This window comes from Colias philodice, chromosome 21, assembly GCF_061535455.1.
Source record: "Colias philodice isolate Cphi_HAF_F1 chromosome 21, ilColPhil1 Martin Lab GWU primary, whole genome shotgun sequence".
Taxonomy (NCBI): Eukaryota; Metazoa; Arthropoda; class Insecta; order Lepidoptera; family Pieridae; genus Colias; species Colias philodice.
Window position 1 is genome coordinate 3,096,927 of NC_143106.1, and position 271,158 is coordinate 3,368,084.

At 33.1% G+C, this 271,158-nt stretch overlaps 13 protein-coding genes, 3 long non-coding RNA genes and 1 pseudogene across 17 annotated transcripts; 7 read left to right on the top strand and 10 right to left on the bottom strand.

Annotated features, from left to right (window-relative positions):
* The first annotated feature begins 3,447 nt into the window (after positions 1-3,447).
* On the top strand, positions 3,448-12,210 carry LOC149478751 (alpha-tocopherol transfer protein-like). The gene is made up of 8 exons (XM_089708583.1): positions 3,448-3,602; positions 7,295-7,446; positions 7,898-8,057; positions 9,562-9,620; positions 10,071-10,267; positions 10,661-10,771; positions 11,041-11,143; positions 11,533-12,210. Exons 2-8 carry the CDS (start codon positions 7,296-7,298, stop codon positions 11,682-11,684), a joined length of 933 nt encoding a protein of 310 aa, XP_089564709.1. The 5' UTR covers positions 3,448-3,602; position 7,295; the 3' UTR covers positions 11,685-12,210.
* Positions 12,211-18,705: 6,495 nt separating this feature from the next.
* On the top strand, positions 18,706-42,277 carry LOC149478752 (alpha-tocopherol transfer protein-like). Its single transcript, XM_089708582.1, has 8 exons — positions 18,706-18,847; positions 22,727-22,886; positions 23,663-23,825; positions 28,000-28,058; positions 30,139-30,335; positions 31,582-31,692; positions 37,045-37,147; positions 41,716-42,277. Exons 2-8 carry the CDS (start codon positions 22,733-22,735, stop codon positions 41,865-41,867), a joined length of 939 nt encoding a protein of 312 aa, XP_089564708.1. The 5' UTR covers positions 18,706-18,847; positions 22,727-22,732; the 3' UTR covers positions 41,868-42,277.
* Positions 32,788-33,503, bottom strand: LOC149478753 (uncharacterized). The gene is made up of 2 exons (XR_016317327.1): positions 33,276-33,503; positions 32,788-32,972 (listed from the first exon to the last, which is right to left on the bottom strand). It is a non-coding gene; the product is annotated as an uncharacterized LOC149478753 (long non-coding RNA).
* A 1,040-nt stretch (positions 42,278-43,317) lies between the features above and the next one.
* LOC149478754 (aldo-keto reductase AKR2E4-like) lies at positions 43,318-49,389 on the bottom strand. The gene is made up of 7 exons (XM_089708398.1): positions 49,196-49,389; positions 48,884-48,976; positions 48,152-48,316; positions 46,074-46,190; positions 45,509-45,676; positions 43,884-44,090; positions 43,318-43,558 (listed from the first exon to the last, which is right to left on the bottom strand). The coding sequence occupies exons 1-7, from the start codon at positions 49,253-49,255 to the stop codon at positions 43,370-43,372; spliced, it is 999 nt and encodes a 332-aa protein (XP_089564524.1). The 5' UTR covers positions 49,256-49,389; the 3' UTR covers positions 43,318-43,369.
* A 2,032-nt stretch (positions 49,390-51,421) lies between these two features.
* LOC149478755 (aldo-keto reductase AKR2E4-like) lies at positions 51,422-54,525 on the bottom strand. Its single transcript, XM_089708399.1, has 7 exons — positions 54,468-54,525; positions 54,274-54,357; positions 53,745-53,900; positions 53,270-53,386; positions 52,660-52,827; positions 52,097-52,297; positions 51,422-51,719 (listed from the first exon to the last, which is right to left on the bottom strand). The coding sequence occupies exons 1-7, from the start codon at positions 54,519-54,521 to the stop codon at positions 51,531-51,533; spliced, it is 969 nt and encodes a 322-aa protein (XP_089564525.1). The 5' UTR covers positions 54,522-54,525; the 3' UTR covers positions 51,422-51,530.
* A 1,065-nt stretch (positions 54,526-55,590) lies between these two features.
* Positions 55,591-63,367, bottom strand: LOC149478756 (aldo-keto reductase AKR2E4-like). Its single transcript, XM_089708404.1, has 7 exons — positions 63,277-63,367; positions 60,200-60,295; positions 59,006-59,176; positions 58,554-58,670; positions 57,858-58,025; positions 56,692-56,892; positions 55,591-55,813 (listed from the first exon to the last, which is right to left on the bottom strand). Exons 1-7 carry the CDS (start codon positions 63,313-63,315, stop codon positions 55,625-55,627), a joined length of 981 nt encoding a protein of 326 aa, XP_089564530.1. The 5' UTR covers positions 63,316-63,367; the 3' UTR covers positions 55,591-55,624.
* An 8,444-nt stretch (positions 63,368-71,811) lies between these two features.
* On the bottom strand, positions 71,812-73,567 carry slx1 (structure-specific endonuclease subunit SLX1). Its single transcript, XM_089708594.1, has 4 exons — positions 73,222-73,567; positions 72,975-73,026; positions 72,711-72,902; positions 71,812-72,246 (listed from the first exon to the last, which is right to left on the bottom strand). Exons 1-4 carry the CDS (start codon positions 73,398-73,400, stop codon positions 71,833-71,835), a joined length of 837 nt encoding a protein of 278 aa, XP_089564720.1. The 5' UTR covers positions 73,401-73,567; the 3' UTR covers positions 71,812-71,832.
* Positions 73,568-73,859: 292 nt separating this feature from the next.
* Positions 73,860-76,149, top strand: LOC149478758 (zinc finger HIT domain-containing protein 2). The gene is made up of 4 exons (XM_089708956.1): positions 73,860-74,037; positions 74,118-74,646; positions 75,246-75,449; positions 75,831-76,149. Exons 1-4 carry the CDS (start codon positions 73,991-73,993, stop codon positions 76,143-76,145), a joined length of 1,095 nt encoding a protein of 364 aa, XP_089565082.1. The 5' UTR covers positions 73,860-73,990; the 3' UTR covers positions 76,146-76,149.
* A 956-nt stretch (positions 76,150-77,105) lies between these two features.
* Pi4KIIIalpha (phosphatidylinositol 4-kinase III alpha) lies at positions 77,106-109,282 on the bottom strand. Its single transcript, XM_089708614.1, has 37 exons — positions 109,083-109,282; positions 107,715-107,925; positions 106,230-106,954; positions 106,012-106,125; positions 105,150-105,327; positions 103,330-103,430; positions 102,911-103,061; positions 102,383-102,575; positions 101,895-102,005; positions 101,268-101,441; positions 97,221-97,431; positions 96,221-96,332; positions 94,412-94,685; positions 94,103-94,204; positions 93,672-93,873; positions 93,210-93,347; positions 92,901-93,005; positions 92,366-92,557; positions 91,778-91,997; positions 91,085-91,285; positions 90,572-90,704; positions 90,240-90,314; positions 89,605-89,834; positions 87,825-87,955; positions 87,084-87,230; positions 86,591-86,772; positions 86,181-86,310; positions 85,554-85,733; positions 84,309-84,429; positions 83,855-84,045; positions 83,555-83,621; positions 83,343-83,464; positions 82,868-83,056; positions 82,209-82,331; positions 81,790-81,913; positions 80,586-80,745; positions 77,106-79,915 (listed from the first exon to the last, which is right to left on the bottom strand). Exons 1-37 carry the CDS (start codon positions 109,164-109,166, stop codon positions 79,690-79,692), a joined length of 6,330 nt encoding a protein of 2,109 aa, XP_089564740.1. The 5' UTR covers positions 109,167-109,282; the 3' UTR covers positions 77,106-79,689.
* Positions 109,283-112,552: 3,270 nt separating this feature from the next.
* LOC149478760 (uncharacterized) lies at positions 112,553-113,294 on the top strand. The gene is made up of 2 exons (XR_016317326.1): positions 112,553-112,647; positions 113,162-113,294. It is a non-coding gene; the product is annotated as an uncharacterized LOC149478760 (long non-coding RNA).
* Positions 113,295-117,303: 4,009 nt separating this feature from the next.
* Positions 117,304-124,009, bottom strand: LOC149478761 (uncharacterized). 2 transcript variants are annotated; one of them, XM_089709148.1, is made up of 7 exons: positions 123,820-124,009; positions 123,545-123,705; positions 123,227-123,341; positions 118,832-123,101; positions 118,272-118,405; positions 117,975-118,123; positions 117,304-117,476 (listed from the first exon to the last, which is right to left on the bottom strand). In XM_089709148.1, the coding sequence occupies exons 1-7, from the start codon at positions 123,839-123,841 to the stop codon at positions 117,408-117,410; spliced, it is 4,920 nt and encodes a 1,639-aa protein (XP_089565274.1). In that variant the 5' UTR covers positions 123,842-124,009; the 3' UTR covers positions 117,304-117,407. The 2 variants fall into 2 exon arrangements, with proteins under 2 accessions (XP_089565274.1, XP_089565273.1); XM_089709147.1 differs by having other exon boundaries at positions 123,545-124,009.
* Positions 124,010-124,508: 499 nt separating this feature from the next.
* Bet3 (blocked early in transport 3) lies at positions 124,509-126,971 on the top strand. Its single transcript, XM_089708396.1, has 4 exons — positions 124,509-124,668; positions 124,752-124,957; positions 125,848-126,046; positions 126,529-126,971. The coding sequence occupies exons 1-4, from the start codon at positions 124,630-124,632 to the stop codon at positions 126,613-126,615; spliced, it is 531 nt and encodes a 176-aa protein (XP_089564522.1). The 5' UTR covers positions 124,509-124,629; the 3' UTR covers positions 126,616-126,971.
* An 8,174-nt stretch (positions 126,972-135,145) lies between these two features.
* LOC149478763 (uncharacterized) lies at positions 135,146-139,249 on the bottom strand. The gene has a single exon (XM_089709079.1). The coding sequence runs from the start codon at positions 139,247-139,249 to the stop codon at positions 135,146-135,148; it is 4,104 nt and encodes a 1,367-aa protein (XP_089565205.1).
* Positions 139,250-150,429: 11,180 nt separating this feature from the next.
* On the bottom strand, positions 150,430-152,084 carry LOC149478764 (adenosine deaminase-like). The gene has a single exon (XM_089708702.1). It carries the CDS (start codon positions 152,016-152,018, stop codon positions 150,528-150,530), a length of 1,491 nt encoding a protein of 496 aa, XP_089564828.1. The 5' UTR covers positions 152,019-152,084; the 3' UTR covers positions 150,430-150,527.
* A 1,776-nt stretch (positions 152,085-153,860) lies between these two features.
* LOC149478765 (adenosine deaminase-like) lies at positions 153,861-155,862 on the top strand. The gene has a single exon (XM_089708561.1). The coding sequence runs from the start codon at positions 154,086-154,088 to the stop codon at positions 155,595-155,597; it is 1,512 nt and encodes a 503-aa protein (XP_089564687.1). The 5' UTR covers positions 153,861-154,085; the 3' UTR covers positions 155,598-155,862.
* Positions 155,863-162,972: 7,110 nt separating this feature from the next.
* LOC149478766 (adenosine deaminase 2 pseudogene) lies at positions 162,973-164,659 on the bottom strand (annotated as a pseudogene).
* Positions 164,660-255,130: 90,471 nt separating this feature from the next.
* LOC149478767 (uncharacterized) lies at positions 255,131-270,676 on the top strand. Its single transcript, XR_016317357.1, has 3 exons — positions 255,131-255,332; positions 269,178-269,237; positions 270,492-270,676. It is a non-coding gene; the product is annotated as an uncharacterized LOC149478767 (long non-coding RNA).
* Positions 270,677-271,158: the final 482 nt, after the last annotated feature.

The following is a 271,158-nucleotide window of genomic DNA, read 5'->3' on the forward strand; positions in this document are numbered from 1 at the left end:
GCAATGTAAGCGGAAAAAATGTAATTTTTTACGACATCACATTAGAAACCTCAAAAATAACAGTACTTCTCCACTATTTAATGGATGTTATTATACATATAAACCTTCCTCTTGAATCACTCTATCTATTAAAAAAAACCGCATCAAAATCCGTTGCGTAGTTTCAAAGATTTAAGCGTACAAAGGGACATAGGGACATAGGGACATAGGGACAGGGAAAGCGACTTTGTTTTATACTATGTAGTGATGATGAATCGCAAAATGTGTTGGTAAGCGCATAACTCGAGAACGGCTGAACCGATTTCGATAATTCTTTTTTTATTATATTCCTTGAAGTACGAGGATGGTTTTTATGTAGAGAAAACGTAAATATGTACCACGGGCGAAGCCGGGGCGGACCGCTAGTATTTAATAAATACATCTATAGATACACCCAGAACCAAGAACAAATAATTGAGTTCATCACATAAATATTTGCCCTGACCGGGATCGAACCCGGGACCGTCGGCTCAGTAGGCAGTTACTTTACCACTGCGCCTACCGCGTCGTCATCAAAATCGTCATGTTTCGTTCGATCAAAAATGTATTTCGAAATCAAAATACATACTTTGAATTTTAGACACCCAATTATATTTGATACGTATTTGTCTCAAAATATAAATCGTTTAAATTGATAATTAACAAGAAAACCAACCAGTTTAGTTCATAATGTTTGTGCACAAATCTATGAAACCATGAAAATAACCTAAACATTCATAATCAGCATCATAAAACAATAGATAATGCATTGCAATACAATTTTACGAATGAATCAGAGCGAGCAAAAGGAGCGCATGTGCAATATAAACTATGATTTATCGACAATGCTCTATTTAGTTTTTTTACGCACTCACGTGTTGATTGAAATCACTTAAAAAGTGAATTTTATTAGCCATAGAAGTAATGTCAATAGTAGTGATGTTTTACAATAAACGATTCTGGATATATCAAGGATAAGGGAGTTTAGTTTAGCGTCATTTTGCGACCTTAAAATGTTTAGTAACTAGATATAATATGCCTTTATATTTTATCTTCCAATCTATCTAACCTTACTAATCTATTATGCCTGATATTAAAAACCTAAACATAATACATAAAGTAGGCGTAATCAGTTTACCAAATTTAAAATTAATCTTTTTTCTGTGAAATAATAAGTTTCGTTTCATTGAGACTTGAGAGCATATACTAGACTGTTGACTAGTAAATAAATGAGTAGGTAACTTGATAACAAAATGACAAGAAAAATTGCTAACCAGTAACCACTATGAAAAACAAAAAACTACAAAAAGATGCTTCCAAATCAACGTACAGCATTAAAAACTACATCACATTATGTCGTCAAATTCATAAGGACAGGACATACGCAATAATTTTTACCATTATAATGTATATAGAATTAGGAAAGTCAACGACAAAGCAACTTAATAGCATAGTTGGGAAACAAGACTTTACGTAATAACCCTTGGTTCTACGCTGCGGTTTGTTTTAATCTATTTTATGCCTATTGCGATCATTGTCACAGCTTCATGTTCATACAGTTCTTTATAATTATGGTTTATGAGAATTTTATTAAATCTGTGTGTCCTTTGAAAATTATACATCTTATTTGTAATACGGTTATAATATCTTCACCTGTATATCTTTGTGTGGTTGAATATAAGAGACTCGAGTCGATTTTGACCCACTCTAAACAGACAGATTAAATCAAACTTTATACACTGATCAATGATCTATGACCACAATAATTTTGTGAGTTTATCCTATTTTTAGTTTTTTTCGCCATACTTATTTTTTACTGTCTCTGTATGTTATTTCTTATGTCTTTAAAAACATCTTAAACATAGCTTACAGGATTTGCGTTCGACGCGGCCTGTCGCCTTATTTTATGAAGAAGTTTTGGTCATAATCCAAACATTCATAGTAGACATAGCAGGTACATCTTTGAAAATGTTCCTTCTTATACATTCGTAGGTTTCAACTTGATGTTTTCCTTATCCAAAGATAATGAGCAGATCTATTGAAAAAGCAATAATAATAATGTGTATGAAACCCCAAAGCCTCAAAAAGATTGTAGCATATATTAAGCCATCATTGCACACTAAACAAAAAATGTTAACGTCGAATTATCTCATTCTTTTTTGTCTATTTGAGATCAATGCTTGTGCCGAAATTTAATTTCGTAAAACCTGATTATAACAATATTACAGAGATGACGTAAAACATTTCGTTTGCTTTGTTTTTTGATCGAAATCTCTTCGACCGAAAACTTGTGATAAAACTTCGTTTTGTATTACAGTATAAATGTTATTATTTTATTAGCTTTTGCATTTTTTTAACTTATCAGGGGATTGAATATAAATGTTTAACAAAATAAATACTTACTACCATTGTTATTTTTTCTCACACTACAGAATTTATTAAATTTCATACAAAGGAGATAATATTTTCATATATTTTCCTTAAGAATGTTTTATTAATTGTTTATTTGTCTAGATGTTTAATATAACAAATATGTTAGGATAACAATGGATATTCAAATAGTATTTATTTATACTAAACATATTTATTTAGTCCATACTAGGATAATCAGATACTCTTTCTTCACCGACAACCTCTAAGTGATGGTAATTTTTAACAACCAATAAATGTCTGTGTATACATATAATAATTTAATGTCTAATGGGTCTCTTTTTAGATTAAAAACATTACCTTTCAAAACTTAACTTAATTCTTAGAGAAAATCTTTTTAAAAAAGATGACACATATTTTCCACGGCTATGTAGATTTTTTATCCCATCTGGCATATTATGGAATAAAAATAAAAATAAAATAAAAATCATTTATTGAACAAAGTTCCTTACATCATAATATAGACCCCAGACTCCCAATATAGCTTTCGCTGTGTTTCAGGAGTCTGTGCCTTCCCGATGTAATGTAATGTACTGTACGATGTAATGTACATCAGAATAGTTCAATAGTAATTAGTTACAAAAGAAAAATTTTTACTTAATGTTGACAAATGAAAAATAATAATAAATTATAATAATATTTAAAACAATTTAGTTCCATAATATTTAGCAATGAGAATAATTAAGACAATTAAATTAAATAATTTTCTAAGAATATGTGTTAGTTTTCACTTGTGTAAAATACACTATTATACGTTTAACTACATCCAGTGCAATAGACATCTATCGTCTATCGAGACATCTAATATCATCTATCATCACAAGCATTTTGTTTAAATTATTTGCATGCTATGTAATAATGTGATCATGTTAATTTGCCTATATTCTCAAAACATTCTAAACATTAAAACCATAACCTACTACATTCACCATGCGCTATGTGATCTAAAGATAATCGCGTAAGATGTAGTCCAAGTGACAATGAGCAGGTAAGTCACAAAGACTGAGTACCGGAAAATTCACCTAATTTCTATCCATGACATCGCGACAATGCTCCAATGTCGCAACCTTAACAAGGTTCTGCTCTTAGCGAACGCAGTTAGTTCATTTTAAACCATCGGGTTGTGCAGTTAACTGGGAAAATAAAAATTTAATGTGAGTAAATGTTTTATTTTTTTTTTATAATTTTTTGGTGTAGGTTTAATTTATATTTAGAGTGATTATAATTGTTTGTGGTGAATTTATTTACGCTAAGAAAATTAATTTTCTAGGAATTGATTGTGACGATTAATTGCAAGATGATGTTTGATGCTGCACTCAGTTTGAATATTAAATAGATGGGCAACAGAACCTTTTATTTTACAAATTGTTATTTATTAAAAGATTAATCTTATATGCAAAATTTAAATATGTACTGAATAAAATTGATTACAACTAGAAAGTTATATTGCTAAAAAGGAGAATTATAATTGTTTTTGATGATGGGGTTTTAATAATGGACATGTTAGAAGTCAATATTCTGGGATTCTATTTTTTCTTATTTTCAAGAAAATAAAAACGAACAGACAAAAATTATATATTACGCCGCAAGTATTATTTAAAAAAAATATCAAATAAACAGTTTTAACTTTCCTTCGATTTTATTTTAGTGTAGAATGTAGATGTTCAGTTTAAATTGAAGCATCTATCCATAAACAGTTCAATTTATTATTGTGTAACAGTTCTATTTACCATGGGAGTTACTATTAAAAGAAAATAATATCGCATCAACATTTTCGACACGAAAGTGTACTGGAAGCAGAAACAAAAAATATTTTTTGGGGATATGTTTATCTTAAAATGCATTTTTGTTTGCTAAAAACGCTGTATCAAAAAAATGTTTGAAAAATATATAATTAGCAGAGCATAAATACCTAATTCTACCTATTTTGCTAGGTTAGAGAAGATGACTTGGGCATTTTTTACTTTTTTATTTTTATATCATTACCTAGTTATTTTTAAAATAAGCAGTTTTTTTAACATTCATCAGTTGTAACCGCTGAATCTAAGATTTACTATATTATCTCTTATATGTATGCTCTACCATCGAAATTGGTAATTGTCGAAATAAACCGGGGCATTTTTAATTCACCAATATCGGACATTCCCAATAACAATCATAATATTATGTCCAGTAGAACCCTCCCTAATGGCAAATGTCTCCAGATACTACAAATTCATTGATAATTATGAAGATAAGATAGCGAAGACGCACCATATCTCACACGGCACTTATCACAAGAACATAATTGCACGTAAGATCGTTTATTATCAAAACACCACGTACCCGAGATTAGAAGGTCAATACCGCTGGTTAATATTCCTGACGTATGCAAGACCTATTTCGTTAAGTTCTTAAACATGGTACAACAATCGAATATTAAGAAGGGCTTATAAAAAACTAACGCTGACGTCTTGTTAGAACAATAACATTGAAAACCAAGTAGGTACATTGTGAATAATATTGGTCCTGACTCCTGAGACTAGGCTTTGCGGGTTAAATAAATTTGAAAATTTATTTAATAAAATTATAAGAAAACAAATTGTCCGCATAGAACTCAGGTTTTAAAGGAAGAACCTAGACTCTAGAGCAATAAATATGAGCAAATACAGACAAAAAAAAATAAGAGAGACAAGGTGAATTTTTTTTTATTGGTGAAGACATATCACTTCGATTCGTCCAATATTTTCTCTCTCGTGATTCAATCATGAGGAGAAATAATTTAAATTGCACGCCTCATAAGCGAAGCGTTGAGGTGGGTACTACTGTCACTTCGCGCAAAACATCTGATTTTTCAAACTTAAAATGTCTTTATGTATCATACATTGCACTTGTAAGATAATACATACATACACACACATATTAAGAAAAAACACTATTTTTAACATTCATGATATTTTTGATGTCATTTTTGTTATTTAAACTAGTTAAAAAACAGTTTAAAAAAGTTCTGTCTTGGACGTCCGTGTGTCTGTATGTGCGGAGGATTTTCTTGTTAACACGATAGCGACCGAAATACTTTACTAATCGAGTCTTTTTTTTTCTCTTACGCTTGAGTATGCTCAGGAATAGAACCCTTTCATTTTTCAGGGTCTGATTCGATGTGGTTTAATTGTTATTAAATAAACAAAAATAATAATTAATAAATAATTATTAAAAAAAAATTATGAGGCGTGCACTTTTGGATTTTCCAAATTATTTTAGTTTTATAGCATTTAAATGCTTTATCAATAAGAGGAAGATTTAGTCCTTGCCGGTTTCAGTGATATGACCGAGGCAAATACGATGGTAAGTAGGCTACTACTTACCTACCTACGTACCTATATGGTTAATGGTTATTATATCTATATGTATGTCTATTGAGAAATACTAGTATGATAACATAATAACACGATAATAACCATTAAAAACAAAACAATGGGTTTTTCGTGCACATTTGTAAATTGCACAATGACGTAGGTATCAAGATCAAGATGACCGCTACATTAGGGTGCACTCACACACATCAGTCACCGTCACGGCACGTCACCGGACAGGATTAAAAAAAAATATGTATCAATAGTTCTAGTATGACTCTGTTCCCACACGACAGTCGCCGGCACGAAATCTATCAGTGACGTCCCCGGTCAGGCACGTCAAATAATCTTTCCATACATGTATCATACTTTTATCCCCACTCACCCGGTGCCGTCACGTCTCAGTTCAGTCAGCGTCGTGCTACCGTCAATTGCTACATGTTCTCTAGCGTGACACACGTCTAATCACTCACTAACCTGATGTATGTGTTCAATGATTCAGTCAAACCGGCGACGTGACTGACGGACAACATGACGGTGACTGGTGTTTGTGGATACGTACACAAACCGTCACCGATCAGTCATCGGTGACTTGACGGTGACTGATGTGTGTGAGTGCACCCTTACACGTCATAAACATATAAAAGTACCAAAGTTCAGAAAACGCGAATCCCTAATATATTTATAATAAGAGATCCCTCCTACTAATCTCCTACCTTCTTAAATCAAAACAATCGCACGATACAAAGTTTGATTCTTAAAAATAGCCCTAGAAATCTCATAGAAATTCAATCCTTGCCTTAATCCTTGCAAACTTAAATAATCGTGTAAAAAGGAAATGCCTAACTTCGTTTCGCCGAATATAGAATGTCGCCCGACGTTGCCTCATACATTGCGATGTGATTGCAAACTTTGGTGTACTTATGTTCCTGTTTTAGAAACTCGTTCAAGGAAATGTTGTGTGTAATGCTAACAGTCCTTGATTTAGTGTAAATAAAAGATTTCTACACAACCACACGCTAGGTATATAGAATAAATCGATATGGTCCATTTGTTTATTTCGTAATCTACCTGGAGAACAATTTATTATAGTACCTACCTTAGATACGCGAATTATTAGAAATAACACCCGGAAATGAGTCTAAATCTCTCAGTCAGATCTAGAAAGTCTACAGTTAAAAGCTAAATAATTATTTATAAGACCTATACATATTTAAACACAAATGAATAGAACAACAATTTATTAACATGCCCCGATTCGAATAAAACTTTAAACAATGTAAAAAATATGTACAAATACCAGTTGCAAATTGTATTTCCGTCTGGATGTAATTATAATTACTATTATTCGCTTATATTACGAAAATAATTGAGACAAAAACAGCGTACAGCATTACAGTTTCAAACTCAGTTATAAATACTTACACCTTTGTAGTTCATACTGAGAAGACGTAAAGTCCAGGAAAATTCCTATTTTATTGTCGAATATTCTAGAATATTCTGTTCCACAGAATGGCGTCAGTTTCGACGTTAGTACAGCCATCGGGTGAAATGTGGGAGAAGATACGGGTAGAATTGAATGAAGATGTCAAAACTAGGGATAGAGACTTGCAGCATATAAAGGAATGGTTGAGGAAGCAGCCGCATTTGCCAGATGAATGGGGTAAGTTTATAGACAGTGATTCCTAAACCTCAATTCAATTAGGCATAAAAAATGTGTTGTGTACGTAACTTTGGTCAGTATAGCCAGTCTACATAGATAAAAATCCTGAATAGAACGGTGGTGTATAGGTATTGTATTTTATTGAGTATCGAATAAATAGTAGAAATAGAGAAATAACTTTGCTCCATCATTGTGGATATTTTACATCTTTTTCAATTTTTTGTCTGCTCCATCATTGTAGATATTTTACATCTTTTTCATCTTGTCGGTATTTTGTACGTTTTTCAGAATGATTACTAATTAGACGATGTTTCAAATGTTTTTGTCTCTATAATTTTTTTTTATAATTAAACATAACGTTAATATTCATAGAACAATAATTACACATAATTTGTTTAATACGTGTATACACACAAACTTCGCAAGACTAAAGTGAATTTGAATATTTCAGATGAAGGTCGTATAATGACATTTCTGAGAGGCTGCAGCTTTTCTTTGGAAAAATGCAAGAGGAAATTGGACATGTACTTCACCATGAGAGCCGCTTGTCCTGAGTTCTTCACCAATAGGGACGTGAAGCGACCAGAATTAGTGGACCTTATGTTGAGGGCGTAAGTATTATTTTCAAACTAGCTGTGCCACGCGGTTTTACCCGCATTGCTCCGCTCCTATTGGTCTTAGCGTGATGATATATAGCTATCTAACACCGAAATAATTTTTCAAATCATCCGATTTAGTAGTCAGTAGTTCCTGACATTAGCGCGTTCAAAGAAACAAACAAACAAGCAAACAAACTCTTCAGCTTTATAATATTAGTATAGATAATTTATAATACTAATAGGAATAGAATAGAACTTGCTATAAATGTAGATAGTATGTAAAGAAAGTTGTTATTAAGTAATAACTAACTGACCCAGCCAACGTTGTTCTGCCTGGAATAGAATATGTTATGTACAATATGTACATTCTGCCTATTACAATTTTTTTTTTAATAAATCATCAAAAAACAAATGTAATAAAATAGATGATACGAACTGGTCAGGAATTCAGCTCCTAAACATGTACAAAATATCCCCAACATTCTAATATCGTTCCATCTTCTTGATGACCTTAGATATCATGACATGGTATCAAACACCGACATTGTATGGTCTTATAAGAAAATGCGCACGTACCGTGAAAATATCTAATTACTTACAGTAGACTCGATTATCCAGCTCTATGTTATACGGGTTCGCGATTATCCGAACTACTTAACCCCTTCGTAATTTAAGAAAATGCCATTACTTTAGCCAATGTGAATTCGAATTAGACGGTTAATTTTGTTATTTTCATAATACTCAAAGATTATACTAATAATTGCTAAATATGGATCAATTAACACAAACCACTATTTATCATGCATTCGGTTATCTGGATTTTGTATTATCCGAATGCCTAAATTTAATCTAGGTACTACATCTACATGAGTTAATCTTATATATAAAAATGAATCGCACAATGTGTTGGTAAGCGCATAACTCGAGAACGGCTGAACCGATTTCGATAATTCTTTTTTTATTATATTCCTTGAAGTACGAGGATGGTTCTTATGGAGAGAAAACGTAAACATGTACCACGGGCGAAGCCGGGGCGGACCGCTAGTAATATTGATACAAACAAGTCGTCAAAAATCTTTTGACGTAGTTAGAGCTATTGGAGTCGGTTTTAAATTACTATTTAAACAGTATTATTATGCTAATTTATGTGTAAATAACTACTATTTAGAGTTATTGAACTTGATATTATCTTTCGCCTAGCGATTGAAAACAGATTAGCAACTACATTTGATGATATTCAGTACCTAAAATATTAGGTATCAGAATAGATACAGTTATGAAAATAATAAATGCAATTTAATGAATAATGTACTTACGTGAAATATTTAATCTTCGAGAGGTTTGGGCTGGGTATAATGGCTATATTACTATTTGAAGATAAGACGTCATCCTTGCAATTCATTTGTTAAATTTATTTACAATTATCAAAAGATGAATCATTTAATTAACAATGAATCAATAATTCAAGGAAATATTCGCTAATGGCTTTCCTCTATTCATAATAATAATGTTTCAGGCAAGGTCCGCCCCTGCCAGGGTTGACACCTAATGGACGCCGCGTGACTATTTGCAGAGGTAATTGTGTCAAATATTATTGTTAAATGGGAAAATTGTTACAATTTATTAGTGTTACTTAAGTTAATAATATGAATTAGTAATGTTTGAGAGTGTAACTACAATGAAATGTGATAATTAATGTAATAATTCTGGAATTTACAAATACCACTAATATATTACTTTAATAGTAAAACAGAAATAATATAAGACCATGTAGCAGAACGACCTGTGTATTAAGTCTCAATATTCAATTAACTCAATAACACTATTTAAGTAAATTAGGTAGGTGTACTACAGGATTAAATATCTTTACCTAGAGCATTTCTGTTCATAAAAGAGCAATGACATTAATTATATAAAAAAATCCTTTAGAGCATTTCTGGGCCTAAATAGACAGACAATATAATATAAGAACAAATTTCAAAACTACCCACAAATCCAAATACTTATTATCTCTATCAATTCCAGGACTTGATAAGAACCTAGACACAAACCAGATTATCGATGCATTCAAAATCGCTCTAATGATTGGAGATGTTAGGCTCAGAGAAGAGAAGGAAGGTGTTGGTGGTGACATCTATATTCTAGACGCTTCTATCGTCACGCCAAGTCATTTGGGCAAGATCTCCCCGTCTGCTGTGAAGAAGTTCCTTATTTGTGTGCAGGTGAGATTCTGAGACATATTGCATTAACTATTCTTACAAAAGATCAGCGCAATGTGCATTTTGTTAATTATGCAGATTCTAATATTAATTCATTTTATATCAAATAACACAAATATTAAAGGCTACTATGAATAAGTTCTTCATGAATTGAGCTGGTTGCATACGCTTGACATAATATTGTTTTTATCTATTCGGACTCACTTATCAAGACATAAAATTATAAATAATCTGACTGTTATTTGATAAATTCCAACGCCATATAAAAACAGGGACTAATTTATACGCATGTTGCTATAAACTTTTACAGACGTTAGAAATATGAAATCTACGATTGTAAAATTAATGTACAATATTTAAGAGATTTATATAACTGTTGTTCTTATATAATTTCAGGAAGCATACCCAGTAAAGCTGAAACAAGTACATGTCATCAACACTTCGCCAGTAATTGAGAAGATTGTAAACTTTGTTAAACCTTTCCTGAAAGAAAAAATTAAGAACAGAGTGAGTGATTTGAAAGATTATTCCTATTTGTGGTAAAGTTGTATTTGAAGGAAGTGGAATACCATTTTAATTTGGAGCACATTTTTAACACTTGCATTAAATTTGAACAACATAATTCTATAACACACAACTAAATTCATACAACATGTAAACAACACCTATTCATATTTTCGCAAAAATACAGTTTGTCTATACGGTCGGATAAAAATAGAGTAGGTACCTAGATACCTATATTATTTTTATCATATTCATTGTTTTTTTTTCTTTAGATATACATCCATTCCGATATCAATGAGCTATACAACTATGTGCCCAAAGAAATGCTTCCTGAAGAATATGGCGGCAATTGTGGATCACTCACGGATATTAACGGTAAATTAATTATTATTTATTATCTTAATATTAATTATAATATATTATCAAATGAAAGTCGTATCAATTGATACAGAAGAATTAAAATAAAAGTTAAACTGTTAATTTGTTTGTTGGTAGAAATTCAAATTCAAAAACTCATGCATTCTAAACCACGTAACGCAATGAAATATTAATTCGACAAATCTTCATAGCTACAAGTAAAAACAAGTGAATATATTCAAGTAATACAAAAATCTATTGATTTAGGACATACTTAGTTTAATAAGCTATTGAAAATTGGGCTTATCTTTATTGAGATTTCACTAAAGAATATAATTTAACTTTCTTTTGTTTTATTTTTAAAATCAAATTGCATAGATTTTGACACATTCTTTTTCAATTTACAGAGGCATGGATGAAGAAACTAGAAGAATACACAGAATGGTTTAAAAACGAGGAATCCGTAAAAGCCAATGAAGCTCTTCGGCCCGGAAAACCTACTAATTACGACGAACTTTTCGGCATTGATGGGTCTTTTAGACAACTATCCATAGATTAAAAATATAAAAATATATCCTAAATATAACAAGTTAATAGCTTTACCATGACATTAAATTTAATTTTTTTATAGGATCTTTCAATATTATTCGTATTTTTATATAAAATTGCCTAATTGCATAAAAGCCTTCCGCACTTTGAAAAATATTATGTTCAGAAACAGTCTTTTCATTTCGCTTATTTCATGTTTATTGAAAAAATAAATAAACATTTATTGCAAAAACATCATGTTTGCCTTTTAACCAGACTTTATGCTCAATGATTATTAAGATAATTATAATATTATAAGTTAAACAATTTACAAGCACTTTCTTAAATATACTTTTTATTAGATTTAGCGAATTATAGCTCAAATGGTATCCAAATTTAATTTTGTAAATTATAATAATAATTTCAAAATGCATAGATAATATGTATATAATCCATAAATAACATGCATCCAAGAAATGATATGCATTTTGAAATTTAAAAACTGTATCTCTACAGAATGTGATTTTTTATCATTTTCGAATAAAAATTAAAAAATACGTTGTTTGTTTTTTTACCATCAATCTATAAACCCACACTTGCGTACATTCCTCGAATATTAATTTACAGGCAACTTTAAATATAAGATATATCAAGATATACTTACCTTTGTAATTTTTCTGTGTCTCAATTCATAGTTACAAGTTAAAAGATATAATTTTCGATGAGAGAAATCTAATTAAATGTCTTATCTATGGAAAAAATACCCAATATTTAATAAAAGAGTAGGTAATATTTATACCCGAGATTTTTCAGTTCATTGTGAATCTCAAATCTTCGTTTTTGCTAAAATGAACGAAAAGGATCCAACAATTTCATAGAATTGTCTTTGTTAAAATTTTGTACAGAGATAGGCTAGACTAGAAAAAGAACATGGGCTGTTAGTCTCGATTCCGACAGACAACAACGAGTTTAAATCAAATAAGTTTAGTTTTACTACCTCCTAAGCATTTATACAAAGAACATTCTTCTTCTTCTTCTTTCTCAGCCCGGTTTAACCCAAAGTTGAGTATAGGCCTCTTCTTGGGCACGCCATTCTTTTCTGTTCTTCGCCACCCGCATCCATTTTCTTCCCAATACCTTCGCTATATCGCCAGCCCACCTAGAACATAAAGAACATGACTAGAACCAGAATTCTCTGACCAAAAAGAGTAGGTCCACTTTGGTAATAACAATGGAGCAACGGGGGATTAACAACGTCTTATAGCAGTATCTATTAATTCCAGTTGGAAAACTGACAAAGCTTAATAGGTTGGAACCAGGGTTGGCACGATTAAATCATTTTGATTTAAATCATGATTTAAATCGTGATTTAAATCAACCGATTTTTTCAATAAAAATCAATGATTAAAACAAAAAGGTTTAATTTTACTTTCTTTCACAGAAATCAACATAAAACATATTAAGATATCTTATAATTAAAAACTAGGGTCGTTTAAATCTGAGGGATCAATATCACTGTTATAATATTTGAATAAAAAAACTAGTTTTCCAGCCTTTTCGACTCCCAGTCGGTTTCTTAATTTGCTGTGAATAATTCCAAATGTAGAAAACACTCTTTCTACAGCAGCTGAAGAAGCTATCGCTCCAAACAATTGCTTCACCACTGGAAATTGGAAAAAGTTTGTTTGACATTCAATAGCACGTTAGACTAAAGGGAAATCCCCGTACTGTCTCTTTAGGCACGCGGCGCGTTCCGTTTCGCAGAAAAATACAGTTACTTAAATAATAAAATCAAAAAATCAAAAAAGTAATGATTAATTAGGATTTTTTCAATAAATCGTGCTTTATTCGATTTTTTCAAAAAATCATGATTTTTTCCAACCCTGGTTGGAACTCACTAAGCTCACTGGAAATTACCTTTAATTATTAATACGCATTAAGTATCCTATAGTTACATCAGGGGCATCTGAAAAACAGCGCTGTTTTGGATAGTAATAGCTGACGCTGAGAGAGAGACGCTGCCTTTTTCTTCCTTTGTAAAAACGTTTATCCAACTGTAATGTATTGTATAAGAATTTTTAATGTACTGACTTTATATGAGAAGCAATAAACGATTTTTTATTTAAAACAACATCAATGACCGTGAAAGAGCGGCAAGCGATAACTGCACACCAAATCATAACAATCAATTTGAATTACACAACATAAAAACAATTAAGGTTTTGTTTATTGTTTACCGTTTCCGTATATATGCCACGTTAGCCTTGATAACTCATTTGATAATTTATAATCATAATCAATTGATCAGACAGTTTCTAAATAATACTGTTATAATTTATTTTCGTTTTATTAAGAGTCACAGATAATAAATTTCAACTATATTCTCACTTCACAACCTTATCCAAATGAGATATAGATTTATTTAATTAAACTAGCTGGATACCGCGACTTTATACGTGCCTTTGTGCTAATCAAAACTTTAATAATTCATCTCTACTGCTCATTATTAAACAAATAGCACAAATAAATTAATTGTAATCCGAAACTTGACAGCATGCATAGTTCTAACCTTTGGAATCACTTTTAACTCAGATTACAGATAGAGCTGCATGATGCATCTAAATACTTTTATAGATTAAAACTTCACCTCTTAATTCTTATAAATATTTACAAACCTAAAAACTCGGTTAAGTGCGAGTCGGACTAGTGACACTAAGGGTTCCATGCCCTTTTTTTTTTTTTTTTAAACCCATAACTTTAAATTACTTAGGTAGGTACGTCTTGTTTTATTTTTGCGATAGTTGCATTGTATTTTTATAATAACTTAATTTCGAATGATAAGGATATCATCATTCGAAAATAGATATCGCGTATATCTAAATATCTAAGAAAACATAACCCTCCTAATTAACATCTCCCTCCTTTTAGCTAAGCTATCGTACTACGGATTTGACTCAAATACTGTTGACTGGTTTAAAAGCTATTTGGAAAATCGTACTCAACAAGTTCTTTTACGTAATCCTAATGGCAACAATATACTTTCAAAATCTATGAAAGTTACCAGAGGAGTACCTCAAGGTAGTATTTTAGGGCCTATCCTGTTTATATTGTACACAGCAGACATTACACAGTCAATTAAACATTGTCAATTTCACTTATATGCCGATGACCTTCAACTTCTCATTCCTATCAGCAGGGACAATTTTGATGAGACTATCACGAAACTTAATTCGGATTTAAATAATATTTCATGTTGGTCTAATAATAACTCTTTAGTGTTAAATCCGATAAAATCTAAATTCATGATCGTTGGTTCCAAAAAACAGGTCAATTGTTTATCACAGTTAAAACCTAAAATTTGTATCGATAACTTACCTCTCGAATGTGTCAATCAGGTGCGCAACCTCGGTATTGAAATGGATAATAATTTGAAATTTGAAGCCCATGTCTTAAACGTTACTCGAAATTGCTTTTATCGTATTAAAGTTTTATATAAAATTCGTAATTTCTTATGTGAAGATATGCGCATTCGCCTATGTGAAACTCTAGTCTTGTCCAAACTAAACTATGCTCTGGCAGTTTATGGTCCTTGTTTGCTTCAAAGAACACAACGTCTCCTTCAGAGAGTGCAAAATGCTTGTGCACGATATTGCTTTCAGATTCCTCCAAGAACACATATCTCACCATACCTAAACATGCATAACCTACTTAACATGAAAAACCGTCAAAAACTTTACTTTGCCAGTCTCCTTTTTGACGTTATTAAATTTAAAAAACCTTCTTATTTATATGATAAACTTTTATGGAGGTCCTCCAAAGCCTCGAGTGAATGTAGGTCATGCACAAATATTTTTTCTGTGCCTAAATACAAAACAGCCGCCTTTAGAGGAAGTTTTAGATTTCTTGCTACGAAATGCTGGAATGATATCCCGCCTCCTATTCGAAATTCTCAATCAAGGGACACTTTTAAAAAGAAGTTGAAAGCTTATTTTCTCGTTATTCAAAAACAGTCTACATAAATACCTATTGTTATTTTCTGTGTTTAATAATATCTACTATAAACTATAACCTCCTTGATATTCATTAAAATTGTGTCCTTCTTTTACTTTATCTATATTCTACGTTTTATATATTATTGTTCTGGAAAGGATGTCTTTAACTTCTTCTACGTACTTGGCGTTGGCAATATAAATTCATAAATTACACATAAATTCATTATTACACACTATTTATTTTTTATTACTGATTCGTTTCCTCTCAACTCACTCAGCGGATTTTACGTTCTGACTGGCAAACTATGTTACATACTTCATACATCAAAATCTTCTTACTTTATTGTAATACTGTATAGCATAATTTAGTCCGTTCTTTAAAATTATACCTAATTTTATTAGTCACTCCTCTCTACTTATATGGTGCTGACAGAATAACAGCGTTACAGCCCCAGCTGTAACATTCATGCTGAGTCAGTAATCCTTTTCCCTGAGGTGATACAGATATAATATAATATTATTACGTCTACACAATATATTGTTTTACCCAGTTATACCTTGTTTTTTAAGTTATAAGTATTTTCTGTATCTAATGTACTGTATCATTTTTTTGGGAATAAATGTGTTTCTATTTCTATTTCTATTTCTATTTCTATTTAAAATGACGTTTTTATAACTTACTAGTATTTTTTGTCGTAGAATAACGGCAACAGAAATGCATCATCTCTGAAATTTTGTAATGCCTTAGGTTTTATCACGATTCATCAAAAAAGCTTGGTATAAGACGGACGGACAGACACTCAAACAGAGAGTCCCGAGAAGTCTCAGTAATATTGTTCCGTTTTAGCCTTTCATTACGGAACCCTAAAATGGAACAAAGCAATTTATTTCGATGTGGGATTCCCGCGTTTTTTTATTTCATAGTATGCATAAACGACTATGCCAATAAAGAATACCTATAACCCGTTTTTATAAAAAAAAAAACATAATACAAAAACGGCGGCTGTATAACCAATAATCGAACTTTACCACGCACCCACAATTATAGGATATCCTGTATTCTTGATTCATTGTTTATTATTACTGCGACGAAGCTTATATATTTTTATTTTGTTTATTTTTTTAAAGAAGTCGTGCCTAGATGAGCGGCTAATGATTCATATTTATCAAGCTATGTATTTAAGTTTTCATCAAGTTATTTTATGCATAATTAATTTATGCGTTATTGTAACGCTCTAAAAACTCTACAATAATCGTCTAAATGTGTTCACGCTTTGGAGACACCGTTAGGCTGTAAATCCTGTAGGTACTCTAAGAGAAGATATTGGCAGGTATTTTATATGTAAAAACCTTTAATAAACAGATTTGTATAGTTATAAATTTATAAATACATATAAATTTATGTAGGTAAATAAAGATTTGTGTAGGTGAAATAATAAAAGACCTTCCTGCCTTTAAGGGATGACGCGGTTTTGAATGAACCCGTCAATTTTCTCCTAGGAGAAATAATCTTATGTAAAATACGGAATATCTTAACCAACTCTAAATTAAAGCCATAAATAAATAAAAATAATATTGTCCATGTCCATAATCTATGATTTGAACGATAAGGTAAATTGCAAAAACCGAAAAAATCATTCAATCTTTCCATCCAATACGAGAAAGGAGAGCTAGCCTTTACACATTTATATACCAAATGGATAATATTCCATGACTCGAATTAAAACAAATATTTCCTAAACATAGCATCGCATGATGTGGTTTACAACCTTTTACTTTGACCCTCAAGAACTACAGATTACACACAACACCTAACACCACGGTCGCGTTGGCAAAATGTTTCGTAAGGGCCTTAATGGCCCCCCGTAATTATGACGAATAATTTTAATAATTCATATTTATTATTGTTAATTTTGTGGCCCATTGAATAGTGTGTTGCATGTAAAAACGTCCCATGAAAATATAAAAATATAAGTACTTATAGTACATACCTTTGTTAATGTAGTTTTTGTTATTTCAATTAAATTCAATTTTTGTTTGCAAAATCGAAGTAGGTACAGATTTGCCACAATTTGCCAATGATCGTGTGATCGACGTTGTGGAAATTTTATTACTTAGCTATCTTCAACACCAAAAAAAACACAATCTAAAAAATTGACCAACACCAAATTTAATTGTTATAAAAACAAAACATTGATTTTCTTGTTTTTTCATTGATATTTGAATCTGAATTCTGAACGAAGCAATTTTCTATTATTTTCGCTGTCTTTTGTTTTCCCGCCAGTTGTCAAAAGACACAGATAAATAAATTAATGTTTTTTTTTTCGAGTTATAACAATAGGCACATGTAGATACTATAAACATATATAACAAAATGAAAGCATTGTAAAAATAAGTAATTTTAATTTGTTAAAAAACCTATTTGCAATAAGATTTTATTTTTTGTGATAAATATTAATTACAATAATTACTACGAGAGACCGCGTCATTTTTAAATTTATAAAAAAATACTTTAAAATCTAATATAAAATAGGAAAGTATCCTTGTATACTTGCGAAGTTTATACACCTTGTGTTATTCCCAAATACACAAAATTTCTTATGAACATTTGAATTCAAACTAAATAACTGGCATGACAGTTAACAATTACTGACGACAGTACAAATTTAAATTTTGTTTTTATTTCAAACCAGCATTCGATTGAAAATAAAAACAAAACGTTATTCGTTAGATATAAAAAACTTATTTACTGTCAATTACAAATTTTAGATTGGACAGTTGATTATATTTTACAAGTATATAAGTTATATATAAGGACAGTTGATTATATTTTAAAGTATAAAGACATGATTTTTAGTCAAATATCATTAATTAATATTCAAATCGAATAACCAAAAATGTAACAATAACAATGAAATATCTTGATCATGAAATGTATCACCTAGATCTCATTACAATGTTTTAACATTAAAATTATTGAAATATTTTTTTTATTACTATCGTGGGATAGTACATGTGAACAGTACATAAGATCACCTTTAGTTCGCTGCAATTTCTCAATAAGCCTCAGAGAGAGGTGGGCCGAGGTCAGTAACAGCTGCGTGTTGTTGTTCGAAGCCCGTGCCACAAGACGAAAAAAAAACGGCGTTCCATTTTTAAATTTTCAATTTTATCTGTGGTTTTGTTTTGGAGCGTAACTGACGTGAGTATTTTCTAATTTTCTATTTTATTTTCTATTTTATTTTAGTTTTTAATTGTCGTTGTTTATATTAAATTGTTACAATTAAGTAAATAATGTCTTAATATTTAAATTTTAAAATTCCGGTACATATGTATTCACATATATATTTTTATAGAAATTAATTTCTAGGTTTGCTTATACTTACTTATTCTATCTATAAATTTATATATAATATTTAGATTTTACATCAAAACATGAGTTAATTTTGAATAACCATTTTTATTAGTGTCGTGACTCGTGAGTCGTGTCGTGACCTACCCATTTTAAAAATTTTATCACAAAAATCTTATATTTTTTAAACGATTGTGTATTTATAAATATTATGTTAGGTAGGTATATGGTTTATAAACTGGTCTTGCACTATGTTCAACGCAATTGAACATTTAAGCGCATCATACTGTAAATACTAACTCATCTTCAATATCTACACGTGCTTAATTATTAAACAAAGATATTAAATGATGTATTATTTGAGCAGTTACTAAAGCTATTACCATCAGGCTTCGAATTGTTTACTTTTCGACCTACCAACAAAATTAAAAACAAAGTTTAAAATTCGCGTAAGAAATTAGTAGGTGAAAAGGGCAAAATGGACTGTTATCTATGAGCTATATAAATGAAAATATTGAAGTTTTTTGCACTGAAATTTCTAATACCTACATGGTATTACAGAACGTATGTGTGATGGGATGACTGTTTCCAAAACACGATTGGAAAAATTGGATTGCTCGATAAAAAAAAATCCTGAAGTTACCTCTAAAATATCATATAAATGCTCATTACAACCGTATTTTACGATAATAATTCGTAAAAAATCACGAATACATATAGGTATTTACCTTTTCGATTTCGTGACTGTTTTAGATTTAGAAAATACTAAATATTTTCATTCACTTTTTGACAAAAATGTGAATGGCGCTTACGATTTTTAGTTTCGAGCACGTTGATTCCATACTAAAACGCGGACCCTCACCCCTCACCTAAGGCGCGAATAGCTGAATTTTCGCTGACCGCAAGTTTAAAAAAACAAGTCGTACACAATGTAAATTCCGGTTCCAAAATATACTGAAGCTGAAGAGTTTGTTTGTTTGAACGCGCTAATCTCAGGAACTACTGGTCCGATTTAAAAAAATATTTCAGTGTTAGAAAGGCCATTTATCGAGGAAGGCTATAAGGCTATATATCATCACGTTAAGATCAACAGGAGCGGAGCAGTGTGGGTAAAACCGCAGGGGCAGGGCATGGCTAACTAGCCATAGCCTGCGGTTTTGTAGTTTTTGGGAGTTATTATCCCCAATAACTCCCAAAAACTAAGTTTTAAAGCACTTATCACAGCTGTATCGGATTCTTCAATAGAGATTTATTATCACTTAGAAAACAATTAAAACACTTCTATCTATATACTGCGTATAATAAGATCGAAGCACGTCCATAATTAATTCAATTCTTTAACATATTCATTATTAATCGTTTAACAGTTGTAATTTATCTTATCGAACATCGTTATAGGCAGTTGTTGCATTTATCCCATGGGCCGTGTCCTTAAACGTTTCACTGTAAGTAATATCCTAATTTCCACGAGAATGAAATAGACATTTGCAGCCACAATTAAAAATATCTGTCTAAAATAATCATTGGTTTATTAATTGCAAGAAAGTCTTACTATTATCAAACTTATGCGAAAAAATATTATAAATTATAATTATATAGGTGATGGAACATACATCTAAAATTATCAACCAAACTTATAACAATAAAAACAAGTTCCCGCCGCCTCTCGGTCTCTTCGCGAAACTAGAAAATTAAACTGACATATTATTATTTATTAACCTATTAAATGTGAAGGTCAAGTAAGGTTTGACAATCCTATTTTTAACTTTGAAAATTAGTATCCCAAGCCTCTAAATCGATAAGACTTATTTAAATAAGTAAAATCGGAATCTATAGAGATCTTTGGCACAGATCAAGTACCTAGATAAAGATAGGTACTATAGAGACTACTCTCTGGTGGATTACCATGGCAGTCCAGTGTGGAAAAATGACAGGGATATAAAGGCGTATAGTGCCATCACTTTCCCACGCTTGAATTAATACTGCTCTACTGCTGACATCCTGGTAACCTCCATGGCAACAAGTAGGTATAGGAAGCTATTTCATAGGTACTTAAAAATGATGATCGAACTGCGAATTACTGTTTACATTTTGAAGGTAATAAGGTATTAAGGTGTGAACTATAAACATTCTGCGTAATATTGTTTGTATAGTTATTGACACTTTTTACGTCAATCGCATGGAAATATTGGCTAATATCGATGTTTGTGAAATGCCAGCCTTGGTTACTTTTGATATTCATGGCATTGTATAGAACCGTTCTATAAAATTTTACAATATCCGGTATAAATATTACATTTGCGAGCACTTTGTCGCTCACAGCTAATAATTTTCTAAGCACTTCGTCACTTACGTTCTAATTTATTTATTTTTCTAATGATATAAATAATTATTTCTGAAAGAAATCATAAAACTTAACTTGAAAAATAAATTTATTGTCCTTTTTATTGTTCTTTTGTAAAATTATTTTAAAAGTTTGTTAATAGATATTCTCTCTCGATCGTTTCATTAATATCTCACAAACAAAACATCTACTTTTTAACAAATTTATAGCTAAGTAAGAGTTCTGATCGTGAATTTTAAAGCCTAGTTGATGAAGTAGTATAACGGTTAAAATGCATTACAGTTGGGTGCATTCACCCCCTTGCACCTAACATAAACGGGTATTTTAAACTGCACTCGGGATGAAAATCTGTGGACGATAGATGTATGTACTACCTATAAAGTAAAAATACGTATAGGTTATGACAAAACGCTCTATGTATATTTTAATAGTAAATATATTTGCGAAATATAACCACTTGTTCCGCTTCACTAGAACCGAAATAAACAATATAAAGCCTATGTTAATAAACATTGAGCTTTCTAAAAAATAAAATAAATAAAAGAAATATTTTTTTTAATTGACTAAGCAGTTTGAGTAAAAACAACAATAAAACAATTATTTTATCGGAAGTCTTGTTTCGATATAACAAACTCAAAGTTGCCTTTGAATTTGCTATATTCAATATTGGCCAATAATTTATTCGGTTTTAATATCTAGATCTAATTAAACACTCCATTTATTGATAGACATTACGACAAATACTAAAGAAATTAAAGCACCTAAATCTCTATTTCAAAATTAAAACTCGATTTTGAATAGACACCTAAGTTTTGATGTCAAGGCCTTATCCAATGTATTGCATACTAGTTTATTGATATGGTGTCATAATTCAGGCTAAATCTGCTATTAACAGTCTTCCTTTATGATCTAAGTGTACACGTATTAATTATTTATTTATGTATGTATGTGCAACAATAGTTCTAATCGATGATTACATGTTTACAAATAGCCAACCGCAGAGGTAGGTGGTGGCAATGGCTCTATGGCTCATTTCGTGTCATAAATGGTTTATATCGGGATAGTATTAGCTTAGGTATTAACAACAATTACGTTCTCATAATATTTTGTACACATTTTTATGGAACTATCGATTAAAATGAAGTCTATCATATTAATATTATAAAGCTGAAGAGTTTGTTTATTTGAACGCGCTAATCTCAGGAATTACTGGTCCGATTTGAAAAATTCTTTCGGTGTTGGATAGCCCATTTATCGAGGAAGGCTATAGGCTATATCATCACGCTAGGACCAACAGAAGCCACGCGGGTGAAACCGCGGAGCGCAGCTAGTGCTAAATATATCGTTATATTTATTAATTATTAATTTATTTTTTTACATTTCAGTTAAAAATGAAGCTCAAATCGGAACTAATGATCCAGCCAAGTGGGGAAGTATGGAAAAAGATAAGAGTTGAGTTGAAAGAAGACGTGAATACAAGAGATAGAGACCTGGCCATCATCAAGGAGTGGCTCCGGAAGCAACCGCACCTGCCTGATCAATGGGGTATGTTATATATTTGATTTACTCATTACATAATTTGACCCGTTTGGAACATTACAAATTACAGCGAGTATGGTCACGGAGCTTAGAGACACTAATTCGCGTTTAAAATCCGTTAATGTGTAAACTCTCGCGTAAAATCGCGGCATAGAGTAATAAATACATTTAGATAACATTTTTTAAACGACAAAGTTAGCGAAGTTTTAATAAAAATAATAAACTAGGTATTACACTATTACTATTAGGTTTATACAATGACGTATCAAAGTGTAATTGAAATAATGAATCATTCAACCTAATCGTTTTTAATATGACGGTTATTGGATTTACAATTACAACAATTAATGACAGAGTAATTAAAAATTAATGGCTTTATACAATGACGTATCAATATGATAGAGGTTATTCACCAGCAATATTGTACTTAATACATTATAATTTATAAGTTTGATAAATTTTTGACGGGAAGATTGAGATATTCTCTCTCAGACACAAAAATCCTATCATAAAAGCTCTCCGTTACGACGTAAGAAGATAAAACAAACAAACAACAACACTTTCGTTATATTACCAGCAACAGACATTATCCTTACTAATATTATATTATCAAAAGAGTGTTCGTTTGTCTTTGAAGCGATTTCACGATACGATTTTCGTGTCCAAACATAGGCTTCATTACCGCGGTAAAACATCACATTTCCATGCATATTTAGTAGGATTTAGGTACTTTTTATATTTTTTTCCAAAGTTGTCAAAATATAACTTACCATCTATTCCAGAGGACAATCCCCTAATGACCTTCCTGCGAGGCAGTAGCTTCTCTCTCGAGAAATGCAAGCGCAAACTTGACATGTACTTTACAATGCGCGCCGCGTGCCCTGAGTTCTTTACCAATAGAGATGCGTCTAGCCCGCAGCTAAGAGATGTGCTGAAGTGTAAGCTGTGAGTATCCTAACTATATAAAATATATCCTAATATTATTGGAGTGAAAACTTTTTTAGCGGCGTTGAGCACTTTTTCTGTAATGGGTATAAAATCTTAAACTCGCGTCAGGACACGTGACCTGATCGAAAAAGCGTAAGACGGATGGAGAGTAGACAGCTATCCCCTCTCTACTACGCGCATTTTCACTTCTGCCGGCACTCCCGGAGTGCAACCCGTCTTTTTTTTTCTAACTAGCTGTCCCAAACGTTGTTCTGCATTACTCTTATCACTTAGGGATATGAATAATAGATGTTGGACGATTCTCAGATCCCAATAGACACACAAAATTTCATGACAATCGGTCCAGCTGTTTCGGAGGAGTATGGCAACTAACATTGTGACATAGAGAAGATATATTGTAAATGCGAAAGTAACTCTGTCTGTATATCTCTTCGTCACGCCTCAATCACTAATCCGATTTGGATATTTGATTCAAAGATACTTTGAAACCTGAGAAATCAATAAAATAAATAAATAATAAATAAATATTATAGGACATTATTACACAAATCGACCTAGTCCCACAGTAAGCTCAATTAAGGCTTGTGTTGTGGGTATTAGGCGACGATAAATATAATATTTAATAAATACATATATAGATAATAACACCCAGACCCAAGAACAAATAATTGAGTTCATCACACAAATATTTGCCCTGACCGGGGATCGAACCCGGGACCGTCGGCTCAGTAGGCAGTTACTTTACCACTGCGCCAACCGCGTCGTCAATAAATTAAAAAAATCAATTCAAATCCGACTTCTGTATTACGTGCAAAAAATATGTTTACTCTAGGTACTTGTTAACCGTACAAACATAAAAATGTGTACAAATAATATGATCAGAGAAATACAAATATTATGATCACACCTCTGTACATACAGTAACTAGTAAGTACGTATAAGGATGTTTATTCTAATAACACATACAATACCTATTCAATAATAAATCATCCATTATGAAATAACGACGTACATGCAACAAGTTAATATATTATGTATTGTATGGGAAGTAATTTTATACCTATTTATTTTGGTCTCATAATATTATGTACATTACGTTTTTTATATGCTTGTTTGTTTTCATTGATGTTTTTTCTACGATTCGTCATCTTTATTATCCAAGGCTTCTAATATTAGCAAATAAAATAATCAAATAAAATATGTTTAGTCATGTATATTTCGATTTACGAATGATGTAGCACACAAAAATTAGTTTTTTTTATATTAGTGATTTTGTTTTTTAAATCCAAACTAATATTATAAATGCGAAAGTAACTCTGTCTGTCTGTCTGTTACTCAATCACGATTCACGCCTAAACTACTGAACCAATTTGCATGAAATTTGGTATGGAGATATTTTGATACCCGAGAAAGGACATAGGCTACCTTTTATTGCGAAATATGTCCCACGGGCGAAGCCGGGGCGGACCTCTAGTGTTTCATATATTATTATGTACAGTACTCCAAAAGTAATAATGCGCATAGAAATCTTCGTCACTGTTCGGCAACTGTCATATTCCTGGAGCGTCCGAAGATGATATGTATATAGAGTGGTTAAATGCATGTGCTTCATGCATAATTTAGTCAAATTATGTGTTTTGTGCTAAAAGAGATTAATATTTATTTGTAAGTAACGATTTTGTTTCGATAATTCCTTGTAAGTAAATAGCGAGGATAACCCCACGATTGCGAATATATCTTTGTTGGATTGATTTACTTGGAAAATTTTATAGTACTTTTAAAGTGTCTTACTGAAGCTGGTGTAATGATGGTAGAAAAGAAGGTTAAAATAACACAAAATTGATATTGTATAAAATATGGTTTTCAAACACAGGTTTACATTTAAACCATATAAATCTAATCATTAAAATCTCAGTTCAAAAGTATTTACTGTACCTACTGATCATTCTTCAATATTATGACAATTACAAAAAAACAAAAATAAAAACAATCAAAATCAGGGATTATCTTTATTTCTGACATTTTAGAGAAATCGGAACTTTCATTATGCTCTTCTTCATTTTCACTTTCCCTACTGCCATGACATCACCTGTGTAAATCATTTCATCGATTAATTCTAAAATTAATTAAAATTAAAAAAAAACCAAAAAGGGTATGTAATAGCAGCTCTATATAATTCCACACAGAGAGAACACGTGCAGTCACCACAAATATTTAAAGACGACTTTTTTTTTTTTTTTTTTTTTTATGTAAGAGCAGGTAACTGAGCAGGTGGATCACCTAATAAAGTGACACCACCGCCCATGAGCACTGACAAAGTTACCTTTGTGAGGCTGTTACCGGCTGTCGAAGATGGATGTAGGCTCTCTTTTTAAAGGAATTTAAGTCATACACGTGCGGGAATACAGAAGAGGGTAGACTGTTCCACAAGGTGGTAGTGCGGGGTAAAAAGTGTCGCGAGAAGCGTACGGTACTCGTTCGCCAGCGGTCCAAATGGTGTGGATGGAAGTATGCTTTGTGACGGGCGGAGCGGTGGTGAAATTCCGCTGCAGGTATGAGCTCGAATAACTCCTCTGAACACTCCCCATGGTATATGCGATAAAAGACACACAGTGAAGCAATGTCTCGTCGCAAAGCAAGAGGGTCAAGCCGATCGCTAAGTCTTGGGTCGCCAACCATTCTGACTGCTCTACGTTGAACGCGATCAAGTGGAAGGAGTTGGTATAACGGGGCGCCGGCCCAGAGATGTGAGCAGTATTCCATGTGTGGCCGTATCTGAGCTTTATACAGTGATAGAAGATGGTCAGGCCTGAAATACTGCTTCGCTCTGTATAGGACGCCCAGTTTTTTTGAAGCTAGAGAAGAAAAAAAACGACTGACGGATTTTTGAGTTTTTTGACTGACAAGCTACCGTCACCTTCCGCCCGATTTGTTTTTGATTGTGCATGACCGTGAATTGACTTCTATATCTTTTGAACAAGGTGTAAAATGCAAGTGCATTGTTCAGGGCTCTTACAATTCAATGATTCGAATGTTTTCGAAAATACGATAAGTAGCGAAGATTTGCATGCGCATTATAAATTTTGGAGTACTGTAGAGAGCTTTACAAATTCATTTGTGAGATAAACATGAAGTTGTCCAAGTCAAAGTTTAGTCCTATAATGAAAACTTTGAAAAAAAAATTAACTTTCAAAAAATCGTGCAAGCTCTATGTAAATAAATAAATTTGTAAGACCTCAAATTTTGCATACATATCACAATTTTTTTTTATTTACATAATTATAAGATAATATGTATTAAGTTATACACAGAAAGTTACATAACAAAATATACAGTTTTATAGAAACAACTTACCTCTCTATTTTTGAAATAGTTTTAACAAAAAGCTTGTTCTGTTCTTATAGTATGTACCTACATTAGGATATTACAACAAAGCAATAGTGATATTACCACGATATTACCCTACATAAGAAAGTACGAAATTCTCCCTTTGAACAGTCCTTTAATGACAATAAGATTACTATTACGCAAAACTCCATCGAATTGTCATCACATTTCTCCGTCATACCTCTTAAAAGCTACTTTACCATACTCCCTATACAATGAATAATAAATCGTAAATATATAGCAATAGGGTATACTTTTGTAAAACCAAGTAACTTACTTTAGCCTTGGTAGAGCAGTCAAGGACCAACTTACACCACTACAACCTTACTTAGCATTGGTTTTGCAACAGATTGCAACATATTTGCAGATGAACTTTTCACATCCGCAGTGTTGCGAATTCTTGGGAATACATGCATAAAATAATACTACAGTGTTATTTTATGCATGTTTGCTAATTGCAAATTTCAATTTTGCTTTTTGAATGTGATTATACTTTGAGCTTGACTGTAATTTATAAATGTTTGTATGTACTTACTAATTGTAAATGAAAATTTATATAAGCCGTATTACAACGCAACATTACAACTCTTAGCCACATTATTAATATATTTCTTATATTTTTATTATTAATAGGTAACAGTCATATTTAATTAGGAACCAGTCATCCTAGACTGTCCTTATAATTTTTTCGTTCGCATTCAATTATTATTTTTTGTCTTTCAGCTTATTACCTCACTTGAAATAATAGAAAGAAAGCTATAATAACTATTTTATTTCCTTTCAGCCAAGGCCCACCTCTTCCTGGAGTTACACCAAATGGAAGAAGGGTTACTATATGCAGAGGTGAGAAACTAGTGTACCTACTTATATTTAATTTTTATATGTTTTTGTGAATAGCAAATACATATTAAAATTAATTAAAAGAAATCAATTACTGTCACAGCAAATATTGTAGGTAAATGTAAATTTTAACTGGAAGTTTTTTTTTAATTAAATTATTTAAACAAAGAAAAATACACGCGCGTAAAGTAACGAAAAGTAAATGGTTTTATACGTGATCTAAATATTTATAATGTTTACTCGTCTATAGCTTAGAATAAAATTGCCATAATATTGAAACACAGCCTGCATACTAAACATATACTTATAACTCAGCAGCTAGAAAAGAGTTGAAAGACATAATGTTATTATAAATTAACTGATTTTTTTGTAAATTTGTTTGATTATAATATGTTTGCTCTACACATAGAATAATATCTTATATATAAAATTCTCGTGTCACAATGTTAGTCTGCATACTCCTCCGAAACGGGTGGACCGATTCTCATGAAATTTTCTGTGCATATCGGGTAAGTCTGAGAATCGGCCAACATCTATTTTTCATATGTACCACGGGCGAAGCCGGGGCGGACCGCTAGTATAATATAAAAATGACTCGTAAAATGTGTTGGTAAGCGCATAACTCGAGAACGGCTGAACCGATTTCGTTAATTCTTTTATTATAATATTCCTAGAAGTACGAAGATGGTTCTTATGCAGAGAAAACGTAAACATGTACCACGGGCGAAGCCGGGGCGGACCGCTAGTAGAATAATAAAACTCTTTACGATACTAGCTGCTTGTCCCGGCTTCATCCAGTTGGACCCGGGATAGGAAAAATATGCCCTAATGTAAGAAAATATGTAGCTTTAAAAGTAAAGGGTTTTATTCAAATTGATCGGTGTAGTTTTAAATAAAGTCATTACAATCTTTCCTCTCAGTTTAGATGTAGATGTACTTCAATGAATAATTTGCAAAATATGTTTTGTTTGATTGTCTGTATGCGGTTAGACGTTAGAACAATTACAACTTATTAACATACAAATTATTCTAACTCTAAATAAAACCGGCCAAGTGCGAGTCGGGCTCGCGCACAAAGGGTTCCGTAGCAGCAAATATAATAAATTACAGTTAAATCAACCTATCTCAAAAACTATAAGAGATACTTTGATCAAACCAAAAATCGTTGAAAGAGTTAATTAGCATGCATCACCTCTATTTTTTTTAGAATTTTATACCCCGTAGTTATAAAAATAGAGGGGGGGGGACATACTTTTTACGACTTTGAGAGCTGATATCTCAAAAACCGTTCACTTTAAGAAAAATGTTTTTTAGAAAACTTTATATCATTTTAAAAGACCTTTCCATTGATACCCCACACGGGTATGTACATCGAAAAAAAAAATTTCATCCCTCAGTTACATGTATGGGGGGCCCCACCCCCAATTCTTTTTTTTACTATTTAGTGTCATATTTTTGTAGCGGTTCATACAACACATATTCCCATCAAATTTCATCACTGTAGTACTTATAGTTTCCGAGTAAATCGGCTGTGACAGACGGACAGACGGACAGACGGACAGACGGACATGACGAAACTATAAGGGTTCCGTTTTTGCCATTTTGGCTACGGAACCCTAAAAAGAGTTAAATGGGACCGTTTCTGCAGTGTTTTTAAATATTATTTATTCATACGATTTAGGATATCTACAAATTGCATGATTTTGGATTGTAGCATCAAATTAAGAATGAAATAAAATAATTACTGGCTACGTAATCAACAAAATATTTTTAGAAGGATTAACTATCTTGTGTTTGTGTTTGCTTCAGTACAATTCCGAGTCGGGTGTGTCCTTTTAAAAAAGACGGGTTGCACTCCGGGAGTGCCGGCAGAAGTGAAAACTTGATTATTAACGATGAGCATGTTTGATATTTTGGAATGGTATCCGTCTTACGCTTTTTCGATCAGGTCACGTGTCCTGGCGCGAGTTTAAGATTTTATACACATTACAGAAAAAGTGCTCAACACCGCTAAAGAAGTATTCACTTCAAAATCATACACACTTGTAAAAGTTTACTTGAATAAATAGCTTTTACTTTCTAGGTCTCGACGCAAGTCTATCTCCCCAACAAGTGACTGACAGCTTGAAGCTAGCCCTTATGATCGGAGATGTTCGTCTCATGGAGGAAACAGAAGGCGTAGCTGGCGACATCTATGTACTGGATGGTGCAGTACTTGGACCGAGCTTGTTGGCCAAACTGTCGCCATCTATTGTCAAGAAGTTTATGATCTGTGTTCAGGTACGTTTTCCTTTCTTTTCACAATTTGTCACACAAAATAAGATATGTTCTCTTGTATAATGAAATATTAAACATTCGTTTTGTATAGAGAATCCCTGAACTATAGTGTGCCTACTATTATCGTATAGGAGCTACCAACGTTGACAAGAGAGCATTTTAGTATAGTTGGTTCTTTGATATACTGTTCCTCTTGCTATTTCGGTTAGAGTCTGGGCAGTCTGGCTGGCCGCAGTGGTTGCGTTTAGTAGTGCGCATCTTATCTGCACAGGAAAATATCCTTAATTTAAAGTCATTTTTTAACGCGTAATTTTTAATCTTTTGCCTTTAGATAGATCCATGAGACATAATTTTTTTATTGCAAGACGTTTTTTTCGTTGTTAAATAGGTGCCAGACGCAATTTTTTATTTCAAAATCATTAAAATGTCATCGAAATAAGTGAAATTCCACCAACATGAGTCCCCGTGAAGGATATACTATGTATAATATTCATTTTACTATTTACAATTTTTTTGCAATAATCTACCATGGTGCCTCCTTTTCCCAACGAACCACAAATAGGAAACAAAATATCATCAAATTCATATTAATACCCAAAAGTGTAATAAATATGAAACCATCTATTAAAAATATTAGTTTACTAATTATTCAATGTAAGTATTAAAAAAGGATAATATAATGTATAAGTAATAAAGTTATTACTTACCTTTTAAGCGGAATCATGTTGATGTAATTTCACTTATTTCGATGACATTTTAATGATTTTGAAATAAAAAATTGCGTATGGCACTTATTTAACAACGAAAAAAACGTCTTCAAATAACAAATTTATGTCTGATGGATCTATCTAAAGGCAAAAGATTAAAAATTACGCGTTAATAAATGACTTTAAATTACGGATATTTTCCTGTGCGCACTAATAAACGCAACCACTACCGCCAGCCAGACAGCCCGAACTCTAACCGAAATAGCAAGAGAAACAGTATATCAAAAACCCAACTATACTAAAATGACTTTTTTAAAACGTTAATAGCTCCCGTACCATTATGCAATTGATGTTTTTTGTGCCTTTGGAACAATCTACTTTCTATGTTTTATTCTATTTTACGATACTATGTTACATATTTTTGATTGTTGATAACAGATAAAAACTTCCGCTGAAAAGTATTACTCGAATATTGTAGAGCAATGAAAATCATTAGCGCATATTTTAATAACAAAACTCATTTGTTTTATAATTTTTTTCAGGAAGCCTATCCAGTGAAGTTGAAGGAAGTTCATATAATTAACACATCTCCGTTAGTGGAGAGATTCGTTACACTTATCAAACCTTTCCTCAAGGAGAAAATAAGGAAACGCGTAAGTAAATTAATTTGTTAGTAAAGGAAAAGTGTAGGCATTTTATTTGGCCCTTGGGCATTTTACCTCATTTATCAAAAAATGTTTTGCAAGAAATCAACTTAATTTTCCTCGTGTGCTATTTTCATTTAATTTGGGTATCTACAAAAATTTTGTCTAATTTTTACGTGTAACTTATCTTTACATTAAAAAATAAATATTATTGGCGTGGAAGTCATCAGCGGATAAAGTTAGTCCAGTATAAACCAAAACATCGAGTACCAGGAGCGCATACTCTGACGGGAGATCGGAAAACCTCCCTTGTATTTGTTTGTGTGCAATTTTGTATATAATGTGGCAATGTGGTGCATAGATGAGTTATGCACGCTGCTTTTCATGTTTATTTATTTAATGATTAAATTTTTTATTTGCTATAATTAACATGTATTTAGTTACGTGGGGTAGGTATGTATACTCTGTCCATTATATTATTTGCTTTTTGACAGCTTCACGCCTATGAACACAGAACAATAAAAACAAATAGAAGTGCTTTAATGTCATAATTAGTATGAAAACCAGTGTCGCCAAACCCACACATTTAAACCGATAGTTATACAGTACACTACAAGTAAACTATGCCTTTGATTGGACTGCTTAATTTGAGTAAAAACTGACTTAGGTTATAAATTCAGCATTTCAATATGTACCCTAACGCACCATGTTACGGTTTATTTTAGTATAACATCTCTAGGTATATTAGCTGTTTTGTTTCTCATTGCACAGAAATTCCAAATTCGAAAAACATTCAGCTACTCCACAACAGAGGGCGTTAGTTTTCAATAGATATAACTTTGAACCTCAACACATAGAGATAAGGTTGAAATTTGTGTCACTCAACATTAATGACATTAACTTGATATTTATCTGATGCTATGCCCTGAGGGATGTCAGCCTTGTTATCGATATCGAGATATCGATAATTCACAAATAAATATTTTTTGTGTATTTTTTTTTCTTTCTATTATACGAGTATAGTATAATGTGTCACATTTTGGAGTATGTTTATTACTACTAAGTACGTCTTTTTATATTATTATTATTAAATAAAAAACGGAATAGAATAGTATTAATCTATATTTACAAAATACAAACAGAAAATATGCATTATTTTAAATCTTGGAACTGCCGTAGGTTTGCTGTATCGGTGGCCTTTGTTAGACTGCTTAGTGCTGTTCGGCATTCAGTTAACTCGTCACGTTGCATTTATCCATTTCTCTTTTAAATTAGCCTCTTTGGGAAATCTGTAAATAAATTGGACAAATGAAAGCTAAGGAAAAATAAAATAAAATTTAATATTTATAATGTTTCTCTTTTCTAAAGTATCGATACTGTCGATATGCGCCACAAGCATCACTAAAGTGACATTCGTTTGTTTATTGCAATAATATTCCAGAAATTCTTGTTTGCTGTTCAATCTATAATAGTACTAATTTCTTACGGATTAAGGTTCATTTTGACTAGATATTTGTATACAATTTTGACAAATTACAAGCGAAGATATAACATAAAATATTATATGTAAAATAAATAAAAATAAGACTTACCGATGGTATGAAATGCCTCCATTGCTGATATTATTTCGTCTGCTATCATTTTTGCACTCTAATACCGAACAACACGTCCTAATTAATGAATAAATACGGAAAAAAGGTTTGACAGCTGACAACCGACTCGAATATTTTTCTGCGCACAACTGAGAGCAAGTTAGGTGATCCTACCTTACAAGTGACACGTGGGCCACGCCCACATCACACTTCTATCTACTTTACTGTTCTGTGCCTATGAAGGATTGTATTGTCTATGTTAAAATGTCATACAAATAATTATCGTTCTTCATGGACAGGTCCCGCCCACTTAGTGATGTCTACACAGAATTATTCAATGATGGGTCGATAGATTATAATAATCGATAGAAATACTCTGTAAAATATATCCGATGCAGAAAAACTCTTCTATTATGTTATATAATTTAAACATAAAGACAACCAAATTGTAAGATAGAAACCAATAAATAATAAAATATTAGTTTAGTTTAGTTTTAACATACAATGCATAGATATGTGGTCTTATTATTACATATCTTATTAGTATGTTTACGTTGTTATTATTATTTACGTACCTGATTCGATTTATGATAATATTTTTAATTTATAATTGAAATAGTATCACAATCGATAATCTTTTGAACATCACTTCTGGTATCACCCGTCGAGCTGTCAAAAAGCAATTCTTATAGTGGACAGACTATAAGATGATATATTTCAAAAGTGTTGAAATTCTACTTTAATAACCTTATAAAATAATGAAATAAAACAAACGATGTTGTGTAACATTTAATTTCAAACTACTAAATATTTAAGTACTTAGATAATAAAAGTTAAAAAATAAGGCTAAGCGGCAAAGTAGTAAGTTCTAAATAAGTTAGTAGAGTTATATAGAGCCAGCAAATAGTAATGTTTTTCTTTGTAAGCAAAATAAAATATATTATTTAAAAAGCAAAATATTCGTTCATGTTGCCAATCAAACAACAGGACAACATGAAATATTTAGCTGTACATAAAACAGAATGAGATAGTTGCACAAGCCCCGCCCGTTGTTTACGAAACAACCCCGTAACCCAAAACAATGTACCAAGATAGTATCACTGGGAAGAGTGTTTTTGTATATTGGGAAAATATTGTTTACATTTTGCTTGGAAATACAAAACAATGTATAAGGCTCTTAAGAGTGAAAAGAGATTTATGGTATCGATTAACATTTGATCAACAGTTTAAAATTTCATTCGATTAATTTTGAATCAGTACCGAAATAATCAAATGTTATCCTTCCCTTGATAGTCTAAGATCCCACCGCAGGATTAGTGCATTCACAGTTTTTTTGCTAAAACCAAACTTTTATGTATATTTATAATTAGGAGAATATACATCGACTAGGTTGCCAGTCAAAATTTGGCCGGTCGATATAATTATATTCTCCTAATTATAAATATACATAAAATTTTGGTTGTAGCAAAAAAACTATGAACACACTAATCCTGCGGTGGGATCTTATATGTACTATGAAGTATTTTTATGTAAGTGGAAACAGAGTACAATAATGTTAGTGCTTTAAAACAACAATATGTACTGATTATTTTAAATTTTAATACACTACACTTATAATTACATATATGAAACCGGAAGTACAATGCAAAAATGGAAGTACGAGAAAATTGTGTTGTATTTTATTTAAAAATTAACTTTAAAATTAATTTCCGATGAGAAAAATACTTTGAAAGAGTTTCAAATTTTTATATTAAGTATGTCAATGAATATTTATCGCATCTATACAACTACATATATATACTGTAGGTACATTGTAATATTAAATGGTGTGGTACAATAAATGGTTAAATAAATAAAATAAATTAAAATTTAATAGATATCGTCAACCGAGGCAAGTGTGACAGTGGGGCTAGTGTAACAAATTCAAATTACGCGCCCTAAACACGTTTATTTGTTTTAACGCCGTCTAACGTACGTTAGAAGAACTTTTTCATCATTAATTTTTGTATTGACACACAGCAAATACTCAACTGTTTTACCGACATACGCCATTTTGAAAAACAAAGCGAATTATGATTGAAGTCCGTGATATTTGGGACGTCGCGTTTAGTGATTTTTGGTGTTTTGGAGTGTTGTTTTAAGGAGTTAAAGGTAAGCGACAAAGTATTACGATTTGTATTTTAAGTTTTATATGTTTCTGTGCCCAAATTTCTGATATTCTTTGACATATGTGCATTGTCACACTTACCTCACCCGCTAACCTAACATGGGAAAGTGTGACACAGTCACACTTACCCCAGCCCTTTTGTATGAGGATACCATGATAGTGATGGGACAGCATATATTTTATACAACGATTTTTTTTAAAGTAAAATTGAAGCATTTGTTTTGTTTTAGATGGTACGATACTATAAAAGAAAAACTACTGATAAATACTCTCAAGAAACTCTACGCGAAGCAGTCAAAGCAGTACGGGAGCAGCATATGACAGCTTTGAACCAACAGTTTTTTCAGAGGAGTTTGAGAAGAAAATGGCTTCAATTGTAATAGTTACTTTTTTTAGTTAAATATAATTTTTAACTAATAAGTACATATTTACGTTTTATTATGCTTAAACCTTCCCGGGGGAAGTGTAACATACTGTCACATCACTAGTCCTCGAAAAATCTGTCACACTTACCCCTTCTAGAATATAAATCTGTTGCAAGCAAGAATAGACTATCGTGTTATTGGATTAGATTATAAATTAAGTTGACATATTTAATATCTCATTATTTCAGTAAGAGACCAGCAACAATAACCAGAGGAACAAATAAAAATGCTATCTGTTACACTTGCCCCATTCCTGGGGTAAGTGTGTCAATCTCCAACCTTCCTTTCTTTTTGCTTACGTATGTCACACAAAACTTCTAGGAACATTACAAATCATTGTTAAAACATTGAACAAATGAATAATTAATGTATTAAAATTAAAATATCGGCATAGGACTATTACGGTAACGAAATATTAAAAAAAAAAATTTGTACCATTTAAATTTATGTCACACTTGCCTCGGCTGACCTTACTTCAAAAAATATTTTATATGACCTAAGTACTTGGTTTTTACGTCGTGTTAAAACATAAAAATGCTCGGAGGTCCATTTTCATCGTTATTTTAAGTAATAAATAATATGGAGATTGACATAGAGGGGAGCTAAGAATTTTGGAAATATTCTAGTCTTAGAATTTACTTAAATGTAAACATAATTACGGAGTTAAAAACAAGACATTTGTTGCAACTTATCTTAAAAATGACATTGAAGCTTTTATACACGTTTGTACGTTTCGAGCAGTATCTTTTTTTTTTTCATTTTCAAGTGAATTCAATTTTTCTCTATCGAAAAGTATAGAATAGTTTCATTTATTTACGGCCGATTTTTCAATCCTTGGTTAAAATTTATCCGTCCAATAAAGTATTACACGAACATATTAAAATGTCACCTGCAAACTGTTAAATACGGGTAAGTAGAATACATTTTTGAAATGGTAGTTTACTTTAATACGTTATTCGACGAATAAGTTTTAACCAAGCATTGAAAAATCGGCCCTTAACGGGATAAAATAAATATCGCCGCAATGTCGGGTTAAAATTCAAAACAATGTACCAGGTTGTCATGAAATAAAGGGGATGAAATATATTGTTTACATTGCTTGCTCGAAATTCATAACAATGCACCAGGCGCTTATAATCTGAAAAGGATGGTTTTAAATGCTTCTTCTTGATTTCAGATTTTCATTCACAAAGATATCAAGGATTTATACAAGTACATTCCACAAGAGATGATGCCAGTTGAATATGGTGGTAAATGTGAAAGCATGGACTCCTTACAAGGTAAGATCACTTTTTATTATGACTCTACTTTTTATATGTTTGAAGTTAAAGTAAACTTCGTGCTAACTAAATATTTAGTACCTAAGTAAAAAAATGTGTCGGCTGCCGAGTAGGTATACCTACTCGGCAGCCGCGATACACGCGACATGCGCTACACAGACCAAAAAGTTTGAGACGATGTAATAAAAGTTTCACTTTAATTCATTCATTCATTCATTCATTTATTCATTCATTTATTTATTTATTGAACATCCTTGGTCCACTTGTTAGTAACAATATTCTTATCCTAGGTTAGTAACAATACAAATTTTATTCTAGTTAATATGTCAGTACTTATTATGAATTATATTAATTTTTATTAGATAAAATATTTTTTTTTTTCCATTAACATCAAGAACATAAAAAATTAAAAACATAATACTACTCATGATATATTAGAATTTCACGGAAATGTTCTAATATTGGCGAATCCACCTTGTCGCACAACACTTTCAGAATGCTGTTGCTGCTGCCACGAAGTCTTTTTAGCAAAGATGCAGTCTTTTTTCTAAGGAGCGCGGAAAAGCTGTCAGTTTGCGCTTGAGCGAACATATTCGAAGCTGAGCAATATCGCGGCAGACGCAACAGCATTCTAAATCCATTATTATATTGCACTCTAATAGCCCTAAGAGCTTTATCTGTATAGTTGCACCACAGACTGCCCGTGTAGAGAGTTTGGCAATACGCCTTAAGAGGGCGTATAAAGCCAGATAATTCTACGATTAAGCCTCGCCCATTACGCGCCATGCCGCGCGCCCTCACAATACCCTCATACACCCGGCTCATCCAACGTACGTAAAGTTCATCGCACGCTAAATTATACACAATATTCTTCGCTCGTTCAACGCGTATTTTCGGTAGTTAGTAGGTATGTTGTCTAAAATAATTGTATAGAACAGTGAAGTTGAAATCATCACAAATTATGTAATATGTCTTTTTATTATTATTTGTTTATAATTATTAATGATAATCTATACATATTATAAAACAGTAAAAAAACTGTCTGTATGTAATATATAAAAAAAAACAATATTAGGGAAACAGTATAGAGCACGAATCCGTAAAAAAAGTCTGTCGAAATAGCGAGTATAGATACTATTTTTAAATAAACATACGCAGTCGACGACACACATTCCTCCAGAACTTTATTTTGATTAATTTGGTTATATTGTACGACATTTTTCGACTCAGCAATTATTCTAAAAATAAAATCATTCTTATAAATGTGTAGCTGGGCTCTTATGGGTCTATATCAGATGTTCCAGATCTTTGATTTTTTTTAATCAACAGAAAATTTCCATCAGACGCAACAATTTTTGTTGACGTCACTCCTATAAATGTTAGAGTGTGATCTCAGGGTCCCTCATCAGTCATCATACATTCTAGATCTTCGAATTTGTATATTTATATTGCCCAGATAATACCTACACAACAAAATAACTTTCATTCAAAGCCGTCCAATAGTTCCGGAGATTGGCGTGTACAAACAAACAGACACATAGAGTTTTTTTAGGATTTACGGGAACAAACCTATCCAATGTCCTTTCTCAGGTCTCAAGCTATCTCTGTATCAAAGTTAGAGCTTAGAGAGCCAGACATACATACAGACAAACAGACAAAAATTCTATAAACTATGTACCTATATTTTTGGCTCCTATATCGATTGAAAATCACGCCCCAAGTAGGTATCCGTAAAAATATTCAATGTACAGTTTTGACTTTCGTACAATTTTTTTTTATACCTATGTGATTGTAATATTATTATCTAATACAGATTGTAAATATATATAATGTGTAGTTACTATTCACAACTTGTATTGGTTATTTACTGGAGCAAACATAGGAATCTACCTATAGTAATACTATAATATATATATATATATATATATATATATATATATATTATAAAACATTCCCGATTTGATTGATTGCATTTGCAAGGCGACCGTAGGAATTAGGTACCTACATAACTAAGTATAAAAAGTGTCTTTGTAAATTGTAGGTACCCACTATGAATGTAGGTATCTATAATTATCGTCGCATGAATACTCAACTCGCGGAAACGAATTTACAGAATTTACACAAATAATAATATCCAAACTCGCCTGGATAAACTTTCTCAAATGAATCTATAGTTTAGGTGGTCTGTTGCGGTTCTGCATCAGGTGTTTCAGTTTTCAAAATAAATTATTATTTTATATTTCCCGGATAATATAATAGTACCTACACAACAAAATAACTTTCATTCAAATCCGTCCAGTAGTTCCGGAGATTAGCGTGTACAAACAAACAGACAAACACAGACAGTTTTTTTTATTTACGGGATAAAACTCATCCTATGACCTTTCTCAGGTCTCAAGCTATATCTGCACCAAAATTAGAGCCCAGACATACATACAGACAGACATACAAAAATTCTAAAAACTATATTTATGTATAGATATGTACTACATATTACTATGTAATACAGATTATGAATATATTATATATATACATATACATATGTGTATTATAAAAAAATACCTATTCAATGTAAGTACAGTTTTGACTTTCGTACGAATTTGTTATACCTATGTATAGATTTTATGTATGATTATCTAATACAGATTGTAAATATAATATATATATGTACTATTCACAACCGGTTTACATATTATTGATATTATTATTTACTGGAGCGAACATAGGATCTGCCTATAGTAATAATAATAATATAAATCTTTCTTGACTTGATTGATTGCACCGCGACTGTAAGAATTAGGTACCACTATGAATTTTATTTACCTATCTATAGTTGCTGCTGCTATCGCGTCAATACTCAGCCCGCGGAAATTATTTTACAGAAACTAAACTTTCTCAAATAGGTAAATCAAGACTTATCTTTTTATATTATAATTATTAGTTATTTATTAATATTATAACAATACTATTATAACTTATTTTCGACATTTAGTTATCTTTTCAATTTGAATCTTCTTTAGTTCTCGTTTCTTAAGTCTTTTCATTTTGTTGTTTACCATTTTCAATAAATAAATATTCGGCGTAATTATAAAACACGGCGCAGCAATTTTAGCGTGGTCTACTCGTCTCAACGGAGCGATAGCGTCTGATGTATGAAATAGAATTATGTTTTTAGCTCCCGAAACGTGCGATGGAAGATGATTTCTTGCGTAATTAAAAATATAGTAAGCGCCAAAAGTGTTTTATCGTGATTAAACCAAAACTAAAAGTAATTACACAAAATGCTCTGACAAATATCTTGCAAATGTTTTAATATAATTGTTTATGAAAAAAAAATCATAATAAGTATTACCATGTCCAGTAAAAAACGTAAAAGTGTGAAATTTAGAGGTAACTTCGTGAATTTTTTCTATCGAGTCAATTTCAATATTTTATGTTTTTGATCTGACAATATAATCGAAAATATCATCAAGTTTTACATATATTTTATTTTTTATATTTGGTCTTGAATATTACACGTATCAACTAAAAGTTGATTGGTGATTTGACTTTATACGCGCCCTTAAATAAAGATATTTTAGCCTCCTCACTACAGCGAGCAAATCTGTGAGCAAGCATATTACAGCGCGCCGCCAGCGCTCTACGTTCTCGCTCAATGTCTAACCGATCTTGTTGGTCCTCAGTAACATAGTGCCCAAGATATTTAAATTGCGACACCCTTTTTAGTATTTTCCCATTTAGGGTAATTTTAATAAAGAAATAAATAAATTAGTAATGGGTGTTTTAGTAATTTATAAAATCATTTCTAATGTACCTAATGATAATACTTTCTCTTTATAATATATAAGTCGTGTTATATGAATTATAGTTCCTTATTATACTTTTCTTCATTTGCAATTTGTTCATATCAACAGACATTCAAGTTTTTTTCTTTATTGTCATAGTTTGAAGTTCCATTCAAGTTTTTTAACTATAGTAGAGCCATTTTAATAGGCAACATTTTTGACAGTTCAACAAAATTCAACAACGTAACCTAGTAACGACGACATAGAATAACATGATATTTCGTTTTGTTAGAACTGCACATTTGCTTAACTTTTTTCAATTACGATTACATATTTATAATAATAATGACCGATACAACTAATTTTAGGATTTGATTTTACTGATAAACCATTCTAAACATAATAAACAATTTCTGATTTAAAGAACTGACGTCGCTACAATTTTGTGTCAATAAACCTTTTTTCTTTTTAAATACCAGAGACGTTACTCTAAAAATCGAAATCTGACATCTAGAATCGAATGCATTGATTACTTGGGAATGAAAATAAAAAAAATGATCGTAAATTATTGACATGTGTTTCAAGTTCGATTGACAAATGTTTCAAGTTCGTATCGAATAATTCACTTTAATCGATGTTTTTAAGCAGGTTACCACCCTATGAAGATAAAATTGATAGACGTCAAATGTTGCCTATTAAATTGGCTCGACAATAGCAATATATTATTATCAAAAAAAATATTATTCTAACTATTATTTACTATGTATTTATTCCATTAAATAGAGAAATGGACCCAAAAACTGATTGAATACCGCGAATGGTTCAAAGCGCAAGATGCTTTAGTTGTGAACGAGAAACTCCGTGTTGGCAAACCGACCAACTACGACGAACTGTTTGGCATTGATGGCTCTTTCAGACAATTGGCTATTGATTAGTTGTTTAATGGACGATTTTTCAATCCTTGGTTAAAACTTAAGTATTAAAATGTCACCTGTAAGCTGTCAAATACAGGAAATTAGAATACATTTTTGAAATGGTAGTTTAATACGTTATTCGACGAATAAGTTTTAACCAAGGATTGTGAAATCAGCTCTTATTATAATTAATTTAGTTAAATAGGCATTTCTAATTCTGTTAGTCTTAAGGAACCAGCTTTACTCATTACTATCCTCTTAATATAACTGTGATATAACTGTCGCCGTGTCTGTTTGAATCTGCTATTTAATTGAATGACTAGTGCGATCATTGAATGACGACACTTAATTGAAAGACTATGTCGCAGCGGAGCTCCTATTTCTGTAAAAATGCAACGAACATAAACTAACCCCAAACCAACGACTATGCTATAACGTTCAGTGAAGTTGTTTAACATTGAATTGTATTCAGTTGCCTTAATTATGTGTAAATTTAAGTACAATTTTATTATAATAGGTACATATGCATACATAATAATATAATACATATAAATGAAAACATTATTATTAATAATTAGTAACAGTTTAGACGAGGCTTTATGCTTTAGAATAGCAATAAATAAAATGTACGGTGCTAAAGCCACACTAGGGATAGACATAGTGCTTTTAGTATTTGAATCACATTACAAATTGAATTTATTAATGTAAAAAATTAAAAACAGACTTTTTGTATAATTTTACATTCAAAGATAGCGTAATCAAAGAAGAAAGCTTGATACATAACGATAGAGCAAAAATTTCACGTTAAATTTTAGCTCAATTTTTTGCATTTTTTATTTCACTTCAAAATAGGTCTTGGCTAATTATACATATACTATAAGCCAGTTACATCTGTGATTTTTTAGTTTTATTTTATGACCTTAATAATGTGTACCTATACCTCTAAACCTATAGATTGAAACTTTTTTAAACTTCCACAGATAATTTTATGTTTTGTGATCTTCTTATAATTTGCTATAAGACTTGTGTTTACTAGTTTAAGACAATAAATGGTTGTATTCAAGTTTAAATTGTATAATCCCGTAAGATTAGTGTTTATGTTACAATACATTGTATGAGATGTATGTTGATATAAATAAAAACAAAAATCATTTGTAAGAAAACTGAATGTTTAATTATTTATCAAAATAATCATCAAGTGTAAATCACATGATTTATCAAAATAATCACGCACATACTTTAAATTTGACTTTGTGAAACTACTCTAAATCAAGCTTTAGTAAAAACTATTGATTCTATTTATTTTTTTATTGCATGTGCTTGTAACTATTATTTGGAATAATGGAATATGCTGAACAATTTCATAGATAACCCTGATATCAAATTCTGAAGATTTTAGTAAATAAAAAAAATGTGTAAATTTTATAATTATTTTAGAGATCCATATAGGAGTAAAACACTACTAATGCATATATATAAATGTTTAATCATGATCAATTTATTACATTTTCCGTATCAAAAGCCTATGGTGTATAAATACCATAATACAGATGGTGTCTATACAATGCTAATGTGAACACTTTCCCATCAACATCCATTTCATTGATCCTGGCTATGTCGTTATCTGTGAGACTGAAATCGAATATATTTATATTTTCCTTCAAATGCTCTGGATTTTGCGTCCTTGTTATTGGAATGCAGCCGCGGTCAACCTGAAAATTCAAAATATATCTGTATATCTTAAATGAAGATAAGAGAGATTGTTAAGACTCGGGCTTCACTTCAGGTAATTATTTGCTACTATATCCTTCAGGTAAGTAATAAGGCATTTAAATAAATCTACTAATTTCATAGTCATGAATTAAAAAATCATCACAAAGAGACAGCTAAGTATGCTAAGCTAAGTATAATATTAGTTAAGCAAAAGCATGTAGGCTTATTATAGGTACACTGTAAATTGATCTGCCAAACTGAATAAAGTTTATCGAATGAATAAAATATGAATCGTTCAATAAGTATATACCCCAAAACATTTACCTGATACCGAAGAATGACTTGAATCACAGTTTTCCCATACTTTTGAGCAATGCCAACTAAAACTGTATCATTTATCGACGGCCCAATTGGTTCTTCCTGTCCACGGCCTCGAGGGACCAGGAATCCCATGGGAGAATATATCATAACAACAATGCCTTTTTGTTGGCAATATGCCACTAAAGGTATGTTGGGAAAAGATGGATTTCCCTGAAAATATGAATTGGTATGAATTGAAGATAATATAATATGTATGTAGATTGTAACTTGTAAGTATGCATAAATGCACGTCTTGATGCATTTACACCAAACGAGTGAGTGCTCATTCTTACCCCACTATGTCAAATTATTTTAGCGTAAACAGGCGTAGAGCATTATTTCAACTAGTTCTTAGTGCGTTCGAAGAGATTCTATGCAATTTTTTAATCTTAATCCTACTAATATTATAAATGCGAAAGTTTGTATGGATGTTTGTTACTCTTTCACGTAAAAACTACTGAACCGATTACAATGAAATTTAGCAGAAATCACTATCAGATATGAAATTGAATGGTTTTTAGCCATGGCTGGTAACTGGTTGTTGTGATCATAATATGAATTTGCAGCTGTCTCTCAATGCAGGGCGTAAACTGTTTGGAAATGAGAGTTCATAATACGGCCCCAGAACCCTATAGCCTACCCATAGTGTGTAATGAAAATAATGTGATTAAGTATTCACAATTAATATGTTTAATGTTTATAGAAGAAAGTTATCACCAGTCATGAATATAAATTGCATTATATTTATTAGAATTACTGCGACATCCGCTATTATTCTAAAGCACCTTATAAAAAAGAAAATAGGTACTTATATGTTTTTAATTGTGTTGAAATTTTACTTTAATAATAATTAAGTAATGAAGTTGATATGCAGAGGACAAAATCTTATCTACCGATTAGATTATTTGCATTTATATGCAGTTTTATAAAAAAGAAAGATAATATACGTATTAATCAATAATATGATACAAATCATGTTCTCCTAAGATACCCATATCACTTATTAATATCAAAAACAGTTTTGGATACATTCTAAGACCAACCATATAATATGGAAGCGACTTTGTTATACTATGTAGTGATCTATAATGGGCGCTCTACGCAATGGGCAGCGTTGGCCCAACAAATGAGCCTCGATGTTTATAATCTTCTTTATATATATATAAAATTCTCGTGTCACAATGTGAGTCTGCATACTCCTCCGAAACGGGTGGACCGATTCTCATGAAATTTTCTGTGCATATCGGGTAAGTCTGAGAATCGGCCAACATCTATTTTTCATATGTACCACGGGCGAAGCCGGGGCGGACCGCTAGTCTTATATATAAAATTCTCGTGTCACAATGTTAGTCTGCATACTCCTCCGAAACGGGTGGACCGATTCTCATGAAATTTTCTGTGCATATCCGGTAAGTCTGAGAATCAGCCAACATCTATTTTTCATATGTACCACGGGCGAAGCCGGGGCGGACCGCTAGTAAACATCTACAATGACGGCCGGTCGTAGACATTTAGGCCTCCTACACTATCTTGATTGCCCAACGCTGCACATTGTGTAAATGGCCCATATATACATTACCTATACAAACCTCTATTTGATTAACAGCAGGAACTATGTTTCCATACGCTATAATTCTATTAATCTGCCTACTGTTAAAATTGGATACACCAATGGATTTCGCCAAACCCAGTTTTTTCGCTTCTTCCATTCCCTGCCAAGTTTCTAAATAATCCGTACAAAGAAATGTGCCATTTTCCTGGAAATAATTGTATAGGTTTTACTCTAACTGATTCAGCAATGTCCGAAAGTAGATAAAGACGTGTTTCAGGAATATGATTGCATATTAATTTCTTTATATTTTATAAATTATGCATTACAATATGATAGATTATTTAAATGATTACTTAACACACAGGTAAACAACACTTATTATTCGAAAATATCTATAAACAGCGAATACTTAAGCACACACACACCTGCCGCAGGGGCAATACTGGTTGCATTAAAAGGCCAAAGAGGCCAATTTAAAAATTGCCACTGCTCGTCAAGTGCTGCTTTTTAATTTTAAATTACGAGTTTTTTTTTATTAAAAAATACAATAAAAAATTCACCCTTGACAAATGTTATCGAGCTATAAAAACTAAAAAACTTACAGATACAGCCATCGGAGAGTGAATAAGGTAGAGATCGACGTAATCCAAACCGAGCCTTTGCAGCGACTCCTTAAGTGCCGGCACCACTTGGTCTCGTGCATGTCTGGTACCCCATAACTAGAATAATATAATAATTAATGTCCAGGTTATTTTTTAAATTTTCATTGGTTTTCACATGGCAGGCACCGCTTCAAACAAAAAAAAGAATTATCTACATCGGATCACACCACAGAACATATAAAAGAGGTTAGAAAGGCATTGTAGGCGGGGCAGACGCGCCAAGGATATGAGCACTGCTCACATCATCATCATGCGTATGATTCGTTCCATTTTAAATCGCGTGATCGCGCGGCGCTATGATTGGCTAGATTTGAAATTGCAAATATTATGTGCGTAAGCGGACTTGCGCGGACTTGGCCACACCCACAGGCGACACCGGTTCTTATAGGAACGGCGAATTATTGCCATTCTAACCTCTTTTATATGTTCTGTGGATCACACAGTCAAAAGTACGCTAGTGAAAAAGAGTTGAATTGAGAACCGCCTCCATTTTTTGAAATATGTTAATAATTTGTGAAGACACGAAAATGTATATGTCGTGGTCATATCGTAGATTTGCTCATTTCATGATATGATCGATCATTTCGTGAAATGGTCGCATTTCATGAAATGCTCGAATGTCTATTGGCCACATCATGATGTGGTTTGGGCAGATCAATGATAAGAAATCGTTTCTCGATATGGCCAACTAAACGCGCGGTTTTTTCATGAAATGATCAAAATTATTTGATCATATCGTAAAATAGTTACATTAATTATTGGTAGAGGCGCTGCAAGCGCTGTGTTTATGTGATAAGATGGCGGCCGCTGGCGAAAATTTAATTATTCGCAGTTTAAAACTTCATAGTTCATTTTATTACAATAATATGAAGAAAGTCATAGCAAATAATTTACAACGAAGAGGTTCGAGTACTATGGAAAATGCGGATATCTTATATTGAGGAAAAAATGCGTCTAAAATCCTTTACATAAATATATTTATATTTTATATATCCTATGTTATTATAATTGTTCCTTTTTTAAAAAGCGATTCGCTTCTGGCACTCGCCGGCCGCTACCGCGGCACGCTCGCTTTGCTCGCTCGGCTCGTGCGTTCTTTATTAAAGTCTAACCTAACCTAACCTAAATGTTTTCTATTGCAAAAACCATTCGCTTCTGGCATTCGCCGGCCACTGCCGTGGCACTAACTTATGTGACAATAAACAAGTTCTAAAAATATTCAGAATTTTTTAATGTTTTATGGACTTTATATATTTTATACGATCTGGCCAAATGTGGATGACCATATCGTGAAACGTTTACGATTTAACGATCTGACCAAACCATGTTGGCCATTTCATGAAATGCGACCATTTCGTGAAATGGCCACTCATATCATGAAATGATCAAATCTACGATATGACCACGACATATATAAAGATTGTCTGGAATAGCAATGGAACATTTTTAGCTGCTTTATACCTGGATACCAAGTTTATTAACTTACATATTATTATCATATTGAAGTTTATTTCCTACTTTATACTCTGTCCCTGTACTAATACGATAGATACGTTGCCTACCTATGAAATTTGAATAAAAAATATTTTTTTATATACCTATTTGTATGAAATTCAATAATTGTCATGATCACAAAAAAATATTATAAAAACAACAATTTCAATGCAAATTACATGACGCTCTATGTTGATAATAAACACGTGATACCTACACCTATATCAAGAGTGGTGAAACTTTTATTTATTTTTAGGAATAAGTAAGTAGGTACTTAGGTCTTAAAGTAAAAGAATTAGATTTAACTTAAACAAAAAGAAATGAATTGTTATTTATTTGCCAATTACGCAACTGGACAAAATATAAATGAGACCAATCGGAAGATCTTTCAAATATAAAAAAATCATCAAAATCAGTTCACCCAGTTGAAAACTCCAAGGTAACACACCCAAAAAAAACAGTCGAATTGAGAGCCTCCTCCTTTTTGCAAAAAAATAGAACATAATAATAATGCATTAACTTACCTTAGTGCTTACAAAGATTTCCTCCCGAGTGACGACTTTTCTCTGAATGAGATCAGCAATAGCAGCGCCTACATCTTCTTCGTTATCATAGTAAGCTGCTGTGTCGATAAATCTCAAGCCTGATTCCACAGCACGTATTACTGATTGACGTCCCACTTCTCCTTTCTACGAGAAATAGAGTAAGAAAAATCGTTTTCAGAAATTTTTATAGTAACACTAGCTGTGCCCTGCGGTTTTATCCGCAGTGCTCCACTCCTGCTGGTCTTAGCGTGATAATATATGTATAAAACCTATAGCCTTCCTCGACAAATGGGCTATCTAACACTGAAAGAATTTTTCAAATCGGACCAGTTGTTCCTGAGATTAGTGCGTTCAAACAAACAAACAAACAAACTCTTCAGCTTTATAATATTAGTATAGATTATAACGTTTTCTAACAGTTTCACTAACAGCAGTAGCGAAATAAGAAAAATTTACAGTGAAAATTATATAAAAAATGGATTTTCATACATATTTCATACATAAATTTCTATATTTGTAAGCTAAATTGAAGAAAACATCTTGAGGAGACCGACATGCCGAAGAATCAAGAGTTCGACGACATGTGACATCCACCGACCTGCACTTGGTCAGCGTGATGGATCACGGCCTGTGCCCTCATGGCTCGTGTCCCAGCAGTAACGTGTATGGGCCGATGATGATGAAGCTAAATTATAAATTCTTATAACTTACTAAAAGATAGGTTCCAAAAGACATCGTCGGTAGTTTGTTGCCATCGTTCAAGCTTAGAAATGGGATGCTGGGGCCTTGCTTCATACAATGAATCTAAAAAAATTATTGTAAACAAAGATATAAACAAAGAAATGTATCTAATTTTCTTTTACATACGTCTCGTTTTTTAATATACCTAAATCCCCTTCCTTGAATTATATTTATTCTCTATCTTTATTCATATATTATATTTGAAAATATATTCGTATATTCATATATTCGATACCAAATTATATTATAACCTTATTATAACATTATAAATAAGTTTCTCACCGATTCAAATAGAAGAAATAATTGCACTAAGAAAATCATATTGAATTTCAAGTAATGCATGATGAAATATTTTTTGTTATCCGCTAAACTTCATTACTTTTCACTTTAAAATTTATTTATTTATATTTAAATAAATATGGAAGATAATTGTACACACAAGTGGTTGTTTTGTGCAATCTAAAACAACTTCATTCTTACAAGTTGTATATCGTTTTTATATTCGTTATCAACCATTTTTGAAAGATAGGCTTGTGCCACAACCAACGCCTCGAATATACCTATCTATGGTTTTTAGGTTGGTATGATGTTTCTACGCTGCGTCGATTCTTCAAGGCTTCACTTTAAACTCAAACATACTATCAAACTCAAACATATATATTTTCTCAAATTATAGAATATGTATTTTTTCTACTAAAACATTTCAAAAGACCTTTAATTTATAAAATTCAATTCTTCAGATGGTTTTCTCACAATTTTAAGGTATAGATTGATTTTAACAACATAAATGTACAAAATATCTCTCTGCATTTTGTTTTATAAATGAATACTGATACCTAATACCAATTAATATTAGCATTTTTTTACCCTTTCTTAGTATGTTTAAATATTATCTTTTCTGAAGCACTGAAATATTACCAATTTTGGGGCGTTTAAAAATTCCTCGCTAAACACCTTTTTATTTATTTATTTATTTATTAATACTTTATTGCTCTTAGAATCATTACAATAATACTTAATCTAAGGATACATTACAACAATTGGCGGTCTTATCGCTATTCAGCGATTTCTTCCAGACTTTTTACTTTATTAGTAAAAATAAATTGCTGCAATAAAGTGGTTTTTCATGTCCATATACTTTATATTAATGAACATTCATTCATTTTATCTTTTTGATAATACAACTGTTGCTATTTGCATCATAATTACCTCGAATAAAATGTATTTGTATTAATAACTTTTTGCATATTAATGATAATTTGTCTACCGCTTATTACAAATACGGTAAGTATTAGACAATAACTATTTATATTAACTTATTTTAAAATACTAGTTTTTAATGCGTGAAAGATTCCCTTATTAAAAATCTAACTCCTATATTATCTTCTTATATATAAAAATGAATCGCAAAATGTGTTGGTAAGCGCATAACTCGAGAACGGCTGAACCGATTTCGATAATTCTTTTTTTATTATATTCCTTGAAGTACGAGGATGGTCCTTATGTAGAGAAAACGTAAATATGTACCACGGGCGAAGCCGGGGGGGACCGCTAGTTTATAATAAAAATATTGACGAGCTATCCCAAAAAAATAATGTCGTCGAAAATATGACATTTTTATGGTTTTTAAAGTATTTTACCTTGCGCGATTTAGATAAATTTATCGCAATGGATAGTGGATCACTTTCAACATTTATATTAGCTATCCACGCATAGTGAGATTTCTGGAATAAAAACTATCTTAATAATATATGTCCTTTCTCAGATATAAAAATATTTTCGTACCAAATAACATTCAAATCAGTTCAGTGATGGAGTGAAGAAGAGACAGACAGTAAAAGTTACTTTCACATTTATGTTTATTTTATTTTTGTAGAGTACTTAAAACAAAATCATCATTGTAAATAGATAGATTATTGTTTCATATTTACGTTAACACAATTACATCATAATAGTGTCATACCATAATGCTTATTTAAAAATTTCACTACCACTTATAATGAATGATTTATACTGCATGCTACAAAACAGAGCTCTACATGGGGAATAAAAGTGTATTTTTCTGTAAAGGTCTTTGTCGTATCGGTCTATTACGATATCATCCAAATCAATACCTTTCAAAAATATGCAATAGGTATAATTTAGAGGCGGAAAACTAAGGGTAATTAAATTAACCTTTATATTATTAAAATTAAAAATACTCTTTAAGTACACAAGTTCACAAAAAATATGCTTCTCTCTGTCTCTACCATTTGCTACATTTTTGTTTTAAAGTTAAAACATAATGCTCCTATTAATATTTTAAATGAAAATAGACTTCTTGAATAGAATAAGACTATCATAATTGTCATTCAGTTCTTATTCAATTTTAAATCTAATCATTCTCACCAATGTAGTTGAAAATTTGAGTATAAGTATTATTACTATTTAGGCTAAGTAAAATAATATAAAATAGGATATATGGAAATGTGTATATATATATATAAATAGGAAATTAAACAAAGCGCGCAAAATAAAACAACTCGTTTAATCAACAAAAACAATTTTTCAAATTTAAACTTTTATCAAAGTAATAATGCAAATGCATAATTTAAAGCCTAAAAAAATTATACCAAATCTATGGTTTATAAAAACTATAGAAAATATGTGGTTTATATCTAGCCAATGGATGAACTTTGGTATACACATCATATTCGTTGATCCTGTAAATATCTTTCTGAGATACATTGAAATCGAAAACATTTATATTTTCTTGTATGTGGCTTTTATTTTGAGATCTTACTATTGGAATTAGGCCTCGGTCAATCTGAAAAAAATAAAATTAAAATGCTATTTAAAAGAGAAATATCATAAAACGAATCTCTTAGATACTATATTTTCTTATTCCAAAAGAAGTTTTAAGTAGATAAATTACTAAATACACCATACAACATAAAACATACTGGGGGAAATTAAAAAAGAGTTTTGTAGAGATTTTTGTAAAAGTACGAAAGTTACATGCTGACTTCGTAAAACTTAACTTATGTTCATCAAAAATAATAAGTTAAATGATAGGTATCATACTGATAAAAAACAAGATAAAACTGTTATTATTTCGACTACCTAAGTTTCGGGGAATAAATACTACCAATAACATCGTTATCATAATATGTATTACCATGGCTCTAGTATTTATATACTAACCGAATATCTTAGAACCACTTGAATAGACGTCTTATTATATTTCTTAGCCATCCCCACTAATACAGGGTCATCCATAGACGGTGGAAGGTCTTCAATAAAGTCCCTCGGTGCAACGTGACCCAAAGAAGTATATGCCATCACATTGATGCCATGTTGCTGGCAGTAGGAAACTAGTGGCATATTGGCGTATGTTGGATTTACCTGGAACAATTCTTATTTTATATACTTTTCAGTATTAGGGAATTTTATAGCTTGAAATTAAAAAAAAAACAATGTGGAAGTCAAATTTCTAAAATAAGAGCTATCTCTACTATGTAGTAGTTATTTACTCACTCTTGTTAGTTTAATGATACAAGTAGGTATTTACTGTTGTAGACGTATTTCGTTACTTTATAAATATTACTCACATCAGTTTATTTAGTTAACACTGGCAATATAATCATTAAAACTATATAATTTTTTTTCTTCATATACCTACAAATTTAAAATATTATAGTACCTAATGTTTTTATAATATTTAAAATTTATGTGTAATTAATTATTAATTCTCTATCTTTACAAACCTCTATTTCGTTAACAGCAGGTACCACATTACAGTTTGACAAAATTCGGTTAATCTGTCTGCTGTTGAAATTTGAAATACCAATCGATTTAGCCAACTTCAAGCTCTTTGCTTCTTCCATACCTTTCCATACTTCTACGTAGTCAGTACATAGAAATTCACCACTCCCCTGACAAAATAATAGAAATGGTATTATAGGGTAGATTTATATATTATTAAGCTGAAAAGTTTGTTTGTTTGTTTGAACGCGCTAATCTCAGCAACTACAACAAAATTCTTTCAGTGTTAGATAATTTATCGAGGATTCATCACGCTAATACTAACAGGAGCGGGGCACAGCTAGTTTCAAATATTTTCATACAAAGTCAAATAATTATATCCATAAAGGTTAAGCACACTATATTTCACAAGGCTTCACCAGGATTAGCTTTACTAATTTTAATTTGATCACAGTGAATTATTGCGATATTTTAGAAGCATTCGGTATTTTTTGTAGCTGTTTTACTGATGTAGTAGGTACCTTGTGTCATACAGTATAGTAATATATCATCTGTGTTTGATATAAGTAGGTAATTAAATACATGCATTCCCTACAATATTTATTACGATACCGTTTCAGCCATCGGACTGTGAATCAAATAGAGATCGACGTAGTCCAAGCCAAGTCTTTGTAAAGAACCCTTCAGTTCTGGCACCACTTCATCCCGACTATTGTTCGTATTTAAGAGCTGGAAATTAATAATAATAATAAAAAGACGTGTGGCACTCGGGGACTGCCGCGGTAAAGCTATTACTAAAGCTATTACTATAGCTACTACTATAGCTTAATAAATTACATTATGTTTTGCTTTAAATTGTGATTTCATTTGCAAATCCATTTTATAAGCAGAAGAGGGAACTACTGCTTCGTATTGAAAAGTTATTCTTGTGTTGAATGCTTCTTTTATTGAGGACGAATTTGTCAAATCGTTTGTCTCGAAATTGAGGAGTACGTTCAACCAAAACTAGTGGAACATCTATGAAAAATTGGGGTCAGCTATTTTAATTTTATTTTATTACAAGCCCCCAAATTACTTGCATACTCACTTTAGTCGTAATAAAAATGTCCTCTCGTTTTATAACACCCCGATGTATAAGATCAGCAATTCCTTTACCGACTTCTGCTTCATTTTCATACATTTTAGCTGTATCTATGTGTCGGAAACCAGCCTCTACTGCCCATACTATATGTTCACGGGTTGTCTACAAATTGATGAACGAAATTTTGTATAGATTCCTTCATAGTCTATTAAGTTATGATTTTGTTTGGCATTAAGTAAAGCCGCACCCATTAAAAATAGCATATTATTTGACTTTAGAAAGGTCCACACAGAGCGAGCATCCTCGCGAAGCAGCTGTGTCTGTATGGGCATGTCTACGCTAAGAAGAAGGGTAGGCTAAGAAAATAGTGGCACACGTGAATCGGCCAAGGCATCGTCAACAACAACAAGAATCGCGAGCTGATTCGCGCAACAATTACTTCGCGAGGCTGCTCGCTCTGTATGGACCTGCCAACAGGTTTTATAATTATGTTCTTATTTATCATTTAGTACAAAATATCCATATAAAATCTTACCTTCGTGTCAGTTCCATAGGCAATTGTTGGTATTAAGTTGCCATCGTTCAGCATTCTATACCTATTTTCTTTATATGAATGTACCTTTAAAATAGTAGGTATTTAATAATAATTTTACAAAAATCTTTATGTTTTGAATAAAAATTAAAATATACAATTTTAGTATACTGAATACTTTTGTATAGCATACTTACCCATGTTACGCCTAATAATAAAATTAAAACTGTTTTAATGTACGTCATTTTCATTGAAAATAACTATTGAAATAAATAAAATTCACAAAAATAACCTGTTTAATATATAATGGGAGCGTTATGATAAAAAAATTGAAATCAAGCATTCTCTATCACTTTAATGTATCAACTTTTTATGAGTATTATAAAATGAATATTAAAAACGGAGTTCCTTTTTATATTTTCCAGGCTAGGAAATTATTGTTTGATGAACAATCATGTGCATTTTAGGAAAAGTCAGCATTATCAGACTTGATGCCAAATATATTTTATGACCTAAGGCCTAGCCTATTTCAAAAAATACCTAGGTATAGGACTTCATTTGAAAAATACGATTGCTTGAAAACCATTTATTGCTTCACTTTGATCATTACTACCTAAATATTAATATTCGGAGGGCACAACGAATTTTGAGAAAATTAAAATATGAAAATCATATTTCCACCCAAAATAAATCAGTAAGGAGTAACCAGTACAACTACTGGATAGGTCCTTTTTCGCTTTTCTGATGTTTAAAATAATTTAAATTTCACGTCCAAAATGTTGGATAAGCTATTATTGATGTAATCTCCAAAATCGATTGATGGCGGTGAGCGACGTGCCGGTATTTAAATTTTAATCAAAATATTAACGAAAACAATTTTCTTTTAATAGATACCATTATCTTAAGTAGCATTTCAATGACGCACTCTAATTAACATCACATAATAATAAACTATAGCTATAGAGTCGTTGATAGAGATAGCAATTAATGAGGTACCTAATAATAATTATAAATCATCGACTAATATAGACTTAAAAAATGATATAAGACAGTAATAAAAACAGTCGGTTTTATTTCGGCGTTTCAGTCTTTTCAGGACGTCCATTGTTTGACATAGGTTTCACAGTCTGTGGTTTCACCCAAAGTCAGTTTTGTCTAATGTTCACAATTTGTATGCTATTAAACAAAATGTTTTTTATTCTTGATACTTGTAACTAAGTGAATGTTAATCGGTAATAATGATATTAGAATTTAGTATTTGCTCAACTAAGTAACTGGAAAAATATATTTTTCAGTTCACGTCTTAAAAAAACCAACTCATAAAAAAATAATATCTTTATTATCTATTTCATAATTAATATTCCCCGAACGGGTAATAGGGGGATGCTTTCCAGTCGTCTATTTTAATGACTCGAACGTTTTTGTTGAATTTGTTGATTGTGGCCACTTCATCTTTGGTCAGGCTGAAGTCAAATAAGTCGATGTTCTGCGCAATACGCTGCTGGTTCGTGGACTTCGGAATCGGGATAATTCCTCTGTCGATCTGAAAATGATATGAAATATAAGAATTAATTATCTACTATAACTCAAAAAATTGTGAAAAATAAATAAATTTTGACGCTTCTGACATTATGTATTTCCAAAATGCACAAGATAAAAAGTAAAACAACTAAAACCCAACTACGACAAAAAACGACGCTGAAAAAGTATAAAACAAAAGTTAAATTGATGAACTAATAAAGAAGCTATGAACGAAAAGATGTGAATTATATGCAATCAGCCCATGAATACAGGTAAAGTCACAAGCAAATGCTAGTAATATATATATATTCAAAATGTGCAAGTAAAAAGCTTTCAAATGATACCAAACACGGCATATTTATCTTAACTTTATTTTTTTACTCTGTATGTTTTGTCCGCTAGAGGGCGCCACATTAGATTTTGTGAAACCCCATATAGCCTATAACCAGCGGACAATTAAGACGCTTCTAATGATATGTCATTTGTCGAATTCTGATAAGTAGTTTAGAAGTTACGAGGGAACAGATGAACATACATACATACATACATACATATATACATACATACATACATACATACATACATACATACATAGCCTGTCAAAATCATAACCCTCCTTTTGCTTTGCCGTAGTCGGGTAAAAATTAATCTGTACATTAATCTCGTGATTATTATTTAGGTACGCAGCTATTCTTAGTGGAAATGGAGAAAAATACAGTTTTAATTTGAGTCAAATTAATGTAGGTACCTATAAGACACTATTGCAATAACCCTACATAGATTATAGGCTCTAGTTATTTTTTAAACATTTGTCCAGTTGACTATCGAATTTTATATGTGATTAACCGTTCTTAATATCATGAAATTCGATTGCGTATAAAATTATTAATAGTTACTTACCAAATAACGCAGCGCAATTTGCGAGGTAGTTTTCCCATACTTCTTTGCCATTTTCACTAACGTGGGATCATCAGCCCTTGGTGGAGGAGCATTGTCAGATTTCCGGGACACAAGGAATCCGAAGGGACTGTAGCCCATTGGTACTATGCGAAGGCTTTGTAAATACGATATTAAGTCTATTTGAGTGAGCGTGGGATTTACCTGGAAAAAGGGTTTTTAGATAATATGTTTCTAGCAAATGAAGAATGTAAGTATATTGATTGTAACTAAAATTATACCTAGGTAATGAAAAATGTAGTTGTGATTATCAAACAGCTGTGTGAAAATCAGGGGATAAATTATACTTTTAGTGACTGAATTCGAATCCATATCTATACTTATAATAAATCTGTAGAGAGGCCAATTCTGTACATGAAATATATTTAAAAAAAAACTATGAAGGGGTGATAAGGGATCGCTACTTATGCCAAAAATGCAATCAGTAAAATTTTTATCTGTCTGTCTGTCTGTCTGTCTGTCTGTCTGTCTGTATATTCGTTATAGAAACAAAAACTACACGACGGATTTTAACGAAATTTGGCACAATTATTCTTCATACTCCTGGGCAGGTTATAGTAAAAGAATCATGTAAATCGGTGTAGAAACACCAAAGTTATACATGAAATACGCTATAAGTCATCGCGCGTGAATTACATGCCATAAGGATTATTTTTGTGTATCAGTTGCCGCGTTCGACGCGCTTCGCGGCGGGAGCTATAAAAAGGCGGCGGGTCCGCACCCGTTTCGCGTTGTCACGGCATCACGTGTGAACGGCTGAACCGATTTCGATAATTCTTTTCTATTATATTCCTTGAAGTACGAGGATGGTTCTTATGTAGAGAAAACGTAAATATGTACCACGGGCGAAGCCGGGGCGGACCGCTAGTATTCTAATAAAATTATAACCTCCTCCTTTTACCATAATTTAAGTCGGTTTAAAAGAAATTCGAATTGGAATAAAATGGCCATATATACAAAAGTTACTACAAATAACATAGGTAAGTATTTTTAAGTTTTACATATTTACTTCGTGAAAATGTAAAGGTTGTATTAATAAATAAAGTGTGTACATATTTATAAGACTTTTGTTATTTTTAATCATCATTTAATAATTTATAATCTCTTACCTCAATTTCATTAACAGCAGGCCAGATCTTGGAATTTTTGACGATTCGGTCAATTTGCGACGCATTGAAGTTGGAAACTCCAATAGATTTAGCGAGACCGAGTTGCTTGGCTTGTTCCATTCCCTTCCAGGTGTCCAAGTAGTCTACATCGTCTAATGTGTCATCTTCCTATTGGGAAAAATGATTTGGTATTCATGTTTAGATATCAGTTTTACAACTTGTAGGATATAAATCAAAATAGTATGGAGACTACAGATAATACAGTAATCTATTGTTACAGGAGAAAAAAAACTGATCTCTTGACTTGTTCAAAAATATTCTATGAATGTGTGCTAATTAATCTCTTTATTTGCCAATTTTACAGCATTTTTTTCATAATATCTAGGTTTCAAAGTGACTTATAAAAAATTAAGATAGCCATATATTACCAGCCAGGCTTATAACTGTAACATACAGACACAGACTCGTTAATTTAAAAATATTAAATATTATAATTAAATATTGAAGCAAATCATATCGTCGAGTTCTTAACTATCAAAGGCAGTTAGAAAAACAGCCTCTAGTCTTGTAATCTCAATCTCAACAAAACATAAGTTCCAAATGAAAATTTCACCCAGCGATTTCATTCGTAATGATGATTGCATTCAAAGAAATGTATTGATATCCGCTTCGAATGTAATGATGATGGATACTTACTTTAGTGGAAACGGGAAAGTGAATGAGGTACAAGTCGACGTAATCTAAACCAAGATTCTTGAGCGATTCCCTCAACGCGGGGACCACTTGCTCGGTGCGGTGTTTGTCGTTCCAAAGCTGAAATTATATTAAAATTATAAGGAAAAATACATTCATTTATAGATATTTCGTTAGATTATTAATATGGATTCTATTACATGAAAACATTTTTGTATATTAAAAAATCAACGATCTTTTTTTTCTATTTGCCATAAACATTATTTTAGATAAATTAATTTAAAATATTACATCAAAATTACAGGAGTACTATTTTCTATATTTTGGTCACATATAGTCAAAGTATTAGTTACGAATTGCATAATTATCTACACTATCAATGCAACTTGATCTAATAATACCATCACCAAGATTCCAAGCAAAACCAACCAGAATACACAAACTCATCAACATACCTTAGTCGTTATAAAGAGTTCTTCTCTAGTCACCAATTTGTCAGCAATTGCTTTAGCAATACCCTCTCCCACTTGTTCCTCATCAAAGTAAATAGCAGCTGTATCTATATGTCTGTACCCAGCTTGGATAGCCCAGTATACAGCTTGTCGAACTTGGTCTACGGATTCCGACTGTAAATGATTTTATAATTATTTCAATTGTTATTTTTCTGTATTTTGACGATTTAAATGCGCTTCTAAACGAAGCCTAGTTGACTCAATAAATGTTTCAATTTGAAAATAACCGTCTCATATCAATAAAATTTACGACGTTGTTGAAGAGCCTAGGTTCTTAATGAAAGAGCTGATTATGCTAGTTAGCTGCGACACACAATAAAAATAAATAAGGTACTATTTAATTTCAATTCCGTCGTTTTTAATAACTAAAAATACTAAATAAATAATTTTCTATATTTTATATAAACGAGTAATGTAAGAACAATATTTAATATTTATATCGTGCGTATTCAATATAATTTATCAATTAGGTACATGTCTAAAATTATTGCTCTCATCTTTTTTCTACGAAACTTTATGTGTTCCCGGTTCCGTAATTTCTAATTAACTTTAAAACAATATCCGGCATGCAAAAAATATTATTTAAAATAAATATTTGAACACGCAATACACTCATACGATATTCTTGAGCAAATAAAATAGGTTCAACGACACTAAAACAAACTAAATTTATCGCTACATACGAAAAATCACACTTCTATTGAAATAAAGCCGCTCTTTTATCTTTACTAAAATGTCTCTATATACAAAATTCTCATGCCAAAGCATGTGATTTAATGCATTACTCCTGAAAAACGGCATGACCTTTTTTATGAAATTTAATTTGTATATTCAATTGTTTGATAGGTTATAAGATAATTTTGTACCCCTAAACAAAAAGTCACTGATAGAATAACGGCCGATTTAGAAAAATTTACATGTAAATACAAATTCAAATTCAAATATATTTATTTGCTCGTATATGGTTCATAAGGGTGTTCCGTGTTACACAAAAATTTTTTTTTATCGCATATATACTGCCATTTTAAATGGCGTGCAAAAATATACAAATTAATACAGTCAAGTTATAAAATACATTAATAAACAATTACAACAACAATTACACATAAAATTACAATTAAATTAAATTACAATTACCTCTTTAGCTGTGCCCCTCCCTGTTCCTAACGCAACCACAGGAATTTTGTTTCCATCATTTAGTTGCACGGTGGGTGCTAATACTGCTGTAGAAATCTGCAAAAACATAAATATATTCATATTGTTAATCTATTCACATTACGCAAAGAAAACTGCTTATTTATGTGAAATCATTAGTTTTCTCGTAACGTTTATCGTTATTTATACTGTTGGTTGTAATTGCAATTCATGCAAAGAAAGCAAAATCATCACAGAAAGCACAATCATGTAGAAAATAGATACTTTTTAAAGTCTACGAAAAAAACACTCAATCTATTTCAGATCAAACATTCTGAATGATTAAATTTTTGTTTCTTTATTTGATACAGTTCAAAACATATCTATACTAATATTATAAACTTGAAAAGTTTGTTTGTTTGTTTGAACGCGCTAATCTCAAGAACTATGGTCCGATTTGAAAAATTCTTTCGATGTTGGATAGCCCATTTATCGAGGAATTTATCATCAAGCTAAGACCAACAGAAACGGAGACACGCGAGTGAATCCGCGGAGCGCAGCGAGTGAGATATATTTTCGTGTAATATAGGTAAGTAGGTACCTAAGTCTAAATCGTATCATTGCATGTCTAAACATCTAAAACGAATTCATGAATAACTAAATATTCACTTATCTTTACATCTAAAATCGTACGTACTTATTTAATCAAACTGAATGAACTAAGCATTGTTCTTATTATGTTAATCTATAGATATTTCCTTGAATTCATAAGCATAATTGAGGTAAATATAGATACAATGTGCGTGATACAAAATTCTTTGTTCCATATCATGCGATAAAATGCGTTTACTAAATGGTAATAAAGTTATTAAATGGATATAACATTTCAGGGAATTGACAATTATTATTTTAAACTGTTCAATCAAGTTTGAGTAATCTACTGAATAATGAACTAAAAAACCTCTCGATTGATTTTATACCTAACTAGTAAACCGGGCGAACTCCGTTTCGCCACCAGAGACACCTTTTCCACCACCACCAATAATTATGATGCAAAAAAACATGTGGTCTTTATAAAAATACCATATAATTATGTGTGACTCAATAAAACAATTGTAGTCTATACTCAATCGTTTCATAGTTGCATAATTATTATTCCATTCTTATTTCTTGATACTTTTAATCTATAATAATTCTTAATTATTGTCATTCTCGCAAAGGTAATCTCCTCCTTATAAACTTAAAAAATATCTTATAGATTTATTTAGTAGAATGGTATTTATATAGTTTGTAACATACATAGAGTCACAGTATTACAATCCCTAAATATTGTTATACCTACTGTGATAGAGTCCTGTAATTTTTTTCACCACGCTTTTATCGATTCGCTAATGCGGCCATCAACTAATTATTATTTTAGTACAGGTATATGATCAAGAATTGCTGTTAAAATATTAACATTAACAACTACTAAAAATATAATTTATTAGTATCTTAATAGCGCTATAAAATCGTAACGACCAAACAAAAAAAAACTTACCTAATTTACATTTTTCAAACCAAAACATGAAAATTGAAGATTCATCTCTAACATGACCAAGGTACAATAAATCTCATTAGCAAATGAACTCGTTTGCCTTTCGCATCGACTTTGAATAATATTCGCAAATGTCATTGCCGTTGCACTAATAAGATTTCATATAGGTATCTAGGCTTCTTCAAAATATAGCATAAAATATAGAACCTAAGTTTTTTCACTAGCTCATGTTTTGCAAGTCCAAAAAAATCATATAAACAACATCAAAAGGTAGACGAATTCAAACCAGCTTCTGATTCTGTCAATAAAAACCCTATACGTTCAACTGAAATAAATTGTGGCTAATCTTCCACATTTCGATGCCGCTCCCGGAGCGTAAATAACATAATTAATAATTATACAATTGTACATACAGTACCTACACCTTTTTTTTTTACTTTTATTATCATTGCTCACAACACGCATAGTTATCTCAGCAAAAAACCTCATCCAAAGGCATCTTCTAATGCAGATAAATCTTGTAAACCTGTTATACTATAATAGTTATATGTTCACGAAGCAGTCAATGACTTGCATACGAACTATTTTCCCATACAAAGATTAAATTTATGCTTGTGCAATCCACTCGTTGACACGATTGGCCTCAATTAAGGCATTCATATAAAATTCGAAATTATATTTATTGTATACTAGCGGTCCGCCCCGGCTTCGCCCGTGGTACATAATATTTACGTTTTCTCTACATAAGAACCATCCTCGTACTTCAAGGAATATAATAAAAAAAGAATTATCGAAATCGGTTCAGCCGTTCTCGAGTTATGCGCTTACCAACACATTTTGCGATTCATTTTTATATATAAGATAAAGTAAAAAGTAAAAACCTTTAAATAAATAAAAATAAAAAACTGACTTCAACCTTGATGTTCAGACTAAGGATATCTTATTTTTGGTCTGACTTCATGTCTGAGATTATTCAAAGCATCTCAAATAGCTACAAAACTGTTTTATTTTTGTCAATATTCTGAGTTATATTTTTTGGAATTGTAACATAATTCTTAAATACATAATTCAATTACCAAAAAATAACGGTGCAATCAACACATTAAAAGTTAAATCGAACTGACTTATATCGACAGGTCAAATGCCACGGATTTTTATCATTTTCTCAATTATCTAATAAGTTATAATTATAATATAATTTACATCATTGCAATAGAGTCTCGTTGATATGAGTATGATAAAAGAATTGCTGATTTTTTCTTTCAAATAGAAACAGTGGGGACACAAGTAAAGTTTAGAAATTTTACGAAACGACCATGTTGTAACAGCCCATAAAAAGTTCCGAAAAACGTAAATTATAAATTTCACCGTTATTGCTAAAGAATTTCCTTCCAATCAAAGTTACGGTTAATTTTCTTAACCAGTTTAAAATTATTTGCATTCATAGTCACCTACCTATCCTCCCATATAACACTTAAATATGTATAGCTGAAAAGCGGCAAAATTTAGCTGCAAATAAATAAAAAAATAGCTTAAAACTTACGTGAAACAATAACACAAAAGCTGCCAAAGTAGGATACATCTCGATAGATGTAACGCTCTGTACCTACTGGCCACTAACTGGCGTATATCTCGTATATAACGAGTTAGGCAAGTCCAAGGACAGTATATTGTTTACTATGTAGAGATTATTAAACCCAGTTTGTTTACATTGGACAAAAACGCTTAGGATGAGAGCGGTTTTTAATTTTACGCGGACAACGGACCACAGGAAAATTATCATCTATGATTTTAAAAGGTGTGCCCAAAACGAAGATATTCACAATTTATAGTAAGTATTTTTTCTGTCCTCAGTTAGTTAGATAATAAGAAATTTAAAAAAAAAATCGTAGCTATATCAAGTATAGGCATCACCAAATATCTATCTAAAAAGTTCAAAACTTATTTATTTATTTATTTATGAATACTTTATTGCTCTTAGAATTATTACAATAATACTTAATCTAAGAATACATTAAAACAATTGGCGGTCTTATCGCTATGCAGCGATTTCTTCCAGACAACCGGACGTACGGAGAGAAATTAAATTAGAGGAAAGGTGAAGGGTAGAGCATAAAATATATAAATTTATAAAAGAAATAAAACAAATAAATATAAGACTAAACAAATTACCTGCGTATAGATATATCCATAAGTATAATATATAATAGATACAATATATAGGTATTCACAATCAAATAAGAATATGTTACATAACAATAATATAATATTCATACATATAATATAAATAAATTATAAGTACAGCGAGAGAAATGATAATCACGCACCAATGCTTTAAAACTTGATAAGGATTGTGCATTCTTTATATGTATAGGTAAAAGCATTCCACAATTTGATTGCCTGAACGGTAAATGAAGTGTCATAGAAGCTGGTGTTGTGTTGTGGCGTGATGTGTGATGTGTTATTATTCGGAGCATTTCAGTCTCTAAACACAAATTTTTCTGTCAAATATTTCGGCATTTTCGGGAAAAACAGTACCTGATAAAGAAGATGTAGCACATGAGCATCCCGGCGAAATTGGATCGGTAGCCATTTGAGTTGAGACCGAAACTCGGATACATGGTCATATTTCCGTAGACCAAAATTAATATGAATCGTATACAGAGATTTTGAAACTTATAAATGATAACAAAAAATGCAGAATTATGAATTAATTACGTATTAAATCAACGGTTATTTTATAATCTTCTTTGTAATTATTACTTTAGTTGTTTTTTTGATACCTATACGTCTGTGTTGTTACTTTTTTTAAAGTACAACTACATTTACATAAGCTATACTTTTATGTAGGTTTTTTGTACATCTTCTCTATATATAGGTACCTACATAGAATTCTCGTGTTCAATGTTAGTTTCCATCCTCCTCCAAAATGGCAGGACCGATTCTCTTGAGTGTGATCATTTTGTGTGCCTATTGGGTAAATCTGAGAATCAACCAACATCTATTTTTCATACCCCTAAGTTTTAGTAACTACGAGTAGTAAGGCAGGCAACGTTTTCTCGTTGCCGGGATAGTAATTAATATAATCATTTGCCAAAATGCAAAATAAAATTCTTATACAACACGTAAACTTTGAAGCATCAGTGATCAAATGAATCCAAGTATCTAAACAAGGGGAAAACCCATATAAACTTAAGTAGATTTAAAACCCAGTCAATTTATAATTTTATAAAGGTCAAATATGTATAGACGCGATAATTAAAGATGATTTAAATTGTTTATATAATATTATTGAGGTTATTTACCTTGTCCTGTTATAGTTAGGTAGGAATAAAAGGAGCTTCGTAGAAAAATATAATAAAATTATTATAAATATACGTTATATACCTACAATCAGAACTCAGAACTTTTCCATGAAAATTATAAGATTCAGATTAATAGCTGATAGTAATTTAATTTTTAACCTTTTTATCTTTAGCTTTTTATAAATAAAACTGACGCGTAAAGAATCCTTAGGTAGTAGAGGACAAAACTTATAAATATACACACAAAATTAAAATATGATAGAGTAGATGCAATGTTGTGATTTCTATATTTATTTAAAAATTACCACTACAACCCGGCTTCGTTTTGACCTAGTTTTAGATGACTTTCACCTACGTACTCGATACCAAATTGAGTATTCAATAATTCAATTGACTTTTACCGCCAAATACGATGTCACATAAAAATATATAGATAATTACAATATTTAATTGCATAGCTAGTAGCGTTTTTATATTCAAATTATTTTATTACATGGCCTTGTTGTACACAGTTAAAATAATGATAATCTTCCGCAATACATACCTATGCAAATTTTAAGCAAAGATTTTAGTGTATGAAAAATATTTTTGATACTAAAATTAAAGTATAATATGTTCTTCGTAAATTAGCTTCATTGTAGAATGTAGAGTATGTAAAAATATTTATTAATTATCCATTGTAATCAACTATCTTCAAGTAGCGTATTATTTTCACAGGGATTTTTTACTTATATATGTGTGTGCATTTAAGAAATCCATACTAGGTAACAAATAATTATTAACTAATTGTATTTTAACAAATCCCTAATAATGTGTTGTAGAGAAATTTATAATTATATAAGCTCGTAAAGCAAAAATACAGATGAAGTAGCTCTTCTATTCCTAGTCAAGAAAATTGTATATAAATAGTTACTATTAAAGTACTTTCAATGAAAGCCTTACCCTCCTGACGCATTCGGGTAAAAAGTGGGTTAAGCTATGCAAATCTCAACACGTACATACATACAAACAAGATCAAGGTTGCAAGTTAATGACTGGTGACATTCGAAATGGCAATTTCCCCGGAAATGTAAATACAATACTATTGTGTACCTACTACATATTAAGTCTAACCTTAATCGTGTAATCTCCATTTGCAGCAGCATTGTAATTTTTATGCACTACTTTTGTGATATAAAAATACTGGCTACAGTTGTTTGTCGGTTTATGTGTGCCTGTTATGTTTAGATGATATTAGATATGTAATTTGATACGATAACGCAAACCGATTAGAGGAAAAATGTGTGATTTTCCAAAATTCTCCTAAACTTTGAGGTCACCGCCATTTACTTTTTTCTGTAATAATAATATGCAAGTAACGGTGTTTGGTTTGAGGTTTCGATAGAACTTGCAAAAAGTATGAACTAATCAATAATTATAACTATGAAAGTTGATGTTTTTAGTCATCAGATTGACACAGATTTTCTATAGAATTAAATATGGAATTGATAATGTTTAAGCCGCACTGCCTGTTGCGTAAAGACGCACACAATATGCTTATTATAATATACCTATGTATGTATTTACATATTATAATAATGTCTTTACCAAATGAAAAGACATTATTATGTGGAGAAAATTACCGCTAGATAGCATAAGTTAACGAAAGCTTTAAGTTTATAGTATAAGCTTTTTTTAATAGTTTTAAGCTTTCGTTAACTTATGCTATCTAGCGGTTAGTCTAAAACTATTTAAGCTTTCGTTAACTTATGCTATCTAGCGGTTAGTCTAAAACTATTTAAGCTTTCGTTAACTTAAATTAACAACTTGTGCACTTGAAACCGCTTTAAAGGTCTCAAGCTACAACCGTCACAGAATCATTTTTTTGCATTTTTTTAGACCTAGTTAATATTATCACGAATACACGAAACAAGAGTGATATAGAGTCTATGATATAATAATATACTAACAAGGCGTCTACAATTTTTTAAGTTATCAATATAGCAAAATATCTTTCAGTCTACAATATATTTCAATTACCTTTTATTAATTATATATTATTTATCCAATTTTCTTAAATACTTCCTTCTGGCTTCTACAGTTCTACTATCTTAAATCTGGAATTGAGTAGTTATATTTGCCCCTGCAGCTTATAAAAGATCATGCGATTCGATTTCACGGTTCTGACCAAAGTAACTGTTAAATCGTTATGCTATTAGTGTAGCACGTTAAGACAGTTATCCATATACATATTGGTGTGACACACAATGAAGGCGACAGCTCCCTGCTACACGCAATGCAATCTTCATTCACTCGTGCGCCAACATTCCGTTAGCCTGGTGACTTCGCGGCTTCACTTTCTGACCATTATGCAGTGAGACCACTGCTTCTTGATTTAAAAAAAATAAGAATTTTGGCGGGAAATACAAAAATGGAACGGTGCAACAGATTATTTGTTTTAATGCTTATTGCTTCAAGCATTATGTTTTGTGAGGCGAAGACAAGAAAAATGGATTATCCAACTGAAAAACAGCTACTTTTGCAAAGGAAAGAGACTACTCCTGTTGATTTCACAAGGTTATTAGTGATGAGAGTTGTTTATGGTATGGCAAAAGTTCTCGGTTTCGAAGAACCAGTGAGTGGTATTTTAAACGGTGCGTTTGTTCCCCCTGGAGCTGATGATGATGATGATGATTTTGATGATGACGACGATGATGGCTTATTTGACGATTATTAACAGTGATTTACATGTATTAAAGGATTGTTTAGCTTGGTATGTATAGTAAATTATTATAATTGTAGGAAACTATTTATTTCCAAACGTAATCTACACCAAATGAATTAATGCATTTATAATTTATTACTTTTTAAGTACGTTTCTATAAGATTGTAGTCAATTTATTTATTATATAATTCTTATTTATGTTCACTATAATGACGTCTCTATTTTTTGTTCGAAGTGAGTCTATTAGGCGGCTTTTTTGTTTCTATGAAAAAATTGAATGTGTAATATCTTATTTTCTATTACATTTATTTTATATTTAACTATAAATATTAGCTCTTAAGTCTTAATGTATAGACTGTGTACCTGGTAGTATTTATTGCAATTGTAAATTGTTTATGTTGTTAATGCTATTGTGTCTTTAGTTGTATAAAAACGTTATTTATTTTTTGTAAATAATAAATGTTATATTTCCTCAGACTTACGTTTTTTAATGTAGGTATCCTATGAAAGATAATGAACTTATGGACACTTCGGAAGGTATCAATTTAAATATTCCTGAAATAATAATTATAATATGTAGTAGAGACGACGAAAATTGTGCGTTAGCGTTTGAAAGCTCTATAATTAAGATTTAGAGCTTTTAGATCTATTTGTTTGTAACACAACATATAAATGTAAAAAAACTTGTTTTAGTAATTTTTTTTTTGTTTATCACAATATTGATACATGATTGATACCTTAAGTGACTACATGACTTTATTTACATATTAATATGTTACGGTTCCTAACGGCTCAAGACGGAAAGATAGAGTCGTTAGCGTTAAATTTGAATGTTTTTTTTTCTATAATTTTACATACTTATTGTATTAAAAAAAGAAGAGCGTTATTTATTACAAAGTATCCAAAAAAACGTATCTACATATTTTATCATAAACATACCTACTACTCAATTACAATTAGTAACAAAGTTAACAATTAACGTTGTTCAGAATAGTTAACACTTGATCGCGTGGTTTCGTCTGCGATAGTGAAGTGGTGAAAGCATGCATGGCTGCTACCAATTTGACACAAATCAACCGGAACGCATTCTTTAAATGTGCTAATTATTGTGAATATGTTGTGTTATTTTTAACTGATTTCAAATGTAGGTAATTCATTATTGATCTTCGTTTGAAAACTGTATTTGTTTTTATGGTACTTAGTTAAATTGGGAGCTAGAAACATTTTTGTTGTTATTAGGCCTAAACAAAATATTATGTACAGTACTCCCAAACTGATAATGCGCATAGAAAAATTCGTCACTGTTCGGCAACTGTCAGATTCCCCGACCCTCCGAAGACGATATGTATATAGAGTGGTTAAATGTATTTTCTTCATGCATAGTTTATTAGAATTATGAGTGTTATTGTGATTTTATGGTTTAAAAGAGATAAGTAACGAAATTTGTTTCGATAATTCAATGTAAGTTAATAGCGAGGATAAGCCACACGATTGCGAATATATATTTTTTGTATTGATTTACTTGGAAAATTCTATACTTAGAACTATTAAAGTGTCTAACTGAAGATGATCGATGTATGGAAGGTTAAAATAAGACAAAGTTTATATTTAATTTTCAAACACTGGTTTACATTTAAATTGTGAAATCTAATCATTAAAATCTCAGTCCAAAGGATTTACAGAATCAGGGATTATCTCTATTTCTGATATCGTAGAATGATCAGAACTTTCATTATGCTCTTATTAATTTTCACTTTCCCCACTGCTATCTGCTACCTGTGTAAATAATCATTTTACCGAAAAATTCAACTTTGAAACAAAACTAAGAAGGGTATGTAACAGCAGCTCTATATAATTCCATACAGAGATAATACGTGCGGTCACCACCAATATATAAAGACGACTGACGGATTTTTTAATTTTTTGACTGACAGGCTACCGTCACCTATCGCCCGAATTGTTTTCGTTTGTGCAGTATGACTCTGAATTGACTCCTATTTCTTTCGAACAAGGTGCAAGATGCAATTGCATTGCTTAGGGCACTTACGATTCAATGAGTCGGGGTGATTCGGGTGTTTCTGGAATTACGATAATTAGCGAAGATCTGCATGCGCATTATTAATAATTTTGGAGTACTGTAATATTTTTTATCTGAGCTTTAAGACAGTGCGCGCACGAGCAACTTTGTCTCCGCAACTTTTTTGTCTCAGCAACTATTTTGTCTCTCCCACCCATGGGCTCGTATGAAAGTGCGCGCACGTAGCGACGCAACTCCCCATACAAATTGATGGGAGAGACAAAATAGTTGCGGAGACAAAGTTGCTCGTGCGCGCTCGCTCTAATAGAAAAGAATAATAATTGTCTGCGAATTCACCTTCTAGCGCCATCTTACGGCATTTATGAGATATTTTTAAATTTTTTAGTAAAAATGCGCCAAAATACAAGTTACAACCTTAGTTACAACTATCTAGTACCAATCGTTTTTAACCTATGCCCTGAACAGACGGATAGACGGATATTATAAATGCGTAGGTACCTGCTTAGATTATTATAAATGCGAAATTTTGTGAGGATAGATGGATGTTTGTTACTCTTTCACGCAAATATCTACGAGGTACTGAACCGATTACAATGAAATTTAGTATGTAGATAGCTGAATACCCAGAATAAGACATTGGCCTATTTTTTATCCCGGAAATCCCACACGAACGGGAATTATGCAGGTTTTTCTTTACGTTTCTCTAAACGCGGGCGAAGCCGCGGTAGGAAATCTAGTAGGTAAGCACATAAACCGGTGATTCCATTCATATAATGTTAACCCTTAAAGCTTTTCTGTCACTTTTTTAGTACATGTACTTATTGCCGTGTAAATCTTGAACATTCCAAAAAATCTAGAAAATTGACTACGTTGGAGAAAGTACGATAACAATCCTTTATTTTTCTCCTACATGCCAATTATAGAGAACATTTGATTCGTGTGCTAGGTGACTGTTGAATTTAGGGATTCCTGGAATTAGTGATGGTTTGTGTTTCTGGTCAATAATAGCTTTAATGAAATAGTTTCCATGTTTGATTTCTATTGATTTAACTTTCAGGTGAGATAAACTGTTGTTTTTGCTCTAAAGATTATGAAATATTGAAATAATTATATAACAAAATATTCGAAATATAGCTGGTCCGTTTTTTGGGACAGTGCCGTAGATACAGGTAACTAAGAACCCATTGGCATGTCCCAAGAAACGGACGTTGCCATGATTCCTATTTTAATAAAATATCACTTTTATGGGATTTTCTTGCTTAAGAGTCTTTAATTATACATAGAATTATTTTTAATTAAGTTCAAAATGACGAATATAATCTAAGATCAGTTAAATCTGTTGGGTCTACAATAGAACCGGGAGTTCCTCGACCTCCACATGCATTTCGTCTAAATGTCCTAATCATCGGCCAAATATCACTTCACATTTTAGAAAAACCATTATTATTTGTATTAAATTAAACCAAAGGTTGCTTGACACGAAATAATAAATGTTATTTAATATTCTACACAACTAAATAGTGTGATTGAGCTCGAGAGGGCTCAATTATTATTTGTTAGGTATTTAGTTAAAATTGAAGAATTTTTTGTTATAATAGATAGTGAAAATACTGTGTTACAATAAAACAATAAAATGCTACTTGAAATTGTTTTCAATTGTGTTATATTAAGTGAATTTTATTTTTTTTCACTCTTATTTTATAAGCTGTATGACAGCGTTGTCCGTTTTTTGAGACAGCATTGAAGACGGGGTTCTTGGCAAAGGCCGTTTTAACGGATATCCTGAAAAACCTACTTACAGAAAATTTGTTTTATTTTTTTCTCTACTATAGTATTTTTTAATCAATAACTATCACTAAAACCAATTCAGGTCATATCTGGGTACATTATTTCAGGGCTTGCCGTGTTAAGGGTTAAAATAAAGTTATAGTAGTTGAATAGTAAAGTTGTAGTGCATAATTTATGTTCTAATAAAGGGAATATTAGTCAGTATTTACATGGAATTTATTAGGGAAATAAAACACATTTTTCTCTACAAACCAATTTATTTCGTCATAAATCCTCATTACAGTCCAAAAACCACGAATTATTGTCAACAAATTCCTTATCCTGAGTGCATATTACTTCATCATCACAGTCATCACCATCTATTCCTTTGTCTTCTATATACTGGAAACCCTTCATTTTCCTTATTAAGTCACCCCATTTCATATACATCTTGCATAATGGACATTTTCCATCAATGGGTATATACTCCCCTGGTGTTAACATTCTTTCAGCTAAGCATGTTATATGGGTTACAAGATTACAATTCTCATTTAGGCATTTAATTTGTTTATCACTAATAGATTCTGAACATAATTTGCAAGGTAGCATTGGTTCAGAGTTATTTTCAGCTACTTTAATGTTCCTGCTCTTCACTGGACCGTAGCAGGTAATCATGTGTTCTGGAGGGTGCTTTTCTGGCTGCAAAATTGACAAATATATCTATACTAATATTATAAAGAGGAAAGGTTTGTATGTATGTATGTATGGTTTTCACGCATAAACTACTGGACCGATTTTGATGAAATTTGGCACAGATAATCTTCAGACCCTGATAAAGAACATAGGCTACTTTTTATTGCGGAATATATACCACGGGCGAAGCCGGGGCGGACCGCTAGTAATATATAAAATGAGAAGGTAACTAATTGATTTATGGTACAGCCCAAAATGCAAACAATCAAGAAATTTGACATGCCTACCTATAGCTAATAATATGGTGAAGGCATGCACTAAGAATGGATTTTTATCAATTATTCTTACTAAATTTAAATCCTTCAACTCTACTGTTATCCTTGACGGTACATACTTAATTTTCCTTTTAAATTAATAATAAAGAGCAAAATTGTCTGTAATTGGTTTCTTATAAAATACACACTACTTACAGGAAATTCTTCATAATATTCTTGCTCCAGCCAACGAATACTCAAAGGCAGGCGCACCCAAGGACCAACTCTCAACATTTCTGATAAAACTCTCAACTTAAACTTAAACTCAGACTCCTTTCTTGGTATTTTCTTAAGATCTAAATGTTGCAGCCTAGTTGTTTTATTGGGATTTTGCCAAGCCCATTCAAACTGGAATAAAATTATTTTTCAATATTTTATATCTTCTACAGATTATCATGAATGAAACTCTTAATAAATTACCCTCAAAGCTGAAATATTATTTGGAAAACCATGCACTATCAACGCCATTTTCCTGAAAAAATAAAATAACAATTTTATAAATTCTGGCAAATCTGGTATAAAATGTTAAATCAACCAACATTCAATAATGTTGATCGTAGCTATACTATAAATATGTAAAGTATGCTTAAATAATTCTATATTTTATTGAACAACATTTTCATATTAAAAGCGCGGAAGAAAGTTTTCATCGTAGTTTCGTACCTACCAAGGGCCCTTATTATTAGTTCGATGTGCCCCTCCTGCCCATGTTCCTCTGTTATGCTGCATTATTCTTCTATTTGGATCTCTAGTATATCCAATATATGTTCGACCCTTGTATTTAGGGTTAATATTGTATAGTAAATAAACACCATAAAAATCATCAACTACATCTGGCTCAGACATTTTTAAACCTACTCTTTTTACTTAGGATTATACATATAATATTTCTTTAATGGTATGGAAACATATTTTATTTATTGGAATTATTAATATTGATACTTTGTTGTAAGAAAACTAAAAAAAACAGTAACATTAAAAAATTAAAAATTAAAAATATTATACAAATTGTTTTTGAATTTGACAATGACGTCGGTCATAACCATAAACAATTGTTTCTACGATAGAGTAAGTTTTCAGCTTTATGCCTTTTTTGAAAATTTCAGTGCTATCAAAATATTAATTATAATAATTATACATGCCGTGATAATTTAAAATTTTAAAGATACGCATTTATAAATATGATTTTAAAACGATGAAAAATATTAACTGTCGTCGCTCAAATCTTGGCTGTATACAAGAGGTCTTTCGACCATCGAGGAATTTTTAAAAACAATCAATGTCACTTGTCAGTGTCATGTCTTATTTATAAACAAATCAAAGCACGGAATCCAAGCATTTTTTTTTAGATAGTTCTCTGATAATTCATATCTGCGTTGCAAATATTATGTTAATAATTTAATATTGTTTGAAAGGGTGTGCTTGAAATAATTAAAATGTCTGAAGAAACGAAACATAACACCAACAATAGGTTATGCGGCTTGTAAGTAATTCTACTTTTAGATAAAATTACTATACTATTACTCACTTTAATAAATAACATTCACTATCGTTTTAATTCAGATGCGAAAAGAATACCAGCAAATACTGCTGCCCTCGATGCGAAGTACTCTACTGTTCCCTCGACTGTTACAAAACAGAAAAACATTTGCAATGTTCAGAGAGCTTTTACAAGGACTGCGTCAATCAGGAGCTTGCCTCTAATAATGTAGATGATGAATCTAAAAATCAAATGATCGAGATCCTGAAGCGAATGCAGGACCAGGAAACAGATGGCACAGATAATGTCGACGAAACTGAGAGTATAGATTCAGATGACGAAATTCAAGTCGATTTACATGAACGACTGCAAAATATGAATTTAGAAGATGCAGATTCTGTATGGAATGCCTTAACTGAAGATGAAAAGAATGAATTTGAGGCATTATTAAGTCAAGGAAATGTAGGGGCTATAGTGCCTCATTGGGAGCCTTGGTGGATGTATCGTCGGGATAAAAAGTTGATTGAAGATTTGAAACAACCTAATAATGAAGGGGAAATACTTAAAAATTGTCCTTGTATAAAATCTGTCCCGCTATTCAATACTCTAACGGTAAGTGATAATGTAATTCCTATGTGAAATCAATTTTATTCATATTCTTACTAAAGACACAACATATTTATTATAATTGTCAACTTATAAAAACAACCAAAATATTAAGAGATAGTTCATGGTATACAGTGTGTCCGGACATGACATACCAATATTTGAAGGGGCTATTCTCCAGGTATTTTTATCGACAATTCAACCCCTCTACAGTCCCCTACCTCACCCCCCTCAAAATGGTTTTCGAATTTTTTAAAGTATGTTTCATCACTCTTATCAATTAAATTTGTTTAGTGGTCCCTAGAATAACTTGTTATTGTTCAAATAAACCCAAATTTAGTATTTTGTGACACTCACTTTCGAAGTTATTACAATTTTCATAAATTCACTATCCGAATTGATAGGTTTGCCATTTTGAGGGGGGTGAGGTAGGGGACTGTAGAGGGGTTGAATTGTCGATAAAAATACCTGGAGAATAGCCCCTTCAAATATCGGTGTGTCATGTCCGGACACACTGTATAAGAGCTATTCATAACCAATAAACTTGTCTAATAAATTTTGTTACTTACATTATTTAAAGTTACAATTAATATTAAAATTTTCAGAGCATCAAGCCATCACCATCTATAAGGTTCAACATAATAAATGTACTAGCGGCATATGCATTCATAATGCGCTACTTCAACGGGGAAGTGGAGCCAGTAGAAGCAACTACTTGTGTGTTAAACATTTGTGATAATCTGAATAACAATAGTAATTATGATGATCCAGATATAGCAGTGGAGGCAGTCACACAAAAGTGTTTACAGGTAATTGCCTTGCTTTTAAATTGTATTATGTGATTTGCAAATCACTCTAATGAGGTGTATTTAATTTTGACCCATAGCTTTTATAATGTAATTGATTTCCTAAGGGTGCATTCAATTATTACATAACGCAATTTGGGTGGAGGGGGGGGTTCTCGTTAAACGTTATGAAGCGCTACTGTAGTACAGAAGTGTGCTACAAGGGAGTCAAAAATCTTCAAAAATTGCATTACATAATACTTGAACACTCCCTAAAAAGATGATCAAGAATATGGTTCAAGGTTACTTTAAAATATTCATTGAACAAATTTTCATTCTTATTCAAAATTTTCCCTCAAATTCATAACACTTACCATTCACCACCATTAAATATTTCTGTTACAGAGAGAACTCATAGAAACAGATGAAGATAGTCTCGAAATTATGAGACACGACACATTCCTTTTATTTCAAGGACCAAGTGAAGATAATGCCTTATTCTACACTAAAGCAGCTCTCTCACATATTATCCAAATATTTAATGAATCAAAAACCTCATCAAAAATAAAACCTGAGGAAAAACAAAGCAAAGGTGATTTTACAAGAAAGTTCCCTGATCATGGAAAGAATCACCTTCCTTCACTGGATATAAGTAAAGTAAAGAAATGTATAAAGAAAATGGAATTTTATATATCGTTTTTAAATACATGTAAATATTAAAATGCATTGTAGTTTTTGTTCCTTTAGATTCCTCTGATCCATTCAAATATCCTTCTAGTGTACTTTTACTTTTTTTAGCAACTAGTTGTAACTAAAATTTGATCATAATATGCAGATTCAACACAAAACATTCGCAAAAAACCTTTTGCCCCAGCCACACGACTCGACGAGTGGAGTGGAGACGAGTGGGAAGTGACGAGGGAAGTAGGCAGGGACGTAGTGTGGCCACGTTACTCGTCATGCCACTCGTCGTGCTCATCGTCCTGCTCACTGCTGCTGCTGTCGGCTTTTGCGCGCGAGTCAAAGGACCGGCAATACGAGTGCGAATTAGGGATGGGCGTCATGGAATCAACGGACTAGTTAAATTAACCGTCTATATGTACACTCAACGATTCGACTATTCCATCGCTCACCAATGCACTAGTTGAATTCAACGGCTAAACAGTCTTATTGATAAGAATAAATTCTTTTCTTTGAAGTTTTTTAAAAAAAATATTTTTGGTTTACAAGACCAATGTTTTGAATTTAAACTATAAAAACAAACGATAATAAGTTTTTTAGTAATACTTTTTTTAGGGAGTATAATTTTTGTAAGAAAGCATAAATATTTATTAATTGTTTTATTGAGATTAGAATTTATTGTTTTAAGAATTTATTTAATAATAGTTATTTATTTTACACATGGACTAGTCGAAGATTTTAACTAGTTGAATGACTAGTTGATGAACTACATTTAACTATCTAGTCTCGTTGATGAAAAATACGTCGACGACCCATCCCTAGTGAAGAGCGTCGCGATTAATCGCGCGAGTAGAGCAGTGTGTGGCCAGACGGCAATATCGAGGCGAGCGGCAGCGCGATGAGCAGGACGAGGAGCAGCACGAGTAGCAGGACGAGTAGCATAGTGTGGCTGGGGTATTTCATCTATAATTTGGATGGATGAAAATAAAACGCAACAAGTACCTTTACCATATATTTATCAATACCAACAACAATTTGCTATATATTTCATAGAGGAATGTCCAAACATTTATATTGGTATATGCACGGCAACAATGTTACAATACTTGAAATTAACTAGCACAATAGATAGATTTGCCATCAACAAATCAATATTAAAAATTAAAATTAGTAGGTAACAACACAGCTTCAAAAAATGATAAATAGAAAAAAGTGTAACAGTGTTGCCATTGATAATTCTAAAACGACACTGTAAACGTTATAGCAATAATAATTAAAATACATTTATTGAAATCATCTTATAATTTAATAGAATATCGACATGATCAACAATTGGAACTATATGTAACAAATTTATCTACATTCATAGCATCGAAATAATCACTTTAATACAAATATTTCTATAACCTTAATAATACAAGTACGTATAGTATGCGCCTCTGACTCAATGTGTATTTATAACCCTTTTAAATTATTACCTTTGATTAGATACTGACTAGAAATTACTGCGTCAAAACGGTTGGTCAATCACGCTTGTGTGCGTGAGAGCTTTGTCGAACACTTGCGTCATAATATTTTACTATTGTTTTTGTCTGAGTTTAGAGTCTGGAATTATAAGCCAAGAGTCGGCTTAAATTTTTAACGCTTTGAGTAAATCTCACTGCAGACAGATAAATAATCAAAGGCAATCCGGCTTATTGTAGTGCTTCGTGTCTATTTTGGAAAAACTATATAAATTAAAATAAATATATAAATACAGCACATTGTATTGAATACAAATAAATTACTTAGATAAATCAAAAATACTAAGTACTTTACATTAATGACTAAAGTTTAAGTTTAATAAATAATATTTTCAATAATGCAACACAATATAGGTATGATTGGTATTTCTTTTTTCTCTCTTGGCAATACATCGATACATAAATATGAAAGAAGGTAAATTATCCACTCTCATTATCCCATTTTTAAATATTAATGTTATTGCTATGGAAATAAATAGGCGACGGCTTTACATATTTAAATGATAACAGAAAAATATTTTTATAAAGAGTATTGTTTTATCCGATATTTGTTTTATTTAAATCACAAAATTATACAAGCAGTTCATAATTTTCAAGGCGAGGTGGACGTTCCAACTTCCAACATTTAAAAGTAAACAATTAAAAATAATAGTTTTGGGGCAATAAGATACAACTTGGTAACTAAAGTAAGTTTATTTGTGTAATTCCTGTTATGCTTAAAATTATAATCACTTAAATTTTTAAAATTCCAAGAATTGGAATCCAAAATTGCATGATTTTTTTCAATCTTTTAAAATATGTATGTTCATTTAATTTTTGTGAAATATCCATTTGGCAAAGTACAAGTTACGAATTTTTTATAAGTTTATAAGTTTTTGTTTTTAAAAATCACTCAAAAATTAAGTTAGAAGTTAAGTTAGTTAGTAACTCTACTCTAATCAATAGTTTATTGGCATATGCATTTAAAACAATCATAAGAATAATCGTTCTTCTCAAATAATTATGCTTTTATTATTTAAAAATATTTTTAAGATAAATGTTCATAAACATTTCAAAAGTTTATATTAAATCTGCAGTTGCTCTGTGGAATGTAATAATAAATGAACTTTTTGTTCTTATAAATTAAAAACGATACATATAAATTGATCGATTATAAAATATCAGGACGAAAAGTTTTAGACTGAAGAAGCAAATTTTATTTTTTAATTAAAATATTTTTCTATTAAGCAAATATGTATTACGTGCATATCTTTTCTCTATATCAATAATTACTACTTGTAATGGAGGCTAACACAGAAAATTCAACACTGAAACTGTATGAACATAGGCTTTTATAGAATAATATTGATCTTTAATAAATATATCATTTAATTATAAATTTATATTATTATAGACACGTGGAATATCGATCGCTTCAAAGATAGCAGTTTATTATTTTATATTATTATTTCGTTTGTACTTTATGTCTGTTTTGTGTTATATAATAATTAGTTTTTATTATTTTGTCTTCATTCATATTTTCGAAAAAAGGGTTCCTTTTAATGTTTTGAGAGGATTTATCATGAAATTTCATTTTATATTCGTTTAAGTTTAAGGAAAGAGAATTGCGTATAATGCATTATTTGTATTTTTATTTTTCTTTCTTTGCTTGACTCGTTTTAAACAGTAGAAGTCATAATATTAACGTATTATTGTTTAGAAGCAACTTAAATAAATATAGATATGTATAGGAGAGTTCACTATGTAGCTTGTAAACATGCATCACTACTTCAAAAAGCGTTTATAAACATATTGCAAACCATCTGTAAATAAATCGTTCGATTCGAATCAATTATTTCGGTACAATATACAACAACCAAAGATATCACCTACCATATTAATTCTTCTAATAAGGACGAATTAAGTGCTCTTAACTTTCAAACTTTCTCAAACCATTAAATAACTTCAATTTGGCAAATTATATTACAATACATACACCATTTCCACACCGCCTTTCCTATAAAGCTATGAAGAACACAAGTCCCCACAAAAGTAACTTATATTTAAAAAAAACTACCAAATCAGTACGGTATTTGATTCTGGTAATATTGTATCATGTCGTAAGTTCTCGTTCTGAAGTTTAAGAAGGAATTTCGTATAACTGAGAGCATGAAAGCGGCCGCTTCTTTTTCCGTTGAATTTGGCGCGAAACGGGATCGCAATTGACGTATCGTTTGACCGCGGAAACATGGCAACCCCGTGTCTAGCATGAGCGACACCATTGATATTATTGCTTCTTGGTACGGCCTGGAATTAAAATTATGATTGATTAAAAATAACGCATCACTTTTGTGCGTATCAAAACAGAAATCGTAATTTTTTGAAAGGGGAACCCTACGGATTTAATAATCTTTCAGAAACATTAACATTATATTGTAATCTAAATATAGCAGTTAACAAGCGCTATTTAAATATTTAATCAATTGAGACGACTCTATTGTCTATATGAATCTACTTTTAAAATATCAAGGTTTGTGTTTGTTGCACACCATTGTTGTTCGTACATAAAAACTACGACTTTGGCAAAAATTTGTGTGCATATATTCTATTATGTCTAGAATAAAATACAAGGTACTTCTTATTCGAGTACCACACAAACTGTCTAAAGTCCGTAAAATTCTACAACAAATCCGTCTCGAAGGACCATTACCTATATATTCATTTATTTATATATTATGTTTAGATAATGTATTTGAATATACCGTAATATGCGTAATCGAATATTTTATTTAGTTTCTCTTGTTTGTATTGCCTTGTTTTTGCTCACCCACTTTTTGTTGTTTATTTCCTATACTTTAAGGGTTGCCTTATCGCTACCTAGCGATAAGGCCGCCTTTTACTTGTTTTATGTGTTGTGTGCTTTTGTATTTGTATTTATTTATTTTTGAGCAATATTCATTCATTCATTCATTCATACCTGACAGCCAGGAAGGCCTGTACACACAGCTCGCAGAACCAGCGGAACGGCGGCGCCTCCATCTTGCCGCCCATCACCATCACCATTTCGTCTGTTAGCTTTATATCCGGCTCGAAGCCGAGGTTACCGCCGGGGGACGATTCGAACATGAAGCCGAAGTCTGGAAATAAATTAGAATTTAATTATGTATATATAAGTATTTATTTAAAATTATATATGTATGTTTATCAGCCATCTGGATTCCATAACACAAGCGAATGCTTAGTATGGGATCAGATCGTGCCGTGTGTGAAAATTGTCTTGAAATAAAAAAGAAATAAATAAATTGTGTAAATGATACAATGATATTACAGCTTGCGTAAATGTATAAAGCTCGCGTAAAATCAAACTCTTGATCACGAACATGAAGATAGGTGTCTGAATTTTAAAAAACATTATAAAAAACCTTTTTTTATCGTATTGAGTCATTTTTTATAGTTTGGACATGCATCTGCGAATAAATAATTAAGATCAAAGCATAAAATAATGACGAAAAACGCAGTTACGAATGCAATCATCAAGCTGCGTACGGATTGCGCGTAGCCTGGTACGCGTTCTCAGTTTACGCGTATCCGGAACGCCTAGTTCATACCTGCAGCTACGCGTTCACTCTTGGGGTACGCGTACCGCGCGAGCCAACTTGAGCGCGACTCGCGAGCCGCTCGTCAGTCGGTTTTTGGTCGCGCGTCAAAGAGAACTCGCGCGGCCGGCTACGCTACATTTGGACGGCAAAATGAATAAACTCGCGTGCTCTTCGAGTTTTAATAATGAAAATATTATCAGATTGATTCGACTTTATGAATTTCACCGGGTCATGTGGGATAGCACACTAAATGATTATCGAAATAATGATTTACGCCAATATGCATGGAAGGCAATTTCAAATGAACTGAAAATTCTGAGTCATGGCGAATGACTGGGGCTCGCGGAGCGTTTTGGATCGATTGACCTCGCGTACAGGTTCGCGGCGGTCCGTACAGGAGCTGTACGCGTATCCAATGTACGCGTGGACAGTGTTTCTCGACTACGCGTAACACTGGAACGCGCTATCCGTACGCACCTTTAGATTTACTATTATTTTTAACAAGTTTCAAGCTGACTCTAGCCAACTATATACATACATATTTAAGTTATTTTTTTAACAAAAGTTAAATTATTCTCTTACCAATATGTATAATATGTCCATCTGTATCCAACATGATATTGCCGTTGTGTCTGTCTTTTATTTGAAGCAAGAATCCTACAACACTGTACGCAGCCATCGATGTCACGAAACACCGTCTAGCAGCCTGCATTTATAAGCATTCTGAATATAATATACAGAAAAATCCTTACAAAAAATAAATGATACGAATGTGTGTTTGTTTGTATGTCTTTCGTTTACGTTGCAACTTGCAACAAAGCCATGATTTTTTTGCTATGATTATTTGCCTTGATATTTAGTAGATAAAAATTGACATAGGCTACTATTTACCCATGAAACATCTCATTCCCATAGGAATTTCTTTTGTCTAAGCAGGCTTCGGACGATAAGCTAGTAATTCAATTAATCAATATTATCCTTTTCTTATAAAGAGTACAAACCTGAAATTCTCTAGTAGTTTCGTCTCCATATGTTTTAATGAAATACTCGTACATGCCGATGTCCGTTTGTCTACCCAATTGATCCCTGGACCTTGCGTTCGGCACACATTCTATTACACCACACTACATAAAAACAGTTGAAAACACAATTTAATTAATAAGTAATGTTTTAGGAAAAATATCTTGAATTCCTTTGGGTATACCATGATGTCTTAAAGCAGTATTAATTCCAGTGTGGATAAGTGAAAAAGCTATATAGGCCATCACTTTTCAACACTAAAATAATACTGTTAAGACATGATAGTAACTCCCCTGAATAGTGAAGTGTTTTTGAAACTTAACGAATAATAATGAGGGAGTAACATATTTTTATATTGCTTTTTAAAAGCGAATATTAAAATAATCTTATGTCATAAATTTAATATTAAGCTATTGCATAGCTTCTATCGCGGGCCTTGAGCGCGGGGACCGAATCGAGAAATTCCGTAACGAAAAACCTCACGCTCCCCACTCCGACGGGCGCGGAGGTGTAGCTTGAAGGCATAGCATGCAATAGCTTTACCGCGGCAATCCCCGAGTGCCACACGTCTTTTTTTATTTTTATGAGCGGCTATTTTACAATACAATAGAAATATTAATGAACAAAAGAAAAAACTTACCCCTGGAGCTGTAGCAACAACTTTATACGGAAATAGATACAAATCCAAGCCGACTTGTTGGAATATATTCTTGAATAGAGATATAACTTGTAAAGCAAGCATGTCTTGTCGTACGTCATCACCCACTTTAAATATGGCCGCTTGCCACACTTCTTGTGCTATTGATGTGAATCTGTCTTTGCCTTCCTCCTGTTTAAAGATATTACTCGGATTATTAAAAAAATAAGAGCGTGTGTGCCGAGCACACGTGTCAGAAGGGAAACTTCTTTGGCAAGATTCAAAGATAACAAAATCGTTGCCTTACTCTATGTCGTGACGGTATTGCCATGACGCAACCTTGAAATTTCACTCTCAACGCGTCTAAAGAAGTTTCACTTCAAAATACATGTTTCAGACGAAAATCTATCTTTTACGGGTTCAAAGAGCATTTATATATATACCTTTGCAGATTAATAATAAAAGATAAACAACTCACAACAGGCGGTTCTTCTCCAGAAGCGATAGCCATAGCCGTGGACTCCATTTCTGCTATCCCATACTTTCGTACCCTGAATCTTGCTAAATACGGCGCTTTTGCCGCACTTTGCATAGGCGTTCCTTAAAAAGTATATGTATATAGTATTTGAATGCCATGAAATTAATAAAAATAAAAAACAGTAGTTTGTGGATAAAATCTTGACAACTTACCGCTCTTATAATCGATGTCAATGACCATGGAGTCTGGATTTGAAGGAAGATAGCAACCGGGTTGTACCTGAAAGTAATCGTTATAAAATGTGTTATTTCTAAGACCCATTATTTATTTATTTTTTTTTTTTCATTTTAGCAGGCACAATTTTTAAAAGCTTTATTCCCAAACAATTATTGAATTTTATCTGTTCACTATAAATGATTAGTAAATTTTAGTAAGGAATTATACTTTATTTATGCATTTGGTCCTTCGAGCAGGATCTACCTTTTAAATAAGAAAATCACATTAGAACTTGCCTTAACATTCTTAAGCGCTTCCAAACAAGCGCTCTTCCTTTCAGCACCTTTCGGATACGGTCGTATAATACCACTGATGTTTGTTATTTGGCTGAAGAAATCGAATTCTCGTTCATAGAACGCTTTAGCGGGCCCGGAGAGCCCATCCACTATGTTTTTGGTTAGACCTTCTAATATGTCGAATAGGGCAGCTGGAATCAAATACAGGTACAGTTAAGATATAGGAAAAAATGCTAAAAATATGAAACATTTCTTAGAAAAGCATTTTAAGAACAAATTCCTCTGATGATTGATCAGAGGAATCCTATCTTGTCCAAATGTTAATTTTCGAGTAAGAAATAAAAGCTAAATTAAACTTAAAAACACTATTTTAAAAAAAACCATATAACAGAGTTCTGAAAATTCCTTCCATTTCATATAAATTGTAAAGGTAAATGATTTCAGTTTAACTTACTATCTTTATTATGCATTTCTTCATCAGTGTACATGTTTGTATGCATGTTCCAAATAAGCTGGTGTGCCACCACTTGCGACTTCTTCGCTAGGGACTTTATCAGCTCCGATACATAACCCATCTGGAAGAGACATTTTAGTATTAGCATTATTATCTCTAATAACGTTTTCGTTATTAAAATTAGCAAATGTTAAAAAATAATATACAGGGTGTTCCGAATGTGGTGTAATAGGCTCGATAGAACTTAAAGTTTTGGATATGTAGATTACGTAAAACATAGTTAAACAACAAAATAACGTAAAATTTTTTGATTATTTTCCTTAAACTATGTTTCTGTAAGCTATGCACTGACAGCGGGTGCGGCGGGTACTGCCGGCTGAAGTGTCACTGCGCACTGCACTGTGCACTGCGCACACTCACCGTGTCGTGTCGCAGCGCCTGCACCAGCTGCGGTATGTACAGCAGCACGGCGGAGGACGGGTACGAGGTGAGCGTGCTGACCGCCGCCTGCGCGGACAGCGGGTGCGGCGGGTACTGCCGGCTGAAGTGTCACTGCGCACTGCACTGTGCACTGCGCACACTCACCGTGTCGTGTCGCAGCGCCTGCACCAGCTGCGGTATGTACAGCAGCACGGCGGAGGACGGGTACGAGGTGAGCGTGCTGACCGCCGCCTGCGCGGACAGCGGGTGCGGCGGGTACTGCCGGCTGAAGTGTCACTGCGCACTGCACTGTGCACTGCGCACACTCACCGTGTCGTGTCGCAGCGCCTGCACCAGCTGCGGTATGTACAGCAGCACGGCGGAGGACGGGTACGAGGTGAGCGTGCTGACCGCCGCCTGCGCGGACAGCGGGTGCGGCGGGTACTGCCGGCTGAAGTGTCACTGCGCACTGCACTGTGCACTGCGCACACTCACCGTGTCGTGTCGCAGCGCCTGCACCAGCTGCGGTATGTACAGCAGCACGGCGGAGGACGGGTACGAGGTGAGCGTGCTGACCGCCGCCTGCGCGGACAGCGGGTGCGGCGGGTACTGCCGGCTGAAGTGTCACTGCGCACTGCACTGTGCACTGCGCACACTCACCGTGTCGTGTCGCAGCGCCTGCACCAGCTGCGGTATGTACAGCAGCACGGCGGAGGACGGGTACGAGGTGAGCGTGCTGACCGCCGCCTGCGCGGACAGCGGGTGCGGCGGGTACTGCCGGCTGAAGTGTCACTGCGCACTGCACTGTGCACTGCGCACACTCACCGTGTCGTGTCGCAGCGCCTGCACCAGCTGCGGTATGTACAGCAGCACGGCGGAGGACGGGTACGAGGTGAGCGTGCTGACCGCCGCCTGCGCGGACAGCGGGTGCGGCGGGTACTGCCGGCTGAAGTACGACAGTGCCTCCACGGGGCTGACACGCGCCCATGTTACCATGTGCACTAGCTGTGGAAATTAAAAAAAAATAGTGACAAGTTAAAAAAAAATTAAAACTTTCTTATAATTAAAGTGTGTGTGAAATCTTTTGAATATTCAACAGTTTTGTTAACTTCTAAATGGTTAGAAAATAGATCAAATTCAAAATGTTCGATATAATCACAAACGTCGTTGATATAAATTATGAATAGGAAGGGACCAAAGTACGATCCCTGTGGCACCCCCAGATTTGACGATTATGGCTACAGCGATAATGCCTACAAATTTGCATAGCGCCATCGTCACCATTACAGTCAGTTGTAACCGCTTACGTGTAGAACAGAAACGATTACTAGAGGGACTTGAGAATATGACTTTTTGGTTTATGGAGATATATTAACGATTTTGGTGTTCTATGAAAGGTCTTGCAAATAGTTTTAGCCTACAAATCTAAAAAAAATAATAATAAATAATTACCTCATGTGCATCGTTAAGTAGGGTTTCTGTAGTGACTAGGTATTTGAGTGCTTGTGGTACGTGACAGATGGCCGTTGGATGTGATTGCACCTTCCGCTTGATCTCCGCTACTATACCTTCGTTTTTAAGTCTGGAAACGATAATTTATTTAATACAACTATTTAAGATGGGCCTCAAAAATTTGAAAAAAAGTTGTGCATTTTTTTTGTACTTCTTTTGTTTTTCACATATTATAAGGCAGTATAAAATGATATAACTTATTTGATTATCAAAATTTAGTTTATTAGAATTCAAGGCGAACTATTTTTTATCTATGGTACACAAATCAAAGATAAGTAAGTTATATAATGTTTTTTTTTTCAGTGCAAAATGTGATAAATAAAACTAATTTCAAAGTTTCCTTTATTTACCTTTCAGGCAAAAACACAGCCAACGTCGGGCTGATATCCCAAGCTAGTTTGGTATAATCCCGCCACGTTCTTTCCGTGTTAGGTTTCGACCGCCACGTCGCTATATTGTCTTCACCCGGCACCGCTTGTTCCGGCCTTCCGTGGGGATTGTGCCACGTGACTAGGAACTCGATTTCTACTGCCTGAAAGTATTTAAATTACTAAATATTAGTGGTTTTCGAATTTAAAAGAAACTTTTTAAATCAGCCATTTTTGCCGTACCATACGCCCATCTCGCTTGTAAAACGGCATATATGACATGGACTTTGAGAACAAGATTAATTTCAACATAAATAATCAAACCATCACCATTCGACGTCAACATGAGATTAACTATATTACTATGCAATTATAAACAGTAGTAAACCCGTGTCCTACATAAGATATAAACCTTAAATTAGATAAAATAATAACAGAGCATAAAAAACAACAGTTATTATAACAAACAGCTCACCATTAACTCCAGAATAAGGTTTCTCTTTTTCACATAATCTTTGACGAAAGGATCTTGTGTCTTCGTGGGAGGCTTCACACTCCTGTTCGATCGCTTGCCGGCGATACTGCCCGCTCCACTACTTAATGTAGTTGTTGACATTGGTACCTGAAATATACAAGTATGAAGAAAATAATGAAGTGAACTGTAATTGAAGTATTTTAAACATTATCGAGCCGTTTTTAAATATCTATTAAATAATAATAAACATAATAGATGCACTTATTCATGTTCACTTATTCATACTCCACATGCCTTTTTGATAGGATTATTCCAGGAAATTTCATGTTAATTGACTCATTCGTTCTTTCGTTTTTTCCTTTTCTTGTAAACCACTAAACTCAAAATCGCCTATAAATAAGGTCGTCAAAAGTTTTCCGAGCTGCGTTGCATACAAAATTCATTAAAATGAACACCTTATGTAGCAGTTATGTAAAAATCCTATTGTATCGCTCATTACAAAACTGCCTACACCCGTAGGAAAAGTTTTGCTTCAGACAATTTTTGAATAAGATAAAACATTCAACTAAGGCCTGATTTTTCAATCCTTGGTTAAAACTTACCCGTCCAATAAAGTCCTGTAAAGTGTCAAATACGGGAAGAAGAATACATTTTTGAAATGGTAGTTTAACACGTTATTCGAGGAATAAGTTTTAACCAACAATTGAAATATCAACCCTAAATAAAATATATTAAACTTACCGTATTAATCCAGCCAGTAGTCTGTCTATTACCGATATCGCTGCTATTCACGGAGGATCTATTGTCCGTCGGCGAGTGTGATGTGTATAAACTCTGTTGACTGTTTGGACCGTGCATTAGCTCAAAATCCGCTGAAACATTATAGAAGATATAAGAAAGATCTTCTTAACTTGATTTTCTTATTACGTGAATAGGCTATTTGACAAGGTTTTGAAAACTGTCTCAAATTATTAAGATACGTTTATAGAGCACACAAAACACATGTTTCTTAATTTTTTGTAGTTATTCATTGAGAAAATGGAAAATAAAAACATGATATTCAAATACGCCGCCAAAACACAATTTTGAAGAATATGGCGTCTCGCGACCATGGTGACGTCACAGCGGCGTAAACATCAACTTGCTCCTAGTACTTATTGTTCGTTTTTGTTTTAATTATAGTATAATTAAGTTAATCTGTTTAAAAACCAGAAAATGAGTTCTTATAGGTGGTGTGTAGTTCCTGGATGCAGAAATACAACTATTAAAACCCCTGACAAACTATTTATATGTGCTCCAAAAGATATAAAAATGCGTAGAAAGTGTCAGTTAGCTGATAGCTCGCTGAAATCCAAGTGATATTAGATATATTATATCAATTAAAACAGTTATATTTTTTTGTGAAGACCACTTCGATGAAAGTATGGTGTTGAATACCTAGTAGGCAGTTTATTTTATTTGCAATACATAGTATAAATCGTCTCATTACTTAGGTACCTGCTTGAGGTAAGATAATGATATATATAAATTGATGATGACGTGTTTGTATTGATATTGAAAATAATCAATACAAACACGTCAATCCTATAAACTGGATGGCTGAAATGAAAAACAAAGGACTTAATCTAAAAAATGTATACTTCTTAATTATTGTGCTATTGTGATTCATGTTTGTAGGTACAATTAACTAAAAAGGTAATGAATGACGATTGAAATATTAACTTACGTAGCTGTTTTCACATTTCTCAATTGAGGAGCGTAAAAATCTTGGTTGTTTTTAAAGAACATGCCAACCATTATAGCGTCCACTTTAGGTAGATTTCTACTGTCTGCTTTTTCGAAATTCGGTTCCATGACAAACAAAAATAACACATAAAGAACAAAACTGATTACAGACACCTTGAATCACAAGAAATAAGTTATACAAGAAACAAAACCAAAAGCGAAATTCAGCAACGACGTGAGTAAACGTTGGGATCACTTGTTATTTACGCCGCTGTGACGTCATGGCAGATGCAGCCAATCATGGATGTTTTCGGTCACGTGGTAATTTTAAAAAATATGATGTTTTTTCTCGACGATTTATAAATAAATAAGTTATTATTTAAATAATTTATTAATTTAAATCGCATCAAAAACCTTATATATATATGGATTACACAAAAAAGTAATTTATTTTTTATACTGTCAAATAGCCTATTGATTGGCGCATACGGTTGTTGCTATATTTTATTCCTGTAAGTATTTTTTTACGATAGATCGAATTAAGTACACGTAGAGTACTTACTCTATTTCTAAATTATCTAATTGTCGATTATCATCAAAAATAACAATATAGGAATTTCTAATATGTGATCGTATTAGAAATTCCTATATTGTTTGATTTAATTCTTGTAAAATAAAATGTTAATCCTATAGTATTTTTATAAGATATGCATATACTAAATACCAAAATACTCCACTACAAATCCTCTTAATTCTTACTGTCTTTTCCTGTTAGCTCAGTTACAACAAAACTGACCTCCAATATCACTGCTCTTCAAGTACTTCTTATCAGAGTGCATCAGCTGCCAGAACTTAATCAAGGATATAATATCCTCTCTTAAAGCCCCCGCACCTTTGGCCGGGCACTGCAGGCCTCTGCAGAAGTAGTCTAAGCATACAGAATATACTCGTTCGCGGAGTATGTTTCGGGCTAAAGATCGGGGTAATATGTCCCCTTGGAGCAGGGATAGACCGCAGGATAGCAATCTGTGGAAATTAAATTAAAATTAAAACAATTTTTTCTGAAAAAAATAAATAAAAAAGAGCGTGTGTGCCGAACACACGTGACATAAGTGAAACTTCTTTGGCAAGATTCAAAGATACCAAAATCGCCGTCTTACTTCATGTGACGTTATTGCCATGACGCAACCTTGAAATTTTACTCTCAACACGCCTAAAGAAGTTTCACTTAAAAAAACCTAAGAAGCATTCCAAAAAATGTCAATGGTGATACGTTTCAAATAAATTGTGTTCGGTTAAAATAAGTGCTTTAAAATACTGAAAAATAATACCGCCAACTTTTTTTGCAGTTAATCCAAATTGCTATAGTAAATCTTGCAATTATTATATTGTTATGTTATCAGTTTAATAGTAAAAATGGCAAATACTTACTTAAAACGCACTCCAACAGCGTCTACGTGTCTGTTTATATGATCTCTAACATCACCTACAGTTATGGGTAAACTCCTGAAAATATATTTCATGTATAAAAAATTGAGTTCAAAATACACCAATTTTCAAACAGGATAATAAAATTATAAAGGCATATTTCCGCAAATCGCCGTCATGGATTTTTTTGAGTAAAATATATTTTTAAACATAGTAATACATAGGTATTCATTATAGTTAAGGTGTATTATTCCTCTAGCTTTTTTTTCTTTTAGGAGAAGCAAACCATCACTCATATCACAGTATAAAATATGCCCTGTACAATATTTACGTACCTGTGTAGAAGACTAGCCAACATTTCAACCTTTTCCAAACTATTATATTTGGCTGTTTCAGCAACTTCGCATAAATATCGAACCCATACAGCATGCGGCGCTACAAAAGGCGGACGGGGTTCTAATTTTGCACCTGTTAACAATAAAGATAAAACTTAGTATGTTTAAATAATGCGAATTGTTGTTAGGAATTGGATAATACGTGTCGAGATTTATTGTCAGTTTAAAACACACGAAAATGAAAATTTTCGTATTGTTATAGATATACGCTCCGGAGTGGCAATATAAATATTTACTTTGGATAAGATAAAAATTGAAAATCAAAGCTCTGGTTATTTAATATTTACCTTTTGCACATCGAGGTAATGTAAAAAAATATAAACACAAAAATTTCAGCTATTATCTATAATTTTGCCATTACAATATTTTTCATATACATATATAGAAGAAATCCTTACCTACTTACTGACTAGAAACTGGACGTATTTCATACAAAAGTTATGTGTTACGTACCTTCATACGCAGCCAACGGGCTAATCTCATCAGCTTGTTTAGCGAACAAACCCATCTTTCTATCCACAGTGGTCTGCCAAGCTGCGAACACTTCTTGCAATAATCTTAGTTCCAAATCTGGTCGAGATGTCGTCAGCCATTGCCAGCATTCCACTGCTGACGTCACTGCGTCTTCCGTGAATATGTCCACTTGTGACCAGGCTGGGATCAAAGATGTTTATTATAAGTAGAATATTGTAGAAATTTTGTTATTTTTCGTAAAAAAATTAAAGAAAAATATGGGGATAAATCAATAAAAGTTATGCTTGACTAAATCTGAAACAAATCCATTTAATAAAACTTTTGAATTTCTTACATTAAATTTAAATATTTTTCACCAAGCGCACTTTGTAGTCGAAATAAAATAAATTTAAAGGCTATTCACTCACTTTGCACTCCCACTAACACGAACGAAATAGTAACTGACACAAATCCACCTAATAAAAAATAATAAATTTCAAATTTAAGGAAACGACTTACCAACGCTATGCAGCAGAGCGCGCGCTGTAGCCGATACGTAGTTAGTGCTGATGGAGAACGTTCTAGCGTGCACAAGCAGCGCTGTACAGCGCCACAGTGCTGTACAGCGCTATTTCACTGCCACTAGCACACTCCAAACAAACTACACATGTTCTAAATTCAAATTCCACTCACCAACGCTATGCAGCAGAGCGCGTGCTGTAGCCGACACGTAGTTAGTGCTGATGGAAAATGTTCTAGCGTGCACGAGCAGCGCTGTACAGCGCCACAGTGCTGTACGGTGCGCTGTCTCACTGCCGCTGGCGCAAGCTTCTTTAAGCGCTGTGTGTAAGCGGCTGCCGACCCGCCATAGAGCTGCTTCACCACCGCCTTCAGCGGTCACTGATCCTGCGATCTGTAAAAAAAATATGCAATAATTATTATGGTTCTTTCAGAAATTAATATATAAGTACATAATTGTTCTAATTACACATTTTGTGTATATGAATTGATACAACTTAAATCAATAATGAGAAAATCTGCAACAATAAATAGAATGTAATGAAAAGATTGTGTACATAGTTTTTGCTGTATATTTCTTTCAAACGTATAGGAATACCGTAAAGATTTATTTTCTGCGATATAAGATTTCCGACATGAAAAAGATCAGTCACATGATCCACCCTTCAGTTTATATTTAGTTATTGATTTCATTTGATGTTGTTTACTTGGGTTATTTGTAAATATTTGTTTTGGGTTGTTAAATAAATGTTTTCCCCTCACCTCTCCAACATATCGACTCCTCTGCGACACGACCGCCAACAAAGCCGCCGAATCTTGCGTCACACACGGCGGCCGTTTATCCAACGCCGCTCGAGGCAATGGCGTCGACATTCTGTTTAGACCTGGGGCTCCTAATAACGCTCCAATGGCGAGAGCTAGACCGCAGTGATGCCAGAGCGTTGAGTTTGGAACCTGGATTTAGGAAATACATCGAATAAGTCTATTACGAACCTATACCGATTTTCATGTCTTTATTATTTTTGAAACTGAAACAATATTTTTAAATGTGAAGGAATATAAAGGAATCTGTAACAATGGGGGATAACTATTGGTTAGTTTTTCATTTAAATTATTTAAAATATATAATTAAATATAAATTAATTTTTATTAAGTTCGTCCGGCGCGGGCGACAGGTGTATTATTACAACTCTTATCTGCTTTCCATTCTTTTTTCACGATTAAACAATATATTCGATAAACTTGCATCGTGATAAAAAACACAAGTTAATAGTAAAAATAATATGTAAACATTTACCTGATTCAAATATTCCTGAAGATGCGATCTGGTCGACTGCGGCGCCCATTTCATTGCTTCTTTAACTATACCCTCACACCGATCCGCGAAGTCTTTTACGATACACTGTAAAAAATAAAATAAATTCAACCTATAATGCGAATTTTATCATTTACATGTTTTTTTTTCAACAAAAAAGTTGTTTTTTTTTAATACCAAAATTATCTTCAAATATCGCTACAAGAAAAACGATTGTAACAGAAGTTTGTTACGACAAATATACTTTCAATATATGAGTAAAAAAAGTCGAATCAATAAAATATGGATTACCTCTCTTCCTTCTAATGTGTCTTGAAGTTGCAATGTAAAGTCTGTATCTGGTACTTTCAATAGCGGAGTCTCTTGATTTGGGTCCAGTTCTAAACTGAAGCTTAGTACTTGTAATATATCCAACATGGACCATAATACCTAGAAACATCTCATATTATTATTTAAGAGAAATTTTCAATTCAAAAATTATTACCTCAACTCAAACATATTAATGCTACACGCAGTATGAATTTTCAAACGAAAATATTTGTTTGAAAAATACCAAGAACATTTACAGACTACTGCTGCTGTAGTTATAAAATTCCTAACATAACATTATTTTTGAACCGCAGTACCGAACGTACGAGAACCGTATTTGTTTAAATTCCCTACGAAATAAAAGAAATACTATCGTAAGAAAATTTACTTTGTGTGAAGCCTTGGTATTTTAAACAATAAATATATTGGCTTTTTTTCACATACCCGACAATTCCACAACAAATGCGGGAACCTATCAACCAGCCCCGCCAACCATTTATCAGCTACCCGCCTTATTTGCTTGTGAATATGATTGAAATTCACTAGCAAAAACTGTGCGTGCAGTTCTAATTCCCGCTCCCTTGATTCGTCCTTTACTTTCGCCGACATTACGTCTAGAAACTTCTGGAATACTTTGTCACCCACGCTGTGGAAATAAATTTGTCAATTATGCATAGTTTTTTTAAACAAAAAATTATTACGAGTCCTATATTATAATGAAAAAGTACTTATAACCAATTCCAATTTTTTTTGAACCTTGAAATTTTACTCTCAACTCACCTAAAGAAGTTTCACTTCAAAAAGGATCGAGTGATATTAACAGTAAATCTGTGGAAATAATAAATATTGTTCCATATATAATTTGGTGAACCTACCTGGCAACGCACTGCCACATACTGCTTTTGTCTTTTTGCAGCGCTGTGTCACTCAAATACTCAATAATCGGCTGCAAACTTGGCTCTGGTGAATTTGCAACTCTAAAAATTATTTATTTGTAAAGGTTATTAAAAATACCAGGCTCCCAACTATCATGACATTCAAATACTTTAATTATGGACAACTCTTATAAAAAAAAACAAGGCATTAAATTCATAAAAAATATAGGGCATTTAGAATAAGGTCTTAAATGAAATTACCCTTTAAAATATTTACTATAGAAGATACAAAATATTCAAGTTTTATACCTCAAAGACTCCAGCCAATAGACGCTCAGTAGATACATACAGGGCGCAAACGTCAACTTATTCACGATCACCGTGACATCGGGTTGATGGTCTAACAAGTTCAGAATCTGGGTTTTCAACTCTTGCAGTTCGTTTATCGACACCGAATCGTTCCTAACCGCTGACGTGTATTGATAAGTTCTCATTTCAGAACGTAACGATGTCTGAGATACGAGGTAGGGAGATTTTACGGCTATTTCCTTTACCCCAGCGTACCATTCTTGCGGCCATAGTCCTGGAGATTTGTATATGATGTTTTATTGCTCGAATTTTTTTTGAATTTTACACGTGATTTTATTATTATTTCATTTTATTTCATTTAACTTATCCATGTTTTTAATTTTCAATTAACTAAAAACGTAAGCAAAAGGCTGAATGCCTAATGATTTGATAAAATGCGAAATAATATACATATATGGCAAATAAATATGACGTCACCTAGCCAAATCCTTTACTGGATGTTCAGCAGTTAATAAATTGGATTGAATTGTACTACAATTTTAAGTGTTTTAATAAATCACGTGTAAAATCCTAGTCTTTGAGTATCATATAATAAAACATCATTAGTCGTCGAAAACAAAACATTAGAAATAATATCTTGCTCTGTACACTGAAGCCGATACTATATACAAAAAACCGCCAATTAAATTGGACCAATATATACTTGCGGACATTGTAAACGTCACTCAAATACAAGCACAATTTTCCTACAAACAAAAAAAAAGGAGCTAACAAGGCATTCTAAAGTAGAAAGGACAAAAACCACTCGTAAATAAAACACTCACTACTTGGACGGAACGTTGTATTTCACACATTTCAATGGATACTTGTTGTATAATGCCATGACTTGTAAGTTTTGCTATGCAAGCGTCCTATTTTAGATTGCAAGTAGGTTTTAGCTACGTCTCAATTTAAAGCGAGAAAAAAAATAGTTTTCATTTTTTTTACGAAATGTACAAGTTTCTAATTCTTCAATTTTAGCTGTAAAAAGACTGTAAATCAAGTAAGGTATATTCCCTGTTATTTGTTTGGGTGTGTCAATTTAAATAAACGAGATACTTCTATAAACAAATGACAGGTGACGTATAGCAAAACTCCAAGTCACCACAACACATCAAACCAAACGACATAAAATCTAAAACTCTATAAGCATCGTTACTCACGCTTTCGCATGGCTACAGGATTGGCCATAGAAGAAGAGACATATTAAAGTTTAAATATAAATCGAACATGTCACGGAGGCGGGTGAAATGTGCGTAATTGTGCGTACAAGACGCAAATTCACGTACAAGTTTAATATTTTTGGTAACAATTATATCAACCTCTAATAAACCTTTAATATATGGATTTTTAAATATACTCTTATTATGAACTTATTTTCATTCTTTACAATCGATATCACTCTTATTCGGCAGCTTTGTCTTTCTAAACTATGAACTCCTTCACTAAATCACTCAAGATGTTATTAAAAAGATAATAATATATCTTTCACACTATACGAAACTTACAATTTTGTTCGGCGGATTGAGAAAACCAGATCTTTTATCTATATTCTATACTATTTATTCACACGCACAACTACAACCACGCATCATCCGCCTTGATAATAAGGAAACTAGAAATACAGTAATATAATAGAGCACAGGTCATGTGTATATACTTTAAAATGGATAGTGCTTTAATACTAATTATAATTGGAATAGAGTTCAAATTCTAGCGACTCAAATTGGAGGGAATGAAACTAATATCAAATGAAGGAATTATAATCACCTGATTCAGCGGCTGTGAAGCCCATTACGACGCAATATAACCAAAAGTCTTTGAAGAGCTTGTGCAACCGTGGTTTGGGATTTTTTATTGGAGGCAATTTTTTGACGAGAACCTGTAACAGAAACATTTTTAAACATGAACGAAGGTTTATTTCAAATATATTATTTTAAATATTTGTGAAGTAATATAAAACAAATGTTCCAAGTCGACCGTCGAATGAAAACGATGATTCGTTTGAACGAAACGAAACGAACAGCAACAAGAACAAAACGGTTGGTACGTACAGTACTCATATTTCATATCAGCTTTAAGACACAGTAATCCTAAAGGAGATTTTCCTCTTATCTCTTTGGATCTTCCTGAACACACTATCATCTAGCTGGCCACGAACTCATTCCAACAAGAAATAAATATTCCTTCACATTCACTTACCTTAATAAATAAATAAAGCCTTTTTATATCTAATTACAAATTTTATTTGTTGTTAGTGTGGTTAGTATTAACATTATTCTAATTCTCTATAACAATTCTATTTTTTAAATATTCAATTAAGTGTTAGTAAATTAGAACGATTACATACTGCAATTAAATATAATAAGGACTGCTTTTTGCGGTAAAAAATTCAATTACCTTATTTGACACTAAATAAAAAAGAGTATATTTTCCACTCTTCTTTCCAACTCTTTCTGAAGATTCTTCTTGTTACAAATTTAGCATCAAACTCACCGCTATAACAGGTATAAGCACGCCCAAGTTGCCAGCACTGCCCGAAGCCTTGAGCACAGGTGCCGGAGACCGGTCCGTAGCAACAGCTCGAGTACCATGCACGTTGACCATTAATAAGAAGCACATATTACAGCGTATTTACTAACCTTTTTTGGCTCCATAAAAGGGGATTTTATCCAGTCTTCTTTCTCAAAGTTTTCTTACCATACCTTTTTTGACTCCACAAAATGGGCTTTCTCCGCTCTTCTTTCTTACCCTTGGGTATGAAACTCACCGCTATAACAGGTATAAGCACGCCCAAGTTCCCCGCACTGCCCGAAGCCTTAAGCACAGGTGCCGGCGATCTATCTGTAGCCCGCTCCCCCCCCAGCCCCAGCTGCACGAACAGCTCGAGCAGGCGGATGAGCAGCTCGTGCCGCGCATTCGTACCGCGAACGTTCGCCGCTATGTTCGCGAGCGCGTTTAGTACTGCGCCCGATACGTGACTGCAATGTGGAAATGGATGATATAGTATAATTTTTTTACTCTTTTGATGATAATTAAATAAAAGTAGAATTAAAAGAATCATATTAAAATAAGAGTACCAAATACCATTTCTTAATCATTTTGCTCCTAATATTTATTAAAAATGTCTTGTTTCAATTTATGTAATCAATTGTAGCAACATATTTTTTAACAACTTTAATATGAAAATTAAGCCGTCCAAATTCATAATTAAAATTATAGATATGTCGGCGCAACGACGATAAACGACTACCCTCAAACTACTAAATAATTATAACTAGCTAAAGTTTACTTTGATCTTTTTAAATAAGTGGTTGATTCATTAATCAACCACTAATGAAATAATTAAATTAACGAAATAATTAATGTTTGTTAAAACTGATGAAAATTAATTGTAAAAATTCGAGTGGCAACACTCAAACTAATTCTTGTGAGTCATGGTTCGCTTTAAATACGAGCGCCTGACGGCACAGAGCACATTCACTCGCCGGCCGTCGGAGCGTTCGGAGCTCTCTCTATAATTTCGACGTAGATTAAAAAGGCAGTAAAAAATACCTACAGGCGTTCTACTTCGAGTGTGAGCGCCTGCCCTGATGATGTTGACGTCAGAATTGCTGACGTCACTCTTTTTAAAAATAGCCTTTGGGCCCTTCTTCCGTCATCAGAAGTGGGATAGAATTCAAGCTCTCTCTTTTTAAATGTTAACGTTTACGTAGTTTTGTAACGGCATACTGGCGTTTGTGTTTTTTCGTGCGTTGTGTAAAGTAAAAGTTTGTTACGTGGATAATTGTAACGGGAGTGTAGTTCATCGAAGGAATTGTGTGTGTTATCTGAGCTGCGCCTCCCTTTGTGATAAGCATAAATCTACGAGAACCTCCGAGAAATCTACGAGAACCTTCGAGAATCTGCCTATATCACAAATGAGTAGGTGTTGATCACATGATACGCGAACGGACTGTCTCTGTCATGTGGAGTGTTCAGTATTCTGAAAGGTCAGTGTGGCCGAGGCAGTGTGTTTTTGAAATCCCGAGATGAACTACCGTAGTGTTGTAATACGAGAAAAGGCGTACGAGGACGTACGATTGTCAGTATGGCCGTGTTAGACTTAAAATCTACGAGAACCTTCGAGAACCTCCGAGAAACTACGAGACCCTCCGAGAACCGACACAAAATACGCCGAGAATCTTTCTCTTCTTCCTTGTCGATTCAGGGCGCGTTCCCACTATGTCGTAACGACTAATTTATCGTTCGACGACTGTCGTCTTTACCTGTTCCCATTATAACGATTGTTTGTCGTCAACATTTTTTATCGTTTAGCGACTGTCGTATCTAGCTGTTCCCATTGGATCGCGACGACATTTTATCGTTTCCTGGCAGTCGCTTTGTCGTTTACACATCATCAGCAAGCTACAAATCTAGTCGCCTCTGCGTTCGCTTGGTGATTACTAGTGCGTTTACTCTCCTGAGTTCAATGGACGTCATAGAGTTGCCGTCCACGATTTTTTATCGTTTTACGACTGTCGTGCTTGCCGTTCCCACTGTCACGACAAAGTGTCGTCACTGCAAAAACTGTCGTAGACGACAGTAAATTGTGTCGTTCTAAATGTGAACACCTCCATTTAAACATATAAGCCACGACACTTAAAACTACACGATTATCTGTCGTCACGACACGGTGGGAACGCGCCCTCACTCTTGGCAGAGTGGTCGTGGTCACGTTGAGACATCCACATTGGTAGTGGAGGCGGACACAGCTTTCCGCACGATCTCCCGCCATGTCTTCCTGTTACTAGACTGTCTGGTGCAGTCTGATACACAAATTCCTATAGCAGATTTCACTTGGTCAGTCCAGCGCAATAGTGACCTGCTTTTACAACGAGACATTTACAACGAGGCTGGTGCAGAGCGCGCACCGCCTGTCAGTATGGCCGTGTCGGCGCAACGACGATAAACGACTACCCTCAAACTACTAAATAATTATAACTAGCTAAAGTTTACTTTGATCTTTTTAAATAAGTGGTTGATTCATTAATCAACCACTAATGAAATAATTAAATTAACGAAATAATTAATGTTTGTTAAAACTGATGAAAATTAATTGTAAAAATTCGAGTGGCAACACTCAAACTAATTCTTGTGAGTCATGGTTCGCTTTAAATACGAGCGCCTGACGGCACAGAGCACATTTTACAACAAGCGAGAACAATCGGTTGCAGTATTTCTTGATATGGAGAAGGCGTTCGATCGCGTCTGGCACACCGGACTCGTCTACAAGCTGTCCACGTCTACTACTCCGCGTCGAGTAGTTAAGACTGTGGCCACCTTCCTGCAAGACAGGCGTTTTCAAGTGGCGGTTGAAGACGCTTTGTCCACAGAGCGCCCCATCCGAGCCGGTGTGCCCCAGGGAAGCTGCCTGTCGCCCGTCTGCTATAGCAGATACACGGACGACATTCCAGTCGCTGGCGGAGCTATTTTAGCGTTGTATGCCGACGACGCTGCGTTTATCACCACCTCGCTGAACGCCAAGCACGCATCGGTAAAGATGCAGCGAGCACTGGATGCGCTTCCCTCATGGCTGGAGGACTGGAGACTCAAGGTCAACGTGGGTAAAACTCAGGCGATTTCCATCGGGCGGGCGCGCCTTCTGCCGCCCCCGGTGTCTCTCATGGGCGAGAGCGTCGAATGGTCACCGACGGCCAAGTACCTTGGTGTGACCATTGACAAGACGCTCTCGATGCGGCCCCATGTGAAGAACGTAGTTGCCCAGACGCGTGCCGTGCGGAACATACTCCGCCCCATGCTAGCATCTCACCTGCCTCTCCGTACGAAGCTGTGCATCTACAAGGCGTACGTTCGCACGCGACTCACCTATGCGGCCCCAGCGTGGTTCGCGTTAACCAAAGAGACAGACCGCAAGTCGCTGCGAGCGCAGCAGTCGCTAGCGCTCCGCACCATCTCCGGAGCACCACGCTTCGTACGGAATCAGGTCATCTCCAGGGACCTGCGCATGGAGAGCCTGGACGACTTCGTTCGTCGCCTGAGTTCCTCCATGTTCGCGCGCGCCGACGGAGCGCGATCCCAGCATTTGCAGGGCATCGCGCCATACCATCGGCGACCGCCGGACATAAGAGGCCTACCACGTGACCTAATCTCCTAGGACACGACCGCTTCCTCGCCGCTGGCTGATGGGCGCCCCCCGGCACCTTGCCGGCGGGCTCGACCTCGCTAAGCGGCGGGTGGCTTCACCCACGGACATTCCTCCCTGCAGCAGCTAGCAGATCGCCCGCGATACCACGCGGGCTCGATCGCACTGCAGCAGGACACTTCCCGGACACGACACCTCGGACCATTAGGTCCCACCCAGTGCCCCGCCTGTAGTTGCAGGCGGCGTTGCCACCACTGAAAGGGGCCGTCGCCCCGAACAGTTACCCCGAGGCCTGTGAAGGCCTGCGTGGAAGACCCCGAGAGTGACAGAGCACATTCACTCGCCGGCCGTCGGAGCGTTCGGAGCTCTCTCTATAATTTCGACGTAGATTAAAAAGGCAGTAAAAAATACCTACAGGCGTTCTACTTCGAGTGTGAGCGCCTGCCCTGATGATGTTGACGTCAGAATTGCTGACGTCACTCTTTTTAAAAATAGCCTTTGGGCCCTTCTTCCGTCAGATATAATATGTATAATGTAGCAAGCACTCATGCCATAATTAATCCTAATCATAACAGGTATCTATATTTTTAAGGGCATATATTTGATATTTCAAGCACACAGAAACCTATAATTAGGCTAATAAAAAACATTTATTATTCACTACAAACTCACCGATACTGTTTCCTATCATCAGTATGCTGATACGCAGCGCTGGCTGCCTCCACTGTGATGACTGTGAACATTCTCATGATCTCGTCGTGCGCTGGTCCTTCGGGGCTGGCAAGGGCCATACACCCTAGTTGGTCTACTATTAGTGTGTCTAGGGATGATGGTGAACGGCATAACCTAGAAATAAAATTTGTAAATCAACAATTTATAAAAAAAAGCTTATTTAGAATATTGTCGTTTGCGGGGTACAATAAATTTATGTTATACCTACAGACAATCATATATTCGGAACTGATTTTTTTTTAATGTTAAAGAATTCACTCCAATAGGGATGATAAAAATAAGGAATGTTCTCTATTTTTATATTATCTAAGTAGGGATGCATGCATATTTCATTAAAAAGATGCTGAATGAGCTTACAACTAAAATAACGCATGTCTTCTTCTTACAATAGCATACTTAGATTAGAATCTATATATAGCAATTGTATAAGAAATTTAATCAAATCACATTTATATAAGACGATTTACATCATGATATTAAAACTATCAAACACAATAGAATTGAATTAATATTATTATCTGAAGGAAGTCGCAGGTTACAGCTTACATCACACAAAAATTCACTCACCTTTGTTGAAAGAATTGCAAAATGGTGTCCGTTGTCTTTGGTGTATCTTTCAACGCAACCGCGACGTGTCCCAACATTATTACGATATTTGTACTGATTAACGAGGACTCACTGAAACGGAACCATAACTTTGAATTATTTACTAGTTTCTAACATTATTACATTTAAATTACTAGCAATCAATTATATCTTTGCATTGCACCAAAGGATAATAAATTTACATTATCTTGGATTTCTATCGATATGGATTTGACAAATAAAATTTTTCTAAGTTTAAAGCCTACATGAATTACATCGAAAACTCAACAAAACGTTTTACACTTTTTTTTAAATATATTTATCAGTTTATCCAGTATATTTTGCGACCAAACATGTGGTCTATCGCTGCGTCTCAAAGGGCATCTATTTAGATAGCAGCCTTAAAACTTAATTAGGACTACTCCAAATAGCATAAAAATGTCAAAATTCTCTATTTCTATGAATTTTACCTATCGCTCGTCTCCGCAGTAAACAGTCTATTGCTAACAGAGCCCACAAGAGCAGGAACACAATAAGGGTCCACAGACAATGCTGCATCTAAAGCTACACAGAGGTTCTCTATTGCCGCGTCTCGAAGCTTCTCGAACGGTGTGGACTTCACTGGGGCTCCTGTATCCGTTACTCCTGGTACTTCTTTGTTTACTGGGAATTGTATAATATGTTATATAATTGTGTAAGTTGTAGAAATACTTGAAAATATGTCAATTGTTCAATAAATTGACAAAATAATTGCTGATAAATTTTGCACCATTATTTAAAATAAATGATAAAAGTGAGGTTAGTTACGTAACAACGTTTGCAGGAATTCTTAAAGATGTAGATCTCTTGAATGTAAAGTTGAAACGATTAGAGAAATAAATAAACATACCATAGCTAATCTAAAATATATTTTATTTTTTAGTAAAATCAATATGAGCCTATTTCAGAATAAATCTTACTTCATATTGTAATAACTAGCGAATTAAACATAAACTTACACGTCGCCTTTATATGGTCTTTACCAGACCTCTCAAGTTCCAACTTGTGCAGTTTGAACAATATCGGCGATGGAGTGACCAAGAAGTCACGCAAGCAATAAATAGATGTATTTGCTATTGTTGGAAATTTTGTTGCTAATTTTCCGAGACCCTGAAAAATGTAAGATAGACTTTTTTTCCTATATTTTCTACAACGCCATCTAGTGTCATATTAAATGTGTTTTCTTGAAGTTACATATTTAGATAAATTAAATAATATTAAACAAAATACTAATTTATATCTAGTTATTTGCACATGTGCATTCTAATGACGCTTTACATTTTTACAAAATAATTGATCAATAAGTACGGTTTTAACAATATTATTTTGATTATTAGAGTACATTGTTACAAAAACCGATTCAATAAAGCTTACATACCTCCAGACAAACCATTAGCAAAGGCATATGCGCTAATATCAACTTGTGATTATGATTTGAATTGATTTTCTCTGTCAATCGACCACATAATGAATCGGCTCCTAAAATCAATATTAAATTAATAATGTAGGTATTATAAATTTGCCTACATGGTACACATTAAAAAGGGTTTTTTAAATAGGACATTATATTATATAGGTACATTTACAATGTTGGGGCTATAATACACCTAACATTTCCACCGATAACAGTAACTACTACTGTCTTACGCTATCTTTTCATCATAATTATTATTTGGATGTAAGCTATTTTTTAAATTAATGGATTGAATTATTATTCATAAAATGTCTAATTTGTTTGCAGGTGTTGTCGAGCACTCATACAGAACTCCATACTATTTTTTTTTTCGTCCCTTTCCTCGTCATAATTCAACTATGGCAGAGTGCATAATAATTGCAATCAAAAGCTGATCGTTTATTTGTTGCCAGTCGCTCATGATATTATGATTTTTTTCCAGAAAGTAAGTATCAAATAATTGTGTACGAACTTTATCGACATTCACTACACAACCCACCCAAAGAACACATTCTTATTCTGTCACTTCTAATCAATCAAACAGACAAAATTCCTTTTAAAATGCGCATATCAAATGTTATGAATGGTAATGAGAAAGGACGTTGTTGGTTAGTTATTTAGACAAGGTTGTGTCTCATCAATGAATGAATGAGTTAAATCCAGTGTAAAAACAGAAAATATCCAACTACCCTCTAATAACACAATACACAGCTTTTTAAATTGTGTATAAAACAGGTCAATGGCCAAACAGGTTTACCATGATGTCTTGTAGCAGTATTAATTCCAGTGTGGGAAAGGGATGGCGCTAGACGACTTATATAGCGCTGTCCACACTGGCAATAATACTGCTAAGACATCATGAAAGGGGGCTGTTATTAGTCAATAGGGGAAACCCTCACACAATTGTACCTATTAATATCGTGAGAGCATTTATTAGAGCTGGAACATCATAGTCTTCATCCACTGTGTATGGATAAAATAAATATGTTAGCCTTTGTTGATTTTCTCTCAATGAAATTTAGTGTTAGAAAGAGATAGCATTGCAATACATATTTTGATTACTTAATATCATAGACATCCTCTATGGTTGGTATAATATAAAATTTATATTATCTGGTGCTAAATAATCATCAAGTACATAGTTATAGAACATAGACAACACTGACTCAGTACAGGAAGTCAGATATAAATAATAAAAATTGAACATGACGATAAAATAGAATAAATGTTTGTTTCATTGAAATACATAATAAAACCAATCATAAATTAGTCTCTTACAAAAAAGCTTTCACTGTATATTTAAGAAAGAAAGAAAGAAAGAAAGAAAGATCATTTATTTGACTCCACAATAATAATTAATAACAAACACAATTGACACAGAATACAATACTTAATTCAAATTAAAACACAACATGAAACAAAACAATACAAGTATAATAAATGATAGAGTAAAATAAAATAAAATGAAGCCGAAAAGTGGAGCCAAGTCAGGTAGCCACTCAGCATAAGTTGCAATATAGTTGCAACGCTGATTTTCAGTGGCCCCTCTCTGAAGCGATTGGAGCGGCAGTACGTTCATAGATAGATATTATATAATATAATATATATATGTATATTTATATAATAAAACACACAAAAAGACAAACTTTAGAATATTGGTTTATATCGTAGTAAGAGACAAATTAAATTACTAACTCTAGAATATTGCATTACATATTTTATCTTTCTACTATAATACTAATTACCTGTTTCATCACCAATAGCCCAAACCAATAAATCAACGCACGCCGAGTTAGCCATAACGTTAACTTTAAACTTATTCACTGTAGCAAAGTTGGTTTCCCTATCTTCCTTCTCCGAGGCATCGTGGTGTCGACTCTGTAACTCTGTTTGGCCACTGAGGAATAGGCATTTTACGAATTCCTGAAATATACATTGAAGTAAGTATCATAGCCAAAAATTAAAGCCATATACATTATGTAGGTAATTATTATGTAAAATTTTACGAAATGAATTTTTGATTTGCTTGTGATGGTCGATTACAAGGATTAATCCATCAGTCCTCGGAATCACAGACACAATAGAAAATCTATTGTGTCGCGCCCCGATCGGGGCTTACGGTGGTCAATGGGTTAATACCTAAATGATTTAACGATGGACAAGAGACATTTTTTTAATAATATTTCCTAACTATTTAATATTATTAGAATTTAAGTCTTTTTACGTTACGCCATTCATAAACAACAAAATAAAACAATTTATGTCACTCTGTTAATAGCTTCACATTCGTGTGAGACACTGAAGGTCGCTAAGACAATAATTAATTTAATTACAATACATACTGTTACTATTATCTATCAAAAACAGCTTACATATAATATAGGAGAAATAGATTTTTACATATGATAGCAATAGCCTTTACTGTCCTAATATTTTTTAGGTCGGTAAAAATGGATGTATGTGTGACGTGGAAATTTATAAAAACAATATTGCACGTAACATTACAATTTAAGAATATTCTATCATCTTAATGTTTATTAAATTGTATGTCTGTATATTTATAGCATAGTTTATTATATGTATAGATTATTGTAGATATTTATATACCTGTACATCCTTAGTAAATGGACCGGGTAAATCTTTTTGATTCTGGAGAATATCACGTAATAATGTCACCATAACTAAATTAAGTGTTTCTGAAAACGATCTATACGGAAATACCTGCAAGAAGAAAATAATTTAAACATCAGAAGTGAGATATAAGAATTTATTTATTTTAAAATTATTTTTCAATGTTAAGATACGATACGATACGATATACTCACTTGTATTTGTCCAGATGCATGAATATCTTCTGCTTCTTCGTCCAAAAACGCTAATAGCTCTCTCGTCAATAATTTTTTAGCCAACGACAATATCGACTGTAAGTACGTTACATAAAACGGAACGCTTATCCTCTTTTCAGGGGATTCCGGAAACCGCATGTACGGAAACTGGTTAAAACTAGATCCGAACTTGTGAAAGAAATATGTGGTCGGATCGTAAGGTACGGAGTGGTAACTCTGGAACGAGCTTCGTTTCAATGTACCGCAACCACTGTCAACTGTGTCGCTGCCATTTTCAACAATGCTCTCGAAATTTGGGTTCAAATTCCCCGATAAAGAACGGGGTATTATAGGTCTGAATTGGTTGAAACGCCTCTTTTTATCCAGCGTGGCGTATTCGAAATTCGGTTCCGGTTCTTTCGTTCTTACTGGGCTACTTGGCTGAGGAAATAATCGACATAATAGGGAAGGTTCAACTGTCGCGTATCTGCCCATAGACCTCGACAATCCTATCAATATAGGTATTGTACTTTTACAGAGTTGAAGCTTTGATACTGTTTTACTGTAGTCTTTACTTTCGAAACACGTGATTACTATCTTTGTGAGATTTGACATGAGCTCAATTTGAGCTGTGGTGATTTCTTCGCGCAACGAAGGGTTCTTCGTAGCGACATCAGAGAGCAGGGTATTTAGACAGAAGCTAAATTTCTCTGACATAGGAATACCTGAAACAATTACTTATTATGTAGAGGAATAATAAAAAGTTGCATTAACCCATTGACCACCGTAAGGCCCGATCGGGGCGCGACACAATAGATTTTCTATTGTGTCTGTGATTCCGAGGACTGATGGATTAATCTATTAGAAGAAGAAGATTTTACATTTGTTTAAGCAGGTATTAGCACTCTTTACTTATCCTTAGGATCCATTCATCCTGGTCATTCATTCAGATGAATAAAAAATATATGGGTAGTTGTAGATATTATTATTTAATAGCCATGAATGTCATTGTAACATTTATTTACTTCAATGTATGTCAGATTTAACCCATTGACCACCGAGCGGCCCGATCGGGCCGAGACACAATAGATTTTCTATTGTGTCTGTGATCCGAGGACTGACGGATTAATCATAGTAGTGTATAGTTATATGTTTGCAACACGCTAATGACAAGATTCTTATCATAACAAGGCAATTACATTTATATTCTACATACTAAGTGACATTAGAATAATTCAGTTTATTGTATTATTTTTATTTATTAAATAATGAATAATAATTTAATAGAATGAAGCTTAGCACTTATTAAATTAATGGCTATGAAATTACAATATCATAAACTGTGAGCAATTAATTGAGCAGACCTACAATTCTATTTCTGCTTTACTTCTTCTTGAATACTATTACTGTACATTTTAATCAGTATATTGATCATAACATATATCTAATATTAATTAATAAAGCATACAGAAGCAAGATACTCACGGTCGCCACATTTGACTCTCGTCATAGGCTCCTGAAACTGAGCGTTTGAGAGACATTTCAACACCTTCAGGAAATACGGCAGAAGTTTCTCCTGGTGCTGTAGTCCACTCTGCAGGAAGTACAGTCCAAGAGCTATGCTGGCTTCTTGGCTGCGTGGCGTCACCACGAACGGCGAACTTACTTGCGGACATAGCATGAACAGTGTGTTCACCTACAAATATTTAATAATTATTATATTTGATTAGAATAAATTCTCTGATGGTGAATAATTAATAAATGGGTTTCCTTCAAACAAATCTCTATCAGCAGAGACTATTTTTTTGTTTTGTACTTTATAGAGCATGTTTTACCAGTTGAGTGTCAGTTTTAAAACTTTATATTTATTGAAAATTAAAATATTTTGGAATTATGTGAATTTATGTTAGGTGTTTACATATTTAAAATTTGTGCTTTGTCATAATTGGGTAAAAAATAAATTATTTCTAAAGATTGTAGGTTGAGTAATCTAACATCTTATCTGATTCATCTGAGTGATTCAAAAGGTCAAGTCAAGTAAATAAGGTTTTAACTGAAATTTTTTAAAGACAACAAAGTTGAATTATTTAATCTGTTCATAATTAAATATCCCTGGGCTTGAATTTTTTTATTAGTTGTGTTATTTTAATAAATCAAATAAATATTATCTCTGCTGATAAATAAATGCATCAAAATAATTATTATAACATTTTAAATTATTTACTAACAAGAAGCTATGAAGACCGCACAAAGTTCACCAAGTATAAATCTCCTAAAGCATTAATTAACAGTTTGATTTTAATACAATTGGATTGTTATTTATTAAAGTTCACTTTCCTCAAACAATTATATAGTATAGGTAGTTAAATAATTGATACATCACATTAAAACAGGCAGTACCTTTTTTCTTCTTTATATGAGTGAAATTCTATAAGATCTCACATTTTACTGAAGTGATTACTATCCTATTATAGTGCCTGTTAATTTTATTGTATGATACAATTGTGTGTTTCCAAAGTTATATTTTATTTATAATAGAGAAGAATAAGTTCAGAGTATTTCAAATTCAAAGCATATACAAGTACATGAATATAAAATTAATTTGATAACACAATATTTGAAATATAACACATAACATTGAAATATTTTTTGCGACATTTACGATAAATATAAAGCTTATGTCACTAGATGAGGTCATATTTTATAAAACAAAACAGAAAACTATAGGTTCAGTATACTCCATGAGCCAGACACACTAATTGTCAATTAATTAAGACTATTATAAGTTCACATTGATATTCACTTCATCAATAAATAGTAAACAAGATTACAAAATACATTTTGCAACCTTACCTTTTCCCAAGGTGTTGGGTTTAAACAAGAGAGACATCTCGCTAAATGCTGGACCGTTTGCCTGAAGAAATCGTTCTCGTCCATTTTTCGATTACCTATTTAGTCTCGTTTCGCTACCATACATTTCTAATTCAAAAATTAGGAATTAATATAGTCTTCAAAATTTTAGCCACTTTAATACACGGACCGAAGTGATATCACGACTGTCAAACTCAATGTCACTGCTTTGACAGTTTGTCAATAAAACAGTTCATTTTACGGAAATTCTTCTTGAAATAAAGGTAACCACATAAAGTATTAAAAACGTAGTCAATTTCGCTAGTCTCATTTGCTAGGCATTAGTAGGCAGTAAATAAATTAGGTATTTCATTAATATGTACATGCTGACTAATATAAAAAACTAGCGACCCGCCCCGGCTTCGCACGGGTGTAAAATAGATAGCCGGGCGGCCGGCCGGTACCGCCGCAAACGCTACGTCCCGCAATTTTTAAATCTGTAATAACTTCGAAAATATTCACTTGAATCATACGGTGTAAAGGGCCATATAGATCTATATTAAATGAACAATGTATTAAAGGTATTTAATTGGTTAAGGATTAATGCTGTATTGGTTAAAATCGCATCGAAAATTAGCCATTATTTGTCGTAAAAAGTAAATGACAAAAAAAAGTTTTTGTGGGTTATCCATAAGAGATAGACATATACCATCGCGGACTTTTCTGTAGACCTTTTCAATGTGTATAATACTGAGTACATTATTTTGATAAAACTCGTAGGAATCAGCCTGCGTTTGCAATGTAAGCGGAAAAAATGTAATTTTTTACGACATCACATTAGAAACCTCAAAAATAACAGTACTTCTCCACTATTTAATGGATGTTATTATACATATAAACCTTCCTCTTGAATCACTCTATCTATTAAAAAAAACCGCATCAAAATCCGTTGCGTAGTTTCAAAGATTTAAGCGTACAAAGAGACATAGGGACATAGGGACAGGGAAAGCGACTTTGTTTTATACTATGTAGTGATATGAAAGTCTGTGTTATAATAATTGTTTGTCTTTCTTTCTTTCGATTTTATGGTTCCATTTTTGTGTCTGAAGCCGTGAAGGTAGTAAGGAAAGGAGAACCTACAGCCTGATAAGCCTAAAGCGTTTAAGCTACCTTCATACGGCCGTGCAACGTCTCATTCCTATAGGAATTTCCTTTTCATACACAGGCGAAAACTGTGGGCGAAAACCTATTAAAAATATATGAATATAAACGTTGATAAAATCTATATTGTACCATCATTCGTGCTAAATTCTAGACCAACAATGACACATAATAATAAAATATAATTTAAGCGTGATTTAAAGATTATAATCAACATAACTAAGTACCTACATCAAACCTGAAATAAAATTATCGATGAAATATTCATATAAAAGTTCACATCGCATGATGATTAATTTAGTGTGTTAAATTTTTTCTAATAAAAACTGCATCAGTATCTCTTCATATAAAATGTATAAATATTGTTTAACTCTTTTTGTAGCTGCAACACTCATAGCAAACGTAAGTTATTTATGAGTAATTTATAAAGAAATGATTATCAAAATACGAATAAAATTATTTTGTAATTTTAAACAACTGATAAGTTCTTTTTATTTTCTTTACAGTCCATGCAGGAGAATTCCTGCACCTCCGAATGGAGGTGGCGCTGAAAGCCGTAAGTATCTACTTATAGTTACTTATGAACTCAGCTTATGAACTTCAAACGAAGAAGGCTTATAAATTTTTTGTAGAAAAAAAAATTGTTGATATACATACGAGACAAGTCTCGCACTTTAGCCTTTAGGTAAAATATTATAGCGTTTAAAACTTTGAAGTCACAAGCGTAAATGCGATAGGTATATGTACAAATCTTTTGTATTTCCCTATAATAAACCAATTATAATTTAACTAGCGACCCGCCCCGGCTTCGCACGGGTGCAATGCTGATACTAAATACACTACAGAAAAATTGTGAACGTTGTATAGGTATAAAAATTAGTGTCCGACCGAACTTTCGGTTTCGGTTTCGGTTTCGGCCGAGTTTCGGCCAAAAATCAAGTTTCGGCCGCAGTTTCGGTTTCGGCCAAAATCGGCCGAAACTTTTGCCGAAACCGAAACTTATTTCGCAAGTTCAGTGAACTTAGTTTACACACGTTCACGCTCGCCTAACTTCGTTTTCCTCGGCAACGCTTTGACGGACGCTGTCAAAACGTTGGTTGACCCACGCTGGTGGAAACAATTTTTGATTATCTATGTTGAGATTGGAACTGGGTGTAATAGTAATTAATAATTATTATTTTTATATAAGAGGTACCTAAAAGAGACTGATTATTCTTCTAAAGTCTTCTAAGTACAAATACCAATCCAAAGTATTAAAGACTTCTTAATAAAGAGAAAGATCTCAAAATACCAAAACTTAAGTATTTAAAGTAACAGTAACAATTACTGATTTGATTTAGATAACTGATTTTACTGAGAACTTAATTTGAAAAAATAATAAAAATTAAAATTGTTATTATTAATATTTGAAAAATATTATTTTTTTATTTTATATTAAATAAATGATTACAACAAATTTAATATACAATGTTTTCATTTCATGCCCTAATTAAGGCAAAATAATAGGTAAAATGCACCAAAGTTCAGTATTTTTAGAAATTTCACATTGAACACGTGAGTTTCGGTTTCGGTTTCGGTTTCGGCCGAAACTGAAGCCACGGCCGAACATTCGGTTTCGGTTTCGGTTTCGGCCTGGAAACCAGTTTCGGTCGGACACTAATAAAAATATAGCGGCCCGCTCCGGCCTCCGGCATCGCACGGGTATAAAATACATAGCCGGGCGGCCGCAAACGCTACGTCCTGCAATTTTTAAATCTGTAATATCTTCGAAAATATTCACTTAAATCATACGGTGTAAAGGGCCATATAGATCTATATTAAATGAACAATGTATCCATGGTATTTAATTGGTTAAGGATTAATGCTGTATTGGTTAAAATCGCTTCGAAAATTAGCCATTATTTGTCGTAAAAAGTAAATGACAAAAAAAAGTTATTGTGGGTTATCCATAAGAGATAGACATATACCATCGCGGACTTTTCTGTAGACCTTTTCAATGTGTATAATACTTAGTACATTATTTTGATAAAACTCGTAGGGTTCAGCCTGCGTTTGCAATGTAAGCGGAATAAATGTAATTTTTTACGACATCACATTAGAAACCTCAAAAATAACAGTACTTCTCCACTACTTAATGGATCTTATTACACATATAAACCTTCCTCTTGAATCACTCTATCTATTAAAAAAAACCGCATCAAAATCCGTTGCGTAGTTTCAAAGATTTAAGCGTACAAAGGGACATAGGGACATAGGGACAGGGAAAGCGACTTTGTTTTATACTATGTAGTGATGATACAGAAGCTAACGCGCGCCGGTATGAACGCCGATTTTGGTGCCAGTGGTGGTTTCGGCGTTGGTGGTGAAGGTGGTGATAACGCTGCTGGTAGCGATGGTGAAATAAAAGGTACAAAATTTCAAAAAGGTTGAGTCGATTCTCAGTTAAAATGAAACTGTACTTACGACAAATTAGAATTGCGAATGTAGGTAATGAAAGTTTATGTAGGTATTCGAATAGAAACTTGGAATCTTAGTTTCATCGTCCGCGTCAGTACCACTTGAAAACGTAGTTAACGGTATATAAAAAAAGTCTCAATCGCCGATTAAAAAGTCGTCAAAGAATTTCCGAACGGCTTAGTAATAAAGCAATCATTCAAAATGGCACCGTATCACGTGGCAATAATGTTCAAAGTCTGTTCTATACGCTTATTAATAAACTCTGCCTACTAGACGCTAAGGCAGAGTTTTGCTTCGGATAATATTAACTACCTACGTCAATGAAAATCATGAAATATTGTGTGAATGTCTGGACCTTTGTTACTTTTCCAAAGCAGACGATACGATCCAACAACATGATTCATTTATTTATTTTTTCAAAAATTGCAGATATAAGAATTTATTTTATCGAAATATTGTTGCAGGCTCTTTTGGTTTTGGAGCTGGCGTGAGCGGCGGCGCTGATGGTGGACTAGGACCGAAATAAAAAAATTAAGGAATAATAACGTAATTAATAAGTTGTATTCATTCGAAATAAATATTTGTTATCACTCTAGAGATATGTTATTCTATTCGTTCTTAAGGCTGCAGTCTAGCAAAATTGCGTTTTCAACAAGTTATTTGACAATTTTTTCCCGGCTAATGAAATGATAAACTGATTTTTTTTTTCTTGTTTATCAATTAGTGTTATATACGCAATGCGCGTGAATTTTTTCACATTTATAAAGTTACTTTATTTTACCTTAATCAGGCCTTCAAGATAAGTCTCTTTCCCCCAAAGACATTTCGAGCTAAGTTTGTGCACTCACTACGTTGCAACCGATTACAATTTACACAATATCAGCGCATTATTATCCTTATATAGTCGTTATTAAAAACTGCTGAATACAATTGCCGAAAAACTTATGATTTTCTTAATTAGAACGTTATAAATTCATTAAATTTCCCATTTTTTGCCTTACAAAATCTATTGATAAATACTGCTAAAAGTTATTTTTTCCATTAATTTATTCGAGTTGGTTGAAGACCAATGAGTATTAATCCTTTAAAAATTTTTTTTTTTGAATTTTGATAATTCTTTAAATATTAAAAAAATATTTAAAATAATTAGGAAAAATCCTAGCGAATTTCTTTAGTCGCGCTTAGTGTTGCCGAACTATCGATAGTTTGACTATCGATAGTTGACCTTGAAAATAAGTCAGAATATCGATAGCACTATCGATAGTATCGATATTATCGATACTATCGATACTATCGATAGCGTTAATCATGGAATACTATTGATGAACTGCAATAGTATCGATAAAATCGATAGTATTGATTGCCAATAGTTGCTATACTATCGATACTGTCGATAGTATCGATACTATTGCTACTGAATATTGCAACTACAATCGATACTATCGATAGTACTGATACTATCGATAGTTTTGAGCTATCGATAGTAGTAAATTGTGCAATAGTATTGTTCACGATTTCTTGGTATAATGGGTCAGTCAATGGGCTTATTGGATTACGAACGAACGACGAACTAAAAAAATGGATTGTACAAAGCGCCAATAGATAACTTGAAAAGTATTATAACCAAACATCTAGTTCTCTGTCATCCACTATAATATTATTGATAAAGCAATACTATCGAGAAAAAGGTCACTATCGATGGGACGATATTATCGATAGTATCGACACTATCGATAGTATCGATAGTTCGTTCGATATTGAGCTTCGATAGTATCGACACTATCGATAGTATCGATAGTTCGTTCGATATTGAGCTTCGATAGTATCGATACTATCGATGGTATTGCTATGTGTCGATAGTATTTACGCTTATAGGACTATCGATACTATCGATAGTATCGACACTATCGATAGTATCGATAGTGCTATCGATACTATTGCTTTTCCCCAACTATCGATAGTTAATCGATAGACTATCGATAGTGGACTATCGAGCGGCAACACTAGTCGCGCTCCTTGGGCCGGAGCGTTCTGACGTGTGCTCTACGCTCGATTTTCCTTCATACCGAAGTGAAAGTTGCTCTACTTCATTAAATTTAATATTTTTGTTAATTGATTATTTTTATCTTAGTTTTGTGCAAATATTCGTATTTTTAAACATTTGATTTCGATATGGAAAATAAACGAAAAAAATACGCGTGTAACTACTAGAAAAAAAATATCTTCGAACATAAAGTTAATGAAACCAAATAGATTGCAAAGGTGATTGGCAACAATTTCTTTATTTTACGGGGTGTCAGTAAAGGGATGTATATTTCTTTAAAACTAAAGTAAGCTCATAAATTTTCTTATAATATATTTTTTATTGAAGTTCCAAAAATGTTTATTTTTCGTTTGAGAAATACGAAATATAATATAAACTTGTATTGAGAACTTGAACTTCCCAAGTTCATCCGGGGAAATCCCCATACGGGGAAAATGATTTGTTTACTCCAAAATTATATGCCGAGGTGTTTTAATTTTTTCTTCTAGTCATTTTCAACGTAGCGGCATGTTGTTTGATTATTAATTTTGTAACTTAAATACAGGATGTTGGTTTTATATTCTGATCTTACAGACGCGCTGACAAATTTAGTCCGCCATTTCTAGTTTAGTCCACCAACTCTAAGTACCAATATTAAAACGAATGGATTATCATCACATCATCAAAACTCAGATGTAATGGAAGATCACAATAACATAGAAAATTCAGTGGGTGTTGAGAACTAAACAAACACAAGTAACAGAGACGCGAAGAATAAAAAAAGAGGACGAAAACGATAATTCATTGATGCTTTCCCTTTTCGACGTATTGTTAGGGTACATCACCAATCTGCAAAAAACAAAACTGATGATTCCCAATTGCTGATTAAAAATGAAAAACAAATAATCGACAACAGTGGTGAAAATTTGCTGATCACAATGAAACATCCTTCAGTGGTAGCAGATTTACTCATTTAAAATGTATCGGTGAACAGTGTAAAGGAGAGGAGGACAGGAAAACATTATGAATGTGGATGGTGGATTGTATACAGGGTGTAATCTTTAAGTATGTGCAGGCGATTATGACGTTATTATTGCAGGTATCAAAAAACTTAAAACTGATATCGAAATTACTTTACCTAATGAGCAAAATGACAATAATAACTTTTTAAAAGTATAACGAGAAATATCTAAAAAATTTACTTTATACATTCCCATATCAAAAAGGGAAAATGGGACTAGTAGAAGTTAAATGTCTAATTCCGGCAAAAGACATGAATGCGGAAGATGCGGTTAAAAAAAAATTTAATATCTGAAATACAATGCAAAAAATAACACTTTTGTCATAGATAAGAATCATGACTATTTTTTCCAAATTCAGGGACAACTAAACGTTGCAGAAGCAGAAGTCTGCTTATTTGCTGTTTGGACTGGAGTGAATCATTCGTTAAAAATAGAATATATAAAAAAGTATGTAACGTTTAGGCAAAATAAAATGATGGACCATTATCAAGATTTTACATAAATTGCCTACTATCAGAATTGATTGATTCGAGACTTCAGCATTCGATGTCCATCAAGGACCCATCCTATATCATTCAAGCGATTGAAAAAAAAGAGATAAATCCAGTGCAACCGATAAAGCATCAGAATGCTAGCAAAAGATTTATTAGGTTTATCAATATAAATCTATATAATATTATACATAATATAATAAATCTGTAGAAGACGCGAAGACTGACATCCGCGCGGACGGAGTCGCGGGCGGAAGCTAGTCAGAAATAAATATCTTTTGTTTTCATTTGTGTATTTTTCTATTTAATAATTTTTTAACACAAACATTACATTTCTTTTATTATATACAAAATTTGTTTATCCGTTTTATTAGTTAAACTGAACACCTAACTTTCACTAAGAAACTTAGGTCGAAAAAAATGTATAGAGTTATGCATTTTGTATGGAAAGCTTATTTTTTTTTATATTTCGTCCAAATTTCTTTGTAAAAGTTGATCAGTTATATAAACATGAAGTTGAAGATATCAATAGAAAGTATTCGCAAATTTTGTGTACTGATAAAAAAAAATCACCCGGTGTAATTTTCACGAAAATTGTTTCAAATTGTCATTTTTGGTACTTATTACGAATATTAAATTATGCATACGAATGATTTAATTTTTAAAAATGAAGTGGAGCAACTTTCCCTTAGTACATTTGTATTATTTACATATAGGATGACAGGATGCATTTGTTTGCACTACTAGACCAAGCCCTTAATGTTTCTATTATTGATCCTGTGTATTTCTTGATTTGAAGCAAAAATTTTACGTTTCATGTGATTATTACATTTTTTTTGTTACAACCTGAAACGAAATGTCCGTATCCTCTATTAATAAAATTAATCCTACTTCCTACTAATAATAAAAATGCAAAAGTTTGTGAGGATGGATGTATGTGAGTTTGTTACACGAAAAAAGTACTCGACGGATTTAGATGAAACTGTGTAAGTTTAATATACACCGGAAAAACACATGAGCTATAGTAATACTTGACTTTACCTGAAGCCTAAGAAATAAAACAAAATAGCTACAAAAATAAATTTATTTTAAAAACATGTCTGCAACAAAACAATTTCATAAAACACATATTACTTAGTGCAAATAACATTAACACAGTGCTTATAAATTCATGTCAAATTTTAATAATTGTACTATAGTTCGATAAATTCACAGCACCTTGAAGGGTCTTCTTCTGTAAATTCTGAAACAATAGATTGCATTGATTAATAATATCAATATGAATTATTTTTATAAAGAACTAAAATATTTTCGAACCTTGAATCCTACTACTAAGGCCTATTAAAACACCCGATTACTTGAGCGGAGCGGCAACGTCGCGTCAACCGCATGTTATGCGTTTTTGTACGTTCGGTCATTTTCGTATTGCAATTGTCAATCGAATTTCAAAGGAAATTCGTAAAGAGAAGCTATTGATCTGGTTACCTTATGTGGCGGTTTAAGCTTGTATCGTAGAGCTAACTAGTATTTGTACACAACATTCACAAAACAGAAAAGGATAATAATAATAATTTCTTTATTGCACACCAAATAAAATAACAGAGAAGGAAACAGCACAATAAGAACATTGTACAAAAGGCGGTGTTATAACTTACAAAAATTATGTGTATAAAAAATACAAGCTAGCTTATTTCCAGATCTCAATCACTAAGACGTATTAACCATAAGGAGAATTACTCACCTTTTTAAATATAGTCGCTAGTAATAAATTAGTTTTCTTTATGCTCTCCTTTTTCAACTCCTCTTTCTTTCGCACGACTTCTGGCAGTGATTTGTAGATTTTCTCTGAATGTTTTTTCATAGCACGTTCACTTATAAATTTCGGCGCCACTGAAAGTTTAGGTAATATAAAAATAAATACAAAGTTAAATTTGGATTTTTTTTTCTATGATTTGACATTAATAATTTTTTTAATCTTATATGATGAAATATTGGATTGGTAATATTTAAGATAATTAATATGAAAATTTTTACGTACATTTCTTAGTCCTAAGATCCTTGCTAAGCGCTTTGGCGAATAATCGTAACTCTGATTCAGATAATTCCCTTAATTCTGGTTGGTGGGCCACCTGCATTGACAGCAGCTCGCGTTTCGCCGCCCTTTCGTTTGCTCTGAAATATAAAGAAATGCGACAAAAACATTATTGTCATTGAAAGTACAGTTTAATTCATTTCATATCTAAAATATCTCTTAATTTTCATATGCTGTGTCTACTAATAAAAACTTTAGGCAAACTCACCAATCCTTGTTACTTCACTTTGAATAGAATGTATATTATTACAGTGATTTATACAACTAGCACAATAATTTATGCGTGCACCTAAAAGGAACTTTTGTTAAACCTTATCCCAAATTTATAACAACAAAATATAAAGACACAGTTACCTCCACAGTACATATTACAATTTTCCATACGAGGATTAGTATTGCATTTAGGAGTGTGTACAACAATCATATTCATTCTAGGAGATGTTTCATTTGACCTGAAGTAAGAAAAATTGGTGAGTATTCGAAACTAAAAATCTAAATCAACTTACCGACTCTCATTCACTATCTTAAGACAATTCTGACGCTCAGAGCACCTTTCGACGAATTCTGGTCGATTTCTTTCCAGATATTCCCTCACTGTTAATGCTTGGGCTTTTCTTAACATCTCATCAGTACTAGATATCTCACTATCATTCGGAAGGCTCTTCGATCTATGTACTCTTGCACTTTGCGGAATATTGCTTTGCAATTCTCTTTCGAATTTCGCAGTCATTTCTCTGAACGGAACATTGTCTGTTTTTCGCTTTGGTACTTTAATTATAATATTGCGAAGTTGACGGGGATTATTATCGCACGTCGTTTCTTCGCTGACTAAGCTATCGCTTTGTAGTATCAAGTTATATGCTACGCATTTACGTTTAGTTTTCTCAGCATTTACTTTACTTTTATGGCATTTATAACCTTTGCAATAGCAATGATGGACGCGTCTGCATTGATCGCAATTTACCGATGTACTACTGGATGCTTCACATTTCCTACTTGTATGTGACTTGCATTTCTTTTGATGGTATTTTTCACATTCTTTCTTTATTTTGTTTAGGACTTGGCAAGCAGCCGAGTCAGTGGAAGTAGTAGGCATATCTGTTGATGTTGGGTCAGAGGACTCTATATGAGATTTTTTCGTCTTTTTATTTGTAAGCTGTATTCCCTTGTCTACATATGTTTTTGTTGGTGGTGTTTGGGGTATTTGTTCCTCATTTACTTTTTTATTCTCACAATTTGATGGTTGTGAGACTTTGCGTTCCTGATCAGTATTATCTCTACTATCTTCTGTATCTAGTAAGTAGTTTAGAACTGTTATTAATTCTTTAAAACACTTTCTTCTCTTACTCTTTTCAATGTCTCTTTTTGAGTATCTTTTAGTTATATCTTGAATCAGATCAATTAATGGGTCTTTAGAAGGATTTTCATTTGTACTATCACCTGAACTTTTCGAAATACTTTTAGAGCATGTGGTTTGTGAATCACTATCAGAAGTAGCTTTAGAAATTGAACAAATCTTACTTATTTTGGAAGATCGTTCAGTACTGCTTGTTTGTTTTTCTTCAGTTTCAGTGGAAACAGCTTTAGCAATATCTAGATCGTCACATATATTTTGACTTTCTCTATTGTCATTTGCAATTGGATCAAATGATACATGAGAAGCCTTTTCCATCTTTCCTGTGTCAGTGTTAGAACGCAGTAATGGTTTTTGAGGATTAGTTTGTTCTCTTTTGGGATATGTATTAAATTTCTTATCTTCAACCATACAACCCACTTGACAAGCTTTTCCTGCATTATTTTTATTACAAGTATCCATACAAGTTTCGTTATTACATACAACTGTAGTTTCCTTGAGAGGTTCTTTGAATACATCAAGATTGGTTGATTGCACACCTTTAGAACATTCTTCTAGTAAGGATGTAGAATTGTCTACTGTTAATGGTTTATTAGTAACAGTTTCTTTTGATTCGTGAGTTATAAATTCTTGATTTGACTTGTTTGATACAGGTGTATCTATTTCCGCAGTTGATGATGATTCAGAGTTGCCCAAACTTACTTTTAATGTCATATTTGTTCCCTGAATTGGGATTGTAAAATTTTTAAGCTTTGGCATATTTACTTGACTTCCAACATTGTTGAAAGTACTGAGGTCTACATCTGATTGAATTTCTTTATCCAGTCTCAAAACAGCTAAAGATTGATTTTCCGAAATTGTTCTCGGAGATTTTTGCTTACTGGTGACTTTATCTGTACTTTTATCTTTACTATGAGATGGAGTATTAATTTCTTCTATACAAGTTTTGATACTATTCTCTGAAGTCAAGGGTGAAATTTCTCTACATTGTTTGCTTATTAATTTTGCACAATCTTTGTTGTCAATTATTACAATATCAGAGAAAGAAGGATCAGCGATTTTAGGATCAATACTTATTTCAGTCTGAGTCCATCTGATAGCTTCATGTATAATTTTATTTGTTTGTTTTTTTGGTGATTTATCTTCTTTTAAAGAAGGAATATTGTCAGAACATGATGTAACACTTTTCGAGCTAGATTTACGACGCAATATTCGCTCCAAATCTAAATTTGTTTGTGATGATTTCGAACTAGAGCTTTCTTGTGTGTTTGTACATTTCTTTTCATGAGGTTGATTTTCAATACTAGCTTTATTCATATTATAATTTGGTATTAAACTAGCAGGGTCATGATCTCTACCACAATCCATATTAAAACAAGACTGATTGTATGATTGCAGATCTTTGTTCTTAATTTTGAGACCACTGTTTATAAAATGTGTACACCTACATCTGTAAGCATTATCAGGCTTATTTTGAGCAAGTCTTTCTAGACAAAAACAAGTATGTTGATTATTTTTACTTGGCAAATCAGGTTTGCAAATATTTGGATGACTACATTTTGGACTTTCTTTATATTGATCTTTTATTTGGTTCTTATCACAACATTGTATATTCACTTGCACTGAGCTATCTGTTACATCTAATTTACCATGGGATGTATGATATGGACAACAACAATAATGTTTTTCATTTTTACTGCATGAAGCAGTGGCGCCTTCTACTGGGTCTCTGTTTTTTAATTTCATATTTTTCTTTTGACTATCAGATGCACCAGATGATAATGTAAAAACTGAATGGCTTCTTTGCTTTCTTATTGGATTTATGTCATTCATATGTAAATGAGTATTACTTCCACCTTCCAGTCTACTAGCATCACCAGACCCATCATCATAGTTATTTCTAACCAAGTCTTTCATTAAATCTTTTATTCTATTTTGAACCTTTTGATCAGATTGGTTATAAGTATTGAGTCGCATATCTGAGCCAACTAGTTTTTGTTTAAAAAGCAATTCTTTTTCTTTCAAATGTTGTTTATATGCCTGTTCTCTGCGTAAAGCCTTCAGATATTTTTGATAAAGCTCTTCAGATGATGTTTTTGTATATTTTTCAGATATATCTGAATCAGTATATGTTGCATGTACTTTTGCAGAGGCAGGATTTATAGGAATGTCATTATTTATGACTGAAGGTAGATTAGGAGTACTTTGTGATGTAGAAGGTAAAACATTGGAATTGAATTTATCTGTACGTAATATGGATTTCTTTGGTTTCAGAACTTTCTTGTCACCAGTGTCATTTTGATCTGATGTACTTGTTGTGGTGTGATTGCTTCCTGCTAAGTCTAGCTTTTTACTATCAAAACTCAATCCAGAAAGAAAATCTGTCGTACTTTCGTCATCTTTGTATTTACTTTTTAAAAGCCTTTGAACAATTTCTTTAATGAGCTTTTTCTTGAGTCCTTCATCAGTATGTTTTTTGTTGAGAGTAATTTTAAGTAAGTCAATGCTTTTTTCTAAATCTCTAACAAATGAATGTTTATCTTTGCTTGAGTCAGTGGTGTGTCCAGCACTAGATTCTAAGCTGGATTTGTTGTCACTTCTAACTTGGGAAACATTGTTTTGGTTGTGGTCATTATTAATTTGATTCTGGTGATAAATATGTGCAGGCATGTATTCAAAACTCTCTGCAGCTGATATTTGTTCCCCACTTTTTTGGACTTGATTTGATTCTATATGAGCGATAGCCTGCCTTTTCTCTTTAGGTTTTCTTCTCACTTTTCTCAACTTCTTCCTTCTAATCCTCTTTTTCAAAGTATTTATATTAACATGCACTGGAAACTTTTGCATTGTGTTTGCAGGAATATCATTTGAGCCACTACATTTATCCTCTTTTGTCAAGGTTGTCTGTATTTCTTTGTCAAATTTTACTTCTTGTGTCATTTCTGTTTCAACAGATACCTTTTCAGGAGAACATGTTTTAGTTACATTTTCAATATTAACTTCACCCTTTTTATCCACATTGAAGGTGATGTGTTTTGTGAGATTCAAATTGAACGCTTGACTAGTTTCTGGGATCTGAGGCAATGTTAATTGGACATGATCGACATCTTTGTTCAGTATTTTCGTAGTTTTCTTTATAAGATCTTTTCTGCCCTTTGATTTGCTATCACTTGGTTCAAGAGGTGTAGAATGTGCTGTGGGAACCCCTAGATGACTACTGTGTTGTGTGTCATTGAAACAATACTGTTGTTGTAGCGCCAGTCGTTCTAATGTGCTTAAACTTGACGCTGATGTTTTCTTATCACTCTCATTCCCATATCCCACATCAGCCAATGAATCCCATTCTAGTTTACGTTGTGATGTGACGCTACTAGTTGGTGAAAGTGGTTTATTCATAGATGTATCTAGAGTCCCATCTTTAGCTAAAAACATAAAGAAATTACTATACATATATAAAATCAATGATCAATATATCCACATTCATTTTGTTTCTATCTTATTTGTATATAAACACTAAATTGAGCTTAAATAAACTTGACTGACTTACATTTCAGTGAATGAACATCGTCTGAGTTTTCAGAATCATTATCAGAGTTTCTTTCTTCAGGTACTTCATTTATAATTGGTGGTGAATCAGATTCTGCCATCTGCACAGTTTCTCTCTACAATAGCAGTAAAAGACATAAAAAGTTAAATGCTACACAATAAAGTTCATTTATGTTTTATATATAAGTTTACAGATCAGATTTTAAACAAATTAAATTACTATGACATGACCCACTTTTAAAGTATGAATAAGTAGTTTATATAATTCACTATTGTAAACAACATTAATTATATCATAAGTAACATTTAACAAACTTACCGGGATTTGTGAACCAGAGGGCTCTGGTATTGAACACTTTATGGAAATCCTACAAAGTTCTGTTGAAGATTCACTCTTTTTTTCTCCAGAGTCAGAAGAATCACTCAATGCCTTCATTTTCCTCCAAAATGAACTACTCGGATCCCTTATCTCATTTTGTGCTGTTGATAAGGAAAAGAACTGTTCCAAATCCCGTTTCTTTCCAAACTTTTTATAATATTCTAGTATTAGATTATTTACAGCTGAACTTTTTTGTAATGCATCGTAATATTCACCTCTTTCTTCGTCTTTCTCCATCTCAAATAATGAGTTTTCATGGCAAAATAAAACACATATTTTACACAAACAACTCGTTATTAATTTCCTTTTCAACAAATTTGTTTGAGAATTTAATAAAAATTTAAAACCATAACAAACATAAAAACGAAATTTTCAAAACAGTCAAACGCTTTCTGCATATTTTTGAAACCGAATTCAAAAGTGTTGCCATTTACTAGGTTTTTAACACAGTATTTATATCTATTATCTATTTCATGGTTTCATGGAATGTATTTGAATTTCCCTCGGGATTTTCCGTGTTCCCAACTACCATTGATATTATATTATAGAATGTGTATAAAATGGCTTGTTTATATTAGAAGCTTTTTTGTTTAATAAGAAGTGAAATACAAAACCAGTTATTTCTTATTAAATGTTCAAACCTTAGAGCATTAAACCAACTTCAAACAGTTATTTTAATACTCACGTTTATTTAAATAACAATTATTAGTTTTGTAAAATAATAAAAGGTCACACCCATCATAAAATTGGCGAAAAATGCATTTGAATAATTTTTATTACGTTAAAATATATGTTAAAGTATTTTTTGCTATTCTATAGTCGAAATTTTATAACGTAGGTAATCTGTGACGTGTTTTAACTTTTAACGTTGACAATTTTATGTCACCTGTCACTGTCAATTTTTTTTAAATCGTCTACTCTTTGTGGGAGTCTGGGAGTCAAAAACTTAGAGCATTTAGTCAAAAATATTTCTTTTAAACTGATAATTTAGCAAGTGAAAAGGATAAATTGCATTTCGCATAAAGATGTCTCGGCAAACTTCTAGGCTTGATGCGAAAAAAGTCGTAAGTAGAGACGTCGACTACATAATAGATATACTCAGACGAACTTTTCTACAAAATCAATTGTTTTCATTGTATTATTTCAGAATTCAGAGTTACTAACACTTACATACGGTGCACTAGTTTCACAAATGTTGAAAGAAATCGATAATACAGATGATGTAAATAAACAGCTAGAGAGAATCGGTTACAATATGGGTGTGCGGTTGATTGAAGACTTTTTAGCTCGGACAGGTTCAAACCGATGCCTGGAAATGAGGGAGACTGCAGATAAAATACAGCAAGCATTTAGGTATGTAGTAACTTTAAACTAATTCGTTTACTATGCTCATTGGCTACAATCCAATGTTTCCTATTTTTAAAGCCCATATCACTGCTTTATTATATTCTAACCAATAACTTAGTAAGAAAAGTTTTAATTAAAAACTCAATTATCAAGAACAGACAGTGAAATATAGTTTAGAACATATGAATTCTCTTGCACTGCATAAACAGAAAAAAAAGCAATTTGCTACAGAAATGTGCAGCTATCTATTAAGAAATAAAACTGAAATGTCTCTCTTTGTTCCCCTGACTACGCTCAGTGTACGAAATGTCGGGTTAATAATAATTTTAATGAATAAAACACATCTTAACTTATAATTAACTAGCTGCTCCGCGCAGTTTCACCCCCGTGGCTTCACTCCTGTGGGTCGTAGCGTGATGATATATAGCTTATAACCTTCCTCGATAAATGGGCTATCTAACACCGAAACAATTTTTCACATCGGACCAGTAGTTCTCGAGATTAGTGCGTTCAAACAAACAAACTCTTCAGCTTTATAATATTCGTATAGATATGAATAATTGAAATTTCAAATCCGTTTTAATATCTTTAATTGCTAAATTGATAATACTTGCATTAAATCAAAAACAAGAAAATAGCTTTCTATTTATTCATACAATGCACAACAAACCAAATAAAACAATCCATACTAATATTATAAATGCGAAAGTAACTCTGTCTGTCTGTCTGTTACTCAATCACGCCTAAACTACTGAACCAATTTGCATGAAATTTGGTATGGAGATATTTTGATGCCCGAGAAAGGACATAGGCTACCTTTTATTGCGAAATATGTACCACGGGCGAAGCCGGGGCGGACCTCTAGTAATGTATATGTACTATTCGTTACATTCCAGACTGTACCTGAACATGCAGCCAACCGTCACAAGCTGGAGTAGTGCAGGAGACGAGTTCTCCCTCGTCTGGGACCAGTGTCCCCTCAGCGAGTGGGTGGAGATGCCCAACAATGGGCTGAAGTACTGCGGCCTGATACCAGGAGCTATAAGGGGGGCGCTGCAAATGGTCCAGCTTGATGTTCAGTGCTGGTTTATACAGGTATGTTTTAGCTATGAAATGGTTATGTTTGTTAGTGCTAGATGTTATAATTTCTGTTGTATTTAATATTACTGAAGTTGATCTAGATAAAATTACCCATATGCAAATAAATTGGCATTACTCCTACTATTATACAAAATAAAAATATATTAAATGTTTTTGAAAATATTTAGTGTTTGAAAATTTTAAACAGGTACAAATTCTTTCATACAAAGTTAGATCTTATATATGTAATGTGCAATATGCAATATTTTACTTGAATAAACCTCTCAAATTTACAAATAAAATACACATTTGACCTATGAAATATAAGTAAGTCTAGTTCATAATTAATTCACCATAATATTTTCAACAATTATTGAATACCAAAAATATTATTTTACATTGAAATTGATTGATTGGAGTAAATTTATATGGATCAATATTTTTATTTGCAAGTAATTTGTATAAGTGACCTAAATCTTTTACATTATGTTTTCCAGGACCAACTAAAAGGTGATGCGGTAACTGAGCTAAGAGTGAAGTATATAAAGAGATTGGAAGATGCAGTCCCAGCTGGTGAAGATTAAGGGATATTTATTTATTTTATATAGGGTTCAGTCTCATACAGAATATATAAAGGCTAATTCACACTGTAAAGTGTAGTAACTGATGATTATTTTCTAAGATAATTTGTATATTGAGCAAAACTATATGATTATATTTGAGTATCTTTTGTAAAGGTAATGTATGTAAATGGTATGTATTTATTAGTTCATATTTGTTTTTGGAATATTATCTGGATATTTAGTGCTAGTCACAACAACATGTCATAATATGTTCTGTTTAGGTTGTCTGTTAGTTATAATGACAACAAATTGTATGGAAACATTGGTAAAAAGTATAAATTTTTAATAATATTTATAAGCAACTAACTAATCCAGCTTCAACCTTAATGAAAAATTATTTTCTAAACAAAAAGATATAAAGCGTTAGTTTTATAATTGGTTGAAAATTACTGGCCACTCGCCTTAGAAAATCAGAAGTAATTTGTCACATATTATAATCTATAAATTACTGTGACTGTTATAAGCAACATATTACATAGGTAATAGAACGTGATCATGTATGATGTCATAGTTTATCTGAAAAATAATAATATACATTAATGCCTGATTTTTTTAAGATAAGATAGATGCAAGTATTTGCCTAAAGGCATTTTTCCCGTCCGCATAGTCCAAATCCTGCATAGTTCCCGTTCCCATGGGATTTCCGATATAAAACTTATCCCATATCTCTTCTCAGGTCTTAACCTATCTCTGTACCATATTTGAATTCGTAACTCCATGCAATACTTTTTGAGATTAGCCCTGACATTCATACAAACTGACAAATATTCTTAATACTGTATTTTTGGCTTCAATATCGAGTGTAGATCACGCCCCAATTATTATTATTTTAATTAAATATTCAATGTACAGTAAGTATTGACTGTTACGATTTTGTATTTTTCAAAAAAGCACCATTGCAAGAATCAAGTTTTTCTTATGATTGTACATAAAAATCGGAATGTGTGTAAGTATGTCATAATAATTATTAAGTTGATAGCAGGGGCGTGCACAGAGTTTTTGGCCAGGGTAGGCAGAAATATTGCAATGATAATAAGTCATAAAAACTAATATTTCATATTGCAGTACTGATATTTGATTGTAGATACATATAGTATTTCCGCAAAATAATGGAAAACATATCACGAACATAGGTCATATTATCTATAAAATAATTGTCAAAGTACCTAGGTATGATATCCTAACTAGTATTCTATATTATGTAATTAATGATTAACTTTACCTTTGTGTATTACAAATTCCGGTATAGATCCATTTCCTATCACCCGGCCTATCGGCCTTTTTCCTATCACTCTCTGTTTGATAAAAGTTTATTCATAAAACAAAAATAATTTGGAAAATCCAAAAGTGCACGCCTCATAATTTTTTTTTAATAAATATTTATTAATTATTATTTTTGTTTATTTAATAACAATTAAACCACATCGAATCAGACCCTGAAAAATGAAAGGGTTCTATTCCTGAGCATACTCAAGCGTAAGAGAAAAAAAAAGACTCGATTAGTAAAGTATTTTGGTCGCTATCGTGTTAACAAGAAAAAGGATCCGCACATACAGACACACGGACGTCCAAGACAGAACTTTTTTAAACTGTTTTTTAACTAGTTTAAATAACAAAAATGACATCAAAAATATCATGAACGTTAAAAATAGTGTTTTTTCTTAATATGTGTGTGTATGTATTATCTTACAAGTGCAATGTATGATACATAAAGACATTTTAAGTTTGAAAAATCAGATGTTTTGCGCGAAGTGACAGTAGTACTTGAGTAGTACCCACCTCAACGCTTTGCTTATGAGGCGTGCAATAAGAATTTTTCGTTAAATTAGGTATGCCTTATTATCTTACAAAATACACTGATGATATACATAATCTATTTAGTTACTCTCAAAACACTTCACTTGCAAATTGTCGTAGTAAACATTATTAATTTTCTCAAAAAACAAATTTAACCTCAAAGTAAACGTTTGTTATTTCCAAAACAAAACAAACGAATAATGATACTATTTGCAGATGGTCTTTACCGCTACAAAATTGTATACATTATCACACTTCTTAAATTGGTCGCATATTCAACTTCAGTTTCGACTTTCGATGTAGTTCCGAATTCGGTTCGTACCTAATTCGTATATCTTCGTAAAAAGACACTGCCTACCTTGTGTGTTTGTGTGCGTGGTTTTATTACATCAGTGTGCCGTGTTTATAGGCACGCACACATATAAAATATGCGTAGACACGCAGAGCACACATATAAAAACTTAGACACGGATAGTTTGTGTCTTTGCCGTCCCGTGACGTACTGGGTCCTGTGGCGGCGCTAGTGCAGCGCATGAATAGTGACTTGAGCCGAGCCGGTGTTATAGAAATTAGATAATAATGCTACCAAAATACCGATAGATGGATCTAAAATATATTTGAAATATATTTTTATTTCATAAAGTCTAAATAAAATTTAATGACGCTGTGAATTTCATTTATGCATATTAAATATTGATCAGAGTTTGGTAAATGGTAGGGTAGGCAGTGTCTTTATGTCTTTATGGAATGCACGCCACTGGTTGATAGAAGCATGTCTGGTTCACTACATACAAAAGACGATTAATGCCATCCGTCTACCAATAGATGCCGCTAAGTGTATCATTTTAACCAGCAAAAAATAAAATTAGATTTAATTGCAATTTCATTGCTTTTTATAATTTTTTACATACTTTTGTAAATGGAACCTACCTATTTAATTTAATTTTCACTCGATTTTAACTAATTTTACAGAAAAGTTTATATTCAAAACAACGCCATCTCATGAAACTACTATAAACAAGTTATTCTCCTCCGATTTGGCGATGCTAAACGAATACTAGATGGCACTAAGACGTTTTTACGTTACTTTTCACGTTTTTAACACAGACTAATAATAATATCACAGACCACAGACTAATAATAATATACTACGTTTTTAATACATAACCTCATTGCCTTTGCAGTACCTATAAAAAATATTGTAAATGGGTTAAAGCCGTTATTAATTATTACTAACTGCGTTCCTGTAGCGGCTTATATTAGGTAGGTACCTAGTGTATTGATCGTTTTCATACGAAAAATGAATTGTCGGAAAACTTGCGAGATTGTGTGAATATTTGATTGCAAGATCTCATTACAAAATAATATACATAATACAACCTATACTTAAACCGTAGTAAGTATATTATTTCTAGTCACATTTAATTATAAGTATATAAATTATAAATAAATATTAAAGGACAATATTACACAAATCGACCTAGTCCCACAGTAATCTCAATTAAGGCTTATGTTGTGGGTACTAGACGACGATATAAATATAATTTAATATTTTATAAATACATATATAGATAACACCCAGACCCAAAAACAAATAATCAAGTTCATCACTAGGGTGGAGCGCGGTTGTATGGAAAAAATTTTTTTTACTTGTTTTGAATTCTAATAGGGGGGGATTAGTGCCTTATGTTTACAGTTCAAATAACTGTTATTTTTCAGTTCGTTAAAATAATATCTTCTGCCTCCGCTTGGGCCTTGAAACTTTAAGATTAACTGAATTCATGACGAATTTTTAGGGTTCAATGTTAAGTTTATCAGAGGTATATAGGGAGAATAAATGAAACTAAATTATATATTAAGGATATAATTAAATAAAAAACAAGTACATTTTTTGATATACCTTATAAAAAACAAGTTTTCAGTCGGCCTTAAAATCTCTTTTTGTTTCAAATTTGGGCATATTTTTACGGGATTCTAATTTTGCTTTTATGGCTCCCAATCGTGACGAGTCCTTACAGATGGAAGTGGCAGCTTCTGTCGTCAACTTTACAGCTCGTTCAACTGCTTGGGTATGGCAGGGAAGACGTATGAACAATAGTTCACCCTCACCACCAGATTGGACTATTTGTTCAATTTCTCCATTAGATAAGTGTCTCAAGATCGGAGGCTCGGTGATAGTTTGTTGCCAATTTATCATGTCGATATAATTCGACGCACTAAAGTTTATTAAGGCTACTTCAAACATCCTTGGTGATGACGGTTGTGACATATTACGTGCTTTTAATACACGCCGGGCTGCCAGTTCACGAATGTGTCTCTTGTCATCTGTAATCATTGCAATTAAGATGTTTTCAGGATGTGCAAAATAGCTATTGCGTTGAATAACAGGATCGATGACATTTTTTAGATTTTCTGGCAGGTACCTGGAGGTCGATATGATTTTAAAAAGATGCCGGGCGCCATCTTTACAGGACGGTTTATTCTTAATGGAGAACCAACACGGGGCGTAAACTTTTACGACAAATGTAGCCAGAGTTATCAAACTATCTGACGGTTTTTCTGTTGCTATATACAAACGAAGTATACGATTTGCCCGTGTGAGCCAACGAGCATGAGAAAGTCTACCTGGAGACCTATTTGCCAAATCTTCTGGAAAGACGCCTGATTGTACTGCTGAGACAATATCGTGCAAGTATTTTTGATCTGTACTCAAATCTACAGCCGTAGTTGGAAGCGGTTCTCCTTCGATCGGACGGAATTTTTGAACTGGCAATAGTTCACAAGTTTCCAGTAACTTTCCCAACTGACCTGTGTAAGACTTGGGTCCCGAAGTGGCTCCGTCGATATGTAGGAACAAGTGTCGCAAAGGAAGTTCATTCATGTGGAGTAAACAAATTACCCACTGGAGAGGTCTTTGCAAGTTTTTTTCTAAAAGGCGTATAATTCCGCCATATTTTCCAGTATTAACATTGGTTCCGTCGCAACCAATCGCCATAAGATTCTGTACAGAAATACTTTTCTTGGCCAAAAACCCTAAGATTGCGGTTTTTATTGCCTTCGCTGAACCTGTACTTGGTACAACGTACCCCATATAAATAGAACCCGGCTCCTGAATAAGTGAGATATGCTCTTCACAAAACGTAGTTCTATAGTATTTATCACCTTTTTTAACAATTTTTAAAGTTTTGTCTTTCTTTCCGTCAAAGTATAAAGCAGAAAGCTCTGAGTGAATTGTTTCTTTTACTAATAACTCTCGGTTTTTCGATCTCTCCCTTCGTAATTTATGTCTATCAATAACTTCAACATTAGATCCAATATCGTGCAAAACAGATGATGCGATCGCTGCTGCCGCCCTATCAGAGATTTCATATCTGTCACACGTCTTTGATAACGTAGGTAAGTTAATCTGTAAGTCCTTCTTTTTCTTTTTTCTCTTTATTTCAGAAACGCCAACGCACGTAGTGTTTAGGAATTCATCAGCTTCACTACTACTCGGCTCCGAAGTCCGGGATGTCGGTGATGTCATGGAAACTGTATCAGCTGATATGAAACTGTTCTTCAAAGTTTTACTTGCGGAGTTTTCACGATCTAGTTTCCGTTTAAGGATCCTTTGTAGTTTTTTTGTTGTTGTAATGTCAATTTTACCGATAAACATATTTCGAGAAGTTCGTTGATCTATTAAAAACGGTTGTTCCTGTTTGGGGACCTTTTTATTAGTCGGGCAGCTGCAATATGGGAGATCTTTACATTTGCAAGATGCAATATCAAAGAGCAACTTACTATTTTCACGAAAACTTTCAAAGTTTTTTGGAGAAAGAGTCTTTATAGACTTAAGTAAATTTTTGTATTTTAAGTGATATGCTTTTAACATCTGTATGATTCTCGTTCGTGTTACAGTCGGAATAGAAGCCGTTTGCCATATACCTTCAATCCTAGGTACCACTATATCTGCTACTTGCGTAAATGTTGGCTCCTTTGCAGTTTCTAATTGTAATTTGAACTGATGTCTCGTCCATTCATAATACTTCATTACATCTTCATAAGTAGGTAGAGAATTATCTTTAATATCCACGATACCACCCAAAAGTGGACACTTAAATGCACTGCGAGTCTTTTCCATGCTTTAAAACAAACGACCGACCTTTCAATTCGAGTAATAATTAAGCACTGATATTGTGCAGGTGTCGACAAGTACGCGCCGCGCAACGAAATGCCCCCCGCGCCCCCACGCACTCTACCTATTTTAAGTACCTAAATCAACGCAAGAATATGTTTTTTATGATTGACAATCAAAATATACTATTGTAACTATCGAATAGCATAATTAAAAGGTAATGAATACTTATAGATGACATTTTTATGAAGCGTCAAACATGGGTCTAAAAATCAATTTATTCAAAAGTTCATTGACCTTTCGGAGGCAGATGCTATAAACTAATTCAAATTATATTTTGTGTGTGTTATGTTAAACCCTAAAGGCACCCTTTTCACGCTATTACATTACAATAACACGAAAAAACTTTTTTCACTCCACCCTATTCATCACACAAATATTTGCCCTGACCGGGGATCGAACCCGCGACCGTCAGCACAGTAGGCAGTTACTTTACCTCTGCGCCAACCGCGTCGTTAAGAATATCAAGAAATCATCATAATGATAATAAATCGAAACTAAAGTTAAATACCTACCTACGTCATCTTGTTTTATTTTCTAAATAATCCTATCAGATTACCTTTATATGAAGTATGAACCAAAAAGTTTTGAGATTTAAACCGTAGAAAAGGTTTTGAATGATCCTTTGCGTTTTTTTTCTTTATGCGCCTAAAATTAAATATTTCGACATCGATTCCCATAAGAATGAAGTATTTTCCCGTTATAAAAAGTAGCCTATGTTCATCAGGTAGGTATAATTTTTGCTTCGAATGGTGAAATAATTTTTCAAATCAATCCAGTAGTTTCGGATCCTATTCAATACAAACAAACAAACAATCAAATCATTTCTGTTTTGTAGATAAATACGAAAGTTACTCCGTCATAGTAGGACAAAATAGAAAATAGTGGGACCACGAGAAAATAGGTATTCCCGCACGCGTCTGAACCGATTTTGACGGAAATTTCGATATACATACACGGTACATACCTACGTTGAAAAAGGACATCTCAATTTTGTTGCATAAATAGGATTCAAGGTGTAGGAACAGGGATTAAATAAGGCACACGCTTGAAGCCGTAGAATGAAAGTTGGTAATTTATAAGATTAATTTATTGTAAAATAAACTACTTCATTTTACTTAAACATACCTATTCTATTTATCATTCATTGACTTATCATAAACTTTTGAGTCTAGTTAGGTACTAGTACCTATTATGTGAAAATTTTGAAAAAAATGTTTTCTTTAGGAAATTATTAGCATTAATTACCTTGTCTTGTCATTAATTTATTTACCTACTTGGTAATAATCGGTCGAACACTTGTTTAAAGTTTATTTTCCTTGTCTTTTCCAGGTAATCTAAATTATTTAATTTTTGCAGTAGGTAATTAATTCATTTCGGCTTGAACAGACAAGGCCATTAGGTGAAGCGAGATTGCCAAATATGGGTGATCTGTAGATTGCCGTCCTGCTGCCGAGCGTTCGCGGTACGGACGCCGCGCTGTTGCCGCACCGTGCATTTTGTATGAAAACAAACGACCGGCCGTGCGCCGTACGACCACATGAGTAGAAAGACGGAACAGAGACTAAGCTTCTTAAGAACGTGCAAAATTGTTACCTATTTTGGTAGGGTTGTCACAATAGGTTAAGACAAATTAAACAAAACATTTGTTAAATAGTTTTATAATTACACACAATTACATACATACTTACAAATGTTAAACTTGTAATAATAATGAAAGGTAAAAACACACCGTGTACAATTCTCTTCTTATTAAAAAAAAATTATTATTAAAAAAACAAAATACCCGACTGCACACTAAAAAAAGAGTAAAACAAGCCCCACAATAATATTGATCAATCAAATGCTAAAAACTAATTATGTAATACCGTTTAAACAATACCTATATTAAAATACACTACAATATGTGTTCGTAATCGATAGTTAAATAAACAGAAACTTATTTTGAATACAAATTTACTGAATATAATTTATAAATGTTGATGGAAAGCATCGCAGGCGGGGACCAACAGAGGCTTATTTATAGTCATTTCGGTTGTGCACCATTTAGCAGAATTTTCGTTGGTGGCGGTCAAGGTGGTCCCCGCCTGCGATGCTTTCCATCAACATTTATAAATTATATTCAGTAAATTTGTATTCAAAATAAGTTTCTGTTTATTTAACTATCGATTACGAACACATATTGTAGTGTATTTTAATATAGGTATTGTTTAAACGGTATTACATAATTAGTTTTTAGCATTTGATTGATCAATATTATTGTGGGGCTTGTTTTACTCTTTTTTTAGTGTGCAGTCGGGTATTTTGTTTTTTTAATAATAATTTTTTTATTTATAACTTTTTAGCTGTTTTTATTTAACGAAAATGTTGTAGATGTAGAAGACTATGTATATGTAAGTACCATTTTAAATTATTTCGACGACATTTGGCTTTAGATTACGAGTGATGTTACTCCGCAACATAAATTTACCGCCAATCTGGGCTGTTGGTAGTGAAGAAGAAAAAGAATTAGGTGAGTCATTACTGCTGAAGATCCCGCAAACGTTTAAGTTCAGTTAAAGAAAATTCGTCGTGGGGCCGGTCCAACAGCTTTTTTGGGTCAAGTGTTTTTATTGCTAACCCAGCAAGTGTTTTAACACGGCTTAGGGCTACATAAGCCTGGCCCTTTGCAAACACGTTTGATAGGTCCACGACAGCCCGATCCAAGGTGGTACCTTGCAGTTTGTGTACCGTTACAGCCCAACAAAGTATCAAAGGCAGCATCCGACGTTCAATCTTCCCTTGTCCGCGAAGCGCATCAAAGTCGACAGTGGAGGGCTCTATGCGAACCCCCACACCCAATTCATTGCCCTTAACAGAACGATCGTCGAACTCTACGAATACTGCCTGCGGTAACTCACCTGGTTCTAACTGCTCTCTGCGAAGAGAAGGCCACTCAATTCTTCTTATGATACCCATAGCACCGTTCACCAGACCGTGGTTTACATTGATGTTGCGGCGTAACATCACGCGAGATCCAATTCCAATAGTTAGTGTGCCGAGAATGCCCCCTGTTTTGTTCGGGTCGTCAGAAATGTATTGTTTGCGAGGGCACTGACCGTAGGTTTTAGCTTCTAGGGAGATGTCAACAGCGTTTATTTGGTAGAGCTTTAACGATTTGCCCAACTTTTTAGTCATGGCTGAATTATAAGCATCGACTTGTTTCGTAGTAGGGAAAATTCGAACTGCCTCTCCATCGGCAAATGGACCCTCTAGTGGAATTCTGCGGCTGTCCAGGATCTCAAGTTGGTCCATCGTTAACTCACCAACACGAATATTATTGAGAATGTCCACAAAGGTATTGTCTCCTGCCTGTCTCATATTCTGTGGCAATTCACAAAAGCTGAACAATTGCCACAGATTTGTTTCACCAGTTAAGTTCGACGGCTGTCGGAAGCAGTAAGAACCACCGGTGATTCTGGAAACTGGTGGTAACTGCATGAGATCTCCAAACAAAATTACATTGATACCACCAAAGTTCCCTTGATCCTGTTTTAGTTGCTGGAGGCGAATGTGAATGTTTCGCAGTGTTAAGTAGGGCACCATTGATATTTCATCGATGATGAGCCAATTTATATGCCTCCACTTTTGTCGCTCCCTTTGCAGCCTTTCACCTGTTAGTGGGCGTAATGTTTCATTTCTTCCCTTTTCAATTGGTAGCGCAAAAGTGGAATGTAGTGTAGTTCCACCGATTAGTCTGGCTGCTACTCCAGTTGGTGCAGTAACAATCACGTTTTTACCTATTTCAGTGTTACTCAACCTACGAATTTGTTCAGTCATAACTTTTAAGGTAAATGTTTTTCCGGTACCAGCTCCTCCAGTAACAAAAACTAGTAACGGATCAGAATTCGACACGTCCAATAACTTTTGGGAAATTTTTTGAAACAGTTGTCGTTGACTCATGTTCAATGAAGCTACAAATGTTTCAAACTGATTGTCTGGCATGCCTATGTCAGTTGGTTCATCTTCGACTTCTTCGATCATAATATTATGACCGCCGTCGTCGAGTATGTGTTCAATAGGCTGAACGTCATTGTTGTCATTTGCGTCATCGTTTTGTTCCTCAACGGTTCCTGCTGCCAAGTTTTCTGCCACAATGCGGCTTATAGCTTGTTGGATCTCAGTTTCCCACCGCATCATAGTTTCGGCGTCAAAACCTTCTTGCAGCGGACGTAGTCGATGCCTTTTGGCCCAGAAAGCTTCTTTTGCAGTATTAAAACCATCCAACAACTCTTCCTCTGCTCGGAACGGAATATGAGTCAGGACCAATGAGTAGTAATATGCTTCTGGGTCTGAAGACAGCGTATAATAACGCGTTCGGAGTATAGCTGGACGTGTCCGCTTTTTCATCCTACCTACGTTGTCTAATAAGGTAATGTATCGACGACTAGACACGTCCTCATCCTCAGCATCATAGGCATCAGCATCTTGTTCATCCTCCTCTGTATCGTTTCTAGTAGAGACAACCTCGTACCAAATCGCAAACTCACCTAAACTAAGTTGCTCCAGAGAAAGAGGTCTGTGAACGTACCTATCAAATACATTTTTGTACGGTTCGGAACTTTCTGTGTCAATCCTAAGCATTCGGTATCTTTGTTCAGGCGCGCAAGTGTTTACGAAAACACATTTACGTGAACTATCTCTTAATTTTAAATGACACAATCGAAACGCACATTCGTTGGCAGAGACTTCTCTGTGAGACAAGATTGCGTTTTGGATAGCAAAAACCAGCCGTCTTAAGTTGCTTCCACCGCGGTCTCTTACAGCACTTATAGCTTGCCTTATTGATCTAGAGACCTCTGCAGGTTCAGCTTTTGAGATATACTTTGAGATGTAGTACGCCACACCTAAAGCTGACCCGCAAGGCTGTAGATCAATATTGGCGCGCCACAGTTTTAATAATCTCGAATTGTAGCAGTTTATCATGGTTTCCGAATCTGTTCTTTTTAATATATAAAATCTTCCACCATTTCTCATTGCTTGCTCGTCGTCTAAGATTGTAGTGTTTTCAGACACTGGTCTCGGGAAAGCGAATCTACAAACGTTTCGGTTATTTTTGAAGCATGTTTGAGTGTGTCGATGTGTTTGTAACTGAACGACTAAATCATGCATCTCTGAGTCGTCCTCAGCGTCGGGAACCTCACACGTGACAACACGCTCCAGCAACTGAATACCTTCAGGGGTGTCAAAAGCCGGCATATTAGCACACCATAAAACCATGTGAACGTGAGGGCTACCTCGTAGCTGAAATTCTATGCGCCACCAAAAATCAATAATTTTCTTTCCTAAAATCGGATCCTCTTCTCTTCTCAGCCTAGTAAACAAAGTGTTTAGGCGCAACATAAATTGTCTTGATAACGTGACTGGGTAAGACTCGACAAGGTGCTGCTTTTCAAGGAAGGTCAAATCTTCAAAAGAAAAATTTGGGCGGCCATCGGCAACTAAAAGGGCTTTTAGCATGTCGGGCCAATTTAAATCGTTACAAGAGAGAGTAAGATACCAATGAGGAGGACCTAAATTTTTCACCATGGCAAGAAGATCCGTATACGCTTTGTGCCAGTACGCGGACGTGCCACGTATGTTGCGCATTACCAGGTGCACATTTTGTACAACATCTGTGGGCTCAGCTCCATCCTGACGCAACCGGCCACAGACTGAAACATTTTGTTGAGCCTTGCAAAGTTCTACTAACGAGAGGGCGTAAAATATGTACTCGTTAAATTGGAACCGTTTGTCATTGCTCATCACTCGAGTTTGGTAGTAATCGAGCGGTGTTATTGGAACGGGTCTTTGTTCCCTAAGCCCATTTCGACCATCTGGGAATAACCTTATCCACGCTAGCTCTTCTGCTCTTTGCTCTCTCAAGACGCTGACCGGGGGCACAGTTTTCCGTTTGAGTTCGTAGATAGGTATTGGTCTCTCTTCTACGGTATTAGCGTTCGAAACAACTTCGTTTAGATCTGGAATATTAGTATCAATCGGCATAAGAGCTGTAGTAACAAACGCGTGTTCTTCGTGAACAGGATCACTGCTATTCAGATTGCCGTCGCTAACTATCTGAGTGTCGTGTTGTTCATTCAGTACTGGCGATTCATTTGGGATGACCAAGGGTGTTGCATTTATAGCTGTGATACTATACTGCATATCTCGATGGCCTCTTACCTGTAGTGCAACAGCAAGATGTTGACATAAATCGCCTTGATTTGCAAACTTCATCAACATGGAGGCTCCTCTGTTAGGTGCAACATAACCTTTGGGTCCCCGAGAATGTGAGTCGAATAAGTAATATTCTGGGATCTCGACATCGGGAGACTGATTGCGTTCGACGATTACTTTCATTACCGCCAATGCAATATTTGTTTGACATGTAATAATTCCTTTATCGTGTGTTGTAAAAAAATATTCAATCCCCGAAGACAAATTAGGGAAGTATCCTTCAAGAACGTCAGATGGCGCACTCGAGTTAACAACTCCAACGACAACATCGGGCTGTATATTTAATTCGAATTCTGTAGCGGCCACAGAAACTGCGGGTAATAGCTCTTCAGTATTTAAAAATTGCGGTCTGTTTGCAAGTCGTGACATGCACCTGTTGAAATATGTATTACCAGCTAATAAAATTCGATCCAAGTCAGATGGGGCCCATTCATTTAATGGTTTGGAACTGGAGTAGGCGATAGCCGTGGCGGCATTAGCCGTGCACTGGCGGCCACGGGATTCCTCTTCAAACCGATCACTGCCTTGGTGAAAAGACCCACGCAAGATGTGACGGTCATGTCCCAAAGCCTTGAAGTGATTTTCTTCTTGATTGGCGCCATCTTGAATTTTAGTTTTGACCTCATATTGGTTAATAGATACCCCAATAACCATGAAAATGACACCCATCACGAAAAAAAGTCAAATTTTCGTCGACGCCATCTTGAATTGTTTTACCCCACCAATCTATTCAACAACCCATAAAAAAGAGCATCTGAAAAGTATCAAATATTTCAAATCACGAAAACGACAGTGCACGCACAATAATGTTTTTCTAATTCATTTTATTTTTGGGACAAGGAGCGATACACCCGTCCTTCCAAGAGCGCTTCTGAGCGCGGTCTGACGACCCGCGAGAGCAAAATGTATGAAGAAATCGACAAGTATTTTTAATTTAGCTAATAATTGAAATAAAATTTTGATTTAGATACAAAAAAATTATCAGAATCTATAAAGGACTATATTATATCCCTCAATAATTTATAGGTAAGAAGATAGATTAGGCTTTTAATTTTCTTAAAATTGTACCGTTTTAGAGCCCATTTTTTTGCATTTTATGCGATCATTGTGCTGGGAAAATCGTATTTCAGCGACAATTTTGTATGACGTCGTACAATTTTTATAAGATGATCGTAGATCTGAATATATTATCTTTAAATTAAGATATTACTTTGTTCTCACGTGTAATTGCTTTGAGTTAAAATGGTACCGTAAAATAGCGTTTTTTGTTAAAAATCGGTAATAGCACCCTTTAATAAATGAAAATTTGATTTGATTGAATATAAGTTGATTTAAGAAATGTTAATTAGTAAGATAATATGAACATATTATTATTATTTTACGGTAAGACTGTTACCCGATTGTCTCAATAAGTGCTATAATAAAAAAAATAACAACGTGTTTTATTACAGAAATCATTAATTACTTTATATACATTTCCTAATACGATATTGGAATTATATATAATTCCAAGGAAGATTATACATTTACTAGGATATTAAAATAATTTTTTTTAATAATTAATAAAAAATATCCTGTCCAGGATTTTTCCAGTCAAACCATTTTTAATACACTTAATTTATTATAAAATTGGTCTCATTCTATTATCACGCCGTTGCATTTCGACTTATATTCGGATCTTAGACCACTAGTAGTATACAATTCCTTGATTTCATACATTTCCGGTAACATATACATAATTTCATTTTATTTATTTACATTAAGTAGGGTGGATGTACCACTAGTTGACCATTTAAGCGGTTTTATCTTTAGCTATATATAAAAAACGGCTTATTTGTTTTACGTTCAATGTTATTTTTGGGACACAGATAATTGAATACTCACTGCAACTATTGTTCTTAGTATCAATTTGATAACCTTTAAAGGTTTTATGAAAACTACTCTGAAAGTTACTTCTGCTAAAAGTACCATTACCTGACCACTGATCACCAATATCTGACCATCATTACTCTAAAAGTTGACCATTTTCAAAATGAATCAAATGTCCTTTTTTGAACATTAGTTTTGTTTAATAAATAAAAAAGTCTGTAGTTTTTTTATTAAATGTTATATTCTATCAATAAAAGGATCTCTACGCCAACTTCAGTCTCCAATGTAGATTGCATGACAGGCGCAACTTTTCTAGTTTCGTGGTCCATACATCTCATAAAGTCTATTGCAGAAATGTTAAATGGATAAATTCCACACTTGGCAAAACCATTTTTTACTACAGTTGTCGTGTCGTTTTAATAGATGATGTTGCTATACAGAAAAAACAATAAACTATCATCTGGGGCTGCCGTATTTTCTTAATTGGCGCGTATATTTGAATTGCGGTCATGTATTGGCGCTTGGTCAGCTAGTGGTACACTGACCCTATATACATAATTACATACTGATATTATATCTACCTATACATATATATATATATGTATATATATGTATATGATGATATACATATATATATGTATATATATGTATATCATGTTTTAACTGATGTATTTATTTATTAGTATTTATCATATTAATAGAAATATATCTTTCACATAATATACTCATGTTAAATTATCATTATATACAATTCTAGACTGAAACTCCAATAGTCACTTGGGGTCACTGAAAATCAGTGGTGGTGAGGTATTAATCACCTTGCCATCATATACTGAGTTGGCTCCATTTGTCAGGTCACTCACTGCCACATTACAGTTCTTAGGAATAAGATTATTTTTATTTAATTATTTTTCTTTTTATTTCTTTTTGTTTTTCCTTCGTTTATAAATGTATCTCGTGTTGTGATCTTGACAATAAATACTTATGTTTTATTTATTTATTTATTTAATGTCCCTTACTGCATGCTTTTCATGCAGTTGTCCGCACAATATGTATTGTGGTCTTTGTCCATACACACTTTCTCCAAAGCCCCGCTTTGGTCTTGTTTGATGTATAAGCTCCTGTATATTAGTAAAAGTTAATCAAATATTTAATTCTTATTTCTTGAAATTTGGTATAGTATTCTTTGTGTGATACAAATCAAAACCAACAGTCAGGTTAGGTAGACTACAATTTACAAAACTGGCAGGGTTGCCATGCAATGGTTGGTGGTTAATGAAACACTTGACTCGACTGTAAGCTTGTATTGAACTGCTTAAACTGTAGAACAACAGGACTATATATTCTAGACGCACACATACAATAGATTACACACTACACTGTAAACTGTAGAATTAATATTAAAGACATAGTTCACTATATATTTTGTAGTCTTTGATTATTTATACAACAGACTAGAAATAAATACTATGTATGCGATTATACCTATTCTAGCCATCCATTTTCGTGTTCCTTAAAATTAAGTACATCTTAGTCAAAGGGCAACTTATTGTGCCCTTGCCCGTAATGCACTCATAATAATTTTAAGTTGAATGTTTGTCATTCTTTATGTACCAAACACAGTCACGGCCACGGCGCACATTCCATTTTACTGGTATTAAAACAGATGAAATCCTTCATGATCCCATATCCTTCTTAGTAGCAAATGTAGAAATCCATAATCCATAAATCCATAATTGTGTCTACAATGTTTTTGTGGAGAATCGTATTTACATTTGGGATGGATTAATTCTTCTCCTCTCTTGAACAAAATTGTTATTGCGAACGTAAGCAATAAGTCTGTAATAAAACAATCTTATATTGGGTTACAAATCCAGAAACCAATCATTAAAAATCATGTTTGTAAAAATTTATGTTCAGAGAAAATATCAGTTTACCATATAAAGCTTATTTTCTGCCTGTAGATTCTACATAACCTTCCATCAATCATATTTAGCACTTATTTTTAAAATATTAGTCAACAATTAAAAACGAAAACAAACAAAGCTTCTCGTTTTGGTTTTGACAGAATCTCGTAAATAAACTGAACTAAATAGTAAATACCAGTCATAATAATGTAGGTACTCTGTGAGTCAGCTTTGTATAATAAAAAATCCGAGTAGGTACAAAATCAGTGTTGCCAACTTTTTTTTTCGAACCCACATATTGGAGCCTCGTGGCCCACCAGAAATCCACTAAAGTAATCGGTCTTTAAAACCACCAGAAAAAACACTAAAAAATATCCAGAGACATGTAAATATTGAATGCCCGTTGGCGAATTTTTTGCGAGTTATTTGTAAATAACATCTATTTTGAACTAAGTAATTTTTATTTTTGTTACAATATATGTATTTAAAGATCATCTTCAGAAGAATCTTCTTCTAGAGTTTCAGTATGTGAAGAATAAATTTCTATGAAAGAAATTTTTGTGTGGTTTCGGCATATTTAATGTAAAACCCTTTTAAGGTAAAACTATATTACTTCACAAAATTAATTAAAATACGACAAGCTAGAGGCTACCGCGCGGCCGCGGCATTACCAATACCGACTGATTGTTTATACAGATTGTTTTTGTACACAAATATAGAATGTACAATGTACATATAACCTTTTGAATCAAATCATACTTTAGATCAATAGTAATAAAGTCTATAATCAAAAATATTCAAGCAATAGACAAACAACTTTCGGGGAATTCCCGTATGTTCGTTCTGTTACCAACATGACACAAAATCATACCCTTGTTTCACATAGTTCAAGTCGTTCTTTTTGAGTATTTATGTAAATCTTTCTATTGGTTGAAACTCGTACCTTACCACTAATTGAACTCATCTAAACCACTAGGAAAATCCACCAGCCACTAAAACCAATATTTGTCCGCTAAATGGGGGAGCTAAACCACCAGATGTAGTGGAAATTCCACTGAGTTGGCAACACTGTACAAAATATTATGTTGACAGTTGACAGTTGTCAAGTGTGACGCCAAAGACTTGAAAATTGGGAAGGCCATAGACAAAAAAGAAGAAAGAAGAAGAAGACTTGAAAATAAAAGGTACGTGTACATATATTTACATTAGTGCCATCTAGTGGCTCTGGAAGGAAAAGAACATCAAGTCTGTGTTTAACGTGCCATCTAGTGTGTTAAAAGCAAAATACCAAGAGATATAATCGAACATGTAGTACGTTTATTCCCCACTGGCGCTTTAATTGCGTAAAGGACATGTCCAGAAATGTATGAACCAAAAACCCAGAATCGACAGGAATGAAACGTATACCAATGGATTCGCATTGACGTATAATATAATATTACCAAGGGGGCAACTCCGAAATCGTTATAGTATAGGAGCTAGGAGCAAAATAAAATAACTAAGAAATTCCTTAAAAAACATACATAATATACATAAGTTTCCGTTATGTTGTGGCTTAATATGACGATGTTATAATGTTTTATCACTTGTGTTACACTTAATAAATATCATTTTTACAAGAAACGAAACAAAAACGTTAAAGCACAACATAACAAAAACTCTCGATTTTGTAGTTTTGTTCTTTTATTTTATAGATACTACGATTGTTATAGTATTATATTATGTATTATTGGTAATTCTATGGCTAAAGATTGAAAAAAAAATCTGTATAGTATAGGAGCTAAGAGCCAAAAAACAAAGTGAAAAATCGTTTGAAAATAATAAAAACTCGTTATGTTGTGTGTTAGAATATCGTTGTTATTCATTTATTTTTATAATTAGGTCTAATTTTATTAAGTTTTAATGATATTATAATCTACCTATCTATAATAACAACTACATTCGAATCTACAACAAATTGTGTTACACATGAATGTACCAGCAAAAGCAATTAATCAATTAAAAATTAAAATTATAATAACAACGATAATCTCATCCACATCATAATAATTTTCAAACGATTTTTTATTCAGTTCTATTGTCTATTAACTCCTATACTATACCTATTATTTTTTTTTATTTCCAATCCTTAGCCACAGAATTAGGCACCAATAATACACACAGTACTATAGCAATTGTAGTATCTTGAACCAAAATAAAAACTACTAATAACGGAATCTTTAGTCAGTTATGTTGTGATTGAACATGATGTTATTATGTTGCTGTTGCTTTTAAAATGTGTTGATGATAATTATCATGTATAACACAAGTGATACAACATTATTATAACGTCATATTAGACCGTCACGCGTCCTACGTACCTACATTATTTGCTCATAACTAAATCAGTATGTTATAGTTGGACGCGTGAGGGATTGCTACAACATGACGTAAACTTATTTTTTGATTTTTTAAACGAATTTCTTACTTATTTTATTTTGCTCCTAGCTCCTATACTATAACGATTTCAGGATTACTGCTTTTGCTATATTATATTATATTTAATTACCAATCCATTGGTACACATTTCATTCCTGTCGATTCTGGGTCATTTTTTGGACATCTCCTTTATAGTGCATATTTTTTTGTATGGAGTGAACCGTCTGTTGTATACGTAGTATATTATTATTAGTCTGTGATAGAAGTATGTTTATGTTGTTTAAAGTGTATTTGAGGAAATATGTATAAAAAATAAAATTATTTAAACATCAAACCTTTGTTTCTATTTATAACTAAATTAATAATATATTATATTTTATTTTATCGTGTGTACTTTTATAAATATAATAAACATTTTACCTTGGTTTATATGGATGGAATTATTTATGTATGTAAGTATGTATGCCGATTTTAAAAGATCGCGTGTCTTTTAAAATCGGCGTGCATATGTGTATGACTTTCAAATATTAAAGTGAATTTACATTGACACCCACATAGACAAACACATTAAAAATATTCTAATACATATAACATACACGTAGATGTAGCTAATGAATGTTATTATTATAATATACTAGCGGTCCGCCCCGGCTTCGCCCGTGGTACATGTTTACGTTTTCTCTACATAAGAACCATCCTCGTACTTCAAGGAATATAATAAAAAAAGAATTATCGAAATCGGTTCAGCCGTTCTCGAGTTATGCGCTTACCAACACATTTTGCGATTCATTTTTATATATAAGACTAGCGGTCCGCCCCGGCTTCGCCCGTGGTACATATTTACGTTTTCTCTACATAAGAACCATCCTCGTACTTAAAGGAGTATAATAAAAAAGAATTATCAAAATCGGTTCAGCCGTTCTCGAGTTATGCGCTTACCAACACATTTTGCGATTCATTTTTATATATAAGATTATAATATATTATAATAACTTAAAAGGACATAGGACAAACTAAATTGAATAACATATAACTATGTAGAGTTAAAAATGTAATACTACCTGCAAATTGAAATACATTTCTGTTTCAAGAAATTGACACATTGTAAGGTTTTTGTAAACAATCTACAGCAGCAAACTACCGACCAATTTAAACACATGTTTATTGTATACTGCAACTAGCTGTAGGTACTAGGTACTTACCGCGCGGTTTCACTCGCGGATGGATCATGGAACCACGAGCAAAAAGGGTAAGTAACTAAGTAAGCATTTGCCATTTGGGTATAAATAAACCAGATTTATATCTTTTCTAGCTTACCGCCCGCGGCTTCGCCCGCGTTTTCAAAGAAAAATCCGCATAGTTCGCGTTCCCGTGGGATTTCCGGGATAAATCGTATGTGTTAATCCAAGTTACCCTCTATACGTGTGCTAAATTTCATTGTAATCGGTTCAGTAGTATTTGCGTGGAAGAGTAACAAACACACACATACACATCCATCCTCACAAACTTTCGCATTTATAATATTAGTAGGATAGGATTAGTAGGATTCTTACTATCTATATTACTTTAAAAGTCGTCATTTATTTATCTCTTTTACAAACAAGAAACGTTCCCTGGGATAAAACAATTGTGACGTCAGCTTCCTATAGCTTATCAGTGTTATTGTCCTCTTTCCGTTGGATAACGTACGAAACAAAAATAAACAGAATTACAGAGTTTTGTTGATAACATTCCTCTGTTTTGTAGTTTTAATGAACAAAACAGTGTGAGAAAAAAATTAATTGTGCGTCAGATTCAGTGGAAAATATAAGAAATAAGAAGATGGATAGATAATATAATAAATTGTTCTAATCATCTAATAAAAAGAGGAAATATTAGGGAAATCCCTGTTTACATCGTTTAATTTAGTTTTAAAATATAAACACTCTCGTCAGCTGTTTGTGGGAACGAAAATGAAAAACATCTCATCTAGGTCTACTCTTCTTGGTCCTATTATCCTTAGGTACTATCTATGTAATAGTAAGGCGGCCAATCGTCCCGTTATGTTGAATTTAGGTAGGTAATGCACTTTGCAACAATTAGTAAAATAGTTCCGAAAATCGTTGGATGCAATTTGCGCGAAAAGTGGAATGAGTGAAAATTTCTAAAGACGCACAAAATTAATATCCAGATTACACATACGCTACCACCTCTATTAGCTTCATAAATAACCTTAGGTATTATTCTTCCTACATCTTAGGAAAAGTATTGTAGTAGGTCTACTTATGTAATTCAGACTATAAACACAGTATTACAATATATTTCCTATATTGTAATACTGTGCTATAAATGTACGTCGTACGTACAGTTATTTGCGATCCTAACTACAAGTCAAACATAGGTATCTTGTAAGTTGTAACTTAACACTTAAACATTTTCAGATATTTAATTCAAATGCTACAGTTGCTGGATACATTTTTAAGGCACAATACTAAGTAGTATTGTACATACAAAACGAGAAATATACCTCATACTCTCAGTGAGACCCTTATGAGATACACATGTGAATTAGAGGCCTAGATTCCACTTAAAACTTTTCTAGACGCACTCCTTATAGAGTGCGCTCAGTAAATTATATACAAATTTATACTCTATTCATGAGCAATAAGGTAGAGAATGGAAAACATGGTATATTTAAGTGTAGGATATTGTGAAGTGACGCTCTCAGCCCCCGTAACGAAGTCATTGTCTGTATGTTTATGTTCGTTAGTGGTCTATATACCTTTGACTGGTGTCTGGCTTTGTTGATCATTTTTATATATGTATAACTATGTACTAGGCAAATCTTTAAATAATTTCTAAATATGTAAAATCGCGTGATTAAACACGCACGCCTTTTTTAGCTCAGAGATTTATGTAAATAAAATATTATTTACATATTTTATATTATTATCAAAAAAGTTTTTGCCTGGTAAAGAAAAATACTAAATAGGTATATTATTATTCAACTGTCTCCAATAGATAAACTTATTGATGAAATAATGTCTGACCTTATGATCAACACTATTCCGGAATGAACAATAATAATATGTACTTAGGTACCTATCTACTTATTAAAAAATATTATCAGGAATTTTTTTAATATCTACATCCATGGGCCGTATCTAGTAAATAGAAAACGATAATTTAGTCAAGTTCATCAAAAGTTCGTTTCATTATAAATAGCGTAATTGGAGCATCGAAACAAAAAGGTAAAAGGAACTGATGACTGGAGACTAGGATTTTGTAAACAACTACCTACCTTCCTATTTTAGTGATGTTGAAATGATTTTTATAAAAAGTTTTGATGTATTTAGAATAATTTCCATTCCACTGCGTATGTTTATTTTTTATAATAAATGGTACCTACCTACTTAGCTATTTGTTGTACAGACTACAGATGTTAATACAAATAAATCATGCGTTTTATTGTGAATTGTTTTTCAAACAGATCCAGAAAGTACAATAACAAATTATTTAACAAGTTATATACCTACTTACTTGTAAATACAAACGTAGTTTCTGCGAAATAATGTTTTTGTTTTACGAGACGCTGTAAATAAAATACCTTGGTACTTTTAATTGTAGATTTATTCACACCTAGTTAAAATTCAACTCTTAATTTATTTACACACAAAATAATAATATGTATTGTAAAAGAATAATCATAGTAAATATTGATTTCATTGAGAATATTAAAAAGAATTAAATGCATCTCATTATCAAAATATATTGAGAGTGAGCAATTGTTTGTAAATAATTTATTTTTTTGTGATTCTTATTGATAAGGAAATACGTTTACGTCATTTTACTTTCATAATGTAAGTAGGTACATTTGTAGTGAAACATATATTTTTATTTGTTTCCAACCGATTTAGTAGGTATCTAAGTTTCGTCAGTCAGCGTTCGTTAGTGGCCCAATTATGATATATAAGTTTCTAGGTTCACATAGAAAATTCCATTGATAATAATGATATTTAATGTCTTCTCAATGATTAAGAAAATTATATCACAAGTAAAATAAGGATTAGGGTGTTCAAAAAACACCACTAATATAAAGTATCTATAGAAAACATATATATACTTAGTTAAATAAAATACGTCTATTAAAATACATCAAAGCAAATTCAGGACAATGACGAGCATTTGTATCTTGAATTGATTGGATCTGGAACCATTATAAGAATCCTATTTGCATTTCATAATCTAAGATTTTTTATTTGCATTTCATAATCTAAGATCTAAGAATTTTAACTAACGTGTTATTTGACTATTTTGGATAAAATCGTGGCTAAAAGTAGGTTGTAGTTCAAAGGTTAGGTACCTGTTCCAAATGCTATTTTTACTGATTGTTACAACTTACAAGCAGAGGCGGCTCGCCCTAAGGAGCGCTGGTGCAGTGAACTCCCATAAATAATTATAATAAAATCATACTCCTTAATTTCATTATTAATATTAATTATTACTATTTAAAATCAATCGTAATCGTAAAAAACTACTGTCAATAACAATGAATATATCCATCATTCCTTCATTCCATACACTTTAATAATATTGTATTTATACAGTAACGCGCGAAGCGGAGCGCTCACGATTGCGCTCCAATGAAAAAATATTTAGTACATTTCCTAATACGAAATCCAATAGGAGTGAAAGAGAGGGTTTGCCAGTGCCCTGCGCGCGTGAAACAGAAGATTTTCTATGGAAAGATAGCAAAATTCGGAGCGCCGCTCCCGTAAACGTTGCCGGTTCGTTTTTACCGCCGCGCGCGATGTTGCCACTCTCTAATAATCTCTATATTATTATAAACAAACACTCGACTCTCGAGTCAACTTCAATGCACGTGCGCGAATGCAAATTCGGGAATTTTCTAATTAAAATCATAAGATACGTGTTGAAATAGTCTGTAGTTATCAGTATTACTTGTGAGTGTGAAAATGAACAATTATAATGTGGCGTTCATTAAAAAGTGTGTTAAAACGTTACAAATTCGGCTTGAATTGAAAGCAGGGACTGCCAAGTGCCACGGCCTGAACTTGACCTTTCGCAAAAATGTACGACAAAAACGAAAACATATACGCGTGTGTTTAAATCCGAACAATATTATGTGAAAACACCATGGTTGTGTGGTTGTGATGAAAGCAACAACAGACATTTACGAATGTCTTGTCGCTTTAAGTTATAGATATTTTTGCACACCAAAAAGAAAGACGTACCTATGTATTTCCTTTATAAGTAATTTTTTTGATAAATGTACTGCTTTACACCATGTATTTTCAGTGTTTTATTTCAAGTGAACACCCATAAAATTTTGTCACGAGCCGCCTCTGCTTACAAGTGCCTTTTCATTTAACACCGTTTAATTTATTATCTATTGGAATTTTTATTACACGATAAGAAATAATAAGGTCTACTCACATATGGAATTATATTTATTAATACTTTGAACAGTTAAAATTAGTTATGAACTCGTTCCACCGGCGATTGAATTTATTTAAAGCAAGCGTTTTATCATTGTGATCTAAAGCGCTGTATTTCAAAGAATTCAATGCGAGTTGCTTTAACAACCTTAAGTCTGACAAACGGCTAGCAACACCAACGAAAGCAACGTAGAAGTCATCAGATAACGGGTCTGCTTGCCAGATTCCTGGATCGTCACTTGATAGCACTACCGGCAAACCTTGGGCAATGAAAGTACTTAACGGATGGTTTCTAACATCACGCACTAACGCTAACACAGCGTTCGATATCACATTCACTTCTAAACCAATGTCGTTTTCAACAACCGCTTTCATCACCATCGGATGTTTGGGCAGCGCGTACGCGTGACCTATTCTTTTAGCACCTAATAGCACAGCGTCAACTAGATTTTCATCTGTGAAAGTTCCGTACCAATCCGTTTCACCTGCGTGGAAGAAGAAGTTGAAATCTTTCGCAGCAGCACTTAATTGCGGAATGAATTCTACTATAGGACTCCCCACATCCTCTTGACCAACTAGATCGAACCCAGCGAAGAATTCAGGCATGGTATCTTTTATCCTGTACGCTAGATTTAGATATTCGTCCAATTTAGCGCGATCTATATTCCTCGGTGGCGCGTATATTAGCTTAGCTCCGATAAAGTCTGGGTAATCTTTCATAAAACGTCTATATGCCTTCTGATATGTTTTTGCGGTAATTATAGGGTCATATACCGTTCCATCCAATTCGTATAAGTTTAGCAAGATGCTTCGCACTTCGACATACATTATATTGTCTTCTCTGAACTTTTTCAAAACGTCATAAAAGTATTGCTCCCAAACAGGTCGGTAGGCCATCATAGGGGCAACAGTTACGAAGTAGCCAGTGAACGCGCCCCACACTTCTTTGATACTCGGGTAGATAATATCAGGATCATCGACACATATTGAGAAGTATTTCAGCAGATCAGCGTCAAATTTTGTTACGTTCTTGGAAGAAAATCTCGCGTCTTTCATCAGCTGCCATCCGCACGATGAATCAGGCGGTGCGTGTGAAAACTTTAACTTTAATTGATCATTTCGAAAACAAACGTATAGATTGTCCATGTATGTTATATTCAGGACGTAATCAGGGTCCAATATACCCATATCGTGAATATGCAAAGCCGCTCCTTTCGGTATGTCTCGTATTATCTTGAAAACTTTGGATTTCCTTATTTCATCTTTGTACGAGAAGTAATGTCGTGAGAAATTATAATATTGCGGATTAGCAAAGCCATAATCCACTTCTCTGAACTTGTGCTGCATCAGGCAGTTATTGACGAGAGTTTCTTTATCTGTGAGGATTATTTTACCTCCTATTGATAGTCTCGATTCATCGCGGAGTAATTGAGCTCGTCTCGTTTGATAGTCTTCTGTTGCAAGACAGATCGTGAATAAACAAGTGAATGGTAATAATAAGCGCATGGTTATGTTTGAGTGGAGTATTGTCCGCGTGGACGCCGGGCGGACACTGGCGTGCCGGGGTAATCGGCCTCAGCCCTCAACGTATGATTAGTATTATCAATGTTGTGATTAAATTCAGGATGTTGTTTTTGAGCACGCTTTGAAAAATTGAATGCATTTTTGACGAATATTTTTCTATGTCTGCCGTTCTTGTGAAGATTGAAAATTTAGTATCGTGCTTTTATTTTGTGAAGTACGATTAATAAAATATTAACTAATTTGAGCTGAACGGAGCAAAATTGTCAAAAGCCATTCAAATAAATTGACTAGGAATCCAAAATACACAGTATTTATAGAAATAGTTTTGTTTATTTAGATGGTTGACATTTATTAATACTAATTATCTCTTCAGATGATGGCACTTTATTATCATTCAATTCATGCTCTGCATTTCCATTTCGAGTACCTACCGATATAACTTTGTTATGCAATAAAGGCACAAATGCCCTATAATTGAGATATAGGTACTTCTCTTTGAAATTAAATATAGACAGATAAAAAATTGTTATGACGACCATTCTAGATAAAAATTTGAATCGTCAAAACAGGAAGTGTCGTCGTGTTTATTTATTATAGATGATATTAAAATTTCAGTAAATTTAAGTTTCACTGGAGACCTGCGGCAGGTCTACTTTAGCTTTTAAATAACCATTTTACTCGTTAGTTCGTCATTTAAAAATCCTTTATTTCTCTTTAAAAGACCCAGCATTTTGCATTCTATGTGGCAAAAGCTAATTTACTGCAGCTCGAGTAAAACGACTAAATTTAAACAACTTTAAGTACCCACGTAATTAAAAATGAAAAAAAGATCTTTTTTAAGAGCAGCCGAAACGATCTCGCATAATGCCCGCAATTTCTATAGCCGTTTTAAACGATGAAATTTACTAAAACTCACTCGGTACTGGTGTAAATTACAGCTAGCGGCGTCTAAAAGGGGTTTCGTTTTCAAAGCAACGCTATAAAGAAACTAAAAAATAAATCTGAAAAGAAATAAAGGCCGTCTCATCCGCCATGCTGATTTTATGCAACGAAAAGGGTTGGGGAAGGTTTAAGTGGCACTTTAACATAGAACCGCCCCGTTGTACGCATTCGTTGTGAAAAAGAAAAAATATGGCTGCGACACACTAGTCGCGTATGATATTGGGATGTTTCGATGGCTGGAGTCACCTCGCTTTAATCTCCAAATTGCTCATTCAAGTTATGGATGACACCCCTTAAATATTCCCAACAATGGCTTTCTGCGCTTGTGATTTTGGATTGTTCTCGGATGCGGGACGAGCTGTTTACTTCTAGAGGATAATTGTTAGAGTGAGAGCTTAATTATTATATACCATGATGTTCCGTAAGGCCTGATGTGCCGAATATGAAACATATAATTGCAAATTTAATATACATCCAATTCTTGAAAAATGAAAAACTATTTATTAGTAATCTTTTATAATATGTGAATTGAAAGGCTAATCTGCTTCAGTAAAAAACAGTTTATAAGTAATTTTGATCTCATTTAACGTGGACAAAATCGTGGTCTTTGCCTAGCTTGCAGCATCAAGATAAGTAGTTGAGCAAACATCTACTAAATTTATAATTTATTCAAAGTAATGACAACACAAGCAAATATATTAATACCCACTAGCGTGATATTTATGAATAAGTCATCATTCATATTCAATGAATGAACGCATTGTTTGCTCGTGGAACAAGTCGTTTAATGTTCAACTAGTGAGCGGAGATCAGCCACTTGCATGTATTGATAAGCGATAATGAAATAGTAAGCATTCGCTCGTTTACTATCAACATAATCCAAATGTATTAGCCGATAAAGTTTTCGATTAGGTACTTCTTACGTTACGTAGATTACATTCGGCACGTTTATCTAGTGATTTAATACATATTCAATCGACTACTCGTATTGTTGTTACTGCATCGTCAAGGTGCTAATTTTACTTCGATACAGCTTTGTTATTGCAACCTTGCACTCGATAAGTTTAACTTATAAGTAGTTTCGGACGTTGAGTAATTCCAATAACAATGACAATGTGGACGGTGGTCGTGTTCTCTGTGATATCGATTTTGGTGCCGGTGAAATCACATTTAACATTGGAAAATGCTTTAAGTGAAAGGGACACGTTAATACAAAAGGAGATAAACATGATGATCGGAAGTGATATAAGCTTGGATGACACAGAGGAACAGGCGAACGAAATTATAATGAATTTGAAAACAACAGAACTAGACTACGGATTCGCGAATCCCCAGTTTTACAATTTTTCCAAACATTTCTTTGAATATAAAGATGTAGTGAAGAAGTCTGAATTATACAAAATTATTAAACAAATGCCTAAAGGTGCTGTATTGCATGCCCACGATACAGGCATTTTAAGCCCAGATTATGTATTAGCACTAACGTATTGGAAAAATTTGTATGTGTGTTTTGAAGAAAATCAACTGCATTTATTGTTTTCAAGCGATACACCTGATGTTGATTGTACGACTCAATGGCAACTCATGAAAAATGCTCGATATTCTTCGGGAAATATTGAAAAGTTCGATGCTGAGCTTAGAAAATATTTTACGCTTCTAACCGATAAACCCAACGAAACTTATAGTGATATCAATTTGGTGTGGAGTAAGTTTGCTCAGTATTTTATTGTGAGTACTTCTCTATTTACGTATAAACCAGTTTGGGAACAATACTTTTATGATACTTTAAAAGCTTTAAGAGAAGATAATGTTATGTATCTCGAAATAAGAAGCGTTCTGCCACATCTATATGACATAGATGGAAAAGTTTATGATGAACTAGAAACAGCAAGATCTTATAAAAAGGTCGTGGAAAAATTTATGGAGGATTATCCCGATTTCTTTGGAGCAAAACTTATCTATGCTCCATTAAGATCTGTAGATTCTAGAAGGGTGAATGACTACATACAAATTGCAAAGAAATTAAAAGAAGAATTCCCAGATTTCTTAGCCGGTTTCGATTTGGTTGGTCAAGAAGATTTAGGCACACCAACGAAAGATTTCTTAAAAGAATTGGTCAAAGAAAAAAATACATTTGATTATTTCTTTCATGCGGGTGAAACGAATTGGTACGGGACGAGTTCGGATGAAAATATAGTTGATGCAATCGTTCTGAACGCTCGGAGAATAGGTCATGCTTTTGCTCTGATCAAGCACCCAGTTTTAATAGAAGAAGTTAAAAAGAGAGATATTGCAATAGAAGTGAATGTTATATCGAATGCAGTGCTGAAGTTAGTTGAGGATGTCCGAAATCATCCGTTATCTAGTTTTATAGCCCAGGGTCTGCCCGTTGTTATATCGAGTGATGACCCAGGTTTGTGGGAAGCAGATCCTTTATCTCATGACTTCTATGTGACGTTTGTTGGTGTCGCGAGTCGACACGCTGATATTAAACTCCTTAAGCAGTTAGCACTTAATTCTATATATTACAGCACGTATAGAAATAAAGATAAAATGGTACACGAATTCGATAAGCGCTGGGTGAAGTTTGTACAAAATGTAGTTAAGGGTCATTTGTAAATGCAAAATTAATACTATAACATATCAAATTGTATGGTGATTAATGATAAGCTATTATTACCTGAATAAATTAATAATAACGTAAATCTCAGATAAGATATTCTAACTATCTATAAGTAGGTACAAATTAATTGTTACTTTACAGCTGTTACTAAGGTATGTTTTTTGCATATTTTTACTGTACGTTAATGAAATGAGCATGTACTAGATTCGTTAGAAACTTCCGTTGAAGATTGACAATGGTGAATAAAGTTTTGTTTTAAAATATGGCTTTTGTTTTAACAAATCTCCGAAAAGGTAATATCTTGTTTCCCACTTCTTGTTTTGATGGAACTCCGGTAACTGCTGCTCATTATTTAAATTATAAAAAACTAGCGGTTCGCCCCGGCTTCGCCCGTGGTAGGTACCTACATGTTTACGTTTTTTTTTCATAAAAACTATCCTATCTCTCAAGTTGGATCGAACTGCACATGGTGTGCGAATTTTATTATAATCGGTTAAGTGGTTTAGGAGTCCATTGAGGACAAACATTGTGACACGAGATTTATATAAGATAGATAATAGAATCTTTTTACGTAATCGGCCGCTTAAAAATTGAACCAGTCGTTTCGAGGATTAACCTTCAAACATCAATTTTAATAATTGCTGTCCGCTATTATTTTCACACCACAAAATTGACGCTCAATTTTATTTAAGTAATTGTTTTAAAACGTAGTTTAATAGCTTTATTTAGCGACACGTGTGATAGATTAGCCGATTCTCTACGCTTTGCACAAATTAGCTTGCATCACTAATCTTTAAGTCATCAGAAACGGTTGACAAACAGTTTGGTAATGACGGGTGACGACGCGGCACCTTTATAAATAAGCTTGCAACCACAAATATATATAGATAGTATCTAAAATACAGTGTATTTTATCGAGCTTTCTGTCTTCATTGGCGTGAACAAAACTGACGCAGTTTTATGCAAACTTACTTCACTTTTTAACCCTATAAGCCACAAGGACTAATGATATTTTCAAGATTCTTAGCAGTTAACTTAACAGTTTTTTGGCACTACTGCCCAATAATAATTCTTAGGGCATTATAATTACAGTTTCTAGTCTTCCATTGACCATTGTTTTAATACATATAGCTACTAGTTCTTTCGTTGTTCAAGGTGCATATAAATTCAACAGTCAACTAAACTTAAAAATCTAATATATATATTATAAAGGCGAAAGTTTGTAAGGATGTATGGATGTATGGATGTTTGTTACTCTTTCACGTAAAAACTACTAAACCGATTACAATGAAATTTAGCACACATATAGAGGGTAACTTGGATTAACACATAGGATAGTTTTTATCCCGGAAATCCCACGGGAACGGGAACTATGCGGGTTTTCCTTTGCAAACGCGGGCGAAGCCGCGGGCGGATATCTAGTATGAAATATTTTTGAATTGAAACTTCTTTAGGCTCGTTGAGAGTAATATTCCATGGTCGTGTCATGGCAATACTGTCACGTCATGGAGTAAGGCGACGATTTTGGACTTTGGTAGGTATCTTTGAATCTTGCCAATGAAGTTTCACTTCTGACACGTGTGCTTGGCACACACGATCTTTTTTTATAAATACATATTACGACATTAAGAGTTAAGACATTTTAAGAGCAGGCATATACATAATATTTTATTTTGTATGGAAATCTTAAATCAGGTCAGAAGTTCTTTATCGTATGTATAATAGACTACAAGCCCGCATAGGACAAAAATATGGGTCAAATGAACCACCAGGGGACATATCTAGATCGATAGCAGAGCAAAAAATAATAAGATTCATCACTATGCCGTCACTTGTAAGCTGTCCAACTGAGTGCAGATGAGAATTGAAAAGTACAGGTAGACTCGGTAAATTTTGGTCATATATTTTTGTACGGCATTCTTAACCATCGATAGATCCATTAAAAATAATAAGAAACCGCTCAGTGCCGTACAAAAATGGTGGTCCACCAAGTCGGAATTTTTATTTAATTTCCGAGAGTTACCGGGGGTAAATTTGGTCATTTGACCATGTACGGCATCTGTGTCATACTATTGCTATACTGCTTTTAATCCATTATTCCGCAACGCCGTACAAAAATCATGGGGACAAGGGGAAAAAATCGAGAGTTGTAATCCCCTCTCTTTTCCCACTCCAGGGGGTCATTTGACACAACACGAAATAAATTTATTTTTAAAGTATTTTATGCATAGATAATATTTTTTCATGTGCCGTACATTTTCGTTGGTTCAAAGGGGAAAAATCTGAAAAAGAAAAAAATCCATATAACGAAATGTTTGCTTTATATTTTTATAATAAAATATAAATATACATTAATATTAAGAAGCTCGAGGTGGTTAATTATCACCTTGGAAAGTCGGAGTCAGGTGGAATGGACTCCGTTAAATTGATGAACTAATAAAAAAGCTATGAACGAAAAGATGTGAATTATATGCAATCAGTCCATGAATACAGGTAAAGTCACAAGCAAATGCTAGTAATATATACATATTCAAAATGTACAAGTAAAGCGCTTTCAAATGATACCAAACACTGCATATTTATCTTAACTTTATTTTTTTACTCTGTATGTTTTGTCCGCTAGAGGGCGCCACATTAGATTTTGTGAAACCCCATATAGCCTTTAGCTAGCTGGTCGCTGGTTATCCAGTGAACAATTCAGACGCTTCTAATGATATGTCATTTGTCGAATTCTGATAAGTAGTTTAGAAGTTACGAGGGAATAGATGAACATACATACATGACCTGTAAACAACCATAACCCTCCTTTTGCTTTGCCGTAGTTGGGTAAAAATATGTTAATGCCGTACTGTATAAAATGGCCATAAAGCACCCTTAAAATTGTAGCTTTCGTCGCTTTCATCAGCCTAAAAGATGTGGTCTGCACAAAAATGTACGGCATCGTTTTTTCCTAATTTATCTATGTTAATACTATTTAAAACAACGGATAAAGTGTAGAAAACTATTATATTTCATTAATCTACGATGTTTAAACTTTAACAAAATTTCTGGTTTTGCATTTCTCTATAACTTTTTTTAGAACGGTTTCTTTTGAACGGCAATACTATACAACAATTGAATTTTACAATATCATGTTAAAAAAAAAGTTCCCGTACAGGGTCAAATGACCTTACAGCTCTTTATATCAAGAATTCGATGAAATTAAGATGATTATTGGTATACATTTAAAAGAACAATTATTTTTTGACGGCATTGCTTTTAATAGTACTTTTGAGTGCTAGATAATGTTTTGGAACCGAAGCCGTACTTAGTCAAATGACCCCCTGGAGTGGGGAAAGAGAGGGGATTGCAACTCTTGATTTTTTCCCCTTGTCCCCATGATTTTTGTACGGCGTTGCGGAATAATGGATTAAAAGCAGTATAGCAATAGTATGACACAGATGCCGTACATGGTCAAATGACCAAATTTACCCCCGGTAACTCTCGGAAATTAAATAAAAATTCCGACTTGGTGGACCACCATTTTTGTACGGCACTGAGCGGTTTCTTATTATTTTTAATGGATCTATCGATGGTTAAGAATGCCGTACAAAAATATATGACCAAAATTTACCGAGTCTACCTGTACTTTTCAATTCTCATCTGCACTCAGTTGGACAGCTTACAAGTGACGGCATAGTGATGAATCTTATTATTTTTTGCTCTGCTATCGTTCTAGATATGTCCCCTGGTGGTTCATTTGACCCATATTTTTGTCCTATGCGGGCTTGTAGTCTATAATCTTACGGATTAAAGTTTTAAATTTGGACATTTATCTTACACTTACCAAATATATAATAAATTCCTACCAACATGTAGATATTTTGTCACCGTGGGTGATAATAATTCGTAACTGGTCGCTTTGGAGATAGATAGTAAAAAAAAATTGGGTTAGTGAATAGTGAAGTGGTCAGCGGATCACAGATAAGACAAGAAAGAATCAGTCGAATTTCTGACAGCTTAATCTTTGTTAAGGCGGTTCTAGCAAATATTATTTATGTACTAGCTGTGCTCTGCGGTTTTACCCGCAATGCTCCGCTCCTGTTGGTCTCAGCGAGATGATATAATATAGCCTATAGCCTTCCTCGATAAATGGGCTATCTAACACCGAAATAATTTTTCAAATCGGACCAGTACCTAGTTCCCGAGATTAGCGCGTTCAAACAAACAAACAAACTCTTCAGCTTTATAATATTAGTATAGATCCTATATAAAATGTAGATATATGAACTATTAAATGTTGAGACGTGTAGTGTGTAACTAATTAAGCGGTGTTCACACGTCGCGCGTCAGTTGTCATTGCACGCTCATTAAATGCGTGTTTAATTGACGCTTAAAATTAAAATATATAAAACTAGTTGTGTCCCGCGGTTGTAGCCGCATTGCTACGTTCATATTGGTCTTAGCCTGATGAAATATAGCATGTAGCCTTTTTCGATAAATAGGCTTTGTACTGAAACCGAAAAACAATTGTTCAAGCAATCACTAATTAAGCGATGACAATAATTAATTTCAACACCCAACAATACTAGCATGGTACAAAAAAAACCTATGACATTCTGCAAATATACCTATAGACTACAAGCCCGCATAGGACAAAAATATGGGTCAAATGAACCACCAGGGGACATATCTAGAACGATAGCAGAGCAAAAAATAATAAGATTCATCACTATGCCGTCACTTGTAAGCTGTCCAACTGAGTGCAGATGAGAATTGAAAAGTACAGGTAGACTCGGTAAATTTTGGTCATATATTTTTGTACGGCATTCTTAACCATCGATAGATCCATTAAAAATAATAAGAAACCGCTCAGTGCCGTACAAAAATGTTGGTCCACCAAGTCGGAATTTTTATTTAATTTCCGAGAGTTACCGGGGGTAAATATGGTCATTTGACCATGTACGGCATCTGTGTCATACTATTGCTATACTGCTTTTAATCCATTATTCCGCAACGCCGTACAAAAATCATGGGGACAAGGGGAAAAAATCGAGAGTTGCAATCCCCTCTCTTTCCCCACTCCACGGGGTCATTTGACTAAGTACGGCTTCGGTTCCAAAACATTATCTAGCACTCAAAAGTACTATTAAAAGCAATGCCGTCAAAAAATATTTGTTCTTTTAAATGTATACCAATAATCATCTTAATTTCATCGAATTCTTGATATAAAGAGCTGTAAGGTCATTTGACCCTGTACGGGAACTTTTTTTTTAACATGATATTGTAAAATTCAATTGTTGTATAGTATTGCCGTTCAAAAGAAACCGTTCTAAAAAAAGTTATAGAGAAATGCAAAACCAGAAATTTTGTTAAAGTTTAAACATCGTAGATTAATGAAATATAATAGTTTTCTACACTTTATCCGTTGTTTTAAATAGTAAAATTAGGAAAAAACGATGCCGTACATTTTTGTGCAGACCACATCTTTTAGGCTGATGAAAGCGACGAAAGCTACAATTTTAAGGGTGCTTTATGGCCATTTGATACAGTACGGCATTAACATATTTTTACCCAACTACGGCAAAGCAAAAGGAGGGTTATGGTTGTTTACAGGTCATGTATGTATATTCATCTATTCCCTCGTAACTTCTAAACTACTTATCAGAATTCGACAAATGACATATCATTAGAAGCGTCTGAATTGTTCACTGGATAACCAGCGACCAGCTAGCTAAAGGCCATATGGGGTTTCACAAAATCTAATGTGGCGCCCTCTAGCGGACAAAACATACAGAGTAAAAAAATAAAGTTAAGATAAATATGCAGTATTTGGTACCATTTGAAAGCGCTTTACTTGTACATTTTGAATATGTATATATTACTAGCATTTGCTTGTGACTTTACCTGTATTCATGGACTGATTGCATATAATTCACATCTTTTCGTTCATAGCTTTTTTATTAGTTCATCAATTTAACGGAGTCCATTCCACCTGACTCCGACTTTCCAAGGTGATAATTAACCACCTCGAGCTTCTTAATATAAATGTATATTTATATTTTATTATAAAAATATAAAGCAAACATTTCGTAATATGGATTTTTTTCTTTTTCAGATTTTTCCCCTTTGAACCAACGAAAATGTACGGCACATGAAAAAATATTATCTATGCATAAAATACTTTAAAAATAAATTTATTTCGTGTTGTGTCAAATGACCCCCTGGAGTGGGGAAAGAGAGGGGATTATAACTCTCGATTTTTTCCCCTTGTCCCCATGATTTTTGTACGGCGTTGCGGAATAATGGATTAAAAGCAGTATAGCAATAGTATGACACAGATGCCGTACATGGTCAAATGACCAAATTTACCCCCGGTAACTCTCGGAAATTAAATAAAAATTCCGACTTGGTGGACCACCATTTTTGTACGGCACTGAGCGGTTTCTTATTATTTTTAATGGATCTATCGATGGTTAAGAATGCCGTACAAAAATATATGACCAAAATTTACCGAGTCTACCTGTACTTTTCAATTCTCATCTGCACTCAGTTGGACAGCTTACAAGTGACGGCATAGTGATGAATCTTATTATTTTTTGCTCTGCTATCGTTCTAGATAATATGTCCCCTGGTGGTTCATTTGACCCATATTTTTGTCCTATGCGGGCTTGTAGTCTACTACGATAGTAAATGCTGTCACATTTAAACGATATCATAATAAGGTGATAATAGACACAATAAAATGTTCACCATCATAATACATACCTACGTAAAAAACTACAAATATTGTATTGTCACCGATTCTTGATAAGTGTACAAAGTTTGAATTAAATCTGGCCACTTAAAAGTGCGTCAAAATCGAGTCAAATTACAAACATACAATTGAAGCAAACAAAAGCGTGTGAAAAAGATCTACTAAGATTTGGTAAAAGTATTCCTTGATCTACATACTTTTATTTAAAACAATTCATTCATCGCCATTTGTAATTATTAGTGAAAGAAATTGTTATTTATGAGCTACACAATCTTTGTATGATGTTGTATTGAAAATTATGAAATAAATTAATTTGTGCACGTTCTCTTGTTGTGTATGTTTGTATTATCTCTATTATTATTTAATTGTTATTCAACGAAATTTCCTGCCTAGATGAGGATAAATACAGTAATACTGGAGATAAGCTTTTCATGCACAGTTGTAAATAATTTTAATGTTATTATTAATAAAATAAAATAAAATGATCATCCAGTACCCTTATGAAAATAAGGTACCTATATCTAAATAAGATTATCTAAATATTGAGTAACAAAAAAGATCGTTCAGCATGATACTTTATCATAATATTAAATTATAATAATTATACTACAGATTGTCATAATTATTATGTTTATTTTGGGCATTTGTTCACAATCACTTAATTATCTATCTATTTAATTATTATGGCTTCTAGAATTATATTTACATTTCTAGATTATATTTACACGATTATACTTAATACTTATAGGTGCGTAAAGTATTTACTTTAATCCATCCATCGTTATCACATTTTCTATGAATTCTTGCCAGTTTTTATGGAACAGTCGGAACAATGACGTCTTACCTCTATCATCTAGCGCACTGTATCTTATTGAATTGATCACTAATTGTTTTAGCATTCTCAAATCTGCCTTCTTGCTCGCAACACCCACAAATGCTACGTAAAAGTCATGCGACATGGGATCTGCGTCCCACGCCCCGGGATCATCACTGGATAGAACTATAGGCATACCATCAGCTAAATAAGTCGCTAGTGGATGGTTCCTCACATCACTCACTAAAGACAACACTATATTAGAAATCACATTAATCTCAATCGCTATGTCTCTTTGCTTCACCGCTGTCATAAGAACCGGGTGCTTTATAAGGGCTAACCCGTGCCCTATACGTTTAGATCCAAGCAGGATAGCGTCAGCTAAATTATCATCTGAAGACGTCCCGAACCAGTTTGATTCGCCAGCGTGGAAGTAAAAATCGACGTCGTCCTGTGCTTCTACTAATAATGGCAGGAAATTCACTAACGGCTTCCCTAAATCCTCTTGTCCGACTAAATCGAGGCCAGCGTAAATGTCGGGCAGTTCTTTCTTTATTTGCCGCGCTATGTTGATAACTGACTGCATTTGCGTCATGTTCCGATATCGTCGATGTGTAACAATCAATTTTACGCCTATAAAATCGGGATGTGTTTGTTTAAACTTCTTCGCTACTCGGTCAATAAGACGCGGCAAGTACATTGCGTCGTGAACTTTTCCGTCCAGTTCATATAATTTCGACAAGCCACTTCTTAATTCCATATATCTAACGTTGTCATTGTAAAACTCTTGTAAACCTTCGTATATGTATTTCTCTCTCACGGGCCTGTACGACATTAGAGCCTTTATGGAATGGCATACTTTATTGAATCTCTTCCAAGTGTAATTGATATCTCTATTCATTTCGCTTTCGTCATCCGTGTACATTGTGAAGTGTTTCCTGAGCTCCGCGTCGAAGGTAGCAACATCGTCGGAAGCGTTCCTTAATTCGCTCAAAAGGTGCCACTTATACGGGCAAGGTCGTTGGGGAGTCGTTACTGAGAATTGTAAATCTAAATAGCCAGCGGCGATACAAGCATATAAGTGGTCCTCGTACGTCAGCTCCATTACTCGATCGGCACTCAACATGAGGGAGCTGTGAACGTGCAGCGCGCCGCCCTTTGGCATCTTTCGTATGATCTGATACACTTTTGACTTTTCAATTTGGTTTCTATATTTAAAGTAGTGCTTTGAGAAGTTGAAATATTGCGGATTATCGAACGATTCCTGTACCTCTAAGTGCTTCCAGTGCATGAGTATGTCGTTCGCAATATTCTCTTCATCGGTGAGGCGCAGCCTGCCTCCCACTTGCATTTCGAACTCTTCATCAAGTATGTTCTGTCGTTCAATGTTGTATTCGTACAATGATCGCGCCATTAATGTTTTCCCAAACGTAGAGCACAACATGAAATAGATTAAGATAAACATGTTATGCCCAGTTATCGGCGCAAGGGTCACTAGTTGACTTTGGTCTCAGTCACTGACTGAGTTATGAGTGGATCACTTGATATTTATATAGACGTAAACTATCCCAATAATTTCTCGAATTAAGCAACACGTCGACGATAACAATAATATATTAGAACTGGTAACTGACGTATTAAAAACTAAATAGATGATTTGCATTGTCAACCAGACTTATCTTACAAGATGACAAATTCGTTTAATTTTTTTTCGGATTATTTACATAATTTAGATCTCATTTACGTTCAAAATTATGCGTGATCCATTAAATAAGCACTTTAAGATATAATCTTTTCCAAGAATACATGGAATGGCTTATATTTTCGTCTTTTTTTATTAAAGAGTTTCAAATAATCTGCTAACTAATGTCTCGTTTGTATATATTTACTTACATGTGTATAAATTTACTGTAATAGTATATAGTACCTATATACTCCATAAATAGTTGTCAAACCATATTTTAAACAATAATAGGTTAATCTATATTTATCCCCTATTATGAGAAGATAACTAAAATATGATGACCTATTCCCTTAAATATTTGAAAGACTAATAAATAATTAAAATGTGGAGCAATGCGGGTAAAACCGCGGGACACTAGTAATCTATTATCTAATATACATTCATCTATTTCTAGCTTTCAAGGTAAATAAAAGATTGCAAAACTATAGTTGCTATGGCAATATGACGTGAAAATATGCAATATTTTTCTAAATAAACTAGATATTGTTTCGATTGACCTTTTAAAACTTCTCTAGAAGAAAATTAAGTAATGATTGAAAAGTGAAAACACCAAGAATAAAGAGCTTGTAATCAGTAGGAATATAATTTGTCACCATTCAATTTTTATTTATTTACTAGCTGTGCCCGCGACTTCGTCCGCGTGGAATAGTGACTGCATAGTAGTTACTACTTAACACACAATTATTGAGTAAACACGTCTTGAAACACGTACTATCATATACAACTAAATTATAAGTACTTACACATTATTATAAAGTTAAGAAATAAAATAAATAATAACACAAAAGAACTGTTAGTAAAATTTATTACTAAACTGAGCTATAAAACTTAGGTACAGAAGAGTTCAAAATTTCCAGGATGTGGTTATTCTCCCGCTCCCATATTCCTTCTACTTTCACAGACTTTCAACTTTTCCCTTTCACCCCTAGTAAATGGCAGAACCGATTTTGATCTAAACCATGTCTAACCATACCTATATATTATGTACATGTCATATCCTTTCGTTTGGTACTCCATTTGGATTATTTATCCCCACTATCACCCCTAAGGTGCCCTATATGTAATAAACAGATTAACCAATTTTGATAAAACATGACTAAGTAATTGTAATTCACACGTCATTTGATATGCCGCTTGATTATATTATTTGACCACATTCGATTATTCATTCCCACTTTTACTGCTATAAATCAATAAATGGATGAACCGATTTTGATTAAATATGCCTCGTCATACTTCTCACGTCAGGTCATTTGATATGCCACTTGGGTATAATCGACAACTTTTATTCCCACTTTTATACCTACATATTATATCCAATAAATGGATGAACCAATTTTGATAAAATATTATGGCTTATTGTACTTTACACGTCATGTCTTTCATTAGATACGTCACTTGAGTATATTTGATAAAATTTATTTATTTATTCCCACTTTAACCCCTATATCAAATAAATTGATGAACAGATTTTGATATAATTTGACTTGTTGTTTCTGACAGGTCGTCTTTTTTCATTTGATATATCACTTGGGTATAACAGACAACATTCGTTTTTTTCATTCCCACTTTTACCCCTCTATATAATAAATGGATGAACCGATTTTGATTAAATACCTATGCCTCATTATACTTCTCACGTCAGGTCATGCCCTTTCATTTTATATGCCACTTAGGTATATTTGACAACTTTTATTGCCACTTTTATCCAATAAATGGATGAACCAATTTTGATAAAATATGTTTTATTGTACTTTACACGTCATGTCTTTCATTAGATACGTCACTTGAGTATATTTGATAAAATTCATTTATTTATTCCCACTTTTACCCCTATATCAAATAAATGGATGAACCGATTTTGATAAAATTTGACTAATTGTTTCTGACATGTCGTCTATTTTCATTTGATATATCACTTGGGTATAACCTACATTAACAACCTACATTAACAACTAACATTCGTTTTTTTCATTCCCACTTACCCCTATATAATATACATAATAAACAACTAATGTAACAAAAAAACGCATCTAATTCGTATTACCCGTTAGCGAGCTACGGTGGCACAGACAGACACGCAATACACACATAGCGGTCATAACACCCCTCTTTTTGCGTCGGGGGTTAAAAATATAATACCTACGACATAATTTCAAAGACCTTTTATATAGAAAATTTACCTAGAAGTAACCATAATGCTATTTGTGCAGGTTTTAGACCTATGAGCAAAAATCTAAATAAAGGTCCTTTGACCCCCCCTACTACCCCCTCAGCATAACCACCCCCCCCCCCCCACGCTTGAGGACTTTCGATATGATCACCTGGACATGTCAAGGAATAACTTTAGCGTATAATTTACGTAATAAAGTAATTCATGTATAGAATGCCTTTAAGCAAATGTTCGCCGTGATTACTTAAATGGTCATAACTTTTTTATTTATCAACCGATTGACATGAAATAAACACTAAATGTTAAATGAAGCTTACCATAATATATTAGTGAAAACCGCATCTAAATCGGATAAGCCGTTTCTGAGATTAGCGTGTTCAAACATACAGACAAACAGACAAACAGACAAACCGACAAACAGACAAACAGACAAAAATTTTTTTAACAACAGTTTTGGGTTTGGGATCGATTTAGTAATAACCCCTGCTAATTGTTTTTTACATATTTTCATTGTACAGACACCACTTTTCTAGAATTTTATTATATGTATTGATTGATGATGATGATTGATGATGATATTCTTTATGATCACTGAAGTCTGAAATTAAGACTAGGAAACCGCAAAAAACATTAATCACACAGTGTGTCCAAAAATACTTAGATCTAGGTACTCATATCTGCATATAAACATAATATACTTACTAAAAATATACCTTAGCCTTTTTGTAGCGTCGTTGGATACAAATACATTATTACATAATTACTACCTATCTATATTTATATAGTTTGAAAACAATGCTGTTTGGCTGATAATCAAGTGGGTCATCGAAAACGTTGGATTTTTGAAACATTCATTTTTGTTGTGTTAATTTTTTATTCGGTATAACAGTTCTGTTTTAACTTCCTTTTTTAATATGTATAGGTATTCACAATTGTCTTAAACTATAATAAGCAATATTTTACATAACCATGCATAACTAACTACATTATTTATTATTATGCATGCATGAGTTATAATTTATTCATTTTCTATTTAATTAAAACTAACATTTAAAAGATTACAATAAGTATGCCGCATAGGTACTATTCTCTTAATATTACCTATTGTAAATGCGAAAGTTTGTTTGTTTGTTTATAAACTCCGTCACGTAAAAACTGCTGAACTGATTTTCATGAAATTTGGCATACGCATAGAGGGTAACTTGGAGAATAGTTTTTATCCTACTGGAACGGTATCTGTGCCGGTTTTCCTTTGACTACGCGGGCGAAGCTGAACAAAAAGCTACTAAGAAAATATTATCTCGAAAAATGAAAAAATTCAATTTGTATTATTTTTTATAATAATCGGTCTAAGACCCAATTTCACCAATATTTTCTAAATCAGACATTTATTAATCGAGCTTCAAATTAAACATGTATTTTAACATCGTTGTCAACTCTACAGGTCCCAAGAAGGAAATCTAACAGCCGATTATCAAATCGACCTTTAACTGAACGACTCACGAATCATTCATTCGTATTTTAAACCGCCCGAAACAAAATGTCATAGTTGACAATGCCATAGTTTCGCACGTTGGGGCTATTTGTTCTAGTTGTATAATAACTGTCATGTTTGGTAATTCGACTAAATTGAAATGTTCTAACACAGTATACAATTTAATAATCATGTAGAAACTTTTACGTTTGCTGGTTTATATGTCAAACGATTTGGTCGTTACCATGGTTACAAATGTTTGATGTTATTTGGAGATTGTTTTGTTGTGATTTTTCTTGTGTTATTTTAATTTTATTTTGAGTTGAATAAATACAATAATGTTGAAGAAAAATCGCGGTTCAATTTCACTTGGTCGAAGGTAAACTGGATCTGGTTGAAATTACGAAAAAAATTCGGAGTCCGAAGGAAAGTGCGAGAGATCTCATACTAGAAGAGCAATTAAAACAAGAAAAATAAAGACAAAGCAGCAAGATACATTTAAAGTAAATTAATAGTAAATTCTTGTTTGTAATAACCTAGTATCTAGTTGTTATAACCTATTTATTGAATGATGTTGATACTTGATAGGTACAATCTAAGGGTACAATAAAAATGTTTTATAAAAACACAAGTTTTATTTATTTAGGTAACATGAAAAATTACATATTTCCATAACAATGTCACATTTAAATTAAATTAGGATCATCATCATCGTCAGCCCATATACTTTCTCACTGCTGGGACATGGGATTGGTAGTGCTAACTTAAACTTAAACACGGTAAGGGATCAGGTCATTATCCACCACGCTATCTTATGATATGTCGGTTTCCTCACAATGTTTTTCACCACTGAGCCATCACTGCACTGCACTACAATAAGCAGTTGGTCTGTAGGTGAAACTGATAGATTCCTAAAACAGAATTTAAAATTAAGATAAGTACATTTCATAATCATGAGGAGGCCTGAGCCTTACCCGAGTAGTGGTGAAGTTTACATTTTAAGTACCTATATTGGTATTCAATACTAGATTTGACATGACTCACAGGATTATTATGGTTTAATTGAAAATAATACAGTATGTAGGAAGGAACCTTTTATGCACATAAATATAAATATTACCTCACGAGATAGTTTTACTTACAGATCCGACGGCTATTCGAGTTTATCTTCAATTAATTGCAATACTTCCAAAACCGATTGTTTTGATAAACGAAATCTTGTACTAAAATCAACATCATCATATTCTTCGAAACAATGACGACGTCTTTATAAATTCTGGGCCGTCGCGGTCGCACTATATAATCCAAATTATACAAATCATCCAACACATCTTCATTTACAAAAATAAAATAGTATGCAGAGTCCATCTTGACAGCAAGAAAACTTCAAATCATTTTTTCTAATCGCTTGTTAAAAATTTAAAGAGCCTCTATGCCACGGGTTAAATATAATGCCGTGTTAAGGAAACTAATCCTCGATTAGGTCATGGTGGGACACTCCCTTACATTGATGTCCCGTTAAAAGAGTTAACAGCGTGTTAAACTAACTAACAGAGCTTGATGAAACTGGGCCTTACTCATTTTGCACTAATTTAAATAGTAAAACCTATGATGATACCTACATTTGTAAATACATAGGTATAACTAAGATATGAAATGAATAAATAATAAATATAAACCTGTGATAAACTTAATTGCCATAAAATTAAAATTACGACGGTCGACGGCGACGCGACGTTTATAAGACGTAATGTTTGATGCGCAGATAACATATTATACTTATTTTATATACGTACGATAGTCGATAATAATTAATTAGTAATGAATTACTTACTATAGGTAATTGTATAGGAGGTAGCAAAGTTGACAAGAGAGAATTTTAGAATACTTGGTATACTGTTTCTCTTCCTATTTCGGTTAGAGACCGGGCTGTCTGGCTGGCCGCAGTGGTTGCGTTTATTAGTGCGCATCTTATCTGCACAGGAAAATATCCTTAATTTAAAGTCATTTATTAACGCGTAATTTTTAATCTTTTGCCTTTAGATAGATCCATCAGACATAATTTTTTTATTGCAAGATGTTTTTTTCGTTGTTAAATAGGTGCCATACGAATTTTTTTTTATTAAAATGTCATCGAAATAAGTGAAATTCTATACTATGTCTGATGGATCTCAAGGGCGGATCCAGCCTTAGTGCCAGGGGGGGGTCACATAGACGTGGGCAATTTTCAAAAGCTATATTTTGGTAATTTATTTGATACGTAGATTTAAAAAAAATTGGTCAAGTGCGAGTCGGATTCGCGAACCAAGAGTTCCGTACAAACATTTTTATATGTTTTAACTTTTAATATTAAATTTATGCTCTTTGCAATTTTTCCTTTATCTGTGCCATAAGACGTAAGTTTCTATTAAATAAAGATTAAATATCAAGATTCTGTGTTCACGGGAAGTACCCTCTAGGTTTTGATTCCTGGCAAGCATGAAATGTATGTTTTAGCAATTTTTCCTCCATCTATGCTGACATTGCTTTTAACCAAATTTCAGAACTCTGTGTTCACGGGAAGTAGTACAATACCTATAGATTTTGATTCCCTTGCGATAATGTCGAAATTTGCGATAATTTACAGCATAAACGTCTGTATCTTTTGATTGCGTTGGCTTATAAGTTTGATTTTTTCACAGCTTTAAGGAACCGTAGATTTGAGTATTCGGTATGAATTTCAGATTGATACCTCCACGCGTTCCTGAGAAAAAGGGTCTTGACAGGCAGACAAACTTGAAAAATATATATTTTTGCAATTATTCCTGCATCTGTACTATAAGATGTTGCATTGTACCGAATTTCAAGATTCTGAGTTTACGGAAAGTACCCTGTAGGTTTTGAGTTTTGATTCCCTTGCGAATGTCGAAATTTGCGAAATTTTTTTGCATTTACGGCTGTATCTTCTGATTCGTTGACATAGAAGTTTGATTTTATTATAGCGTAAAGGTATTATAGACTTGAGTTTTTGGTATGAATATCAAGTTAATACATGTCAGTTAATACAGAGTTCATGAGTAACAGGGTTGTACCTAAGTTAAAAAATTTTAAAAATATTTTTTTATATTTTATTCTAAGGAAAAATTCATGCTTTTCGCAATTAGTAAACAAAGTCGTTGTCTCTGTGCCTATGTCCCTATGTATGATTAAATCTTTAAAACTACGCAACGAATTTCGATGCAGTTTTTTTTAAAGATAGAGTGATTCAAGGGGAATAGTATATAATTTATAAGGACTTAGAGAAAGCGGGCGAAGCCGCGGGTGGTAAGCTAGTCTGCGTTATAAGACGTTTGATTGTACTAAATTTCAAGTACTCGGGAACTACCCTGTAGGTTTTGATTTCTTAGGGAGTGTCGAATTTTGCGAAAAATTTCAGCATTTACAGCTGCATCTTTTGATTGCGTTGGCTAAAACGTTTGAATTTTTCACAGCATCAAGGGACCGTAGACCGTAGGATTTCGACATTAGCAAGGGAATCAATACATGCAGGGAGCACCCTGTCCCGTAAACACAGTCTTGAAATTGAGTAAAAAGTATCGTGTTATAGCACAGATAATAAATAAATAAATAAATAAATATTTCGGGACAATTTTCACACACGGCACAATCTGATCCCATACTAAGCTTTCGCTTGTGTTATGGAAACCAGATGGCTGATAAACATACATATATTTTTTTTAAATAAATAATACTTATATAGATAATAATTAACACCCAGACACACAGAGCAAACATCTATGTTCATCACACAAATATTTGCCCCGGGTGGGAATCGAACCCACGACCTCTGGCTTGGAAGGCAGGGCCACTACCAACCAAGCCAACCGGTCAGTCAACAGATGTAGTAATAACTGCGAAAACCCTAATTATTTAATTAAATTAAACAAAAATATACATGTATTTAATTGATATTCACATCAGAACTCAGGTCTATAATAACTTAAATCTGTTATTTAATTCAAATTCTATGTCAACGCAATCTGAAGAAAAAGCAATTAGAGCCGCATATTCTGTAATTCGCAACTATACTTGCAAGGGAATCATCAATCAAAACCTACAAGGTACTTCCCGTGAACACAGTCTTGAAATTTGGTTAAAAGCAACGACTTAAGCACTTACAAACACAGATAAAAAAAAATCCTTTAAACAAAATTGTAAGATACAACATAATGAAAAAATATGTTTGCTCGGAGTCCTCGGTGCGCGAGTCCGACGCGCATTTGGCCGATTTTTTGTTGTAATTTGACTGTATTCTCTATTGTTCATTTAAAAAAAATTTGCTATTTTATGTCTTATCCACGAACTGGGATATTTCGATATTTGAGGTTTTGTGTGAAAAGTGTAACAGCAAAAGTTGTAGAAAAAAAAAATAATTACATACAACTTTACCATTACACTTTATTCCGCAGTTATAGATTTTTAAAAAAATCGAAAAACCTGTTTTTTGTCCTTTAATTACGACCACAGGTCGACCCTAATAAACTTTTTCTATAATTTTTGTTATATTCTCTTCCGTTACCGTTTGTAATTGATTTCATTGTTCTATATTACTTTTATGTCTCAAAATTCAATAAAAACATCATGTTGAACAGCATTAATTTGTTAATTTAAAAAAGTTAATATTAAATTAGTGGTCCACTTAGGTCGTGGACCTAGCCCAGGGGGGGGTCATGACCCCGTGACCCCCCCCCTGGATCCGCGCTTGATGGATCTAAAGGCAAAAGATTAAAACTTACGCGTTAAAAATAACTTTAAAGTTAAATATACATATTTTCCTGTGCATATAAGATGCGCACTAATAAATGCAACCACTACCGCCAGCCAGACAGCCCGGACTCTAACCGAAATAGCAAGAGAAACAGTATATATAAAAAACCCAACTATAGGTACTAAAATGACCTTTTTTAAAACGTTGCTAGCTCCCGTACCATAATAAAAAATTGAGATGTTTAAAATTATAATTTAGTATTAATATTTTCCTCATCATTTGTGTAAAAAATAACAGGTTAGCAGAAGGTTAGCTGGCCTAGGTACTTGACAAATATTGATGTAGATAATATTTATTTCTTATTTAAAAGGATTAACTAGGTACCTATTTTATTAGTTACCTAAATTTTTCAAGATATTATTTTTGTATCGTTTGTATCGTGTTTTGCTCGATCATTTGTCAATGTAGGTAGGTAGGTACGACGAACAAACCAGCGAGCATAATAAAGTAACTATTTCTATAGGTACCTAGCTCATGTGTTATTTTGATGTAAAAAGTTAAAAACTAAAACCTACCGATACCTATTACTATAATGTTTCATCCTAGGACCTAGGTTTCATCCAAAGCGGTCCAGAATTTTTGTGACCAAAACCAACATAGGTACACCGTACATACCTACACCCTCATAATCTTTCGCATTTATAATATTGGTAGGATTAGGAGGATAATTATTTCGTAACAAAATTACTAGGAGCGATAAGATAATATAAATATTATGTTTATATGCAATTTAACAAATTCTTAATCACAACACCAATACTTTTATATGAATGCCATCTAACGGCTGGATATTTTATGAGTTTAGTTTCTCGACATAGCGCAAGCGCAACCAATAACCATACATTGAGCTTGAACAATAAATTTATAGATGTCGCTGTTTTCAAACTTAAATTAACGACATTATTTATGTTTCTTAGGGCCTGTTTCACCACCCTCAAGTAAAGTGTCGAGTAGGCTAATCGCCAGTTAAAGTGACCCGTAACTTCAAGTGCGAGTTTCACGAAGTCCGAGTAGCACTAATCATAAGATTAACTGACCCGTAACTTACTTGCCACGTCTTCTGCCAATTAGCGTGTTTTACTCGACGGTTAAGTCTTGTCTGTTGTCATTTCTTGCATATCACCAACGATTTTTTTTTAAATAAACGAATAAAAATGGATTTATTTGATTTAATTGATCATCAGTTGGATGAATTAGAATATTATTCGACACAACGAATAGCAAGGATTCGTGTATTTAAATTCCGTGTTGATTATTTTACGGACCTGGATGAAACTGATTTTTTCGCTAGATTTCGTCTATCGAAATATGCAGTTAACCAAGTGCATAACTTTATAAAACATAAAATAATGCCTACATCGCAAGGGTGAGTGATATTTTTTAATTATTGAAGTGATTTTACTTATAGATACCCTATCAAATCATATTAATCCCTCCCATCCCTCAAAGAAAAGTTTGCACTTCTATCTCTTTTAACTTTATCTATGATAATTAAATAGATAAGTACTTAATATAATAATTTAACAAATTAAAATCACACGCGTATTTCCAACCCTACAGACAATCCACAACAATTAACAAATTAACAATGCATAAATGACAGCTGCAATAGTGCAATGACGTTTGACGAGTGACATTGACGTAATATTGAACGAATGTGACGTACGATTTGTTCCGTTACTCCTTTAACCAGTAAGTTGTTACTCGGAGCTTATTTTTCGTTTGTGAAATTGACAAAAGATACTCGTAACCTTTACTTGCTGATTAACGTTAATTAAGAAGTAACTAATCAACGCTTTACTTGGAGGTGGTGAACGAGGCCCTTAATGAGATTTGTACTTACGGGATCTATGGTATGGGCTGTGGTATGGGTATTATTATTTGCCAATTTTTTGAAAGAAAAATCTATATTTGTTTGTTTTATATTTTTTAATCTTTATGTCTGAATCAACCTTAAACCAGTCTGAATGTCTTTTCTGGTATTGTAAATCTCACACGGATTTTGAGTGAGTGTGTTAAAGGCACATATACATAATATAATTTTTATACTATAAGAGTAGTTAAAAGCAAGTAATCTGGTATTATTCAATCAAACAATCATTTAGGTACTAAGCGCGAATGGATTTGTAGTTTTGCAAACGCTGATCACGTTAAAAATACTTTTAAACAACAAAATAGTTACGTCAAAATTTTTTTTGCTAAATTTTTCCTCAAATCCATGTTTTCTTCTCTAGCTTCGCGCAGCCGGCATAATTATATGCTCACATTAGCGAAGCGGTATACCGCTTCGCTAATGTTAGATAGCTCACGTGCTGATGGCAAAGTTGGCAAATACAGTTTTTAACCGACTTCAAAAAAAAGGAGGAGGTTATCAATTCGGCCGGTATGTTTTTTTTTTTTTTTTTTTTTTTATGTATGTACACCGATTACTCCGTGGTTTCTGAACCGATTTACGTGATTCTTTTTTTGTTCGATGCGGGATGGTGTCGAATTGGTCCCATAAAAATTTTATTCGGATAGGCCCAGTAGTTTTTATTTTATGAGCATTTTTGTCTGTATTTGTAAATGTTGCAAGTGCAAGTTTGAAGTCGGTTGTTTTTAACGCAGTTATTGACTTGTAAGAATTGAATTAGGATTAATTAAACTATTTGAAAAAAAATATGCGTCTGGAATTTTATAAGTATTTTTTACGAACTCAGCGTATGCAAAACTATAGCCTCCTTTGAGCTTAGTACACCAACAGTGGGACACCCTGTATACTTTAATTCTAATCGTAAAATAATGCAATATAGAATTATGAACTATAGCGGTAGATGTTTTTTCACACTTTGGACATTGCCAATAGGTAATATAGGTAGCAAACAGGTACATCGCGTTTCCACAAAAGGGGTGTTTCTGGATTTAGATTCCTGCTGATCAGACCAAGCTTAAATAAAACTGAAAAATATGTAGTCAGTTTTTATTATGTAACTCTTCACAATGACTTGTTAGATGAATCATATTATGTACAAGTGACAATGCTAACAAGGGACCTTGTAGTACTTGTACGAGTACAGTGAGATTTTTTCAGATCTACTTATACTTTTTACAGTCTCTGTTGTTAAAAGCTACAGATGATGCCCTCTTTGCACATGAAGAAGTCGGCGAGCTAGCAGTGCCCCTCGCTGTGCCACACGTGTAACATGTCAGTTTTATAACGTGCCACAGGTGTAAAGTTTGTTTATATATCATCAGTTAATTTAGTCATAAGTTATCTCAACCATGTAACAAACTGTATTTCTGTGTATGTACAATAAAGAGTATTCATTCATTCAACGTGTCATTTTTGTAACGAGCCCCAAGTGTAACGTGCCACAATTGTAACGTGCCACAAGTGTAACGTGTCATTTTTGTAATGTGCCACAAGTGTAACGTGTCATTTTTGTAACGTGCCCTCATCTATAGGCATGGATATTTACAAAAGGGGAAATGGCAAAAAGTCTTCCGTCACTAACTACCATCGAACAAGATAAAAAGTAAAACAACTAAAACCCAACTACGACAAAAAACGACGCTGAAAAAGTATAAAACAAAAGTTAAATTGATGAACTAATAAAGAAGCTATGAACGAAAAGATGTGAATTATATGCAATCAGCCCATGAATACAGGTAAAGTCACAAGCAAATGCTAGTAATATATATATATTCAAAATGTGCAAGTAAAAAGCTTTCAAACAAATGATACCAAACACGGCATATTTATCTTAACTTTATTTTTTTACTCTGTATGTTTTGTCCGCTAGAGGGCGCCACATTAGATTTTGTGAAACCCCATATAGCCTATAACCAGCGGACAATTAAGACGCTTCTAATGATATGTCATTTGTCGAATTCTGATAAGTAGTTTAGAAGTTACGAGGGAACAGATGAACATACATACATACATACATACATACATACATACATACATACATACATACATACATACATACATACATAGCCTGTAGTAGCCATAGTAGCCAAATACTTGGAGGAAGTAAATTGGGTATTTGATAGGACCTTTCAAGTAATTCAAGAGTGGATGAACTCTGCTGGATTGGAGCTAGCAAAACACAAAACTGAGGCCGTACTTATTACCAGTAGGAAACTGACAGAAACAATGTCACTCAAAGTCGGCAACTATGAGGTTACAACGCAGCCATACGTACGCTACCTTGGGATAATGCTTGATTCACGGCTAAACTTCAAACATCATGCCGAACACATAGCAACCAAAGCAGCGGTGGTAGCGACAACGTTAGCCCGACTTATGCCCAATATTGGAGGTCCCAAACAACATAGAAGAAGACTTTTATCATCTGTGTCAACGTCGGTACTCCTGTATGGTGCTCCACTCTGGTCTGACGTGCTGCAAAAACAACAACCCAAACGACAGGTCGCGTCGACGTACAGGGTCAGCGCATTACGTATTGCCAGCGCATTCCGCACAGTGTCCGTGGAGGCATCATGCGTGATCTCAGGATTACTTCCAATTGAAGTCCTAGCAGAAGAACGGAAGAACCTATACAATCGCAAGAAATCCAGCACAACACTCACAATGGCTGAGTTGAAAAGGGATGAAAGACGAAGGAGTGTCGAAAGGTGGCAACATATATGGGATACCTCCACTAAAGGAAGATGGACTCACCGCCTCATCCCGCAAATTAAACCCTGGGTCAACCGAAATCATGGCGAGGTCAATTATTACCTGACTCAAATGCTTTCTGGCCACGGTTGTTACCGAGAATACCTGCACCGGTTCAAACACGAAGACTCTCCAGACTGCACAACATGCAGCGGACAGGACGAAAACGCCGAACATGTATTCTTCGCATGTCCAGATTACCAGGAAGCTCGGCAGACCTGGAAAAGTATAGTAGGAGCAGAAGTTTGTCCTGAAACGCTAGTAGCAGCGATGCTCTCATCAAAACAAGCATGGGAAGCAACAAGCAACTTCGCAACAGAGGTATTAAAAGACCTACGAAGCAAGGAGCAGATGCGAAAGCTGTGGCGTAATACCTAAATAAGAGGAAGAGCAGCAATGCTATACGTCCCCCCGTGAAGTAAAGCCTAACGGCCATCCCACGGGGATACGGACTGGAGAAAGAGGGTTGTTTTAGTCGGTATGGACCATGAGACCATGATCGAGACCGACATACCAGGTCACAGATCTAGACCTGAGATACTCAACGGTATTTTTTCCCTCTATAATAAAAAAAAAAAAAAAAAAAAAAAAACATACATAGCCTGTCAAAATCATAACCCTCCTTTTGCTTTGCCGTAGTCGGGTAAAAAGGGGAAACCTAATTATGTTTAAATAGGTAGGTAAGTAAGTTATTTTAGAAAAGATAATGAAACGAAATAATTAAAAAATATTTCGTTTAATTATTAAGATAATTTTGGACTGAAGATAAAAAAGCTTAGTAGGTAGGTACCCAATGAACGTCATGTGTTACTTATCTGTGGTTACTATTGATTTTGGAATATTAGTTTAACGTATCCAATAATTATTACTAGACATCGGATTATATGCACTAACAAAATGCCAAAATATGCATGCAAATATGCACTAAAAAAGGCCGAAATATGCACTAAAAACGACTGATATGCCTAAAATATGCACAATACAAAATCAAAAAACCTTTATTATTTTATATATTTAAATCAAATATTGTACAAATACAGTGAAATTTTCATGAAATTTAGTATAGTTTTTGTGCCAATATACAATTAGGCATTTTTACCTAATTTTCGAGCACAAATTTGTGACGTTTCTCACCCGCGAGCCCAGTGTTGCCACCTTAGACCTTTCCGGGCTAAATCTAGCCCTTTTTTGGAATTCAACCCATGTTTTAAGTTTTAGGGTAATCTAGCCCTATTTTGAATAGCTCAAAATTTACTTAAAATGGAGCCCATTTTGTAATTTTTCGCCATTTTACCATGCCAAAATAGGGTTTGTTTACTCGCTGAGCGTTCTGATTGGCTAATAAAGGTTAGTCGACCAATCAAAACTCCCGTTACTTAACGAAATATGCACTATTGGGGAAAAAGGCTAAAATATGCACTAACGCCGTAATTAGCGAGTTTTATGCATTTGCATATGCAAATATGCAAATGCATATAATCCGATGTCTAATTATTACACAGATTATCCCAGAATAAAAATAAATATTAAAATTAGGTTTATAATATTTTATTGGTTTTATGTGATATTGAGTTCTAGTAACTATAATAATTGAAGACGAAAACTTACGTTGAGTTTTAACCTATTCAGCAATAGATGTCGCTGTTATGACCAATAGCCACAAGCGGTTGAAAATACGCCGTAGATTCGTTTGACATTTATTTTATGTTTTTAAAATAAATGGAATTTAGAGAAAATATTCCTGTACCTAACTAGCTTAATATCGTGGCTTCAATCGCGGTGGGTGAAAAAAAAAGGTCTGACAAAAACAGCTAATATAACAAATTTTAAGTACTTACCTATATTAGCTGTTTTTGCGAGAAAGATTAATAGACAACCATCTCATAATTATAATAGAAGTACCTATTACACATATTATAGAATCATGATAAACTAGCTTAAACTATTAGTTTAGGATATTATGATTTATGGGACAAAAACGTTCTTTCTCTCCGACTTCCTATAAATAGGTAAGTAAAAATGTAAAACGATTTGAAAGTAGGAAAACGGGATAAAGGTATTAATTATTGTAGGTACCTAGTATCATAAAATATTTTGTCATATTTTATGATATTGAAGGTATTTAGATTGCTTATACCGACTATGAGAAGAAAATTTTCTATCCTCTCGCGTTGCATTTTGCATAAATTATTCCTTGTTTTCAAGTCTAGGCATTCATCATGTGACCTAAAGCAATTCATTAGCATCTAATATTCTACAGTAGCTGGATACTTTAGTTGTCTGTCCTCGTATCTACAGCTTACGTCAATCTCATACATTCGTAGTCTATTCTATTGAACGCTACGCTAACAGAAAGCCACTTGCATAGGGGGGCAGGCATCACATGCATTGGTAAACGTTTCTTATAGACTTATTTTACTAATAAAAGTATTGCACCTGAAATATTTATTAAAATTAAGAAAATACTTTCAAAAGCATTCATTAAGAATGGTCTTGATGGAAATAAATTGCGTTTTAATTCTGTTAATAAGTCTTTAATTTCATAATTACCACCCCAAGAGCAAATTCTCTTGCAACACTGTTGCATTTTGCAGCAGAAAAATGTCATACCAATTACGCTTCGCTATCTCTGTCAGTATACTTATCAAGGTTTTCTTGTTCTTTTTATTTATCTTAAATTCAATCCCTTTGGTATGGCTATCCGATGATATGATTTTTCTATTGAAAAATATAGGAATTCATTTTCAACTACTAGCTATAGCTACCTACTATATATAATATTATTATTCTGTGCTATAAGTTATAACTAACTTATCTACCTATAAATGTAAAATCATATTATACTTAGGTACCTATATAAATAGTCTCTGTTTACAAACCTAGTTCCCTTATATTTTCCATGTCTTACGAAACCCAACTCAAAACAAGAATACGGATAGGTTAATATGCAAACCATATTTTAAAAGTCCAGTTAAACTCTTTCACATTGTCGATGACCATCTTTATCTGTCACGATTTTGGGGTCCAATCCAGATAGCTGTTATTACGTTGTAACGCAAATAAAAATTACCCCTGGGTCAAAACGTGACGATCCAAAACGTCAAACGTCGCATGTCATAATATTTCCCGAAATTATAGCTCTTATTGCAAGGGTTTAAGGTTGATAATGGATACTACAATCTCAAATCGTGATATAACTAAGATGGGTGCTGTAACATCTAAGATAAATGAATGTGTACACGTTTGTGGCCATCTCAGAATAATAATGCATACGTGAGAATGTCACACAGTGTTTTTTCTATGTTTTTAATTCAGCACTTAACTATGAGTTATGTTTTTTAAAGTGTACTTTAGGCTATAAGTGATGACATTTTTTCAAATACTACTCTACATTCATTCAATACTTATGAATAATGTTCTTTCTTTATATTTGAATAATTTTGGCCTCTATTTATACTTTTTGGTGTATTGATTTAACCAATGTACGATTGACGTTAAATCCTTTAAAAAAAAACTTAATCTTACCTAATTATTTACTGCTCTATCTATCCATTTATATGCTGGCAACAAATAAAAAGTGAAGTCCCATGTCCCCTAGTGGGGTAAGGAGCAGATGCATTATACATCTGTTCCACTGATCGATTTTCTTTAGGGACAAGTAGGTGATCAACCTTCTGTGTCCTGCCAGACTGAGACATTTTTTTTTCGTCTCCACCGGGAATCGAACCCAGGATCCTTCGGCTCTACGCTAATGCGTCAACCACTGTACCAAGGAGGCAGTCGGCAACGAATGGTCGATTATAAATTTAGAAGGTAGCCAGTAGGTGGTCAACATAGTAATAATAATGGTAACTCTTTCAATTTTTAATATTGAAAAGGCAGACGTCCATAGTCCCCATAGACCCAACCTACCGATCCACCGAACACCTCCTTTCCATAGCCCAGATTCGTGATTTCCATATTTTGTTATAGTCCTACATTGGCCGCGGACTGCCCAGGGCTGTACCTATATCTATAGTGCAGTCATGGGCAGGCTGCGGCTGGTGTCCCACAACTCATTAAAATTCTCTAAAAGGCCTCTGCGTGTTGGACCTGTGTCCCCACGTAAGCCTCCCAAAGGACCGGTATCTTCCTTCTGGTGATACCCGTGTATTATGGAGATGGTAACGTAAACTAGAATTGCAGTAAAAATGGTAATAAAAGGGATTTTTATCAACAATCTTCAAGTATGAAATGGTAGTTAATTTAATGGCTTTTCTAGTAGGAACGACACACATTACAAGTAGTCAAATAAAAAAATATATTTTTTAATGTTCTTAAAAACGCCCATCTAAAGACGAAGAAATGGAACAATGTAAAGATTTGTATCAATAGTGAAAAACAGGGCGTTTTATGTATATTATTTAAATCGCAAATGAAAGTAAAGGGCTAAAAATTTGCACCATGAATTCTAGTTGCGTATCCAAATTTAATGGGGAAAATTTTTACCTTTTTTACTCTACTGTCTATGACCTAGCTGAAACGAGACTAATTTCAATTGAAGTAAATCTAAAGAAAAATAATAAATTAAGCCACCACTGTACTGCAAAGAAAACGGCCACAAACCAAAACCCCGATAGACAGAACCGCTTGGAAACATGCAAATACTGAAGACTCCCTGTCTTAAATCACAAACGAAGTTACACATAATTTATGTAAACAGAGAATTAACAAGCCGATCTCCCATTCATTATATATCAAGGGCCGTCCCAAGCACAGGTGGTAATGTCAAGACATCAAAGGGACCGCTCACCCCTGTCAATAGCATTGCTTTATTGAATATTAAATAGTGGTTTGTATTGAGATGTTTTTTGTTTTAGATACGTTGACTTGTCTGGTGATGTCAGAATGTTTAGATGTCGGTTAGATGGGATTTCAATGGTTTGTTGATGTTTGCGATTCAGGTAATGTAGAGAACATTGGATATGATGTTACCCATCAAACTGATTTAGGAAATGCCTTCTCAATTGAATTATTTGAGTAAGCTATAAATATTTTCTACTTACGAATTGGAAAACCAATTTTACTATAGAGACAGAGAAGTAGAGATATTGAAAAAAGGTTGTTAGAGTAGAGTGTAATAATCCTTAAATTTAAATTGACCTTGTAATTATCATTATGACACGCTTCCTATAATAAAATTATGACTTGCAAAGACCCTAATTTACAAAATAAAAAATAATCTTAAAGAGGGAGACTTCAGCAAGGGTCATTACACGATTTGTCTAAACATGAAACAATTCATATACCTATTGTAACGATATAACAAAATAGTGTGACGGTATCATTTGCTAGAAAAAACGTCCTAACGACAATATAATAACGTACCACAATATTGAATTAAAACACGTAATATCATTACAAAAATTTAATAGCAACAATAAGCATTAGAAATAATAGGCATACAGCGTATTATTCAATTGACAATATTTTAGGGGAACAACATTAGCCACTTATGAAATTGTTTGGTCCGGTCCGAGCAAATATTTTCAAAATAGGGGTCTCGTATTGTCAAATTGACCGGATGATTGTAAGGGGAGCTCTTAATGTTGCAATGGCTATGGGATTCATCAGTTTTGGGATTATAACAACGCTGACGCAATGCCAACTTTTCGACTGTTGCTGGTCAAATTGTCAGCGAATTTGGTGTAATTTTAAGGACCAACAGCTTAAAGTTCTTCAATGTACCTACAGGTAATGTTAAGAAGGCATTTTTTTAGATAGATAAATCTTAACATAATGGTAACGTAACTGGATTATATAAATCACAACCTATTATATCACAGAAAGAACTGTGGAACTTAATATTTTATCAGCAATCTTATATATAAAAATGAATCGCAAAATGTGTTGGTAAGCGCATAACTCGAGAACGGCTGAACCGATTTCGATAATTCTTTTTTTATTATATTCCTTGAAGTACGAGGATGGTTTTTATGTAGAGAAAACGTAAATATGTACCACGGGCGAAGCCGGGGCGGACCGCTAGTAGTTTATATAATTTGATCTTAAGAGCCCTCGATTGACATTTTATAAACAACACAAATTGTGCATGCAACCATTATGAATATAATCGATTATCGAGATTGTATCGAAAATCTTGCTATAAAAAGAAGATGCTGTGGAAATGGAAACCTTAATTTCCTGTATTATCAAATCTACAACAAAATATCGATAGGTAATAGGCTGAGCGTGGACCTAATATCTAGGCAAATTGGTTTGTTATAGGGTTGCTGTATGGATGAGGTAACCTACTACACCAATTGCGTGATCCAGAAAGTATAAAGCATGCTATGAATGCACACACATCACATCACAATCCAAAAGTCAAGGGTTAAAATAATGAATAATCTAATTCTGCCAAAGTATATAGTTGAGTTAATCACCTGCTGCATATAACAAAACAAGACACGTACCTAGTTAGCACAAACTTATGAAAATCCAAAACAACAAATCTTTTCATTTTAGAAGTTTACACAAGTAACGGTACGCCTTCAATTCTGCCTTCAAAGTTCAAATTAAAGACGTTACACACCAATTACAAGGTTACAATGGCATTGTTACCCAGTACGGTTACGGCATATGGTCCCAATTTGAAAACCACTAACAATTCATCCCGGGCGCGCTTGCCCGACCACAGTGACGTGCCAAACACTAATTATTCATTATTGTGCGTAAAAAACACCACCCCGAGGAGTTTTTGTCGATAATTTGACGTTGCGTGCGCGTTTTTTGCGATGATATTCGATGGGTTTAAGGTGTGTTTGGAGGATAGGTATATTTGTGGTATTGTAATGCAACTAGTGAACTAGCTGTGCCGCGTGGTTACATCAGCGTACGAGCCCTCGGGCAAAAGCAAGTCTTTCTTTAGCTGAATCATATCAATATCATCAAAGTCCGTTCAGTGGTTTTCGGGTAAAAAAGTACCACATACATCCTCACAAACTTTCATGTTTATAATATTAGTAGGTAGGATGAGTTGATAGTAACATAATAAATAAATAAATTCATTCATATTGTAATTTTAAAATATGTTAAATCCTTTCTAATGTCTCCTAGATTATGTATGAAGGTTCCCATGAAAACAAATGATAGAGATGCTACAAGTTACAATTTGCTCTATGAAATTACAACTATATTTATTGCCAGGCTTAGATAGTTATAGATTCAGTCGATGAATTAGGTATACTAAATTGAACTGCCCCGCCTACATGTAGAAATGCATCCTTGGCTCTGTGTAATTAAGTGATAAATTAATATAGAATTTTCCATAAATCATTCGGTAAAAATAGAGATATTATGTTCGAGATCAGAGATCGAGAATCAAAGGACAAATTCGCACTATTATGAAGTTATATCTAGTTTTTCTTAAGTAAAGTGTTTCTCAAAATTACTTAAGTAAATTTGGTGGTGATTTCCAAAATTTATATATTTGTAGGGAACCTGAAAATATAAAACAATAATAAAAAAGTAATCTTCTTATTTGTTTTTTTTAATATCTACCCTTAATAAATAACCCTTAAAATCGTAAGATCCTTAATTCTTCATTTATATGTTTCATATATATAGTACCTACGTGCCTACATTTTATTATCCTAAACAGGAAAAATACGTTATCATTCAAACAAGGAGCAACCGCTATGATACGCTGCAATTTACGATAATTACCATGACAGTAGAAGTCTCCATTTTTTAAAAGAACAATAACAATTATACCCTCTTTGTCATGACATCTGATCAAAGGACAGTTGCGAAAACAATTATCTTATCGTCTTTATGAAAAAACAACGGAAACCTAATAATTATTGGAATTATAAGGTCGATGACAAATTGCAGTTGAAAACAAATGTCACTTGGTAATACAGAAAAAAGTTCGCGGTCATCGGAGTGACAGGTTGTTAAACTTTGCTGTAAGAATACATTTTTAAAAATTCACTGGAGCAAATACAAAGAAATTTAATAACAGATCAAAATGGGCCTAGTTAATTAATGAAATTGCTACCCACATTACTATGCTATAATGATAATAGGCTACGATTATAGAGCGTAAGTGAGAAATAAGATTGTAAGCGTATGTCTTACTACGAAACAAACAATGCTATACCTAACACGAGATTCAATATCGAAGATCTTCGCAGCAAATATTAGGCATACCTACGTGGTAAGTATAGGTATAACTGAAGTGTTGTACCTTGGATATTGGAAATGTACTCAATTAAGCACTTTTCATTAGCCTCTACCTTCTAAATTTGATTGCAATTTGACATAATTCAACCTTAGGTACTATATCTATATCTAATCCCTGATCGTCAGGTGTTAGATATGGACATGACATGGTTAGTACGGACACTACCTACTGCTAGTACTCAGGTATTTGCTCTTGTCGGCTATTTGCTCTTACAAATATTATGTTTATTCATTCAACTGGTGTCGTTGATATTATAGTCAGCCTTTTTCATATCCTACTACCGGATTAAGGCATAGGATCGTTACCTCATTATAACATAGCAAGTCCTTATAAGTGTTAATAGATTCTTCATACATTATAATCTGTCGAAACATGAAAGTCGGATCCTCTTCATAAATGTTTTTAATTAACTTTGCGTATTAGGTACATTGTAGCAAGCAAAGATACCGTCACGTGAAAAAACATAATTCAATTAATTAATTTGCAATTTATGTTCTTATTAGTAAGATATTCGTGGTCATGTCGTTTTTATGCTGTGAATAGGTTATGAATTCATAATCATGTTATAGTGGTATCATCTTATTAGGAAGGATTAATAGCATAATGAAGAGATGAACTCAGGTAGATAAGTAGGTACGTATGCAATATACATAATGTTTTATATTCAGTTCATGCCTGGAAAATTCATTTAGTTTAACAAGTGGAATACCTATAGCTTTTGTTGTTTCTTTTGTCATAATAGTATTCTATAACGAAACATGTAAATAAATCTAGAATAAAGAAAAAACTAAGTCCTAGTTTGTCTTGTCCTGTTTAAGCAATTGCGCTTTTTATTTATTGGTATAATTAAGATTATTCCTCATTTCGATTTCATTATAAAAATCAATGCCAAACAGATGTTAGACCGAACGTATCGTAACGTTAAATAGTAAATGAAATAAAGAAATTTATTCTTTCATATCACGTCCGATGAATGGCGAAACAGAGGGTTGATTGCAATCAAGCGAATCAACCCTTATTGGGTTTTGTAGCGGATCCGCGGCACGCAGTATGTATTTGTTTGTTAACTGAACTGTTTGCTGCGGCTATTATCTGCCAAATACATGGATGTAGATAGAACTAGATGTACCATTTCATAATAGATGTGCTTATTTTGGTCAGTACTAAACTATAGGGTAATTGCGATGTAAGTCTTGTAGTAGGTACTTAAAACGATACTGTGTTCCAGTTAAAACTATCTTATCTATGTTGTTTTTGATATACCTAAAAGCTGCAGTAATACGTGCTTTTACATCTTTTCATTTGTTTATAGAGTCAGAAATGATTTACATACGCTAGGTATAGTAACATAGCTAGGTACCTACCTATAGAAGATTTGTATTAATTTTCTATCCATTTGGATATAAAAGATAGAGCTTTAGGTTTATTAAGCTTCAAATCATTACGAACTTCCTTAGACAATGTAGTTTTATTAACTTGGGTTAATGTGGACAGAGTTTTTGCAAAATATCAAAGTCCGGCATTGCTCTAGTTAGCTAAATAAAGCGGCGGTTTTTCCTCTTAACAACAATCGAGGTCTTTAACTTAATAAAGTTATATTTAAACCATTTAGCTACGTTCTAAAGTGGGCTTCGTTATTATAATGATTTTATGTTGTCGTCTATGAAAATAAGCAAAGCTTTTGCTATGGAAGCTATTAGTAAATAAAAAAAAAATCGTTTATTACTGTTTACCACATTTGTGTACAGTATAATACCAATATGAGTAGGTACCCAAACACTTTCAAAAATACTTCACCTCATTAATTTTCTAGAAAATGTACGATGGTAGGTAAACGTCATGATTGTGTTCTCACGATAGCTTCAGTTTCATTTATTACTTACTACTTCAATGGGTCATAAAGCCATAATTTATCCCAACGAAATTATAAAAAAAAACCATCACTAAAACACCTAATAAGAAAATATGCACCTTCCAGTATTCTACAGTTGCGATCTTCGTCGCTAGAGTTTATTTTATTTTTATCTAACGATTTATCAATTTTTATTGTCTCAATCGTCCTCAAGCAGTAACAATGTGTATGATTTGCTATTGTGGTGTAATTTCAACGGGAAGACAGAAGCACTTGATAACAAAACATGATGCTATTTATGTACGTTGGATTTATGGTAATCCGGAGGCACTGTCGTAAAATTACGTGCTTTTACATTATAAAAGTAAACGAGGTAATTGAAATTTTATATGCTATAAATTGTTAATTCTAGTTCTTCTGTATTTTTAACTTTTTTATTTTTATTTCAGGTAGGTTAATAATGGTATGACTGATAAGTTATATGTATATGATGATTTCAGAAACGTAATGACAGAAATAAACCTCGATTTAATTGAGTAGGTACTAAGATTATAGTTAGGTTAGACTAAGAACGATATTACTACCTATAACACTTAAACGAGCAAGAGGACGATCAGACGATTCAGCCGATATCACAAAATACTAATCTTATAAAGCTGAAGAGTTTGTTTGTTTGTGTGAATGTGAAGTACTGGTCCAAATTCTTCATCACGCTAATGACCAACAAGAGCGGAACACTGCGGGTAAAACCGCGGGGCACAGCTAGTAATAAACATATTCTGAAAATTAAACATAAGAAAAAGTGCATATTATGTTGAAAAGCAATCGGATTATCATAATAACTCCGTGGTAAGTTACGGATGAGGTCTCATTAGGACCACATCTGTTCATCTCAAAACTTGTTCATCTCATTTGTATCGTGACGCACAAATCGCTTGCAATACAATGATCACGAACGGATTGTAACCACTTCCTTTAACAACTAATTATTTTACCTTTTACGGAGTTCAAAATATCAATAAATAGGTAGATACTAAATTTATTCTGATTAACAACAAATGTCTAATTCAGTAATTTTTATGAGCTCAGTGAAATTGATCGTCTAAATAAATAATTTAAGAAAGTTTCATACTAATTAATATTCATAGATACCTTCTTAGCGAAAATAGCGAATAATAAACAAATATTTCAAGCGAACATGATGATGAACATGAAATTTGAAATGTTTTAATCTAATTTTGATGTAATTGGTTTCCTACATGAATCAAATAAAATACAATAGACATAGACACACGATCACGTATGGGAAAATTTCTACATGAAACATCAAACACGACATTATAGACTACAGGCCCGTGTTGAAAAAATTATGGGTCATTTGACCCACCAGGTGACCTATCTAGAACGATATAAGAGCATAAAATAATAAGATTCAGCACTATGACGTCACTTGTAAGCTGTCCACCTGAGTGCAGATGAGAATTCGAAGGTTCAGGTAGAGATTTTCTCCCCTTGTCTCCATGATTTTTGTACGGCGTTGCGGAATAATTGATTAAAAGTAGTATAGAAATAGTATGACACAGATGCCGTACAAAATCAAATGACCAAATTTACCCCGGCAACTGTCGAAAAATAAAAATAAATTCCGACTTTGTGGACCACCATTTTTGTACGGCATCTGTGTCATACTATTTCTATACTGCTTTTAAGCCATTATTCCGCAACGCCGTACAAAAATCATGGAGATAAGGGGAGAAAATCTCTACCTGAACTTTCGAATTCTCATCTGCACTCAGGTGGACAGCTTACGAGTGACGTCATAGTGCTGAATCTTATTATTTTATGCTCTTATATTATTCTAGATAGGTCAGGTGGTGGGTCAAATGACCCATAATTTTTTCAACATGGGCCTGTAGTCTATTACAAACAAGTGTTAATTTTCTTACAAACCCGGTTATGTCACCAGTTTTAAATAATTTACGCAATAACAATCTCGTTTAAACTGTTAAACATTTACCTATAATATCATCATCCTTTTAGCTCTCGTTTGCAATCTGGTGTTTTGCTCAAAAGCCTGTGGTTTTTCTCCAACTTTATTACCTTTCATTGTGTTATTGTTGAAAATTGTCGCGGCTTTGTGTTCCTTCGGAGTGATAATTTAACATGTCATTGCGATTTCTTTGTGCGAAACAGTTGTTACTTGCTATTCAATAAAAATAAAATATTCTTTAATGAAAGTGTAAAGAAAGCTTTTTATATTTTAAAATTATTTCGTGTATTTAAAATTTCAAAAAATATGTTATACCTAGTCATTTGAAAATTTAAAAACTCTTTAAGTATTTGAAAAGATGATATAATAAACGGAAACTGGTTTTTAACAAAATGTGAACGAAATCATTATTTAATCCTGGGTCGTTTAATTCCTTACGTAATAGCACAGACTAATAATAATATACTGCGTATACAAGTAATAGTGAAAAAAATTAAACCATTAATATTATGATTACGATCAATATATTGATGTTTATATCACCACAGAATATTGCCATAAACCATCTCTGTTGTGATCAGGAAGATAAGAAGAACTAATAGTTATATATTTTTATAAAATAACTATTGGAAAGATAAGTAATAAGACTACACAAAACAAAAGAGCCTATAAAAATCTGCAAGGAAAGGTGTTGACGAGACCCCGTGCCCCACAAAGGGTCACGCGATTGGCTTATATTATATGCCATCTCTTTTCACCACATATAATGTACATATCCATGAGAGATCCGGTAATAATACTTCATTATAAATTCCTTGAGTACTGCACAGGTCGGCCATGCATTCAGGTTTAAATTTATGGCTCACAATCCCGTCTGAAAAGTGGGCGTAGCACGCACGCGAGGTAAAAAATTGAAATAAATCATATTGTATGTAACTTGTTACGGAGACAGTATGGTATGGTGACATGAGGTTTTTGTTCGAGATAACAATATACTATTTTATTTATAATATGTAATTGTCCACTGAAATTCTACGAGATAGGAGTACCTATGAGTTTGTTGCATTTGTCCTACGTTGTTGACTGAAAAAAAGATGAACATTGAACAAGGTGCCTTTACGTTTCAAGTTCAATAACCGTTTTCTATGAAATAATATTTTTACGGTTATAGACACTGCTGATCAATTGGATGTTAATTGCATGTTGACATGCTTAAAAAAAATCAGAGACTGAGGTAAAAACCTTCCTTATTTAGGTGAAACTTGAAAGGAATGGGCTTATAAAAAAATCTTGAAAATCTGAAGTAATTGCATCTTAACCTTTTCATAAGAATATCATAAATTAGCAATTTAGTTGTAACTAGCTTTCCGCCCGCGGCTTCGCCCGCGTTATCAAAGAAAAACACGTTCCCGTAGGATTTCTGGGATAAAACCTATCCTATGTCCTTTCTCGGGTATCAAAATATCTCTATACCAAATTTCATGCAAATTGGTTCAGTAGTTAAGGCGTGATTGAGTAACAGACAGACAGACAGAGTTACTTTCGCATTTATAATATTAGTATGGATTAAAATATTAAAAACAACATCTTATCCACATAAAATCGACTGTCAAACTAACACTATCAACATTGCAACCATTTGCTCTATAATTCCTAAAAAGTTGAAAGAAATATAAATCCTTAAATAAAATACCAACACCATACGCCATAGCAAGTTGTTAAGTATATTAATTTAGCCATAATAAGTCATGGATACCCTGTATTGCTTGCTGCTACGTGAGAAAATATGAAAAACTTAGCTATTGCCTATTTAAACGATTAATTAATAGATTTGATTCATTATTTGTGGAACAAAATACTTTATATAAGAATTTCACCATACTTTAGGCCACCATGTGTGGTCTACCCCTACTATGGGTGCGTAAGTATTAATTAAAATTATTGTTTTTCGTCTTGACTGTGCTCATTGTGTTCATTGAATTTACTGTTATTTATTTTGTGTTGTTGAAGAGAGATTTTAAAATTGGCTGTGTTGAAATATTCTTTAATGAGCAATTCAAAATTCTTTTACTACTTTTCCTCCTACAACAGACTGACAATCCGGTAAGATATACTCATGGCATGTGGTATTTTCAGTTTCAGGACGTTATCATTGTGATACTTTAAAATGCTTTAAAACACATGGGTTTGTAATCGAATTAATTAATTAAAGAAGTGTAGTATAGTCCTTTTCATTTTGTACAGATTGAATTTCTTTATATATTGCTTTAACAATGCTTATAAGGTATCATTTTAAGAAACTTATAAGGTACTCGAAAATCGAAATCTTACAGATTCCTTAAAATCAATGATTTCATGGTCCACACATTTAAGCACTATTACAAATATATCCTTTGTGCTCACAGGATAAATTGAAATAACATTTTTATATCACCGGTAGACAATGGTCAATTCAGTTTCAGTCTCTGAATTTCAGGAAGATGTAATTACATTTTTTCCATTAGTAGCTTTTCATCAAGCGAAGACCTTAAGGCTTAAGTTACATACTTTATACTTTATAAGTCCAAATAGGGACACGATAGCAAGGCATCATAGTGTAGGGCAGAGGCGGCTCGCCCTAAGGAGCGCTGGTGCAGTGAACTCCCATAAATAATTATAATAAAATCATACTCCTTAATTTAATCATTAACATTAATTATTACTATTTAAAATCAATCGTAATCTTTAAAACTACTGTTAATACCAATGAATATATCCATCATTCCATCATCCCATACACCTGTATAATACCTACTGTATTATGTAACGCGCGAAGCGGTGCGCTCACGATTGTGCTCCAATGAAAAAAGATTTAGTACATTTCCTAATACGAAATCCAATAGGAGTGAAAGAGAGGGTTTTACTAGAGCCCTGCGCGTGAAACAAAAGATTTTCTATGGAAAAGTAGCAAAATTCGGAGCGCCGCACCCGCAAACGTTGCCGGTTCGTTTTTACCGCCCGGCAGGACAGCGATTGCGCGCGATGTTGCCAGTTTCCACTTCACTACATAGTATAAAACAAAGTCGCATTCTCTGTCCCTATTTCCCTATGTCCCTATGTCCCTTTGTACGCTTAAATCTTTGAAACTACAAAACGGATTTTGATGCGGTTTTTTTTAATAGATAGAGTGATTCGAGAGGAAGGTTTATATGTATAATAACATCCATTAAATAGTGGAGAAGTACTGTTATTTTTGAGGTTTCTAATGTGATGTCGTAAATAATTACATTTTTTCCGCTTACATTGCAAACGCAGGCTGAACCCTACGAGTTTTATCAAAATAATGTACTAAGTATTGTACACATTGAAAAGGTCTACAGAAAAGTCCGCGATGGCATATGTCTATCTCTTATGGATTACCCACAATAACTTTTTTTTGTCATTTACTTTTTACGTCAAATAATGGCTAATTTTCGAAGCGATTTAAACCAATACAGCATTAATCCATAACCAATTAAATACCTTGAATACATTGTTCATTTAATATAGATCTATATGGCCCTTTACACCGTATGATTTAAGTGAATATTTTCGAAGATATTACAGATTTAAAAATTGCGGGATGTACCGTTTGCAGCGGTACCGGCCGGCCGGGCCGCTATGTTTTTATATACAACGTTAAAAGTTTTTTTGTAGTGTATTATATGTATCAGCATTGCACCCGTGCGAAGCCGGGGCGGGTCGCTAGTCTATAATATAAACAAACACTCGAGTCAACTTCAATGCACGCGCGCGATTCATGCAATTTTCTAATTAAAATTATAAAATACGTGTTGAAATAGCCTGTAGTTATCAGTATTACTTGCGAGTGTTAAAATGAACAATAATAATTATAATGTGGCGTTCATTAAAAAGTGTGATAAAACGTTACAAATTCGGCTTGAATGTAAAGCTAAGGGACCGCCACGGCCTGAACTTGATCTTACGCAAAAATGTACGACAAAAACGAAAACATATACGCGTGTGTTTAAACCTGAACAATATGTGAAAACACCGTGGTTGTGTGGTTGTGATGAAAGCAACAAACTATTTTGTTTTCCGTGTCTTTTATTTAAAGCGGGCGCGGCCGGCGGAGGTGAGAGTGCTTGGACTGAAACGGGCGTTGACGACTTAGCTCATCTTTCAATCAAGATGAAAAAACATTCACAATCTCGGTACCATTTGTTGAATGAACTGCAATTGGCGTCTATCGGTCTTGTCGCTTTAAGTTATAGATATTTTTGCACACCAAAAAGAAAGACGTATCACGTATGCATTTTCTTTATAAGTAATTTTTTGATAAATTGTACCTACTGCTTTACACCATGTATTTTCAGTGTTTTATTTCAAGTGAACACCCATAAAATTTTATCACGAGCCGCCTCTGGTGTAGGGTAGGCGTAGAAGTCATCTAAGTGAGATCTAATAGTACGGGGCAGCGCAGGGCCCGCTCTCGGCATACCAGCGCTATCATGGACTCGAAGTACATTCTTACAAACGCAATTAGTGGCAATAATTCCGATAAATACCGCATGTCAGCTCGACACGGATTCTTATCTCTGCACTACGGTATTTATTAACTGACATGTGTACCGCTGCTTTTTAATTATGTGTAATGTGCCCAACCAGGTTAATGCCGATCAACAACTTTAATTACGAGTAAATCTTTTTTGGTACACACATTGTGCGTGTATTACGCATTTACTTTGCGCAAACATAATCATTAAATTAATGTTGGACACTTGTTACTTTTTGTTGGTCAATGTAATGTACAGGCATCGAGGTATATAATATAAGGTAACTTATTATCTTTTTATGTTCTGTAGTTTACTATGGTACAAGCAATGTATGGTTATTCGATTGTGTATGATTCAGAACTGATCAAAATTGTACAGTATTGACTTCAATTGATGTTGAATTAAATAAATAACTATTTTCTTATCTAGCATCAAAAAAAGAGCTTCCTTTTTAGTTCGTTAGAAAATAAAATAACTATGCATCATACGTTTAATTACCTAGTCTATGCAGAGAGCTTGAGTCCTCCGGAACATATCCCCAATATCATACTTCTGTTTATTATCCACCCTTGTTAGAGCACTATACTTTACTTACTTTGTTGCAAACAAAACTGACTTCTTTCTACAAAATATCACGTCATTACCTCAAGTGTAAGTAGTAAAATTCACTAAAACCAGCGCACAAGTGGTGAAAGCACCTCGACTCCCTGCTCTTCACCGAGCGATATGACTAAAGACAATTAATGCATACTCCTGATTATTTTCGGATACCTTTATGGAGCTCTTATAAAAGCTATCTTGTTGAAAAACCAATTAATAATAATGTTTCTCCCTAATAAACACTCGGCTAAGAAAGGGTTGGTTATGAATTGAGGCGCAGAATTTTTGGATAGCTGCCATTGTCAGACCGACGGAATGACACTTGTGTCAAGCGTCTCGGTATTTTGGAAGATGCATTCAACTTGGGGTTTTAAAAAGAGTAACATTTTATAACTAATTGCCTCTTACGTGGGTGCATTTAGAAAAAAATTTGGGGGATATTGTTTTTCGAGATCTGCGACAATTTCTGCGGTGCAAATTGAATGGGACGGGTTGGAAAATTGTTGAAATTTAGAGATACTGCTTCGAGTGGTGTACTTGATGGCGTAGTTATGTCATAGAAAAGAAATTAGAGGGAACGCGTCATAGCTTACAATTACCTGCCAGCCGGAGTGCTTGCGCTCGAGTGTGGAGATGGTTAAAGAAAAATTCTCTAATTACGTGGAAATAATTGGTGTTCCTATTCACTGGGAATGTGGAATTGACAATACTTGAAATTAATGCGTGAGTATTTTGTTAAAATTTCCACTTGAGGTCTTAGAATTTCAGGAGAGTAATTATACGACCTGAGGCTTTTGTGCTGATGAGAGATGAACAACAGAATTGAACAATACTGTACGTCGTTTTAAATGTATCTAAGTATCATGGAATTGGCAGACAGTGGAAATTTTTTAAATTAATTTTTTTTCTCTGTAAAAATATTTCATTGCATATAAAGATTAAAAAGAATATTTTATTAAATATATCAATAATATTTTTCTCTGAATATAATTAAAACGTTCTCAATATTTGATAAAAAAACTGAAAATAACCTCTAAGGTTTTGGCGCGAAAAAGTTTCGTCGCATTGAAAAAGTTGCGCGCGCAGGTTTCAACGCAAGTGAAGTTAGTTGCAGGAACGTAATGAAGAGCAGATAGAAGTGTTCATTGAACTTTAAGTACTCTCGCATAATCTATGCGATTATTGAAAAAAAAAAATGTTTGGTGATATTTTATACAATTATATTTTTAGAAAGCGTGCTGATTATGTTTTTACTATTTTTAATTTTAATCAACAATTTTACTCATTTGTATATAAGTCATTATGTGAGAATTGAAACATTTACAGTGAATCCACTGTAAATGTTTCAATAAAGATATATTGAAAAAGTCCGCAATTAAATAATTTTACCATAATATTATCATATCCTGTACCTACTAGGAACTATTTAACAATAATATCTATACCTAATAACTTAAGCCAATAATTTTTCTTTGCAAAAGTTAGTCTAATATTTAGTAGATAGACCTCTCATAGATTCTTATAATTATTATTAAAAACTGTAGGTATCACTTAGTAACAGTTTTAAACAATTATTGTAGACAATTTTTACTTGTCCACTTTCACTTCACAACAAATTGCCATCTCCGCTGTATTATATCACACAATAACATCAGAAATAAATAACAAACACTATATATTTCGAGTTCAACTTGAACTTTATCACAAAAGAGATAAAAATGGTTCACAGTTGTTAGTTTTCTAGAGTGCAGTTACATTGTAAGACGAGCTACAAATTGGCAAGACGTGAATATTTCAGCGGAACACAAAGGCGTGGAGTGGTCGTCAACTTTTCTGTTTTACGGGCTTTTTCTTACAAATTAACTAACCTTTTCTTATACGGGCCTATTTTTGACTGTCTTGAAAGTTTGAATAGTTTGGAGAACTAAGTTTGTTTGAAGGGTTGATCGAATATAGATAATATGGCTTAAATGGTAATTAATTCCTTCTATGGTTAGACTTGTTTTATAAATTTTCAAAATAACAAGTTTATTAACCAAATTATTATATACCTAGTTAACATTTGGTTACAAAAAAAAGTACCTATAGGTATACATCCTATATATTTAAAAATAATTGATAAAGGTAACGAAGGAATAATTGGAGGTATACCTATATTACAATTTTTTTAAACAATCTCTAAATATATTTTCAGTCTAATACTTAGTAGCATCACTGAAGTTTTCAATAGTCGTGTAAAATAATAAGCTCTCAGAAATGTTTACCAGATTTTAAAGAAAAGAGAATAAAGAGAAAAATGAGAATTAATTAAAGTCAGAAGTGGACAGTTGTTTAATATAAGTCCGAAAGCATGCAAAGTGTAATATTGGGCTAAATATTATTTATTTACTGGACGTGGAATGTGCAACTACAATTTACGACTAAAGATGTAGGTAATGTATGTTTAAAAATTAAAAAAAGAGGATGAATTACAATTTACAACATATAGGTAAATTAAATAAATAAATGATACGTGACAGCATGAAAAGCTATTGTTTGTTAATTTATGTCGTTTTTTCTCGTAGTAAAATTAAACTATAATGATAAAGTAGTACCTAATTGTAATTTGTAGTGTAAATTGTATAGGTATTAGATGTTTTATCTCTGGTTAAATTTGGCTTTAAATTTCCATTAAATGTGTTAAGTAATTGAAATTAAAAATAAAACTACCAAGTAAATTACGTCATTCTCAATTCCACCACAGACTACCTACTAAATAACTATGTTAATCAAGTTATGACAGACATACAAATTATGTGGGTAACATAATATGTCAGGAAATTATGTCTATAAATAGCTCAATTCATCGACTATTGGTTAACGTGAATTAATTAGTTTTTAATTTATTCGTTCTTTCTTATATTAGGTTATATTGGAACGCCTCAAGCGGTAAACGTATGTATTTTTTTGATGTAAGTATGAATTTCCTAAATTTACAGACTTTAACTAAAAGATTTTATAAGATCATTAAAGATTACAAAATGAATCTTTTTTAATAACTATTCGCAAGATAGGTAGAGATACCTAGATAGATTTCAATATTACCTACGCTTCTAGAAACTGAAGACATAATTAACAATTTTAGAATTCAATCGTTGGTCTATTTGCTAATAATAATTAATGTTTGTAATATCAAGTTAGGTGTACCTGTATATTGAAATTAATTAATCCGGTGATAATTTAAAGAAAAATACTAACATGAAATCGAACATGCAACCAGTAAAAACATATTTCTCTGAAAAATAACTTTCGTAAAATCAACCATATGAATCCAACATGTTATTTTACAATTTATGTTTTTAAATTAAGCTTCCAAAGTAAACAAGAAATTGATAGATATGATTATTTTTATCTAAAGACTTTTTAACGGATTTTAAACGCGATTTATTCACATCACATGTTATTTTCATGATCTGTAATCCCCTTCGCGTCTCCAATCTTAACTCCCAGCTGATAAATAATGAAAACTCATTAACACTCCACTTGTACACCCGACTCTTCACACGTACACGCTTTGTCTGAAAAGTTCTAAACACACATTGACATTTTGACACTAGAGCTTTCTTTGCAAGCCCCTTTAGTAAAAATTTACACGCATTGTCTAGTTGAGATTGGAAATGTGAAGGCTTTTAAATTTAAAATACTGTTTCTTGTATGGAATGAGAAAAAGACAATAAATTTATGATGAACTTGTGTGTAATCAAGACTTTTAATTTTATTTTTTGTAAATTGTAACTTGAAGAATATCCACCCTTAATCTGTGAACTTTAAAGCAATAGGTGTATCATTTGTTTAAACATTATAAAAACTACACATTAAATTTCTATTCTGATATTTCAAGCTTGTACTCACATGAAAAACCAAAACCGAAACTGCCGCGAAAACTTACAAAATGGCGACCTGTCAGTTGCAGTTGGCGCCAAATTAAACGGTGTCGTATCATATCGCGCTTTGATCTCTTCGCTCCTGAGTGTTTGTTCAGAGTCTGTCTGTTTGTCTGGTTGAAAGGACCCCGTGAATGTGAGGGCACGTTTCTTTCAATAGGAGATTTATATCAGCCGAGATTTAGATCGTCACTATAGCGTCGCAATTTGTGGATAGTAGATACTCTGATAAACGGCGAGCGAGGGTTCAGAAGGCCTTTATATTTGTTTCTTATGTGTTTTCCTACATGTGTGGTGTGTATTGCGAAGTGATTTCGATGTAGGTTCTAGCTATATTACAATATCTACCAGAACATTAAAATCTCCACGGTTCATGGTTTCGATTTTAACCTTTCAAGTGTCACCTGTCACCGTTCAAGTTTCACCTTTAAAGTGTTACATATCAGAAATATTGCTAAAATAATCCAGAAAATCAACACATTGTTGCTGTTAATCATAACAGATCATATTGCGTGTAAACTAATATTTGACATAGCATTGTGTTACGAACTTTCAATTATTTCATTAAGATTCATAATTGCTTACACTTCTGTCACTATAGGTAATATTATATTATTTAAACTACTAGCTTTGCGCCCGCGGCTTCGCCCGTTTTGTCTAAAATCTAAAAATAAATTACATCCTACTTAAACCTCCCTCGAGAAGAAAAATCGCATCAAAAGCCCCTGCATAGTTTTAAAGATTTAAGCATACATGTTGACGGACAGACCGCGACAGCGACTTTGTTAATATTATAAAGTGATATACCTACCTATTACAATTTTTGAAATGTGATTGTATGAGTATAGATAGTTTTTTGGATGACAAAATTTTTTATTTTACATAAAACTTCAACAAAATACGTAACTAATGCGATAATTTATTATGTCTAGCGTGCGTTCTACTTAATTCCAATAATTCCCGCATGTAATATCCACTTAAATTTTATGACACCTACATTACCTAGATTAAGGCTATGTGACTCACTTGGGACCTACTTCGGCTTAAGTTATTACTTAGGAATACTTAGCCGTAGTGGTTATTGACTATTAGTTATTCGTTTAAAATCTGAATTAAAAAATCTTTTTGTTTTGGCTCACGGTTTTTTTTCTATGTGCGTTCGAATTTATGTAATAAAATAGATTTCTGCATAGATACACACGAATTAAAAAAAGTATACAAATTGAAGTCATACAGATTCATGTTAAGAAAAAATTCGTACCTAATCATTAGCAATTTGATGTATTTTCTGGCTTCGTCCACGATTCGAAGAAGAAGAAGAAGAAGCAAATCGACGTTTGAAACGATATTTTAAAATAATTATATTTCACGTGCATTTCATAGATTTCGCAGGGAAAATGTCTGTCTAAGGTCTGTCTGTAAAGAAAATCCTTCGGAGGCTTTTCCGCTATGTATAGGAACTGGGAAAATGATTGGGAAAACGACTCAATTATCTGTAAGTATAAAATCTATAAAATATCTATCAAATATCTATCTTTAGTATCTATCTATAAAATACGAAATAATTATTGAATTGATTTTCACTTTAATGAAGATTGTCTTTTTGTAAAATTCCAAAAACAACGTATGTGTATAGTAAACTGTCTACTTTTTATTCCCTATTTATTTTTATTTTATTACCATGTAAAAGGTGAGCAACCCTGAATATGTGGGCTTAATGTAAGCAAATTACATGAAATGAAATCAGAATAAACATAATACGATAATCAAGAGAGATTGATTGTGTATTGCCTTGAAAACTAATGATCTAATGTATTCCAGATTAACAAGGCTTTTGACTTTTGAGTACGGAGAACAAACTCAATTCATACCATTTTATACTGAATTGCTTAGTGAAGTAAAGAAGGATTGTGTTAACTTGTGGAAAGAATACTTTGATGAAAGATCACTCTCAAAGGGAGTTTGGTATAAGACCATACAGAACACATTAGCAAGGTGCGCTTGGATTGACAATGCCAATATGGGAAGGAAAGAAGTAGTTTTAGCCTTGAGGTTACGATCTGGACACATTTCATTAAATAGATTTGCACATCTCATGAAATTGTCGGATTCCCCTAATTGCAGCCTTTGTGGTATAATTGAAGATACGTAGGTATATCATATTTTGATGGAATGTGTCCGGAATGAAGAAGAGAGGAAGGAATTATTTGATTGTCGGTTCAATTTAGGCTTTTGTAAGTTATAGTATCTTAGCTTGTCCGACCTCAAATGAAGCAAGAAAATTAATAAAAATTGTATCCTTAGGTTTAAGTATATAGACGGTAGATAATTATTATGCTTTACTGTTTATAGAATAATCTGTTTTGTTATGTTTTGATTTTATTTTTGAGAGTGACATGATCAATTAGTATGATCAAAGTCTCGTATTAAATAAAGATTAAAAAAAAACAAAATCTTGTTATCTAGTTATTAGTGTACTAAATCATGAAGTTTTGATTTCAGATGAAATTTTGCAGACTCAGCTCTATTTAGTTGATGTCGTAAATATGTTTAATGTAGGGATAATATTTCAATACATATATCCTCAAAATATAACAAATAGGTGTAGGTACTTATTAGGTCAATAGATGAATAATTTAGTTAATATTTTACATATTTTGCATACCTTTTAACCTAATAATACAGTAATTAATTCAGAAATTTATACTATTCCGCAACTAGGTACATTTAAACGATGATTATTGAAATGCATTAGCCAAATAAATTTGGGAAATTCACATAAATTTTACGAAAGGCCAAAATATTTGCACCCTTAACTCTAAAACCCATTAATTTGAACACCAAATGATGCGACACATTTAAGAGATTTCAATATCTTTCACAACAGAGTTAGATGCGACCGGAAGTGACGTTCGATGCGCGTGCGTTTCCTGCCGCGTGCAGCAAATGGCGGCTGGCTACTTCCGCCTGGGGTGCTTTCAGACGTATAAATTATCCTCGGGGATGCTCATTGTTTGCATTTGTACAATCATCCCGCGATTAGATATTCTCACGAGCAGAGCGGTGCGGTAAGATAATTTATAATCTTTTGTATATTTTGAGGTTATAAACTTCTTGTTCTTTATGGTGTAAGTATTACAATATCTAGTTTGTAATGATAATAATTTATCCCTTGGATAAAATATTGACTTGTAATCATTTAATAATACCTTAAGGACCATCTGTCACTTAAATAATTGATCCATAGAGAACTTGACTTTACATGACTTTGCAGGACCTTTAGGATCATTTTTGCTTCTCAACAATTTCATTACCTATTAATACATATCGTTTAGTCTCTCTTTATCACATTTATTACCAATAAAAGTTCCCAGTTTTTACCTGATCCAAGGTCAAACTTGTCACAACGTTGTGTAACAATCTAAGGTAAACAATAGACGACAGACAACATACATAGCTACATACTTGACTACATAAGTCCTCAAAAAACGAGTCTTAACAAACGATTAGACGCATCGCGAGTTGCTACACGTCTACACAGCTATGTATTCCATTTCTCTGTAAACGTAAAAACCTGCAGCTCGTTTCAAAGAAACGTCTTCCACAGTAAAAGCAGCACATTCTCTTAAGCTATAACCGTCACTTCGACGCATTAAGAAATATATTAGTCACGCGTCGTAGAACAAGTACCTAACATAATTTATAGCTGGAAAAAACTAAATTATGCATAATTGTATTATAATGTCAGATGTTGTTCTCGTTTAGTGATAATTTGCTTGTAATTATTTCTATCTGTATGAGCCCTCATACAGATACATTGTTGGATTGTAATGGGCCTGTGAACGTGGCGTGATCGCAATAATTATATCTTAATCATTTGATTTTTGAGTACCTATGTTAGTTATGAGTTAATTGTAGGTAATATGATTGTTAAGAATTTTAGAAATAAAGTATGGAAAGTAATATTAAAGTCTGTTACTTTCATTTGGTCATTTACAATACGCATTTTGAACAAGATGTAAACTTACATCTTGTTCAAAATATAGTTCAAGTTCAAGTATAGTTATGTTAATGAAGTGTTAAAGTTCGATTTCTTATATTTTTCTAGATCTGAACTCTTTCCCAGTAAGGTTTAATTAATGCAATTACAATGATGTTTTTATAATTCTATTGTGATCCTTTTCTGGAATGTTGTTGGAATGTCTGAAAACAATTACCTTGTGAGTAATCAATAAACGTTTTCAGGGACTTTAAGTACCTACATAATTGGCTTATTATTAATTGATTTCGATTAAATATAAATATGCATAGTTTAGGATGTTTTTTTGGTTTTATATTTCTACAAGCTGAAGCCTACTGATTCACTAGAGTGCATGTAAAGAAGCATTGTTTTGCAACCTTTAAGCTATCTATCTCTGTACTAAATTTCATACAAATCCAATCAATTGGTTTTGCGTAAAAGAGTACCAAACATCCATTCATTATAATCAACATCATCAAAAAATATTTAAAAAATCAATTGAATTGAAAAAGAAAAATAATTTTCATATAAATTTCATATCACATGACACTCTAGCGCAAACACACTGTATTATCACGTATTATTCATATAAAATGTGTCGTAAGTGTATTCATATTCATTACGCTATTACCTAGTGTTAATAAAAAAAAAAACTTTGAATGTTTAAATTCTACAATAGCTGTAAGTTTAGTCAGTCAGATATATTTATGTGGAAAACTATAATTTTTATTATATGTTAGTTGGCATACTTTAGAAATAATTATTTCCATTACAAGATTCATCGTTGTTTACATTTTATTTAATTAGTTCGCAATCTTTTAATTATAAATCCAATCATTTTTTTAACGTGTTTAGTATGAATGACTCGTTGAATTCCCTGTACCCTACTGAGTAAAGCTTAAATGACCAACGAAAACCAAGCGCCACATTGTTTGACGATATCTAAAGGCTTCTGAACCAAAGGCCTAGCTAATATGGCGTCAAATACCCATAGAATATAAAAGGCTATATAAAAGCTCGAATAAAATTCAATTGCGCAGAGTTAGTAATCGCAAGCGCAAAACAAACACAGAACATATTCAAGTTTATATTTCAATCGACGTAAGAATCCAATCCTCGCAAATTAGACAACAAAAGGACTAAAGAACAGAGAGAAAAGGACATCCTGATTACCATAATTAAAATCCACTAAACTGATTTACCGCCACTTCAGACCCCCATCACTTAACCGTTTTACTTCGCATTTAATTGGAAAGATCTTAAAAAATCTCTTTTTGTTTGCGATGAATTCCACCGGATATATGTCGTTAATTCAAAGGATTGTTTCTGGGTGTATTGCATGAAAGGGGTATACGATATGACGTATTCCCGCGGTTCTTATAGTCAAATTAGGCGGATATATCAATCGGGTTTTTGGTGATTTTTTGCGTGCGACGAGCGAGGCCCTTTGGTGTACCGCACCAATGAATAGTTAATAAAGGTTTTTGTTCTGCTCTCGATTTATTTGGCTGATCGAATTCATCCCGTATGTCAGTTGATATTACTCGACATGTGAATTGTTTTTGTAGTTCGCAAGTGTTTTTACGTGTGTATCGATCACGATCGTGAAAAACATTCGTGTTATTAACTTCTGTCTGTTTTTGAATTGGAATTGAGTGCGGGAGTGAAGTGGAGGGGATTTAGATGAATATAACTGTTGTGGTGGGTGGATGAATGTATGTGATGTTCCAGTCAATTGCGACCAATCGTTATTACGTAAGTGGGTAACAAACATCTATGAACTATGTTCAATTCCAATATTTGTGAATATATTTTATAGTTGGTATATATTGCTCATCTCAGCAGTAGTTTACATAAATTTTTGTAAAATTATATTTAGTTTTTTTACGAATAATTTTGCTTTATTATATTCAAATGCTATCAGTTGTGAATTTTTTTATGAAATTTGTTAACACCTACCTACAGCTTAATATGCATATCCTATCTATTACTTATACAATAAAGAAAATATAGATTTTGTTAACACTATTAAGGTACTGTCTAGATAGAATTAAAAAAAGCATTACCATCGACCATTACCTATGCTGTTAGCGACGTCTGTAGCTTACAGTTAGTTTTATTTGCTTAAATCTTATTATCTCCCTTTTCACATAAGTCGTAATCATAAAAACAATCGCATAATACACATCCAATATCCCAAACAATATCCTTAAACAATAAACCAAATACAACAATCGAATGTGATACCAAAAATGTAACGCATCGACTTCACGTAGGAGTGTTTGCTCACGAAACAGATATGTTGTCTCTGTTGATTGCTGATCGAAACTTCAGAACTGACCATTCGGAATCGGATTACCGGTTCGTTACTGACCCAACATTTTTGCTGTTTGCCCAACCGCTAACAATGTACACAAATGTCAGTTTGACTGTTTGCACAACCCTGACGTCAGATTATTTGCGATCGACAAATGAGGGGTAACTTTTTAATTACGGGCTTCGTGTTTTAGATATCAGATTGTAGAGATCGCTGGATTCAGTTTTCTAGTTTAACTAAATAGGATAAACGATTTCTGTGTGCAAAGTTAAGTGCTAATACCTATTCTTTAGTAGAGCTCAAACAATCAAAACGCAATAAACAGATCAAACAATACAAGGATAACTGAAAACTTCCAGAAATAGCCCAAGTCATTATCAAATAACTAAGCAAAATATTAAATTATTCCGTGGGTTAAGAATAAGTGGATAAATGTATCATTTAAATTTTAGTTTCGCCAATTACTCGTGTATAAGGCATACAATTGCAGACGCTGTTCCACTAAAAATAGCCCATATTGATGGATCAGACTCCAGAGCTGTTTGTCCAAGAGATAATACATGTAAAATAATCTAATAAAATACATTTTTTCCCCTAACTGCACGTTCTAATAGCCTCATTGTTTTAAAGCACAATTAATGATGTTGATTCAATTTAATACCGCTCACCTTATTATCTTTCAGTTCGAAAGTTTAAAATGCTCATTGAATTTAATTGAGGTCTACGTTCCTTTATAAGGTGCTGGAGATTGATGGGCCTTCGACAGCCTTGCGGAATCTTTGAATCGGCTAATGAAAGTCATTTAGCTGGGAAATGGATAGATTCTGATCAAGATATAAATTTCTGGTTCGTGTTGCTTGCAGCGTAAGTCAAGTGGAGTTAGTGATATTACTGCGTTTGTTTTGGTAACATTTCTTTTTGTTCATTTGTTTCTAGTTTCATAAAAATAATAAACATTTTCAGTATAGTGATTCATAACAAGGTTATCTGCAAAAGCTTAGTCACACTGTAAGACAAGATAATATCTGGTTCTACAGTGCACTTTTACTAGAAACTTTACAGCTGTCCTAACTTTTCTGTTTTACAAGACTCTTCTGTTTTAAGGACTTCGCTGTCTGAGTTTCAAAGTAGGTATTTGACGCTATCGCGAATTTGACGTTTACAGGATGTTCTTATATTTAACTGTAATAAGTTTAGTTAAGAATTTAACAATGTAGACACATTGTTAACTAACAACTGAAACTTTCAAAAGTAAATCGCAAACCAAACCAAGATATCCATCAAAGCAAACACATTAACTTAGTTCGATAATGGACAGAAGCTTAATAGGGCATAAAAGTAAGATCTCAATAAATTGAGAGTAAGGGTGAGTCGAATACTAGAACTTTTGGCGGCGTTTCGCAACCAACGTCATTACAACCATCACCGGAACTACCGTCAGACGCCAAGTCGCGTGCGTAACAAATCACTATTTTACAACTTCCGCTATCCTCAGTTCTCCTCTGACAGCGCTCGAGGGTGGACGTGCAAAAAATAATTTTCGGTCACGCGCCGATGCCGTTGATGTTATTATGAAAAATAATTTGTCTCGTCCCCTCTTCAGCTTGTCAGGATATCGTTTTTTGTAGAATACGAATTGTTAAGTTCACTTGATGGTATTAATGTATTCAGCTATTAGGGATTCTATTGTTTTTTTCATACATTTTTCTATTGATTTATTTTTTGATTTGGAGGATGTTTCCTTAAACAAAATGTACAAAGGTTTTACGTGTTTTTTTATCAATCCAGTTCTAAATTCGTATTTATTGTGGGAAAGTTTTGTATTGCGTCATTATCTTATTTCGATACTGGCCAATTAGTAAGGAAACACATTAACAAATGCAATAAACATTTGAAATAATCTCAATCGAGTTCAAAACACGATAACATTTGTCAATCAAATGGATATTTCGTGTAACAACAAGTTAGCGATAATTGAAGATTTATGGCCACCAGAATCAGAAATCATAAACTTTATTATCCTGCCATAAACATCACAAATCGAATCAAACCAAACAAATAACCAGTGCGATAAATTTTAAACGTATTAAAGCAAATCTTTCCTAACTATTGACCAGTGTAAGTGGAGCTCTGCGAAATACATGCCCTTTGTAAGTTTCTGTGGTGTCGTAGCTGTCTCTGGGGTGGTGGAGGTCAACATATTCTGGTCAGGGATAGATGCCACGTGTCCTAACACCCTTTCAGCATTTGTGAGTGTTATGCAATAAATATTTGAACGAATAGAACTGAATTTCGACAATTTGGGATTATTTATGGTTTGTAATGAAATGTCCGTACGTGAAACTTAATATGGTTTGATTGATGTTACGTTAAATTTTGTTTTATTTATTATTTTATTTTTAACTAGCTACGCTCATGCGGATGCATACGGATGCATTGCAACATTGCGGATCATAACGACACATAAAAAAATATTTTCAAATACAGATCAAAACAGATTAAAAAGCAAAATATTTTCAAATATCGACCACTTCGCTCGCACAGAGATCGGTGAATTTTTATAAAAAAAAATCCAATCACGTAAATGGGGGGACGGTCCCTTGCTCGTCAAAGGGATGGAGACATCACGCGAACTGCGCACATATTTCATTTATACTATCCTTCACTAAACTAATGTAAGTGAAAATAAGCGGCGATTGCTTTGTACGGTTAGCAAAAGTTTTTCAAGGACCCGAAACTTTTCGTACAATTTTTTTTTATGTTAAACAAATTATGTTATCATTTTAATTGAACAATTGTGTGTTTATTGTTTAGTTTTTCGTGTTTGTTTTCATTAAATCGATGTTATATTGGGTATAATATATGCCTTAATTTTTATTTCTTGATCACTTTGGTTTATGTTAATCTACCTATGATAAAAAATATAAACATTCCCTTTGATATACTTTGGAAATAACTGCGAATAAAAATATTATTTACAGGAAAGACAGACGGCATAATACAAAAAAATATAAAATTCTTATTCTTAAAATCATTTCTTTACTTTACCACGAGAAAATGTATGAGTTTAATCATCTTATCTCGTTACCTCAGTGGCGTGTTAAGTAAATAGGCATTTTTAAGGGTTCCATGAAACGGAACCCTTATAAATAACTGGCGTCTGTCTGTTCACTGAATTAACGAATGTTAAATAATAAGTATTATCCAGTATACTTATGTACATTCTGTAACAAGAAATAATAAACATTTGACATTCAGTGTTTGAAAAATCGTAATAGGTAAAGTGAATGCACTTATAAAAAAAGACGGGTTGCACAGTGCACTCCGGGAGTGCCGGCAGAAGTAAAAACGCGCGTAGTAGAGAGGGGATAGCTGTCTACTCTCCATCCGTCTTACGCTTTTTCGATCAGGTCACGTGTCCTGACGCGAGTTTAAGATTTTATACCCATTACAGAAAAAGTGCTCAACGCCGCTAAAGAAGTTTTCACTTCAAAAATAAATGTACTAACTTCTTATAAAAAGACTATTTTAGGACTGACTGATTTCAAATCATACGCTTGGTTAAATAACATTCAATACAAAACTGAATTCCCCTATATGTCCGTATTCCATACCTACATTATCACAGTGAATATACCATGCCTTACCAAGAAGTGTTTCATAATTATTCAAAAACTATTTTTAAATTTTTTTGTCTTTTTCTGCTATCCGTACATAGAGTAGTGCGTAATGGTCCGTCGGTGCGTGTCGTGCGAACAATGTGCCCTCGCAAACTTCACTAACGGTCGAAGTCATGTAACATTAGTAGTATAGTGACTACTGGTATGCATTTGTATTTGGGGGTCAAAGTAGTGGGGAGAATAGTTTTGTTTGTAGTAATCATTTGACTAAGTGCGGTTAGTAGTATGTTGTTGGGATATTAAGGAGTCGGGGTTTGAAGACCAAACGAACATGCAAAGCAAACTTAAATAGAAAGGTCATAAGTAGTTTCAAGACCAGATGAGTGCAATATAAATTGATTTTGCTTATTGAAATCTTCATTTTATTCACATCACTTCTGCTGCTAACGCCTTCTTAGGTAGGTGCTCGTTTCTGTTTGCCCAAAGGAAGTGGTTGTAATTCATCGTGCAACTTCTAAACACTCAATATACATATTCAAAACACTAGATTATAATATTATGTAGGTAATGAAAAAATTAAAACCTAATATCAAAAAGTACTGTAAAAATTGTGTTTCTCATTCGTAGGCCATTTTTTTTTTGTTTAAAACATATTTAAAGCATTTTTAATGACACTAGTTTTTGGATATATGTATTCAAACTCAAACTCAAACATTTATTTATTCAATTAGACTTCTTCTAGAAGCACTTTTGAAACGTCATTACATATTTTTAACATTCAATAATATAATAAACATTAATATTGACTTGTTAATTAAACTGACTAGCTAAAAATGGGGTGTCATTGACCCTTACAATCTCTCCCTATTCCCTAACTATACGCTTGATCTATCTTGACATTAACCTAGTAGCGATAAATTTCCTGCTTCTTGAAAACTTTATTGTTTAAATTTAATTATAAGAAAAGCTATAATTACGTAAGAAGTTTAAACGTAACGATCATTGTAGAGCGCTTTACCGACGTTTTTGTTAAATCTACAACTCTACAAGCTAATAGAATTAATTAAGAGAAAACGTAAATAAAAAGCTAATGACAATACATTAAGACATAAATAATCAATTGTAAGTGGCTAATAAAGAATGATGTAAAATTAAATCGTATTTGAGGTTCCGATTCTTGTAATCTTTATATTAAATAGCTTAATATAAAAATGTGCCCCGCGGTTTTACCCGCATCGCTCCGCTCCAGTTGGTCCTAGCGTGATGATATAATATAGGTAACCTATAGCCCTCCTCGATAATGGGCTATCTAACACCGAAAGAATTTTTCAAATCGGTCCAGTAATGCTTAAGATTATAGCTCGTTCAAACAAACAAACAAACCAACTGTTCAGGTTTATAATATTAAGTATAGATTTCATTCCTGAAATATAATAAAATTGTAGGTTTGATATAATATATAGAAAACATCTCAACAGTGATCAGACCAAGGACCATTTTCCATCTTATTTTACATAAACACAGATAATACAAGAAAAATTTCGGCGCGAAATCATCTCATTGATAAGACCATAGACAAAATTTTCCATTGCCACAGATAAAAAATGAGCGTTATTTGGGGCAGCTGTCACAGTCTTAGATCATTAAGTAATGGATAACACACGCAGGCGTTTCCCCTTTTGCCGAGGTATAAGATTATTCGAATCGAAAAATCTTATGCTTTCATAAAAACTACTTGCGTAATCGATTACGAACACTCTGCGTATTCGTAAAACATCGAAAGGACGTCTGCGAGTGCTCCGCTAAAAATGCCGTTTTGCACTGTCAAGTCTTGCAGAAGCAATTCAAACATGTCGAATATTAAAAAAGATGGAATAACCTTTCATTTGTGTATATTTTTTTATTTTTTTAACGTACATTTCTAATTAAATGCAATTTCTAATAATCGTCGATGTATCGTTTAGCGATATGATCAAGACAAATAATCGAGTCATGTGTGTACTCGATCATTGATGCGGCCTCACGAGACTATCATGGAAAGAAAATATACAAATTTAATCTTTATGAACTAAGCGATAAAGTTGAATTTAGAACGCAATATTGAACCGCACTCCCCACGAGACTATAAAGTGATGTAGCGAGACTATCTTGAAGAGAAAATATACAAATTTAATCTTTATGAACTAAGCGATAAAGTTGAATTTAGAACGCGATATTGAACCGCACTCCCCACGAGACTATAAAGTGATGTAGCGAGACTATCTTGAAGAGAAATTCAAATTTAATCTTTATGAACTTAGTGATAGAGTTGAATTTAAAAACTCGTCGCTTAAAAGGTCGTTAATTTTTACGACTTTCTTAGTGACGGACTGCTTTTAACTTGAACGTCGATAAAAAAATATTTTTCTAAGTATAATTTGAAATGAGATGAGAATTAATCTTTATTATATTAAAATTTTACACAACTGCATAAAAATGAGTATAATGTTTATTTTGTAAGTCTTGTATATATTTATTAAAATTTACGCTCGGTTACTTTTAACTGGCAGAACATTTTAATGGTACGGAACCCTTCGTGCGCGAGTCCGACTCGCATTTAGCCGTTTTTTTTGTAATGTTAATCTTGTAATTATTCTATTATGTAATCTATACTAATATTATAAAGCTGAAGAGTTTGTTTGTTTGTTTGTTTGTTTGTTTGAACGCGCTATTCTCGGGAACTACTGGTCCGATTTGAAAAATTCTTTCGGTGTTAGATAGCCCATTTATCCAGGAAGGTATATATCATCACGCTACGACCAACAGGAGTGGAGCCACGGGGGTGAAACCGCGCGGAGCAGCTACTTTATTTATATGTATGTACGAATATTGCGTATATTTCAGATTTACAAAAAATCCTGCTTTAAGGCTAAGGTGGATTGAATGCTGTGGGAGAAAATCAGAATGGACACCTCGGTACAGAAATAATAAAAATTTCTGGACCGATATTTATTTTATTGAATATAATATGTGATGTGTTGAATAAATACATATTCAAATACAAATAAAATGGCGTTTTATTGTTTTTTCGTATGCATATAATAATGATGAAAACGTTACAAATGACCTGTGTAGTATTTTTTATGAATATAATATTAATGTTATTTCTAATTTCAACAAAATTATTATTTTTGTAATATCGATATGGTTACATCCCTTTAGAGCGATTGTATTATTACGTATATGTATAGAGATTTTTCTGTGTAATCGATGTATGTGTGCAAAAACATGCTAGTCTGTCCATTTTGTAATAGTTTGAGTTTGTAAAGACACAAATTATTTTTGTGAATGTGTGATAGTGTTTCAAAGTGTGAGTTACCCTCCCCGCACCAAAACCGGCAGAAAGTTTAGTTAGAACATTTGCCAGCGTGCTCCATCCATTACTTAATGATCTAAGGTCACAGTCCCACGTCCACAAATCACGCGGACACCCAGGTTGTTAATATCTGTATAAATCTTCAAAAAAAAAACAAAATTAATATCTGTATTCCGCTAACTATCCTAACACTATGATTACACACCAATTTGCCGCGCTCCACAAATTAGGTATTTATTCTTTTAAACGCGCACCAAACTCTATAATGAGATGAGATTTGAGTCACGAACGAGAGTTTGTTTAGCGAGACAGAGGAGTGGAGAGGGTGTTGTGGTACAAAAAATATTTTTTAATTTATTTTATGTGTTGTTGTTGTGATTTATATGCTGTTGTTTGTCTTGTATTCTTTACTAGGTATTTCTTTTTTAGGTTTGCATGGCGTAATGAAAATAAAGAAGATTACCTAATATCTAAACTCTAAAGTTTATATTGTTATTGTTGAAATATTATACCTAATTACGCCAAAGACGGAGTAGTTAAAAGAAAGGTTTAAAAAAATGATTTAATTTAAAAAATACTGATATAAATACTGATCAAAACTGATCAATTTCTTTTTAACTGCATTTCTTAATAAAATTATAAAATTAGTACCAACAGCTACTCCACACCATTCCCTGTGCCACCTGCAGGTGATAATACGCTGATTACTCCAAGCCACCGCTGTGGGCTCGATCGACGTCTATTTACGTGATTTATGTGCACTAATTATACACATATTATTTTATATTTCACTCTTATTGCTTGGGAATTCGGGTTAGGCTAAGAACTTAATAGACATGAGTATGAATTACAATTATGAATGAGTTTTGTAAGTGGAAGAAATCGTAGTAAAAGTTTGTACGTAGAAATTACGTGGAACTGAGCAGAATTTCTGAGAAAAAATACGTCGAATACAATTTGGTGTAGACTTTCCTGTTCTATGAGACCATTCAAATATTGCTGATGAGAAAAATATCTAATAATAAACTATGGGGAATTATAAAACGAGCGAACAAAAAAAAAACTTTGCGACTGATGATGACATACTGTTTTAATAACTTGAGCGGTATGAATTTGACTAAGCGAAAAATTAACTAAACTGACGACGAATATTGATTTATAATAAAATCCAGAACGAGCTTACAAAAAGTGGATTGTGATAAATCAATTTCAGATACTAAAATTTTATCCGAGCGACTTCATTACTAAGTGAGCGACTGGAAATACAGAGAGGGCAACTTCAATATTAAGATAGATTCGATTTTTCTAAGTGAGGTTATACTTAGCGAACTACTAAAAAGTTCACTTTGAGCAAAGTTTTGTAAGCTGCTTTATTAATGATTATTGGTTACTGATATTCTAATTGAGGGCTTATGTTTTTTATTTTGATACGCTTTTTTAATGAAAACTACAGATTTTTAAATGCGCGCGAATTCGAATGGGGGCGGGGCGACGAATCGACTGGCAAAAAGGATCGTGCGACTGTCCCGAATTTTTCAATAGATATGTATGTGTCGTGGCCATATCGTAGATTTGCTCATTTCATGAAATGGCCAACATAGTTTGATCGTCGTTATCGTGTCGATTTGGTCATCGACATTTGGCCAGATCGTATAAAATATCTTAGAGAGTCCATAAAACATTAAAAATTCAGAATATTTTAAGTTAGTGCCGCGGTAGCGCCGGCGAATACCAGAAGCCAATGGTTTTTTCAATAGAAAACAGTTAGGTTAGGTTAGGTTAGACTTTAATAAACAACGCACGAGCCGAGCGAGCAAAGCGAGCGTGCCGCGGCAGCGGCCGGCGAGTGCCAGAAGCGAATCGCTTTTAAAAAACAAACAAAAATGGTCGCATTTCGTGCATGCATATTACTTTATTTTTACGGAGTTCATTGTTTTATTTAATTACCCTTATATTTCAATAATAAAATTGCTCAACTAATAGAATAGTGTTTCTTCAAAATATAGTTATTTCATATTATTTTTATTTTTTAAATGTGAGCTCATTATACTCTGCTCATTAGTGTATTTTTCAAAGTGGTTTATGTATTCGAAACACTTCATTTAAGATAAAATGCCGCTCAGTATAAAAAATACATTTGCCAAATATTGAAAAAAATGCAGGACGTAACGTTGACACTCAAACAAATATTAGGTCGCTCAAATATTATGAAGCTGCTCATTTTGTATTTTAAGTAACTCAAATTAATGTTTGTAAGTTGCTGTTCTGTTGATTCCTCGTTACTCGAAGTCAGTCGCTCACTTAGTAATTCTATAACCCAAATTAATTAATTTTGACACTTAGAACTGTAATTTACAGTCACTCGTTTTATTGCTACCCATAAACTATTAACGAAGGTACGTTTAGTTGTTATTCGATAGATGCTATTAGTGTAAATTCTCCAATTAATGCCAAATTATCTTTACATAATCTACCAGCTGCTGACCAATGCAACATCCTCTATTTTAAAAGTAATATTTTTGCCACTTTTACAATATTTTCATTGCTGCTTCGTTCCTATTAGACATCTATACAGACATCTTCACTATGGCCTATCCAACCTTATAATAATTTCTATTCGAACCAGCAGTTTCTGAAACTAGTAAATTGATACAAGCAAATAAAACTCTTCATTTTTACAGTACTCCTGTATAGTGTGTACAATGAAGATGTATTTGTATGTAAAGATAATAGATACACTACACTACAGACAACAGTATAGCCACAGATAGTATAATACTGGTATAGCTTAACTTTCCCTCCCACCAAAACCAGCCAATCGCAGACAATTTATACAGACATTAAATCTTCGATTACCGTAACGAATGCTAAAACATTGACCGAATGATCTCATGTACCGTGATTCTAAGAGAGACATTACCATCTACGTAGTCACGAGTTGATTTGATAGCCATCGACATAGGTAGAGTATCGTCATTGATCTTGGTTTAAGAGATGCTGATTGGAGTTTAACGATGGTTTAACAAGGCTTAAAATATGGAAGGTTTAGTTGATTGTGCGTTGTAGGTGGAATACGCATAACAGTAAATTGTAAAATCTTATACATGTTGCATTTTTATTTGATTTTGATGTATCGACAAACGCCGTTGCAGAAGGCATGACTTACAAGTAAAACTGCCCTGCTGAAACTACTCAATGATATGATAATCTATTCTCGTCTGAACAAAATGCATTGGTATGCACTGCTTCAGAGAGTAGCGTAGACTTTGAAGATGCAAAAGTATAAAAAATATATTAATAAGAGTCTTTTGATTTAGGTTTTCATCCTGAAGAAATCCTACGGCATTCGCGTTGCTATTGTATAAAATTACTTACACTAATAAATTCATTTACATATTAAGAAGATTGTAATTTAGTAAATTATCATGTATTTAGAGTGTAGTGTTATTATTATAGTAATATTACAAAATATGAATACACTTAATACTTAAATATAAATCTTCAAGAATAGTCAAGCATTTGTTCAGCATCTCTCAGCCTCCCGCCACCCACGGAACATCTTATCTCCTGCAGAGAGCAAGCGCGTTATTATCACCAATACTACAGTATGAGAATCGCATAGATCGTGCCGCCTTTAAAAGTACCTATATTATTTGTTTTTAAGTTCGTGTGCCTCTTTATGTGTACTGAAATGTCAAACGAGCATTATTGTAAAAAAAATCTGAGACGATTTCGTACAAACTTTAAAGATTTTTGTATTAAATTTCATTTTTAAAAATTTGGTCATCATGTTTATTTCAGGTTACGGAAGTATCTAATGCCACTTCCAATTTCTCAAGTTTAATTCCATCAATCACCTTTGGCTACAGACCATGTTTATGAATTTACATACAATGTTCATAACCCTAAGTTTAGCAAAGTCTAATAAATTCTATTAAAAAAATCGGATACAAAAATGCTTTTATGCCAAGCATTTGTGATGCTAAAGTAAATATTTGGAATATGAATTTCTTGTTTCCAAACACGTGAATGTAGAATCCAGTTAAATTCTATTATAATTTTTTAATACCATAACCCCTTGCTATCAAAACAAATAATTTAATTACACAACGTAACAGAACACGTCACAACAAAGTTACCTAACCAATAATTGGGTAATAGAAATATAAATCAAGTCGGAAACAATATCCCAGGTCGTTAACAATCCCAAAAGGTAAAAAAGAGGAACATCAGCACCTACTGCCGCGGGGGTAGTTAATCATACCCATTATGTTGTGACGTCACTCATGCCACAGATTATAGCGTGTTCTTAAATTTTGAGGTTATAAAAAATGTTCTTTGTAGTTAGATCAGGAAGTTGTGTAGCAGTTTCTTTAATTTGATTTTTAATACCAACAAGGATATATTGTTATTACTGATATTTTTTTCTAAATATTGTTAACTCTGCATAGTTGAAACCAGACGTCAATGATTCATGAAGTAGTCTGGAAAAATCTCATATTTCTTATTTCATTTTTATCAACTTTATTAAGCTCACAATTACTCGGAATCAAGTGATTTAAATTAAGCATCAACATCCTTTTAATTTAACCTCGTCACGACGTCCCCTATCAACTTGTCACTTACCAGAATTACGGAGTACACATAAATCATTTAAATCAGAGACTAACACAATTTTGGAACAATCTGTATCTTTGTTCATGAAGTAATTTATAACATACGCTCGTTCTGTATAATTAGGTCCGGTCTGAACCACGTTGATTGCTTATTATATTGATGTTTCAATTTTATACTCATTTTTATGGTCATCGACCAACCGTGGGGGGTGGCCACCCAGGTGTACGGCGTTTCTTTCACACACCTCGATTTCCATATAAGCCTATCTTAGTCTACTTTCGCGTGGGTAAATTTAAGATGCTCCGTCTCTGTTACGTGTATTTTATTTTGATGCTGTCTCGTTCTACTGGCCGATTACCTATGGTAAGAAAGTTGCTCCCTTCGGACAGCATTTATTGGGAATAAAGCTTTCATTGCGAACTGGTATCGCGATTATAAGATCAGCGTAACAATACATTGCCGTTTATTGCCGAGCATCCGATTTTTGACGTAAAGAAATGCAGCAATGTATTTTCAAGTTATTGTGTTGACGGGAGCTGTCAAAATGGAATTGACAGATGTGTTCTTGAAATAGTTATATAGTTATACATATATCCTGTTTGTAGCATTTTCAAGCACCTGTTTTGTTTAAAAACAGTCATTGGGCATCAATAGATGATGAGCCATATTTTACGTGACCTGTGAATAATATGTTTTGCCTGTTGGTTATTGGTGTGGATTTAGTACCTAGATAATTATGTTTGTTTTTTTACGTTTTTTTAATTCGCACCAAATGATAACTAAGTACACCCGTGTCTTATAGGAAAAAGCAAGTCCTGTAGGTACCTAGATATTATATCCGATTGAACAAAATTTATTAAGAAAACAAATAGATACCTACATTGGGTACTTAATTGTTATGCCGAATGCCTGTAGTGGTTTGTTGTAATTTCAGATAGATTTTGTAGATTTAATAAAGTATAATATAGTATCCAATGTTCTGGTTCTCCTCATCGGGGATAAATACCTTAATGTAAAAATGTTGAAATTTGAATAATTGGACCAAAACTTTGATTGGGAAAGACATTCAATTGATACTTACCTAATATGAGGAAAAATGTAATAAAATAAATTAGATATTTAATTCAGAAGCCGTATAAACAAGTTAATTTTTTTTCCAATGAGCACGTTATTTGTCGCACCGCCAAAATCATTTTAACTAATTATACACGCAAATTTGATACATAACTTTAAGGTCAGTATTAAATAAAAATTAATAGATATTGTATTTAAAAACACGTGTAATCTCATAAAATTCATATCCCTGATGAACATAGGCTATATTTTATGACGTTTTCATTCCGGGTCAACCCGGGCAGAGCCGGGGCGAGCGGCGAGTTCATTATAAAATATGAGAAATAAAATTAGATTTCCTGGTGGGAATACAAGAGTTTGTAGTCGAGATAAGTCGCATGTATTTCGTACGTTTATTGATCGACTCTACATTTTCATTCGTATCTACTAACTTAATTATTACCATTCTACATCGATCCGAATTTCTAATAAAGCCCTGAAAAATACTGTATGGAAGACAATAATAATACAAGTAAAAAGGTGAAGATAGGTTATAAGCGCTTTGGGAGTAGCACGTTGAAATACCTACTGCTAATTAGCAACATTTTACGTCAGTTGTGCGTTAGTGTGCCGTTTTTGAAGATCGAATGATGTGTTGGTAACCTATGGTCTACCGTCTACTCCTTCTTGATTGTAATATCACTGATGGAAAAGGTGATTATATAGTTATCTTAAGATAGCGGTTCTTTAGAAAGCACTAGCTTACCGCACATGGCTTGTCCTGCTTCGTAGAAAACTTAGCAAATTGTTAGCTAAAACCTTCCTTTTGAATCACTCTATCTATAAAAAAACCGCATCAAAAGCAGTTAAGTAGTTTTAAAGATTTAAGCATACGAAAATAAATTACATTGGACATGGGGACATAAAAAGCGACTTTCATTTATGTAGTGAAATAGGTACTAGGGGTACTAGTTTCTAGACAGACTTGCCTAGAGGTTTTTAAACCATTTTGAGCTAAAAACTTTTTATGTGACTTGACAAATTCGTAGTGGAACTAATGAATATGTTGGCCATTCCGCGGTTCTGTAGGAATGTGGGCCTGTCGGTGTTTATTTTTTAACCCGAATCGATGCGACTATCTCCCGATTTTGATCTCGACTTCGATTCTCAAAGTTTGGGAATAACGGAGTTAAAGTTTGAAGAGAAACATTTTTCATGGTTATAAGAGAAAATATCTTCAAAGCGTTTCTGAAGATTGAATCGTTTCAGTGATTGGCTCATTTGGATTTAAATCCTTTACTATGACTTAATTTTTTCTAAGAATCAATAATATTCACATACAGTAACGATAAAATATGCATAGGTACAAAAAGAAGACCCACCGTTAATTTACTACCTAGATAGGTATTATGTAGGTACCTATGTTGAATGCGGTTCTGTCAAAAAACAAATTGATATCTAAAATACATATCTTAATTTACAATCCAATAGCTGTAATTTTTTACAGTTACATATTGGGTTATAAACCACTATACAACATAGTCATACATACATAAATTAACTGTTAAACATCGATATCCGCAACATTAGCCAATGTCTTATAGCAAGTTTTTTTTAATTTCAAACATGTCAAAAGCGATTCAATGTAATTTAAGAACAGGCCGAAAACAATTCTGATTTGAAATGACATTGAAAAAAAAATTGTCTTCCAATTTAATTTTAATTTTAAACGTCGAACTTTGAGATCATTTATGGCGCCAAGCGGCGCCCGATTCTCATTAATAAATCAGAGCGCGGCATCTTGTAGATTATCAAGTCGACTGTTAACGAACATAGGTAGATCCTTTCTCCAAATCGTGTTGTAGCTTCCAACATTTACGCTTGTTAGTTTCGAAAGAAATAGATACGTTTTTTCGACGCGGTGACGTTTGTAACATAATCCACGTATGGATGCGTTTTGGATGGGACCGCTTTGTGTTTCTTTTGTCGTGTTCATTAATTTTGGGGTATGTAACGTTTAACAATAATTACCGTTAAAGTGGACTTAAGAATATAAGAGGTAGGGCTTAAGGTTTAATCTTTGTAAATGGTCGCGTATTAGGTTGTAGTTGTTTAAGCATTAATAAATTGTGCGTTAAAAAGGTAAGGAGGTAAGGTAAGGAATACAATGTTACATGCATTCATACTGAATAATAAAAAAAAAAACATTTTTTATTAAAGAACGTTTCGCTTAAACTATCATAAAAAATTGGACATCTGCATCCCAATGCAATCACGTAAACAAAGAAGCCTACAAAACAAAAACAATCGTCAACACGTCACCCGAAATAATTTCCAATGACTTCGTTTGACGGAACCCAACAAAATATGTTCTCAGAAAACTAATTCCGATGTAGGCTCGATACGAGTATCATAAACCGTTTCTATTACCAAATGGGAGCTTGTGTAAACCACACCGCTAGATAAATTTAATTGGGGAAGCTTGATTATTTGATTGACATTTTATATCTTGTTCTTGTCGGGATGTTTGGAGATGATCCCTTACGGCATGTTTGTGATGTTATTATAAATATCGTTAGGTTATCGATGAAGGATAGTTAATAATTATTGCATCAGTTATTTAATCGTATTTTTAATTACTAGAAAATAAAATGTATTGATAATGTTACAGGTAGAAGGCGATTCACTCATTGGAAGAACACTGTCCGGCCAAGAATGGATGTGGATATTATAGAGGAAAGGGTCTGAATTAAACATGTCTAGTGTCTACACATGCCCCAATCATATTATACGGATAACAAAACTCTGTGGTTGTCTGGAAGAAATTGCTTTAAGCGATACGACCGCCTTCTGTACTTGTTTCTTTTACTTTAATTATCGTTATTAAAGCATAATCCTACAAATATCTATCACGTCTTTACTTTATCAATGCCTAAGCATTGAAACAATTTGATACTTAAACCTTGTCTTACTAACAAATGAAAGCCCAATTTCTTATTAGATATTTCACTCAATACAATAATAAGGGTCATTTTCAAGAGCAATTCAAAAGGAAAGCGTAACTGAGAATCGGATGACTCGAGCCAAATATAAGCATACATAAAGTGGCAATTGTGAACCGTTAGCAATGCTGGCTTACCATTATGACGTAGAAGATCCTGGGTGGTCCACGTTAAGTAGGAAGCGATGCGGTCAATTACTAGTTGACTGGAACAATTAATGGGTCAAACGGAGTGCTCTGTGAGAATTGCAGTGGTATTGCGCATTTTGAAATGGAACCGTCAAACTATGCTGTTTTGCTTACCATGAGCATTGAGCGTAGTTCGATTATAGATCATGCGTGATGATAGAGTAGTTATGTTGCAATGTTAGATTCAGTATTTTGCAACGGTTTCACTATAAGGAAGAGACAAAAAGGAATGTATTCGTTAAAAAACAGGAAATACTTTAATTAAATTTGACTATTAATCTGAACCTGTAAATATAAAACTTTCATTGAAAGTTGAAACTTCTTCTATATGTTAAGTCTACCTTACTGCAGGTATTTCTATAGTTGTGCATGTGCAGTGATATGGCGCATTATTGGGGATCTATCAAAATATCGGAAAACACTTAAAATAATTTTCAGTATAAATCTTTAACAATTACAAATATCTATATGTTTTAATAACTAATGAATTCATTTCGATCATGGATGTATTTACTATAAGAAGTTTTTATAATGTTTGCTTTTTATATTTCAATAGTTTAGCACCCTCATCTAAACCATGATATGACGTCGTTTTTCACCAAAACAACCATCCAATCCACAAATAACAGTAGGTAATACCACCTAAGATTAACGGTACAATTCCAATAAAATCTAAAGCTGGCTCTGCAGCATTGCGGACTGTCAAACGCCGTTCCTTGGGTCACAGTTCACCCTCAAATGTCCGGGCCAGTCGCCCACCCCCCTCCCTTGCCTCCTTGCAGTGACCCGTGTTAGATCGCTACTGTTGCAACTCGATGGATTGTAGAACTCGATTTTAGTTACATATGTGGAAAATATAAATCTTGTATAAAATTAGAGAATGAGTATAGTACCTAATTTGAAAAGTAAAACAGTCAACGAATAAATGTGAATAAATATAGGCATAAGCGCAGAAACTGAAAAAAATATCTTCTTCAAATCTTATACTAATTTCTTACTAAAGGCATGTATTTTTCATATACCTACATAATATGATCAAGCCTACTTGATTTGTATCAATTTTTTTAATACACCCTACCTACATCGGGAATGTTTTTTGCTACGTTATAGCTTCTTACATAAGATGTTCTGAATAAAAAAATGGTAGTAGGTACTATGCAATCTGTCAATGTTTATCTTTGAACATTACAATTTATTTCATGTTTCTATCAATAAACGTTATCTCTGACCATAATAGCTTAAATGCAGGTTTAGATATAGCTAACTATAGCCTATCCAATATTATACACGAACTTATTATCGACTAATGTCCAATTAATATTCGAGTAACGGATAGTAACGCTAGAGACAGGCAAGGTGTCATGGCGACGGTTGGAGCGAGGTGGCTGGAGCGAACATAGCCTAATATAGAGGCTCACAGGCACACCCGATTGCCTTTAAGTGCCGACCCGACTTGAGCTCCAAATTAGCACTCGAAGTACTTCACTTCATATTATCCTTATTTTTTCTATTGGGATATGCCTGAAATGATGGAAGAGATGGATATGTTGCTGCGTTGTTTGACCTGAAAAGTGGCAAATTAATTTTGTTTGATAGGTATATTCTAGAAAATGAATTGTAAAGATTAGTGACCATAAGATAACTTGATTATACTTAAACTATTGAAAATATATTTTTGATTATTAAATGAGGGGTATCCTATTTCCTCGTTATTGATGCGGATACAGGAATGTATTGGTTTTGAAAATTGAAAAAAAAAGGAAAATAAATATATTCATATAATTAATGTTATAATGTTTAGAAATCGATTTGTGGCACGAAAATCAAAGTTACAATTATTAACCTGGTGAAGAGATAGATACTTAAAGCAGTATTACAAAAACACGGTACTATAGATAAGTAGGTATTTACTGAATGGAATGATAAACATGGAATGCATGTAATTTATATAATATGTATAATTAATCATAACATATATTACATTCACACACAATAAATAACAATTGTTGGCTGGATAATATAACGTAATTATAATATCGTCTACATATTCCAGATATTTCTATGGATATTCTATTCAACCAACTGTGAATGTTCAGAATGTTCTACTATCAAGCTATTTGTCAAAGGTTAAGCTTATAAAGTTATAATATTGAATCGTGTGTTTTTTTCTTTAAATATTATAGTACACGTTTGTAGGCAAAGCAGAGTTAATGTCATTGTTTATAAATTTGTAATGATACGGAAGTATGTAATCAGGATTGGGGAGACGGGTAAAATTTTAAGAAAGACAATTGTGTATTGTTAATTTTTTTATTAAATATTCCGTTTTTAAATATTCCTGGCATTACATTAGAAATCCGGGTTTCAGGGTTAATACTAAATTATATAACACACTAGCAATGCCCTGCGGTTTCACCCGCATAGATAGCGATATCGTTACAGTGAAAAGTCTACTATATAGGTCAGACTATAGGTTTAATTTTTAATCACATGAAAATCACCTTTAAATACCCCGTCCCGCACTACGGCCTTTTTTTTTGTTTTAGTGGGGAAATCTTTCATAGATACCCACGGACTCCGGGGCCGTGGGTTATGTCGGATTCCTACCGACCAAAACCCCACTGTGTTCCGTCAAGACGCATATTGGTAGAATTCCTCCGTGACCCCCGCACTACGGCCTGCTCGAACAGTATACCTACTATTTTCTGTAGATTGACACTTTTAAAAATTCGTTATATCTTTTGAATGGAATATCCAATTCTTTTCATTTAAAAAGTATTTTGCTGGTATTGAAACAGTCTATAATAAAACATCATTTAATGGGATAAGGATTAATATATATGTATGGATAACATGGTTTGATTACTGTCGGCACTTCTATTTACTTTGAAAACGTAAAAAAGTTATTGTAGTAACATAACTACTGAAGATGGACATATGGTATCGCGGACTTTCTTGTAGACATTGATCCATTCTATAATACCGTAGAACATTTTTTTGTTCTATCTTCAATAGATTCCGCAGCGCACGCGATGACAGAAGTTTTATAGAGGATTTTTTTACACCTTGGGTTACATTATTGCATTTTTGGTAAGGATCTCTAATTTTTTTGAAAATGCAATATAGCCTATGTTGCTCAGTAAAGATGCAGCTTTCTAATGGTGAAAGAATTTTTGAAATCGGTCCAGTAGTTTATGCGTGAAAACGATACATACATACATACATACATACTTACAAACTTTTCCTCTTTATAATATTAGTATAGATAGACAAGTAGTAATAAGGAAGTCATTTGCGTCCTGTAGGGCAGCTGCCCTAGTATAATTGATTTTCTTTTCAAACTTCTTTATCCTGTAACAGTTTCCTAGATTACTAATGAAATTTTGAGCCAAAAACAACTTAAACAAATGAGCAAGCATTGTGATAAGAAGTTATAAAATATGAAGGAACAAATCGATCAAAATAACATTATAATCCGATGTCCGATGTCGCCGGTCAAACTTTGTGGCTTCATGAATAAAGACTTACTATCGATTTAGTGTAACTAGCCCGCACCAATTAATGGTTTAAACCACTTACAGACACCCCACAACCCCCACTTCCCACTAAAACAACATGGCGTCGCGATTGTCACCTATGCTTAGGCATTTTTTTAATTCATACGAACAGCGCGAACCTTACCACCTTGTAATAGAGTACAAACAAAATCATTGCACCTGACGACTTATTCTTCGTGTGCAATATTACCCCATTCTCCTTTACATTTCTTGCAATGCAAAGTAGACTTTACGTTCTGTAGATAAGGTGTAAAATCGTTTTGTTGTCATGATAGTTTTTAAGCGTTGTTCTAATAAGTTATAGAGGCGTGACATTATCGCCCGCAGGGCTTGTGGAATTATGGATGAAGGGTTGCCGCGGAAGGGTTAAGTGGTGTACTTAAGACCGCAATAGTTTTATTATTGATGTAAAAATGGCCGTCAACACGACATGTGTTTTTGTCATGGAAAATATGACACGTGTTAAGAATACGATTTCCATTTGTTATGTGGAAATTATTATTGGAAGACAAATTGATAGTGTAGAGCGATATAAAATTGTAAATAAAAAAATCTATGTCTAAATAACTAAATATATAAACGACACTGTTTTAAAATAGCAGTAATTAAAAAAAATATGCATAAATAAATTCCTAAATGTATAAATAGGTACTACATAATACATATTTAATCTATGAAAATGTGGGAGCTTTAAAAGTTTCTGAAATTCCCAGATAAAACACATTATTCCTAAAAAATTCTTATAGTAAAGGATAAGCAGATCAGTGAAGATCGTGCTTCTTTATGATCCATGACCATTATTCTATATTTGCTCGAGCCTCATTTCAGTACCTAAATTATATTATATTTTAGTCCCAAAAAAAATTGGTCTTCGTTTCCCATAATTTTACTTCATCTTCTATCGTCTGAAATTCTAAAAATCACTTAAGAATGCGTGTCGAGAGAAATTGTGCGGTTTTTAGCGGACGTATCATGGTCGCTTCGTTTGGTGAAATAAACCAAAAAGATATTGTCTACACGACTCGGAACCAATAATAAGGCTATTGTTTTTATACAAATACAATATTGCGTTTATAAATCGGATGAACTTGCATGGGATAGAGCCGTGCGTGGAGTCGCCTAATTTTTATTGTGTTATTTTAACACGTTATTTTATAATCTGCTGAAAAAATGTTTCGTTAAGAAAATTTAGGACTAAATTTTCTTAACGAAACATTTTTTTTAATTCATAGGAAAAAGAAGGCGTAAAACATATTGGCCTACAGAAATCACCATATACATTCCTACAAAATGTCCGTTAACCTCGTACTTACACTTTTATGGCAGAATAATGTAAATGAGCGGATGCATCCTACCTTTTGCGAACCAAAGCTATTCGCATGCATCCGTATTAGAAAAATCAAGACGTGCCTTCAATCTAGAAAGTATTTGACATCATCCGTAGCCGCTACAGGTTCAATAATTAATAATGTAGTAAGTAAAAAATAAAGTAGGTAGATGCTCGAAGCTTTTTCTCAATTCTATAATGTCTACAGCATTACTACAGAGTCGACAGGTGATTAACATCACTGGACAAATTAAAAACAACTTTTTCACGATTTTAGTAGATAAGCGCCTATATTTATCATGAAATTTTAATGTAGAGCTATCTAATTGCACAATTATCTTATTGATGTAATTATAATGTAGATCAATCCATCTCCATACATACAATCACAAAAATATAATGTAAAAGTCTGCTCCACAGCTTTCCTGTCCACACATCGGGCAACAAGAAAAGCGCGCGCGGCGGCGTCCGTGGCGCCAGTAGCCTCCATTTGTATTTATTTATTTATACTCGTCTGAGCTGCACTTATTTATGTATTTATTCATTTCTCTACATCCGAACATCACTTGCTCGGCCGCGTCAATGGTTTGTAACTTGCTAATTCTAATTCTTGGGAATTTTCATGTTTAAACAAAGTAATCAGTAATGTATGCATTTTTTACAAGTACCCTTAATAGATAGTTTTTTTTGAAAGATGGATATAATTTATGTTTATGATATTGTATATATCCGTACAAGGAAGGACTAGAGAGCAGTACTTTTTTCTGACCGTATGTACCTAGTCTATCAAAAGATTCTTAACCTCTTTCAAATTTGCATAAGTCAATTCTTTTAAACCACGAACATCCTATAAGTCACCCACGCGAGAGGACACCAATTAATGAGCACCAACATACACGAGTAGCGCATTTCAAATTGTCCGTTTTGCTATCGGTCCGAAAAACGAGTTCCAAGTATCTATGAAGTTTCCCGAAGCGGCGCGTGTCTTTGTGACGCCGACAAAGGCGCCGCTGCCACGTGGGCAGATTATGCATATCGAGTATTGAAGGATGTTGGAATTAGTGGAAGTGCGCGAATCTTGGTATGCGAGACGCGTGAGGGTTTTAACGGCGGTGACTCGCGTTTGGTTATGTGCGCCTGGTACTTGAACTTGAAAATACTAGAGAGCGTAATATTAACCAAAAAGGTATTTTCTGAATTTATTTTATTTATTAGTAGTTAAATAAGAAGAGCTAATTTTTAATTATTTTTTGAAGTGAATAATTTAATCATTTTTTAATTTTGTATTAGTTACAGTCGTTTTTTGTCGATAATTCAAGAACAGGTAAAGTTTTTATTATAATTGCAGCTCTACATTGCCTATATTTTATTTAATAATAGATAATAGAAAAACTTTTAGGATTTAATAATATTTTCATAATTCAAATTTATGAAATGCTACCTACTTACCAAAGTTTATTTATCTAAAATTATCAAAATTATTTTCATGATGAAGCCAGTAGGTACTTTTTAGGATACAACGTCTTTAAAAGGTGATCTTAAGTGTAAAATGTAGATGATGTTTGTTTTTAATGCTTCATGTTATCATATTTTATTAGTCATATTAATTATGATCCAAAAGTAACGGAGTATTAACACGTTCGCTGCATTACGAGATCTATCAGATACCTTGCAGGACTTTTGTTTTGTGCGTTGAATATAATCGTGTTATTTCACTCCTTGCGGGAGGATCTAACTTGTAAAGTTCTTTAAGTATGAGTAGGACAAATATACATATTTGCTTCCTACTTAAAGCTGAGTTCAATAACATTAAAAAATAAATTAGAGATGGATTAGGTCCCTAACGCACAGTACTGTAATTATATTCAACCCTTGCGTTAGGAGATATGTCGGTACTCGTGGAAACGTAGGCCTCGTAGACGCAAGAGAGGGAGGGTAGGCGGCGCGGGCGCTGCTTGATTCAGTTTAGTGTTGTCCTAGCATCGATGTGGGAGCTCGCTCGTTTTGGAAATAATACTCGCGTATCTAGGTGTTGATTATTTTTTATAAACAATGAGTTCTTTTAAAAGAAAAAACTGTAAAAAATCTATTTATTTTGGTGAGATTTCTAACAAACTCAAACTCAAACATTTATTTATTCAATTAGACTTCTTCTACAAGCACTTTTGAAACGACATTCCATATTTTTAACATTTACCACCGATTCGGAAAGCAGTATCTACGGAGAAGAACAAAAAATCAAAGCCGGATTATACTGCTGCATCGTCCAGTAAAATAAAAATTTTGGAAAATGTTTGGAAAACGAATTGTTACCATATGCGTGCAATGCAAGCAATCAATTTGCTTACCATGTTTTAATGAAAAACACTTTGCATAATTAATAAAACTATTTCAATCGACAATTACTGACATTCCCATCACTACTTACTACACATATTGAACTATCTTCGGTTGCGGTATGAGATACAATCGATATCTAATTTTTTTTTTGGTATTTGTAGTTTATTCAAATGTCATAACTGCGTGCGAACCTAGCAAAATATAAAACAATAGACTATCTTTCATCCACAAAAACTTCAAAGTATATGTCATTGTTTTCTGGAAGATATAAATTATTTTCAAAACTGTATCTTTAGGAGACTGATTAGGTCTCAAACGCACCAAAGGGTGGGTAAGTTTCGAGATCTTTTAGGTCTCCAAAGCACCAGTGGAAAGTTCTTTGAAAATGATGGCGCAGTGAACGTGTTAAGCGGCTATTAACTATTAATTAAAAATCTAGACGTAACAAGTTAACAGCATTTTCATAGTCCAAATATATTATCAGGTCATAAAAAATAGTAATTGCATTTAAAGTAATATTAATAAAAAGCAAAGCTATAATTTTAATTACTATTCACAGATAATATCAGCTATGTTCTGGCATAGATAAAATATTTTTTAAGAACACCTACGTTATGGCGAGCGGGTGGTCGACGGAAAATATAGCGTCCTGCTGCGTCCACACATACCGACCTGTCTAACTCCGATAAAATACCTTGTAAAGTGTATGAAGAACTAATAAAATTACAGTTAACATAACATTATATTGCGGTATTAAAATCCTTCTGCATTAGACAATTGGTACTATATTCATTTGCAGATTCGCGTACTAGCCCAGCTGTAAAGAACTTATCTATATGGGTGTTATTAAGCGCAATGTATTTAATGTTTAATTAGTATCATTGATTAGTGCAACATTGAGCGGGAAGTCTTTGATCCGGACGGGTTTATAAACCAATAAAATATGAAACGTATGAATCGCAGTAATGTTATCAATGGCCGAAAATCTATTAATATCGAAATAAAGGCGCCATCAAGGAATGATCTGAAGCAAATTGAATCGTGGTCCTTCCAAAATTAAAAAAAAAGTAAACGAATGTTGGCGCCAACGCGCCCGCGATGTTCTTTATTTGAATGTCTGTTGGCATTCCTAAGCTTTTTTATTTTTCAAATATTGTAGCAATGTTAACAAATATTTAGAATACCTTTTTGCTTAGCATGCAGTTTTTATTAGGTTAAAGCCATGGCGACACGTGTATAAGCTATCAAGCTATAATTAAATTTTACGCAATGGAATTATTAATTCTACTATTTTTCAAAACACAACACAGAAAATAAATCATCATTGTAAGGTAAAAATAGTTCACTTAGAATCATTGTACCTGAGCAATGAAATAATATTCATACTAGAGATTCTATTCAAATCTTTTCTCTATTATTTCGCCAATATAAAGTCGTACAGTTGCGTTTAATCCCTTCATCAGTTGCAAATGGCGGCGACAGATTGTCAAATACGTTTAGAAATTGTCGCTTGATTGAATTAGAAGTTGCAAAAGGGAAACGTAAGCTTAGATAATTCACTTCTTTTATTGTAGTATTGGATTAGCTTAAGTTGAGCAAAAAATAAGACTTAGCTGGATATTTAAACGTTTTAATGTTTGTTCGTCTGTAAATATGGTTAAAGGTTCCCGCTCAATTTTGTCATTTGTCTGCTTGATACAGATTATAGAGAATAATTGGTTTCTAGACGTTTGAATTCTCAGTTCCCATTTGATTTGTGCAACTTCGTAACTTATTTCGTGTTTTTTTGTGATGTGGGTGTATGATGCTAATAGTATTTATTGCCTTTTTTGCACGATCACTGTTAATATTGCTTGTTTGGAAATTGATTATGACAGAGGAATCTGACCTGAAACATTCCACTTACTTACATATTTATTTTGCTCCTAAAATTGATCGTAGCTTTGACTATGGTTTGACTCTACTTCGATAGTTTGACCAAGAGTAAAATGACATTTATTACCTCAGTTCATTACCAAAATATTCCTCCGCATCCTAAATATTATCTGTGCAAGAAATAGAATAATTTAAATATCGAAGCATTCAAATTTAGAACATGAAAAAAGTCCGTCACACTGGCCAGTTCTATTGAACTACCGAAATGTCGTTACAATTTGTTCCAGCTTGTTGATTTCGAAAAAAATCAAACTTTCAAGAGATTAATTTGTCATTTGTAAAGACCAGTTTGCGGAAAAAAACGGGTTTGCTCAATTTGTGTTTATTTATTTGAATGTAGTGTACCTGAGGTGAACACCTGTCCACAGTAATATGCTTACAGACTACCTACAGTAATATAGTCTTTAATCTTTATATGGAATTCAATATATTTAGTTTATTTGGTAAAAGTTAGAATCGAATTTCTTACTATTAAGAATTACTATTAAGATATTTGTTACACCAAACTACATATTTTGAGATTTAAGTATATCTGAAGCTCTTTTAATTTGATGTGCCAATTTAAATATAGTTTGTTTTCTCTATACCTTCGTTTTTGGGTCAAGGAAATAGATATGAGGACCAAATTTCAACTCATTTGGTCCAGTAGTTTCTGAGTAAATTGGCTGTGACAGACGGAAAGACACATGACTGATTCTTTAAGGGTTCCATTTTTTGTGTTTTGACACGGAACTCTAAAAAATTATGGGATAGTAAAAGTTTTACCTAGAAACGATTAAAAGTGGATTTTATAGTACCTACACTAGCAGTTCGCCTCGGCTTCGTCCGTAGTACATGATTACGTTTTCTTTCCATAAAAATCATCCTCGTACTTCAAGGAATACCTATTATGAAAAAAGAATTAACGAAATCGGTTCAGCCGTTCTCGATTTTTGCCCTTACCACTTCATTTTCTATTATATAGAAGGTAGGTATTTTTAACAAAACTTTCTATAACAAATTAGTAAGAAACAAAGTACCTCTAGGTACACATAGTTTTTTCTTACTTTACCCAAACATTTTACTATCTATGAGAAATAAACAATTTTCAGCAATATGTTGAGTATTTTACAACTAGCTACATAGAATATCTAACATAAGTTACGTGTATCACAAGACATGTCTGTTATTTGGGATTACTGAGGCGTACGCAGTTTCCAGCCTTTCTTTTGTGCGTAGATTAGCTTTGTGTAGAGACATTTTATTATTTGATTTAACCTTAAGATGAATTGTTAAACTATAGGTATGGCTGCTACGGTTGTACCGAAAATATTTTTTTAGATCGATACCTATAATATGGAAATAAAACAGAAATAAAAGATTGAATAGGTATATTAATAAAACCTATATAATTAACAACTTACTTGTTCACAAACATAATATAGGTAACCTTATCTTTAAAATCATCATTTAATTCCTATTGCTCAACATAACAAATACTTACATTCGCACACAAAAAAGAGCATGTGTGCCGAGCACACGTGTCAGAAGCGAAACTTCTTTGTTCAAAAATATCAAATCGTCTTACTCCATGACGTGACGGTATTGACATGACGCGACGTTGTAATTTTACCCTCAACGCGCCTAAAGACGTTTCACTTCAAAAAACTTTCCACTATTAGTCACAAATCTCTATATTTGATTACTCTATACCATTCTGTGATGACGTCAGCAGAGGCACACGTTAGAGCCATCCTTAGCACGCTCTCTTGACCCGCTACTCGGAGAAATTGTTCGGAAAATCACACCGCGATGACTCGTCTAGCTGCTATGTGTGCGACGTAATGGCATTGTAGATACATAGATAATAAAACTATAGACGCAATTTGAATACGGTTTTATTTTAGGTAATTACCTATGTGTAAAGTTTAAACTTTAAACTCTATGGAATTTTAATTCGAGAAGAATTCATAGTAATTTGAGCTGCTTTGCTTTTCAATTTCTCATGATCGGGATGCCAGGTCTTCTACACAGAGATTATTCTTTTCTGATACCCAGGTCTGGCCGAAAGCGGGAAAAGACGCTTGTGTGAAATATCAAATAATATCTACTTAACTATATTTTCCGGCAAGGTTCCAACACATGCCGTAAAAGGGGTCGAAAGGAAGAGTATTATTCGATACCAATAAAAACAGTATGCAAAATCGATAAAAAATAAAATAATTAAAATTCCCCTCAAGCTATCTGACTAGGATCGCGATAAATGGATTTATGTGCGAGCGGAGCAAGGTGAAGAGATAAAGCAATTTCGCTTAAGACGATACACAAAAAAAAATCCACTGCTTGGCGGGCGGAGTCTAATAGCTCGCTATCGCGAACGCGGGTGTGCGCGAAGTCATTCTTGCAAACTCGCCGCGCTGCCGCTGGCCGACTCGGGACAAACATGTATGGAGTCGTCATACAGTTATAATATTGTCATACATTTATTTAATTGTTGATTTATTAGTTTTATTTTCTTGCTTATAAACAAATAATCTTCTTTTTAACAACTACTTAGACATTATTAATAATTATTATCATTTCGTAATGTTTACTTTATTACAAAATAATACAGGTTATAAATAATCTTTAAAATAACAAAAAATATTGTTACTCTGAAAAAATGAAATGGTACTCAATAACGCGGACTACTGAATTGATTTAGATAGAATTTGATGCTGACGTAGATATTACATCATGCCCAGAAATGAAAGGTACTATTTCTGAAAGAAGTTATAAACCCTAATTCTTCTCAGTCAAAGTCAAGAGTGGAAGATATCACTAATACAGTAAAACTGATGCGAAACTTTGGATGTTAATTTGTATATTTTTTTGTTAGTTGTTACTTAATCACGTCAAGACTACATTACTAATTTTGATAAAATATAGCTAATTGCCTGGATTTACACATAGGACACTTTTTATCCGAACTGAACACTTCTGTGGGAAAAAACAGGATTCACGATATAACCTAATTCCACGCGGGCAAAGCCGCGGTCGGAATGATATTTTTTTAAATAAAAAAATTGTTTAAAACAAACACAAAATATATTGACGCATGTATTTATTTTTTGCACTCTATTATAATTATTGTAATTATTCATTACAAATAATCAAAATAAAATAGCCAGAACAAAGTTAGGCCCTGGTAGGGTAGGTAGGCAGGTACAGCAATGTGAGACGAACACTGGCTTATTTATACCAATAATAATGTATTATAAACATTAAATTAACTTTACAACAAAAATACATAATATTAGCTAATGTGAAAACGAATCAACCAATCATCCCACAACAATGAAATGTGCACACAAATATTCATCCAAATCGGTTCATGTGATTAGGAGGAGTGACTGCAGCGCCATCTTCCGGGCCCAATTGTGTTTCCAGATCACCCAGGAGCAGGAACTCAATTTAATATACTTACACAAAATTTTTCGAAATGAAAACTCACATTACTATGTAAATATGAATATAAACCTGTTTTAGCACTAAGCAATTTCCCGCACAGGTGTAGTAAGTATAAATGAAATAAATATCAACATCAAATTCTTTATACAACATACTTATCTACCACCTACTAAGAAATGTAATTCTTGAAATTTTTTCGTATTTTTTTAAATATAATACTACTCCAATGAGCTCCTGTTCCATATTATGTCCACCATACTTCCACTAAGTTCACCATGATTTTTTATTTCTTTGCACTTTGTTGCTTTTTGCTAAAAATGGAATCATGCGATAAAACCAGTAGAGCGTTGATAACATACATTTTTGACTGAATAAAGGTACTTACGAAGGAGTGGGTTCACATTGTGAACAATCAGTGGGTTTATTTTCCTTCTGGATTCCGGATTTCTGAAAAGATTATCTATGCTATAAATGAAAAAATCTTACACATTCGTTATGTACTTAAAACAGGGGTACATATCAAACATCGTCTATAATACAATTATCATCAAATTTAAAATAAAACCAACTTACTTCATTAATTTGTTCCAATTCTAAGCATTCTTTTTCCTCCAACCTTTATGTTTCTTCTTCTTATTTTCTTTATTGTCCCCATTTGTCTCATTGTGTTGTCACCCTTTTTTACGATTGCGCGAGCAACACAAGTTCCCCGTGTGACGGCCGAAGCGGGAATGACTCGTGCAGCGATCGGGGTAGGAAGGTACAGGGCGGCTCTCGCTATATTGGCTGGTCGCGCGCTAATTTCAAGTATTTCTTGTTTATTTCAAAACCATCGCATATTTCAAAATTCTAAATCGGTAGACGTATAGGTTGTATATTTTATAGTTAATATCCAAAAAGTCGTAACTTTACGTTTGTTATTTTGAAGATGCCAGAGATTAAAAAAAAATAACAATGAGAACTTTGTATTTTTTTTCTATCGAGAAAATATCATGGAATCATGTTTCTAAAACGGTAGACGTATTGTGTTACTATTGAACTTTCTTGTCAAGAATTTTCATCACGACAACTTTAATAATATAAAAATTACGAAGGTTTAAAAAGGGCCGTAAATGTTAGAAAAATTAATTCATCACCTTAACGGCCGATAGATTAGAATCGCGGAAAAACATGGTAAGCAAGTGTGGATATGGATTCGTGTTTATTATTTAATTAAATAAAAAGAAATTGTTTATTGCTCTTCATTATTAGAGCATGTTTTTTAATGCTCTAAGTCTTTATATACGTTAAATACTCACACCACAGATAATAAAGAGAATACTATCTTACACATTATGGTTTTACAAGTTTTTCATTATGATACAAGGAAGCAAAAGGTTGCGTATTTATGGAGGTGGTGGAATGCATTTTTTGTTTCAATCGTCGCCTTTAATTGAATAACCATTTACCTATAAAACCTTATTATTAGGTACCTACCTATACATTAATTTATAATTATTACATGTTTAGTTCAAATATAAATGATTAATTAATTTAAAAATCTCTCTCCACAGTTATCTAGCTGATGGTCGAAGCTCTAAGAAAAGACGGTGTCTGGTTATAGATAGACGTACTTACAAACTACATGGTACAAATGAGACGTGTTACTTGAACTTAAGAGACTAACTTATTATAACGTCTAGTCTGTGTTACATTGTTTAGTTTAAGTATTTCAAATGCCTGTTCAGATATTAATTCTTCTTAATTGTTGATTTATTATAGGTATATATATGTCAAAATGAAATAATTATCAATACAAAGGTACAAAAATCAAACTGAAATCTTCTACTAAAAGAAATATTACATGTCTGATACCTAGGTAATATACTTACGCCAATTAACATTCTATCTCTATAAGACAAGCACATTAAAACCCCCAAACCGATTGCACCACAGATACAATAATTTCGGAGTCAGCACATTAATGCGACCAACAATAATGGTCCTCAGTTTCTACCATTATCCTGCCAAAACAAACGCTTTCCAATCCGGTCGCGTCATAACCATTCCCAACGACATTACCATGTCTTCCCTTTCAAAGGGCAGGGGGAGTTTTAACTGTTACTGCTCTTAATTATCATCTTTCCTTTGATATCTTAAGCTTTTGAACTGGCCAGTGGACTGTGTTTTGATTTGCAAATCTCCGGTATATTGTTCTAAGTTTTAGGCAAACATTTTCATCTGTATTTCACCCCTTGTTATCGTTTTCAAGGCAAGAAGTGTACCTTGTGGAATTGAGAATTAATGTTTGATATTTGATGTAAAATAGCTAGATTTGTTTTAATTTTATAAGTGAAATTGTAGTGCTCTACATTTTTAGAATCGTAATTTTTTAGTGCGTCAATTTTTACTGAAGGTAGAAGGTACATCGACCTTCTGATATTTTATTTAAAATATGCAACATAACACTTTTAATAAAAAATTTATGCCCATATGTAAATATATGTTATTGTAATTTAAATATTCTTCAATCTTCAAGGTCTAGAAACAGTGACACTCCTTAAACAGTGACGACAAAAAATATAAAAGATATTGTATTCAAGGGCACTTGATGTTCCCAATAGAATCGCTTTTGGGATCTCATATGAACATAAAGGGTCTTGGGTCCCACGACTCTTATCCACGACATATTTTATACTTGTTTCGATCCTCAATTTACCCGGTTTTTCACTTATTGTTAAGATATTGCAGCATGTTTTATGAAATTCATGTAATGTACCTAAACAAAAATCGAAACATTATAATTTATTAACATTGGTACGTACGATTTAAATTGGTAATAATTTGTAACAAGATGAAATAAAAAGTCATATTGTGCGATATATTTGTAAACCTTAGGTAATAAGGCAAGATTAGGTAGATATATATAGCATTATTAAATAATAATCAATAAACATAGAAAAATTAGTTACCTAAGTATCTTAGGCATATTTCTATCGAAAACATCACAGCAATGTTTTTATTTAAACTTACAAAGAGGCACGTGTACGTTATGGAAAACTTATTTTTCTATTGAAATACATTCTCATACGAAAGTAGCATATACGTAGATTTATTATTTTTATATCGGCTAGACGTTTTATTGAAGTTATCGAAATCAGCGTTTTTAGATACAATGAAAAATAGATACCTACTCTGTGAGAAAGGCTCATCAATTCTAATGTTTTTTTAGATTGCTTAAGTAGAGTGCATATTGCAATTTGGTAAATATATTTTATTGGTGAGTCAGCAGTTTTGTAATAGTACCTATATCATAGTTTTCATTTATTACTTACATACGAAGTCTGAAGATGAGGGTAGAGATGGATTTGTTTTCTATTTCAAGCATTCAATAAGATAATAATATCAAACTTTGGATTAAACTTATATTTATTAATGTATAATTTGTTGAGTCAAATATGTCTCTCTTACTACATAATTCTATACCTACATTTTAATTTAACACCTAATGAAGGATCATGGCAGTACGTGGAAGGAGCGCACTAAAATACGTAACACATATTTTTATTCATATACAATGATAATAAACAATATGAATTACGCAGTTGCGATGTTACTTTTAAGAAGAACATAATAAAATTTAATAAGCACATATCATTGAATTACATTTTCTAGACACACCGCACACGACAAAACCATATATATCAATCAACATACAACTAATCCAGTATCCAATAATTATAATTCCGTCTTCACCGGTTGAACTTAAAATATGTGGTCTATCGGAATTCCCAATATCCGCAGGGTGGTCGGGGGGGATACAGGCGATGTTTGCGGCGCCTGCAGCCCGGGATAAGCGAGCGACGCCCGTCCTATGAAATTATAGCACCCTACTGAAACGGCTCGCGGTGATGTCTCAAGGCTTTTATACTGAAATATATGAATAAAGAACATATTCTCTTGCTGGTTTTTCTAGGTACAGGGGACTTTTCTGAATCGATAGACTTATTTGAGTGTAGCTTTTTATAGTCGTCAACCTTAATGTTATCTTTGGTAAATGGTAATGGTAACCATAAGAGTACCTAACTATTGTTTTAGCAGCTTAGCAGTTTAGAGGCAGCGTCAGTTGTACGGAAAATAAATAAATAGGTACATTAGCAAACATACCTACACACATAGGTATCTATTTAATCATCCAAGTCTTAAACTGGTTATCACTGATGTATAAGCCTAATTCCTAAAGGTGCAAAAAAAACTGTTTCGTATCAAATAATATTTATTGTATCAAACGATTTTCTTGACTCCAATATCTGAAGACGTACTGCACCCCGAGCCAGAGGGTGTCGGGGTCGAGTCTCCTTCGGGCCATTTGTCAGTGACAGGACGTCGCAGGCGGGTGGCTCCCCCCAGATTCCGACGCTTGTGGCTTACTAGGGCTGCTACTTGACTTCTTGCAGTAGGATTGGTGCTTTAGAACTCGAATTATGGCTTAGATCAAGTATATTTATAGATTTAAGAAAATATGAAATGCTTTAAATGCAAAAAAAGAATTTTAATTTTCGAAGAGAACCTAATCTTCGCCTAAATCTGAATGCGCTACATTGTCAACTATTTTACAAGTTGCCTTGGTAAAATAGTTTCTAACACAACATCAAGGTAAATAGAAAAAAAAAAAAAATAACCACGTAATTTAAATGCTTTGTGGCAGCCCTATTCACACTCCACATGAACGCGTTTCTTGCGAATTACGAAAAATGTTCAACACAACTGTACGTGTAGGGCCATCTCACGCGTGTTTGGGTGACAATTAGACTGTTTTGTTTCGATATTTACTCAGTTTTACAACATTTGTTTGAGTGGTTTAGTTTTCCATATTCTGATAAATGATGAATATCTAGGAGCATGTATCATGTATGAAATTGTAGATCTATTAACCTACGTACCTAAACATTACATAGCAGGACATTGTTTTCTGACTTCTGGCTTCACTATACCTACCTACCTACCTATATGTTCATAGCTATAAATTATTACTCAAAAAAACCTCAATTAGGTACCTACAATAAGTAGATACCTAGGTACCTGTACATAATAAGCTTTTAATTATTTTAATCAGTTATTGTGTTGTTTATTTGTCTTACATTATTTTTTTGCGAGATATCTGTACAATATTATTTGCCAAACTACGCACCTGTGTAACCATCTGGGAAGGTTCTACATAGGTAGGTACCTACATGGCACATACTATATGAACAAAACTTGTCTTGGTTCGAAAACTATGATTTCCAGAACTTTCATCACCTCAAAAAGCACATTCTATTTTTGACCTACACCTAGCAAGAAGCAGTACAGTAACACATTACACATTGCCATAGTATAAACTAATATCACGTACAACATAACCTCAAAAGTATCTGTCCATGCGGTCCAGTAAGACGATTACCGCCCCTCGCAATTGATCCACCCACCCTTTGTGCTTCCTAAGCGTGACTTACTACTCGGATATTGTGGAATTTTAAGGTATACTGGAAAAGCGTTTTTTATTAAATGTAGGTGTATATTTATAGGTGTTTTTTTGTGATGTGTTTGAGTGATAACTTATCGTAAGATATTGGAAAATGTATATAGCAACTGAAACAAAGGTAGGATAGGTCATCTGTGTTATATTTAGGGAGGTAAATATGGATAAATTTTTATAAGCAGGTACGGAATCAAAGTTGTAGGGACCTACTTGAACTTTTTTTTAAGTGAAACTTGGCGTAAGGCGATATACCTATTACGAAATAACAACCAAACAACTTTAAAAAGCATATAGACACGTTTGTACCATAGACAATGCTTGTATACTCTGTGCTCAAATGTCACCGTTGCCGCCTATTTCGAGTGTTCAACTCGTGACACGAACAAAACGTGAACAGATGAAGATATGCGACTGAGATTGATCGCACCCTCTACTGCGAAGTCGGTATTTATAGGCGGCTCTAGATATAAACAGTTCAAAGCGATATTATGATAGTAGTATGGTAGATTTATTTTACCTTCTATTCCTAGTATGACTGATACCTATGTTATATGCATGGGTTAAGGCTACCTATTAGATACATATACGAATGCATTTTAAGGCATTGAGATAATATTAATAGGAGACGACACCGCCTACATCACTTATGTTCAGCTCAACATACGTCATGTGACGTATGTTGAGCGGTATTTTTTAATGGTTTTAAAGTGAAACGCATCAAACATGCCTTCGTGTGTGTTACGATATTGCACAAATAATACAAATAATACGGAAAAGTGCAAAGGAATAACTTTCATCGGTAAGTACCTACCTAACTAAATAATAATTTTTAAAACTTAGTTAGAGCAAAAAAATGGCGCACAGATTTTGTTCGTGGTGTCTCCTCCATACGTAGTAATATTATCTCAATGTTTTAAGGTTAACTTTTTAAATTTTGACGGGAATAAAAACCTATCCAAATTAAAACGCAATAATGGATGTCAGTTATTTCAAAATTATTCACTCTAAGTACTCCCATTAATTTCCATTTCACCACATGCCAAGCTTTTGCCCAAATTGAAGTATTAGAATCTTTTGTCAATGGACAATATCATAAAGATCATATCTGAATAATCAACACCTATAAAAGTGACCAATCAGAGGCTGCTGTAGCGACCCTTCACACCCGTCGCGAGAAATACGACACCTTCCATGTCCAATGCTAAAAGACGTAATTACACTTAAAAAATAAATATAATTTCAATCCTACGCCATAGAAAATAGAAATCAATCTCCGCTGCAGGGATTAGGTGTGAAAATTGAGGCCTTAACTGTAGCGTAATTCTGATAGGTGAGCTTTAATTTTCAACTCTATGCCAATGGACGAGGTATCTATTTTCTCTGCATGTTCTATTCTATTGTGTTAGTCTTTACAGACAAATCTGAAGCATATGTCGTTAAAGTTAAGGCACATATTTATTTGTTGTTTTCAGGCGTTAAATTTAACACCTAGCCGATGTTCTTTGTTCAATCGATGTTACTATTGGTGGACCGCGGATTATGTGTCGATTAGAATCATCGGGCTTCATGTATATATTTATAAAATCTATCGTACATATGTTGTTTATCAATGTCACCTTACCATGCATTATATCTATGGATCTTAAAATTAATTCATAATTTTGAATTATTTCTTATAGTCTCTGCAAATGGTAAGAAATATAATGTCAGAGGTAATAAGAGGTAAATATTTCGAAATTAAACTGAACACATTACCTATTTATTTTTAAGGATTTATAAATTTGTATGTTCTAATCAAGTAGGTAGGTACATAGGTATAATATTATAATCAATAGACTTCAGAAGCTCTAATACACATATATCTAATAATATCTATTAATTCATAGTGTTTATAAATTTATTTAATTTCACACGGCGCGTAAATGGGCCATCCCGCGCTCCACTTCTGACATTAAGGGGTTAAGTTCCCGGTACTTTCCGGTTCTTCTTGGAACCAGCTGTCCGTTTTGTATAAAAATAATAAAGGAATTACAATTTTTATGCATTAATATCAAAATTTATGGCTATTACAGAGTAAAAAGAAGTTTCAGTTATAGCTTATAGCTTTAGAATAATTTAATTTCCATTTGCACGCCTCATAAGCGAAGCGTTGAGGTGGGTCCTACTAGTTACTGTCACTTCGCGCAAAACATCTGATTTTTCAAACTTAAAATGTCTTTATGTATCATACATTGCACTTGTAAGATAATACATACACACACATATTAAGAAAAAACACTATTTTTAACGTTCATGATATTTTTGATGTCATTTTTGTTATTTAAACTAGTTAAAAAACAGTTTAAAAAAGTTCTGTCTTGGACGTCCGTGTGTCTGTATGTGCGGATCCTTTTTCTTGTTAACACGATAGCGACCGAAATACTTTACTAATCGAGTCTTTTTTTTTCTCTTACGCTTGAGTATGCTCAGGAATAGAACCCTTTCATTTTTCAGGGTCTGATTCGATGTGGTTTAATTGTTATTAAATAAACAAAAATAATAATTAATAAATATTTATTAAAAAAAAATTATGAGGCGTGCACTTTTGGATTTTCCAAATTATTTAAGACTGGTCTAGGTAGTCCTTAACACTTAGGTACCTACCTATCTGCTAAAATAAATTCTATCTAATAAGCTTACAGGTTACCCAAAAATATGTAAAAATATGTACTACACGATATATCTATTAATAGATAATTATCATTAAAATACCTATAGGTATCTAACAATTCGAAATAACTAAAAACAAGAAAAAATATAACTCTACAAACGGATGATTCAAAATATATTCTTAATTGCCATCACGTTTCTATTGTCGTAAACCACAGCTGACGTTGACGCGGGTGCGTGCTTTTTTTTTAATTTCAAACCTATCCAACCTCTTTGGTGTCATGTCAAATTTTTAATCTGTTCTCACGTTACTATGTAGCTGGAAACGCGGGAAAGTTTTTCTTTTAAAAATTATAGCTATCGGTTACTGTTTTTGATACGTATCATGTCTGATTAGTGATTGGGATGAGTTTTTTAATGAAACCACTTAGTTTGTTTGTAAATGTTACTAGCTACTTAAAAAAATAACATGATAGGGTTGGTCATATTGTAAGTTGGTGACGTGTAAGATTACCTAAATATAAAAAAAATATTTTTTAATTATTTATTAGATAAAGTGTAAGTAGGTAGTACCTACCTGTGGTAGTACTTAGTGTAGGTATTATTCTTTTAGATATGTATTGTGTCATGTGTGTTATAAAAATTCGTATCGATTTCGTCCACACAAAATAAAACTTCTAGAAGCTTCAAAGCACGCCGCCATACCCACCGTTATCTTAAATACACCTCATTAAATGAGATCAAATTATTAAAGAGGCTACCAGTTCAACGTGCTTGATTAAACACCAACCTTCCGCTCTATAATTAAAGAAAAATCATGTCGATTTTAAATTATTACCGTGTTCTGAGTTGTAGGATGTGTATTTCTACAATTTACTTGAATAAAAAAGGAATTTATAATAATAGCTTTATGCAAAAGGTTGCCATCTAGGTACTTCAACACATTAATTTAATTTTTATTCATTGACAAAATATAGTTACAATTTTAAAAGTTAGGGCTTCTTCATAAAATGTTTTCTTAGGCGCGGGACATATACAAGCGGCGCGGCGCGCATCGGGCGCACCGCGGGCGCGCCAGCCGGCGCGCCTCGGGCGCGCTGCCGGTGCGCCTCGGGCGCGCTGCCGGCGCGCATCGGGCGCGCTGTTGGCGTCCGAAAATGATATTTATATAGAGTGGTTAAATGCATTTTCTTCATGCATAATTTAGTAAAATTATGTTTTTTGTGCTAAAAGAGATTTGAAAGTAACGATTTTGTTTTGATAATTCCTTGTAAGTAAATAGCGAGGATAACCCCACGATTGCAAATATATCTTTGTTGGAAATGTTGGAATTTACTTGGAAATTTTTATAGTACTTTTAAAGTAATTTTAAAGTAGTACCTACTGGTGTAATGATGGAAGAAAAGAAGGTTAAAATAACACAAAATTTATATTGTACTAGCGGTCCGCCCCGGCTTCGCCCGTGGTACATATTTCGCAATAAAAGGTAGCCTATGTTCTTTCTCAGGGTCTAAAGATTATCTGTGCCAAATTTCATCAAAATCGGTCCAGTACCTAGTTTATGCGTGAAAACCATACATACATACATACATAATTACATACATACATACATACATACAAACCTTTCCTCTTTATAATATTAGTATAGATAAAATATGGTTTTCAAACACAGGTTTACATTTAAACCATATAAATCTTATCATTAAAATCTCAGTTCAAAAGTATTTACAGTACTGATCATTCCACAATATTATTACAATTACAAATAAATAAAAAACACAATCAAAATCAGGATTATCTTTATTTCTGACATTGTAAATACATGGGAACTTTCATTATGCTCTTCTTCATTTTCACTTTCCCTACTGCCATCACCTGTGTAAATCATTTCATCGATTAATTCAATTCACCTTTAAAAACAAAACGAAGAAGGGTATGTAATAGCAGCTCTATATAATTCCACACAGAGAGAACACATTTTTGACTGACAGGCTACCGTCTCCTACCACCCGATTTGTTTTTGATTGTGTATGACCGTGAATTGACCTCTATTTGGATGCGATGGGGGAAGCGCGCCTGCGGTACGCCTGCGGTACGCCCGCGGCGCAACCGTGGCGTGCCGCCTCGTCGCCTTTCCAAAATTCTTTCATACAAAATGTATAAGAAGGACGTGGTGCAAAACAGATTCAAGAGGTGCGCTTATGGCACGCCCGCGCCCGCGCCGCTTGTGTTTGACCCGCGCCTTAGGAGTTAACTAAAAAGTATTTCACTGTCTCTGGTGGAAATGGAATACAAGTTACCTATGTTGAAAAAAAAATTGTAAGGTAAGGTTAGTATATCCTACTCCATGCTACTAGTTATTACCTAGGTATTCTGTTTCCATGTTTCCATGTCTAGATAAATTTCATATTTAGTTTGAACGATCAGTAAACGATTTCCTAGCTTAAGTCGTGGTCAATATATTGATACAAAACAACTAAGATCTGCGTATTATTAGTATTTAGTAGCAGTTCAATTAGTAGATAGTTACTGCTGCAAAATAAAAAAATAGCTAAACACCTACCTATGTCTTATTACAAGTTATAACTGTAAAAGCTATGCTGTCCCTTTAGAACCTTTTACCTTTCTTCACCTTTGACATCTGGTCCTGCTTATGATACCTAAATATATCACCTACCATTGATATCCGGTCACCAACGGTTAAAAAATCGACTCCTAGTAGGTACCATAATGGCCGCCGCTTTATAGCAACATCGTGACAGTACCAAAACGTCAGATGGATAAGTCGTGCGATGCTCTTGCGTGGCCACAGGGCGGTGCGTTTGTTATATTTTTATGTTATGTACGTGTATAAATAATGGAGCTCGCTCGCTGAGGCCTAGGCGCCAAGGAACAGGGGTGGCGTGGAGTCGACCTTGTTGAGCTAAATGCAATGGTTATCCGTAACGGTTCGCGAGTGGTCGTCGCTTAACGGATTACCTGGGGTCACGCCCAGAAGCCGTACGTGAATAAATGGATTTAAGATGTGCAATAGTGTCTGTTTTAGAAATAGATTTACTAGCACGTTTAACCAAGGGTAGAAATAGGCAAATATAACTAACTAGTTGCGCTTCGCGGTTTCTCACGCGTGTTTCCGCTCCTGTTGATCTTAACGTAATGATAGCCTTCCTCGATAAATGGGCTAACTAACACTGAAAGAATTTTTCAAAACGGATCTGTAGTTCCTGAGATTAGCGCATTCAAACAAACAATCAAACTCTTCCGCTTTATAATATTACCTAGTATAGATTTAATTGAATACCTATTCAGTCAACTCAACACAATTTTGCATTGAAAATAGATACTCGCTGATAAAACACGCCAAGTAAATCGGAATTAAATTCAAATAATTGCATTAAAAATATAACAACTGCCCAACAAAAAATACACAAATGTGAAATGACATCACAACAGCAGCTCCCTATATTTCCCTGTCCCGCGGCTTGGGTGGCGCCCGCCGCTATAAAATTCGGACAGCGGCGCGGAATCCCACAGATTTCAAGTTAATATTAATTGACCATCGACTCAGCACCCCCCCAGCGGTTATCATCAATATTTCCCAATTGCTCTCTGCTTATAGCAACCGTTATATCGTTTTTAAATTCATTTTTGATATATTTTTTCTACATGAATTCTATATATGATATGAGGTTTATATTTGTATACCTACTAGCTTTCCACCCGCAGCTTCGCCCGCGCAGTCAAAGAACCCGCATAGTTCCCGTTCCCGTGGGATTACCGGGATAAAATCTATCCTATTTCCCGGGGTAAAAAGTAGCCTATGTCCTTTCTCGGGTATCAAAATATCTCTATACCAAATTTCATGCAAATTGGTTCAGTAGTTAAGGCGTGATTGAGTAACAGACAGACAGACAGAGTTACTTTCGCATTTATAATATTAGTATGGATAATCAGATGATCAGATCTTGCAGTTCTTAATAACGTAATGCAGTTATCTGGTCATTGATGACGTAATAACTAGCATTGAAGGATGATTGAAGGTCTGTTACAAATTGTAGGTACCGATAGGCCTATTAGCACTGAATAATAACTAGTAGGTAGGTAACTATCTATTAGTAGATACCTAAGTTAGTAACAAAACTAGGTAATCAAAGGGTTTTGCTAACATTATTATTTCTGAATTGAGGTAGTAAGTACCTACTTATTTAAAAGAGTAATAATAAATGACTGAATGCATACTTTAATGTCTACTATAAATTAATTAAAACCGTTTAGATGATCCATAATATGATTAGAACACATGGTACTCAAAAACATATAATTATAGGAACTAAATATTATATGTTTAATATTAATTAGTTTTATCGCCTTTCAATGCTTTAAAAAAGAGAAATTTTTAAAGAGTAGAAAAAATTCGATTTCGAGTAGGTACCTACCTAAATAGTAAATATATATTGTAAATGTAAGATTTTCTACGTAGGGACATTCAAATAAAATTCACTTTTAAGTAGGTAATAAATTTATTATTAATATTGCCTTGTATTACTTGTTACTCCAACCCTACATTGTTCTTGACCTTCACAACAATGACTTCCGCTTTGCTTTATAAGTCTCCCTATTTTAAAATTATAGCATATTAAATATTATTTGGAGATCCTCCTGTTATTCATTAATTGTTTCCTGGGATCTTCTTTTATTTCCTCAAGTTGATTACCTACATTTCCCATTTTTCATTTGTAAATAATAAGTAAATAATAATTATTAGTTAAAGAAGAAATTGATGAAATCTATTTTAGAATACCTGTAGGTTCCTTAAATTTAAACTAATATTATATGTATTATACAATAAGAAAACATCATTAAAAATTAAAAAAAAATGTATAAATGTTACATACCTATAGATAGACGGTGACAAGAGTGCAATTTCTCTCCAGGAGGTCTACCCATATGTGACTTTTAATTTGTAGACTTTGATAGATTCTGTAAGCCTACAGTAATGCCTTCATGATTTATTCTTGGTTCATACACTTACTATTTCGCTAGTTGAAACTATTCCTGAGGTGTTGTAACAGACTACCTATTTTCCCTAAAATTGTTGATTATCGTAAATTAGAATTATTTGAAAACTACACGTTAATCGTCTTCCCTAAAATTGTTGATAAATAACTAATGACGAATATTGTTCATAAACGGGTTATCACTGGGCTCACAACTGCTCAACACATGGCAAGTTCATGCACCTTCAACCGCATCCCGATAATTTATAACTTTTTAATACGATTACACTAAGACCGTTTTTAACGAGCTCCCATCGAGAACACAAAAGGTATAAGTAGCCTGTTATACTGTTTGATTTGTAGTTATCCAACGTCACAAAAGGTGGTGATTTTAAATAACCCCATCAGCCACAAAATTACGGTAGTCGAGTAATTAGGGATGTGCCGCAGTTTCGTCTTGCGGTTTCACTTCCTTCCCTATTGTTCGATTTTAAACTCAACCGGTATTTTCGCTAGTGAGAGATAGTTTTAATCGATTTAGTACCTATTGACAGTTGCGGTGGGTAACCGATTTTTTGATGGAATTTCGGTTTTTATATCCGTGGGTGAGGTATTTTTTGTGAATATGAAAAAGTGCGTGGATTTTGGAATCATTCATAAATGAAGCGTCTGGTCGAACCTGAATGAATAATATTACGGGTATAACATTTTGTTTCAAGGGTAACGATTTCAATGTGTTTATACGTGGTGTTCATTTGCAATGTAGGTAAATAAATATCATAACAGTAAAATTATATTTAATGTAGGTAATTAGACTTGAACGAAACTAGCAGCACTTGACTTAATTTATAATTACAGATAATTACTTAATGCAGTTTATGTCGTGACAAAAATTAAGGTGAAAAGGTCGAGTAAGGTTGGTCTTAATATGGAGCGTATTTAATTTTAAGACAATGCTTATAGCTAATTACATTTTGTAAATTACAATGAAATGGAAATGTAAGTAATAATGTGGCGTCCTTGAAATTTTATATGGACATGCAGATGATTTTGTACTGGCTTAAATTAAAAATTCATCATTCATCATCATCATGACATTAGTAGTTACGGTAATAATATTTGCCTACTTAGGCACAAAATTTTCCATTTATTTATTATTGGTTAAATTAAATTCATCTTTAATATTTGAAGTTGCTAGTTAGGTAGGACATAGGTACATCATTGCTCTGCATTTTCTGCCAATTATTACAATTGCATTAAAAGCAGTATCATGAAAGATACCAACTTATTTTCATTCATCATCATCATCATCATCACCAGCCATTGTCCACTGCTGGACTGCCACTTCCCATGTACACCACTGAGCCCGATCGACCTTTTTGTTAATTTTCAAACTACTCAAGCTTACTAAAATATAATTGCTATATGAGATAGCAGGATGATGAAGACACGTTATTAGAGAATTGAATTTAAATTATTCGTGACTTATAGGAAGGATGAGGAAATAGAGACCTTCAACCAGCAATCGAATCATAAAGGATGATAAAATAATTTAAATGCCTAGGTATCTGAGTTAAGTTCTGAGTAAAGCTAATTCACCAATTCTATGATTTAGTGAGATATGACCAGAATTTTCGATCAGTAGGTACCTACTTGAATGTTCATAACATCTTTATTTAAAAAATGAAATACATACAAACATAAATAAATTGTAGGTAGGTAGGTATGTATGTAGGTACATTTCAATTATCCTACATTGACGAGAAGATTCCACGAAATGCATTTCAATAAGCCCACATAAAATATATCTAGAAATCACGTTTCATTTCTTCATAATCCTACCTAGATATAAGTAATAGAACGTTCTAGACTAACGAGTTAGATAATCTGAAATCTGAATATCTGAATATGCTAATAAATCGTATTGAGACACAAAGCGTCTCATCAGTTCACAGCTGGAAATCGATGACGTAATCAATTTAAATGTAACCGTTTTTATACTAAGCTGATTTGAGATATTGAAATTGGCTGAGTTATCGGATGTACTTATTGATTTGTCTTTGATATTTGTGCTTGTAATCTATATGTAAAAATGAAACCCGTTTCGCGTTGTCACGGCATCACGTGTGAACGGCTGAACCGATTTCGATAATTCTTTTTTTATTATATTCCTTGAAGCACGAGGATGGTTCTTATGTAGAGAAAACGTAAATATGTACCACGGGCGAAGAGGGGGGCGGACCGCTAGTGTTTTATAGATATGACACTTTGTAATGTCAAGATGTGTAGGTACCTATGCAACGATGACGATGTTTGATCGTATGTATTTTGTAAAAGTATTTACACTTAGGTAGTGATTACTATTGAAAGGTTAGAGGATGGATAAATTTGAATAAAGGTTAGCAAACATTTGTAGATATAAATAATAAAAACAAATCTTAACACTCTGATTGGATCGATCATTAATCACAACTTTATTTTATCAATCTAGTGCAAAATTAACTAAAGATTATATAAAAGAAACCAGTTAACTTATTATAAGGACATAGTTAAGCTTGTACCTATTTTATGACCTCCTATAGGTATACCTTCAGTAGATATTAATATGATAATCGGGGTCACAAACCAATCTAAGTATATAATATCAAGTGAATCATCAATATAAGAATAAAATAAAAAAGTGGATTAGCGCACTATTTCAAATGTATCTACCTATAAATTACCTCTGGGATTTAGAATGTAGATGAATTTGAAGGAATAAAAAGGGCTGGATATGAATACGATATATTCTTTTAACCAGATAGGTATAATTAATAATTTATATGTATACCATTTAAAATAGTAGGTATTTTTATATATGAAAATATCTGTTTAAATAATATTTTATTACATGAATAAAGTTACAAATGTTAAGGTGAATTTATAATTAACATTTCTTTTCACCCAATTAAAATGTCGCAAGGAACAGTTTGCTTTTTACTTTTACATTTAGGTACATTTACATTTCATAATTAGATAGGTTATCTTTATCTTTAATTTCGTTTTTGACGGTTTTTCAAATAAATATTTTATTAGGTACTTCTTATAGATCTGAGACTTCATCTGCTAGGTACATCTAAAACTGTTTTTTATTAAACATGCAACCATGTGTTTTTCAAAATTAAAAAATAAACGTTGATTAAAAAAAGCTTTAGGTTTTAGGTACTGAGAGCTTTCCTTGTTCTTCTCGGTAGAGATCTTGATTTTCTGATGATTGTTGTAAATTTTATTGAAAGCAGGAGAAATGAATTAGTAGATACTAGCTTTCCGCCCGCGTTTTCAAAAATAAACCCGCATAGTTCCCGTTCCCGTGGGATTTCCGGGATAAAACCTATCCTATGTAATCCAAGTTACCCTCTATATGTGTGATAAAATTCATTGTAATCGGTTCAGTAGTTTTTGCGTGAAAGAGTAACAAACATCCATACAAACTTTCACATTTATAATATTAATAGGATTTCTTTACGGGCTCGTACCTAGATTGCCTCTGTGTCCTGCTACCACGACAATTTTAGAGGATTTTACACTGGGAATGGAACCTAAAAACACAGTTATCTCTAATCAGTAATCACAGTATTGGTACTGTGATTAAGGAGAGCCTACACTAAATTGTATAACACCAGTAAAAATAGGTAAACATACGATAGGTATGAATAAAAAAAATGCGCTTTCTTGGGAATGTCATTTAAAAATGTGCTTAAACTAGGTACTTCGCAATTACATACCTCAGTTTTAATAGTTCAAACCTGATCGTAAATATTTATGAAGCTGAGAGAAAACTGCAGCAACTATTTAACATAGGTAATAGGTAATTTGTAAATAAATAAATTTATAATGAACTCCACTAGCCTTTAATATAAAAACCACACCATAATCGTTCAAGCCTAAATATTTCTGTAATACGCACTTACATGTAATTAAATATTATTATAGAGAATCAATTAGGGCCATTCAATGTTAAAACACTTTTTATTAATACGAACTTTAATATATGCGATGGTAATAAAGTTCATTTTTGCGTAATTTTGCAATTGTGTTTCAAAACGCAATTGATTTTTTTTTATAAATTAAGGGCCACTTAAGCCATGTGTTTTTAATTAACAACCAATTTATTTAATTATGAAACGGATAAAAATATTTTGTAAAATAATTATTATGTATGAACTTTCTTATTAAAAGTTACCTTCCTACATATTATTATTAAAAAAATACGTTGAAATAAAAAGCCCAATCTCTTGGGGTTTGGGGTGCATTTCACATGAGATGTAGGTAATGATCTTTTGACAGTAACAAGACAATAATTATTATATATAGGTACCTATACTTTCGTTCACTTTCTTACATAGCAAAAATATATTTACCAAGTCATATTCTCCTTACCACCACGCATCCTGCCTACAAATAATCTAGTTTCATTGACAATTTTACCTGCATCATGTTACTCAGAGACCCGCATACCTATACAAGCAACTTCCCGCGATTGTAACTCTATATTATTATATGTACTAGCTGTGCCCCCGGTTTTACCCACATTACTTCGCTTCTATTGGTCTTAGCGTGATGATATATAACCTATAGCCTACCTTGATAAATGCACTATCTAACATTGAAATATTTTTTTTTAAATAGGACTCGTGGTTCCTGAGATTAGCGCGTTCAAACAAACCAACTCTTTAATAACTCTATATTAGTATAACTGCTATTAATTATAGGCTCGTGTGCAATTTGAGGCATGTGAAGAAAGCATGGAGGCAAATTGCTTGAATTAGAAATTCTTTCGTGTTTATTCAATGAGTAGGTAATTAACGCCTTTGTAGCTTACACAGAACTGATTGTCTTGGTTGAAAGTTTTTAATTTCAATACCTAGAGCAATTTAAATGAAAAAAAAATAATGAAGATCAAAAATAAAACTGCCTATATGAAGTACATATTTCGCAATAAAAGGTAGCCTATGTTCTTTCTCAGGTTCTAAAGATTGTCTGTGCCAAACATCAAAATCGGTTGAGAGGTTTAACCGGAAAAGCGTAACAGACAGACAGACAAACAGAGTTACTTTCGCATTTATTAGTAGGGAGGGAGGAGGGATGAGCATTATTTTAAGTAGGTACCTATTGTGTCTGAGTTGAGACTGATTGAAAAAATATCTAATAAAATTTAATTCTATTCGTATTTTTGCTCTATTTTTCTCATAAGTTCACTTAAAATTTTTAATCTTTTCAGTTTTCTGTTTCCTCTTGAGTCTTCACGGTGATCGTGGTCAATCAACATCATTTTCACTTTTTTTATTCCTGCTATATGAATATTTCAAGTGCTTGTGTCATTTATTATTTTTACTAATTTGTAAATTCTATTTCATTGTGGGCTTGTGGGTAATATGTATGTAATTATTTGATAAAGCTATATACATTAATATATCAGCATCCGAGATATAGAATAAATTACCTAGGTAGGTATATAATTTTTACCTATAGGTACCCACTTAGTTTTTAAAGCAGTACTTTTTAAAGGTACGCTACTACCTACCTATATGTCTTGCCTGTCTGACGTGTTGCCTGAACATATTTTGCTTCTATCTCCTTTTTTACCTTCATACCTATTTTAATTTATTGATCTTTTGTGGGTGAATTTCCCACAATATATTCAAGCAAAACCAATCTATACAGTATCTATTGCGAACCATTAAACGGAAACGCAGTTCTACTTTACAAAGCTATGAAATTAACATTAAATTCATGTTATTTGAAATAAAGGCTCGACACACGATATCTTTGAATGGCTAGGGACCCATGAAACTCGATACTGGTACCGCCCTAAGAAACCTTTTAACCACAAAACCAAAAGTGTCTTGGACTAGGTTTTTGAATATATGAGTAAAGGAAATTGTCTATTTCTTTATTAGTGTGCCTGATTTAGTAAAAGCTCATTTTCACACTGTTTGTATGCATTTCCTGAGAACATTTACTATGGTCATGTTTATTTTTTTTACACCATATGAAAGTAGAGATTTCAATGAATAAAAGGCTTCCCAAGTTTTTGAAAAAAGCTGATATTTTGACGGGTGACTTTTCGATCGAAAATTAGGTTGTTTTTTTGGCATTAATTCAAAATAAGGCGAAAAAACAAATATTTTCAATCAAATAAATTACAGTGTATTTGGGACATAAAAAAACAAATTTCCACCAAATTTCGTAGAAAAAAAAATTTCGAAGCAGATAAAAATAAAAATTTTTCACCCAAATTTTGAGGTTATGTGAAAAAATTGTCAATACAAAAGTTGTAGATCTTTTTATTACCTACAACTTTGCGATTGAACTTTTTTCCGTAGGACTTGTAGTTTTGTCGGAAATCGAGAGAAACCATTTTTTTCTCTTAAAAGCTCCCCCCTCCCACTTCCCGAACTCGGATTGACCGTAATTTATTTTTCCTTTTATTTTCATCATATTCCCCTCCTTTTCTAATGGGTTTCATCCGACTGCGATTTTTTTTTTGTTTCAAAAATTATCTACTCTAGTCTATAGGTAGATAGAATGATTCGAGAGGAAGGTTTAATTTAGTAGATACCTACCTATATAATTTATTAGGTTTTAAGCAAAGCGAGTGAAGCCGCGGGCGGTAAGCTAGTCTATACTAATAGGTATTATAAAGAGGAAAGGTTTGTATGCATGGTTTTCACGCATAAACTACTGGACCGATTTTGATGAAATTTGGCACAGATAATCTTTAGACCCTGAGAAAGAACATAGGCCACCTTTTACCTATTGCGAAATATGCACCACGTGCGAAGCCGGGGCGGACCGCTACTTAGTAGGTTATAAATTGAAGGATCTGCTACATTTTGGTACCTATTCATAGGTAGGTACATGCTTTTATAGAAGTATTGCTGGCAACTGAAATACAATAGAAATACATGTTTCATAAACATTGAACACATGCACCAAAAGTTATAACTTGATCCCTGTAACACACCCACTTTCATACAATCCAAACTTCCAAAGGTCACCTTTTCTGGTCGTAGACGTAGGGTTGCTAGCTCAAAATATCATCGATAGGTATATATCAACTAATTGGCAATTCGAGCCTCTACATGTGCGCTGCGAATATAGTTTTTTTTTAAACCGCTGCAAGGGCCCTCGATTTCCGAACGCTATATCTATTGTTAATTCGGTGACAATACTGGCATATTGAGTGACGACAGATGTTGAACGCAAATGAATGTTGCCAGTGAAAAAAATGGTTTTGAGAGGTAATCAATACTGTTGATGTTTGCCTAACTATTGGGCATGTACAAATGTTGCCTACTTTTTGTTCCTTTTGTCGATTTACCTATTTTTAATTGGCTGTGGTGGTTGAATGTAGCTCGTTGTAGAGCCTCATAGACAACTTATGCTATTGGGAGGTAGGTACTTCCATGGTTAGTTAATTAATTGTAATATAGATACCTATATTTTACAAGAGCTAGAATCTATATATTACCCACCTACCTATTCCTAGTTCTATAGAAGGGCCCTATAAAGAATAAGTAGATACCTTTTTGCATGGTAAATGTTATTTAATAAATTGGTACCTATTTAAGTAATAATGTCTAGGTACCAAAAATGTTTTTATCAAATTAGTTAATTGTTACCTACTTCAAATAGGTATAGATTTTAAATGCAAATGAATACCACAAAGTTTTTATTTTTAACGCATTTAGATTGCTTCGTACGAAACCGATATCATAATTTAGTTATGAATCCCTTTTCCATTAACATATAAACCACAAATAAATTCAGACATAATATTAAAATAAAATAATCGAAGATATTAACGATAACAATACAATATGCAACGGTGGCGCGGTGATCTATAGATCATTTCGTTCGATCCCTATTAGCGTGGATCGAATATGCCACGCCTACGTGGAAGCCCACTGAGCATTAATTGGATGAGAAATTCGACGACAAAACGCCCATACGCTGGTTGTCTCGCTCGCACTCGCACGTATCTACTTATTTCCCCGTCTCTGTCGCTCGGCTGTGTGACGTCAGTTTTTGTTCGTTTTGTGCGCGGGCGCCGGCCGCAATGCGCAAGCTCCTTCCACACAAAAATAAAATAGAATGCCAGTTGATTTTTATTTTTAGATGTATTCGACGCTGTCGTCGTGTGCAATATTTGTATCGGATAGATTGTTTTTTGTGCGCAGTTTTATATGTCCAATTTGAAAGTAAGTCGACGTCGGCGAGCATGAAACGCCGAAAATATTTTTCGTGAGTTTTTAACGAATTATTTTTGACGGCGTCCGAGACTGGTTTGGAATTAGTGAGGTGGTATTTAGGTGTTTTATAATCCGTCGATGTTATTTACAACATTTGGCCGATTACATTGGATCGATTAGTCACATGTAGATTGTAGAGTCGGTCAAATATGCAGGAAGTTATTAATGTGACGGCAGTCAGCAAATTAAATTTTAGTTACCTATGTATACCTACATACCTTATTTACACTTAAACCTATTGGTAATACTTCTGTAAATATACTGTTTCTTATACCTACTAGGTACCTTACAGTTAGGAAGATAGATCCTTTGAATTTATCATAAAAGCTCTCTATTTTAATTTCTTTAAAATATTTTCTTTTTTTTCGTCATAGTAAACTAATAATTCGTATTATAAAAACAAAGTTAGGAACAACAACATGTTTTATTCGGTAGATAATGATTTATCCTTGGATTTGTATTTATGTGCTTGCTACTCTGCAACAGATGGCGCTTTTAAGAAGGATCTTTCTCAGAAGATTACTACAACACAAACATACGTTATTATTACCTGCTTAATACAACTATATATTATAACTTTAATTGAGGTTACAAAATATAAGATTTTATGATATGCTATGATTAATCGAATAGGAAATTAATCAAAGTACCTACCTACCTAACTATTTTTAATTTAATTTAGAACTGAAAAATGTTAACGTTCTAAATGTATAATAATATCAGTTACCTATTTAACCCTTTTTTTAAAACGATATTTTTCGGAAAGGGATATTAGTTAGGTATCTTATCTGCTTCTGCAAGCTTCGCTTTCTCTTATTTTAAATTGAAATAAAACAACACCGCTTTTAAAGACTTAGGTACAGCGTGTACTTTTCATAAGTCACCCTGGTTATACGTAGGTACACACAGCATGTGTAGAAAAATTATCCATTCATAAAAAAATAAACTAAATAAACCCTCAACAAAACCCCGACATTATTTTAAACATCTAAATCAAACAACGAATGAAAGCGGAACGCAATACCACAATGCGAAATAGTTTTTTCAGCGAATCAAAGTTAGGTCTTAACCCGCGGTGGAAAGATCTAAAATTGTTCCTAATTACCTCTCGTATACTTGGTTATAACTTTTTTTTTCTCTTAGAAGTTTCCCCTAGTCTCGAGGACTTCTTGAGAGCATTGATGCATGATACCAACTGCAGAATTGCAGATAGGCACGGTACAACATAGATTGAGTTGAAAAACATCGAGAATCATATATAAACTTCCTATATTCATAAGGCTAGATATATTAAAAACCCTTTCAACTCATGCTAATGACGGCAGCTTTGTTCGCTTTTTATGAATATCTTTAATATTGTAATTAGAATTTAACAGGCTGTGCAACTTTATATACAGTGTTAACACGTTAATGTTGTGTGCAATTATTATGCTCGTTAATGTGATTTGCATTTTTTATTCATTAAGCTGTGTGATGGTGTTAACTACTTACATAGTTTTTAAATTTAGGTATAGGTACCTACAAAATATTATGTAGGTAGATGGTTACAACTGTAAAGACAATGTCTGATTTCTTGAAAGTTGAAGACCATTTTACCTTAGGTATGCTAAAAGTAGCATATTTAGATGTAGAAAAAAGTTTCTACATCTAAATATTATGTAGGTATATTGATTGAAGTTTGTTTCCAAAGCCTTTTCTTGTCTTCTCTTTCACATCGAATAGGTACCTACCTATGCATATGTATTTTTCAAAATGACAAATGGGAGTTTAAAATGCCTGAGTTTTTAGACGTAGTTATCCCATTCTTCTAGATATCAAAATGTAGAGCTATTCAATTAAATATCACACTAAAATAAATGGGAATAGAGTCCAATTTATAACTATTTCTGGTACAATTGTTTAAACTTATCTTTTAAATAATGTAATCCAGGCTAGTTCAAAGGATCCTAAGAAGAGAAGATAGGTGAGAATAAATTGCTCTTGCAAGATATAGGTAGATTCTATAAATAGATAGTAATGGTAAAATTAAATGTGCACCTATCTCTAACTTTGTCTTAAATCGTATAGGTATAGGTACCTATACAATTTCTATTCTTTGATAGTTTTAATAAAATCGATACAGCATTTAACTAGTTATAACTGCACACATTAAAAACACTGCTACTCGTTAGAAATGTCGACATGATTATCTGGCATGATACTTTTTATTCAATTATGTACTGGATACCTATATTAAACGATCGATAGCCATTAATTATGTTATATGGTACCTACTAACATAAAACTCAAACAGGGCTTTGTAATGAAAATCTTCAAAGCCCAATAATCTTGAGAATATCAATATGTCATACAAATAAAAGCAACCAATCGTTAAAATGACTTGATGTTACATGAATTTGTTTCCATTAAAGTCCTATTTTTTTATCTTAACTATGGGAAAGATTAATACAGAACAAAAGTAAACTATGTAAGCAGGATCTATCTCATGTAGGTAAGTGTAGTTTAAAAAGCTCTACTTATAACTTATACTGGTTAATTTCTGTTTCTTAGGTATAAGAAATCGAAAAGCGTGGCTCTAATGAATTTAATAAACATATAAAATTTTCAAATACATTTCTACAATCTATAAGAAATAAAGGCATCATTTAATAACAATGAAAAGTAATCATTACTATGAGATAGCTCCTAAAATCAGTAATTAAAAAACATAATTTTCCTTCTTTCTCTTTCTTGCAATCAGTTAGGTTTATATCCAGACATAATATCTAGATACGCATGTCTTAGTCAAATGAAAAATAGTGAGTATTTTTTTCCTTTAGAACCCACATAACATAACCAACTCGTGCTTGACCGGTATATTATTAATGTCGCATCCCTTAGGTAGGTATAGGTAGGTATGCGGCACGGCGTGACTAATTGTAACTTAACTAGTAAAAAACATTCACTTGTCATTTATAATTACAATGATACGTACCTACATACAATTTAAAAGAAACTCTTTTTATTGTTAATTGAATATAATGTTCTAGTCAAAGAGGTTTCATGTTTTATAAGCGATTTGCACGAAAATTGGACATTATCTGTAATTATTTTGGCTGTAAAAAATATGTGTATACCTATGCTGTATTACAATATTAAGGGTGCCTGCCTTAATTCAACTCGAGTTGAAAATTAAAATAGGTAAGTACCTAACACAAATTTGTAGAGAGTATCTACCATAGAAAAAGTTTTGAATACTTACACCTATCTCACCCTCTAGAGAACTGACATTTCACCTGGAAATCATAGCCATAATTTAATAAAAGCTAATTACATTAATTTATAAAACATTGTTCTTGTTTGTAGAGTTACACTTACTACTTTTCATTAGAAAATTGATTGATTAAATAAATAAATTAAGTCATCTGTCGTCTGCTGTCTATGTGGTTTTTTAACTTATCTAATTGTAATAATTCTTGTTCAGAAATAAAATATTATTGATAACCATTAGATATAAGTGAGTAATTTAATTAATGTAATCAACATTAACCTTTAAATTGATTAAAAAAATTCATAAGTAATTTAGAATTTGTATTCATATAATAATGTGCATTTGTCATAATTATCTGGTTAAGGTTACATTTATTAAAGAAAATGTATTAATCGACCTGTAATTATATTTCACTTAAATAAAGTTATACCTAATTATAATTCTTTTTTTTAAATTCCTCCTTGCCACCCATAATTTAATATATACTTTAATAATTACAAAACATCACGATCACGATGCGGGATTCGAACCCATTTATAAAGCACTAGCTGTGCTCCGCGGTTTCACCTGCTCCGCTCCTGTTGGTCTTACCGTAATGATATATAGCCTATAGCCTTCCTCGATAAATGGGCTATCTAACACCGAAAGAATTTTTCAAATCGGAACAGTAGTTCCTGAGATTAGCGCGTTCAAAGAAACAAACAAACTCTTCAGCTTTATAATATGTATAGATTGGAATGCTATAAAACTAATTTATATGAAGTTATTATTTTAGTTGAAACACATAAATAAGTTATTAATTTATATACCTAATATTAAATTGCCTCAGAAAAAACTTAGTACTATGACTTAGCACCATAAAACGTATATATACATATATATATACCAAACTGTATCATTTGGTCGATAATTTGTATACACAAATATCAATACCATTTCATATCACATACTACTGTTAAAAAACCTTTTATCCTACCAATAAAACGCTAACAATCCCCAACGACTATGCTTACTCCAAACCATTAAAACCACGTTAAAATAACTCTATTATCAAACGAAATTGATCTTTATTCCAATCAAGATAAGGTTGTAGCTTATGTCTCTAAAGATGGTAATTTCTAAGCCCACCCACAGAGATTTTCTTCGAAAGTCGTCTATAAAAATATCTCGGTTCTTTACAAGCCACATATGAACTCGATTACCTGTTAATGAAATGATTATTGCCGTTCTTAACATTTGTTAGAAGATGCGAAATGTTTACTAAACCCACGAATTCGCCAAAAAACTGAATTGTCAAAGATACGATGAAGGACAGGAAGGACATCGCAGATAACTAAATTACTAACATATTTTAATTTGAATATAAATTTAAACAGCTAGTTACTTTCTCGTAAAATCTGCCATGTGACTTGATTTACCAATTCTTTTCCGGAAATAATTAATGTCATAATATGTCTTAATAATTTAAATAATATGCACTTGAGATCTAATTCATTTTTTCTTAACTAGCCGTGCCCCGCGGTTTTACACGCATTGCTTCGCTCCTGTTGGTCTTAGCGTGATCATATCTAGCCTACCTATAGCCTTCCTCGATAAATGGGCTATCTAACACCGGAAGAATTTTTCAAATCGGACCAATAGTTCCTGAGATTAGTGCGTTCAAACAAACAAACAAACTCTTCAGCTCTATAATATTAGTAGGTATACCTAGATTGAATTTACATAAAACGTTAAGACTTATGGTACCTACATTGTAACATTAAATCTCTATTTATTTTATTTAACGTATTTATTGTAAACGCTGACGGATTATTACTACATTGTAAAATAAGGTGCTTTCAATATTTTTCAATTGTACAATTTTTCAATTGTAGGATTTAATCTAATTATCGAATGTCTAATGATTTTAAATAAAATTGTCGTGTCCCAGTGTTTGTACTAAACTCTTAGAAACGGCTTGACCGATTTTAATGATTTTTGTGTATATTAAGTAGGTCTGAGAATAGATCTTCTATACCCCTAAATGATATAAGAGTGTCCTGGCAGAACAACTTTTACCATATACCTAAGTAAATATGTACCTACTAGTTCATGAAATGTACCTATGTAATTCCCTTCAACTTCATTTCATTCACTTATCGATTTACCTATTATAAGTCATGGAATAGTGGTTATATCATCATTACTGTAGCGATGTTAATGTTGTTTTTATACTGTGTTTGTGAGCCAAGCTGATAAAATAACGCTCCTGTACAATCCACACTAAGCCTTGAAAACTCGTTAAAACTAGGCGAAAATATTGTAAACAAGTAATTTGCCTAGAATGGATTTGACTATGGTAGTATTATTCTTTTTTATGAGATCTAAAGAGGAACTTTATTTCGTTTAGTACGATCCCCGAAAATAATAAAGATTCCAGAAATTACTCGATCGTAAAAAAAATGGACCAGTGAAATGCATCTGCGCTCTATAACCCACAATAATATACCTATAGATACACAGATATATACCTGTCTAGTGTCTACTTAGAATAAAAAAAAACAATTTTTATACGGTTTTCCTCATAAGGTTTTACTACTTTGTACATAGTACGATTCCTGACGCCAGTGTGATCAGACAGAGACCTTTACCATTTGTAATCTTACAGCCAGTCTTCCCAGAACGAGATAAAATTGTATTAACAGTAATATTTATAGAGCATAATCGCATCCCACCAACTCGCACTTGACCGGGTTTAAGATATATTCTTAGAAAAAGGTGTCGGTTAAAATTGTTGCATTTGGCTGGCTTCTAAGCCGGCCGTGCGAGTGACGCTATGGCGCCTACCGTACACCTATTCAATTAGTCGTATTATATAACAGATTGCGTAAGTATTGACCACATGCACGCAATATGTCATGACTGTGTTGGTCACTGTAGACTGATAGGCCTTACTAATAATAAATAAAAGTCTGATTCTTTCACGTTGCAGCGCAAATATTATAAATGCGAAAGTCTGTTTCACGTCGCAATGCAGCGAGTTTACAATAGGATTTTTGTCTTGGAGATAGGCTAGAGATAACATAGACTACTAAGAGTCACCATCATCATCATAGATTACTTTTTGAATCTAATTATTCCCATATCCTTTGGCAATGTGAGCGTAGACGCGGTTGGAAAGCTATAGTAAATTACCTATAGGTATGAATGCCTTGGTGGTCTAGTCACTGCGATCGAGATAATATAATCCTCCTAAAAGGTACCTTATAGAAACGTAAATGTTTTCGAGTTGTTGCTTTTTTACGCCAAATCTGGAAATTATTGAATGAAAAATGTATAGATATCTATACCTAGACGTAGGATGAATTAGCGATATAATTAGAGACACATTTGTCTTGTTGGTGTGTCCTATGTTAGCATGTTTGACGTCATATCTATCGTCGTATACATCTAAAGGTCCAAATCGACGTACAAAGAAGTTGGAACCTTTTTAATTCGCAATTTTTTATAATTACTGGTATTCCATATATTTGCATAGCAAATTGCGTATCCATGAAGATTTTGGATGAACGTTGTACTTGCATGTTACAGAATTGTACCCATATGAATAAAAATAATCGGATATTTATTATTTTATTAACAACTAGCTTTCCGCCTGCGGCTTCGCCCGCGTTTTCATAAAAAAACCCGCATAGTTCCCGTTCCCGTGGGATTTCCGGGATAAAACCTAGCCTATGTCACTCAGAAATGATGTAGCTTTCCAACAGTGAAAGAATTTTTCAAATCTGCCAAGTAGTTTCGGAGCCTATTCAATTCATACAAACAAACAAACAAACAAACAAAAAATCAAACCTTTCCTCTTTATAATATTTGTATAGATCAACTCTACATGGCAGATTTTACCTGAAAATTTTCATTTTTCTATACATTGTTGACATAATTTAAACCCTCAGTAGAAACTAGGTAACTTTTATACAAAATGGATAATTGTAGAATTACTATAATAAAAACCTGTAGTAGGTATATCTATGGATCAAACGTGTAACATGATAAAATAGGTTTAAAAAGTAGGTTGGCCAATGAAACAACAGTTCTAATCAGGACATTTTATTTGTGTTTAGAAACAATATTATCTACAATGTAACAAACTATGGAAATTAATTATATTTACCGCAATAGTCAATAGATACATACATAATTGCAAGAAATTATTTTGCCTATATCAAACAAATATATTATAGTCTTTATAGTTTCAATTCATAAAGGATAAAAGAGATGTCAGTTTACTTATTTGTTGTGAGACATTTTGTTTCTATACCTCGATGAATTTATTAACAACTAGCGGTCCGCCCCGGCTTCGCCCGTGGTACATATTTATGTTTTCTCTACATAAAAACCATCATCGTACTTCAAGGAATATAATAAAAAAAGAATTATCGAAATCGGTTCAGCCGTTCTCGAGTTATGCGCTTACCAACACATTTTGCGATTCATTTTTATCTATATCTATACATATAATAAAATCGTAGGAAAGTCAAAACTGTACATTGAATATTTTTTTAAAAGAATACCTGATCCATGATCTATAATCGATATAGAAGCCAAAAATATAGTTTTTAGAATTTTTGTCTGTTTGTCGGTTTGTCTGTTTGTCTGTTTGTCTGTATGTATTTCCGGGCTAATCTCAGAAAGTACTGCATAGATTTACTTCAAATTTTGCATGAATATTCCTAAGAGGTCGGGTGAGGATAGTTTAAACATATTATCATGATATCACCTTCGCGGGAGGAGCTGTGAACCTTTATTTTTCTTACATATTCCGTGTACTACGACAGCGTACAATCTAAAGACTCATGTTTAAATGTTGGTTTCGAGTAAGCCATGCTATTATCTAGCTTTACAAAATAAAAACTATGTCATTTACGTAATTTGGGCAGAGAAACAGTTTAATGAATTTAGTAGTATAAAGACAAATTTGAAACAGCGCCATCTATGAGATTTCGTAAAAATCAAATCAATTTACATGTTATCACTACTGAACAACTGTTGAAAATTAATAATTTAAATATAATCATGTTATTTATTTAACTCTTTAACCCATATCTTCCCTTCCCTATAAGGTGCGCTTATATTTCGTGTGAATATACTACATTTTTAAAAGTGAGGGTAGATGTTTATTATTTTAAGTCAAACTAGACACCATTACAATTAATCTAATATTGATTGTGTTCATTGGTTACATTTTTAATCTTCGTGTTTTATAAATTTATAAAGAATAGAAAAAATTCGATCACGAGGCGGGACTCGAACCCACATAATTTCGTGATCGAATGTTTCTATTCTTTATAAATTTATTATTTATAAATTTATATTTATAAAGCATTTGAATAAATAAATAAATAAATAAATAAAATTAAAATAAATGTCATAAAACCAAAAATATCAAATTCAATCTTCGTGTTTTGTGAATTTTCACCATGCGTTCCCACAAAAGGTAAGTTGTTACTTTTATAGGTATTTATTTTTATAATGATAGCAATTCATGTTTTTTATTGGTTTTATAATGGTTTTATATTACACTTTTAGAATGAAATAATAAAATGATGAATTCTTTTTGACTTTTACAAGATTTTGAGGTGCGTTGGGAACAGTAGTTTGTTGATAAAATTTTATTTGTAAGTAGCTTTTTTTATTGATTTACAATTATTAACGTTTGATTTTTTATTTACAGATTCAATGTTCATAAAATTATATCGCCTTTGGAAGACTATTTCTGCTGACAATTTTACAACACCACTTGAAAATTGATGATTTGATGATGAAGATAGTGGCAGCAAGGATTAAGTGGAAATTAGTAATCATCCGCTTCGTCAATTTTTGACTGAAGTTAATGTCCAACGTATGGTTCAATCATTGGAAGTATCTCGGGTAATTTTGGAGGATATTTTTCAGGAAGGAGAGGAGGGGCAGCCAACCACATATCAAACTACTACGTTTTAGTACCGAAAAAAATGTTATTGCCAAATGAAACATAAATTTTGCACTCACAACTGTACAAGTTATGATTTTTATTCTGACTTTGCTGTTATCTGATTATAATATTTATCGTTATGGCTATCGAGGTACCGACCGTACTGGGATGAGAGTACATGATATTATACCTACTCATCATCCAGGATTGCTTAGAGCATTTTCACACTGAAAAAGATGTTTTCTTTGAATCGTAGTTGCTTCATTTATTTATTTTTAATCATTTTACATAATATGTTTTATATTTGCCCATTTTCATTATATTTTATAAATAAAATGGAACCAACATAACTTTGTTGTGTAGGTATCATTTCTCTATTAATAATCCGTAGGCATATTTTCCGAGCACCCCATTTAAGGTGCGGTCCTGAAATTATAAAAAGTTAATGTATACTTTTGCCTAATATAAGCTCAAGATCATTTTTAGATAAAAATAACAAAAAGAACTTATTTATTAAAATTTAGTAGATAAAAGAAATTATGTTACGATTTTATAAGAAAACACAGTATATTTATTAGGCGGCGGTGATCTCTTCCAGGCAAAAGATATTCATCAGCTCAATAAAATTGAATAGTTGTTGTTAGTTATTCTTTAAATTCACTGATTGTAATGAGCATTTCCGCATGCAAGTTGTATCGTAGTTTAGATATATCATAGTTTTGACACATTACAGTTCCAACAAAACCCTCAAATTTTTGAGCAGAGTTGAGTAAGATAATTTAAAAAATGTGCTGTGTTAAGTATTATAGAAAAGGTTAGTTCGTTGATAATTATCATTTCTTCATCATTTACATGGGTGTTGTTAAATGTTAGTAAAAATAAACTTTGACTGTTAATACTTTTGTTCAGTATTTACCTGTATGATTATTGCTTGGTAATTAATATGTATATTTTCATGTCGTATAGCTAATTATAAACATAAGTGTGATGTGAAACTAGCTGGATTTATTTTTACACACTCACAGCCATATATTTTATATTAAAATAGTGTAAATCATAATATTTTTTCACAATTAAAAATATTTCCTTTTTTCTGATGGTATTGGCATCGAATTAAACCGCGCTGTCGTTTCGTTCACTAAAAGTGATGTTATGAGGACCGAATATGTAGCCGACTCAACTTACGGAAACGAGAGTAACCTGCGTTGTCTGTTAGTTATTGTATAGTCGAATTTAACGTTACATGGAAATTGGAATCTAAATATATTATGTATACTTAGGTATATTAAATCTGTACATGAAATATATTTCCTAAATAACTATCACGGGGTGATTAGGGATCGACACTGATGCCAAAGAAGCAAACAGTAAAATTTTTGTCCGTATAACCGGTATAGAAACAAAAACTACTCGACGGATTTAAACGAAACTTGGTACAATTATTTTTCATATTCCTGAGCAGAGCAGTAACTCCATTTTTAAGCTTTCGTCGCGTGTGCAACCTTAATGGTTAAAGCTACACAGAAATCATGTATGAAAGAAATGTTCTCCTTATTATATAAAAAATATCTCCCGACATCATAAATGTCTATCTTTTATGGTTGACTCACAATAACACGTGTAACTTCCGATAGCTTAGGAGTTCGAAGCTTTCTGATTATATTTGTCTATAACACTCTCAGTCCGTTTTAACTCAATTTTTATTTTCATGCATCAGTGCCACCTAAAAAATCTTTATCTCGAAATTCGAGCAAAGCTAAGAAAATGAGAAATAAGAGTTCTCAAGAATCGTTAGAGGTATACTCTAGGCCGAAAACAACACGTGTTATGCCGAGAACCTGAAACCGCTTCACAACGAGAATTGCGGCTCACAGCTGACCGCGAACGGCATGTACTATCCCGTGAGACCGAAACCTTCACTGAGAGGGTATAACGTCTCACAGCTGATCACGGCCGTCACATTTTATCTCGAGAATCTGAAACTTTTACTCAATATGAAGACCGTTTGACAAATGATAGGGTGCACCATAATATTATTCGATCTCTTGAAGATGAACATGAGCATAAGCAATGACTAGAGTAGGGACGCGAATATTACAATTAATTGAGACAAAAACGATTATTAAGTTTGTTTAATGAAAGATTAAGAATTGAAACTATTCGGTCTCTGGAAACGGACGAATAGCGAGAGGCCCCTCTTACTGCAGACAGATTTCGCATAGTCTTAATGACTTAGAGGTAAACATAGAAGATCAATCTACGAATTCGGTGGTGGGGTCCGACAAATATAAAAGTGGGTTTTCTTATAACCTCACAATTGATTACAGATCATCTTCTGTATAGGCGATATTAACGTAGTATGTTATTTTTGTAATGCTTTAAAGTGGAGTAAGGAGTCGGCTTTCGTTTGAAGATACACCGGAACCTTTGAAATCACTACTTTTAGAGGAACATGACGTGCAATCTAAACAGTTCTTAGACAATATTCGCTCTTATAGTAGTGCGTTTCAAATGATCCTTTGGTGCTCAACAATTATCAGAAGGTCCTTTCATGCTTACTTTTAAGATACCAGGTCAAGTTTACCATTTGATAGGATCCCTTTTGCCTGAAGGCCAACCTAAGTTTCTTTAAATATATTTTGTATTCGACTACAACGAATAGTCGAATACAAGAATTATCAATATTTCTCGAATTTAAAACTGAACTCATTTCACAATTTTAGAACATGTTTCATCAGGTTAATTCGTATGTATGCAGTTTTAAATCGACATTAGAAGCTTTTCCTCAAGATGGTGATATTTGTTATAAATGCCGATAGACGGACGTCTATCGGCACTCAGGAACTCCCTGGGCGTGTATAACGCCCAGGCCACAGTATTACAATTTTTCCTACAGCAGGGCGACGAATGTATTTTCGCATAGCAAAGGAGGGGAACTCGCGGGGGGTCAAGTGACGCGGGCCACGTACCATTAACATGCTTAGTTTGTGGTACCGAGCGCGAAAGAAAGTCATCGTGTTTTTGTTTTGTTACTATGTAAACTAACGTAATTTAATACTTAGGTACATATTCTATAACGGTGCGCTCAAACTGTTAATCTACATTTAATTTAGATTATTATTTGAAATACTAAGTAATGTAGAATTTAAATCACATTCCTTCATGTTTTCCTCAGATTTTCAATTTTCTCCGATTTTAAGATTTTCAGATTGTTCAATTTTAATGTAGTTAAATTTTATAAGAGACAATTAAGAACATTCAAAAATAAAGTGTCACGTATTTTTTTTAAACGACGAATGACCTAAAACGACGTAATCGCGGACGAAGTCGCGGGCAACAGCTAGTATATAAGAAGATTATCGTAGGTACTAAAATTTAACGTGATATCATGTGATATTTGCCAAATTATGAGAACCATTCGTAGGTAGATAACTAAAACACAGCTATAGAGAAATTGACGAGAATTTTGAGATGCATAGAGATGCAGAATAGCCATCAGTGGGTTAGCATTTGATTGATGTTTTCCTAGAGAAGTGACACAACTTCGGTGAAAATCATCGTCAATTTCAGTTATTATCTAGGTTATAGAAGGTTTAAAATATTATTTGTGGGTGTGAGATTATCAACAATCATCGCATTTTTATTGGTCGGCATACATCGATAGTCACTTGCAACTATTGTAAGTAAACAGGGTATAAACAATTTCATATTAGATATCAATATAAGTGTCATTTTAATCCATTGTTTGGATTGGATTATATCAACAACACATAAAAAAATACTACAATTTCTTAACGTTTTCGCTTTTAGCTCTATAACTATTCATTCACACACTGCAATTTTCTTTCTTATTATAGTTTCCCACGGCCATCATAAAAACTCATTTGAAACTGTATTATGAAACGGTTTCACTTAAGCATAATTATCGTATCTTGTCATTTTATTCCTAAAAATAAAAATATATTCTGATTGAAAAATAACCCTCGAAATTTAAATATTCCTTCTTACCGCGTTTCCTTTTGAAGTACGAATACTCAATAATTGTGTCTCAAAACCGCTCAATACCACCCTTCAACGAATGGAACCTCGTCGAATTAAGGATATCGTCTTGGCGCGAGAGAAATCTTGGTAATGTATTGTTGTTTTAATTTGACAGGGTTGTAACGCCTCTGAGGAGGGTGGATGGTATAATAAGTGCTTAAGGAAGAAAATTCGGTTATGAGATAGGGAAGGTGTCCGGATTAAAGTGTTTCGCGTTTAAATTGTGCGCGATATTTTATTTGGGAATTATATATTAGCCATTAGGTCTATTTATTATGAAAATAAAAATTTCAGTTTAAAAATTTATGTTTATTCTTAAAACAATAGATATTATTATAAGGACACATCATCTGTTTTCACACGCCTAAAGCAGCTTTCCGATTTTGATTTATTTTAGAATAGGTACCTACTATAGTCTATAGGTATTCTATTCTTGTCAAGTGGATACTAAGACGAGCTTTTTATTCATGACATGAAAGAGGAATAAATATAATATAAAATTTAAGGAATATAGTGAAACTTACATCTAAACTAAACTTATAGTGGAGCCATTTTTTAGTAAAATACCTATAAGAAAAAACATTGTCAAAAAGCAGGTGCTGCTGTCGATTCTCGCCTGATCTCTCCGGTAGTGGTCTTCCCCTCGGACTAAGAAGGTAATGTCAGTTTGTTGACTTCTGTAATAGATACTTACCCATATCTTCGCATAATACCTATGTGAGTCTGTCATATATCTTTTGCGTATAGTTGCCTAGACTCAATCGAAAATACCTATCTGCAAATACCTGCTAGTAGATACCTAGCTTTTTATATTATCTACTGTAGCTTAAAGTCGACAAATGGACCTTTCTTTGTTTTAAGCGTTTGATTTCGATGTTTTCAAACAAAATATCTTTTTTATATGATGAGGCACATAAATATTTTGTTAAGTATATGCAAAAAAAATAGGATTCACGCACTCTGAGTTCAAAATTATCACAACTTTTTGAATCAAAAGGATAATTATTAGGTACATATTGATTTTTATCATACTCAGATTATAGATTTGTGAATAAGTTTATGCGCTACTCACCAGCAGGTGGCGCTGTAACTAACCTATATTTAGTTTTAACTAAAGAAGGTATTCCGAAAAGGAATACAACGATAATAGATTAGGTAGGTACATTAATATGATAATAGTACATCCATTAGGTACATTAAAAAGTTTCTGGTAATGTGTTAATCTGTTAGTAATAATAAAATAATTTGGAAAATCCAAAAGTGCACGCCTCATAATTTTTTTTTAATAATTATTTATTAATTATTATTTTTGTTTATTTAATAACAATTAAACCACATCGAATCAGACCCTGAAAAATGAAAGGGTTCTATTCCTGAGCATACTCAAGTGTAAGAGAAAAAAAAAGACTCGAATAGTAAAGTATTTCGGTCGACGCTATCGTGTTAACAAGAAAATCCTCCGCACATACAGACACACGGACGTCCAAGACAGAACTTTTTTAAACTGTTTTTTAACTAGTTTAAATAACAAAAATGACATCAAAAATATCATGAATGTTAAAAATAGTGTTTTTTCTTAATATGTGTGTGTATGTATTATCTTACAAGTGCAATGTATGATACATAAAGACATTTTAAGTTAGAAAAATCAGATGTTTTGCGCGAAGTGACAGTAGTACCCACCTCAACGCTTCGCTTATGAGGCGTGCAATAGTAGTAAACTAATGTTATTTTTTAAATTTACCACTTTATATAATTGTGCAACAATTTACTATTGTAAGACAATATTAAAGTTTTTACGCATAATAAAAAAAACCTTGTAAAAACTATTGAAACATTCGAATATTCTTAATGATTTAAAAATTCCCGTAACCTACATATATAATATGTTTTTAATTTTTTATTCACAGACTGGAAGCCCCACTTCCGTGGGATATGAGGACCTAGTGTGTCTAGACTGAATAGAAATAGGCGCAGCGATGACCACCGGACGAAGTTGGAGATAGGGACCTAATATAGAAATTAATGTATGCGTCTTTTTTAAATAATTATATCTATGTAGGTATATCGAATTTAGATAATAAATGTGTTTATCAATGTACCTATTTGACTTTTTATTTACGCAAGTGTTTTTTGAGTAGTAGGTATAGCGATTTTTATTAATATTTTTAAGTAGGTATGATGACTGTAATTTTAAACTGGTATATATATGTATTTGGCAATAAATATGAAGTCGTAATATTATGTACGACAATGTGTCAAAGTTTAAAAAATTGTAATAAAGCTGTAGGTATCAAAACTGTCATCCACAGTAAATGTTATCTATCTATCTTCTGTAAAGCTAAGGGCAGATAATTTTAAAACAATCTCAATAAAATCGGGAAGCGAATCATGCACCGTCTACCGTACACCGTACATACACCGTACTTACCCTCAGCCCTTTAAGTACCTATAATTAATAAAAAAAAATGTATGCGTGTACTAGAGTACACACGTAAGAAGTAAAACTTCTTTATGACCTTAAAAATGTCACGAGTATGGCGTAACGCAAAAATGTCACGCGTACGGCGTAACGCA

Coding starts and splice junctions, on each gene's coding strand:
- LOC149478764 (XM_089708702.1), bottom strand. CDS start 152,018: ATGCGCTTATTATTACCATTCACTTGTTTATTCACGATCTGTCTTGCA.
- Bet3 (XM_089708396.1), top strand. CDS start 124,630: ATGTCTCGGCAAACTTCTAGGCTTGATGCGAAAAAAGTC. Junction 124,669..124,751: donor GGCTTGATGCGAAAAAAGTC/GTAAGTAGAGAC, acceptor GTATTATTTCAG/AATTCAGAGTTACTAACACT. Junction 126,047..126,528: donor TTCAGTGCTGGTTTATACAG/GTATGTTTTAGC, acceptor TATGTTTTCCAG/GACCAACTAAAAGGTGATGC.
- LOC149478754 (XM_089708398.1), bottom strand. CDS start 49,255: ATGCATTACTTGAAATTCAATATGATTTTCTTAGTGCAATTATTTCTT. Junction 48,317..48,883: donor CTTTTGGAACCTATCTTTTA/GTAAGTTATAAG, acceptor TATTTCTCGTAG/AAAGGAGAAGTGGGACGTCA. Junction 46,191..48,151: donor AAATCTTTGTAAGCACTAAG/GTAAGTTAATGC, acceptor ATATTATTCTAG/TTATGGGGTACCAGACATGC.
- LOC149478756 (XM_089708404.1), bottom strand. CDS start 63,315: ATGTATCCTACTTTGGCAGCTTTTGTGTTATTGTTTCAC. Junction 60,296..63,276: donor CTTTTGTGTTATTGTTTCAC/GTAAGTTTTAAG, acceptor ATGTTTTTGCAG/ATTTCTACAGCAGTATTAGC. Junction 58,026..58,553: donor ACTTTCCCGTTTCCACTAAA/GTAAGTATCCAT, acceptor TTTTCCCAATAG/GAAGATGACACATTAGACGA.
- LOC149478763 (XM_089709079.1), bottom strand. CDS start 139,249: ATGTCACGACTTGCAAACAGACCGCAATTTTTAAATACTGAAGAGCTA.
- LOC149478758 (XM_089708956.1), top strand. CDS start 73,991: ATGTCTGAAGAAACGAAACATAACACCAACAATAGGTTATGCGGCTT. Junction 74,647..75,245: donor CGCTATTCAATACTCTAACG/GTAAGTGATAAT, acceptor TAAAATTTTCAG/AGCATCAAGCCATCACCATC. Junction 75,450..75,830: donor TCACACAAAAGTGTTTACAG/GTAATTGCCTTG, acceptor TTTCTGTTACAG/AGAGAACTCATAGAAACAGA.
- LOC149478755 (XM_089708399.1), bottom strand. CDS start 54,521: ATGAAAATGACGTACATTAAAACAGTTTTAATTTTATTATTAGGCGTA. Junction 53,901..54,273: donor CCTATGGAACTGACACGAAG/GTAAGATTTTAT, acceptor ATCAATTTGTAG/ACAACCCGTGAACATATAGT. Junction 51,720..52,096: donor AAGTGGTTCTAAGATATTCG/GTTAGTATATAA, acceptor TATTTTTTTCAG/ATTGACCGAGGCCTAATTCC.
- LOC149478751 (XM_089708583.1), top strand. CDS start 7,296: ATGGCGTCAGTTTCGACGTTAGTACAGCCATCGGGTGAAATGTGGGAG. Junction 10,268..10,660: donor AGTTCCTTATTTGTGTGCAG/GTGAGATTCTGA, acceptor ATATAATTTCAG/GAAGCATACCCAGTAAAGCT. Junction 11,144..11,532: donor ATCACTCACGGATATTAACG/GTAAATTAATTA, acceptor TTCAATTTACAG/AGGCATGGATGAAGAAACTA.
- LOC149478765 (XM_089708561.1), top strand. CDS start 154,086: ATGACAATGTGGACGGTGGTCGTGTTCTCTGTGATATCGATTTTGGTG.
- LOC149478761 (XM_089709147.1), bottom strand. CDS start 123,841: ATGGAGAAAGACGAAGAAAGAGGTGAATATTACGATGCATTACAAAAA. Junction 118,406..118,831: donor AAGATAGTGAATGAGAGTCG/GTAAGTTGATTT, acceptor TTTATATTTCAG/AGCAAACGAAAGGGCGGCGA. Junction 117,477..117,974: donor TAGCGACTATATTTAAAAAG/GTGAGTAATTCT, acceptor CTATTGTTTCAG/AATTTACAGAAGAAGACCCT.
- slx1 (XM_089708594.1), bottom strand. CDS start 73,400: ATGTCTGAGCCAGATGTAGTTGATGATTTTTATGGTGTTTATTTACTA. Junction 72,903..72,974: donor ATAATATTTCAGCTTTGAGG/GTAATTTATTAA, acceptor ATTTTATTCCAG/TTTGAATGGGCTTGGCAAAA. Junction 72,247..72,710: donor AATATTATGAAGAATTTCCT/GTAAGTAGTGTG, acceptor TCAATTTTGCAG/CCAGAAAAGCACCCTCCAGA.
- LOC149478752 (XM_089708582.1), top strand. CDS start 22,733: ATGAAGCTCAAATCGGAACTAATGATCCAGCCAAGTGGGGAAGTATGG. Junction 22,887..23,662: donor GCACCTGCCTGATCAATGGG/GTATGTTATATA, acceptor CATCTATTCCAG/AGGACAATCCCCTAATGACC. Junction 23,826..27,999: donor GATGTGCTGAAGTGTAAGCT/GTGAGTATCCTA, acceptor ATTTCCTTTCAG/CCAAGGCCCACCTCTTCCTG.
- Pi4KIIIalpha (XM_089708614.1), bottom strand. CDS start 109,166: ATGGACGAGAACGATTTCTTCAGGCAAACGGTCCAGCATTTAGCGAGA. Junction 106,126..106,229: donor ATGCATCTGGACAAATACAA/GTGAGTATATCG, acceptor TTCTTCTTGCAG/GTATTTCCGTATAGATCGTT. Junction 86,311..86,590: donor GCTGTGTTTTTGCCTGAAAG/GTAAATAAAGGA, acceptor TATCGTTTCCAG/ACTTAAAAACGAAGGTATAG.